This window comes from Cyprinus carpio, chromosome A5 (assembly GCF_018340385.1).
Source record: "Cyprinus carpio isolate SPL01 chromosome A5, ASM1834038v1, whole genome shotgun sequence".
Lineage (NCBI taxonomy): Eukaryota > Metazoa > Chordata > Actinopteri > Cypriniformes > Cyprinidae > Cyprinus > Cyprinus carpio.
In genome coordinates, this window is record NC_056576.1 from 25,885,554 (window position 1) to 26,173,911 (window position 288,358).

Below are 288,358 nucleotides of genomic sequence, written 5' to 3' on the forward strand. Positions count from 1 at the left end.
GGCCAGCTCAGTAGATGTCTTCTGGGAATTTCTATTATTTACATCCTGTCCTGTGGACTCAATGTAAGTTGACAGCAACCATAAGAAGCTCATGAATAAAACCATGGGTGCTTAAAAGCAAGAGAGAAATGCAAATTGTGGATTCCATGTTCCCACTGGCCAAGGGTGATGGGTTGTGTGTTTTGGGGGGTTGAAAAAAGGAGATGAGCTCAGTTAATATCACATAAAGCAAGGCTCCTATCACTGAATGTCATATTTCCCTCCATTTCCTAATAGCTTGTCAGCAGACATGTATAAATCAGCTTACTAAACCCAAATCACACTAATTTAATGAGAGTATCATGCACCATTGTTGAAGTTTCTTATATTATATAAAATTAACATACATTCATTGGGTTCCAGAATAAGGCCAATAGTGAAATAATTTTATTTAGCAATTTTTTGTAATGTAGTAAAAAAAAAACATTAATAGCATAAAAATTTGAGTGAAAAATGTTTCGCGCCACACCTCACTGCTTTTTCAGAGTCTCGTGCAAGAGTGCTGTGTTATTAAAAATGTCATATTGTGAAGCATCTTATGCTTTAAAAGGCAGAAATGCAGTCTGTGTGATTGGCCTCTTACTCCTTTCACTCATAAATTGAAAAAATGCTGTCATGCTGGACTGATAAACTCCTCATCTGAGCACTTGAAAAAAAAAAAAAAGAAAGAGAAAGAAAGAAAAAGATAAAAACTTGTTCATTTACTAAGTTAAATGTGTGAAAATGGGTAATGTCACGAATATGATTATTTATTTAGTGACCTAGAAAAGCACCGTCTTAATTATTTAATATATATTAAACATGGTAACTTTTTTGTTTTTAATGTTTTATTATTTTTAAACTTGAAGAGGAAAGTTGTCTGTGCTAGATATACTTCTTATTCACATCACACAGGACACAGTATCGGGAGAGGATATTGGATTCCTAGAGAGCTTATGTAGTGATCATCCACTGATCACGTGAACGGACAGCCAGTCGAAAGAATTGGGCTGGTGACTGTGCTAAAGAACTTTAATTTAATTTTCACTCCGTCACAGAGAAATGGTTTGTGTTTTCCTCCTAATTCCTGCGCGTCAATAACTAAAAATTACACACACATGCACAGTAAAATAATTTAACTGGGGTTCCTATCTCTGTGTCCTTACCGACATGCATAGGCGTAAATTGCGGGTGGGACATGTCCCCACCACTTTTTGCCAGGGTTGATATTGTCCCTACCACTTTTTTGAAAGTAATTGAAAATATCATGCAGAAGGTATGTATTAAAGGGAAAATTAGATAAACAAATCATTCTTCGTAATCTAATTAGGGTGATAAAAAAACAACAAAAAAAAACATTTGACTCCTTACACATGCATAACTCGTGCAGTGTAATAAAGTAATTTGCAGCTGTAGAACTTTTCGTAATGTCATTATAGCATTTTATTTTAAAAATGGAGCGCTTCCTTGTGCCAAGTAGGCCTGCCCTCTACTAAAGATTTTTCTAGTCAACTAGTCGCACGTTATATTAAATTGATTAATATAATAATATATTAACCATACTTTAATATGGGCATTCCGCACTCAAGCTCGCGCATAAAGCAGTTGCCCCAAAGCACCAGCTAAGTGATTATAAACGTGTCGGGGGAAGAAGACATTTTATTTATTTATTAATAAACTAGTGCTTTCTGAGTCAGTGTCGGGTGCAAAGATGAGGTTGCCGAATACTGATGCTGACTCGGCATCTCCACATGGACGTGCTTTTAATAGAAATGCACCTTATCATACGGACTACAAAATTAAAGAATATTACAAGGGCGAGTTTTCCTTATATTTATTTTATTATTCATATACAGTGGTGTGAAAAAGTGTTGGCCCCCTTCCTGATTTCTTATTTTTTTTGCATGTCACACTTTAATGCTTCAGATCATCTAACAAATTTAAATATTAGTCCAAGATAACACAAGTAAACACAACATGCAGTTTTTAAATGAAGGTTTTTATTATTAAGGGAAAACAAAATCCAAAACTACATGGCCCTGTGTGTAGAAGTGTTTGCCCCGCAAACTTAATAAATGGTTGGGCCACCCTTATCACCAACAACTGCAATCAAGTGTTTGCGATAACTTGCAATGAGTCTGATACAGCACTGTGGAGGAATTTTGGTCCACTCATCTATGCAGAATTGTTGTAATTCAGCCACATTATAGGGTTTTCGAGTATGAACCACCTTTTTAAGGTCATGCCACAGCATCTCAGTAGGATTCAGGTCAGGACTTTGACTAGCCCACTCCAAAGTCTTCATTTTGTTTTTCTTCAATCATTCAGAGGTGGACTTGCTGTTGTGTTTTGGATCAGTGTCCTGCTGCAGAACCCAACTTTGCTTCAGCTTGAGGTCACAAACAGATGGCCGGACATTCTCCTTCAGGATTTTTTGGTAAACAGCAGAATTATCACAGCAAGTCTTCCAGGTCCTGAAGCAGCAAAACAGCCCCAGACTACCACCACACACTACCACCACCATATTTTACTGTTGGTATGATGTTCTTTTTCTGAAATGCAGTGTTACTTTTACACCAGACGTAATGGGACACACACCTTCCAAAAAGTTCAACTTTTGTCTCGTCAGTCCACAGAGTATTTTCCCAGAAGTCTTGGGGATCATCAAGATGTTTTCTGGCAAAACTGAGACGAGCCTTTATGTTCTTTTTGCTCAGCAGTGGTTTTCATCTTGGAACCTTTTTGCCCAGTCTCTTTCTTATGGTGGGGTCATTAACACTGACCTTAACTGAGGCAAGTGAGGCCTGCAGTTCTTTGAATGTGGTTGTGGGGTCTTTTGTGACCTCTTGGATGAGTCGTCGCTGTGCTCTTGGGGTAATTTTGGTCGGCTGAACAAGTCCTATTTAAGAGATTTCTTGATTGCGAACAGGTGTGGCAGTAATCAGGCCTGGGTGTGGGATTCGCTGGAGTCCCAAAGCATTAGAAATGGCTTTATAACCTTTTCTGATCTCAATTACTTTCTTTCTCATTTGTTTCTGAATTTCTTCGGATCTCGGCATGATGTCAGCTTTTGAGGATCTTTTGGTCTACTTCACTTTGTCAGACAGGTCCTATTTAAGAGATTTCTTGATTGCGAACAGGTGTGGCAGTAATCAGGCCTGGGTGTGGCTAGAAAAATTTAACTCAGGTGTGATAAACCGCAGTTTTAACTGGGGGGCAAACACTTCTTCACACAGGGCCATGTAGTTTTGGATTTTGTTTTCCCTTAATAATAAAAACCTTCATTTAAAATCTGCATGTTGTGTTTACTTGTTTTATCTTTTACTAATATTTAAATTTGTTTGATGATCTGAAACATTAAAGTGTAACATGCAAAAAAATAAGAAATCAGGGCCAACACTAAAAAAAAAAACTGTAATCTAGAATACAAAATAATGGTTTCTATTTAAATATCCTTTAAAATATAATTTATATCTGTGATGCAAAGCTGAATTTCCAGCATCATGACTCCAGTATAAAAGTGTCACATAATCCTTCAGAAATCATTCCAATATGCTGATTTATGAGTTATGAGCCCATGAGTTAAGGAACAAGAATGGGATGACCCCCTTCTTCCTTCTGAGCAGCTGCAGGCCTGGAAAAGATGAAAAGCTGAACTGGAGTATCTACCACTGATCACCATGCCTCAGTGTAATGTATCAGCTGCACTAGAAGGTTCTACCTTCCACATGAATCATGGCCAGAAAGTCCTGTCATTGGACTTAACAAAGACCCCACTGAACTCCGTACTACTACATTTTGTGGCCTCACTTTAGCTGGTACTGGATCATCACTGATAGCCAGATCCTAACCAGTTCTCAACCTCTGAGGAACACCTAGAGGCTACTTGCAGATCCACGCATGGGGCGGTGGGAAAAACAGGTGAACCAGGATCATCGGAGTACCAGCAGGCTGAAAGAAGTTTATTGAGGTCCAATTAGACCTCTTTTCCTACAGAGTATCATGCTCTCGCAAGTGGTAAGCCAATCCCACTCAGCCATTCAGCCATCTACTCACATTTTCACCCGAGATGGATGAAACAGCTGCACTCATCAGTGTACGAGGACGACAACGCCAAGCCACCCACTTGAGTTACAGTACAGTACATCACATAGTCATGGACCCAAAGAACCCTATTACCAACCTTATTGTAAAGCAGTACAATACCAAACTCTGCCACCATGGTCCAGAAAGGGTATTCACAGAAATGTGAAGATATCACAGGATCCTCAGAAGGAGAGAAGCAATACGTCACCATCAACATTCCTGTGTTTTATGTCAAAGGTTGAGAGCTAAACCGAACATTCCAAAGATGGCAGAACTCCCTCCCAACAGACTCTGTCTCATGAAAATAACTTTCTATTCCACAGGGGTGGATTGCTTTGGCCGATTCCTGATAAAATAAGGGAGGAGCAATGAAAAGAGGTGAGGAATAATTTCTTGACTACCCGCTGTGTTCATTTAGATCTGCTGAGTAACATGGATACAGATTTGTTTCTGATGGCTCTTGACAGATCAGGGCACCAATTTCCAAGGAGGTGATAAAGAGCTACAGACAGCTTTCACTGCCGTGACTCCACATCTTCAAACCTGTTAGTGAAACAGAAGACACACTTCCATTACAACCCCCCAAAATGCCCCACATTTCAGAGGCATGTGGGAGCATGAAATTAGCTCTGTTAAAACTGCCCTACATAACACGGTAGGGTCCCACATTTTCATAGAGGAAGTTCTCAGAACACTTCATGCAGAGCTTGAGGCCATACTCAATGCAAAACCACTGTCTCCTCTGATGTGGTGGATCCATATCTGGTGATCCCAAACTACCTGTTAATAATGTGGCCAGATGCATCACTACCACAATTGGTCTACACAGAATCTGAGATTCTTAGTCAAAGAAAAGATGGCAGCATTAAAGTACTGGCAGATCAGTTTTGAAAGTTTTATTAAGAATTAATTGCTAACCCTGCAATCACATCAAAAATGGATGAGTAAATCCAGCAACCTCACACCTGGAACTGTTCTGATGATCATAGACCACCAACTTCATCAAGTTCTGTGGTCTGTTGGCAAAGTAAAAACCACATACCCTGGATCAGATAGCCAAGTCCGTTCAGCAAAGATCGAAGTAAAAAACAAACTCCAAAATCGACCAGTGGCTTGTTTCATCACACTGTGCGCCCAGATAACAACCTCACTCCATAGTGACGGTCAAGTCTACCAAACAACCAGTCCACCTTCACTTAATTTCAAATGGAAATAATTCAGTGGTCTCAGAGTTTGAACCCCATTGTTTACATAAGCAGATAACATTCATTATGACTTATTATAACAAATGCTTGTCGTCCTAACTGCAAAATCTCTTTAACAGCTTGGGACTAAGTGCCTTATTCAGGGCCACAATGGTAATAGTAGAGCTCAGTATCCTTAAGTACTTGTCACTTCTATACTGTAAATCCCTAAGTGGTTCCTAAGTCTCCAAACAAGCAGCAGATATTAATACCTCATTATATCAGTCATAAGGTGGAATGTACACCATTGGAATGAAGATTTTATTAAAGGGGTCATATGATACGATATAAAGTTTTCCTTTCTCTTTGGAGTGTTACAAGCTCTTGGTGCATAAACAAGATCTGTAAAGTTGCAAAGACTAAAGTCTCAAATCCAAAGAGATATTCTTCATAAAAGTTAAGGATCAACCACACCCCCCTAAATGGCTTGTTCTAACACGCCCCCACATCTCTACGTCACTATGTGGGAATATTTGCATAACCCCACCCACATGTTCACGCAAAGAAAGAAGGCGTAACGTTTATTCTCTCTGTTGCCCCAGCTGCCATGTTATGGAGTCGCTGTGTGTTTCGTTGAAGTGAAACTTTGTTGGAAATGACTAGAAATCAGTGATCAGTGGTTAAATTGTATTTCAACACTGTTCCAGAACACTCCAACCCAAATATTCCAATGTGTGCTGCGCATTTTATGGAGGATGAGGACTGTTTCCTGAAACAGTAGCCTGCAATGCTTCTGTGGAATAACGTCTGTTTCTATCAAGTTGGGCAGTTCAAACTTTACAAGGACAGTCTGCCGCTTCTGACTCACAGCCTGTAGGTAGGTTTTTTTTTTATATTTAAATAATTTGCCAATGATGATTCAAACGCAAGTTTTGAGCAGTAGAGTAGGTTTGCTGTTTGTTGTTTCTCAGATCACAAATGCAGACATGGTTTTATGTTAACGCAGATACGCAACGCAACGCGTAAAAAGAGAGTATAAGTCATTATAATCAGTAATTATGTCCCCACTGGATGCAACAAATGCCTCGTTTGTAATGGGTTTTATTTGTTTTGTCTCATCTAGAAATGTCCGGATTGCGAACGAAGCTGTCTATTTAACCGGATCTTCTTAGTGAACCGGTCGAACCAGTTCAACAAATTTATCTGAATCATTTGAAACGGTTCGCGTCTCCAGTACGCACTAATCCACAAATAACTTAAATTATTCGGTTTATAAATGTGCCTTACACTCCCTCAGATGTGAAATAAACCAATATCCCGAACTATTCAGTTACTTCTAACAGTACATTGACTGAACTGCTAAAAGAAAGTGATGATGGGATGTGCATGAGCAGAGCAGCTGGACCGAGTCTCGTACTGTTGGCCTGGGCTGGGATACTGCATAGGGGCGTAACATTTCCATCACATGCTTGAGGCATTCGGCCAATCACAACACACTGAATATCTCCACAACCAGCTCACAACACCAATTAAAGAAAAAAAAACACTATAAAAATCGATTCCATAAAGAGGGGCATAGAGGAGAAACTATAATATACATTATATGGAAAAGAATGTGTTTTTTAACCTTAAAGCGCATAAACACATTGCGTTACACCAAATACACAAAATAATGTTCTTTTTAGCAGCATCATATGACCCCTTTAAGCATGCTACATCACAGGTTCTAGTCTGAGGCAAGGTTAGACTGAAACATCAATGCATGCTGCCAGATTGCAACACGAGATGACTTTTGGTTTATGCAAATCATATGCTTAAAAATTCATTCATAACCAGTCTGGACTCTGGAGGTCTGAGGTTTTTAGAAATGTACACATTCAGAAGAAATTAAAAGATAAATCCATTGTGACATCATGCTTATTCTATAATGATTATAATAATTTGAGCTTTAGCTGTTGTGCTCTTATATTAACTTAAATAGATTATCTAATGAGCAAGAATCATGAATTAGGTTTACTGATGCAAACATCTAAATGACAACTAATTCATATTAACATATTAACTGGAAGTGATTAAAAAAAGTACTGCAACAACTTTTATATAAACGTTTATAATATCAATACAAAAATGTTGTGTTTTTAAAATTGTAGTATTTATGTTCTCTGTGTGACATAGTTTCTGTCTCGTGTTGATTGTGTCTTTATGTTCAGGTGTGTCTTGTCAATCAAAGTCTCATTAAGTTCCCCTTATAAGTTGCATTCTGTTCAGTGTTTGGTTGCCCGGTCAAGTCGATGTGTATGTGTGTTTCTGCCTTCTCCCTATGGATTGCCCCATGTGGATTATTAAAGACTTTGCGTAGTTGTTGTTGTCATCTTCCTCATTACGTGCTTCTCTCCCGCACCACACTGTGACAATATAAGTAAAATACAGTTCACAACCTATTTTATTTTTATAATCTTATGTAGGCCTATTTCAGTTTCAAGGATTATGAAAAGTGGGATTTATATACCAGAATAAGGCCAGGTGGTTTAAGGAGAAGGGATGAAAACTGAAAAGAATTTGCAACATCATCCAAAGATCAGAGTGATTTCAAAAGGGGAGCATTTAAAAAAAAGAAAAACTAAGATATATATTTTTGCTTGAGATAATCATGCCCAATAAGACCAGTAATATGCATTAGGAAAGTAAATAAATAATCCATTTTGAATTTATGTTGACTGTGGAGCTCTCAGGCTTTGATGTCATCTAGTTGGCATTATTTTTTCAGAAGCCTGTCTTCTGAGAGCCTTTCAGTCTGTCTTGTTATTGATATTTCAGCCTAGTAAAGTTTAGGACAAAAACATTAAGACACCATGACTCATGCAGGCTTACTGAATGTTCTTCTCAGTCTTGCAATGGCAGGCATAAAACTAATTTCTTAAAGTGACAAAACTCCTTTAGTATGTCTGTGCATGAGAAGGCTATGCACGTGTAAGGGTTTTGTTATAGTTATAGACATTGATTGCACACAAGAAATTGAAATACATTGCAACAAGACACAAACAGGGGTGGGAAAAGTGATTGCTACCAACAAATAGTATGCAGTGTTCTTAATATATGTAATTCACAGTATATTGTTTAATTAATAGTGCTGCAGCACTGTGGCTTACATTTTTAAATGAGCAAAACAAGTTTATACCCACACCTCTGAAAAACTGTCACTCTTTAAAAATTATTTCTCCTAGAATAGCCCAATCAGCCATGCTTACATGCGTCATAGTGAGAGAAAGCTCTATTTGATGTAATGATTCTTGAAAACCATGAAAATTAGACATGTTATGTTGCAATAAATTAGATTATCATTCATATCTTGTTCTACTTATTTGTTTTTCTCTCAGAAACAAATAAGCTGTTTTTATGAAATCTGTTGGTGTTTTTGTTCAGAGTGGGGGGGGGGGGGTTTCCATGTTTCATTTTAGGTGATAACTAAATGCACATCACTGACCTTAATATCACTGTTGATAACCAATACACTTTCAAGTCTTTCAAGTCAATTGAATCATATCTTTTTATTAAACTTCATTTTTGAGGCCAAAGCTCTTGCTTTAATCTTTTTTTTTTTTTTTTACCGTACTCATGTTATTGTAAAGCCATCCTTTAGAAAGCTCTCTGTATGCATTGTAAATATTGCTACCAAAAATCTAATTGCAGTACAATATAAAAGAAGAACACCATTCTATGTGTAGCCTGAGGTGTCCCACAGCAGTAAAGCATCATGGATGTGTGCCTGTTTGCTTCTCTCAGTCCCTCAGGGGAACTCTGATAAGTGTGTTGTGGATGGTCCATATATTTTGTAGCACATGCTTTCAAAGACAAGAATGGGAGGACTGAGACATAATAAGAGAGGTGCAGTTTCAAATGCCCAATTATAAAAAAAAAAGGAAGACAGTGTATATAATAAATGTGTTATATGGGGACTCTATTATGTTATTTAACAGGTGAATAGCAGTAAACATTCTCAGAACTTTGGTTAAGGTTCTGGAAAAGATAGTTTTTCTGCTAATTAACACTTAATACTAGTTTCAAAACATTCAGAGATCATTCAAAGTAATGTTCCCATAATGTTTGCAAAATGTAAAAAAAGAAAAGAAAATTGAACATCGTCTTAATGTTTTCTCCAACATTTGAATAACCAGTTAGTTAGTTTTCATGGACTTTTAGTTTGTATTCTGTAATTCCAGTGTGCCTTGGTTTCAGTTTCTTGCTTCTCATTTGTTGTCATGGACATTCATTAATCATCACAAGTGCTATTCATTAGTTCCCTTATTTGCCTTGTATTTATGTTGCTCTGCACTCTTCTGTTTGTGCTATGCACACTGTTTTGCATGTGGATTACCTTGTGAGTTACTATTTAAACTTTGTATTGTTTCATTATTATCATCATCGTTTTCCTTTGGACTGTAAGTTACACCAGGAAAAGGTGTTTTTATTTATTTTTGATTTAAAAAATGGGATGTTTTGAACATCAAGAAAACATTCAGAAACAACATTTCTTAAATTAATGGGAATGTTAAATGTTCTTACAACATATACTTTGTTCAGAAAAAAAAACATAAATCTGCTTCTTATCATGGTCTCAAGATCATGCTGCCATACATCACAACAGAAATGCAGGATATATCAAACCAGATCTGCAGGATAATGATGAAGCTTCACTGTCCATGAGTTGACCTTAATTTGTCCAAAACCAGAATGTTTTGTCTTTGTGTATGAAAGCACTCTTATTCTCCAGTGCACTGAGTTAGCTAGAAGACTGCTTAAACATTCATGGTTTTCCCTCATTTTATAAATATAAAATTCCCATTTATTTTTAAGGACACTGACTGCTTTTGGACTTTTAAGAAGATAGTGATAATGCTGAGTTCTCTACATACACTTCCTGACCTAGACTTTTTATAAAACTAAAGCTTTTTTAAAGTTTTATATTAATGTAGAGAAAGATTTGCTGACATTTTGACCTAACTGTATTGATTTTATACATTTAGGTGGAAAATTCATGTTGGATTTTGTTAAAAGTAATATTCTATTAATCTATAAAGGTACAGACTATGAAGCATGTTGTAAAAAAAGGATTTATATACTCTTAACATCAAGGTTCTTTACTGGCATACAGTTCCATAAAGACCCTTCTACATCCATGGAAGTTGCACCAAAGTTTCTTCGTTGTGATTCTTTAGGCTATTAAAATGTTCTTCACAATAAGAACTGAAAGGGGAACCCAAAATGGTTCTTCTAGCATCACCGCAAAAACTTTTAGAACAATCTGTTTTTAGAAAGGTGTAGAATTAAAATTATCTTAGGCTGTTCAATGCTACATTACACAGTGGCCCCAGAATAGTTTGTTTGTAAATGTTTTAATGTTTTTTGTTGCATTACAAGTGACATGAATTCATACATTTACAATTATTTTGGGCATTTTTTATTTAAAAGACACAGAAGTGGGGGTGCGACAGACATGAAAACATGACCTTCTTGACCTTACTGGTTGTTGCTGATATATAGGCTTTGGATAGCAATTGTGGTGCAAGAGCTCCCAATGATCTGCTCTCAGCAAAAATACCTGGATTCTTGCACTGTCCATCTCAGATTGTCCTATATCATCTTATGTAGCAAGAGGCTTCAGTAGTGCCACACACACAGAGAAAGATGTCCATAATGACAAAGTGAGGGGCTAGTTGTCATCAGCAGGTGCTCGTGCTCCTCCACTTGGCTAACACTCTAAGATGGACGACTAGCTGCACCCTGCTTTGAATCTCATTATCGTGGGTCTGGCAGATGCCATGGCAGCAGCAGCAGCCTGTGCAGCAGGACAAAGAGTCATCCCTCTTCCCTACAAATCATCCCCACAACACAAGCTGGCTTCCCGCAGCACGGCCCAACCACACCACTGAGACAACATGGCCTCACTCCTACTCTGAGCACAAAGGAATGAATTATTACAGAATGTATGGGAGAGGGTTATTATCTTGCACAGTTTCCTGACAGTATGCTACAGTGTTCTGACTGCCTAGAAAAAAAAAAAAAAAAAAAAAAAACCTCATAGAAACATTTTCAGTTTTTTTATTATTTTATTTAAGAATCTGCTAAGAACTGATAATATTGGATGTAATGAAATAATGAATTCATCTATACAATATTTAATTCTGATTCTTATTTGATTGCATTATTATGTGATGATAATTTATGGCATTAAGATTCTTTAATGTTGTTGGCTCCAAATTATAATAAACCCATTAGCAATCTTGTAAATTCCTGAAGGATATTATGATCAAGAGTGACAGTAAATATATTTGTTTCTGTTTCAAATGAATGTTGTTCTTTTGAACTTTCTAAGAATTGTGAAGGAAAAAAAAGATCATAGTTTCCACAAAAATATTAACTAGCATAACTGTTTTCAACATTGATTAAAATGTTTCTTGATCAGCAAATCGGCATATAAGAATGATTTCTGAAGGATCATGTGACACTAAAGACTGGAGTAATGATGCTGAAAATTCAGCTTTTGCTATCACAGGAATACATTACATTTTAATATAGAAAAATGAAAAACAATTAAAAATTGCAATAATATTTCATGATATTACTGTTTTTGGTCATATAAAGGCACCTCTGGTGCAAACTTTCAAAAATCTTAAATTAATTCAAATCTTGCTGACCCTACACTTTGGAATTGTATAGTGTCTGTACACTGCTATTTAAGAATCAGTTTGTAAGTATGAAATATAAACAGAAGAAAATGCAAACTAGGCAATTAAACTGAAAAAAAAAAAAAAATAGAGAAAGCACGTAAAATAAATTAACAAAATAAAACAACTCAATACAAACTGTATTCACAAATTGGAACACTTTCCTGTTAACACTGATGTCCCAAAATTTAATTTAAAAACCAGTTTATAAGAGCATAAAATATGTGTTTGTAGGTGCAAATCATTTTGCTTATGAAACTTTACAGGGATGGACACAGCAGTATACAGGCTGTGCTCATATCAACATGACAGAGGCAAGTGTTTGGTCACCTCCTTTGACATTTGAGAAATGTCATTGAGCTTAATATAGTGTCCTCAGCACTGGAGGCAGATATGTTTTGACTGTAGATGGGGAACAATGAACACAGATGCATCTGCAAGCCCTTAGTTCCCATGGCTACATCAGATTATTGCCTGATTACTTACATACAGCAACATCTCTCCCTCCTCTCAAGCACAGCTGTGAAATATGGTCTCAACTTTTATAAACACTAGCCCAGTCATGAAGGTCTAGTGACAGTTAAAATAAAATAAAGAAATGTTGTCAATTGAACAATTCAAACATACAAATGGGAATACAGTAAATAACTTTTTAAATGGACAAATTCATAAACATTTATATTAATTCATATTGTAAAATGTTGTTAAATAATAAAATGATATAACCCATAAAATAAATATTTTACATCGAAACTGATTTAAAAATATATTTGTTTGATTCATGATTAGATAAAAATGAATATAGTAAATTAATAATTTTTAGTATTTCTTTTAGTTAATTGCTTTTCTTTACCTTTGTCAGTCAAGATGATCTGTGATCTGAAATGCCACACAAATAGTTACAATGACTTCAAAAAAGAATCTGAACACACACACGCGCGCGCGTACAGAGCCCATGACTCATCTGCGGTATGATCTCACAAAACAACTAGTTTATTAGCACAAACGCACCTATAGTCTATATTAGCCTAGGTTAAAAGGACAAACTGTTGATGTACGTAAATCATTACGCTGCGGTATCATGAGTGAGGCGGTGTGTTTTGAATTCGAGGAAATGATGTACGATTGCCGAGCTCACTGATGTGAATGCATCAGTTCGGTGATCTGCTAGCCTGGTCTGCGCATGAGCGGGGACGCGCAGGGAGAGAAGTGGGACTGGGAGCAGCTGTGGCAAATGTTCCCCCAGTCCAGCAATCTCGAGAAGAAAATACCATTTACGGCTGAAGAAGACACTTTAACGCACTCTTTGAGCGGAATCGATTTAGGATAAGCGTGTCGGACGTCCGCGATCATCTGCGAGGCGTCCAAAGTAGCAGATCGGCGCGTTTTCTGAACTCACTGCAAACAAAATAACAACCCCGAAAGACTGACAATAAAAGCCCACAACTGACAACAGACCGAACCAGGGCCTCGACACACCATCCTCTCCTCAACACGGACATTTAACCTGCATTATTCCAGAAAAGCCCTTCTTCTCTTGGTGAAACTCAGGAAACAATGAAGACCTAAACTCATGTGTTAGCCGCTGAGTGTGTGTGTGTGTGTGTGTGTGTGCGCTCTTTCCCACTCTTCTCCAGGAAACTTTCTCCCGTCGCTTTAAAATACTGGAAGCAGAAGAAGCTCTAACAGACTTGGAGAAGACGCTCAGGCTGTCTTCTTGATTTTTGCATGGAGGTGAGGGGCGAGGACAGGGGATCGGACGGCAGCAGAGGCCCCGACTCGACTCACTTTCCTCTTTACAGCAAACCCTCTCGAGCACGGGTGACGGATCCTGACATGATGATCTACCCGAGCTCTGGAGGAGAGGATCTCACGGGGAGAGCTGCTGCCGCTGCCGGTTGCGAGTCCCCCTCCTCGGATGGGCCGGGCAGCAGCAGGATGTCGCCCACCGACGGGCCCACGGTCTTCCCACCTTTACCGCCGCCCCCTCCGCCGCCTGGAATCGGGGCGCAAGGCAGTGTGGATGAAAGTGATCAACAGGATGGGCCAGAATATGAGGAAGAGGAGGTTGTTTTCCCCCTCTCAGCGCCGCCCACCAACCAGTAAGGATTCATCCCGTACACATGTATCATTTATGTTAGTAAGTCATGATGGGAAAGCACTTCTAACATGGGATGGTTGCAGCTCTGTTGTGATCATCTTAATGGCTGTGTCTCAAAAAGTAGTTAGCTATCTATCTCTATAAGGTTGATTCCCAAAAATGCAGTCTTTTACAATTTATTATTATTATTATTATTATTTAAGTTTAACTTACAGCAATCCAGTGTACATAACTAATAACAAAATAAGAAGAAATTCATACATCGACATTATACCCCATATATATATATATATATATATATATATATATATATATATATATATAAACCAATTTCTTTATAAATATATTTGTTTTGAGTAACATAATCTTTTATAATTCATATTTCTTTTTTTTTCAATTTTAATAAATAAAAAAATCACAAAAAACAAAAAATATCCATTTTTAAATATATTTTACTTTTACCATTTTATTTTTTTTACTGTATATTGTAAAGTGACTTGCATTTTACCAGCTATTAGCTAGGTTTTTACTGTAGCATTTTTAGTTTTCCGTTACATTTTGCACAGTAAAGCTTACTAGATTTTGAGACAGACTGTTGACAAGCATTCATGATAACTAGCACATGTATCTGTTCGTATGCATATTATTTACATTTAACAGACACTCTTATTAAGTCACTGTGGTGACTTTCATATGATATATTTCACTTCCTCATATTGCAGAATGGTGCGTTTATGTATTCTGAACCTGTGCTATTTAGTTATGGGTTAGCCATATAACTTAACCACTTTTCCTCATGAGATATATACCACTGCATAATTTTTTTAGTCGTAGAGTATGGTTTTGACCTATGCATTGCAATAATATGGTATTTTTAATGTCTTCGGTGTGTCTAGACCTTCCTTCTGCACACATTGTGAAACCGCAGTTGCTGATAAATGATTTGTTGTGATGGCTTTCTGTGTCATCCATTATCATATTTGGTGACAAGATCAGTGGCTGATTTCTAATGAAGAATGTCAGGGGTGTGTGATGTAGTTTGTATTCCTGTACATGGTAGCTCAAATGATAGTGGTGTGTAACGCTTACAGTAGGATTCATTCCCGTACACATGTATCATTTATGTTAGTAAGAGCATGATGGGAAAGCACTTCTAAAGTGGGATGGTTTGCAGCTCTGTTGTGATCATCTTAATGGCTGTGTCTCAAAAGTAGTTAGCTATCTATCTCTATAAGGTTGATTCCCAAAAATGCAGTCTTTTACAATTTTATTATTATTATTATTATTTAAGTTTAACTTACAGCAATCCAGTGTACATAACTAATAACAAAATAAGAAGAAATTCATACATTATACCCATATATATATATATATATATATATATATATATATATATATATATATATATATATATAACAATTTCTTTATAAATATATTTTGTTTGAGTAACATAATCTTTTATAATTCATATTTCTTTTTTTTCAATTTTATAAATAAAAAAATCACAAAAACAAAAATATCCATTTTTAAAATATATTTTACTTTTACCATTTTATTTTTTTTACTGTATATTGTAAAGTGACTTGCATTTTACCAGCTATTAGCTAGGTTTTTACTGTAGCATTTTTAGTTTTTCCGTTACATTTTGCACAGTAAAGCTTACTAGATTTTGAGACAGACTGTTGACAAGCATTCATGATAACTAGCACATGTATCTGTTCGTATGCATATTATTTACATTTAACAGACACTCTTATTAAGTCACTGTGGTGACTTTCATATGATATATTTCACTTCCTCATATTGCAGAATGTGCGTTTATGTATTCTGAACCTGTGCTATTTAGTTATGGGTTAGCCATATAACTTAACCACTTTTCCTCATGAGATATATACCACTGCATAATTTTTTTTAGTCGTAGAGTATGGTTTTGACCTATGCATTGCAATAATATGGTATTTTTAATGTCTTCGGTGTGTCTAGACCTTCCTTCTGCACACATTGTGAAACCGCAGTTGCTGATAAATGATTGTGATTGCTTTCTGTGTCATCCATTATCATATTGGTGACAAGATCAGTGGCTGATTCTAATGAAGAATGTCAGGGTGGTGATGTAGTTTGTATCATGAAAAGCTAAATGATAGTGTGTGTAATTTATTGTGGCTCTCTCATATTTTTGGTTGCTCAAGAGCAGGATGATAATCATGCCTGGAGTTTTATATAGTGCGCAGTTGTTTCAGCTTATCCTTAAACTGTGTTGTTTCAGCTCATCAAAAATACAAACACTATCGTCAGTGTTCAATATTTTAAAATACCTTTTTTTTTTTTTTAAAAATACATTGCTTATTTTATTGATCAAACCAAAGCATATTGATTTTAATAAGAGACATGCCTATAATTTGACAGGAGCTGTTATTCCATCTTTAAAGCAAAAAATTGTGAATCAAGTGGTTTCGCAATGATAGTTCAGATATAATTTCCTGTTGGTTGTCAGTGTTTTCTTTGAAAGTGCTGAAAGTCTTCACAGAAAATTTGGGGTGATATTTTTTATTTTATTGCTGCATAGTGTAATTAAGAAAATGTCAAAATTCAGAGAAGAGATGCTACAGTGATTTTATAAGTTTTATTTGTGATTTGTGCATTGCTGCTCTACTGCATACAGTTGTTAGCTCTTGAGATACACTATTGCCATAGACTGGTGACCTATTTATGATGAAAGTTTCCTCAGAGCTTCCAGATGATTGACTCAGACAGACTTGACTGCCTATAAGGCTGGGCAGTGTTGCTTTCTGATGCACCGACACTGAACCAGAGGTGCTCCATAAGCTTATATTACCACATGCACTCAGCGATTGCTGAATTTGCACCAAGATGATGTATTATTCACATTTCAGCCCTTATCTGCTCAAAATGGCTTAGGCTGTGACATAATAGAAGCCTGTGTTGGCTTATGGCTCAGGGCATGTCTAAAATCTAAAATGTGCAACACGTTTGCAGAGAAGAGGAAGTATGCGGGTGTCCAATGAGATGTAGGTGACATTAACAACTTGCTGGCTTGTTTTATTTTTGGTATATATTCTGACACCAAAATGAACCCTCCTTCTTGTGAATGCAGTGAATGACATGTATAACATGTATAGCAACATATTCTCTTGATTTTATCATTTTCAGAGCCACTTTCAATTTTCTTTTAAACGGAGGCAGTTGTTTCAATGTATTATTACATTAGTAGGTTGAATGGCAGCACAAGATTCTCTGGGTTGGATACGGTGTTGTGTGTCAGAATCAGTGTTAATTTCGTTAACGAAGACGACGATGAAAGATATTAACAAATTTTTTTTTCTGTGACTAAGACAAGACATTGACGAGTTAAAACTAATATCTGATGATGAAATTGATGCTGCATCTTCGTTAACTAGACAAGACAGGACTATAATGTAATTTGAATGTCCGGTAGTCCTCAAAATACATCCTATAGGCTATTGTCATTCAAAATGTGCGTCCCTGTCATTGGATTGCGATCAGATAAGGGGCGTTTGCATATCTAGTCTCAGTGTAGCAGCCACAGTGGATGGATAGGCTACCAAAACGCAAACTAGCGATCTGAAACAATGGCCTCAGCACCCAAAGGGGTAGGGATAAGGTGACCAGACGTCCCAAAAATAGCCGCACGCATCCAAATTATCGTTACACACGTATTTTCATTTTCAGCTCTTTGCGTTCATTTATTACATGACCGACGAAGGTATACTTGAATAATCACTAAGCGCCACATTTTGAAATTTTTGCGTGTATTTGACCGTTTAAATGTTAAATAAATGTATACATGTTAAGTAAACCTACTGTATCAGAAAAATTTTAATTTGTACCTCTATCATATTTGTCTTATTGTGCTTCTTTTTTAAAACTATATATATCAATATTTTTTTGAGTTGCTTTTAAGTTGCAACTTTTTCACTACTGTTAAAGGGATAGTTCACCCAAAAATGAAAATTGTCATAATTTATTCAATTGTCATAATTTATAATTTATTCAATTGTCATTCATTTATTCCAAATTCAGTCCTTGATTCAAATTTGTCATAAGCTTAATTGATTTGGTCTAAAGAGAGAAGAATTAATGTTTATTTTAGTTTGAAGACTACATATAAAATAGCTACCAAAATAAATTTTGGTAACTACAGTTTGGCTAAACTTGACAAAAATGCAATGACTTTTCATCGCACGGATCCAAATTATCGTTACACACGTATTTTCATTTTCAACTCTTTGCGTTCATTTATTACATGACCGACGAAGGTATACTTGAATAATCACTAAGCACCACATTTTGAAATTTTTGCGTGTATTTGACCGTTTAGGCACGCACCTTGAACTAAAAGATGAGTTTACGTGTTTGTGTTCTGTTCCGTCTCTGAGCGCATATCTCTTCCTGAGGAGCAGCGCAAGTTCTCTTTCAGGCTTTTAAAAACATGAATAAATATACTTCGATAAATCAAGCATGTCCCATTTTGCCAAAGTAACGTTACATGATTTTACTGATTTGCACGTGTAATTGGGCTTTTAAGAGGGACCAAAGCGCAGTGCTGCTAAAGGGGGCGGAAGGGGGCACAATAATCGTTTTATCTCGATTAATATATTTTCATAATCGTTGGAGGCCAAAATCGAAAAACAAATTTTCGATTAATTGCACAGCCCTAATTACATGCATGCCTTCCATCTTAAAGGGACAGCATTCCTAATTAAATACCTGTCATTAATGTTAACCAACAAAAGATGTTAAATAAATGTATACATGTTAAGTAAACCTACTCTATCTGAAAAATGAGTTTAATTTGTATCTCTATCGTATTTGTCTTATTGTGCTTCTTTTTTTTAAAACTATATATATCAATATTTTTTTTATAAGTTGCTCCTTTTTCACTACTGTTAAAGGGATAGTTCAGCCAAAAATGAAAATTGTCATAATTTATTCAAGTTTTTTCAAATTCAGTCCTTGGTTCAAATTTCTCATAAGCTTAATTGATTTGGTCTAAAGAGAGAAGAATAAATGATTATTTTAGTTTGAAGACTACATATAAAATAGCTACCAAAATAAATTTTGGTAACTGCAGTTTGGCTAAACTTGACAAAAATGCAATGACTTTTCATCGAATAAAACTAAGAAAGAGTCAAATGACTAAAGTGAGACTAAGACTATTAAGCATTTTCGTCTCAATACTAAGACAATACTCAATTTCGTCTCAAGACTAAGACTAAATCAAAAATGCCTGCCAAAATTAACACTTGTCTGAATGTGTGAATAAAGTTAGTGCTTTAGTTGTGCACAGAAGACAGCCACAATCATTCACACCTCTTTGCTGTGCACTTCATTCATAAACAGTGATGCTAGCAGCAGAATAAATATTTCACAGATGCTTTCTACTGTTTAAAAAAAAGACAAAAAAAGACAGCACATGAAGAGCAGGACAGGTCTTCTCTGTAGCACCGGGCCTTGAAAGCACTGTGGAGAAAGAGCAGGTTGATTTTTGTTTCCACAAAGATTAAAAAAGGATTTTGAGTCATAAACGGGTACCCTCAAGAGCAGGAAAGAGAGAGTTTGATTTGGAGATCAAGAGCGGTGCATATTGTGTCTGCTAGATCAGCAGTTGTTCAACAAACTCACTCTCAGTCAAGGGCTAATTGAGCTCCCATGCCAGTTAAAGGCACAATATGTACAGTGTTGCGCTTTATAACCAATCACACACAAGTCCGCTGAGTTTATGAATGCAGCGGCCAATCAGAGGCGTTCAGATGATTCATCGCTGAAACACTGGAGTTTTGTTGTTCAGTCTGTACACTCACTGACTGAATTCTCCTTTCTCATGAATTCCCTGATTCTAAACAAAAAAGTGCAGATGTACGTATGATGTAAGTAGGAGATTCATCCATCAACATTATATAGAGAGTTTTACTGATTATAAGAGTTAGACTTAAGTCAGTCATACTGTTCCTTGACAGTGTAAATGTTCTTTGCTCGGTTTCTCTGTATAATTGTAAATTTTACCCATAGCACCGAAAACTTACATATTGTGCCTTTTATTTCGTGATTTCTCTGAAAAACGTGACCCTCTGGAACTGCATAAAAATATGTAAATAACTCTGTGACCTCTAGCACCGAAAACTTACATATTGTGCCTTTTATTGCCTTTTTTGAGAAATACAGGGACTTTAAAATGCCAAGCAGCACAACGGAACTGCAGAAACCGCTGGAAATATGTTTGTCACTCAGTCAAGAGACTTATGCTCGAGAAAAGCCTTCTCTTTCCCCTTTTTTGTATTCAAAATAGCCTTGAACAACATCTAATTCATTGTTTTTGACTGTGTTTGTTACCTTATGTGTTTAGTTAATGCAGCAGTTTTATTGGACAAGGATTGTTTTTAACGATCTCTGGCAATCTATTGTTTCTGGACATCTATTGATTTCTCTTTAGAAGAATGTAGGTCATATAGGCCAAGCTGATAGGATGTTTTTCCCCATTATAAATGGTCTAATGCTGTAAAAGCTCAGTGCTTATATGGATTATCTAAAGACAAAATGAAAAAGGAAAAAAAAAAGATTTCATGTAGGGGTGTGCGATATGATGATTTTTGATCGTGGATGATAAAAATGTCTTCGATCTGCTTTTGAAGAAATATCGTAGCATCGTGCTACAGCGCACATTCTATCAGCTGCAGTTCTGGCGCCTCCGTCATATACTGTACAATGCCACATGCATTCACATCAGTGTTGACTCAGCAGTAGAGCTACTCTCACAGGAGTTACTCTCATTATTTGCATGTGAAGCCTGTCAAGCACAATCGTTAGTTGTAGACATCGTCCGATGCCAAATTTGTAGACATTGCCCAACCCTACAATACATTGCGAAAGCTGAATAATCAGCCAATTTTAAGATTTTTGGTACACATGGATAATTATGCCTCATACTCTGTATGTCAAACTAAGAGCAAGAGAAACTCTTAATTAGTTTAGTGAAGACAATGCAAAATGAACAGAGCAATACTTTATTGTTGGTGTGTACATTTTAATAACATAAACAAATATTTGGTAAAATATCTGTTTTTAATATAAGACAAATACTGTTAATTATAATTATTTATAACCAACAAGTCTCCTGCATCATCCGCTCTCTTGGATTTAATTTTTCACTGAGCTTGTCTCTGCAGTCTTTGTCATCCCTGCAAAATATATTTGTGACATTATGTTATGTTACTTAACTTTTGGACCAACTTTACTAAGTTTGGACCAGTTTTCTTCATCATTTCTTCATTTGGTTTTGCAGCAGAGCTGTTGTTTATAATAAGAGTTAATTTACCTTAAATAAGATGTAAAATCACAACGTAAAGTTTTCTGATATACATTTAGGCACTAACATTATAAAGTTGATGATAAATGGGATTTTAATTTTTAGGAGATTATATGAGTTTGCAGATTACCAAATTATATAACTTTAAGAACAATCTCAAGTTTCAAAACACAAAAAAAAACCTTTTACTTTCACACAGCAGTGACTTTGGTTTCTCTGAAAATGACGCAGCTAACAGCAGATTCGTGAATCAGCAAACAGCACTTTGAGGATGTATAATCCATCCTTTGCATGACCTGGTTTTGGCTCCTGCCGCACAGTAACTGCTCACTGAAGATGGGCTCTTTAGTCATCCATCTGTGTGGTGGAGGACAGTCCCCGTGTGCTGACTCTAACAAGCTGTGACACTCCATCATGTGTGAAGAAAAACAAAGCTGTTTGGCAGCTGCTCCCAGACCCCGTTCATCTCCACCTTTTTTCCAGTGTGGAAACTTCTAAAAAATTACTTGGCTGGTCCAGGAACTTTGTATAATGGTTGGCTGTTGAGCAAGCCAGTGGGTTACTGATGTTCTGACCTGCCGAGTTTGCTCATTTACAGACTGCGACGTTTTTATTTTAGCAGGAGAATGGAAAACACAAGTTTGAATTTGAAGGGTGTGAGATCCCTAAATGCTGCTTAAAGAAATAGTTTACCCAAAATTGAATACTCTACCATTATTTACAGACACGTCCTGCCTGCTCTCATTTGCCGATCCGTTTATACTGTGCATTATTTGAGTGACTGACAGCCCAATGATCAAAGACAGACAAGGCAAATCTTCATTCTCCAGCATTTCTTAGGTAAATTGTGCCCTCAAAGGAGTGGTAACCAGTATGGATTATTTCACTTGTGGACATCAGCCAAGACTGTGCCGACCGTATGTGAGGTGGAACCCCCCCACCCACACTCAGTGACTTAAAGAGCTGTGTGGTGAGTGCTCTCATACAGCAGGTTTTCTGGGACATGGCGACAACCAACTGGGAGGTTTGTCTGGTAAAACAGAGGAGATAGACCCCAGCGACTCGGCAGCTGAGCGGGATTAATTTGTGAATGAGTGAGAGCGAGCCGGACAGCCCAGGAGGATGCAGCAGAGGATGAATTCAGCGTAAGTGGGACACAAGCTCTGCCGTTCAGAGCTCAGACTTTGGCAGAATATGGCGTGAAGAACTTCCTTATTTTCGATTTTGCTTAGTCTGTTACTTTCACTTAATAATAATAATAAGGAAAACACTTCTATGCTTTTATTAAAATTGATAAGCACTTGCCAGAGCTGGCTGATTTATTGCACATTCATGATACATTCACAGTGAATTTGCATTAAGACAGATGTTTTAATATGATCTCTGATTTAAAATGTGGCATCGGGTTGGTTCTTTGTTATTTTTTGTGAATCACTTAAAGCTGTTTATTTCACTGAATCAATGAAACATTTTGAATCAAGATATGAAATGCTTTGTTTCATCTTTATCACTTGAAAATGTAATGGAAGAATGGCATTTTTCATTTATAAGATAATCATGTTTCTTGAAATATTTTGTGTCCATAAATCAAAAGGATTAAATATTGAATGTTCCTTTGAAAAACTAAAAACTAATTTGCGCAAATTAAATTGTTATTATTACTTTTAAAGGGGTCATGAACTGGCTTTTTTATTATTTTGTACTGTTCTCTGAGGTCCACTTATAATGTTATCAAGATGTTTAACTCCGAAACATTATTTAGAAGTAATAAGCTATTTTCTGTCCTGTTTTGACCCCCTCATCAGAATGCTCTGAACAGCGTCTTGTTGTTTTCAGAGCATCTTTATCGTTTGATTTCTGTGTAGACCTGCGTTTGCCTCTTGTTATTTACACTATGTGTGCAAATTGGTGGGCGGGACTAAGCAGGCAGTGTTTAGCCACACTATTACGTCATAGAGCGGCACATTCCACAACCTGGTGTTTTGGCAGATTTGCTTCAATATAAGCTGTTTTCACACTAACAAGAACGTTTTTAATTTTGAAACTTACAGGATGTTTTCATAGTACAATGACCCCTATGTCAAAAGATCAAGGGAATTTTGACTTCTCAGTTCATGAGCTTTATCGCTCAGCCCAATTTCGCACTGCAGATTTATTATTTGTCCAAAATATTTCTCCTGCATTTTAATATAATGTAATATATATATATTTTTATCTTATATACATTTTATGTATTTTATTTATATTTAAATTTTGCATTTTTATATTAGTTCTAATTTGACTCGTAGTACATAAATGTGTTTCGTAACTAAAGACTAATACAGTGTTTTTTATTTCAAATTAAAAGTGGTTGTCTCTGGTGGGCAGATGTTAAATGCCTGAATTTGTTGCTGAGCGTGGTTACATGTGCGTGTACTAAGAGTTGTTGAATTAGTGATGTGTTTTCTTCTTTATGAATGTTTCAAAACATTTGAGGGCAAAGTTGATTATTCATCAGTTTCAAACTGTCAGGGAGTTTTCACAACAGTGATGGGTGTTTCTCTGCGGTTAGGGTGGATATCATCAGGCCTTTTGGTGTCCTCTTTGTGTAAGGCTATGCAATTTTAGTACTCTGTCATGCTGATGAGCGGTGACGTGACATCTTTAGAGGTGTTTTTGATGTAGTCAAGACCCATCAAGAGAGACGGATGTGTTGAAAGTACTTAAGAGAGCGTTAGAGAGCGAATACGACCCTTCAATGAAGTCTCAACAAGCTCGCTCTGCCCTCGCTTCCTCCAAGATGAACTGTTGTAAATTGAATGGTTTTGAAGATGAAGATGAAGATGAACTCCTTCGCTGATGGCTGGCATGGACTAACCACAAAAAGGTCATGTCCTGTTTTCAGTGAGCCAGTGATGAAGATGAAACATCCAAGAAGAATAGGCTAAGACCCTGCTTCTCTGGTATCTTTTCAATAGCGTTTTTGGTGAACGATTCAAAAGGCTAGTATGGATCTAAAAATACAGCCATTGTCTTGAAATCATAATATATTCAAGTGCCGAGCCCGAGAGGTTTGTGCTTCGTTCTGATGTTTAAGTGCCTGAGTGCTGAAACGTTCACTCTCTTATTGGGTTAATTTTGCAGTCAAATGAGTGACTGCCTTTGACTTTCTTGTGAAGTGTCATTATAATTTCGTGTTTTTGGGCTAACAAGCACATGGTTAACTAGTGGATAGTTTTTACTCCTATTTATGGTTCAGAGCTCCCTTCTGTCAAGGCTGTGAATGAAGTTGCTGATGATTGTGGTTGTAATCATTTATTTTTGTTCGCTGTGCTGCATATATCAGCTGATTTCCATTACGGTGAGGCACAGAAAGGGCAATGAGTGTCAAGGCGTGTGAGTGGTTTGAGTGTTATTGAAAAAGTGTCAACTTTCCTCCTCAGAATACTTCATGTTTCACTGCTTTTGCATGAATCGAGTTTGAGGCAACAGCCTTTCACAGTCATGCTAGATATCTATTGGGTTCAGTCATCTCAAATGCAAATGTGTAGCCGCAGATCTCTTGAGTTTAAAGTGTGTTGAAGATGCTCAATTTGAGGACACTTGGCTTTTGACCTGTACTGAAAAATAGGCAGATGTTAAATGTGAAGCGTCAGTTCTCGTTGATTCTTGCTATTGCTTGCTTTTATATTGAGAAGTTATGTTTATAGCACAGTTTTTAAGCAGCCTATCCTAAATGGCATTGTGTTTTAGTTTGCAAACAGTATCTAATAATGTTAGACATTTATTCTGATATCTGATATTGATATTCAAATTCAAGCTGTCATATTTTAGCTGTGATGGATTAGTTGTCATTTAATCCAGTTGTTGAGCTGATGGCTTATCTGAGTAACTTTTTTTCCTGCAAAACTAAACAAAAAATAAAAATCTAAATAAAATTTTAATATTAAATAATTTTTTTTATGTAAATGTAATAAAAAAAATTTAAAAAACTAATATTAACGAATTAAATGTAATAAAAATAAATAAGCATAATGTATTCATTTTATTTAATATTTCATATCTTAAGTACACACATTTAGGGCCATATGATTTCCGGGATGCAGAAAATTTTTATAAATTGTGGAATTTCATGAAAAATCTAAATTTTATTGAAATATTGATATGGGCCATTGCTGCATGTTTTGATGTAAAAGTGTAAAACAGACAAACAATGTATTCATTTAATAATAATAATAATAATAATTTTTATATCTTAAAATGTTACAATAATATGGTCATTTATTGTATTTTTTTTATGCTATATTTTAATGTATTCATTTTATTTAATATTTAATACCATAAGAAAACACATTTACAGAAAAATCTTTTAAGTAATACAATTAATTTTTAAAAATTAAAATAAAAATAAATAAATCATATTTTTTTTTGTTAAACTCTTAATTACTAAAATTTGATTTAACAAAAAATAAATCAAATAAAAATTTGATAAAAAAACAGACTTCATATAGCCCTTTACATTAACTTTGGCAGTTCTAAAATACATTTCTCTAAATTATTTCCAATTATTTCCTTGTGCCTATTTCTGTATGTGTTTTCAATATAGCTGTTTCTTGAAATCCAAATTTGCTGTAATATACTGTAAAACTTAATAAATAGAGTAAATCATACAAAAATTTATTTTAGTGTTTTGTATGTCTTGAAGTCTCAATCTGAAGTCTTAATTTAGCTCAGCAAAATTTTATTTTAAAATTCAAACTTTCATCTTTAAATCACTTTTGGTCATTGGCAGAAATCCAAGAGCCAAACCAAAAAAGCTGTCAGTCTTTGTATCGTGTGATTTATCAGTGTAGACTATTATGTAGTCTAGTCACATAAGCGGGTATGAGACTTTCACCTGCACCTTGTCAAGTACACCACACAAGCCACTGGACGCTTGGCACAGTACACACATCAGCTAAAGTAATGCAAGTGTCAGTTTCCCGCGAGGAAAAGAGACTATGATGTAATTTGCTATTCTGACTTCATGGTTTCTATTCATTGAAGACACCAGCTAGAGATCAAGCACTGACACGATCAGACATTCCTCAGGAGGATGAGCTTGTCTTTATCCCATCTGGATGTGCAGAGGGATCTGTTATTTACCCATAGGCTATGTTATCAGCTTTGACAGCTTAGGAGCTGAACTCCAGTGCTGTGAAGTAAGAATGATGAGTATGATGTCATACTGATTGGGTGGGGGTGGGATGAATTAATAGCTTGGCATGCAAACAATTTAAATGTCGATTAACCTTTTTAATAAAATTACATAAATTCACCTCAGTACAGCATTTCGGACATAGAGTGAAGAAATTCGACTTGGAACGCGTAATACGTTGTCTTCATGATCGTGTGATGCGAAATACTGATTGGTTTACAACGGGACTTTTCGGTGGTCTTCAGAAAAATCAAAATGTTTGCACAATCGTTTTAAATGGGTGCAGGTCGTGGGATGTAATTAATAGCATTACAGAATGTGTGTGCATGTGTAAATTACCTTGCAGAAGTTTGGTGTAAGTTTATTTGGTGGCACTTTACATTAGAGAACACACATTAACTATTATTGTGTTTTCCCTCAATAAACTCCTAATCTGCTGCTTATTAATAGTTAGTAAGGTAGTTGTTAAGTTTAGGTATTGAATAGGGTTAAGGGATGTAGAATATGGCCATGAAGAATGAGGAATTAATATGTACCTAATGAGTACTAATAAACAGCAAATAGGGTAACATGTATGCTAATAAGCAACTGTTAATAGTGAGAATTAGTCCTTAAAGCATTACCGTTAATTTTTTTATTGAAAGAATATAACTTTTATTAGGGGTGAAACAGTACACGTATTCATATCGAAATTTTTCAGTACAGGTATTTCGGTTCAGTACGCATATATACCGAACAAATACAGCATTGTTTTAACTACTGCGTGAGCGGAACTTCATTTGAAACTTCCAGTTTATATTGTTAATTTTAAAAAGAAACAAAGTGTCATCTTTCAAATTATGTCCATTTTATTCAGAGAATACAAACAATGAATGCCGTTTTGACAATGACCGATCGCATCAATGATTATATTTCAACAACAAATAGAGGTTTTACAATTTAGAAGTTAATTTATTATGCATTATGTGCAATTTACATGTTTGCATGTTTTTTTTTTTTTTAAGTTTGGTGTTAATTTAGTTTAAAAATAAATTCAATTTAAGTTGTTAATTGTAACTTTATAATAACGTAAAGGGCTCACTATAGTTAAGAGCATAAGCTGAGGTAGATTTTTATCCCTAAGAAAAATTTAATTGTAGTTGAATTTATTTAAAGAAAGAACAACCACTATTTTATTAATTAAAAAAAAAAAAGTTTTTCCCCCTGCTGTACTGAAACGTGCCGAACCATCACATCAAGACCGAGGTTCGTTCTGAACCGTCATGTTTGTGTACCTTTACACCCCTAACTTTTATCCTGCAAGGATGCATTCAAATTATCAAAAGTGATAGTAAAGACATAAATGATTACTAAAGATTTATATTTAAAATACATGCTGATCTTTTGAACTTTCTATCCATCAAAGGATCCAGAAAAAAGCATTGGTTAACATAGGTGAGTTTTCAAAAAATCAAACAGTACTGTATAAAGTGATGGCATTCAAATCGTGTGATATGTAATGGGCTCCACAGTAAGGCAGTATTTCCATTTAAAGGCTTGTTGATTTGAACAGGCCTCAAGGGTGTGTAACTTTTGTTGCTTATGCTTTTGCTAGTACATCATCTTGCCCTCATCATGGCCAGTATCGAGGATCACAGTCCCCCTTCATCCGGTCCACACATCTGTGTTTTCAGGAGCCTGTGAATCATTTGACTGGAAGCTCTAATAGAGCACATTATCCAGTGTGCTAATAACCCTGTATTACTGATGTCATTTTTATAGCATACAGAGCTGGGTGGCAGTCCCGCTGAGAAGAAATCGCAACCCCTGGGAATAATTCTGCTAACGGTGCAGTTTTAATCAAAGGACTGCTTCATAGAGCCTGCATATTCAATAAATTAATATAGATGGAGGATGAGCTCAGCCTAGTTGAGCCTGCAGTGTGCAAATTACGCCTACGCTCTTTATCACTGTGGTTGATAAAATGGGCCAATAGTTTACATGACCAAGTGTGTTTCTCATCTTGTAAATTATCGATTTTTAACTTTTCAAACTGCATAATATGTGCTATAAGGTGCACTTGGGACCGTCACAACACTACATTTTGGCTCATTATTATTTGTCACACAAATAATTGTAATTTAATATGTTTTGTTCATGTCATTTACAATGTAAGCCTAATGCACATAACTTTTGGAAAAGGTCATTGACTCACATTGAACTTAGAATGGCTTTGCATACAAGTATTGCACAAGGTTAGAATGATGTGAATAATTATATTTTAAATATTAAAACATTTACACATGTAAAATATTTCATAATTTACGCAAAATATATTTTTTGGACCACTTTCCATTCACACTGATGTCTTTTTAGAACCGAGGAAGATATTGTATTATAGTATAATGTATATTGTTGTTATAATTTGATAAGATTGATATTAATGTAATCTAGCATGTTTGTCCCCCCCCCCCCATTCATGTTTACTTTCTGACAACCTCTAGTCATGCTAACCTCTAGTCTATCTGTCTGTCAGTCTGTCTACTTACCTACCTACATTTTCTCTTTGATTTAATTGCACAGTATGCACAACAGAAATGTCAAAAGTTGAAATGCATCATCTGTTGTACTCTAAGCAAAACTTTACAAAATGTCCCCAGAAAACTGACATTCAGCACAAACGTATGTTTCCGTATGAATACAGTAAGTGTGGGAGGGCTGCATGCTGTGTGCAGTCAGTGTGGCATTTCATCATGGGCAAGATTCTCTAAATATCACTGTTGTTCCTGTGTCTCACTCTCATCTCTCACCTCCTCCATTCACTTCCTCTTCACCACATCAGCAACACACATACATATGTGCTGACTGTTGTGCTGTAATTGACTGTGCATGTTTTGCCATGTTTGAAGTGCTAATTGACTTGCTGTTCATTTCTGTTTGAATGAGATTAACTGTGCATCCAGAGTGAATCTAAACAAAGAGTAAGCAAGCACATATGGACCATGAAGGTTTTTCTTTTTTCCTTTCTTCCTTTTTGAAGTTTTAGAGGACACTTATGTTTGGCGTGCTTGGTTGGCTTGGCAAGGAAACATGACACAATGGTTAATTGAATTTTTGTAAGGTTAAAGGGATACTCCATCCCAAAATGAAAATTTTGTCATTAATCACCATGTCGTTCCAAACCCGTAAAAGCTCTGTTCATCTTTAGAACACAATTTAAGATATTTTGGATGAAAACCTGGAGGCTTGAGACTGTCCCATAGACTGCCAAATAAATAACAATGTCAAGGTCCATAAATTGTGTTCCGAAGATGAACGGAGCTTTTACGGGTTTGGAACGACATGGGGGTAAGTGATTAATGAAAAGATTTTCATTTTGGGATGGAGTTTCCCTTTAAGCTAAATAAACCTCAGCTCTGTCGTTTACTCTCTGTCTTGACCCCCTGTTGCAAAACACTAAAATCAGTCAAGAGTGTTATTTTTTTATTTTTTTTTTCTACAGGGATTGAAAATCTCTGAAAAATTAAGCAGTGTTGTTAGAAAAGCTACTGTTTAATTTAGAGAGCTCCATGTTTTTGATGGCTGAGGCTCTGCAGTAAAAGCTTTTTTTAATTTTCTCGCTGTGCTGAGGTACCTTTTTTAGAGCAAGATTTCACTTTGGATATTTCCGCATGAGTTTTTGTCAAGAGAAATTTTGCATCAGGAGCTCTGTCATATCTCTGTTGAGTTAGAGGGCAACCTGCATGCTTTTCTTTTTAAAAACTAAAAAAAAAAAAAAATTCCTATGTAAACTCTGCAAGTCTCTCTCTCGCTCTCTCTCTCTCTTTTTTTTATGCAGTTACTGTATTTATAGGTTTTTCTCAAATTTGGAAAGAGCTTTGGAATATAATGTACTAAATATAGGCTTGATTATGTCAGCATGCCAAAAAGAGCCTTCCAGAAAACCTACTTCAGCATTTTCCAACATTCAGGGCTGCATTAAAATCAATGCTGATGGACCAAATAGAGGAAGACACTAAAATGTGATTTACTGCTGACTGACTTCCGTCATCTGTGCTTGCTTTCTTTCAGATGGTACCATGGAATGTTGGACAGAACCATTGCAGAAGAGCGATTGCGTCAGGCTCGGGTACCGGGCAGCTACCTCATCAGGGAAAGCGACCGCCGGCCTGGATCCTTCGTACTGTCCTTTCTCAGTGTGACCAATGTGGTCAATCACTTCAGGTGAGCTGTGCTGTCTGGATCAAGCACACTGAACTTTCCCCCAGTACATTCACATATCTAAAGACCAGAATTTTACAGAGGTGATTTAGAGGTGACTTGGCCGTTAAAGCAACCACATAGCAATTCCCTGACAGCCCACTCCAGGACCCTAACATTGTGGCTGCACATAATAGCATTTTCATACGGTTGACATTATTTGTCATTTAGTTTAAACCTGGAAGAGGGAATACATCTGTTGCTTCATGGTTACTGTTCAAAAGATTTTTTTGTTTTGTTTTAAGATGTTTAGAAATGTCTTTATGATCTTCAAAGCTGCATGTATTTAATTAATAAAAAATAAAAAAGTAAAAACAGTGATATTAAGAAAAAACTATTACAATTTAAAATAACTGTTTACTATTTAAAATTTTTATTTACATCTATATTGTTTTATTTTAAAAGAATTTCCAGCCATTGCTAAAGTCTTCAGTGTCACGATACTTCAAAAATCATTCTGATATACTGATTTAGTGCTCAAGAAACATTTCTTATCAATTGTTGCTTAAATTATTTGTAATTATTTTGGAAACTGTGATGCTTTTTTCAAAATTCTTTTGAGTAGAAAGCACAAAAGAACAGAATTTATGTGAAATAGAAATCTTTTTTTTTAACATTGAAGACATCTTTATTGTCCCTTCTATTAATTTAATACCTCTTTGCTGAATAAAAGTATTAATTTCTTACAAAAAAAATCTTGATGCCCCAAACTTTTAAACAGTGAGGTATGTTTAAACATTAAGCAGACACTTTAATCCAAAATAATTACAAATGAGGAACATATTAAGAACATTGATATTAACATATCAAGAGGCAACAATATTACTACTAATATAAAAGGCATTTAAAGCAAAGGTTACAGTTCAAGCCATTTTTTTTATCTGTAATGAACAAACTTGTGCAGATCATAATGACACAAACAATAAGCAAACAAACAACTCTTTCAGTAATATATTAATTTCATTCTCCATGGCAAATGCTTTGAGAGTCGCATTGTCTTGTTGCAGTTGACTAAAGCTCTTACATTTAAGTAAACATGCACAACTTGAGTTTTACAACCGCTACAAGTGCTTTTGTGCTCCTGTTGTATTTGTATTAGGAAAGACTCACAGAAGTAAATACTTTATTTCAGTAAATGTCAGTCTATTTCATTCAGGCACTTTAATTTCAATGCAGAAAGGCAAAACAATTTCTGCTTTGTGTGCGTGTTCAGGATCATTGCGATGTGTGGAGATTACTACATCGGTGGACGGCGCTTCTCGTCCCTGTCAGACCTCATTGGGTACTACAGCTATGTGTCTTGCCTTCTGAAAGGTGAAAAACTGTCATCTCCAGTGGCTCCCCCAGAGGTACGATCAGAACTTCGGACTTTACAATTGATAACGCGTCCATGTGCTCCTCATATTTCTTGCTATATCTGAGGTTGTGCATCCAGAAGCAGGATTACGTTTTGTTGATCTATCAGTGCTGATCATCATAGTGGTAGTATGTGCTGTGCTCCCTTGTGATGCTGCTATAACATTTCATTCTCCTTACAGCCAGTAGAGGACAGGCGGCGAGTGAGGGCCATACTTCCATACACCAAAGTGCCAGAAACCGATGAGATCAGGTATAAAAACCTTTCAGGATCCAGATTGTGTTCTGCATGTTTGAGGTCAAAAAATGTACTAAATTCAAGCATTAATCCCAACTATATTGTTTTCAGTTGTGGTTGCAGATTAAATTCAATAATGCAACCTCTGTGCTACAATACAAAGTGTTTGTTTACATTTAAAATTATTTGGAATTATTGGAATTAATATTAGGAATGTGTTGCGGTTTCCCACCAATTATGCATAAGAAGACTTTACTGTGGCCTCATGCAATATTAAAGTGTCCATTACACTTTAGAATGTCAGGTGAAAGCTGAAGGTCATTTTCAGTATTTTTCGTTTATATATTTCTGAAAAAGCAATTTCAAAATATCATAAAGTATTACCTCTTACAGGGACCCTCTAGTAACTTCATTATTTGAGAAACATTTTACATTTATTATTCCTTTTACATTCACAATGCAGAAGCTTTTTCAAAAAGCTGATCTGAAAAATAACAAGCTTTTTATAGTCTTTATAATCTTTATTGGAATTTTTGTGGTCATTTCATTCTGTTGTTCAGTTTTTCTCTTCTATATCATTGTAAACTTTATTGTCTGTCTCAAGTTTCTCAAAGGAGACATTTTTATCGTTCACAATGAACTGGATGATGGCTGGATGTGGGTAACCAATGTTCGGACAGAAGAACAGGGCCTTATTGTGGATGATCTTGTGGAGGAGGTGGTAGGTATCGCTGAGCTTTTTTTCTTTGAAAGCTCCTTGCAAAAGATTTCAGTAAACGTCCTTTGGATTCACAAATTGATTAATAGATTGATTTTAATTTATTTTTAAGGACGAGAAGAGGATCCCCATGAGGGAAAAATGTAAGTAAATATAGTATGAGACAGTATATCTGTGTTTTTTTAAGATTTATTTTTGACATTTTTGCCTTTATTGTGATTTTATATTTAGCCTACATTTATTTTATTTTATTTATTTTTTTTTGGGGGGGGGGGGTTATGGTTACTTTTGAATAACTCAATAGAGAAACATGCTTTTTGCCCTCAGAAGGTTTTTTTTTTTTTTTACAACATCTCCCATTAATTGTGAACTGCCCATGTTAACCAGCCAAAGCTAGTCCTCTTTGTCTAAAACTAATAATCCTATCCAAATCGACCGAAATCATGAAGTGACCATTTTCTCTGCTGCCAACTTTTAGATTCACATGCATATCAGTTAATTTTAGATTATTGTACCATAGCAGGAAATAATATCTGCAGAATCAGGGGGAATTATTGCACTTGTGTGTATGAAAATGAGTGTTTGAGCCTCAGGCTGTTGATCTGATTAGAGAGCAGCTTTGATAGAGGTGGGTTCATCACTTGTGCTGTGATCGTAGTGGGCTGCTCTGACTCAGACTTGACTCACAGGGCCTGGGGTGCTGCCCTCTCTGCCCTGCTTGCTTATGTCTCATTTCCTGTTTCCTCTTGTTTTTCCTTTTCTATCTTCATAGCTGGTACCACAGGAAGATCAGCAAACAAGAAGCATACAACCTGCTAATGACAGGTACATGAGCGTGACATAGACCACTGGCTATTACATGTTTGTGTAATGAACATAATAAAAAATGCATTTCACTAACATGTTTCAACATCATTAAAGTAATAGTAGCACTTTATTTTACAGTCCTGTTCCTCATGTACATACTATGTACTTATTATAGTAATTACAATAACTATGTAATAACTAGGTACTAACCCTGAACCTACCCCTAAACCTAACCCTAACCCATGTAGTTACCTTGTATTACCAGAACTTTCTTAGATAAATACACTGTAAGTACACGTACTGTAAAATAAAGTGCAACCGGAAAATGAATGATTATTTATAAATGCATGTTTCCGCTATGGAATAAATAAATAAAAATAAAAGGTAATTGTGACTTTTTTTTTATCTTTAACTGTATCTTTTTTTTCTTCGCAATTCTGTTTTTACATCTTACAATTTTTTTTTTTTTGATTTTATCTCACCATTCTGACTTTTATTTCTTGCAATTGCAAAACTACTTATCTCTCTCAATTAGGGTTTTTCAGAATTTAAAGTTATATCACAATCCTGAGTTTTTATCTCACAATTTTGCGATGTAAACTTAGTTGCATGATATAAATTCAGAGTTGTGAGAAAAAAGTCTGAACTGTGAAAGACAAACTTGCAATTACCTTTTTTTTTTTTTCAGTTTTATTCTGTGGCAGAAACTGGCTTCTATAATTATTGGCCAATATTAGATAATAAAAAGTGTCAGTTGATAATGGATATTTAATTATACATGCTTATTCTCTATATTTAGATTACCTTTGCCTTTATCTAACACTCACTTAAAGATAATCTTTAATCTTAATTAAAGTTAATCTTTCTTAATCTTTAACAAATGTCAAAGTGAATGTCCATTTATCATACGCTAGTCCTTTATCTGTTATCAGCCAAAATAATTATCTGCCTATCAGTGCATTTACTCCCTCATGTCATTCCAAATCCACTAAAGTTATACAATAGTTTTATGGGAGGAACAGACTAAATTATGACATAACTTCCACTTTTGGCTTAACTGTCCCTTTAAATCATAGAAGTGTGCATGTATTAAGCACTTCTGATTTATGAAGGCATTAAAGGCTTCATTATAAGGCATTATATGCATCATTTGTCATTTTTAGACCCGCACTTAGACTCATTAGCTTAGATTACAAACTTTTAATACTTTTTTTTTTTTTCTCCAAACCTTAAAGGGGAAATTCATTAAAGATAACTATTAGAGAAGAACAGTAGCTGTCATTATTTTCACTGCCAATTAAATCTGTTTTAAACCACCTCTAATATGCTGCTTCTCTGTTCAGTTGGTCAGGTCTGCAGCTTTCTGGTCAGGCCATCAGACAACACACCGGGCGACTACTCCCTCTTCTTTCGTACCAATGAGAACATCCAAAGGTTCAAGATTAGCCCCACTCCCAACAACCAGTACATGATGGGAGGGCGGTACTATAACAGGTAGGGCTGCAGACAAATGCTTTAAAGTGCCAGTACTTGAAAGCATCCTGTGGGGTCTGGCTGAAAACTGAACCTCATACCTCATATCTTGCTCTGAAACACCTATTTGCCTTCCCATCTTATGATACAATACAGTAGTTCATTGCCATAACAACATAGTTGTCTGGGATTTTTCCTGGTGAGCTCACCATCAATAGTAACAGAACATGTGCACATATAAACATACATAACAGCAATAACCAACCAAAAACATAGCAACACCACGCAAAGCAGTGAGCAGAGGGCACCATGCTGGATTCCATCATCAGGAAATAGCAGTGTTTGCATATTGCACAATGATCGCTAAATAATGATTATACAATTTTTTTACAATTATGATATTAATGATTTGGTTGCAAAGATTTCAGATGTCTCCACATTTGCGCCAAAACTGTATACAAAAGAACACATCTCATTTAAGTGTTTATTACATACAGAGGTGAATAATTTATACATGCACAAAATTTTATTTTCATTAATTTGCCTGCAAACACCATTTCTGCTCACACTACAAACAACTACACAGATTTCAGTCACATACTCTAAAAATATGCCTGTCCAAATATTTTTGCTGCCTGATGCTGAACAAAGCATTTTAGAGATTAAACCCTGTCCCATATATTATGCTGCAGAGCTGATTTAATTAAAATATAACACCATTTAATTTTGCACATAGTAATAAAAACCACTCAGCTTTACGTTTAGCTGGTCTCTAATTAAACAATGCTTTTCCTGGCAGTGTTGACGATATTATCGAACGTTACCGAAAAGAGCAGATTGTGGAGGGCTACACTCTTAAAGATCCTGTCTCGGTCCAGGTAAATGAAAGCTCATACCAGTAAGCTCAGATATCGCTGAAGATCGTCTCAATAATCAGCATAATACTGTGTCATTTTTGCCGTTTAGCAGAAAGAGCAAGTCCTCTCCGACTTGGTCGATGGCAGAGAAATCTATAACACTATTCGACGGAAAACAAAAGATGCTTTCTACAAAAACATTGTCAAGAAAGGATATCTTCTCTTCAACAAAGGTACTGCAGGCTACTTTAATGCAGCCAGCTGCATCCATTGACTTTTTACTGGTTATCAGGCTGTTTGACACATACACGTAACATTTGCATTCAGTGCTCAGTCATTCTCAGTGGGACGAGAGGATGTGGGTAATTTGTAGCACATAAGCCCTATGTGAGTGTGGTTTTGTCAAACCATGACAGTCTTTGATCGCCTGTGAAACACGCAGGAAGGCTCATCACAGACAGCTCAGGATCAGCTACACAGAACAAAAAGCAAAGCGTTTACCTGAACACAGCTGTCCAGTTCACTGACAGTGACTTTTCTTAATAAGAGATTTGGCGCTCTGTGGGGTGTGCTCACTGATCAAAGGCTATGAATCTGAATTAGTTCTGACATCTTGTCTGGTTAGTATTCAGCTGTTTGTATTTAATATTCAGGGGGTTTAATGTGTGCTAAAGTCTTTATGTCTCAAATCCTGGCTGCGTTATACAGGCTCCCCATGTACAAATTCAGTTTCCTCTTAAAAATTGATGATAAGAATAAATGAGGTGTTTTGCAAGTAGTGAGATCTGTTTGTTTCGTAAGCATTTTAGTCGATATACAGTATATGTGCCTCTTTGTGCATTGCAAAATTAATTTCATAGAGTTTTGATTAGGGCTGGGTTGATTTAATCAATTATCAATTTTTATAGATTCTTAAATCCCAAGATTCAAGAAATCTTTTAGTCTCTTGCTGTTTTCAGTTGATGCATGAACAAAGCTTCACTAAACATTAATTGCAGCATGCTTGTCACGATAAACTTTTATGCTTTGCTACTTGTGACATAAAACAAAGTCTCAGCTTTCAGATTCTGCCAACTTTATGAGGAAATTTAAACAATGAATGTCATTTTGGCACTTAACGTGGCATGAGAGATCTAGTAGTTACAGCATAAAATAAACAAGAATTAACATAATAAAATATATGAAAAGATACAGGAAATGCATCATGTCTAATATAATCAGGTAGTTTTTCATCTGTAGAAAAAGGGCGATAAAACAAGCAAACTTCGCTCAGAAAAGTCATTCCGTGTCCATAAACGTGATGGACTTTTTCCCCAATGAAAAATTGACACATTCTCTACCTGATATATAACCAAATGACTCAATATTTAAATAATTCTAATAAAAATTGTACTCAAATCAAAAGTTTAGTAAAATATTTTATTATACAGGCTCCTTGTGCAAAAATTAACTAACTTGTCTTTTAATTTTATGACATGCATAAATCCGATGTTCTCCCATGGTTTGGCTGCTTTAAATTGAATTTTCTAAACTGTTCAAGTAGTGTGTCTGAATGCATCTTGCTTACCTTTTCACTTGTACTTCCACAGGTAAGGGTAAGCGCTGGAAGCATTTGTACTTCATCCTGGAGGGCAACGACGCTCAGCTCATTTACTTTGAGAGTGAGAAACGAGCCACCAAACCCAAAGGACTAATCGATCTGAGCGTTTGCTCTGTGTACGGGGTCCACGACAGTCTGTTTGGCAGGTGTGCAACTGTAATGCAACTCAAGTCCCTGGTGTCCTTAAATCTGATCATTATTTGTTTGCAGATGCCGCTTGGTATGATATTTTGCATGCAGTTCTAAGACAATTCTAAAGTGTCCACAGTGTTTGGGGCCAGTTTACTAAGGAGCAATATTGATGTACATGTTTCATGTTGGTGCTGTTTTCATGTCCAGGCCAAACTGTTTCCAGATTGTGGTTCAGCACTTTAGCGAGGAGCAGTACATTTTCTACTTTGCTGGGGAGACGCCTGAACAGGCACAGGTACTACATCACTCTCTCTCTCTCTCTCTCTCTCGCTCTCTTGCTCTCTTTTTTTTAAAATGTAAAACTCTAGTAAAAATAAAAATGCTCACTTAGGCTGCATTTATTTGATCAAAAAATACTGTAACAACATTGTAAAATATTTTTTATTTTAAAATAAAGATTTTCAATTTGAATATATTTTAAAAATGTAACTTTCAGCAGCCATTACTTCAGTGTTTCATGATAGCTTAGAAATCATTCTTATATGCTCATTTGGTGCACTAGAAACATTTCTTATTATTAATGATGTTGAAAACAATTGTGCTGTTTAATATTTTTATGGAAACCATGATACATTTTTTTTCCAGGCTTCTTTGACAAATAGAAAGTTCAGAAGAACAACATTTATTTGAAATAGCATATATTTTGTAACAATATTGTCACTTTTGATCAATTTAACACATCCTTGCTTAATAAAGGTATTCATTTCTTTCAAAAAATCTTAATTTCAAATGTACCCCAAATTAAAATAGAAAAAGACACTACACACTAAACAGATTTGAGGCCCAGATGCCAAATAATTTTTACTGCAGAGTTTTACTGCATGTCTGAAACAAGCCTGTGTAAAAGTGCTAAATAAATAAATCATTAAACTAACCTTGTGTCCTGCATTCACAGGACTGGATGAAATGCTTGCAGACATTCTGCAATAACCTTAGGAAGCCGTTACAGATCACATTCAGCAAGCGTTTGCGTCAGGTAAGAGAGAAGTCTCACAGTTTTCATTAAATGCTGGCTTCCGTTCCTGTAATCATGAGTTAAGGGGTTCAGATGACTCTGAATGTGCTGTCAGAAGGGGCCACAGCTGAGCTGTCTGGATGCTGGTGAGCAGCATGATGAAAACTGCTTTCAGAGCACCTGATCCCAGTCACGCAGTTTGGGCTGAATCTAAAAAGAACATCATCATCTTCATTACCACAGGAATATTTTTAGAAAAAGAGCTCCACGTGTCATCTGCCTCTGACATCTCATCACTTATTCATAACAGAGCACAGAAAAATCTAACATTTACGTGTCATTCTCTCACCTTAGGTTAGCAGTTTAGTCCTGTATGTGGAGGAGGCCCACAAACTTCCCATCAAACACTTCACCAACCCCTACTGCACCATCTCATTGAACAGTGTGCAGGTGGCGAAGACTCATCCTAGAGAGGGACAGAACCCTGTGTTCACCGAGGAGTTCATCTTTGAGTGAGTTCATTGTGATTCTCAAGACTCGTTTGGAGGCTTTGAAAGTGATGCTCGATTATGGTTCTGATTACTGTTCTTCTCTCACAGTGACTTGTCGAGCGAAATCAACAGATTTGAAATAAGCTTAAGCAACAAGAGCAAGAAGAGCAAAGAAAGTGACATCTGTAAGTATCATTGACTGTTCATTTCCATATAATTGAATTAAATGTATTTTGAGAGTACCTCACACTGGGGCCAAAAATTAACACTCGGAAAGCATTGTGAGATACTGAAATGAGATGCTGATTAGCTGACTTTTGTTGTTATTGTTTTTGAAAATAAGAATGATTGTCTGACTTAAGCAAACAAGTTAACAAGTTTTGGTGTTAACCACTCAAGAATAAAACAAACAAAATAAAAATGTATCCAGTGAGACCTATGTGTGGCAGGTGTGGCAAAAGGAATATATTAATTTTATTTTTTTTTTTTTAATTAATATATTCCTTTTGCCACACATATGTCTCACCGGATACATTTATAATTTTTTTTTATTTATTTATTTTTTAATTCAGTTTATTACTGTGATGACAGCTGAATTTTCAGCAGCCATTACTCCAGTCTTCAGTGTCACATAGTCCTTCAGAAATTATTCTAATATGCTGATTTGGTGCTTTTATTATTAACATTTATTATTATTATATTTGCTAACTTTTTTTTTGTGGAAACCATGATGCATGTTTTTCGGGGATTTGTTGATGAATAGAAAGTTCAAAAGAAACCTGTTTATTTGAATTAGAAATCTGAAACAGTGATGCATCCTTGCTGAATAGAAGTATTAATTTCTAAATTAATAAAAAAGTTCTGACCCCAAACCTACAGCATTGTATATAGTAGTTTATTGTTTAGTTTATTGTATATAATTTGATGTGTATGGTTTGGCACTATGCATTTTAAATGTTAATGCAACTTGATTTGAGATTTTTTTCATCAGTTTGTATAAGTTATTGTCTGTGGTAATTGACTGTGTTACTGTTGATTCCCATAGAGCTCAATTTCAGTTTCTGCAGCAACATTCCTTTAACATCCCCTGTGTGCACCTTCTGCTGGTGCTAGATGAAGCAAAGCATGACTTCTGCTCCTCTCTTAATTGTTTGTCTTCTGTATTGTTTCAGTGTTCATGCGTTGCCAGCTGAGCAAGCTTCAGAGGGGCCAGATGATCGATGAGTGGTTTCCTTTGAGCTCCTATGTGCCGCTGAAGGGAATCGAGCCAGGCTCACTCCGAGTAAGAGTGCGATACTCCATGGAGAAGATCATGCCTGAGGAAGAGTACAGTGAATTCAAAGAGGTGTGCACACACATGGTCATTTTCTACACTTTGCACAGAAGGGGATGTGGCCTTGTAGTTGAAGATATGATCTGGTATTAAAGGATTTTAGGTTTGAACTATTATTTGTCTGCCCTTGAGCACTTAACCTTATGATAAAAGTATCTTTTGCTGACATTCTCTCACTGTCCATCCCCAGCTCATCCTGCAGAGAGACTATCACGTGATCTATGCGTTGGCTCACGTGTGTGGGCAGGACCGCACCCTGCTGGCCAGCATCCTGCTCCGTATCTTAAGACACGAGCGAGCTGAAGCTCCGTTACTGAGGACGTTGAATGACAAGGAAATTAATATGGAGGGTAGGGCTCTCTCTTTGTAATAATCACAGTTCAGTATTCAACAGCAAACAGATGTCACAGCTGCATTGAGGCTAGGCAGCTTCCCTCAGGCTTGTTCATCATCTTTTAGCTGCAGAACAAAGCTTTGACAGTTTTATTTGTGCATTTTATACAGTTCCACTTTTCAGGCAATGAACAATAGACTGAGCAATCAGACACTGAAAATGTGCAGTGTGTTCAGAGAAGAGCGGTCACGATACCAGTATTAGTGCCGACTCAATTTGGTATATGGATGGTGGTAAATTCAATCATGGTAAAAGTTTGACTCATGAATATTAATTAGATTGTGACTTGACTCTTCAGGACAGTTATGAAGCAACATTAGCACGGCCTAATTAATATTCAATTGATCAAAGAATCCTGAAAAATAGATTATTGCGATTTCTACAAAAATATTTAAAAAAGTTTCTTGAGCAGCAAATCAGCATAAATTCAAATAATTTCTAAAGGAAATAACAGGAATAAACTTCATTTTAAAATATTTTATATATTCTGCATTTCAAATAAATTATTTTAAATTGAAATAATATTTCACAATATTCAATTTTGACTATTTTTGATCAAATAAATGCAGCCTTGGTGAGCCTCCATTAAAAATAAAAAAAAATAACTAAATTACTGACCAGAAACTTTTGTACAGTGGTGTAATTATAATGTAATTATATATATTTTTTAAATGATCAATTTAAGTATTTTCCTCTAATTGATGATACATTCATTATACATTTTCTACTGAATTTTAAAATGTTTAGACTGTTCAGTATAAATTGAATGATCAGTGTAACGTTAAATACGTTGCTATAAAAAAGGATTGTGCAATGTTTCACACATGACCTTTTTTTTTAATTGGCCGTTGTTTATCGTGAACATCCCTACAACTTAGCTTTTTGTTTTGTTGTTGCAGATGAAGCCACGACACTGTTCCGTGCCACTACTCTGGCCAGTACTTTGATGGAGCAGTACATGAAGGCCACAGCCACTCCTTTCGTCCACCACGCCCTCAAAGACACCATACTGAAGATCATGGAGAGCAAGCAGTCCTGTGAAGTAATGGAACTAAACAGAATGATCAGTTCAGCGGACAAACATGTCCCTCTGTTAACATCATGCTCCAGTGTGCCTCAGATCTGTAAAAGTTCTCATCTCCTTGTTCTGATGTGTTGTTTAGTGTTTTCTGAGCCAAATCCATCAACATGTTCTCTCCAAAGCCTTAGGCCAATCCGGCTTTTGTTGGGTTTCTGTTGAATAGTGAAAAAATTAAACTAGCAGTCAGAAACCCTTTCTCTCATGTGGAGTGTTTTCTGGTCTCCCTCCATAGCTGAACCCGTCTAAACTGGAGAAGAATGAGGATGTTAACCTGAATCTGGCTCACTTACTCAACATCCTGTCGGAGCTGGTGGAGAAGATATTTATGGCTGCTGAAATCTTGCCCCCGTAAGCATGATAGCGCACCACCTAGTGTCCTATCAGCATTACTGCCTTGTAGTACAAACTTATAAATGTGGTACTGTACCATTTCCCATGGCATCACATTTTTTTTTTTAATTAATTAAATTAATTATATTTTATTTGCCAAATATTGAATATTTCTCGGTCATATGATTAGATAATTACATTTTTAGATTTTGAATTACTCATTTAAATGGACAACGCAAGAATATTATTTCTTTAACAGAAATTTTCTTATGTAATATACACTACTAATAAAGCATTTAGGATTGTAAAGATTTTTTTAATGTTATGAAAGAAGTCTATTATGATCTCTAAGGCTCCATTTATTTGATCAAAAATACAGTAAAAACTGTAATATTGTGAAAGTGAAATAATATTGCAATTTAAAATAAATGTTTTCTGTTTTATTACTGCATTTATTCCTGTAATGGCAAAGCAGAACTCCAATCATCAATTACACAAGATCCTCAATAAAACATTATAATACACAAATCATCCTAACAAGAAAATAATCTACTAAAAATAAAAAAAAATTTTTTGTAACAATTATTATATATTTTAAAAACTGCTGCTTGATATTATTGTTGAAACTGTGATGCATTTTTTAAAATTTCCTTGATGAATAGAAAGTTCAAAAGAACTGCATTTATTAAAAAAATATTTTTTGTAACATTATAAATGTCTTTACTGGCACATTTAAATTTGATGCATACTTTAACAAAATAATTTATTTTCATAAAAATCTTTGACCCCAAAGTTTTGCACAATAATGTAATTCAATATACTTGAATATATGATTTTTTTTTTTTTATTATTTTTTAACATTGACATCAGGCATAACAAGAAAATAATTATCAGCCTAGCGTATTGACCAGAATTTTTTTATTTCAGTGCATCCTTACTATGTCATGCTAAATTGATTATATGCATCTTTATGGTAAAAAGCTGTTTATACAGCCTCTGTATTCATAGTTTGTCTTTTTTCTTCCTTTCTAAGACACTGAGGTACATTTATGGCTGTCTTCAGAAATCTGTGCAGAAGAAATGGCCCACCAACACTACAATGAGGACCCGAGTTGTGAGGTAACACATTGTCAAGCTACATTTGTTCGTGTTTACAGAGGAACATCTTGCAAAGTGTCAAAATGTGTTTGTCTCTGTCCTCCAGTGGTTTTGTCTTCCTGAGGCTCATCTGCCCTGCCATTCTCAACCCCAGAATGTTCAACATCATTGCTGGTGAGTGCATAGCAAGCTCATTTTTTTTCTTCGTCTGCTTACAGATGCAGCGTATTTAGGTCAAGTAACCACTCAGATATTTCATTCTGCACCTGTTAGAGCATCAGTCTGATAGAGGAGCACTTAACGGTCCAAATGTATAAAAGGCAAAAAAAAAAAAAAAATTGAATAGTGAGGCAAAGTCAACAGGCTTTCATATTTTTATATGAAAATGGATTTATTGCACATTTTACATTTAGATGCAAAAAAAAATTATAAATAAATAAATAAATAAAAATAATCATTATATATATATGAGATCATAAGACCATAACAAAAATGTAACCATTAGTAATGTATTTTTAATGAAATGGTAATTTAATTTGAATCCAATATACATATACTGATGGCTAAAATGCAAGAAGTCAATGATAAAGAAAAATGTAGAAACAATGTATTTGATTCAAACTGTCAAGAACCTAATACTTAAGTATACTCAGTGTGTTGATTGATGGTTATATTTTTGGGTTCAAAAGTTTGGGGTAAGTAACTTTTTTTTTTTTTTTTTTTTTTTTCTATACAGCAAAGATTTTTCTAAAAAAAAAAAAAAAAAAAGTAGCACAGTTTCCACAAATATATTGTCAGTTTTAGATAAAATTAGACTTCATAGACTATTTAGTTAAGCTAATTAATAACAGACTACATTAGCAAACCCAAATTAATGTGACATGACAAAAAAGGACTGAATTTTAAAGGGGTCATATGATGTTGCTAAAAAGAACATTATTTTGTGTATTTGGTGTGATGCAATGTGTTTATGCGGTTTAAGGTTCAAAAAACACATTATTTTCCACATACTGTACGTTATTGTTGCTCCTCTATGCCCCGCCTTCTGAAACTCGTCGATTTTTGAAAAGCTCATCGTTCTGAAAAGCGAGGTGTGCTCTGATTGGCCAGCTATCCAGTGCGTTACGACTGGCCGAATACCTCAAACCTGTGACGGAAATGTTACGCCCCTCACCATACTGTGATGCTGTCTCGCGACGGAATCAAAAACAATAAAACCCATTACAAACGGGCCATTTGTTGCATACGGTGGGGACATAATTACTGATTATAATGACTTATACTCTCTTTTTACGTGTTGTGTTGCGTATAGTGCTGCTTAAACATAAAGCCATGTCTCAGATGTCTGCATTTGTGATCTGAGAAACGACAAACAACAAACGATACTCTACACTACTCAAAACTGGCATTTGAATCCTCAGTGGCAAATTCTTTAAATATGAAAATGTACTTACATCATCACTTACCTTCTTTGTTTGCGTGAACATTTGGGCGGCGTTAAAAAAAATCCCACAACATCACGAAGAAGACGTGGCGTCTTGATAGAACGAGCCGTTTCAGGGGGGCGTGGTTGACTCTTAACTTTTATAAAGAATATCTCTTTGGATTTGAGACTTTAGTCTCTGCAACTTTATAGATCTTCTTTATGCATCAAGAGCTTGTAACACTCCAAAGAGAAAGCAAAATTGAAATTGCATCATATGACCCCTTTAAGGACTTTTTTGTGTAAAAGCCATGTCCAAAAAAAGTGTACAAAATGAAATGAACATCGGTACCTTAACTTGTTTAGTATGATATCAACAATGATGAAAATGTGTCTTGTCTTTGCAGACCCTCCATCCTCCACAGCAGGTCGAACGCTCACCCTGGTAGCAAAGTCTGTGCAGAACTTGGCCAATCTGGTGGAATTTGGTGCTAAGGTGTTTGGATTTTCACACTGTGTTAGAAAATGAGTGAAGCTGAATAGTATCAAAGAGTCCCATGAATGCTAATGTTGAGATGAATTTGTCGTGATGTGTTTGTGTTGCAGGAGCCCTACATGGAGGGGGTGAATCCTTTCATCAAGAACAACAAAGAAAGGATGATCATGTTTCTGGATGAGCTGGGGGTAAACTGCCCTGTATCTACAGGTCCTTCTCAAAAAATTAGCATATTGTGATAAAAGTTCATTATTTTCAATAATGTAATGATAAAAATTAAACTTTCATATATTTTAGATTCATTGCACACCAACTGAAATATTTCAGGTCTTTTATTGTTTTAATACTGATGATTTTGGCATACAGCTCATGAAAACCCAAAATTCCTATCTCAAAAAATTAGCATATCATGAAAAGGTTCTCTAAACGAGCTATTAACCTAATCATCTGAATCAACTAATTAACTCTAAACACCTGCAAAAAATTCCTGAGGCTTTTAAAAACTCCCAGCCTGGTTCATTACTCAAAACCGCAATCATGGGTAAGATCCAACCTGACTGCTGTCCAGAAGGCCCATCATTGACACCCTCAAGCGAGAGGGTAAGACACATAAAGAAATTTCTGAATGAATAGGCTGTTCCCAGAGTGCTGTATCAAGGCACCTCAGTGGGAAGTCTGTGGGAAGGAAAAAGTGTGGCAAAAAACGCTGCACACCGAGAAGAGGTGACCGGACCCTGAGGAAGATTGTTGAGAAGGACCGATTCCAGACCTGTGGGACCTGCGGAAGCAGTGGACTGAGTCTGGAGTAGAAACATCCAGAGCCACCGTGCACAGGCGTGTGCTTTTTGAACCAGAAACAGCGGCAGAGCGCCTGACCTGGGCTACAGAGAAGCAGCACTGGACTGTTGCTCAGTGGTCCAAAGTACTTTTTTCGGATGAAAGCAAATTTTGCATGTCATTCGGAAATCAAGGTGCCAGAGTCTGGAGGAAGACTGGGGAGAAGGCAAATGCCAAAATGCCTGAAGTCCAATGTCAAGTACCCACAGTCAGTGATGGTCTGGGTTGCCATGTCAGCTGCTGGTGTTGGTCCACTGTGTTTTATCAAGGGCAGGGTCAATGCAGCTAGCTATCAGGAGATTTTGGAGCACTTCATGCTTCCATCTGCTGAAAAGCTTTATGGAGATGAAGATTTCGTTTTTCAGCACGACCTGGCACCTGCTCACAGTGCCAAAAACCACTGGTAAATGGTTTACTGACCATGGTATTACTGTGCTCAATTGGCTGCCAACTCTCCTGACCTGAACCCTATAGAGAATCTGTGGGATATTGTGAAGAGAAAGTTGAGAGACACAAGACCCACAACACTCTGGATGAGCTTAAGGCCGCTATCGAAGCATCCTGGGCCTCCATAACACCTCAGCAGTGCCACAGGCTGATTGCCTCCATGCCCACGCCGCATTGAAGCAGTCATTTCTGCAAAAGGATTCCCGACCAAGTATTGAGTGCATAACTGAACATAATTATTTGAAGGTTGACTTTTTTTTTATTAAAAACACTTTTCTTTAATTGATTGGATGAAATATGCTAATTTTTTGAGATAGGAATTTTGGGGTTTTCATGAGCTGTATGCCAAAATCATCAGTATTAAAACAATAAAAGACCTGAAATATTTCAGTTGATGTGCAATGAATCTAAAATATATGAAAGTTAAATTTTTATCATTACATTATGGAAAATAATGAACTTTTATCACAATATTCTAATTTTTTGAGAAGGACCTGTATTTTTAAAGCAGCATGGGTTGTCTGCGGCTCAGTTTGTGAGCTCTGTGTGAAGTAACTTTCCTATAGCATTCTCTCTGTGCTCTTTCTCCAGAATGTTCCTGATCTCCCGGAATCTGCCGAGCACTTTAGGACTGATTTGTCCCGTGACCTTGCTGCCCTGCATGAGATCTGTGCTACTCATTCTGATGAACTCCGCACCCTCAGCAATGAGAGAGGAGTACAGCAGGTATGTGTCTCTCTTATGATAAGTAAAGGTAGGGCATATATAAGACATAATGTGCAGTCAGCCGGTCATTATCAAATGACCATGACATGAATGTATAGACTTACTGTTTATTATCATGCTTATAACACAGCTACTTGTCAAATAATATTGATATTAGCTGAAATTGTTTTATTTCACAAGTTGAAATAACTTCATTTAACTTAGTTTCATTAACTAACATTAACAAAGATGAATAGATACTGTAATACATGTATTGTTCATTGTTTGTTCATGTTAGTTAATACATTAACTAATGGAACCTTATTGTAGTGTTACCAGTATTGTTATATCATATATGTTACTGCAGAGAAGTAAAGCGTTGAATAGAAGTAAAAAAAATTGCCTATAATAGTTGTCCATTGTCCACAAAAATATATGATATATTTTCTACTATAGATTTTTTTAACAGAAATTAGCAGAATCCATAGATTAAAATAAGCAACCAGAAGAGTTATAATTAAAATTAAATACATTTAGGATTCTAGTTTTAATAGCTTAATGTTCTTCAAGTTCTTTTCAATACATGAATTTACTGCATAAGGATTGTTTACAAATATTTTCAACCCAATGACATATTTTAGAGCTTGGGCATACCTATAAAATCTGTATTTTTTATAAAAATGCATGGCATTTTTCAGATCAAAGACAAAAAAAAATTATATATATATATATTATTTTATTATTTTGTAATATGATTTTTTTTTATGATTTTCATTTTATGTTTATTCTTAATTTATATCATTTAAGTGATCTTGAGGCTCCCTTGGAAGTGTACTGAGGCCTATAGTTCATGTGCGCTGAAGTTTTAAGATGGTGTCAACTCAGAAAAACATCCAGAGACTCCTGCACTCTTTTCAGTTCTGTTGTTCTCCATCTAGCTGTTTTTATGTATCACTGAAGCTCAGCAAATCTGAAATGTCACTCAGTTATGTGCAAACATTAATGAAAAGGCCACCAGAGGATCAGAAAATGTCTGTCAGCATCACAAGACCACGTCACAAGTTGTAATCTTAAGAAAACAAGACAAAAAAACAAATGCATTTCCTTTGGCTTCACTGTGCCATTTTTTAACCCAGCAGATAAAGGTTTTAATGCCAATCATTGCTTGTTGGCTCTTTCCTTTCTTCACAGCACGTGCTGAAAAAGCTGTTGGCCATTACTGAGCTCCTCCAGCAGAAACAGGAGCAATATGCCATATCCAACAGCAACAGGTAGTTCCACCTCCGTCATTTTGTCTGTCAGTTTGTCTCCATCTCTATGGAGTAGCCAGTGGGATCCCAGCATGTTCCACCCTCATCCCCATGCCAGCTCCCACCCTCCACTATCTTCCATCATCCCGTTTCCTCCGCCTCATTGTCTGTGCCACGAGAACTATGCAAACTACAGCTGCAAAACAAAACGGCTGGACTCTGAAGTCCGACACCAATGACTTTATAATCACATGACCAGATCACTCGGTTCGACTGCTCTCGGTATCTTGGGTACATATCAATCTAACAGACGGGTCGTACGAACGACCCATTAAGTCGAGAGAATGATGTTTTTAAATACAGGTTGCCAAAGTGTATCTCTTCATCTGCTTGATCTGAAATGGAACTGACACAAGGCTGCAATGATTCTCTTCTATAACTGGATTATGAGCTAAAATGCTTTTTATACTGTAATTTGTTACTGATTTACATGGCTATGAATATGCAAAATGTGCCCAGATTAGTGTTTTTTTGTCCTTTTTCCTGCTCCATTTAGTTCCAATTGTGCTATAGACTGGATTTGTTTTTTGTTTTTATCATCCTCAGAGAGTATGATTATTTTATATCAGAAAAATATATTCTCTTGCTGGAATCATGAGTATATAATTTGAAGTAACCAGATTTGTTTTTCATATATGTTTGATTGGTTCGGTCTTCCCTGGGACAAATTCAAAGCCAGACATGTTCTCAGGAGAAAATGTTCCAAGGTAAAAAGTTTACAGCAATTTAAATTAATAATAGTAAAGATTGTATCAGGAATGGATGCACTTATTAAACATGTTTTATAAAGTACTGTCTCAGATCAGCTCGTGTAAACGGCTTTTGAAAATAAGACGGCTGTTGTGCTCCTCTAAAAATATTCTAGTGTTTGTCTGTTTTCAGTTCTTGATTTTGAATAAAGAACCATTATTATGGTTATCCACAGCATTTGTGACGTGTCAATAGAGCATAACCCAGAACATCACTTTAACCCCACTCTTCTGTAGGCAGACTGACCCTAAAATATGTGTCTAGTAATACATGTTAAATTACTACTTAAAAAGTTGAAAATAAAAAGTACGATTGTTACAGCAGTTATTGTAGTTGCAGAGAGTTATTGCTCATCAAGTGGAGTTTATAATGTTATTTATTCTTGTGTTGACAAAGCTGAATTTTCAGCAGCCATTACTCCAGTCTTCAGTGTCAAATGATCCTTCAGAAATAATTTTAATATGTTGATTTGCTGCTCAAAAAAATAAAAAAATTATCAGTTGAAAACAGCTGTGATACTACTTTTTTTTTCAGGATTCGTTGATGAAAAGGTTTAAAAGAACAGTATATTCAACAAATCTTTTGAAGCATACATGTCTTTACTGTCACTTTTTTTTCTATGTAATGCTTCCTTGCTGAAAAGCGTTTTCCTTCAAAAAAAAAAAAAAAAAACTGATCCCAAGCTTTTTAACAGTAGTGCAAATGCTCATGGTAATATTGTGTTAATAAAATAACCCAACAATTATGTGAACAATAAAAAAAATAATGTTTTATTTTTAAAGAAGACATTTTGCTGAAATATTTACAATCTAGTTTGACAATTGCATCCTCTGTCAGTGATGGCAAATGGAATAACTAAACCTGCTCATGAAATAACTGTCGAGGATGTTGCCAATTTAAAAACACTTTCATCATCACAATGCATCCAAATCCTCATCAGTCCACTCCTGCAAAACAGAAAATCCATAAGCTTCAAGCGGTAGCCAGAAGATGTGCATCAGAGGAACAAATAATCTTCAAATAAACTTACTTCCTCAGCAACCATCTGCCTTTTCACGACGTGATCATCATCTTCATATCCATGTTTTCTTTTCCTGAAGGACATGGACAGAGGAAAGCATCAGAACCATAAACTCTCATCTGAAGACTGCATTCATTTAGTACTGTAACTGTCTTTAGTGACCCATCACTCTCACACACATGTAAGCATGCAAACTTGTGCATCATTGTAGCTCATAACTGTGTAGTTCTACACAATCGTATGTAGTCTTCATCCGTGTCAACATGCTCTTTAACTGTAGCCTCAACAGAAATAATCAGACATTTATAACTGTATAAAATTCTATAGAAATTCTATGCTCACAGTATGAAGATCAAGATGATCTTATCATCCATCCTGAAAGGTCACCATGCCTAATTTTGTCTTTATTTTGCAGAACTGAATGTACCTTTATGGCTGTTGCAACCACTATCCAGATCCTCTGAAAGAAAAGATTGGTAGCAAAGACAGCAAGGCTCGTTCTCTCCAGATGCAAAGGAAGAAGGTGGATGCTCTGACTCTAGTTAGGCAACATACTGCCAATATCAATCTCTCAAACCAACAGACTACAAATAAAACCATCAAACATAAACAGAATAAACAATTTCTCCTTCTACACTGAAAATCTGAATCTTCAACAGAATAAGATCTTCTAACGCTTAAATCTGAAAATTGCCTGCATTTAAACTCTGGACATCTGCAAAATCAACTTGGGAGCTGGGAGCCGTGAGCCCTAAACTGACTGTCATCTGCTTATGGTGCAAGCCTTAAGAAACCTTGACCATCAGGGAAGCGAGATGCACTTATGGTGCAAGCCTTAAGAAACCTTCTACCCTCGATTTTCAACTGCGGTTTCAGAAGCAGGTAGGCTTAGATCTGAAAGATTCCTATCTTACCTTCTGAGCTGCTTCGCTTGACAAGATGCTGCATCCTGGCTTTTATCTCCAAACCAGTGTTTGTATGTGATACATGAGCAGTGAGACCGATTCAATTTTGGAGGATAGATTACACAAGGCTGGTGCATGCGTCCACTTTCAATAACCTGGCCCCTGTTCTTCCACCTAACCTACAATAGCAACAAACTTCAGCTCATATTCATTTTAAAGCTTTTCCCCAGAATGGGGCAAGTAGATTATGGGCTTCCTGGTTTATTTCACATCACAAAAGAGTCAACCATCAATACCTACTGACTAGAAAACTATATCATATTATTTTATTATATCAGCCTGTTTGTGTTTACCAAACTCAGTTAATTTGGCTGTTTCTTGATGTAATATTATTACTCCTTGAATTATGTAAAGCCTCAAAACTTATCTCCAGTTTATGTTTTTATAATGTCCTTTGGTTTGGTCGATTTGACAAGTAGATGCTTTGTCCTGTACGGCGGCGGTACCAGTGCACAGTGGAGATGGCGATACCATGGTACTCTGATATACATCATTGTAATCAGTGATTACCATAGTACAAGTCTGGATTAACCATCGTGCCATGTCCTAAAAACATGGTGATACATTTATGTTAGTGTAAGAAGGTGTATATTCACTACACCTTACTCGAAACAGCTCACGTTGTTCTCTGCGGTACATTTAGCTGCATTTTATGACCCAGCAAATCTATGAAAAGTATGATGCAGATTTACCTTTGTGTGTGTGTGTTTCAGGTAGCTCATGTATTTTTATTTTTCTATTTTATACTCAAAAACCAACAACTTTTGCATCTTAGATACAAAACAAAAAATTACTAACCTGGCTGAATAAAACTCTTAGTATGATTATTTGTGTGTGCTTTTTAAACAGACTGATCTGATTAGAACTGTAAGGGTTGTATCATCGATTTTACATTTTCTAACAAATACTCACAAGTTTGTAGCGAATTCAGCATGAATCCTTTCCAGTTTCTGTTTGCAGGTATTGACCTCCTCAGCTTTGGGAAGCTCGTATGCTTTAATAAGGCTAGTTATTCCTATAATGAAAACACAATATTATGGTCCACATTGTACATTTATATCCTTAATGCACCAATAACAGGTAAATAATCATCTTTGATGACAAAAGTTGTCCATAACACAGCAAGCTTCCAAATAACTGGTTTGCCCAATAAGTAACTATTCTCCACAACACACAACAAATCAAAAACTTCTGATGCATGGATATACTGTACACTACGTTGGTAAGTTTTTCTCTATATTTTTGAAAGAATTCACTTACCAAGGCTGCATTTGTTTAATCAAAAATAATGAAACCGTAAAATTTTGAAAATAATTATTTTAAATAAATTATTTTTTTATATATTTTAAAATGTACTTTATTCTTGTGATGCAAAGCTGAACCTTCAGCAGCCATTACTCCAGTCTTCAGTGTTACGCGAGTCTGTTCGCCATTTAAGTCTTTAGATAAAAAGGTGTTTATGATCATTAGAAATATAAATTCAGTCAAATTATTATAGACTTTTGAGTAGTGTACATGAAGTCTTCATACGGTTAAAGTATGGAAGGGTTCGAATGGGTCTTCTTTATTCTTCAAAATGGCATTTCACAACAAAATGGATCTTTTAGGAGATAAACCTCTCATAAAATAACTTTGATGAAGTTACAGGCCACAGATTTACCCACTGATATCTGAGACCTTTTATGGCAGTTTTGCAGAAGAGTACAGAGTTATTCATCTCTTATCTAGTCACATTTTAACAGTAAAAAAAAAAAAGAAAAGAAAAATACTTACGTCTCATTGACTCATACATCTTTGATAGGGTCTCTTTATCCTCCTTAAGCCCCATGCATTCGGTCAAATATCTGTAAATGTCAAAGAAAATACTTTTTAACATCCTACCATCTCAACTGCTAGAACCTCTGAATGCTGAAGGAGGAACCTACGCCTCCATCTTGAGGCCGGCACGTGCAGCACTGTTGAGGATGGCAGTGAGGCCGATCTGAGACGGAGAGAAGAGGAGCCCGGCATCCGTCACTGCTGCTCTGTTGAGAAAGTCTTCTGCACTCTTTCTCAGCATCTCTGGGTTTTCTAACAATGGGTATCTGGTCTGAGAATACAGAAACCATGCACTTAAATAATCTGTTTAGCAACTTTTAAAAACGTTTGAGCAGCCTGACATCATAACATTGGTTCAACCAAGGGCATGCATTTGGGGTGGGACTGTCTACAAGCAGGCTTTAACCTCACCTTCAGGTCAATTAGAAAGCCCTCCAAGGGCCGATAAGGATTGTGAACAACCAGGTGAAAACTGAGCTGCTGGATGAGAAGCAGCTCATACTCCAGAATCTGTTCTAGAGCCCTCTCCTGTCCTGCAGGGCTCTCCTGAAGGTTCCCCACAAACTGAGTGCAGGACACATTAAACTCATCCACTTTACAGGAGAGATATGCACATGTCAACCTGCAAAAGTAGGACTTGAAGGTCAGAACGCTAATAACTCATGATCGTATCTCCTTCAATCAATACACTTACATTATTGTCCGAGGGTGATACTCCATTAAAGAGTTGTTCAAATAGAATCTTCGAAAATACATACAAGCTGTGCCCTGCAAAACACATAGAGGTTTTAAAATGCAAAGAGCTAGATGATCCCATCTTTAACTGATGAAAGTGATATTTATTACCACAACAGTTTTAGGCATCGCAGGCTTGAACATAGCGCAGAAGTCTAGCAATCTATTCTCATAGTGTCTGAAAAGCACTTTCTCTTCTTGTGCATCAAGAAACATGGATTCAGGCTGAAAAACAGATAAAGTCAAAGTGTGATCGTTGTTTATGCTGTTAACACGATAAATGACTGGATTACTGTACTTTGTAGATAGATAGAAAACAAAACTTCATAAAAAAGAAAAAAAAAAAAAAAAAAAAACGTATATTTTGTAGACTTACCTTACCACTGGACATGCCTTTTAAACAAAACTTCCGATTAGCTTCTAGTCTTAATTTATCTAATTTTTCCTCTTTATCGTAAGTCCAGAATTTCTTCTGAGAGCTGTTGTGATACATGTTGAATGCAAGGCTGTGTACAGAAGAATACAGGTAGGCTTACACACCAGATACGTGCATTTAGATCTCGTGCAGAAGTCCAGTAGGTAGCAGACGAGTATACACATATAATTCTACTACTCACGGATTACTAGTGTTCAAGTTATTGTAATGAATTACATTACCGAGGCAGTTAAAGTAACTAAAGCAATGTTTTCAGATCTCATTAAAATTATATTTCATCCTAAGGGTGAAATATTTCAGTCTCACCCCTCTTGGGCACGCAGTTACGCTCCTTCTGTGTATCAAAGGGGTTTAAACGACTGAGCTATTTGTTTAAACCAAGGTTTCCACAGTAGACATGCGCAAGACCATAGACTGTATAAAAACAAGCAAGAACGCGTCGCGTACGAATCACCACAACTCTTACTCATTTATGTGAATCGACTCTTTTGAACGGTATGTTTCTTCTTCTTCTTCTTCTTCTAGGATTCTTGGCTTCTCTAGGATTTTATGTGAATCCAACTTAAAAGGTGCATTTTGAAATGGAGTGTGAAGCGCATATTGGAAAGGAAGTTTAAGCTAGATCTACTCTATCAAAAAAAAAAAAAAAAAAAAAAAAATCAGATATATAAGAGTTTACACAGAAGATGTTTTACATCCTATTATATATTCTGTTTAGTTTTAAAAAATATAAATAACTCATGATAAATTCTTGATTGTTTGGTACCTTCTCTGGAGAAACTGAAGTGTCAGCTCATTGAAATCTATCCAAGCAGTGTATTTTGGAGCAAGTCTTTCATAAGCTGAGCAGGACATAAGCACATGTTCAACAGTTTCAGCTAACCCAATGCCATTGTTTTACATTCTTTTAAAACTCTTTGATATTTGTATGACCATCCATCCTTGATACACAGACGGAGCGTCGTACGTGCCCAAGAGGCTAATCACACCCAGTTATAGCCATTTCCATTTATAGCCACACATGCCATTGTTTTATAAAGGTGTTTATTAGAATCATTTAGTTTTTTTTTTTTTTTTTTGACATTACTGTAATAGATTAATTGGAATTAAATTACTTTAAACAGTCCTTAATGTTAAAAAGTGGAATATAATACAATTACTTTTAAACTGCCTATACAGCCTAGAATTTGTATTTCGTGTTGATAGATCAATCTCATACAAGGGGAATTGCTGCCTCATGCCACACGAGTTCTGATGACATTTCGACTCTTTCCAACGTATGTTTAAAATATCCATTCAACAAACAATGTACAAATTTCTGCTGTTGATGTCCTATGGTTTATTCAAACACACCTGAAGTAATTGCCTAGAACATTCTTCCAGCTATTATTCAACTGAAGGACACCGCAAAAATTTCTGAAGGAGAAGAATCTTTTTGAAACTTCAGTTAAACTTCCTTGAAACAGACTGGCGTCACGTTTGATACGAGTTATAGCCATTTCCCGTAGTTAGAATCAGATATTTTTTTTTTTTGTTTGACGCCTTAAAAACGCGAATTGCACGTGTTATCATCTTCAGATGCCAAAGTACGGCTTTGTAAAATTTAAAGGAATTGGATAGTCAATTCATGCAAAGGCATTCTGATCGAACCGGTTCAAGGAGGAATGAAAAGACGGTTCCACCTCAAGTCGCCTCGAGTCCGACTCCCAGTTTAGGGAATCGATACTTTCCTAGATACGAGTAATGGAATTAAAATATAAACTTTCAACAATTTCCCACAGAGCTGCAGCAAATCTGCCAAAAGGCCCTGCTTTGGTCGGAATATTAAAAATGCCAGCAAAACCTATTGTCCTGACACCTGAGACGCCTCGAGTCGGTGCACGCTGAGGGGGATCGGTACTAACGTTCACCAGAAGAGCCAAAACTCGGCAAAAAAGCGGCGGAACCTAAAAACAACTTTACAGCCAGAAAGACGCATTGAATCGAAGCTGCACTGCATCGAGCTTCCTTTTCTTCTTCTTATACGATTTAATGGTGGTTGACAAGCCAGCTTATGGTGTATTACCGCCACCAACTGGACTGGAGTGTGAAGCGTTAACGGGAAAGTGGGAAAATAAATTATATATATAAAATTCCATAAATAAACCAACCAACCAACCGGAAGTATTATTATGAAATTTATATTCTGTTTCTAATCCTGCTATCTTCAGATAACTAATAATTTCTCTTATAATACTTGTCTGCCCTGAACAACTTAAAAGATTTGATATAGTGAAATTAATTACTCCTATGTTTCTCAATAACTCCTCTCTTTCTTTGGTATATACTGCACAATGTAGAAGTACATGCTCAATAGTCTCTGCTGGACTGCATGTGGATCGCTCATTTTCGTGAGAGTGGTATTAACGTAGACGAATCGACGATTCGCTCAAAAGCGGCTCGGTTGGCCAGGACTGTGGGTTTTCGTAACTTCAGAGCGAACACGGAATGGTTAACGCGCTTTAAAACCCGAGAGGGAGTCATACGAGGGATGTTCCAGATCGACTATATTTAGAGATCATCTGATAGTAAGACGGTGCCAAGAATTGGTAGGCTACCAAGAATTAATTTAATATCTTACCAAGAATTAATTTAATATCTTACCAAAAATTAATTTCATAACTACAAAGGCGCGTCAACTTGAAGCGCGCTTTGGAGATGGATCGACCATTCTCGAGACCGAGGACACAAGTGCGTGTTCTCCAACAATCTGACCGGTGTAACGATCAAAGTGACTCGAGTATACAGACATCACCAAACATTCACAACAACCAACAGAACTCAAAGCTGATTTACACACGGTCACTGTCAGAGCCGGATTATCCATAAGGGCACTTGGGCCAGTGCCCAGGGGCACCAACCATTCACAACCACTAGGCACAAACACTACTTGGGCACCACATGATACAAGCTTTAAAAGTGATTTTTCGTAAATTGTTTTAATTATTGACTAGGGCTGGACAATATATCGAACGATATGATCATGCGCATCTCGACTGCAGTGGATCGCTCGGTTTTCCATGATTAGCGGTATTCCCCATCACACGCTTCGACGATTCGCTCAGCTGCGGCTCGGTGGGCCACACAGAGGACTGTAGTTTTTCGTAAAGCTTCAGAGCGAACACGGAATTCATTATCAAAGGCTTTTCAACTTCAATAAGAGGGAGTCATACGAGGCTTCTTCCAGTGATCGACGGCTTGCGTCATTATGATAGCAGCTCCGGTGTCAAAGCAGTGCTTACCAAACCAAGAATTAATTTAATATCTTACCAAGAATTAATTTAATATCTTACCAAGATTTATTTTCATAACTACAAAGGCGCGTCAACTTGAAGCGCGCTTTGGAGAGGATCGACATAACTCGTTTACCGAGGACACAAGTGCGTAATTCTCCAAATTATGACCGGTGTAACGATCAAAGTGCACTCGAGGATATAGCTTTATCCCTTAAACGTTACTTTACAGAGGATTCTGCGACTTTAAACTTCTTCAAAAATTAGGTCACTGTACCTTCACTGTGACAAATGATGGAGGCTATGAAAACACTGCCACTGGGTTACTTTACAGAGGATTCTGCGACTTTAAACTTCTTCAAAAATTTGAAAAAGAGCTTGATAATGTTTTGAGAAGACCTGTGACGGTTTTCAAAAAAATATATATATATTTGTCCTACGATTTTGGTTTAAATGTTTGAACCTTGTTTAATTACTTTTATTTTTTTTCTTTTTTTACATGAATTACGGGTAATTATGTGAAATATGTGCCTTTTTAAAAAGCCACTAAAGCTTATGAAGCAAGACAGAATAAATTACCGACCTCTTATTTGCGTAGGGCAGTGTACCCTAATTTGCATAAACATGAGTAATTTATGAATAATAAATGTCCTTGTTTTCAGCGTGATCCATTAATTTGCATATCACCACGGCACTACAGTTATTTTTCCTGTATGCTGTGCTACCATGAAGCGATAAGAGCCTGCACAAAACAGAATTAGAAGGTGAGTATTTATTGCCTTTTTACACTCTCTATAGTCTCCTGCTGTTGAGGAATTATGTATTTTAACCTAAATAACTTTTTATTTTTGCTTTTGAGTGGGCACAGGCTGTTGTATAGGCTACTTGTATGGATGTTGTCAGTATGTGGCTACAATCACTATAATGTACTAGTGCTCTGTCATTGTGTGAATTGCATAAACATGATGTTTTGTTGCATTATTGATGAGATCCAAGCTCTTGCCTTATAGGTAGCTGGGAAGATGCAAAAACTGGTAAAGTGATGGATCATGATACTCAAAGATGATACCTACTATATAAATATGTCTTCGATGGCAGCTTCTCAGACTCTCAGTGTTTTGCTGTTATCAGGTGGTCTGGTCGAATTAAAATCTCATTTCCATGTGGCACAGGTATGGACAGATAGACTGTAAGATTCCCACTTCTGAATCCATCAGAGGTCATTTGCATGATCTGTTTGTCATGCAGCAGCTGATATCTGCTGACAGCACTGCCTTCATTCTGGAAATGCGGCTTTAGGTTGCCAAGGAATTTTACAGTTTGACATTTTGTCTGTATTGGTATTTAATACAGGTGGAGATGAGTAAGATGTCTGTGGTTTTAGCCTTAAATTGTGAATTATTTTCTGGCAGATGACTTCAGTTATCAGCTGAGGTCTTTTGGTATTGTTGTTTTTTAGTTTGTTTAAACTGGGTTGTACAGAAATCAGATGTATCTGACACTGTCCACAGTGACCCAGTTTATCTTTATTTATCTTCTGTCAATATTTCCTCTCTGTATTTTGGGCAAATGATGCATACTGATGGCTATGAATAAATCAATGTCCAGGCTTGGCAAATTGATGTTGTGGAGAGATAGAAATGTCTTGTATTACTGTCGCCGTGATTAACAGCTGTCACTGTGCCCCGGTGATATGCAAGGCACAAAGTTGAAGATTATTGTGCTGAAGCTCCTTGCTGAGGTCTGACCAAATAATAAACTTATGTTGTATTCAGGCTGAAGTATGTTTTATGCACATATTGAAAGTGTATGTAGTGCTTCTTTCAGAAGTATCAACTCGGATCGTCTTGAAGGATCATTATTGTGGCATTGACCCTGCCCTTTATTTCTGTTATAATCGATTGCAATGGGCTTTGCAGTTGTGACCTTGCAACACAGAGCCCTTGAAAAATCATCCATAGGATGTACCTGCATAATGTCAGTCAACGTTACCCATCAAAATCATTGTCTATAGGCTACAAGTACTACAAAATGGCTCATTCTTATTACAAGAACATCCGTTCAGACACTCCGTTTTGGCCCTTATTTTGGCCCTGTATCACCAGTCTACAGACTCTATAGAACCCCAGCTCACTAAGCTCAGTGCAGTATGCTGGAAGATAATATGTACATTTATACCCAGTAGCACTTCTTCTTACACAGTGCAATATCTTGGACCTCTTTTATAAAATGTTGTACTTATTATTCCTCTTCAGACAAGTATAATGTATAATGCAATTACACAATTTATTATATTCATTTATTAGTTTTAGTATTTTTACATTTAGATGAAGTCATTGACAGCACTGACAGCAAAGGTAGATTTAATCTTTAATAACACGTTTTTTATCAATATATAATGTCCATTTCTTGCACTGTAGTGATGCATAAATCCACATTTAAGACGTTATTTTATTTCTTTGTTTTAATTGTTATTTTTTAGACATTAAATAATTATGTTGTCCATTTACTGTATATTGGCAAAGAAATCAATGTCTTTTTATAATTTTAATATTGTACATCCATAATATTTGATTGATCTTTTGTTGCTTTTGTTGCTGAAGTGAAAAGAACCATTTTTCAACACAGGCAAGTTTACATTTATGCTGATGATTGATATTTAGTATTTTCTCTCTCTCTCTCTCTCTCTCTCTCAACTGCTTTTAAACCCAAGTTTTTGGTTTTGGCTTTGTCATATTTGGATGTGTACCAGACACTGGCACTGAACAAAGGCAAGCCCAGGCATTCACATATCATCCACTCTTTATGCAAAATTAATGCATGCACCCCCATGACAGCATGATTTAATTTCCTCCTTTCATTTTCTGTCGCCTGTTGCCATGGACACCGACGGAGGGCTGTTGTGATATTAGCTGCTACAATATGGACAAGTGCAGCTCTCTCCATGAAGCAAACAGCTACTAAATCACATGACCTCATCAAATGTCTATTCTGCGTGCAGACTGACTGGCACTGTGCCATGATCAAGGGATGTAATGTATTCATAGCTTACTTACAATTTCAGGTTGAAAACCCGTTGACGATTTATGTCAGATGTACTGTTCGGCTCATTGGAAGTGTTATATTGACAAAACCAAACTATTTTGAAAATGCATTTGACAGAAACAATGAATATTCACATAACACGTTTTAGAGGATAGCAGGATGCTATTGGTTTGTGGTCCTCATTGCGACAAAAGCGATTGCACTAGACAGGATGGCGTCATAACACCATGTACAGTGTTGACTGTGTTGCCACCCAGATCATGCCTGCAATGACCAATTGTGTGTGTGTTTATTCGTGTGTGTGTGGAAGCGTATTAGTCTGCCAATGGAGTAAATGTATGCCTGTGAATCCAAGTGTGGAGATCAAAATGTCTCAGGTTGGCATCGGGCACCCTTCCCCCATCAGCTCCACCCCCTCCACACACACACACACACACCGCAGGTCCCATCCTAACCATCTCTCTCTAATTGGGCTCCTATCTAGATTCCTCAGCTTAATACTGCATCTTATTTGCCTCTTGTTTTCAGGGCATTTCAAGCTTTACAATGCCTACTTTAAGTTTTAGTTTAAAAACTGGTTACACGGCTAGTTTTAAAAAACACAGTTTAACACTCAACTTGAGATAAATAATGATATTGTTGCATTTTGTAGAACTGCTTATAGCTGATTAACTTCTCTATGAACTAAACCAACGCTAAACTGACTTGAGCTAAATAATGACACTTGTCTTTTAACAGCAGAATCTGAATTGTCTCCCTGAGTTTCCATAATCACTTCTGCTATTTTCCTGTTTATCTCTGTGAATCTGCTTTGACACAATCTGTATTGGATAAAGCGCTGTAGAAATAAAGGTGACTTGATTTGATTTGACACTTCGTCCACAGATGATTCATTGTTTGTTTTTAGTGCACAATTCCTTTTTCATTTCTTTGATTGTAAGATTCTATGGGAGGGTGTAATTAAATCATATTTTATCAGTTTATCTTAAAGGGACAGTTCAATAAATAATGTCCTTTTTTACTCACCCTCATGTCGTTCTAAACCTTAATGACCTTCTTTCTCCTGTGGAACACACACACAAATAAACATTTTTCAAAATATATTTTGTGTTCCACAGATGAAAGAAAGTCATACAGTTTTGGACCATAATTAGGGCTTAGTAAAATATGCCAGATTTTTAATTTTTAGGTAAACTATGCTTTTAAGTGTACAGAGCTTTTTTAAGTAGAGAATTATTTTTCCTCACTACTGGTGACTAATAAAAAATAGGTTAAGTGGACACTCCTGTATACCCAAATCTAAATTCTGACCACTCTCATTCTGACACACTTCTCAATAGCAGTGTGCCCTGTCAATATAGCTGGAGGTGAATAGATAATCAGACAGCAATCAGAAATTGAGATCTGTCATTCAAAGGCTATCTCAGTGTGGACGAAGACGTGGACGGGCAGCCTGAGAGTGCAAGCATTCATGTGAAAATCCAATCCTTCACAGTACACAGCCCTGCAAAGCCTGCAGAATGACCCTTTTATCAAAGTGCCATGTCCGTAGCTCTCCAAATAGCCAGTGCACTCTCAAGGAATAGATGCATGTACAAACCTGGCTGAGCAATGTATGACCTGTCTTCACGATGTACTGGGTTTCTGACCCTGCCGTACGTGTATTTGTGTGTTGTGAGAGTGTTTGTATGTTGTCGGTGGTATGTTTTGAAATAGTTTTCTTATGTTCAGGCATACAGGGCATTAAAAGTGTTTTTAAGTTCCTTTCACGTGTGAAAATTTAATTTTCCTGACAAAATAAGAGTCGAAATGACAGTGTGGTCATCTTAGGGCAAGAAGGGTTTACCGACATTGAGAGATGAAAAATATGCCATTCAAATATGTCATTTTCTACACAAATTGATAACAGTTGTTTCAGGGAAAAAAAAAAAGCAATATTGTACAGTAAATTATTTTAAAAGGTGTTGGTGGGGGGTGGGGGGCATTTATTTTGTAAGGGAAATAAATGTCCTATTGATTGACGTGGCTATATGACTTTTAAGCTTATGGGATATTCTTGGTTGGAAAACTATGATGGCACTCATGTCAAAGCAGTAAATAAATACATTTTAACTTTAATCACAAGATGACATACATCTGAAATATTTCCCCCCAAACAATTCCACATGATTTGCATATTTTTTTAATTCATACAGCATGCTGGTTTTATAATTTAAAACGTAGTTTCCATAATAATATTTGAGTTGTGTGTGTATGAAATGCGTGTGCCTCTGTGTGGGTTTGACTTTAATTAGACTGTATATTAAAACTGCAGATGGCCCCCTTGTGGTCATTAGTTCCAAAATGATTTTTGTAATAGACTATACTGAAAAACCAATGGTAAATCATTCATAATCTAATGAAACAACGCTGATTCTTTGCCCTTGAAAATCTGAATTTGTTTCACATCCCTTATTCTATTTTTTGATAAAATTACTTTTCAAAATAACATAGGAGTATAATATTAGATAATTAGAGTACAAAATGGGATAATACAAGAAAAATTATGATCTGTATATTCCATAACACCTTTAAATTATTTTATTTATTTTTTATTTTAAAAAGCTGCAGAGGGTTCCCACTTCCACCCCAAGATGGCGCAATGACCTCATTGATTCCCTGGGTGACTGTCCCTACAAAAATCGTCCTGATGTGCTTTTATAACATTTATAAATGTTCTCCCTTGCATGCTTTGCAACATCCTGAACATAACATACTTAAAGTACCAGGAAATCTGAGAGTTTATTTAGCTTTCCACTACTTGATTATATGTTTCTGACTACATGAGCGAGGATGGAGCTCAAACTGTTGTGAGATGACAGTCGAGTTTAATACTGTGGTGATTACAAGTGGCTGTTGATTAAGCTATTGGCCTTTATGGGCTACTCGCCTGTCTTTCTTTATTCATTGCATTCGCCCCTTTTTCTTCTTGAAAGAGACCAAATGGATCCCAGCAGGTGAAAGTAAAGAAACGTGAAATGACGCCCCTTTTCGGTTCTGCTTTCACTCCGACACAATGCCCCGTCCCACCTCTTTCTGTCCGGGTTTCCTACCTGATTAAACCTCGTCCTATGAACCCATTGATAGATGGTGTAAAACCTAAATCAACAAAAGCTGTATGAGCCCCTCTTAACATTTCAAACCCCTTTAACAGTACGCTTCAATTAGCTTTTGTTTCTTGTGTATAGTGAGCGTGTGACACAGAGAGAAAGAGAGAGAAAGCAAAAGAAAAAGAGGTCTTTTATATGCTTTAATGTAATAGTTTTCTTGCTGATTAATTCAGAGATTCAAAGGTAAAACTGGACTCTTTTTTTATTAGTTTCTGCCTGTCCTCGTCTGCCTGTTTCCCTGTAGCAGAAATCATTCCGCGTATGCTTTTATTTGTTGCGTTAAAAGGCGCAAGAAGCACATAGCAAAATTACAGAACTGTTCACGTTGTCATCAGACTTTCTGAATTAGTGGTTTTAATTTCTGGTGCCTATAAATGTGTGTAAATTGATTCTATTATCGGTGTGTTAGCAGGCCTCCTTTTTGTCATTCAAATAAGAGCTAAACTTCAAATAAGATTTTTTTCGTCTCATCCTCCATGCAGTGTTTGGTGAGTGACATGGGAACCCGTAATTGCGAGGCGGGAGGAAAAGTAAAGAAGGCAGGGCGTCGTAAAATGTAGATGCCATGCTTCTTTTCTTCAGGATTGACATCTGCATCCATGACAATTATACACATTGAAGCTTGATCAGTACTTGGTCATACTGTTTCGTCTACATCACCCTTCCTCTCGATTTATATTAATAGCCTATATGTTTTATTAGCCTGTATGTTTGGTTGGGGTATTGTATATACAGTAGCCATAGGCTACCCCCATTAAAATGTCAATTTTAAGGATTTTCGTAAATGAGCGCATAGCCGACTATCAATTTCTTTGTCTAATCAATATTTAATTACATGGAATAACCACAGTGAGTGTAAAATGTATTTGAAGCAATGCATTTATGAATGCTATTTAATATTTTATTGGATTTGGGGGAAAAAAATGTTGTTGTTTTTTCCTTGTATATTTGTTGTGATCTATTTCCCCCAACTGTGATATCTTAGCATGAATTCAACATTTACAGTTTAATACTCACAGATATATTTGAGGAACTGTTAATGTGAAGCAGTGAGAACTTGCCATTAAAAAAATAAAATAAAATAAAAACTAAAATTGAAATAACATATTTAATGATCAATACACACAACAATAAATAACAAATATTACAATATAATATGAACTATGCTACAGTATAATACACGAATAATATGCAGTAACAAAAATCCAGATCTTTAACATTTTATTTGTCATTTTCTCCTTAATCTTAATTCTGGCTAAATCAAGTTTTTGAAAGGCAAGCAAGTAAATTATGGCATTAGTAGGGTATTAACAATAAGGGTCAATTCCTTGTGAGGCAATACATGTGATAACTTTGTGTGCTGGAGATCAACATTTGAGCCATTATTCTCTGAAATTCTTCTTCCCCTCTGTAGCTCTCAAATCTCATTTGCATATTCAAATATTTCATTCATATTCAAATATGGAACTTGAAAATGTGTTACCCAGGTTTGACGCAAGTGATGCTAAAAACATCAATTTATGGGCAACACATGGCTGATTATGACTCACCATATTTAAACAAGCTCAAATGAGATTTAAAAGATGTGTTTAAAAACTGAGATTAAATAACTATAATTAAAAAACTAAATTAAATAACTAAATTTAGCTTCTGAGACAGAAACATACCATGTGTTTCAGAAGTTGTTTTGTTGTTGTTTAATTTGACTATCCCTGGTCCCCTCTACTTTCATAGTATAGCAAAGAAAGACGGTCATATGGGGTTGGACCAACATGAGATAGGGTACATGATAATGGAAATGTCAAATTTTGTCTTTTGTCTTAACCTATAGTCAAAAAAAAAACAAATACAAAATCCTTCCTATGACCTTCACACTATGATTTGCACTACTCTGAGATTTTTACAGAATTATGTAAGTAAATTTAATATGTAGTTATAGACAGCAGCTTTGCATAGTTTACCAATATCTCTCCCTTTGTTTTAACTGATGATCTGATTGATCTGGAGAAAAATGGATGGGCGATGTCAGTTGTTACCAGAGGGGTGAGGTTGGCACACCCACAACCCTGTGGTCACCTCCAGGCATGCTATCACACACTGACAGGCAGGCGTGATGCCACGGTACTTCACACAAACATAGCCACATTGACAGCCGACTGACCCAGGCTGACAGCACCAGGAAGAAGAAGAAGGGGGGAAGGCAGAAGTTCTCCATGGGTCCGTCACGGTATGAGCGTGTCGGGGTGTCAACAACTATTTTTCCCCGTAGCCCCCAAACCCTCTGCATCAGAACACAGTCACATATCCAAACATCTGTGACCTTACCGGACACGGGTCACTGTACATTAGCACTCAAGATGGCTGCAGTGGCTTTCTATAGCCTAAATGCAGTATGTCCATGTCATTACTGATGGGTTGAGCTGAAAGACTTGTAGACAGAAGATAGGATCTAACGTGATTTAATTAAGTTAATAACCAGACTAGAATGGATGTGGCTCTGTGCCAGCTAAGCATCTATTTTATGATGCATTGGCTGTATGTCAAAGGTGTAGTCACAAAAGCTTGGGCTGGACCAGAGCCTCTTATGCGTTTTATCTGTCTTCATTATAATAACATGCTATAGTATGTGGGCTTAGCAGTTAACAGTTAGTTCATGAATTCACCAGTCAATAGAGCCTTTCAATTATGCTGAGACATACCATAGAGAGCTCTGTACTACCCATGGCTCTTTTGTCAAAGAATGTGCTTTGAAATCATTCTATAGAAAGACTCCAATGATAAAAATGTGCAGAAACTTGTGAGTGAAAAATTGGAATGAAATGACATCACTGATCATACAGTGGACTTTTATTTCAATTTGAGACAGCAAGGCCATCGTCTGTTTTCATCCTGTTTATATGTGGGAAGGGAAGTGGAGGAACCACATTGTCTTTATGTTTACGAGAGAGAGCGGTATACTCTATGATTCCCCTTGAAGTTTCAAGAGATGCCAGTGAAGATGCAGGCCTCTGAAGTTGATAACCCCAGCATCATGTGACAAGCAGATGAGAATGACTGAAGCGTTCAAAGCTCTGTTGAGATCCCCCCTCATTAAAGAGCAAACTCTTAGCTCTTCTGTAAAGAATCCTTAAGGAAGTTGACCTCCATGGTAAAAAAAAAAAATAAAGAAAAGAAAAAAGAAAGGTGAGGGTACAGGCAAAGTGAAAAACAAACATCCACACAAAGTAAAATTTCCTGCTATAAAGCTCAAGATCCTCTTGCTTTTAATGTTCATTTAAAGAAAGGTTGAGAGAAAAAGAGAGACAAACATTAGAGTGAGAGTGAAGACTAAAAACAGTTTACACAAAGTCACACAACACAGTAAGGAAGAATCATATAGAACGTAAAAATGATGGACACAAATGTGGAGTATCATAGCTTTGTCCAACTCCAGATGTCTTCTATGTTAGTGTCTTTTTGGACTTTTAGGTCTATTCTCCATGGATTAGTCTTTAGCACCAGGTGTTTCCAGTTCCATGCACACTACAGGGTCCTTAGTTTGTGGTAAGAATTATCAAAGGACTGATAGTTTATCCCCTTCATGCTGAGATGATGACAATACTAACCCTGTGCTGGAACCAAGTGTTTTGAGCTTCATCTTGTGTAGGCACCAGATTGAGCCTCTTCAGGTCCCTCAAGCCCATTGAAGCAGGTTGCTGACTGTCTCTAGGTGATCAGAGGTTGTTGAAGGCATGGAGCCTTGCTGACAGGCATGAAAGGGCCAAGGATCACCTGTCACCCGCCTCATCACATCAAAGTCCGGATAGAAGCCTACACACCATAGAAGCTCCTTGTGTGAGGGATCTGCTCATGAATATACTGGGCAATCTGATCCCTTTTATTAGTGAGATAATGATTTTGTGGGTTGTGTGTTGAGCATGGATGGCACACGATAAACTACCACCCCTCTTGAAGTATGTGTGCTTTCAGCAGGAATATTTTTTAGGTCTTTTTAATGGTATCATCATCTTCTTATTAGGGGTAAGACCCGTAAGTGCTAAAGTGAAAGAGGCTTGTGGTGTCCAAAACCCCCCCGAGCCTTTGCTTTTACCCCTTAATCCGCTGGCTAATAAGTTCATAGCCAGTCCATATGCTCTGGTGCTGTTCAGGAGGGAGAAGTGATGCCCCATGCTACTTACACCGAGCGGACCCATTTCTCAGGTACCTCTCCTACTGACCGACCTTTTGTTCTATCGGATCAGTCCACTCCACAGCTAGAATAGTCTGAATTGATTAGCCCTGCACCGTATAATTGCCAGCAAATCCCACTGAATCGTTTCCCATCCATTTGAAAAGGACAATGTTCGTTCTTTTTCTCCCCAGCTTTTCTTGGCGCCCCTCCCCCATTACCCTCCTTTTCATGCCACTTGGTTTGTCTCCCGCCCCACACCCCAAGCCACCTCTTCGAGGTAAGACGAGAAGGGGGGAGGGCTGGAGGAGAAAGTGCTCCTGTTCCGGACGAGCCCCCTATCCGAGAACTGGCAAAGGATGAAAGCAGGCGGCGGGTGGACGTGTTCTAATCCGTCACCCTGGAGTGTGAGTGGCGGCCTGATCGGAGTCCTTACCTGCCGGTGCACAGTCAGGGTTGGGAGGACAGTGGGAGGAATTCAGGGAAGGGGGAAGAGCTGGGGTATAGTGTGAAAAGGAACTGTGGGGATATGCACAGGATTATTCAGAGGCCCAGGCGCCAGTGTCAACTGCCCCATGCAGCTCTACTTATTCAGTTGAGAGGCCCAAAATTTTAGGTCGGGCAAAAGTTCATCAGTCTTACTGAGAATATTGTTATGTTGGAGTAGACCTGGAGGGCCGTTTAAGTGTGCCATGTCTGTAACAAAGGCTATTTTTAACGTTTTACTTTGAGATGGCCTTTTCTGGACCCCAATACACAGCTACAATTCAGGTCTCTCTCTTCAATGTTTGTGACCGTTCCACATTGTAATTTAATAGTCCACAATTTTAATGTCATACATCATAAGTCCTGCATCAGCCATTAGCTGAGATATCTTGCCCAGAAATTAATATGACCCACCTTCACGAGACTGACAACACGCGGGTTTTACCATTATCCTTGAGCCGGGCAGAATATCTTTCATGAGTTTTGAGATGTACAGACTTTGTTTATTAGGTCATCATTAATAAGATGCATTCCAATAAAGTCAAATGTCTAATTAACATGCTTTATCATCTTCATGCATCATGCACCTCACCTTGAGGATTGCTTGCCTTTCATGAGAATGATCTAAACTATAATCTCAAAAGCTTTGAATAATTGTATGCCAAACTGGGGTAAATTGACAGCTTTGATAAAAATATTTGTTAAAGGTTTTAATCCATATTTGAAAACTCTATACAAAAAATAAAAAATAAAAAATGTTGCCATTCTCTTCTAGTTCTTCAGCCATTGGGGCAGTTCCTTTGGGAAAAGGTCATAGGTTAAGGTTGTTAAGGGCTGTGACCATTCCCATCTTTGACCAGACCTGTGTTTAAGCTCAAACAAGCTCCTAGATAGTAGGCCCTCATGGGGTTTTAAGAAACACAAGGCCTATTGTCTGTTCTGAGTGCTGACCACAAACAAATTGTGTATGTTCTTCGAACATGACCCTGGGGGCCACGTGCTGGGGATGTCTGAATAATGAGATGGTCACTGAATCACACCCATTGGGAGTGTGAGGACACTTAGAGATTGTTTTGCTGTTGATTTTTTATTTTTATTATATATATTATATATATATATAGATTTTTTTTTTTTTTTTTTTTTTTTTTTTTTTTTTTTTTTGCAAAATGCTTAAATTGAAGAGTTAGGATATTGTAACCCTGAAAATGTAGTGTGCAATTTAAAACTGAATCTACACAGTTTTTTGTGTGATTGTATTCAGCTTTAATTAACTCAATTATAGGAAATAAATAATGAACAGTATCAATCTGAGTTGATAATTGGGTTTACTCTGTGGCATTCTCTACTTATTTCCAAGTTCATCCAAATGGCAGGTAATGTCCTTTTCACAAGGAGTCTGTGACATTGACAAGAACCCTGGCTAAAAGTCATATTGGTAGTGATCACTAAAGTGGTTGATTATGAGCTGGTCAAGCAAGCCCCTCCCTTTCCACCCAAAATGAGCCATTTTACCAGTTTATTTATTGACTTAGGTTCATATGGAGGGCAGGTCAAATAGAATGGTTGACATCCCATGGGTCAAAGGTTAAATGACCAGGACCCATATTCACTAAACATCTTAAGGCTAAAAGTAGCTTATAACTCGCCAATTTAGGATTCCTCAATTTTTGTATTTCACAAAGCACTTAAGCGATAAAACTAGCTCCTAGATCTGTGAAACATTAGGAGTAGTGAAGAGGACTCCTAAGTCACTAAGACCAAGCCACAAACTATCCAAAAATGGCTGTTGCCGGCAATCTGCCTCGGAGCGTAAACATTTTAGAAATATTTGACGATAATGAGCTTTTATAAAGGTATCACCTTTGGTTTTGAAGGTTATCCCAACTCTAAATTTTCCTTTGATTATATCCTTGATTTCATTAACCAGTTTGGGCAAGAAGTAACAGCTGTTCTTGTGTCCAGTTTGGTTTTCTTTTGCGTTTGCATGTCTTACTATCAGCCATGATTATTCTACTCTGTTAATTAAAATGCTGTGTATAGGCATATTCACTAATTATGAGAGGAATACGTGTAAGAGGCTGACAATTAGCTGAACACATACTTATTTAATTAGTGACACTTAGCCTGCATTTTAAAATTTGAATGTGGCAACATTTTTTTTTAAACCTTTATCTTTACTATAAAACTATGAGACTACTATGAATAAATCTCTGACAGAAACTATCAGCCAATCACTGTGTGCATAGTTAGTAAGCATGCTAACAACATCCATAGCAACGAGGTCAACCCTGCCCTTACTCGTAGCTTAAGACTTCTCTCTATTCCTTAGTAAAAGTTTGTCTCAGCAGCTTTGTGAATAGGTTTTAAGAAAAAACTCTGTTAAAAACTTGTACTATATGGGCCCAGGACTGTTTACAGGGACAAGAGTTCAGTTCATGATCATTATAAAAGACAGCCATCATAAAAACTTGGATCTATAAGACAGTGTTTGGCCTTAAGATGTGTTTAACAAGGTGGTCTTTTATTCTAAGAACTGTGTGAAATAGTTGGAGAACACACAGTTAGTTTGTAAGTAACACCTAATTTCCCTTAATAAGCCTGATCAGTTCTGAAACAGTAGATCCTCATCAAGATGTGAATATGTTTAAATTAATATTTAACCTCTGTTTAGCTGGTCTCTGCTGACATGAACAAAAGGGGTCTCCTGGGACACTTTCTAAGGTTCACTGCCCTACTTCATTTCAGCCATCCATCAGTCACTTTTCCCATGTTCCCTATTGTCCCTCAAAGAGTGGCTCTTCTAATGTTTGACCCAGTGAGGGTGGGTGCTAGGTGAATGACAGACCTGGGGTGTGAGCCTGCCTTGCAGCTTAAGTTCTTGAATGGCTCCCTTGGAAACTGAGTAACGGGGAGTGGTGGAGTTGCCCAGGACAGCGTGTGGTTATTTTCCAGCTTGCTGCCCCTTTAAAGGCCTTCAGCGCACAGGTTCTGTAATCAGTGCATTGAGGAGGGGTTTCTCTTTGACTGTGCATGTGTATGAAAGATGGAGAGATAAAAAGCATGAAAGTAGAAAAAGCAAGGCCTGATGGGAAAGTAGGGTAAAACTGTTGGAGAAGCAAGATGAGATCACTGCAGTGGTGATGTCATTGCTGCATGGTTGGCTAGGATTGGCCCATGTGCTCTGAACAGCCAATAATGAGGGGAGAGTGGCAGTCACATTAAACTACTTGAACCATCTGGAACAATACAAGGAAATGTGAACATGTCTGGTCAGATAAATAAAAGAATAAATATATATGACTAGTCTATAAAAGATATCTTCACCTTCAGTATCACTGTAATTTACAACATACATACTCAAAGCGAATATTAACATTGCCTGTCAATCTCAGGCCACACAAAACAGCTAAATAATATTTCACTAGTCATTTACTTGCTTTTCTCTAACATTTCAACATTCAAGATGTTTGTTTCACATTTCAGGTAAAAAGGAATTCTTATTTGAAATATTCACACAGTATAAATATATGCGTAGCTGTCCTGTATAAATTCATATCTGCCTGAGTTCACAGTGTGCATCACAGCTGTCTCTGTCCAGTAATTGATTCCTTTACTGTCAGCCATTTTCTCATTCACGTCCTGCTCCTCTTTCCATTCTGCATCCCATCTTTAGCATGGGCAGCTAACGGAGGCAGATTTATCTGCATCACCCTTCCATAATGTCAGAGTAAATATTCATCCAGATGGCCAAGGTTCCCACACCATTACTGGGGTGCTCACTGATAGCCCCGCTGGTACAATCCTTAAAGGGATTGTTCAGAAGAATGAATGGAGCCAGAATACCGAAGGGCACAGAGTTGCCCAGACAAAAGTTTAAATGTTATTAGTCGAGTGCAGAGACTGTCCAGTGAGATAGATACAAAAAGATGGTGTTAGTGACAGTGATTTAAATATCAACACAATCTATTACTGTTAGGCTATAGTTTAAAAATGCTGTTTGTATACATTAAAAAAAAATATATGGCTAGTCATTAATCCATAATACTAATACATGACATAGAAAATGTGATGGCCCACCACTAATAATATTTTAAACACCCACAACCCACATTTCCTGTAAGAAGCCATTCTGGAGTGATATATTATACAGGGATACTCCACCCCAAAATGAAAATTTTGTCATTAATCACCATGTCGTTCCAAACCCGTAAAAGCTCCGTTCGTCTTTGGAACACAATTTAAGATATTTTGGATGAAAACCTGGAGGCTTGAGATTGTCCCATAGACTGCCAAGTAAATAGCAGTGTCAAGGTCCATAAAATGTATGAAAGTTGTCTTCAGAATGCTCCATCTGCAATCAGACGTGCAATCTGGGTTATATGAAGTGACGGGAACACTTTTTGTAAGCGAAGAAAACAAAAATATCAACTTTTTTCAATAATTCCTTTGTCAACGGCCTCCTCTGTCCATATCACCGTATGCTGTTTATGCTCTTCTGTGTCATCCCCACCACAAGGATGCGCTATTTTTATTTTAAATCAAAGCTAAATACACGTAGAAACAGTGCATCCTTGTGGTGGGGATGACACAGAAGAGCATACGCAGCATATGGTGATATGGAAAGACACAGAGGAGACTGTTGACAAAGAAATTTTTGAATAAAGTGTTCATTTTTGTTTCTTCACTTACAAAAAGTGTTCCCGTCGCTTCATATAACACAGATTGCACGTCTGATGGCAGATGGAGTATTCTGACGACTTTAATACCTTTTATGGACCTTGACACTGTTATTTACTTAGCAGCCTCAAGCCTCCAGGTTTTCATCCAAAATATCTTAAATTGTGTTCCGAAGACGAACGGAGCTTTTATGGGTTTGGAACGACATGGGGGTAAGTGATTAATGACAAAATTTTTCATTTTGGGGTGGAGTATCCCTTTAACGTTGGTATGAAATGAACATTCATCCCATCAATTTTCTAAATGCAGTTTATCTTATTGTGAATGTACAGTAATTTAATCCACCTAAACCCCACTCCTGCAAGCTCACGTTCATCTTCCTCCACATCACACATTCCAATCAACAACTGATGGGCAGAACTAAGACCCCTCCCCTACATTTTTTTCTTTTCTGATAATCCCCATATATTACATAATACGCAAGAAAAGATCTATCTGTACTTCTATTTCATTGTGACGTTAACCGTCTCTGTTATTATAAAAATATTTGATGGTGGTCTTGGGTGCATTAAAAGATCCAAACCTCGATTGTTTATTAAATCCATTTAGTCCTACAGATAGCTATACATTTAATTGGTGACCTGTGAGATATGTATTTGTTTAGATTTCCTGAGGGGTTATCTACATGATGATTATGAGGTAAATCTGTGTTTAAGTGTGTGTGTGTGTGGTTTGCACTATTGCTTTGTGTCATGCTGGGAGCCCCTTCTGAGAGGCACTGCACAACACTGAGGTGGGTGCAAATGCAATGGCTTTCATCTCCTCAGGCACTCGGCGGGGAATCACAGTATTTATGAGTGTGTGTGTGTGTGTGTGTGTGTGTGTGTGTGTGTGTACATGTGTGTGTGAGAGTTGGGAAAGCAGTGAGGATGCAGTGACTGTCATTTGAAGCTAATTAAGGGTGGCAAAAATATTGAATTTCTGTATCTCAGACCTCACATCTGGGATTGTAACACTGGTAATTCAATATATTGGTATCAGTTAGGAGACAAGTGAAAACTCATTCAGCGCATTTGTACTTTAATCAAAAGAAAGTCTGTTCAGTTTTTCACAGGCCTTTTTGGACATCGTAAGCTTCCATAGGATCAAAGCTATGAGACATAACAAAGCTATGAGAAATCTGCTGATACCGTCCTCCTTTGAAGGACATCTCCTCTCCCCAAGAGTGCGTCTGAGTCTATCATCCACTGCGACTCCCTTCTGTGCAGTGTATGGGGGAAAATGCACACGTGAAAGCGGCCACACGTGAATCTCAGAGGTTGCCCACGGCTACAGTGCAGGCAACTAATCCGCAGTACACCTTTTGCTTGCTCAGATTCCACTTGCGGTTGGGCAGAACATTTTAGCCCCTGCAGTGTGCCGAAAGGCAAGAACTGATACCTGCGGAGGAAAGCATTTGCTTCTTGGTCTCTGTGCTTTCTTTTGCTCAGCTTTGATTTCGCTCATCCCTAAATCAGTGACAGGGCATTACAGACCTTTTTTACCTTTGACTTATAGGTAACATCTCTGTAGAAGTGCACTGATCTCAGTCTGGCATGTAAGATTAGGTGTAGTTTTAGTCTTAGTCTGAGGTCTGTTATATCCATAATCTGAGGTCTTTCTCTCCATCAGGAAATATCAGATTTTTTCTCATATTCAAAGTCAGTCAACTTGGTTGTCATGTTAACTCTTCTACCAGCCAAGAGGCAAATGTGGGGGAAGAGCAGAAGGCAAGAGATGAAATGATAAGCAACAAGCAGAATTTCTTGAATGTATATGTGTCTTTGTCAAAGCTCAGTCTGAGTTTGTCTAGCCAGAATCAAATTCAACAAGTGTTCTTAATGGTGTCTTATGACCTTAAAGAGTTTGGAGAGTTTGTCATCTCTAACTTATGAACATAGATATAGCCTAGTTATTCTAGTATTTAAAGAGTTACATCTTACTCAAATTAAGATTAAACATGATACTTTAAACAAGATTATACAATAATAGTAAAACAGTATAAAAATTAAAACTAATATATATTTAACTGTCCTAAACTTTGGTTATATGACTCTGAAAACCGGAGTAATGGCTGCTGAAAATTCAGCTTTGTCATCACAGGAGTAAATCACTGTTAAAATAAATAAAAATAGACTAGTTATAGTTAGAATAGTTTTAATATATATATAAAAAAACAAACAGTTATTTTAAATTGTAATAATGTTTCAAAATATTACTGTTTTGCTGTATTTTTGATTAAATGAATGCATCCTTGGTAAGCATAAGAGACTTAAAAAAATGTTTGGATGGTAGTGTACACACACACACACACACAAACACACACACACACACACACACACACACACACACACACACACACACACACACACACACACACACACACACACACACTGCACTTAAGAAAATCAGACCCTTAGATCCTTCAGGTCTGAATCAAATCAAGGAGTCAAAAGGAGGATAGCTAGTTGAGGTGTTTTCCTGTCATTTACCGTTCCATTCTGGATCTGAGAAGAGGATTCAGCAACTAAGGTTCTGTTGGCGTTGCTGTTGAGCATGCTCTAATCTGAGTTTGGGGGATAAAGGAGCTATTCTGTCTTCTAGAATTCTCTGTAGATTTTGCTGTATTCTTACTTCAGCTCTTGTCACCTTTCTACGGTGAGAGTCCTTATTATAGATGGCACCACTCTCCAAGCTTATTCAGAGATGTGAGGGCTGGCTTGATCATTAGTCACTGTGGTAAAGGGCCACATCAAAGTAGCTTCCAGTCATGCTCTGGTACCTAAAGGCCTTTACTTGGAAAGGATCTCAGTCTACCTGCCTGTTGTAAAATCATTATTGAGGAATTTTATGAAAATCATTGGGCAAAGCATTTTTACACTATGCTTAATTAATTTCCACACACTTTCTTTTCACAAGGGGAATGAGAATCCTAGCTAACTTCGTGCTGTACATGACCAAAGAAAAACACTTTTTTAACAATGCAGTAGTTCTTTAATCAAGTCAAAGTCTCATTAGTGTAGCAATTGGGTGCCAAACTCAGTTCCTGGAGGGCTGCAGCTCTGCTCAAACATACAGTAAATATGAAGTTTTCAAATAAGCCTGGAGGACTTGATTAGCTGGAACAGGTGCATTAAATTAGGGTTGAATCTAAACTCTGCAGGGCTGTGGCTTTCCAGGAACTGAGTTTGACACCCCTGGTCAAGCAGTACAGTTTTTTATAGCGTGCTATAAGATAACTTATTTTAAATCCTACTAATAAATATATAAAAATAAAGAAATTAAAGTCATTATAGGGAATAGAGCAGGTTTGACAATTTAATAATTCCTAGTCTTTAAAGGAAAAAAATCATGAGTTTTGAGATAATTTTATGAAATTTGACTAGACTGACCAGATTTAGATGTAAATGTGTGATTTTTTTCTTACAAAAAAAGGATCAATTCGCTACAGGAGGCCTTTGCTCACCCCCCTGGAGCCATGTGAGGCACTTTTTTATTATGGATGGATGCACTTTATTTCACTTCTTTTGGACTGAGGAACTGCAACACCTGCTGACTGCCATTAAACAGCTTGGAAGATCAAAGAATGTTTATTATACCTCCGATTGGATTCTTCTGAAAGAAGGAACTCATATACGCCTAGGATGGCTTGAGGGTAAATAAGGAGAGTTAATAATGGGCTTATTTTCACTTTTGGATGAACTAACCCTTTAATACTACTAATGATAGAATAAAATGTCTTTACTTAAATTATTTTTACTTAAATAATCTAAATATAATATTTTAAAAGCATCTAGTGTGCTCCTTAATTTCTTTTAGCAGTATTTAAAATAATTTAACCATCAAATGTGGAGCCCTTTTCATTTGGCCAGCATATTAAGAATATATAAACGTGGAGACACTTTCTACTTTCCTTTTTCTAGAGAGCTTTTATCCTCAAGTAAGGCATAAATGACAGTCGAATGTATCTGTGGCACAAGGCAGTAATGATTGCATGAAATTACAGAGGCCTCAGCAGGCCTCCCCCTCCCTATCTCTCAGGTAGCTGGATCAGCTCTCACCCCTGCCTTCTTTTCTCTCTCTCCCTTCTTGCCTCTCACAAGCTATTCAAAGGGAATGTATAACTGAATATGTGATGGAGCGGGTGTCTTTCAAGGGCCAGAGCTAATGAGACGTTTTACCTTGAAATCAGAGCAAGACAGGAGGAGACCCTGTTGAGCTGAGCTTGCATAGGGGGATCACAATTGGGTTTGGATCCTTCAGTGAAAGAGAGAGAAAGAGAGATGGTGTGATCCAATCCAGACAGGAATAATGCTCTCAAACCAAAGTGGATTATGACAGGAGAACATTTTCAAGTGACAAAGTGACCCCACAAAAGACGCTGGCTTGTTCAACGCTAACATTGACCCGCTTCCTTTTGTTTGCTTTTGTCCTGAGTGACATCCATACATCAGAGTTAAATCTGTAAGTCTTGGCTTTCAGGTGAAAGCAACAATTACTCTCACCTGGAGAGGCACAAACTGGAATGGGGTTGGATGTAGGTGATGAGAAGGAAGCGAACAGGTACTCTTGACAGTTAGCGGTGCCAGCATGGATCAGAGAGCCATGTTATATGAGGCCAGGGATGAAAGGGGACAGGAGATTTGTGTTCTGAGGGGTCCTCTTTTTAATCAGGGGCCCAAAGAGATTGTAGCAGAGCAGGCCTCTAACCAGTGTCATGCTAATAAAAGAGTATAAAATGTGAATGGAGGGTGCAGCTAGTTATCTACACTCCGATTAATGCGGTACAGGGAGCGAGATGCTTATTTATGTAGCATTGAGGAGAAGGGAGGCGGGAATGCTGAAGTGTGGGGGAAGGGTAAAGAGGAGCAGCCTAAGGCCGTCCGTCTTTTGTGCAATTGTATATGTGCGTACAAAGCCATACATCTAATCTACATTGCGTGAATGCTAATCACCGCATGGGATAATGAAAGTCATTTTGGGCCATGTCATTTTTTTTTTTTTTTGAAAGATGATGGGGGACATTATTTATTTTTCTTAAAACAACACGGCAAGTAATGGGTGGTAATTAGCAGCAGTTAAGTTGCTATGGCAACATCATTTTATTCTAGAAAAACATGCAGTTTTATGATTTAAATAATTGTACAGTTCACCAAGATCTCAAGCATGGAAATAAAGGACTTTAAATTAGCCAGTTCACTAAAAATTACCTCTTTTCAGCAGTTATGTTAGGAGCTCGAGACCCCTTGACCTTCGATGTCTGGCATAGTCCTAGTCCCTGCTTTCCCAGACAATCCTGCAAACGAACCTGTGTCAAGAGGCTTAGCATATGGCCCCGGGCCTTTCCTATTGTCTGGAGTGGCGGGGCAGGATGGGCCACCATTATTGTCACCATTGTAAGATTGGCAATGTGTCTGGAGGAGCAGACACACGGCAGTGCGAACTGATCCCAGCAACTGCTTGTGCCCTTTCCCACCAACCCACAATCACATATCACACATCGGTTTCACAAATGTTTCCTTGCCTGGTCATTGTTAATGTCAAGGCCCAAATTTTGGGCAGAACTACTAAAGTCATTATGTTAACCGAGACCCTGTCATGTACTTTAATTAACATGCTTTGAATGAGTCTTGTAAACGTCTCTGTCAAATATATTGAATCAGAAATCGACAAATATATCTCATTAGAAGCAGGTTAAGTGGTTTGCAATCCACACAGATTGCTTACACTAACTATATGTCAAGCTATTTCGTGAATATGATTTTGTCAGATTTAACTTTCAGCTGTCAGTTGGTGAATAATGAAAATATTTGTTTAGTGGTACTGCAGAACATATTAGCCACAGTTCTTGTACCGTCCTAAAAACCACCTAAAACTACTCTGTGTGTTTCACTACACTCTAAACTGACAGGAAAATAATGAATCACACACCCCCGGCAGATGATGAGGTATCTAAAGCAGCTGGTTAAAATGAGTTTCTGTCATTTCAGGAGCTTGATCTAAAATTCTCATTCATCACCTTTTTAGGACAGGAAGATGCCGATGGCAGAACGTATTCTTGTTTGATTTGTTGAAACTGACACTCTGTGAGTAATTTTGAACATAAAGACATTACAATTATGAAGTCAATTTATTTTCCATATTAAAATCATTTCCACTCGCACCCCTTCATCACCCTCTATGGCAAAGCTTTGTTGAATAATTTGGATGTACAGTTATATTTTACATTAGGTCACAGAGAATTTTATCCATTAATATGACTATAAATAAAGCCTAATATTGTAACACACTATAAAATAAGGTTCCATTCAATAACATTAGTTAACTATATGAACTGACAATGAAAAATACTTCTAAAACATTTATTAATCTCAGATCATCTTAATTTCAACATTTACTATTACATTATTTAAATAAAAAGCAGTATCTGCTAATATTATTTGGATCTGAGCTAGCATGAACTAACAATGAACAATTGTATTTTTAGTAACTTACATTAATAAAGATAAATAAATACTGTTAACAAATGTATTGCTCAACAACATTAATTAATAGGATGTTATTGTAAAGTGTTAATGCTTTATTTTATTGGTATTTTATTAATAAATAATACTTCATAATATTATTAGCTTTAGTAGTGTCCAGATAATTTCTGTGCTCTTTCCTGTAATGCAAACAATTTATTACAAATTCATATTCATGTACATATAAAAATAAGAATAATAATATTCATTAACACAATATAAATATATATAATTTTCTAAATCCACATCCGTCATAGTCTATTAATTAAAAATATTTGCCATTATGATTACACATAACACATATGTGTCTAATTCACAACCTTTGGGAGGGAAACACAAAATTATAAATTAAATTAAAGAAGGAAAAAAATAAACATGGATAAAATAACCATGGATTAAAAAAAATGTTTGTCACAAATTATATATTTTTGACAAGCATTTTTTAAAGAATTAAATTACTTTTAATAACTACATTTAATGAGTTTAAAGCCAGGTTGGCTTACTTATATTGCTGGTATTATTAAGATTAAAAAGTAATTTAGGTCATGCAAAAAGAATTTGAGCTATGAAATAATGTGATATGGCATATTCTTATTGGGACACTAAAAAATCCTGCATTTAGAGAGAAAGCCCCACCTTGCATGTACCATCTTAATTAAATTGTTGCTAGGTAACAGAGGCAATCTTCTGGCAAATGGGCAGGCTTTAGCTAAGTGAGTAGGGGCCATTCACACAATAGCGGCACATCACCTTTTTGCCGCTCTTGAAATACGTCCCTTGCAAACTTACAGACTAATACAGAACAACCCTTATTTCCCCTGTCTTTCAGGCCAGCAAACAGAGGACACAATATGAGTTTCTCACCTCCAGTGGTGACTTATGGGGAGTCAGCTCCTATGGCCTAGACGGAACATGCCTCCAGCCACTGCACCCGGCAACTATCTCCAGCGGCAACAATTCCCCAATGACAAATACTTCTGTATAGGATCCTCACTATAGCCACACATATACCAAGACTAGCCGCACAAGAGCAGGGCAGAAAAGTGGTCATGTCTGTGATTGTTGAAATAAATCTCATGTATGAAGCAACTTCTCTCTGAGCAGCAAAGTTTTCTTTCTTTCTTTTTTTTTTCTTCTCAGATAGGCCTCCATATTGTATTGATAACAGGTGCAACTAAGCACATCCTATGTTTCTTTATACATTGTCCCCATAAAATCACAACAAAATTACAAACAGAAATAATTCTAACAAAAATAATCCACGCTAACCACTATCTAATTACTGTTTCCTTTTTAGGCAATAATACTAGCCACTATTTCACTAGAAGGCAAATTTAATAATAATAATAATAATAATAACAGCATAAAGTATTTTCCTATTTAATTAACACATTTACACAAATGCATTGGTTAGTCAGCACAGCTTTTTGTTTTTATTCATTCATGTTATTTTTAAACGGACAAGGCTCTCTGATTCATATGAAAGGTTGTCAGCTTTAGTGACTTTTAATAATGAAACTCACTAACAGGTATTGGTACTCCGTTTCCACTCACACATACATTGAGTATCTTCAGTGATAGTGCTGGTGTGCAGGAATCTAAATGGCGGTGTCCCACGGGGGCTTCGGGTGACTGCTTGCTGACCTTTGCTGCCCTCTGACCACTAGCCACAGTTCAGACAAGAGGCACAAGGGACACATCAAGGGCAACTAAGGGCTAAAGAGGATTACAGATCAGCGGACACGCGCCTGATGAAGGTCACTTGACTGAAACACTGTAATAAATACTGTTTGTTTTTGCAAGCTGTGTCAGTGTGTGGGCTTTTTTAATCTGTTTTCTTTAAATAGATCAATGGGCATATAAAATAATTAATGCATGGGCTTGTTTGGCTCTTTTAAAATTCCATTTTAGTACAAAAAAAAAAAAAAAAACTATGTTTGCATTTTATGATCTACACCTTTTTTTTCTTCTGAATGCAATATTAAAGTGACCAATGTTTTCATTGTATATTGCAATAAAATACAATGATAAAGCATTCGTTGACATGTATAAATATGTAAGAAATGCAAATCAATATTACACAACCCCCTAAGATCTTAACTAAACATTAACGATATTTAAAGGTTTAAAAAATATTATATTTATCAGATTGTCTTTTCGTAATGTCCAGCAGCTCCTTTTTGTGCTCTCTCAATATCTTCAAAATATAATTAAAATGTTTTAATGAGATATAACCTGTTAAAACAAAAAGCAAAAATGAAAACTACATACATTTTTTCATGTAGAGCCTTTTATGTGACAAGGCATGCAATTAAAATTAAGCCTCTCTGGGGGGTCTCTTTCATTTTAAGCCTGTCATTACATGATGCTTTCACAAGGGGGCAGTCACTTCTGTCCAAATGCTCTGTTGTAGCTCACTACTCATTACGCAGTGTGGTCAACTGAATTACACTGACACTACAATAACCTTCCTTCCATCCACAAAAACTGTATCATATATAAACAACAACAAAAAAGCCAGATCATGTGGTAGCTCTCATTCCCCTCATCTTAAAACATGTAAACCAATGTATCTACGTAAATCACACAAATATGTCTTGTTTTGCCACCAACACGTTCTTGCAGGCACGTGAACCTACTGTTCTAGAGTGTATTTGCCATAGACTGTATAAAAGGTATTTGCATTATAAAAAATCATGCAGTCTTTGAAAACAGTTCTCTGTGCAAAACCAAAGCACCCAGGTTCGTTAGCTTCCACAAGCGTCCTTGCTTTATTCATTTCTGGACAAAAAGAACAAGGTTAGGTCACCCATTATTACAAGTTCTCATTATTTATTTTGCTGCTCTCAACTGAGCTAACACAATAATGAAACTCCCATTATTTAGCACAGACAGTGGATCGGTCATTAAAAAGATACCTTTCGAGAAGATTCGCTCGTTCGGGCACTGGGAACGACGACCCTGGGCCTCGGATAAAATGGTTTGTGTGAATGGAGTCTTCTTAGGAAAAGAAAAGAGCCTCTTCAGCTGTTTGTTTTGGAATTTGTCTCATTGATCCAAGAGCGACAACTAAAAGAGGAGGCCCATATCGACAATAGCACTCAGGACATTACTCCAGCGTCTCATAGATGAGAACATTCATGGTGCAAATTCATTTTATTCATGATAACACTATAGCTTTAGAGGGAGTAACATGACCAAACTGTGTATTAAAATAAAAAATAAAAATACAACCCAAAAACTGTAACTCTATCATATGTCAACAACATATGGAAAGGGGAACCCTGATGGGGTGGAGGGAAGTCAAACAAAAAGTCATGAGGTTTTCTTGACAATCATTTATTAAACAAACTGAATAGTAATAAATAAACAGAAGTACTTAAAATGCATTAGAGACCAACAGATCCATTTAGGCTCATAGGATTTAAAAGAGATCCCAGCTACTTCACTACTGGAATACTGTGTGGAACAGAAAAGAGTGATTTGCCTTGAACATCTTTAATATGGCTCAGTTCTGAGCCTCATATACTGTTTTTTGGCATTAGGGTTAGAAATGTTTAAAGACATGCTTATTCGAAACATCCTAAAAGGAGCTATACTTAGTAAGATTTTAGTAACAGATTTTTAGATGAATTTTGGTCACTTGTTTTTAATTTTCAATAGTTGGGGGACGGGGGAGAAAATCAATATAAGGTAAAGGGGGGAAAAACACTGTTAACAAGTATTGATTGTATAGTGTGATTTTGATAATAACAGATTGCTCCTTTGCAATATAAATATCCCTGTAGGCCCACTACATAGAAAAAATTGATTTCTAATTTAACTGTTATTTGTTAAAAGCCAAGATTTTGTCATATGTGGCTTTTTATTAGGGGCCCCAAGGGTAGCAGAATTGTTCTACAATAATAAAAGAAAAATCAGACAGGATCAGTACATTCATTGTCTGTGTACCTTCCAAACACTCAAACTGGAAGGTGAGATTAAGACTTTTACAGTAGGTTAACACTAAAAAAGACTAACAAACAAAAAGTAAAACAAAAAAAATTATTTCAGATATGCCTCCGTGCAGTTTTGGTAACTATAGTGCCAAAAATCTCACAATATTAAAATGGACCTCATTAAAACGTGTACACATTTCTTTGTGATCAAGCCGCATATTCTGCTTTGGCTCGTACCTCAGCATGTGTGCTTCCGATTTCCAGCAGAAAGTACTGTACACACTCACCGGGGAGTACAAGCATACTTGGCACCTTCACATGAAACAAATCCAATCCTGTTATTTGATGCATTACAGAAAATCAATAGGCTGCATACAGAAAGACAGAACACGCTTAGAGGATGTGTTTGATGTCACCCGAAATTCAAAGTGAAACATCTGCCTGGTTAAATGACAGGGAAGGGTATCAGAAGAGCAGAGGCCAGTGCTTTAGACAGTTTTTTTGAGTTAGCTTTTATACTTGATCAAAATGCCCTTTTTAGATTTACTCACCAGCAGCAGGGGTCATGGGGAGCCTGCAGGCACCGATGTTAACACACAAACCGTCACTCGCACACGCGCATGCACACTTAAATTATCTCTCAGTCTTCTACAGTCAAACGAAAAGCTCCTTGTGAGAAGGCTGACTTCAGTCCCTCTGAAATGGACAAATAAATATACCTTTAACAACACATACTGTTCTCCTTGATCAGTCCCCTCACTGCACCCTCCAAGCCTGACTAAAACACTGTTTCATCTTCACGGATCAGCAATGAAAAACTCCCCTAAAGCAGAACCCAGTTTCTACTTTGGAGAAGTGAAACAACTTTAAAACACTAATAAAAACCATCATTCTTATGAAATTGATCTGTCATAATTTTAAACTCTAAAAAATTAAATGCAGTATGTCAAAGACCATGAGTGATCCCTTGCTTTCAACCTTCTGGTGGTTCAAAGATGCCATCCCCTTTAAAAACAGCATTTTTTGAGGTCTCCTTTGGACGCCATCCTCCATTCATTGATGCTTAAGAACAGTGACTGAATTATGGTTGTTGTTTATGTATTGGTTAGGTTGTGTCCATGGAGGAAGCCCATCAGAGAAGAACTCGGCTGATATGGTTGCAGAAAAAGGGGAATGTTTCAGGGCCTCGTGTGGCACAGTTCAGTCGAACAAGCCCTTCCTGATGCTATGCAGCCATCAGATACTGGTGGTAGAAGAGGCCGAAGAGAGAGGTGGAGAACAGGCATGCAGCAATCCACCAAGTGAAGAAGGATAGCAGCCCTCGAAAAAGCAAGGGGGAGAAAACAGTCCTCAGCCCCCCGAGAGCAACCGATAGCTGGGCCACTGTTTGAGAGGCCTGCACCTCATCTTGCCCCACCTCAGCGGGGCTCGAGTCCTCATTTGACAGACACGGCAAATTCTCTTCGGGGTAAATCACCCACGAGTATCCACCTGGGGGTTAAAACAAGAGTTTGAAAAATTCAAGAAACCCTACCGGGGCAGCTGAGAACATGTCAAGAAGAACTTAATGCACTCACCTAATGTCTTTAGCAGGAAAGTAGTGTGCAACAGCATCACCAGAGGTGCGATGTACTGAAGAGCTATTACACACAGGTAGTAAAAGACTCGGGCGACCTGTGTGAGGAAAAACAAATTTGCAGTTAAAACATTTAGGCAAATTTCATTCAAAACAAGCAGCTTGGCAGGAGAGGAGCTCATCAAATAGACTCGCTGAAACCGTAACTGGGAGCTTAAGTACAGAGGGAGGCTGCGAGCATATGATTCGAGAGCAGATGTAAGACCAGACACCCCTGCGACTTTACAGCCATTTGCGAGTCTCACTTATGGCTTGGAACATCAAACGGGCTCTTTTCCTCAGCTCCAGCTGTGGAGTGCTGTGGGTTTTGATCCTTGCGCTCCACTAAACTCAAATAGCCTCCTCATTTTAGAGCTCTGAGGGCAACAATGCCGCACAGTCCTTTTTCATACCGACATATTTCCACCTTTGAGGAATGTCGACACTGTAATGCAGGCCCCAACAGTAGTTGCCACAAGAGGGTCCCTGAGTGCATTTATTAACCAGTAGAGATCAAAAATCACAAGAACAGCCTACTAAAGATGGGAGACTTGGGAAAGATGGGATATCGTGGGAAAAAAATGATGGCTTTGCATCGCAATAAATTAATTGCACATTAATGTGATGACACGCAGTTTATCTGTAAGAACAAAAAGTCTACACTTTTCTAAAGTCTACACACCATCTTTTGGAGATCCACGGTACTAATGCGTCCCGCTTCCTTCTTCATCTGCAAGACGCCCTTCTGGGCCAGGTTGAGGTAGGCCTGGAGATGATGCCGCATCATGGCTAGTCTCAGCACACACAGAAGCAGGATCACCCACAGTCGCAACGTGTCGTATGTCTTCTCAGACATTCTGAAAGCAGATGAAGAGGACTAACGCACCAAATCAGCCCAAAACTTAGGTTGTGACTTGAGAAGAATGAACAAAGGTCTCACTAAAAAACAACACTTTAAGTCAACAGAAAATGGCAATCACAACCTATTTTACAACCTCAATGTGATGCATTTATGAGTAAAACAAACATAGGGTGGGACTTGATAAACTGGATTGAGAAAGGTGGGCATTTCACACAAGAATGGAACCCAAATGAGAGTTTGTAGTTTGTAGATTGCCTGATGATTACTTACCTCCTGAAATATCATCAGCACTATCCTTTGAGGAGAATTTCTGACCAAGCCGTGGAAGTTTATCCTCTAGAGCTTATCAACTTTTCACCCTCTCCCAAATCTTTTATCTTTACATTATTCCGCTACCATTAACCATCATTACATTACCATGTTAACTATTGGAAAGGGTTTGAAATGAAATGAATTCTCCACCAATAAGTGTGTTAAAGGGGTCACCGGATGTCCATTTTCCACAAGTTAATATGATACTTTAGGGTCTTAATGAAAAGTCTGTAACATAGTTTGGTTAAAATTTCTCGATGGTAGTGACAAAAACACCTTTTTTTCTCCCTGTCAAAAACGGCTCTTTTCAGAGCAAGATGTTTTGTAGCATTTTCCTTTAAATGCAAATTAGCTCTAGCGACCCCGCCCTCTCTTCTGAGCTGCTCTCTGAGGGACTGTTTACTTTATCTGCCTTCATCATGAAACTTGCTAATTAGCACATTTTTAGGAAAGGCGAATTGCAAAGATTCATTAAAAATAACCTTGCACTTACAATTTCTGTCGGTGAAGCTTGATCACGAATGATTCACACAAACATAGACGCATTTAGGTAGATCGGGGGCACATTCCCTTCAAAAACAAAGGTAATCCACTGCGTCTTCAGCAGCTCAGATGTTGGGAATAAATGACTATGTTCATTATTACATCCAACAACAGAACACCTCAATCGCTTAGGAGTCATTCTTGTCTACACCTGCTCACTCAGGGCGGTTCTAAGGTAAAAGGGCCAGTCCAGTCTGTGCTGAAACGCCACTGTCAATCAATCTATCGTGGGAGGGGCCTGTCTGTGTTTACGTCATAAAGACAGGCACCTGAGATCGCCTCGATTTGAGAAAGGGGTAAAGATTAAAGTAGATTTAAAAAAAAAACAAAAAAAACACTGGGTGGATTTTTATCATTACAGGGTGGTTGTGTACACACACTGCCAACACACATTTCAGTTCAAACAACTTGTAAAAGCGCATGTAGAATCCGATGACCCCTTTAAGCTATTTGTTAACATTATTTTCACCCTTTGCAGCATCAAACAAGGCCATTTCAGAAGCACAACAAATATATATAAATAATGCTTTAATTATAAATGATTTTGATGAAAGACTACAAAGACATTAACTTTCATTTGAATACTGTGTACTGATGAACCATGTACAATAAGACCAGGATCGTGTATTAAAGTAATCAGGGCCAATTTTGTTTTCTTGTTGACTAAAGTAAGCTTCCTCAAGTGCACAGAGGGTCTTGATGAAATTTAAAACAAGTTTAAAAACAATTCAGCATAGTAATAATGCAAAATATAACGTTTGATTGTAAAATGAAATACTCACAAAGGCACACTATCTTTCCCAAATGTGGGATTCATTAAATAATCCTTTGTTATGGGCTTCACCCATAACAGTACCATGATTAAGGGAGCCAAAAAGTTGATATGTAGCAAGGTCCTAAAGGATGGACACATAAAAACAACCTATTAGACAATGTAACACACAAGAGTATCAATATCAGTGGAGCAGTAAACATCAACTATCAAGTGCCACTGCTTTAAATATACCATTTCAGCCGTACAAGAAGCATAGCAGTAATCCAGGCCTAAAAGAGTAAGCCCCATAGTGTCATGAGACCAGGTATTGGGAGCTGGCCACACTGAAGAGGATTAGCTATGTGAGATGTGAAATGCCTGACTCCTCTTTTGTAACACAGTTACTCTAGAGCCCAATGCTGGCTGGAAATGTAGACCAGGTCCATCTACAGTAATGCTTATCTGCTAACTTGCTGCAGATATAATCAGACACTGATGCACCACATCAATTAACATGCAAATATTCTTAGTGGCTATAATATTTCAATATAAACATTGAATATGTTAATTTAAATGTAAGGCCAAAGAAATACCCATAATTTTAATTTTAGCATTTAAGGTGACTATTAAAGGTTAGTAAATAGATTTAGATTAGATTTTCTGAAACATTTACTGTGTGACTTTGCAGCTGTTTAGTGTGAGGGCATCAAGATGCATCTGGGCCAATCGCAGGCCTGGGAAGGTGAGAAAGGCTCCAATGAGAGCACAGAGCAGTGCCAGGATCAGCTTAAAGGTCAGCTTGGATATGGGGCCCCTGTAGAGACAGAGGAAGAAAGCAAGGCCTATTCACTGCAGGAAAGCACAAACCATCACATACAGGGCTTAATCCCAACCCATGGAGACATGGTATACTGTATACACACACACACTCCCTCTTTACTGACCAAGGGGGCAGGGGTACAGCGGCCGTAATACTTACTGAGACTCAAGGCCTTGGTTCTCCAGAAACTTCACGGCACTTTCAGAAAAATTAGCAAAGCCTATGAAAGCAGAAAAAGGAGGATAGAAACACTGTATTACAAGCGAAATTCTTAAATATATTTAAATGTAGAAAAGAATAAAAAAGTCATGGTTGGGACGTGCGCGATAGGTATTGTCTACAATATTGTAATTATTGTTTTTACAATATGCAAGCTGACCAAGTATGTCAAAAAACTATCAAAAATACACCTTGAGAGTGCATACTTTTTCACTGCATAGTGTAGCTTATTTTAATGCCGTTGGAATGCATGGAATGTTTGAATGACATTTAAGATATACAGGGCCATGATTAAACGTAAGAATCAGACACAAAAGATAATGCACACATCTAATAAGGTTATAGAAAAGGGGTGTTCAAACCTGTCCCTGAAGGGCCACTGTCCCGCCCTACAGAGTTGAGTTTCAACCCTAATTAAAGGCGAGTGTGTTGGAGTTGGTTTGATCTAAACTCTGCAGGATACTGGTCCTCCAGGAGCAGGACTGATCACCCCTGTTATAGACTACTGCCATTATAAAAGGTAAAAATCACTTTAAGGAAATCAATTGAAGTAAAATATTCCCTCATAGTGAGAAGGTTCATTTTTGTCATATCTTTAAACTAACAACTGCATATAGTAATGAAGAATATGAAACACTTTGGGAGTCAGCTGTCCATGACAGGGCTAAACCAGCTAAGGTATTACGAGCACAAAAACACACCAAGCAAAATATTGTCTAATTATTGTTATTGACAAAATCACAGAAAATCATATATAATTATTTCTGTCAATATTGCACATGCCTAGTCAGTCAAAGTGTTGATTTTGGACCAGGTTACAGGATCAATGGTGAGTAAGCAGAATAGTGTTCAGCTTTTAAAATGGCAACAAACTACAGCCTAATGCGTGGTTTAAATCATAATGCAAGAATGACAGTCTGACCCTCACTAACAATAAGTGATGTGAGTGATTCAAATCAAAAATATGAAAATGGTCTACAACATAAAAGCATGGTAACTGTCAAGTTTTTACTTTAGTCAACAATATTGTCAGAAATTTAACTAGGCAGGTAAAAGCTTTTCTTTTTTTTTTTCTTTCTTTTTTTTTTGTCTGCATGTGGCCACACATTCCAGATGTTAAGGAAAAATAAAAAATATGAGGAACATTTTTTTTTCCCTCTCGTTTTTCTTGAGACTGGCTGATCTATGATACAGTAAGTAAAGCAATTCAAATATGGAAAACAGCTAATTATTTTTGTAATTAATTAAATGTAGCCGGTATTAAATATTTCTACCAGCATGTTTTAATTTTGGACTATAAAAGAAATCCACCTTAGAACAAAATGTTCGCACATTCTATGTTTCTACATAGGCCTTATATAAAAAAGGAAGCAATATGCATAAAACCAACTTGACACTACTATACCTGTCTCAAGGCCAAATTCCAGGTAGTTCTCTGTGACAATCAGGATAGCCATGGCTTTCACAAAGAAGAAAAAGGCAAAGGTGATGCAGAGGGAACGCTCACCGCCCTCCTCTAGTCTGAAGTAGTGAGCCGTGAGGGAGAAAAGGATCTTCCTGAGAGAAACTGAAGCTAAGGAACATATTCACAATGGGCACATTATACCAAAAACTCTCCAAAAAGTATCAAATAAAGGCTGGAATGAATTCTATGACTAATCAGATAAATATTCTGGGTTATAGTCATTTCTGTACACTAGATGTCCACTGTAAGAGTTTAACCGAACACACATTTTTCCTTCATTTTTACACACACTGCCACACATGAAGTTAATAAATCCCAAGCTGGATTTCAACAGAATTTCCCTTTAAGTGTAATTACTCTACATACAAACTCTCTACACTACTGAAGCTGGTTGGGTTCTATTCAAATCTAATTGACTTACATGTCTCTCATTTAGTGTCACAGCTGAAGAGAAATGCATTTAAAACATGCCTCATCAAATAGTGTCAAGGCTAATTTCCCCAAGGTGACAAAATTTTATAATTTTTTTAAATCTAAAAAAAATATATATATATTAAAAGCAAGAAACCGTCCAGCTGCGCCTCTTTGTTGGGATGCCTTTATGTGCCCGTTTTGATTATACTGGTCTAGGGCCAATCATTCAACTTGCAGCTACGTCGTGCAAATCTGCAAGGCAAGCGGGCAGCCATCTGAGGAAATATTTCAGTGACCATCACTTTGACAAGGCCATTTTCCCCACCACACACTCTCCACTGAGATCAGGAAAAATGGCTCCTTCCTGTCCACATTCAACCATTTGCACACATATAGACCTATCATCATCGTCATCATCTTCATCACCCTACCAGGCACCTTCCTCCCTCCCTCTCTTTTTCCCAGGCAAATCAGTCCGGTGGGCCGTGAAAATTGGGCCTCCAATCTTCTGTGGCAGGCTGAGCTAGGTAAAGGGCAGTGGCGAGCGGAGGGAGATTGATCTCTGTGGACTGTGCCAGGGTTAATGTGTGTGATTTGGTGAGGCGCTAAAAGGGGAAAGTAGCAGGTAAAAGGCAACAGGTGCAGCTTTCATCACTGTCCCTGCTTCGAGACTGTGAAAATGGAGCTTCTCCACAAGGGTTGTCTTTTATAAAGGATGTGTTAACATTTAGGGACTATGGACACGTTATTGAATAAAGTACTTTAAGGTTCCTACTTGTAGTTCTGTTAAAATAACAAACAACTCCCTGTGTAAGTCACATCATGCTCTGAGAAACTACTGTATTATGGTCCTCAGGCAACCACGTTTAAATAACATGCCAAAGCTCTTACTAAACAATACTAATGAGAAACACATTAATAATTGGGTAATTGACATGCTAGATGTCAACTAATACATAATTATAGAAATTACAAGCAATGAAATATGAAAAAGGAAAAGCAATGCAACAAACGAGGAGAGGAAAAGCTCCTTCAGTATTTCAAGCTAGAAAGGGATACGTGACAAAGGCCAAGACCAGCAGGCTCCACACCACACTGATGTTCATCTCCCCACTGGACTCCGCCACACAGAAGTACAACTCAGTGATGAGATACACCACTGTGGCGGCCACCGTGAAGTCCACCAACCACTGGAATTCAGGAAAGTAATGCAGGGCTAGACAAAAAAAATAAAAAATAAAAAAAGACAGACAAGAAGAGAAGCTTTAGAAACCCGTCTCACTAAGAAGAGCCTTGAAGCTCAAGGATTCATTAGGTTTCAGATAATGACAACAGGTGAGTTACCTAGTGTGTCCACCTCTGCAATGCATTTAGTCTCCAGCTGAAGGTCGATGTCTTTGGGAATAGTCATTGGTTTGTTCTCTAAGTGCCCATTGTACTTCCTGAGAGGAGCAAAATGTGAAGATAGCACATATAATAGCACTGAAATTAGGCTAACCTGAAACACACCCACAAAAATTACTAAGGACATTTTGGGCCAAAAACCAAAATTGAGTACTAGAGTGCTATTTTTCTCCATTCACTTGCCAGTATAAATTAAATTAAAGTTGCTTTTTATTTATGCTTTTCAATAAAAGTGAATATAAAAACACAACAGTTTTATTATAAGAAAGCACATTTTTCAAAGCACATTACTCAAAACATGAAAAAAAGAATTAGCATTTTTTATTAAAAAAAAAAAAAAAAATTCTAAGTGATAAGTATGCTCTTCCAAGAACTAGCCGTTATCATCCTCTTCTGCCCAGATAAGACAGAATTTATTCAGGAGCATCTTCAGGAGCTACTTTATCCATTCATTTATGATGTTTCAGCACTCTTGTAAGTGGTTTCAGTTGTAAGACGGTGGGGCTTCTCTGGCATTTAACCTCATCACACAATGCAATGCGTCACATGACTCATATCTCCTTCCTGGCAGTGTAAATTCTGTTTGCTATGTGAAGTGGGATGTCATCATCAGGGTGAGAAGTTCAGGTGCTCCCAATTACATTTTAAAAGACACTTTTGTTTCATTTATTTTGTAATACTCAGCTAACCTGTAAAGGATGTCACAGTTTAACTTGATTAAACTAGTAAAATGGTTTCATGCAGCTGTCGTGACTACCTGCTCTTCACTTCACAAAAAAATCCCCAGATGTACAATACAGCCTACAATAAATTAGTAATGAAGCAGCTGTGACTCATTGGAAATAATCTCCTTTTAAGCATTACTGACGTAAAGACACTTTATTAGCATTGAATACAATTTATCATAACTCTTGATGTGATACAAATTGATATTTTTTTGTTGTTGTTGTAATAATTACACACTTTCATAATAGTTTGGGCCAAAACTGAAATGTATTTTTTGCTTAATTTCCTAAATAAATAAATCAATAAAATAAATCTATCAATAAATATAAAATAAAATAAAAAAAGATTACATAAATCACTCACTCAATCAATCATATTTTAACATCACATTAACAGTATCACCAAATTAAATGTAATACTAATTAGTTTTTGGCCAAAAGATTATGAATGCTCATAATTATAATTACAAAAAAAATGTTGTAATTACACACACACACACACACACACACACACACACACACACACACACACACACACACACACAACCATTCAAAGGTTTGGGGTTGGTAAGATAATTTAATGTTTTCGAAAATTTCTAATGGTTACAAAGACTGTATTTATTTAATTTAAATTTCATGATACACCTGTTTTCAGGATTTTTGTATTTTTATTATTTTATTTATTAATATAAAATTAAATTATACAATTTCATTTATTCACAATGATTAACGAAAGCAAAAGAACATAACTGAGAAACAGGTATCAACGTGTGGGATCTGCCACTTTGTCTGAAGGAAAGCAGATTTTTGGCAGTCCTAACTGAGGCCTCTGTCTCTAGTGGAAACCAAACACCAGCGTTTGCACATTTTACTGGGGATTAGAGGAGCCCTCCTCGCTATTGAAAAAGAGCTAAATCCACACAACGTTCAAATCAAACATATTTCCACCCATCTCTAATGCTGTCTGCATGACAAAGAATAGAGAAATAAATGTCGGGCTCTCCTGGGAATGGTGGGATATTGGAAAGGGGCACAGGCCTTAGCGTGAACGGGTCTAGTATGCAAGCTTTCTGCCCCATGGCTCCAAGCCAGCTGAACCTGAGATTCTTGGACTTCTCCTCTGGGTCTCTGTTGTTTACATAGGTCAGTATGCACAATGGTGTTCAGCACAAAAGCACTGTGGGCATGCTAGTCTCTCTGCACTGGATTGCAGCATACCTGCCTGACAAAATGGCCCAAGAGCTCCCTGCAGAGCAAAAATGGGCTTTTGTCTGAGAACAGGAGGTAGGTATAATAGAGCTGACTATCAAAACTAAGTTGCTAGACACAGGGTAGTCTACCTTTTCAGGGAATTAGCATTGTATGCTTAGACCACTGCAGAATATGGCCAACAAAGCTGCTTGATTTTTACCACTCTGTTGTAGCCACAAAATGTTCTTTCAGACACACAAAAGTCAAATGTGCACAAATCTAGAGAAACATACAACAATGATGCTGTGTTGTACCTGTCCTTCTTGCTCTTGCCTCCTTTCTGCTGTTTTCCAGCTAAGGTCCTCAGCTCATCTTCCGTGGGGTGCTGGTACCAACGCAGACTAACGAGACAAGAAGTATATCACCATCTCTGAAATACAGATTGCTCTGTATATCTATATATACACACACTACTATTCAAGAGTTTGGGGTTAGAAAGATTTGATCAAGTCTCTTATGCTCACCAAGGTTGCATTTATTTGATCAAAATTACAGTAAAACAGATTTATTATGAAATATTACTACAATTTAAACTCTTTTCTATTTTATTTTAAAATGTCCCAAAGCCTAATTTTCAGCAGCCATTACTCCAGTCTTCAGTGTCACCTGATCTTTCAGGAATCATTTTAATATGCTGATTAAGAAGCATTTCTGTTCATTATTTATGTTGAAAACAGTAGTACTGCTTAATATAATAGGAAACATTCACCCCCAAAATTAATTCTGTTATCATTTACTCTCAGTCATTCAGTTTCATACCTGTATGACTGACTTTCTTCTTCAGAACTGATAGAAAAGATATTTTGAAGAATGTTTTTATCCATACAATGAAAGTCAGTGGGGTCAAAACAATATGCGTGTCAACCTATTGACTTTCATTGCATGGACCACTTTCATAATTCTTTTGTGATGCCTTTGTGACCTTTTTTGAAGGTTGAAATCTTCTGGTCCGTCTTTGCCAGATCTTGTAACTGCATGGAAAAGAGCGAAAACCGCAGCTTTCTGAATTTCTCCTTTTATGTTTCACAGTAGACAGAAGGCATACAGGTGTGCAATGAGGGTAAATGATCACAGAATTTTCATTTTCATGTAAACCAAATTACTGAAGTTGTTTGATGGTAATACAATTAGCAGATCTTTGGTGGCAAACATTTACCACAAGCCCCTTCAACTTTGTTTAGAAACTGGCCTGTCACGAGCCCTGGGAGGGCTGTACTGCTTTCAGTTGTTTTTGCATGTTTACTTCCTAATGAAAACTTAATTATGAAAGTCTCTTGGGCAACACTTCAAGCCCTGCACTAGAGCCAGAGTTTTCCCAAACTATTTTTACAGCCAAAAACAAGCACAGATGAATTATTGAGCACATTTGGAAGAGCTGTTTACTCTGAACACATACGGCTCTAATTAAGGGGGAAACAAGCGTGGCTTGTATTTTCGTTAGCGGTTCTCTTGGGTCGTAGAGCTTTTTGATGATACCCTTTGGTCTTACTGAAACACCATAATGAGGTATTTTTGACGGGCCCTTAATATGAACAATAAAACAGGATATGCTGTGTGCAAAGTGAAGCAGGATCTGTGGTTTGTGTTGTTAAGGCTGCCTTGTAGATTAAGATGCCATTTTGGGTTGACTATCGAGAGGGATGCCAGAGCAGCACAGTGGGCTGTACTTCCTCATTACCTGCCACTGCAGAGGAGCCATCGTGCAAAGGAATAGTGGGGTATGATCTTCTGAATCACGCTGGCCATTACCATGGTAACCACCAGCTGCACACTGATCACACCCTGAAGGGAAAGAGTGAAATATTAGAACACTTTCAGATCGCACCAGCAAGAACACAGAACAGCATTCAAACTAGTAAAACCTAGTAACTAACCTCGACTGCCGTTTTTGGCAAGCCAGAATATATGAATTTGGAACCAAACTAGCAAAATTTAAGGAAGTTTTTTCCTCCAGATACAGATGTAAGAAAAAAGAGCAATGTCCACAGGGCAATGAAAAATAATGAATTTTGTGCTGCAAAGGTAATAACCTTTGTAAATGATGTTGACTTCCCCAGTCAATCACCTACTCTGTAATTGCCTTAAACACCCCAGCACTATCCCAGCTCCAGCGTGGGAGGACCGCTTGCTTCGATGGGTAATCTCACCATCCACGCGTGTAAGGCACAGTGTCCTGCCCCTATGTCGAGGAGACGGTGATGTGCATTCAAATGATCGCTGATCCACACAAATTGCTATGCGCCTAGCTAGCCATTTCAAAAGTCACACAAAAGAAATTTACATGGCGACATGGCTGGCGTGTCACTCAGGAAGGGAGAATTCATGAATCAAACTGTACAGCAATTCAATCAAGACAGAAAACTAGAAAATTATCTTAACTATTCCCTGATAATGTCATTTTGCAAGGTTGACTTGGTGAATTCTCTTCCTTGACTTTAGCCACTTTACACCACTGGTTCTCAGCCTTTTTGTGGCCCCATTTTGTCCAAGACAGTAAAAAGAAAAAAACTCAAAATAATTGTGTAATTTTAAAGTGTACATTTTAATTAATATAATTATGTTAATATGACTCAAATATTTTTCGGAAAATAAGTTGCACCCGATTATAAGTCACAGCGAGGTCAAAATTGAAAGAAAGCTGAAAGAAAAAACAAACAAACAAAAACACAGGTAAGTGGCATTGGTGTACAAGTGGCATTTTATTATTACATTCAGAAATATTGTAAAATATCAGTAAATAAAATGAAATGCCTACAGACACTATAAACATGTATTGCATTTCCCCTCACAACGGTATTCAGAACAGAACAGGAATGAAAAATGATATCTATTCCTAAAAAATATGATAATTTAAATATTTTTAAGATTATTGGGCCCCCTGAAAGTTTGCAGAGGGTCCGCAGTGGACCACGCCCCCTGACTGAAAATCACTGCATTAAATTATCAATGAGGTTGACATTAAAAAAAAAAAAAAAAATTCACTGTATCTCAATGATGTTCACTGTTTTCAATATTAACAGTCTAAAAAGTACAGAAAAATCCAATGAATTCAGTGCTTCAAAGGTAATAACCTTTGCAAATAGTCTTGAGTTCCTCAGTCAACTACATTCTCTGTACTCATTTCATTGAAACCAGCATCAAACTATTCCTGTAATAGGATCAACAGCTGTGATATTTAAGTACTGCTGCCATTTATTTCACAGTGAAACACTGTGAAGCTGTGAGTTTCTGAGCATCACTTTCACTATGAATAGCTCACTCTGTGTGCAGCACTAATGCAAAGCATGCCATAAAAACTGAAATGTTAGATTTCATTTATTTTATCCTGCTTTTCACCACTTTGACAAACGTGAATACCTGCACAGAGGCAGAGCCACACAATGACACAACAGCTATAATGCGGTGGTCTGAAACACATGAAAGCAGCCGCATGCTTCTTTTCACTGCTGGTTACAGGCACCTCTGAGAGAACCAAGCTGATGCCAGACTACAATGTTTCCCTCACTTTACCTGAAACAGAAAGGCATCCCATTGCCATGGGAACTATACAGCCCATAAGAATGAATGTGAGACTGCAAAAAAAAAAAAAAAAAAAAAACGCTATTAAGTTGAAGCAATGAATGTTATTCTTACATGGGCTGGAGTGAAGTGTACATTTACATTTAAGTGCAAATATTTTGCCATTTAATTTAAAGAGACAGTAACATGATAAAAGAGCTCAAGAAAATCAACAGTTTTATGTGTGATTAACCTACATTATGAATAAATTACATGTTATTGAGACATAAAGAATTTTATTTAGTATTTATTTAGACTGTTTCGGTATGTTTATTTATTTTATTTTATTAATTAATCACATGTAATTGGCTTATTTAGAAAACATTATTTTACTAGTTTTTCTACTAGCCTTCTACTATTTTCTTTCACCAGTAACTGAGCTAAACCAGTAGCATCATGCAGAACTATGTCACTGCTCAGCTGTATAGAAAGACTTAGATGCTGAGTGCGAAGTATGAAAGATTTTTAGGGGGTTTCTGAAGGTAGAGTGGTAAAACGTCATGTCCATCCAACTATCAGCGTTGAGATGGGACACTTTCCAGTGGCATACCTTGTTATTTTTAACCACGGTTTTCGGTTTGGTTTGGTTCTGATGGCCTGGCACGATTTGTGATTCAAAATCTGATTTTTTAAACAAAAACATATACACAATAAACACCAGGTTTGTTGTGTGTTTGCAGGGCTACACGGTTTGGCCCAAAATTGTGTGCTTATATATTAATGTGACTAATAAGAATTATTAAGATTGTTATTATTACTGCTACAAAAAAAATACTAAATTAAATTAAATAATAAATATTACTATTGTAATAACACTTTCATTATAAAAAAGAAAGAGTTAAACTTCTGTACACTAGAGAAAAACATGGATTATCATATGTCTACTTTAAATGTATTTTGAGATAAGTATTATTTTTTCCTATTTTTACCCAAAATAGGATGGAGAGGCCCTTACTGCGCACTATAAACACATATCGGGTTTCATTCATACTGGAAGCCAGAGGGTGTGCTCGTGCAGAAACGCAAAAAATGCCTCACAGAAGAAAAATAACTAATGACACTTCAGGAAATACATAATATGAATCCAGCTATCACTATGACTGAATAAAAAGAAGATAGAAACATTCTGAATGATGAAACACAAAGACAATAAACACTAGACTGCGACAATATATAGTTTATTTGTGTTCTTCAAGCCATCTAGGGTATTTTCATAATAATTGAGTATATTAATAATCCATTGCTCATCGATATAGCCTTTACTACAGTACAGAATATATTTTCTGCCTCATTCTATGACAAAAAGTCACATCAGATTAAAAAGGTTAAAAAAAGTTATTTTAAACTGATGTTGTGGAGTAAAAAAAAATGTTAAATGTTCTCTTTTGTTGGACAACAGGTTTAGATATGCTTCTCATTACAAGTCATTACAAAAGAAGATGTTTGGCATGTGTTACTTTTTCAAATGCATGTTATAAGCAACTCAAACTCTCAGTGTTTCCTGAAAATTATTCAAACGCAAAACCAAAAAAATGCAATTCACAAGCCTGTATTGAACCATGTCATACTAAATGGTTCAATATTATATTGAGAATTTTGGCATCCCTGCTTTCCAAGCAACTTTCATTTATTTGACTCAAACCATCAGAAACGTGTCACACTCTGGACATTCCCTTTAAAAGCGTGACATAAAAAAATGGGCCGCTTCCCATGCTGGGGAAGTTTGATCCGTCAGTGTAAGTCACCATGAGAGGTTGGGGCAGGAGAGGTAATTGAAGCAGCATGGGACACTTATCTGGCTCACTGGCAGTGACCTGGACAGCACAGGGGCCAAATGAGCTCTGAAGAGCGGACAGTGAAGATAACCAGCAGTTCTAGAAGTTCAGTCACCATATGAGATAATGGTCAGGAAGAGAGCTGTTCTGGCAAAGTATGGATTTTAAGTTCTTCAAAAACAGCCTGTGGCGACACGTCAAAATTCGAGATTTTGCAATTAATTTTCTTCCATTACCCAAGTTTGCACTGACAGACTGTAAATTATAATTTAACCATGTACAAAGACTAATGCTTGTGTGAAAAGAAACTGGCATCAATCTAAAACTGATATAATAGCATTATTATTAAATGATTTATTAATTACATTATTTTACTACCACATACATTATACGAACCACACCATAATGTAGCGCTGCCAGCGGTCCAGACTTATAAGTTCTGCTGAGAGTTTAATATTAATGAAGCATTTGCAGAAGTTTCCAAAGTTTCAGTCATAGGGCCATGTACAGGAACTTAGTGCACAAGACTGTCTCAGGTCTGAGGCTGAGCAGTATTTAAGGCTAAGTGTAGCCCCTCTCATCAATCACCGTGTTCAGGAATTCCAATATGCAAGACTTCAAGGAAAACTTTCCAGTGTAGGTTTATTTAGATATAATTTGGTAGTAAAACATGTTGCACAATTTATTGGTGCAGAGAATAGTATGTGTATTTTGTAAAACATTTGCAATGGCTCTTTATCACCTACACAGGGGCTACTGAACAAAAAAAAAAAAATCAAGCTCTGTACAAACAATTTAACAACACTATTGGGTAATTGACAGTTCTACACAGACTTACAGTTTATGTGCCCACTTGATCACTTGGGCCACATACAGTAAATACTTCATGTATGTAGTCATGTGCATAGGTGGGGGTACTGGGACAGGCCTATAGTTCCTATCTTTAACTGAACAGTTAAGCGTTAAATCAGGATCATTTATAGCTAAAGGGATAACTGACCTAAAATGATAATTCTGTCATTATTTAGTCACCCTAGTGTCATTCCAAACCTGCATGACTTTCTTTCGTCTGTGGAACATAAAATGACATATCATGCTGCATGCAATATGTTTGTTACAGTCTCCGTTCCTTTTCAAAGCACTTTTCAATTCAATTAACGTTAATGTTGAGTGAAGCATGCCATCTCTTTATGTACAGAAATACATTTTCCACAAGTTAGACACTTGAGGCTGAGAAAAAGATAAGATGTTCATTGTTCATTTTGGAATGAACTATCCCTTTAAGATTCAAGTCATTTTAAATGGGTCTGAGGGTAAGCCCTTCCATGACGTCATCCAGTGGAGGACATTCTGAGGTCAAAATCTTACCTGCACCAGGTGAGCCACATCCCTCTACTAGCTAAACTATCAAGTGATGTTCGTCGAGTCTAGCATTTACAACTACCATAAAATGACATTAACGTTACATTATATCATTCTTAATTTCTGTTTAAAAAACACGCAAACATTTTCACCCATAAGATGCAATGGCTCAATCCTAATAAATAATGGCTCAGACCTAGAAGCACAACTGCAGGCATCTAACACCAGAACGAACAAATAAATAAAACCTTCTCTCGATATATATTTAGCATGCATTAACGAGAACACGGCAGTAATTGTCCATTCCGCTGCTGTGATCTCTTACCATATTGATGCTGCAGTGCAGTGATAGACCTCAAAGCCGGCTGACACTCTGAGCACCCCTGAGCGGAGATCCTGCGGCACGGAGCACATAAGCCTGTCTTGCGGTGCTGTTATCTGAGAGTACTGTGTTGACAGGTAAAATGAAGACCTAAACAAACATCCCACTGATCAAGCCGCGGCTCCACTGTGTTTTCAACTGCAGTAGAGGTCACGCTCAGTCTCTCGATCCCGAGCTGCCACTGAAAGCCTGTACGGTTCAATGAACGCAAGAGCTCCCTAATAATAAATATTTGTGTCACAGTGATATTTTGAATTGATAAACACCATGCATGCTAGTACATATTCACATTACTTAGTATATTTGAAACGATAACGTTGTATTAGTCTCAGTTTTAAAACAGGCAAAAATTTAGGCGACTTAGGGATCTTGCAGGACCCCCTGCACCGGAAGTAGTGAAAGGAGCACATGTGACGTTTTCCTACCGGTGTTGTTAACCCTGCTCAGGACTGAGGACTATTAATGCAAATGTACTCATAAAAAAAATACACTGACAGTAACTGGAGATTCATTGATAAAGTGCTTTGCTGAGAAAAAAAAAGAATTATTTATATATTCTTTTTAGTTATTTATTTACTTTTCTTTTTTTTTTACCTATGCCTTTACCCACTTATTCTTTCCTTGTTTATTATTGCATCGTTTAACATAATTATTCTCTGAATATGTAAACAGCCTAGGACTGAATCACTTTTGAATAAAAGTATGAAAAAGAGCATTTTGTGCAACTCAACTATTTTGCATTGCCAAGTATTTTATTCATAAATGTAAATTATTCTAGTTTCTAAAAAGATGTTGAGAATGACATTCTCTCTTCTAACAAAAAGAAGAAGAAGAAAAGGCTACTAAAACTTGGAGTGTGGGCTCAAGAGTGTTCAAGCTTTTGTATATATATATTTCTGCGTTACTGACTTATGAATGTTGTATGTGTGTATTTATTTATTGCATGCTTCTGGTTTATTTTACTCAATTTTAAGTTCATTACTCTTCCCCTATTTTCTGTATTTATTCTATAGTGTATTTTATGTAGCCTACATAATATCCTGGGATTTAACAATAGCTTCCTTTTTGTTTTCTATAGAATGACAATTAAAAGCAAATTAATAAATAAATAATCTCAGGATACACCTTTTGGGATCTGAGGGTGAACAGAGCTGTAATCTATTAAATAGTCTTGAGGTGTTTTATATTTAATAGATGTAGAAAACAGTAGGCTTGTAATAAAGAATGAGTAGGTGTGTCCACTCTATAGAGTGGAATAGTGTAAACAGCAGTGGGTCATGCATGAATTCACCCTCAGTCCCCTATATCATTATCACTGTGTGCAGTAAACATGATCTTCTTATCCTATATTTACAAAAGATCTTTGTATGTGTTTGTCTAACTGATGTCTTTAACTGTCAAATACAAATGGACTGGATGCCTTGTGGTGTGCTCTTATGCTTTCCTTTATTGCTTTATTTTATTTTATATCACACTTAAGTGTTTTATTATTCTAGATGGTTTGTCTTTCCGGCTGTTAAAACATGATTATAATTGTACTGAACAAATCACATATCAATGCATTTATTGAATGATTTTGTTCCTATTAGTTGTCTCCATTACTTTGGAACTAATTGAAAAAATAGAGTGTTCTAGAAAGAGATGCTCAGTAAAAGGAGATGCGTAAACATCAAACACATTAAACTGGTGGAGCCGGTGCTTTAGTGCTTACATTAACAGACCATCCAGCTGATAGGGTGAAACATTTTATATTTAAATACCCCTATAAGTAGACCATGGGTGGAAGACTGCGAATTTTGAACAGACTTAACAATGTCTTGATAGCTCCTTAGAGTTAACTGATTTTTTTATAGTGTTAGTTCATTTTGTTAAATTGCACACTGAATGTGCAAAAATATCCTTCTTAATTTACATAGCGGTAGTCACTATTTAAAGTATAAATCTCTGATATTCTTAGTTATTTGTATTACTTTTCATGTTTGATTTAATTGAAATTGAGTAGATGGGTCAGGCCAGAGAGCCTGTGTGTGTGTGTGTGTGTGTGTGTGTGTGTGTGTGTGTGTGTGTGTGTGTGTGTGTGTGTGTGTGTGTGTGTGTGTGTGAGCCACCTCTCCAGTGCGTCATGCTGTCAGCATCACAACACAACCAAAATATATATCTCTCGCATTTTTCCCCTTTGAGAATATTTACTTACAATAGTATCTGAATTTCTCAAATATGTTTGTTTAGGAACATGCCAAATACGACTTGTCCATTAAATAGTGAAAAGTCAGATGACTTGATTGAAAATCATTATGATAATTGAAATACACAAGAGGCATTAATAAATGAACCCTTCTCTTTCATTATTTGTACAGTGCGGTGGTGAATTGCCTTTTATACTATCCCTGCTGCATGCTTTATTTTTGGATGAAATACCATATCTGGGTCATGGAAGATCACAGTCAACGTTCACAGGCATTTCTGCTTTTTATCCAAGCTTTCTCCTTGGCGTCTGTTCCCTTCTTTCCAACTCCCTTGCTCTGCAAAACATACTATGACAATACTACAGCCCAGCTTTTGTATATCCAGTCAAACACACTCATTTCTAAATGGCATTCATTATTTTTCATGGTGATTTTTAACAAAAACTGGAAACAGATCAAAATGATATATTTTATTAATTAACATGATTTGAAATGTGGCTCCCAGCTGCTCTGCCCTTGAGATTTCCATGTTTGCTTTGATTGTTCTGCTTCCTGTTCAACATTATAATTTAATCTTAGGTTTATTTAATATTATCGTTATAATAAAAATTATTATTGTTATCATCATTATTATTCTAGATATTAAAATGCAGAGAATAGACCTCTTTGTATCTGCTTTCACTATATACAGTATTAATATTTCATTTCTATTGTTTAAGGAAATGCGAGAGTGGCATTTATATACCATTCTGATATCCAGTCCACTTAGAAGCATCATACTCATTCTATCAAAATGTCATGCGATTTTTCTAGAGACATAATGTTATTTAAAGGAATTACACTGGAGGTGCTTTTGTTGCATGTATACACTTCTCTCAATGTAAATGTCACCTCCATGCATTGTTGACATTAGACCCCGGTCGCAAGCTCCAAACATCCCTAGCATAGGACGAGATGGAATACTGTGCACATAAATATTATGCATTTTTTAGTCAAACCACAGGCAAAATGTGAATATTGTCGCATGCTCTCAGGAGAAACGTATTAAATTCCAAACATATGAAAACTCATCTCTCATCAAGGGTTTACAAACTGTAATACTGCATGCAAATCAGTGTATTTCACACAGGCAATGGTGCAACAGGATTCATGACTATAGCAGTCTTTCTTTGCCTATAGTGTCCTCTAAGCAAGGCCTTTTGAACAGATGACAAGCAGCTCTGAAAGAGGGGTGGACCGTCTCTGAGAGGGCCGCTTTGTGGGTCCATTGGGTCAGACAGATCTCCTGCTGTGAACTCCCACACCTTACAATCTATCTCTCCCTGATGGTCCCCACTCTGTTGTCTCAGAGAAGTGCCTACCTAATGGCCAGAGCCCCTTAAGCCCAGAGCTGCTCAAATAAATGGAGCTAGATCTCATTTTTAAGCAGTATTCTTTAAATAAGCCGTATAGAATGACAAACAAAGTAAATATAGTATAATTTCAAATATCCATTCCTAGAAATCAAGTCTAAGACATCCTGACCGAATGGCCTGCTGTGGTTAAATGCTGAAGGCATTAGTTTGAATAGATTCTGCCACAGCTCTGCAGTCCACAAATGTGATAATTAAAAGAGAAGGGAGGGCGGGCTTTCCAGGAAAGAGAGAGAGAGAGGGAGAGAGAGAGATTTCTCTTCATCAAGTAATTAGCCAGGCTTTCATACGGAGCCGCTCAGCATCCTTATTATTTTGTGTTGGGTTGATGATGGACTTACAGAGATTCATGGACACACGCACCTGATGTGGCACATCTGAAAAACAGTAAGATCGTGGGATGAAAGCTGTCTGGATGCACTATATTCATGTGCCATTATTTGCATGTCCGACCGGGTCCGCCCTTCTGTCAAGGTTGCATTGTGTATCTTCTATAGAGCAGTCAGATTCATCTTTTTATTTTATGCTACCATTTGCGGTACTAGAGGATAATATGCACTGACAAAGAATGGATGTTTTTATTCACGTTGTATTCATGTTATTTCATTTTTTTCAGGTCTTTAAAAGCCAATATAAGTTTCAGTCTGTCTGTACAGGCCGCTTCTCTGGGCGAATGCTTTTCGTGCGCTTTTTGAAATTAAAAAGTGTAAAAGTGTTTTCTACATGTTTCACATGATGTTACATTTCCATTTTTAATCATTTGATGCAGTCTACAGCTTGCATGGTTGCTGAAATTATTTGACAAATGACGATGATTATTTACTTAATGCAAACAAATGTAGTCTAATACTGTTAAAAGCCTGGAGATGCTGAAGTCCGTAAAGTTACTAACGTACTACACATGTTGTGATGATAAAGAGCTTGACCTTCAGGTCAAGGGTGTTTGGCCAGCATTTGACCTTGACCTCTAGGCATGTTATCTGCTGACCTCTTCTTGTTAAAGTCATATTGATTACTGATCCCCAGAGACCCGAGCTCACTGACCACTCATTTCTCATTTAGCTTTACTGAAAATCTTTGTAAACATTTGTAATTTTCAAGAGCTTTGCGCAGTGTGTCATCTGTTTTACTGCCATCTGTCTATCGTTGAAATACAAAAAAATATTGAATATAAATGAAAAACTCAACTTTGTTTTGTTCATGTGTATCATTACATTTTTGTACAACATTATGAGTATTTCCAATTCTGAGTTTTTATTTATTTATTTATTTATTTATATATTTTTATCTTCTAAATCTACATGGGCCTGTTTTCTTTATTTACTTACTGTATTAGTTATTTGTTTTATTTGGAATTATGTACTATGTATGATTATTTATTAATTATCATTACTATGGTTTTTAATACACTGACACAGAAATTTCTCGAGATATGCAAATCTTTTGTATTACTCTGTATGTTTTACAGCATAATAATAATAATAATAATAATAATAATAATAATAATAATAATAATAATAATTATAAATTACATTTTGCAACCTTTAAAATAACTTACAAATATAACAATTCTAAATTTACACAGCAAAAACCTCCATTAGTCAAATCTTCCAAAACCTTTATTTACACTCTTTACCTTTATTTTGTCTACAATTTCCTACATTGTTATCATATTTGCTGTTATGCAAACTCATTCATGTTAAAATTTAAACAAAAATTAAAATAAAATGTTAACTGTTAAAATTGCGACGATCATGTTATTCCTATAACTTATACTTTGATTTTTAATTAGGTGTCTTGTAAAACACTTAAAATTCAAGTTAATTAAAATGGAAATTTGAAATTATACACTATAACTTAACTCAAGTCACCATCCAGTTTAACTCTCTGGATGATGACATCAATAAACTCACTTAAGCTGGAAAAAAAATAATTCTTTGTTATTGTCTTCTTGCTATTAACAAACCATTTTCCTGTTTGACACTCTGAAGCTGCTTTGACTCAGTATTGTATGAAGCTCTATACAAATAAAGGTGACTTGACTTGATATATTTTGCATTACTTTACATGAGTGTAACAGCATTGCTCGCTGCCTCCTCACCCTACACAGTCCAGCTGCCCCTCGAATGATTTTCAGTAAAAAAGATTTCAGAGCACTGACCACACAATGCAGTGGCACACCCAGGAACAACAAGCCTCTGGTGAAGTTCTCAAGGAATAGTTTGTGTCTGGCCATGAAGTGGGGGCTGGTGCGTTAGCATAACAAAGGCCCTAGAGCATGTGAACTTCAGGAACCTTTGAATGGCGATAGGGCCTCCTCATAGAGCTCCTCCACCACTCTACTATTCGTGGCTAAATTGTTAATCAGGGTAATTTAATAAACTTTTCAATATGCCTCCATCTCTCATCAGGAGAGGCATTCACAGCCTCTGGTCCACTTTCACACACACACACACACACACACACACACACACACACACACACACACACACACACACACAGCTTGCTCTCTCTTTTTATTTAGTCGGTTCAGATAGCCAGCTGTTGCTCATAGTTTTCTGTGCAAATGAAATGCTGGAAGTGTGTGTGTATGTGTGTGTTTGGCTCTGTACATCAATGACATACATAACATCGCAATCAATCACTTATGGCCATTATGGCACTGGGAAATTAATCAGGAAAATCAAAGTGCAATGCATTTAATTTTGTTGCTATTTACTCTGGGAAAAAAAAAGAAAGAAAAAAAAGTAAAAAAAAACATTTGAATGATGCATTGTTGTTAATGTATTTTTTGCTCTCTCTCGCTAAGGAAAACGTATAAGATGACAGTTGCTTTTGCAAAACAATTCAACACCAGTCTGACATCTATTTTAACCATCGGCAATGATTCTTGTTCTCTATCATGCTAGCTGTATGAACGTCTTCTAAACCTCACTTCGTTTTGATAACATCTCAATCCTTGTCATTTTCTCTTACACATTTTGAGACCCTTAACAATATGTTATCTCAAATGCAAGTGATGTCATGTTTAGGTGTGTTTGTCAAGGTGATGTATGTGTGTGTGTGTGTGTGTGTGTGTGTGTGTGTGTGTGTGTGTGTGTGTGTGTGTGTGTGTGTGTGTGTGTGTGTGAATCAGAGCATAGACTGCGGTATATAAGTAACAGTGAAGGTCTAGCTCTGTCTTCAGACCCCATAAATACAGTATAGTGTAAGACTCAGTCCACTGAATGAATCCAGGTTAAATTGTATATGTGAGTGTATGTGTGCGTGCACATGAATGTGAGACTGTCCACAGGGCAGCACCTTCAGATTTGTGGAGAGCCTGTGTGCAAGTGGAGACCTCTAGGGTTCAGTAACTCAGCTTCTATGCAAGGCCACATCCATTTGTACAGATGTATACATTTCTGTATTTAGCAGATATTCAGAAGTCAGCTGCAAAATAAATAAATAGATAAATAAATAAAAAAAAATGAAAAATAAAAAAATCTATCTATCTGTCTATCTATCTACACACACACACAAAGTGATATTCATCTCTGAAATGTACCGCTTGGGGAAAAAAAAATCAGTACCCTTTTTTTTTTGATAGGGACACATGTCTGAAGTTCAAGTTTAAGGCTTCAGTGAGTTTAGCCCGCGACATTTGGTGTCTGACAAGGAAAGTAGTGAAAGACTAGGGAAACAAATGAAGGATGTGTCTCTAAGGACCTCCAGCATGGTCTGAGCACTGGGTGAGGGGACTTTGTCTAGACCAGACCTCCTTTGTGAGTCCCCTGTGATCCCTATGTCCTGTCTGAATGGAGGAACTTGACCCTAGGACATGGGCTGGTGACAGAGATACGGAATCAGCAGTTTCATTAATTTGTAAATATCAACTCAAAAACGGAATATCACAATATAAAGTTTGTACGATTTTAGAGATAAATTAAGATTAGTCTAGTTTAGATTCGTAGCAGAATGAGTTTCTAGATTATGGGAGGTGTCAGTTGTTCTTTGCATATTAATGTTTGCATCTCATGAATAGAATCAAATGAAATAGTCTGCAGTCTGGCTGATCCACAGTCATAAGCCCACTGGATAATGGACAGGGACACTCATGAATGAGTTTGGAGTGGCTACACAGAGAGAGAGGGTTTTAGGTATTATTTTGGACTGCAATTATACATGTATGAATGATGCATTAAATTGAGATGATTTTCAATTCTCTGATGGGTTTTAAGGACAGTGATTTTAATTGTAATATGATATTGGGCATCTTTTCTCATACAAAGGCCAATTAACAAATGTCTCAGGCATGTACGATGCATTTCTTGTGCAGAAATACCAGAGCAACTGACGAAGGTAATTTATTTATTTATTGTCTTTTACCATGCCAAATAAGTTGCTTTTGCATTATTATTCAGCCTGTTTAACATTCATTCTTCCATAAAACACAAAAATAAAATTCTGAAAATGATACTGGTCTATCTTTTCCATGCAATTACAGTGAATGGAAATTTAATATTTAAGCTTCAAAAATGATGCAAAATCATCATACAGGTTTCATAAAAGCAGCCCAAAGAAGTCTTTATGTATTACAAGTCTTACAATTCCTTTGTGTCAGAAACAACAGTTATTAAATGAAAGCATAGCCATGCGTTCGTTAAACAAGGAGCAATGTTTAATTCAATCAACTGTTTAATATATACTTGGCCTTAGAAATCACTCATTACCAAATCAAAACCCCTCCAACATCTGGTTTAAAAATCTTATTGATGCCTTTCCTGTTTTTCGTTTCTTTTCAAACAGAAATTGTGATGAGTTTCAGTGTTTAGTCTTGTCCAAAGAGGTTTCCCAACTCTATGCAACATATTTTAAAGTTTGCAATTGAAATTATCTTTACAGGAAAAAAAGAACAACATTAACTTGCCCTCTGTTTCGGCTTTTCATCCATCAGTTTTGTTAGGTCTCATGAAACAATAATGCTTTGACTGTTAGTTCTGTATCAGATAAAAAGCAAAAAGCACTCCACTTGTTTAAACCACACTGCCTCAAGGCATGCTGGGAGAAGAAAGGGCCTCTCAGAGCAGTGGGATAGCCAGATGAGATACAGATACTACAGTCCAAACTCATTATTAAAAAAAAATCACTTTCCTGAGCCATTCACAGTCATTTCTGTGTCTTATTTTTAATTGTGAGATGAATGTGAATATGTGATGTTAAATTGAAGGCAGAAACATGAGGTTTTTATCATATATTTAGAAATAATGCTTTCCCATACTTGTAATTGCATGCCTCCCTTCACTGCTTATTTTCCAGAAATTCAACTACCATTGTCTGTTATTTTGCCTAGCTTGTCACAGTCCTCATAAAAAACTCAGCAAACCAGAAATAAATCACAGGATGCAAGGCTTCAGCTAGCCTCTTATTGACCAATATAAACATTTTACACTCACCAAATGTAGTTTTGTAACAATAAACAACCATATCAATTCAAACACGCAGAGTGAGGAACTGTACTTGCGTCTGAGCTCAGGCCTATGTATTGACCACAAACACACCACACAAAATACATAATCAGATTATTTTCATTCGGAGCTTGCTCAAAACATTATGTGCATACCTTTTGTAAAAACATTTTTATGTAAATGATCATATTGTTATAACATTTCACAGGTGGTTTACACTGTGTCTGCTTGTGATTATGAGTGAAACCCGTTGTGTTCAGAGTCAGATTGTGGTGCCAAGGCTAAAAAATAAATAAATACTAACTACGAACTAAAACCTGCTACAGTTTTAGTGTGGCCCAAAACTTGTCTTTCTCAGTTTGAAGCGAGAGAGAGAGAAACCTCACAGGCCACTTCAACCCATCTGTGAAAATCAGTGCTGCATGTGTTCTGTCACAGGGGCCTCTTGCACAGGTAGATCTGTGCTTTGGAGGACATCACCCAGCATGCTTGGGAATTCTGACTGGCAGACAGACACTCTGGGAATATGTCACAGTTCTCTCTTTAAAAGTTCTCTTTGTGCTATTCAGCCCGGCTCTGCGCGAGTACATATACACAAACGCACACATGCAGGCGCGCGTACACCTCGTGCGGCAGCATATGCTCTGCTTTTCAGATGTATCCTTCTATTTGTCTGTAGAGAAATACAAAAGAAGCTCCCTTTACAATGCAACTGGCTCTCATCTCCTTTAGCATGAAAGTGTGGAAAGTTCGGAAAGGAAGTGTTTGGTATCTCACCATCCGTGGGGAGTGCGTGGTGTATCTCGCCTTGGAGGCTTTTCCCCTCCTTCTTGTTTCTCCCTTCTTTCCAATAAGATTAAGATAACACAAAGACCTGCTATCGGGAGATAAAGGTGAAATACTGCGCAGTACTTTCCTCTTTCTTAAAGCAAGAAAAGAGAGAGAGTGCAAGTCCTGGAGTAAGTAATGGAGTTTTTAAAGCTAGATACCTCTCGCTGGCCTCACCAAGGTCACTTTCTTTGGCCTTAAAAGCACTCTCACTTTATTTTCTTTTCTCTAAATTTCAAATGTCAACAAAAAGTATATTGAGTTTCATTGTTTGTGTCTGATTTCGGATCATTCGTAAGTGATTCTAAAGCAAAGCTAGCAGGGCTTTTTGTGGTTCTATGTGCTTACAGACAATTCAATTGTGCCGTGGAGTTGAAGCGGCCGGTGCCATTGTTCTGGGAAGATCTACTCTAAAACTGTGTTTCATAACTGAAGATGGAACATCAGTCATCATAGATTTACAATGGACATCAGTCAATCAATATGCCTAATCAGATTCTACCTCTGCCCGTCATTTGTAATTCTACATTATTTTCCATCTCTGCGTTATAGATTACGAGTCTGGGATCATTAATCTGAAGGATTGGACTGAAACAACTGAGATGGTGAATTCATGTGTTCGTCAGATGTCCGAGAGGGTGTCTTGAGCTACTGAATAAACTAAAATACTGGTCTTTGGAAGTAAAACAACTGCTGGAGGGTTTGTGAATGCTTCAAGCCAGTTAACAATGTTCTTTATTAGCTGGATTTCACATGGGACTGATGTGAGACACACAGGTTGGGTTTTTGTGTTTTATGAGAACTCGCCATAAACAAAATTATTTTTATACTGTACAAACCTTACATTCTATGTCCTAACTCTGCAGAAATCATTCTGTGTTTATTCCTTTTTTAAATAAAATAAAATAAAATAAAATAAAATAAAATAATTAAAAAAAAAAAAAACTTTAGCATGATTTATAAATAGATTTTCTAATGGGGGCCAACATTTTGTCCCCTCAATGTAAAGATAAAAAAAAAAAAAAAAAAAAAAAAAAAAAAACTTTAATACATCTAACCGTACATTTCATAAAATTTTACAGCAAAATGCTGTTAAATGTAGCATTTTTGCTACATAAAAAACAAAACAAAAAACAAGTCATAGTTTGCAGTGAGAAACCATAAACTCTGTGACAGCTCACAGCTCATTATTTGTTCAAATAATGGTTTCTGCATAGTTTTTCAGTATCAATAGGGTTTTATGTTACACCTTAAGTCGTTAAATTAATGTTTATTACAATATTTTAGAGTTGAAAAGTTGATTAAAAAAATGGACTCAATATTGTGTTAAACCAGATGATTCAATATTCAGCATACATGATTCAAAGAGCATGTTGAGCTTCAATGGAAGCAAGAACATTTCAGATCATCATGCTCAATGTAACAAATTTGATAAATGACCTATAAATAGAGCATGATTACATGATACTTCCCAATTTTAAATCTTAATGTTTCTTTCCATGAAATGTAATAAATGTAATATAAATAATGATACTAATAGCATGTTCGAATCCCACGTAAACACATGTAATTCACACTCTCAATACATTTTATTATTTCGATGTTATCCCATATTTCCTTTCCTCTCTGTTCCTTTAGTTTGTTTGGTTTGGTCTTAAGAGCAAAACATCTTTTCTGCTCCAGATACATGCAACACCTGGCCATGACACAGTCACATGACACTGAGGTCAGAACGACACACAATGCCTGGCTTTGTGTTCAGGTGTTCTTTTAGACTCCCATGTGATCAACTCTTTGTGACACATGCAGAAAGAGCAGAATATATGAACTCTCATTTCCAGACCAAAGTAGCTTTATTCGTGCATCTTGACCACTTCCTGATGCAATTCAGAGAAAACAGACAACCAGCTTTTCTGGGACATTAAAACATGAAATTTGTCTTGCTCATTTTACCTTAGTCACATTATGTGGGCTAAACTGTTTGAAGAACAAAACGTGAAGTGTGAGAGCTACTTTGCATTATGCATGTGAAATACTTAAGTGTATAAATCAAATCCAAGCAATGACATTGAGTCTAGACTTTATTGTTCTTTCATATTGTGTGTGTGAAATGTTTCAACAATGACAAGCCAGAGAAAACGAAAAGAAAGGATAATTGTACATTATAATCATAGAAATATTGTAGAGGTGACATGTTCAGACAGAAGCAATAATTCCCTGTGCAGCAGTTCCTTAGTGTGGTACTGATTCAACCATGTCAACCCTCTCAATGGATCCGAGACTGATCATTTTAATACCCAGGATATTAAATATTTCATCACCCACAGTTCAGCAAATAAATCACAAGACCTGTTCCCTTTTTTTTTTTTTTTTTTTTTTTTTTAGGAAAATTCACAATTTATTGAATGAATAAAATCTACAAGCATGTTGAAAAGTTGGACACTATAGCAATTTCATAAAAAATAATGCACTCCACACAAGGTTCAAGGGTTATTCAAGCTACTTTATATGTTGTGTACAATGTGCTGTCAGACCGTACTGCAACATTAGGTCACAGTGGTCATCTTTCCATTTCGGGAAAACTGAATGAAATGGGCAGCTCATTGGGTTTGTGACCTTGCGTCTTCATCTGCTGGACACTAATGAGGGAGGCATGTGCTGGAGAGAGAGCTCTCTCAACCTGCAGCAGAGAGAAGAACACTTTAGAACAGATAGTCATTTAGACCTACATTACACACAGAAATGTTACATTAAAAATTATTAAACATGAGGAGTTTAAAACATTCAAATCCGTAAAAACGACACTCTGGATCACAGTTGTTTTAACGCCTTTACAAAAAAATATGTGGAGTCTTGCTCTGCAGTCGTGTCATCAGAACAAATTTTACTTTTGCACTTGTTATCTTGTACTTTTATACTTTCTTATGTTTGTTCAATGCTATTTCATTGACACCACGAAAGGCCAGGCCAGTTAAATTTATTATTAATTTTCAGAATAAAAAAAATAAACATGATTATTTCAGATGATAAAATTACTTTAATAATTATTCTCAACTTTACAATATATACAATTAGTTTTGCCACAACAGTAAATGTAGAAAATGTTTTAATAAATTATTTTTTTTAATAAACATATTATTTATTTATTTTTTATTTTTTGGTTTCCAAGATTAAGTTAATGTCGCTTTCTGATGCTGCGTTTGAAACAAACTTTGTTATGGCTCATTTCATCACAATTTCGAGTCAGAATTATTAGCCAGCAAATACAAGCTCTTTTTGAGTAAAGAGCAAAGAGTGATTCTCAAAAAAGTATTTCTTAAATAAAAGCTTTGTTATTCCTCACTCTGGTCTATAAGTGATTTGACACAAAGCACTAATTCTGACATTAAGCCCTTACAAATCCCTTGCTGCTCATTTAGTCCAGCTCAAGCTACCATGATCATTCCATTTATCAAGAACCTCGCTCTCTCTCTAAGGCACAAGGGAAGAGTCCTCATAAGCATCACAAAGTTTTCCACACAGCTTGCCAGTTTTATTAAAAGTTGTCTAGCACTAGGAAGGATTCTGACATTCCCAATATTCCAGGCTGTCTGTCGGCAGGCTTACAATGTATTATTATACCTCTTTAATATAGATACACACTTAATCCAACTGTACAGTTTGAGGAGAACAGATCAATGAGAAATAAAAAATGGAGGATTGTAGCAAAATGAACTGTCTCCATTGCCCTGTCAGACTTTAAGTGCACATTCATAAGTTGAATTCTGAAATGGTTTGGCGCTAATAGACCCAGGATGGCCCTCTGACAGCTGCTCTCAAGATCTTTCTTCTCAAATGAAACCTCATCGTAGGCACTTTCTTCACTCAGGCGCCATTGTGGAGCCATTGTTTTCCTCGCTTCTGTGTTTTAAATTTTGCAATAAAAACAAACCAGCACAATGCACGCACAAAGATGAAATGATGCTTTAAATTTCATTGCCTTTGAGATCTGACTCACATCCTGAAACATCATCTTAGATGAAATGGACACTTCTCACTTTCCACAACTCCTTCCACCGACCAGGAGTTCGACATCTCAACAGGCCTTCGATTCTTCAACAAAAGGAAACTAAACCGTGCCTCATTATGAAACATGAATCAGGTGAATCACTTCCAGTCTAAGCCATTATTAAGGTACAGTACATGACTGACAAAAAATATCACCAAGTTCTCAAAAATCTGCATGTACTGTTCGCTAACAAAGAGGAGAACAATAATGGAGTGTCCGACACTTTCTTGTCTTCAGCTTTGTTCCTCCCCGTCCTCTCACATGGTTTTTGCTTACACATCTCCTTATAACCTGAAAAGAGTGTGTTTTTTTTTTTCTTGTTGTGAAGAACACAGGTCTGGGAGGGTCTGTGTTTCTGCCTCCCCTCATTATTTCTTGTTTGCTGTTGGGCAAGAGAATAACTTATCCTATTCCACTTATCCCCTATAGCTTTCACTCTCTTTGGTTATTATAGTATTATATTTCTTAAAACCTTAGAAGGCGATAACAAGCATGAGAGGAGAGGACCTTTATGCCAGTACATATACTGTTAGCTGTATATTGTGGATGTTGCTTACGGTCATGTTGCTTGTTATATTTGTCTCATCTAGCCATCTCCATTCTAAATCTCTTGTCCCAGAAAGTAAATAATTAAATATAAAAAGCAAGACAACAACAAAAAGTACTTCAACCCAGAGGAATAAATTAAAAGTGCTACATACAGCACGCTGCCTCAGGAGAAGCATATGCCTTTGATGTGTGGTCCAAGATCGGCACAGATGTGTTTTTCAGCATCACTTTGCTTGTACTGACTCTGCAGAATTCATCAGCCTATCTGTGTCAGATTCTTCACCGACCGCACATTATTTCTCTGAGCAATAAAAGAGGTGCTTGAGCCACTCTTTCCAGAACTGGACCCTGCGACTCAATACAGTCTATGCCAACCACTCCTGCTTGATTCAACCCCACTGCTGTCCTGAATGAAAAGAGAAACACCATCTATAGGTCTCAAAAACTATCACCTACATATCAAATTAAGTGTCTGGGTATGCTTAATACTCAAAAACTTGACCTAATCACTAAATACTACTGATAAAAGGGACAGTAATAAATACATTTGCAGTTTGGAACTCAAAGATGATACACTTCTAAAAAAAAAAAAAAAGTCTACCAGCCGAAAATGGTTTATTGGTCTCCCAACTTGGTCAAGCTGGTCTTTTGGCTGGTTTTGGGAACTTTTTAGTCCAGGACAGGGCTTCGTATATATATATATATATGATAGTATATATATATATATATATATATATATATACAGTTCTCTGATGTTAGAATAGAATGGAATATTTCATCTTTTTTTGTATTTTATTTATTTTTTTTATTGCATATTTTAATTTTAAGTTTTTATGATTTAAGTAATTATTAGTTTTTCCCTCAAAAAGCTCTTGCAGTTCACTCATAAACCTCAGTTTGGGAAACATCAGCTTGGCAAGGATGAAAGACCAGCAAGCCAGGAGTTTTGGTTCTTCATGTCTTTGCTCCCTAGTCAAAGGGTTTCAAAGGTGGGGTAAGCGTTTTTTCAAAAACAAAAACTGATTCGACCCAAGTAGCAAAACAAACTTGTAGCCAATCAGCAGTAAGGGGCGTGTCTACTCATGATTTGGAGGAGAGAGCGTTCAGTGCACAGGACGGACATTAGCCGAGCCGAGCGACAGAAAGATAGGGATGGCGGATAAAAAACAAAAGAGGAAAACATCTATGGAACAGAAGAAGGTTTAAGGCAATAAGGCAAGAAGTAGGACCCATATAAATATCGGATCAGCTTTCCAGCACTGAAGAGAACTCAAGGAGCGGAAGGCCTGCGATCGGACGCTGAACTTACTTTGTTTCTTCTCGGTAGGTGAGTAACACCATGTCTGTGCTGCAACAGCTAAATTCTGTCTACTACACTGGACGCGACAAAGCGTCCTTAATAAATTTAGTTGCACCGCGCCGCTCGGTTCCAGTTTAGACACGTGTAACATTGGTTTTGCTTTGTTTAACAGAAATAATCATTGCCTGGGTTGAGTACATACAGGTGCATCTCAATAAATTAGAATGTTGTGGAAAAGTTTATTTATTTCAGTAATTCAACTCAAATTGTGAAACTCGTGTATTAGATAAATTCAGTGCACACAGACTGAAGTAGTTTGGGTCTTTGGTTATTTTAATTGTGATGATTTTGGCTCACATTTAACAAAAAACCCACCAATTCACTATCTCAGCAAATTAGAATACTTCGTAAGACCAATAAAAAAAGTGATTTTTAGTGAATTGTTGGCCTTCTGGAAAGTATGTTCATTTACTGTACATGTACTCAATACTTGGTAGGGGCTCCTTTTGCTTTAATTACTGCCTCAATTCGGCGTGGCATGGAGGTGACCAGTTTTTGTCACTGCTGAGGTGGTATATAAGCCCAGGTTTCTTCGACAGTGGTCTTTAGCTCTGCGTTTTTTGGTCTTTTTTTTTTTTCTAATTTTCCTCTTGACAATACCCCACAGATTCTCTATGGGTTTCAGGTCTGGTGAGTTTGTGGGCCAGTCAAGCACACCAACACCATGGTCATTTAACTAACTTTTGGTACTTTTGGCAGTATGAGGTGCCAAATCCTGCTGGAAAATGAAATCAGCATCTTCAAAAAGCTGGTCAGCACAAGGAAGCATGAAGTGCTCCAAAATTTCTTGGTAAACGGGTGCAGTGACTTTGGTTTTCAAAAAACACAATGGACCAACACCAGCAGATGACATTGCACCCCAAATCATCACAGACTGTGGAAACCTAACACTAGACTTTAAGCAACTTGGACTATGAGCTTCTCCACCCTTCCTCCAGACTCTAGGACCTTGGTTTCCAAATAAAATGCAAAACTTGCTCTCATCTGAAAAGCGGACTTTGGACCACTGGGCAACAGTCCAGTTCTTCTTCTCCTTAGCCCAGGTAAGATGCCTCTGACGTTGTCTGTGGTTTAGTAGTGGCTTAACAAGAGGAATACGACAACTGTAGCCAAATTCCAGTGGTGGACAGTAACGGAGTAGCTTTACTTTACTAATTTTTCAAGTATCTGTACTTTACTGGAGTAGTTTTATTTTAAGTAACTTTTACTTTTACTTCACTACATTCCAAAGCATAAGATCGTACTTTTTACTTCACTACATTTCATAAAACATATCGTTTACTCCTTATAATATATCATGTGCTCTGAGACGCAGAAGCGGTGTCTGATTCAAGAACGAACTGATTCTTTTCAATGAACATTTTAAAATCGGTTCGCAAATCGCACCAAACGATTCATTCACGAATTAGAATGATCCGATTGCAGCTGTTCTCGAGTCTACAACTCACTGATTCAAATGAACCGTTTAGTGCGACTCTCTAGTGTACTCAATTCACAACCGGGAGATCTTGTGTGCGCGCGTGACTGATGCTGCTAAAAGTAAGTTACTAATGTCGAATTTTGAGATTAATTTTTGTAACTGAAAATCATATTTAGGTCAGAATTGTCAGTTGTTTGTGAACTAAATCTGCTGTAAAGGGTGATCTATTTAAGCCCACTGAAATGCTTGAATGCAAACACATCAGCATCTGTGCCTCTTAGGTCAAAAAAAAAAAAAAAAACATTAAAATAACACAGATTAAATAAAATAACTAATGCACGTTCAAATTCCCGCTGCCATAACATTAACAGTTGTATTAAAATGTTACGCATTTATCCCTATGTGACGTCTGTTTTTATATTGTTTATCAACAGTATAAACGTTTATATTGTTTGAATTAACCACCCAAGTAGACAGATATGAATGTTTATTCATAACCATACTGAAAATAAGTAAATATTGGTAGCTGATGCTAACTGTCTAGCTAACAAGCTTGCTGGTGCTAAGTTGAGGTTATTTTTAAAAATAAAGTCCAAATATTTTTATTCAATCACCTAGATATAATATAGGGAAAAAGAAAGGCTGTGATGTTCAGAACATGTTAACTACAGTAATTATCAAAGTAGGAAGTGATGCCCTCGGGATGTATTTGGCCAGGAGTGTTTTTACACCACAGACAAGGTTTGAGAAAATGTTCTTCCTAACTTCAGGCCTTATTCTCATGTCATATATAACTGTGATGTTCTGCAAAACAACAAATTTTTACTTACTGTGAAAATCGAATGTGAAAAAAGTTGATGGAGCACAAAAGCAGTCTGAAGTCGCTGGGAGTTTTTTAAAAATAAAGCAAATAGCCAAAAATACATTGGTATGAGTCAAAATGATTAATTTTTCCAATAGGATATTAAGTAAAGATCATGTGATGTTCTGAAGGTATTTTGATCTAAATTTCCTAACAAATAAAAAAACTTATTTTTTTTATGGCAAACAATCATGTAAATGCATTGCCTAAGAATTCATTTAGACAAACTTTTTAAATCTCCATGATTTCTCAGTGGTGATTGATTTTTTTTTGAACCCTCAGATTTTCCATAGATATCATCCTTTCCTAACAAACAAAACATCAATGGAAAGCTTATTTAATCAGCTTTCGGATGATGCCTAAATCTCAATTTCAAAAAATTGACCCTTATGACTGGTTTTGTGGTCCAGGGTCACAAATCTGTTTTCTCTCAGGTACATCGCAGTGTAAGCTTCACAGTGAACATTACTACATCACTCTTGTCAGCGTAGTCCATATCAACAACAAAAATATATCTTGACTCCATGTAGTTGTTATTTTGAGAAAATTCCAGGTATTTTGAGCAGTAGGATTATAAAAAAAAATATGTACTAATATAAAATTAAGTAGCCAGCCTATATAAAATTGCAAAATAAATCTATCTATCAGTACTTTTTTACTTAAATACATAAAAAATCGAGTACTTTTGTACTTTCACTCAAGTAAAATTGAAAAAGGAGTACTTTTACTTTTACTGGAGTATTGTTTTATTATACGTATCTGTACTTTTACTCAAGTACTTGATTTGTGTACTTCGTCCACCACTGCCAAATTCCTTGACACGTCTGTGTGTGGTTGCTCTTGATGCCTTGACCCCAGCCTCAGTCCATTCCTTGTGAAGTTCACTCAAATTCTTGAATCGATTTTGCTTGACAATCCTCATAAGGCTGCGGTTCTCTCAGTTGGTTGTGCATCTTTTTCTTCCACCCTTTTTCCTTCCACTCAACTTTCTGTTAACAATGAATGTTTGTGGCTTACCCTCCTTGTGAAGGGTGTCAATGATTGTCTTCTGGACAACTGTCAGATCAGCAGTCTTTCCCATGATTGTGTAGCCTAGTGAATCAAACTGAGAGACCATTTTGAAGGCTCAGGAAACCTTTGCAGGTGTTTTGAGTTGATTAGCATGTCACCATATTCTAATTTGTTAAGATAGTGAATTGGTGGGTTTTTGTTAAATGTTAGCCAAAATCATCACAATTAAAAGAACCAAAGACTTAAACTACTTCAGTCTGTGTGCATTGAATTTATTTAATACACAAGTTTCACAATTTGAGTTGAATTACTGAAAAAAATGAACTTTTCCACGACATTCTAATTTATTGAGATGCACCTGTATGTGTGGGGCGGAGCTATCAAAATAAGGGTGAGACCCTTTTGGGGTGGGGCGTGTTTGTTTTGGTGATTTCAAATGTCAACACTGACTATTTAGAAATCACTTACTCCACCTTTATAGAGTGCAAACGAGTGATTTTTACTTTTTTTTACTTTTTAACCAGCTTTAACTGGTGAATTGTTTTTGTCCCTCTGTGACCATTTCTTAACCTCAGATATGACCCCTCATTTTATGTGACACAATCTACTAACCTTCCTTCCTCACTTCAAAGAGCAACGCAGTTCCTCAGAAGCATCACTAGAAGGCAAGAAGAAAAAAACACAATAATTAGTGTCATGTTGGAATGAACTGCTTCTATATGTCTAGTTAAACCCGTCAATATCTCTCTGCTCCTTTCTGACCTCAAGTAAATGACGTGACCTACTTCTTCCTCCACCTACAGCTCTTTTGTTGGTGTAGATAAAAGCACCTCCTCACCACATATCTGACAATGTATAAGTAAAGCACATTCCAGTGCACAGTCTCACTCCCAACCCTACAGAGGAACACTAAAAGAGTTTCAGCTATTATAAATAATTTACAGAATTTTTCATTCGCCCTTTTAACCCCTCTGCAAAAACCACATTTGGCTCAGGTTAAAAATATACGCTCCACATATCTGCCTCGGTGTATGAAGGCGTATCATAACCTGGAGAAGCCCGTGGTTTAGTTGAGTCACCACGTTGTGTGAAAGTCAGTGCTTTCTTGTGTTGATGTGAGAATAAATAAATGTGTGACAACAGGTCATAGCAATATAAAAATGCTAAACAAATATTGTCCCTGTCCAGGACGATAGGGACAAACTCAACTGTTTCTCCATTCAACCCTGAAATATTTATCCTACTACTATTTAATGTAACTAATGCGCATAATCACTCTCTTTTCTTGTTCCGCCGAATCAAACGCTTTGCCCTGGGTACCCACGCTTTGGTACGGCCCTGGCATCCCGTAGTGTTGCCATGGAGGCTGGGATAAACCTGTGCTCTTCTACCAGGCAAGATGGGTGAGGCTAAGCATCTATGTACACACAAACACACCCCCATCTTGGTATCTGACACCAGACAGCACAAATATCTCTTCGCCAGGGGCTCCTCTCCTTTCATATGTGTGCAAATGAATTCATGGCCATCTAAGAGCGGGCGGAACCAACTCCGTCTTCCAACAGCTAACCCAATGGAGCAGGGGCACCCCTGTCATAGGGCCTTTCAGAAACTACTAAATCTAGATAAATGCATTTAGCAGCACTGTGTGAAAACATATTCACCAAAGTGGTGCAATATTTCCCAGTTTTTATAAATTTCATAAATCTTCTCCGTTTTGACACTGTAATTAGATATTAGGTAGTTCATATTTATCCATGAAATATTTCCTGTGTGTATAGATCTCTGTGTGTTTTCTGGGCATCCAGGGACATGTACAGTTCATCCAGAAGTGATTCATTTCATTAACTGTTATCAATAATGTAACAGTGTGCTTGTTCAGTTTTTCTCTCTCTTCACTACAACATTACACATGCACTACCACATCCACTTACAAAGCAAGTATGAGAGTCTACAAACATACACTGAAACGCACACACTCCAGCACACGTGACCTACAAACGCTTTCTGATGTTTATATCTGTTTTAAACCATTACTCTACAGCACTCTGACTCAACTTGGCTGTAATCAATTACAGAAGTGGAATACTACTATATTATTAAACAATATTTTTATAAACAACATCTAATATTATTATTTATATACATTATATATAATGCATTCTTTAATGTAAATAAAGGAAATGTATTTGTATTCATTATTTATATTTATTTATTATTTAACAATTCAGTATTTAATAATAATAAACATTATATAGAATACAAAATAAACATTAAATATAACAATAAATAAAAATAACAATAAATATTGTTGAAGGTTTGATTTCTTAGTATCTTCATCTCTTATCATAATTTCTCTCCCCAGAATGGAAGAGCCTCTACTTACCCTTACACTAAAAATAATCCTTTGTGATTGGAGGACTAATTTGAAGTGTCAATTATTCTTATGCAAATGTTCTTTCTCACATTTCAAAAGAGGCTGAGCACAGATGGCTACCAACAAATCATGCCACGCAAGGCAAAGCAGCCGGCCAGACAATAAGATCTTGTATAATGTGATGATGGTGTCTGCATGTCTGTCTTCCCTTATGCTGGTGGATGCTTTTACTGATAGCAATGCTTTGCTAAAGGAAGGATGTAAACTAGCTCTTGTTTACCACCAACAGAATGAAAAGCTTTACTACAAACAAATCAGCTGATATGGATAAATTCATGACCATTTACTAGTAGAAGTCTAATAAAATAAAACAAAAAACAAAGAGGTCAACATATATAGATTAAAGTATGCACTATTTTCATGTACGCTGGCAAATGTGGGCAGCAAAATGTAGAAGAAAGAAAGCAAAAGAATAGTGAAACAGAGAGAAAGAAAGAGACAGTAAGGAACAAGAGGCTGCTCTCTCAGCGTGACCTGAACAAGCCGCTAAAACGTGATTTCTGACAGTTTGCTAGCACTCAGGCTGAGAGACAGCGGCCTCTATGCTTTCACGCTAAAGACCATGATTTTGCCTCTGAGAAGTCGGCTGACAGACACACCTGCTGCGAAACCAAGCAACTCCAGGACAAATATGTGGATAGGCTTCAACAAACTAGCATGGTAATAATGGCCAACCAATTTAAGAGCGACAGAGAAAAGACAACTTAGTCAAGTGGAAAAATTAGTTAACGTTTTAAATGCAATTCATACCAAACCACTTTTTCTTTTTTCCCAAAAAAGGAGAAGATACAGGAAGAGACTGCACAACAAAAGACAATGTTCCTTGACCTTCTCAGCTGATCCAGTGGTTAACAAAAAGGAAGAGAAAAGAAGACGGCAAAAAAAACTTTTCAGAAGAGTGGATCAAACAACAAGCTCTGGCATCTTGTTACAACACAACAATGGAGCCATTGAAAGCAAGACTGAAAACGGCAACCGGGTGCACAGGTTCCGATTGTCTCACAAAGGGTCAAGAGGGAGAGGAGAAGCTGAGTGTTGAGATACTTTAGACGATAATGGTGCTCCAGAAATGAGATGGTTTCAGTTTGCCAAGTTTGTTTTGACTTATCTACCTCAGAGGCTAAAGCTGTTGAACCTGGACGGCTAAAGAAATATGGGAACTGTCCAGACTTATCGGCTAATAAGATCCAAGAGTATGTAGAGTGTGAATAAAGTGATACTTTATATATGCCCTGTTCCTGAATAATGTTAATTGTTGAATAAAAGCTGGACCCTTTCAACTCCATAGCCTAATGCCAGTTAGTATCTTACCCGCCACACAAAGCCAAACAGAGATGTTCGCTTAGTCATGGGGCTTCAGTTCTAATAATAGTCTAAAATAATTCACACATTCTGTAAGTGAATAGAGACTTATTATAACCTGAAAAGCATTTACCCTTCTCCCCTATCAACGAAAACTCAACTGGAAGATGTTTTACCCAAAACAACTAGTCCACTGAATTGGAGAGTCCCCTTGAAGGAATATGATCTTTACTAAAGGAAGAACTGTTGGCCTATGCAGACAAAAGAGCAGTCTGACAAATCTGATTAGAAGAATTTCTGTCAATAATAACTAGCAGATTTTGGCCTTTTGTCAGGTCCCTCAAGTCCCTGTTGCTCAGATGATGCTGGCAACCTCAAGGTCATGGGTTTGCTCCCAAGGAAATATTGAATAAATTGAACATCTTGAATAAATGAACTGGATTTTTTTTTTTTTAATCAACAGTTTACAGGAAATTGGTAAGTTGTCATCATAAATGGTTTGACACTATTTTAATATTTTGTAAAACACTATTTTGCTATTCAATGCAATTAAAATGTTACATGCAGAAAATTGGCATAATTAGAAAGTCCAAAATCCATACATATTTAACTTAACGCACAAATAACTGAATATCACTAAGGGTATAATCATAATTTTATCTTAATTTGAAACTGTTGCTGCAACACTGCTAACTACAAACAACTTAGTAGTTCAATGGTCCACTTGTCTCCTCCCTAGAAACCAGTGGATGTCTAGGCTACAAATAATGAACAGATGTAATGGAAAAATTGTTTCTTAATGTCTCTCAAAGACCGTTTACTAGAATACCGGTTACCCAAATGTCCAACACCAGTGAAAGAAATGCCAAAACTAATCTTATAGCAGCAGTGAATGTTTACTTCCAGCAGGATTCTGAAATCCTGCAGTACAAAATGGTGGCTCACTTCACACCAAAAGCTAAGTCCAGACAAGCAACCATGATACTGTCACAAACACTGTCACTGTGAGGGCGGACATGCCTATTCACAAGCTCACACTAGTCTCTCCATGTGCCAGTGTTTTTCTTTTTTCACCTATCTCCCCCCAAAAAGTGTGTGTGTGTGTGTGTCATACACATCAAAACGGTAAGGTGAATCCTTTTGAGCTAGCGGTGCAGTTGGCCACAGAATGAATAAACATCCATGTCAGGAGAAACTGATACACTCCCCTTTTCAAACAGATGGGCCTCTCGTGGGAAATCCAGCACTAACACAATGGATAGAGACGGGCTTTTGTTGAGTTTCTCAGCTATTGGCTACTACTTCTCTCGAGCCTGTAGCCTGGACAGACCACTCCCCTCGGTTCCTATTCCCTCTCTTGCACACAATTAACTTTTACCTTTCCTATACTAATGCATACTAGAATGTGTTTCTTTGTTACTTCAGAAAGTTGGAAATCAGAAATGATTAATATGTACATTGTGAGTCTGCTGGTTCTCAACAGGAGTTGCTGGTGTGTTGGACCTACCAGGCTTAAAAACAGCTAGTTTAAATACCTAAGTTGGAAATTCAGACTAGTCTAAGCTGGTCTTTTCAGCTCCTTCCTCAACATAGATAATGACCTCATGGTGAGGATTTTTAATTCTGGCTCTAAATCCACTGAATAGTATAACACTGTGATGTTCATCCCAAAATAAATAAATAAATAAATAAATAAAAATAAAAAAAAACAAAAAATCAAAAGGAAGAACATAACAAACTGAAATAAAAAACATAAATAAACAAGACAAAACAACTACATGACACTCTTTCAGGGAGGTTCAACATTCTACACTAAACTTGAAACTAGAATTGAACTTGACATATCACCTACTTTACATGTACCCATGTTATGTACAATAACTATGACAAATATATAAATATTAACTAATAGCTAAAATAATAACTATCTATCTATCTATCTATCTATCTATCTATCTATCTATCTTATACTAGGTAATATATTAATATTAACGAATAGCAAAGCCCAATTAGACAGAGCTGCAGTGTTTTATACTAAGTTGACCACAGTGATGTGACAATATCTCAAATCTAGATTTGTAAATCTTGAGCTCAGTTTACAATTTTTCATTCATGCTTGAAGAAAAGATTTCTCCCACTCCCCCTCATCTTTCATTCCCTTGCTGTATTCTTTGCTTTCAGCTCCCATCTGAGTCAACAATAAAGTTGTTATGCATGACAGTTTGGGGAGCAGAATAGGTACTGCCCGAGCCTGCTGTGTGGCAACAAAGTGGGCCCATTATCTTCGGGCGGGCTCAGTTACGGGGCCCTGGGCAGTGGGACAAGGACAATATTGCCGGGACATTCCCAGACTGATGGAAACAAAAAGATTCAAACCACAGCCAGTCTTGGACCCCCTTGTCCTTACAGAGAGGACATCTTGATGAACAGGCCAACTAAGTGAACTAAGTATCTCTCCTCACAGTTGAATGGGGACCTGATTAAAGACACAGAAAGGATGGCACAACTTGAAAACTTTTTTTATTTGGTCCCCAAAGAAATAGTTCACCCAAAATTCACCAAAAATGTTGTCATATCCACATTTACTCCCCCTCGTGCCATTGCAAACCTGCATGACTTTCTTTATTCTGTGCCCACCAAAATGTTAACAGCATAAAGATTCACTGAACATACAAGTGAGGTTCCAAATATCAGAGATAATTTAAAAAATCTGAGTCAAATTCTAATTTAAACCTGGAATTGAACAGGAAGTAAAGTCCAATTAAAAAAAAAAAAAAAAAAATGCATGTATTTTAGAATTTGCATCATTTCTGGGACACTAATCAAATAAATACATGTTTCAAGCTTCTTCTCATGATCATCAGGTTTGACACAAACTTGCAGAGTTCATGAATCTTGAGTGCTGCTATCATTTAAGCAAAAGAGAGACATTTCCACTGCACTGCTTTTGCATTGTTTTTCTATGTAACCATGTTCCAAATTAACATCTTGGACGACTGCGCTCACAGCATCTCACGCATGAAGACATTGCATTCTGAAAACACAACACTCAAGTTAAAAGCAGTTAAAAAAATGCATGTCCAGACCTTGCACTTTCTTTTTATTTCACTATCCTCTCTCACATTCAGTGTGAATGGCGCCTAAGACATTCTCAAACTCACAATATAATTTATACCAGTATAATTTGTAATGAATGAAAAAACAAATAAAAAAAGGGTAGCATTTTTTCATACAGGCCCAGTAGACTCGTCCCCCTGGCTTGGTAAAACCCCCTGGTGTCCTGGAGCAGACGGATAACCAGGCATATGAGAAAGTGCTTTACGTGGAGTCCCAAAATCAGGGGACCATATGTGCAAATGTTCTGTATCATTATACTGTGCGGCGGTGCACAGGGAGACCACCATAACTTAGTTTGTCGTCCATACAAAGTTTGGGCCAAGCTTGGATGGATTCATTAGACGGCCTTTCTTTGGAGCCAATGAAGCTCAAAAGACCTCCAACAAAGGAGCTAATCACAGACTCTCTCCTCAGATTTGGCCAGAGTCTTTCTTTTCACTGGGTCTTAGATCATTTCTCACAGCTAGCTGGGTAGCTAGCTCCGAGCTTGTCTGGACAGACAAACAAAGCTTTGGGATTTTTATCCTCTGTGTATATGTACAGCTGTTGTTTCTATAGGACGAGTGAGTTTGCACATGTGAATGTGCCCACACACATGCACATACATACACACAGAGCTGCTACTTTTGTTGGTTCTGTGTTGCACACAAACAGGCTCATGCTTGTGGGAGTGCTGATGACTTCTGTTGGTAGTGGTGCACTAATGTGTATGTTTGCATCTGTGTGTGAGTAATATGTGTGAGGGCAAAACAGACAATGCAACTGCAGGCCTCTATTCTAGCACTGACCTTGAACCCCAGTAGACTTCATTGGTTGCTGTGTGAGTCGTTGTGCATTGGAAGCCTTTTGGATTTGTGTTGCCTTGTCCCTGCCCTCATTCAGTTAGACAACCATCCTCCATGACTGCAATACAACACTCTCCTCTCTCTTATGGGCATAAAACACTGTGTTATGTTCCCGTTATATGCCCTGTTGTGTGTTATTCATAATCATACTCTTTAAAACATGCAGATTGCAAAAGGGTTTTGCAGCCTGATGCCAGTGTAGAATAGACATAGTTCTATTGTTCCTTAGAGAACCATCTGTGTACTGGTACTTAAAAAGGCTTCACTTTTCCTCTTCTAACAGATAAGCCGATGTGAAGAACCTATGTAAAATCAAAAATATCAGAATATTTCACTAGTTCTTTATAATAAACGTGTTCTTTGATTAAGCTAAGTTACTGCAAAAAAAATATGAAGGTAAGGATAGAGAGAAACAATAGAACCTGCTGCATTTTAAATAATTTCTAATACAATTAATATGGTAAATTAATATATAGACTACTGGTCAAAAGTTTGGTGTTAGGAAAGAAGTCTGCTATGTTAAGTCCATTATTAATTTAAAATTACTATTTTCTATTTTAATATATTTTAAATGTAATTTATTCAGTTTTCAGTTACATGATCCTTCAGAAATTATTATGCTTATTTGGTTCTCAAGTAACATTAATTATTATTATCAAATGTTGAAAACAGTTAATTTTTAATTTTAGTACTTTAATATTTCACAGTTACTTATATTAAATGCTAAATATATTTCTAATTTATGACACATTTAAAATTCTTTGTTTATTATTTCTTTAAAACAACAGCAATGATTTGAAATAAAAAATATTTGTAACAATGTAAATGTCTCCAGTGTCACTTTTAATCAATTCAATGTATCCTTACTAAATAAGTTTTAATTTCTATAGAAAAAAAAATATATTGCCCTCAAACTTTTGAATGGTAGCATATATTTGCCTTAAATCATACATTGTAGGTTGAGTTTCTTTACAGTTACCAGCCAATGGCTTGTGTTCCATTTATGTGCTAATGTCTATTTAGGGCCAGAACCAGAGCTTTTATTTTGATATAGGTTTCTGAAGGGGGTGTGGCAAAATGGTACATGTATTAAATTTGGTAGACATGTGTAACACACCAATAGCAAGAAAAAAGTATCTTGGAGCAAAATCCGGAACCTAACAGGAAGTCAGTTATTTCTAATTTTCTTGGCAAATTTTGTGTCGTTTTGTGGTCTGACAAAGCTTGATGTTTCACCATGGAAAAGGAAGTTGTTGTAACTCAGCCATACAATGTCCGATCTGCCCCAAACTTCACATGTTTGATAAGATTCCTGGCCTGAAGACATCTACATGCCAATATTCCATTATAGTCATAACACCACCAGCTGGCAGCAGGAAGTTTGGCACATATAAAAGACTTTGCCACTTTCCTACATACTTACCACTTTAAATGCATATTGCCCAACGTAGCCTGTTTTCCTAAAGCCACCGGATGGTGGTAAGCCGGGTACGAGGGCCCTTTCAAGGCTGCTTGCAGCTTTAATTGTAATTGCATTTGCCACTTGGCAGGTCTTAATATTCAACCCTGCAACCAATTATTATTAGATTTGGACTATTAAAAGTATTCATTGCAACATGTCATGAGAATGAGAGAAATCTGTTAATGTATTTGTCTTCTTTTTTGTAAAAATACATTTGAGTGTTGCATTGAAGCAATGCAAGAGATCTCATATTTTATCACAGCACATGCCATTTTCTCAAATAACAACCACCAAGATGATAAGAAAAGAGGGAAAAGTGCACTGACACGGGGTATTCCTCGGTTGCAGCGAGGGTCTGCACGCACCCCCACCCTTTCACTTATAAGCGGCACCCACAGAAAGCAGAAAGGCTTTCTGACATTGCCCTACATTCAGCTGACTGATCCCACACACACAGTATTCTGTCACAAATAATCATTACAGCCGCACCCGTGCCCGCACACACACACACACACCCGCACACACGCCCTCTTTCTTTCCCACTGTATTAAATATTGAAGATTTCAACTTTCAACTGCGAGCATGTTCAAGCACCCTCCCATCAAAATACACACACACACACACAGACACAGTGTGTGTGTCATTGCCCTAGCTGCAATACAAACCACCTCTATTAGAGTGTCAATCGTATTCAGATCTTTTCTTTCTTGCTGGTGCTGACTTTCAGAATATACGGAAGCCCTACATCCTCAGACGTGACTGTGCCCACATCCATCCATCCGTCCTCACACATTTATGTGCTTTCTTTCTTTCAGTATCCCTTTGTTCCTCTCTAAACATCAAGGTGCCTTGAATTTCTGCCTAATGTTGGCTAAAGCTTTCTAAAGAATACCACCCGAGCACTGCTGCCCGCCTCTATTGCGAGTACCCATGTCACCGGGTCGTCATTAATTATTCCCTTGCTTACAACATTCTGTTGCCATGGTAATATGCCATTAAGGGAGAGCAAAGCGAACAACAGTCTCTATGCAAATGAGGCTGCCACAAAGACCCTGGGCGCGGATTTGCAGATCGGAGGACGCTGCGACGGACACTCTGTATTAGAATTGAATAAAGGGACGATAATGTACCTGGGCTTCTTTTTAAAGCATAACGGTTATGCCGAACGAGTGCAGGAAGGAGCAGAGGAGGAGGGTTCGAATGAAACACATGGAATTTTAGAAAATACAGGGGTGTGTGTGTGTGGTATTTGACAGACATTTAAGGGACGAGTTGGCAGGGGCCATTAGCTTAATAGCAGATGCCTCAGTGACAAATCTGCAAGTCTTCGATTTGGATATAACTCGCATGTGATGATGTGGAGAAAACAAAGAGGTTTGAAATGAAGTCCTTACATGTAGAACATGTCTTTGTTGTCCTGATGAGTTTGATGGGATTGCGGTGCCAACTGCAATCATCTACATATAAAATTTACCCCTGATGTCTCAAAACAAGAAGATGAGAAGTCTGTGAGAAGGGGAACATGAAAAATGCAAAGATGAAGATTTGTGCCCCGCTGAACATTATGCTGTTTCGGCATGTAAACCCTGAGCCAATCAAAAGTGATGTTCTTGAAGCATTTAGGGAAGGCAGACCAAGTCAGCAAGAAATCTCAAGGCTGCATTACTCACACACTGAAATATTATAAATAAACCACCACAACCATATTCACCTTTATAAACAAATGTGCAATTTTTTGTTATTCATTTGCTCAGTGTGTGCAATATTTGATTGACATTCATAGAGATAGCATCTCTGTACTATTAATATTAAGAATCATAATACTAACAAAAGTTTAGTATTATTATAATGCCAGAATTACAAAATAAGCGAATTAACATTTTTGTTTCAAAACACGTTTCAAACTTGAAATGCAACTATTACACAATTCTTAAAAATATTATTTAAGCTATACAATTGTCATTGAAAAGGTCGTTTTCACGAATTAATTTACATCAGAGTAATGAATTGACTGATGCCGCTTAATTAAAGTTTCTAGACAGAAGTCATGGCAGGTTGCTGGAGAGGAAATGTCCCCTGCCTTTTGGATACAGATTGCAGCCATTATCAGGACAATTTTCCAGGTGGAGAAAAACATCAGAGGAGTCTAGGATAACAGTGAATAAGAATCACAGATGTGGATTTGTTTGTTGGGGTGGGGTGGAGGGATATACAATTTGATATGCAATTGTCATTGTCTGCTGCAGACCTTTCTGCAACTTTTATTTTGTAAAAGCCATCACTGCAAGGAACAGGGCATTGGGTGCCTGTACAATTTTGAGGGCATTCTTGTGTGTTACTTCTAATATGTGACGTGATTTAACAAATTCCAGGTATCAGATATATTTGATATGAAGTAAAAAGAGTTGAGAGAGGAAGAGAAAATAACAACAAAACAAGCTCTGAGAGGATCTGATGACAGATAAATCTGTCTGTGTGTTTCTATACACTTCCTTTACACTAAGCTATATTTTGACTAAGGTATATTTACACAAAGGTATGTTTTGTGCCTTTGACAATCATGTATGGACTTTCTACCTCTCTCTGTGTCACACACACACACACACACACACACACACACACACACACACACACACACACACACACAATGGGCAACCCCTGTCACTTGCTGCTGAGAGTCCAATCAAGCATTTGAATGCAGTGACAGATTTTGTTTTTTTATTTTTTTTGTGACAACATTTATTCATCAGGAAGAGAGAAATTTCACTCAAAGACCCCACAGTGCTCTGCCAGGGTCGGTCTGGCCCTGTTAATTGATTGCTTCTCACTAACAAGGATGTAAAGTCCTCCATTGTGCACCTCTTCCTCTATGCTAATGAAGTCCAAACACAACACACTCTTTCTTTCGCTTCCTCTCTGCATCCCCCTTCCTCTCTTTCTCCAATAGGAGGTTTTGATGTGAAGATGCTATGACAGGCTTGCTCTCTTTCTCTCTCTGCAGCTGGCACAAAAGATGTGATAGGAGCCAGGACCAGGAAGCAGTAATGGGATCATGGGAGAGTGATTGCAAACCCACACACACACACACACACACACTCCAAGTTTACCCTCACACTGCCCCTAATGAGGGGTAAAGGGACAATATCGTGATTGTTACCCCCGTGTTTGGGAACCCGGGGCCAAGAACAATAGCTGTTTACCCAAACAGTAGTGAAAGTCCTCACTGTGTCCGTTAATTAATCAGTGGGCTTCTGATTACATCTGCTCTGTACAACCCATTTAAACTACTTTCACATTCAGCCATTAGAGATGAGGGATTCTCGGTACTGCTTCCTGTCTCTTTCATTTGGTTTTTACACCAACACGATCTTCTATTCGTATTTGTAGCGTGATCACAAAAAAATCCACACACACACACACACACACACACACACACACACACACACACACACACACACACACACACACACACACACACACACACACACACACTCCTCCCATCTGTACCCTTATTGTCTAAGAGCAGCCATTCCCCTGATTTTCATGTGTTTTATCAGTAAAACTACAAAGGCTATAGAGGCAGCGATACAAGTAAGGGGGAAATAAATAAATTAACATTAATAATAAGAACAACAACAACAATAATAGTTTTAGTATAATCAATTAATATTGATTAATTTATATCAATTTCAATAAATGGTATAATAAAATATTTATTATTATTATTAAAGTCAATTTTGGTATGAAATAAAATGTTATGAATTTGTAATGTCATAAAACAATAATTCCTTTATATATATATATATATATATATATATATATATATATATATATATATATATATATATATATATATATATATATATATATATATATATATATATATATATATATATATATATACATCTATATATTGAAACTGCATTCATACCAGTTAAATGGCATTACAAAAAGGTGTGTAGGTCCCACCTTATCGTCGTCCCGGTGCAAATTTGCATTGAAGTCACCCTCCCGTTTACCATCATATATCTCTCTCACGCCGCTACTCGATGCACAAGTGATATGCAAAGTGCCATCATGAATATGTGCAATTAGGCAGGGCTGGTGAGATTTTTCAGACTTATGGGACGTGACATTTGTAGGGCAGAAGCACAGATCAGCATAAGCAAGAGTGACAAATGCCTAATCCCTTCCTCCACATTTCAACATTTTTTCAGGTCTATCAGAATACGTTCTTGCATACACACACCTACGCCGCATATTCGCGCATTTGAATTCCCCGATCAGCACGCCTTGGCAACGGTCATATGGTATCATGGATACAAACAACATCAACACAGTAAGAACAAGAGGAGAAATGGATCATGAAGATTTGTCAGAGTGCTTATGCTCTGTACATCAAGGCTGCTCTGTATGGACATCACACTATTTTAAAATGGTTTGTGTGACGGAGTGAGTCTCAAGGATAATCAGTTTGTGAGTTATTGAGAGGGAAAACATATACTATGCATATACAGTTATATTCACCCATCACACAGAAAAAAAAGCAAAATGACAAGACAAAAAATCAAACACTAATAACCATTTTTGGAGCCTTTTACCTAAAACCATGTTTATCCAGTGAAAATGGATTGTGTGTTCACTATACTTTTGCTTGTTAAATAACTGGCAATCCTTGCTATTCATCAAACACCTACTTCAGTTGAATATAAAGACTACACTCAGGCATTTTACATGAAAACGTGAAAACATAAATTTTCTATTTTATTACTCAAAGTAAGCAATATAATATTTTCAGGAAATTACTCTTCGCTGCAGTGCACTTCAATAAATACACATTAAGAAATGGTGACATATATATATATATATATATATATATATATATAGGGTATATATATAGGTAATATATATATATATATATATATATATATATATATATATATATATATAGCCTAGTCACACACACACTTATTTAGGTGTGGGAGTTTAATTTTGCTGAGAGATGTCTGTGAATCCTATAATACGGTTCAGGTCTGAATCTTCTTGGAAAATCATCAACCCATAATCCTTCACATGTGCCGTATTCAGATGAGGTGCTGGAACTCCCACTAACACAGTGTAGCAGCGACGGCTAATTTAGATGCACACACACACACACACACACACACACACACACACACACACACACACAGAAATTGTTCGCTCATTCAATATGCAGGCATACCCCCCACCCCCACACACACATACTGTATATAGTAACAAAATTTGAGCGTAACACACACACACCTGCATGTAATGTGGCACATTGCATGAGCTCCTCCTTGCAAACCTCTTCTCCCACAAGCTACCACACACACATCATGGCGAGGTGTTGCTCACACCACCCAGGAAATTAACTTGACATTTTATGCCGACCACAGAGAAAAAAAAATATGGAAGGAAAAAAAAAACAAAAAAAAAGAAAGCGTACCAAAGGCACAGATAACATAAACCCTTTCCCGAGCCTCGCCATCATATTCGCCAGGATTTTCACCGATCTGCAATGCAGACGGCACGGGGTGGCTACAGAAAATGAGCTTTTGCGTCCTCACTCGCCTTCCTCCGGAGACGATGGCTGTTTCTCTCTCTCACTCTTTTTCTCCCTCAACAAATGCTTCCTGTCTATTTTCATATCCAATTCAGTTGGTCCCATTGGCGCGGTTCTGCCTGATGTGAGGTTAACAAAATAAAATAAATAGAAACGGGACAATCTCACCTCAGTCTAAGCTCCCAATTAAAATGATACAGCCACCCATGTCAGAGAACGATAGCGTATTGAAATGGGGAAGGAGAGTTGCTTTGTGGCTGCTTGGATTTATTTTTTCATATATGCGTGTGCATGATGGACGGAGCCATATTGTCATTGCGACTCTTCCTGCACACACACACACACACACACACACACTTATTTTTCCATTTCTCAGACACAACCTAGGACAATATATCTTTGCTAAAGCACTGTTATAGTGCAAAATAACAAAATACTGCAAATGCATTTTGAGTATGTTAAAAAACAAATCAGTGCCTATTTGCATCCTCGCACATGAGATACACATGAACATGTGTTTGTAAGAGGGGCAAAGGTCTAAAGCCATTGGGCCAGTGCTAGTTGTCATAACCTTAAAGAAAAGATTCGAACACACCCGTGCATAAAGAGTCGAAATTAATGTATCTCAGGATGCTGAGTGCATGACACACACACAGCCGCACATACACATACACACACATGTGCTCGTCTGACTTGGTGCATCTCTCTGTGGCTGGGTCCTGCTCTATTAGACATGCAGGAATGTTAACATCATTATGCATTATTCTGAGTGTCTGTCTGTGCTTTCACACCCCCTCCTCTCTCTCTTTCCATTCGCCATATTGTGTCTGAGGAGAGGCCCAGACGTGTGTGTGTGTGTGTGCCACAGACTAACACAGTATTGTGTCTCCTGTCTGGGGATGGGCATTATTTTAACGGCCTTTCATGTGCCGGTGCAAATCACTGATCTTTTTGGAAATGGAAGAAGTGGCAAACACATGCATATGGACAATCACACACGTTTAGAAAATATATTAATGCTCTACACGCCTTACAAATTATGCCCAGGCTAGGTTGTCATACGTCTGAAGAAAAGCACACACAAAAGTGTGCATGCGACCTAAAAGAAAGAAAGAAAGAAAGAAAGAAAGAAAAAAAAAAAAAGACATATATTGAATTACATAATTTTTAGTGATATATTTTCTAATGGTGCTCAGTGGCTAAACTAATATTACAGTTACGCGAGTGTTTACCAACTATGCAGCTTCAAACAAAATGCAATCAGCTGTGACTATCATCAAGTCCCATTTTCAGACTATTAACGGGGAGGGGCTTTTATATTTGCAATATTTCTCTGTGGGAATAATGAAAAGCCAACGAGACACTTATAAAATGTCATAAATTCTGATTAAGCTGAAGCACTGACCTCATTTTATCTTTTTAACCCAAAATTTTATTAGGCTGAAAAAAAATCTGCTTGAAATTCACTACCTAGATTCATCAGGGGAAAAATGATTTATTAATAATTTATTTAAAGAAATCTCTATACCTGTGTTTTTAGCCTAACAATAAATTTTCTTGGGTTATGTTATTTCACACCTCTAAGTATTACACTAACAATTCTTATTTCATTGATGTATTTTATATTTAAATATATCAGTCTGAAAATGCAACAGTGATGTTATATAATTACTTCTAAAGCATTGTGGTGAACAAAAGAACTATAATAGATAAAGGAGGCAGCAATGAGCAAAACTTATAGCCAAGAACAACTCTCCTGTGATACAGCTGATCCTTATTTGAGATAAAACCCTTGAGATAAAAAAATCTCTTGTGAGTGTGGGTGCGATAGAGTACATGTAGATTGTATAATAAGAGATCAGATGGTTTATGCAAAGGATTTAAATTAATATGCATGACTTTTTGATGTATTTAAACTTAAACCTGGCAAGAATTTTTAAAACAATGTGCCCTGAGAATACACACACACACACACACACACACACACACACACACACATATATATGTGTGTGTAAACATTCAGTGTATTTGCAGTGAACCTCCACTACAGCCTCTTCTCTGCTTCCCTTGTCAACTCCTCCCCCTTGCTGCTTGAAATCTGCATACATTTGCATGGCATTACCATGCACATATTCTTTGTTCTGAGAGGGAAAGGATGATGCAGTTTACAACCACATTGCATGTCGCTGTTATGCGCTCCACTTGAAGATGTTCGGATATTTAATGACTGCAAAAATGCTTCATCATCTGCAGTCATGAATGGCTAACTACCTTTTTGCAAATGAGACAAAAATAGAATGGTTATATATGAGACTGAGTGCTGTTAGTTGTGGGAGCTGGGGATTGTTCAATGAATCAAATTACTTCTCAAATTAAAAAATATTTCTATTATTAATAAAACCTAAACTATTCAATGACATGCATGAACTTATATTTTCGGCATACTATATCTTGTTCTGTTATATTGAAATGCTCTTGAATAGCGTCCAATACAGATTTAATTTTACAACACTATATGCATTCAAACTTGTCACATAAAACAGTAATACAGGACGTTTGATACACAGCAGAAGCATGGGCTGGCATGCTGTAAAGTGACATCTATCGTCCTCGTGGGCTCTTCCCTTTGTGCTGCGGCCAACTGTAATCATGCAAACGCAGGCACCAGACTTCATTAGCTCCTCAGGGCCAACGCTAATCACACCACAGCAAGGCACAAGAAAGAAGGGGCAACAGAGTATGCATAAAACAGCCGGGCATCGCCTGTGTGCTGCTGATATACAGGTATGGTGTACTGATAGCATGCACGCTAGCACTAACTGCTCTTTTTTTCTAGCATTTTTTTTCTTTTCTTATATTTCCAAACTTTGCTAGTCAGCTGTCCAGGTATGCAGATTCAGAATTTATTAAGTAAAATTTAAATATGTACTGTCTGGGTGTGAATACATATTATAATGTAATGAAAAAGAATGCAAAGAACTTAAAAAGGAATGGATAGAACTTGAAAAGTGCATCTGAAAAATAGACACTAAAGTACCCAAATACAGTTTATGTGCTTATGAAGCACTGTCTGATTTAAAACTGTCCGAAATGATGAGAATCAAAGCAAACATGCTTTGTTGCAACAATAAATTTGTCAGCTAAAATAACAGTGATTACAAATATATCTATGGACTATAATTTGGGTTGATTTTTAAATTTGGATTAATCTGAGAACTCACTTCATGTTGGTTAATCATTTGATAAAATTGATGCCAGTTTCCTCCTGCTCAATTCCAGTGGGTAAGTGATGGTCACATTTTCCTTCAGCCCTGCAACAAAGAAAAAAAAAAGGAAATCTTGACTAAGCGCTAAACATGCTTAAACTATTTTACACTCTGATTCAAGCGAATATCCACCTGTGTTTACAGCATAAATGAAATAAAAATGTGGCATAAATGATTTATACTTTCATGATTTGGCATTTGGTTTACGTGTGTTGTGCAAACACACTTAAAATTTTTACATGCAAACTGTCTGTCTGTGAATTTTAATGTAAATATATATATATATTATATATATATATATATATATATATATATATATATATATATATAATATATATATATATATATATATATATATATATATATATAATCCAAAACATTATACAACTGAACAACATGCTGTAAAGTGTGTGTGTGTGTGTTTATGAGTGTGCGTGAATCTCAGAGCAGTACTGTCATGTTGCTGTGTCTATTGCATATGTAAATATGTGCTCATTTAAATGATAGTGAAGGATAGAGTTTAAACCAGTTTGAAATCGAGTCTACTGCCCTTCATCTTTGTAGGATATGATTTCTGAATTTCCAGAAAGACACTCTGCCCATGAGCTGCTGCAGCTGGTGTAACCAGCATTGCATTTACCTGGAGGGGGTTCATCACTGGTGACTTTTCAGATGAAATGACTTTTTGTGTTTCAAACCATCCCTGTGTATGGGAGAATACTGGCAGAGGCTGCATGACTGTCACCTCAAAGTATGTCTCTGGCCAACAGAGCCCAAGATCTCTGCAGCTATTCATTCCCTAGAGTCTCTCTCTCTCTTTCTCTCTCTCTCAAACACACACACATACACTTGCATGTGTGGTTTACGGGGACTCTCCATAGGCGTAATGGTTTTTATATTGTACAGACTGTATTTTCTATTGCCCTACACCTAAACCTACCCCTTACAGAGAACTACTGGCAATTTTTGAATTTCATAAAACACTGTTTTGTATGCTATTTAAGCCTTTTGTTTTACGGGGACACAGGAAGTGTCCTCATAAACCATGTTTACGTTGTAGTACCCATGCCATTATACACTTCTGTGTCCTCATAAACCATATATAAATATACCAATACACAAACACACATACACTGTACTGCTCTGCTCTGCTCTACTGTCGCACTGATCCCAACATTATAATTATCTTTCTACATATTTAGGCATACAAACACATGTTGTGTGTAAATAGCTCTGTAGTTTGCAGATGTTGACAGCTTAACATGAAGTTTTGGATGGTTTTTTGATTTGTGCAGCAAAAATGTAAACATGCAACCATCAAATTGTATTATGAAATATGTAATTTTTTGTGCATATTCCTTAGCAATAAGGCAGACTCTGAACCATATAGTATCAAAAAAACATTTTTTTTTTTTTTGTAAACCTTTGCAGTGTGTTATCTACAGAAACTTTCAAAGAGCGGTGTAGGGCCATGTCCATATAAAGGTAGTCCTTTCCTGACACATGTCAGAGGCAGAGTGACAGCTGTCAGCTTTTATTAAGCCTCTGTGTCCGTATGGCTTGAGCTTTTGACTTAGTCGCTGCTGCTATACAATGCATCCTGCAATGCATTTTTTTTTTTCACATGGGCTAATAATATTTTATTACATTTACCTACAAGTAACGTAGATGTTTTTGAGACTTTTAAATCCCCTCTCACTTCATAACCCCTTATATTAACAAAAAAAAAAATTAAAAAAAAAAATATTCCAACCATCTCATGTCATAAACCATTAAAAGACTAAAATTGTTTGGCCATTATTTTTCAGTCAATCTTGACAGCTTTTGTGCTGAATTCACATGTAAAAAAGGCTTGAATGTATTTAAAAACTTAAACCCTGGCAAGAATTTTTTAAAACAATGGTGCCCCGAGAATACACAGAGACACACACACATACACACCACACATATTATATATGGGTGTGGTCAACATTCATGTATTTTGCAGTGAAACCTCCATACAGCCTCTTCTCTGCTTCCCCTGTCAACGGCCTCCCCCCCTTGCTGCTTGAATCGTGCATAATACATTTGCAGGGCATTAACCATGCAACATATTCTTTGGTCTGAGAGGGAAAGGATGATGCCGTTTACAACCACATTGCATGTCGCTGTATATGCGCTCCACTTGAAGATGTTTCGGGATATTTAATGACTGCAAAATGCCTTCATCATCTGCAGTCATGAATGGCTAACTAGCTTTTTTTTTTGCAAATGAGACAAAAATAGAATGGTTATATATGAGACTGAGTGCTGTAAGTTGTGGGAGCTGGGGGATTGTTCAATGAATCAAATTACTTCTCAAATTAAAAAATATTTCTATTATTACTAAAACCTAAACTATTCAATGACATGCATGAACCTTATATTTTCGGCATACTATATCTTGTTCTGTTATATTGAAATGCTCTTGAATAGCGTCCCAATACCAGATTTTAATTTTACAACACTATATGCACTTCAAACTTGTCACAGAAAACAGTAATACAGGACGTTTGATACACAGCATAAGCATGGGCTGGCATGCTTGTAAGAAGTGACATCTATCGTCCTCGTGGGCTCTTCCCCTTTGTGCTGGCGGCCAACTGTAATCATGCAAACGCAGGCACCAGACTTCATTAGCTCCTCAGGGCCAACGCTAATCACACCACAGACAAGGCACAAGAAAGAAGGGGCAACCCGAGTATGCATAAAACAGCCGGGCATCGCCCTGTGTGCTGCTGATATACAGGTATGGTGTACTGATAGCATGCACGCTAGCACTAACTGCTCTTTTTTTCTAGCATTTTTGTTTCTTTTCTTATATTTTGCAACACTTTGCTAGTCAGCTGTCCCAGGTATGCAGATTCAGAATTTATTAAGTAAAATTTAAATATGTACTGTCTGGGTGTGAATACATATTATAATGTATTGAAAAAGAATGGAAAAAACTTAAAAGGAATGGATAGAACTTGAAAAGTTATCTGAAAAATAGACACTAAAGTACCCAAATAACAGTTTTATGTGCTTATGAAGCACTGTCGATTTAAAACTGTCCGAAATCATGAGAATCAAAGCAAACATGCTTTGTTGCAACATAAAATGTTGTCAGCTAAATAACAGTGATTACGAAATATATTTATGGACTATAATTTGGGGTTGATTTTTAAATTTGGATTATCTGAGAACTCACTTCATGTTGGTTAATCATTTGATAAACTGATGCCAGGTTCCTCCTCCTGCTCAATTCCCAGTGGGTAAAGTGATGGTCACATTTTCCTTCAGCCCTGCAACAAAGAAAAAAAAAGGAAATCTTGACTAATCGCTAAACAATGCTAAAACTATTTTACACTCTGATTCAAGCGAATATCCACCTGTGTTTAACGCCTAAATGAAAATAAAAATGTGGCAATAAATGATTTATACTTTCATGATTTTGGCATCTGGTTTACGTGTGTTGTGCAAACACACACTTAAAATTTTTACATGCAAACTGTCCTGTCTGTGAATTTTAATGTAAAAAATATATATAGATATATATATATATATATATATATATAACATATATATCTATATATATATTATATAATATTATATATATAAAATCCGAAAACATTATACCACTGAACAACATGCTGTAACGTTTGTTGTGTGTGTGTGTGTGTGTTGTGTGTGTGTGTTTATGAGTGTGCGTGAATCTCAGAGCAGTACCGTCATGTTGCTGTGTCCTATTGCATATGTAAATATGTGCTCATTTAACTGATAGTGAAGGATAGAGTTTAAAACCACTTTTTTGAAATCGAGTCCCTACTGCCCTTCAATCGTTGTAGGGATATGATTTCTGAATTTCCAGAAAGACACTCTGCCCATGAGTTGCTGGAAGCTGGTGTAACCAGCATTGCATTTACCTGGAGGGGGTTCATCACTGGTGACTTTTTCAGATGAATAAATGACTTTTTTGTGTTTTCTTCAAACCATCCCTGTGTATGGGAGAATACTGGCAGAGGCTGCATGACTGTCACCCTCAAGTATGTCTCTGGCCAACAGACGCCCAAGATCTCTGCTAGCTATTCATTCCCTAGAGTCTCTCTCTCTCTTTTTCTCTCTCTCTCAAACACACACACACACCCCACTTGCATGTGTGTTTTACGGGGACTCTCCATAGGCGTAATGGTTTTTATATTGTCAAACTGTATTTTTACTATTGCCCTACACCAACCCTACACCTAACCTACCCTTTACAGAAACTACTGGCAATTTTTTTAATTTCATTCAACCACACTGTTTTTGTATGCTTTTTAAGCCTTTTGTTTTACCCGGGGACACAGTAAATTGTCCTCATAAACCATGTTTACGTTATAGTACCCATGGCATTATAACACTTCTGTGTCCTCATAAACCCTATATATAAATATACCACACACACACACACACACACACACACACATACACTGTACTGCTCTGCTTCTATACTGTCGCACTGATCCAAACATTATATTAATCTTTCTACATATTTAGGCATATATACAAACACATGTTGTGTGTAAATAGCTCTGTAGTTTTGCAGATGTTGACAGCTTAACAGTAAGTTTTGGATGGTTTTTTTGATTTGTGCAGCAAGAAGTAAACAGCAACCATCAAATTGTATTATGAACTATGTAATTTTTGTGCATATTCCTTAGCATAAGGGAATTGTTTTTCAGTATACCTACAGCACAATAGGCAGACTCTGAACCATATAGTATAAAAAAATTTTTTTTTTTTTTTGTAAACCTTTGCAGTGTGTTATCTACAGAAACTCTCAAAGAGCGGTGAGGGCCATGTCCAGACATACAAAGCTAAGAGTCTCCATGCGCATGTACCTCCTACAGCACCGTCCATGCGCATGTACCGCCTGCAGTATGGTGAAACCAAGGTCCATTTTTGCTCTTGATGTTGGCAGTGTTTGAGTCGTCCCCATCCCCCACCCCCTCTCTCCACACGTCTGCACTCACTGGATCCCTCTGCCAACACCTCAGTCCTGACAATCAGCGGCTACTGGACTATATATGAAGGCCGACTGCTCTAGCATGGAGCCAGGTATGATTCCCCAGCTGACAGTCTGCATCACATCTGATGGCTGAGAAGCACACACACACACACTTATAGCCATATACTGTACCTCACGGATCATGACCAACCACAAACAAAAACACTTAGGAACGATCATGCATACAAGCGTTCACAAATGCAGCTCACACCTTCTTACACACATACAACCACACTGGTGATTGGTTAAAATACACCTATGGGGAATAACTCGGGATATTTTTGTGATTGCACAGTGACAATCTAGTTGGAACGTGTTGTGAGAAAATGCGCTACATGATTAAAACTCTGCTACACTGTACAAAAACACACTGATTGTGGATGAAATTGTAGCTGCTGTCTTTATCCTTTTCATTTGTTTTGCGTAACACAAGTTTCATTCAGTAAATCCTACTCACCACACTCTGCACTCCCACAAAGCTTATGTAGAGTGTGACGAAATAAGAGGGCAGTGTCTCGAGGAAATCCAAAAACAACTGGTCACAGGAGAGACATCTGAAATACATTTTAATACCAGGTGGAAACAGTATGTCTCTTGGCTCACCACTTGTGAGAGGATCACTGAAAAGGCATCTTAATACCAGGTGGAAACAGGGCCTTCTATATTTCAACTGAACAAAAAAAACATCAGTCCAGCTGTGGATAATGCTTTGTGTAGCCATGTGGCACAAAACAACTGTGACTATGTGAATGATTGTTGCCTATTGTTTATATTGCTGTCCTTTTCATCTACGCCACCAACCTTTATGCTTTCTTATCTCATTTCTCAGCACGGTTAGTGCAGGAGATACTCTTGTTTCCTCCCATTAGCCACTGACAGGCTGAGTCTAATACATGCAGGAATTTAATTACATTCGGTCGGCTCTCATAACAGCGGTCTGGTTGAGGTGGAGGTAGGTTGCACGCATCAGGTATAAGTGTGTGTGTGGGTGCAAGAAGGAGGGAGTTTTGCTGACACCTCTGTTGCCCACTTTCACGCTAATTAACACTTCTCAGATATACTGGGTGAGGGTAGTCTACATGACAGGCTCAAGAGGACATTTGCACAGACCTTTTGTCTCTGAACAATCTGTGCAGATAAAGGTGCATGCAAAACTTGCAACAAACGTGTGTGCGGGAGTATAATATATACACATGCACAAATACCTAACTGACAGGAACTAATGCACACACATGAAATGGATCTCCACCAATGCCACCTCATTATCCCATCCCTGCTGGTCGCCATCTGCAGAAAGTCATGCAGTAACTCTGTCCGAACCAGGATAACACAGGACATTCATGCAACTGTCCGTTCTCCATGAGAATGCCTCAATGCCACTCTGAACTGTAATATCATGTCTTTTTGATGCTTTCCTCCACACTGAATTCAAATGAAGCCCATCACTCTATGACAGTCGCTGTCAGTCCTGCTGATGGATGCATGTAGCACATTTCAACATGAGAATGTATAAAACTAATGCTTTGCTTGGCCTTCTTTTATAAGCACTTATTTTACCCTGGCGGATGGTTGATCACCATAAATCAGAAGCTCCAAGTAAACCTATATACACCTTTAATTGCAGTTTTAGTACATATTTGCAAGTGTAACATGCATGCGCCATTATGCGAGGCTTCTATGCAAGTGTTCTATATGTTTTTGTGCATCTGTATGGGGGAGATATACAAGGAGGTAAGCATTAAGAGTCATTTCTAGCACTCCTGCCTCGGCAGTGCCAAGAGGACGCGCAGAGATGAAAGGTAATGCAAATGGAAGTGTCATACAGCGAGTTCCATTCCAGACAGCCACCTTTGAAATAATTAAGACAGTGGAATGGAGTGGAGCCTGAGTGAGGAATAGCAATTCCTCTGAGTGACTCCTTCTTCTAAAGACAGCGAGCAATAAGGCACACCACTGCTGTGCAAATGTTATGACAGCATTTCCATTTAAATGTTTGTAAAATTTGCCAAAGGGTATTTTAATGTTAATTTGATGATTATTTTATATTAATAATGACTTTTTACAATTATCGAGATGGTTATTAAATGTAATCACATTCAACACAATCTTATTGAAACATGTCAAAACGCGTTAAATGTACAAGAATCTGGCCTTCTTTTAAGCTTTAGCCAAGGGCCACAATTCAGCGTAGAGCAAATAAATAATTATTCAAGCAGAATTTTTTAATCGCACACAGCTACAGATGAATACAAAGTGGGTGAAATGCAGAGGATTCCATGCTGTGTTGGAATATGACACATGTGTTGTGCCGGATAAGTACAAGGCTTGCTACAAGCAATTCGCATATGTAGCTGACAATAGTGGGGCGGGTTTATGCATGCTAATGGGTTTCTAGAAATGCACATTGCCAGCGACGCCAGCTAATTTCATAATTGGCGAGCGTAGTTATGCGAATGCGGTGGTGCCTTATTGGAACATACGAGGTGGGCTTGTAATCAACAGCGTGCCAGCGGACATTTTAGGTCTATCCTTTTTGCATGCTCACCACTGCTAAATTCTTTAAGATGGTGGCACCTTGAAGGAAATGCTACTGCGCTGACGGAGCCCAGCCCACCTCCTCCCTACCCAGAGTCTGCAATGCGATTCTAGGAAGATTGTAGGGCACCCTTCACCTACCCCACCTGCATGATAAATTTTTAATTCCCACGTCACTAATAAGGATATTAAGCAGAGAGTCTAGAGCTTCCGCATATATGCATGAGTCCGCATGCATTAAATTTGCACAGAATCGAGCGATTCAAATGTGAGTATGCTAATGTACAGCACTTCACTGTGCAACATTACTGCCATGTATGACAAATGCTGCCTTTGGATAGTAACCCATGCTTTTCGAGACACAAATAAGAATCTCTCCTCAGATTTTCTAATAAATGAGGTGGCACAATTACACTGATTTCACCTGAACTGATTATTACGGTCAAAGTGCTAATGGTTTTACAGAAAACAAACTCACTATATAGCGATATTTAAACTGCATTATTCACTCCTGAAAGATTTCTGGTAACATATTTCATAATAGGTTCCTTCAAACAGATCCTTAAAATGCAAAAATGTACTGTAAAGTAAAAATGATTGAATGACTGATAGAATGTAGGGTTTAAATTATACTTTTTTTGTAAATAATATTGTCAAGCTTCTCATTGGCATGACATGCATCATTTGGCTCTTTCATCTGATTTGAGTTTTGAGGGGTATTTGAGACACAGTTTTTGACTTATTTATAGCCCTGAGAATTTGCATAATCTAAATTCAGCAGACAACAGACATGCTCAGTCAAACTGCTGTAGTTAACGCCACTAATGCATACCGTGTCACAGCACTGTTATTGCTCAGATTGCTTCTGGCTCAGAGTAAAAATAATATTATTCAATCGTGTACCATTTTATAACTGTCATTATCTTGCAATTACCAATTACACTCATTGCAACAAGACATACTACATGATATATAATTCATAATGATAGATATTTGACAAAATCAACAGTAGCATTACACAATAGATTAAATCAACAATTCAGTCACTTAAAAGAATACTCTGAGTTTGAAGTTCAAGTCAAGATTGAACAACTAAATGCAAGATTGAATTGTGGCATTTTAACCATTACAATTTGTGAGAATTTACTATGTTACAAAGGGTTAAATATCATTTTTGCAATCACTGTACTGCTTCTAAATCTTGACACTGAGGTTAATTTGCTCCATGAATCATGCTGCGGGGTTGTTCTATTTGAACTTGCATTTTGGCACTAGACCTGTCTGCTTCTCTGAGGTGTCAAAGAACTGTGCATTGACTCTGATAAATCAAGATTTAAGTGTGAGTTACCAGATTGTTGCTGAAACACTGATATACTTAATTGCACACCCAAACCATGACACATCTGGATGCAAACATTTACACACACATTCGAGAGGCTTCTTAATACCATCACAGATTCACACACACAAGCACATACAAGCATAGAGAATCTTCCTCTTACTAATACACACAAACACACACATATATGGAACCTGTTCTGCTTTTGCACATTGCCATCATGCGCATGTGAGATCACCCCTTGTTGCCACAGCGACTCCAACCAGCGGGGACAACACTGTACATGTGACCTGGTCGAGAAGGGGCTGGTCTACAGGATGCTCTGTGCCAACATGCATCTGCTTGTTTAACATCTCAGCACATTTTATGCCACTTTATTCCATTAGTTTGTAGGAAGTAAACTTACACATGCACATAAGGTTATTGAATCTAGAAATGCTTCATAAGAAATCAGTGGGAGATAAACGAAAAAGAGAAAAGCTACTGCACTTATCCCATAACAACACTGTAAAAAGTATCAATATGCTGCAAATGATTTACTAAATGTCACTTTATGTACCAAACAAAAATTTAATTTGTAGGACATACAACCTGAAAGTAAACCTGAATGTTGTCTTAAAATTGTGTGACTTCTCTTATCTGCGCCCAGGGACTAAAAGCTTAACCGTAAGCTTTCTCATCATAAAATGAGATATATAAATACATAGAAAACTGGATAAACAGATCTAACACGTACAGAAGACTGCCTATTTGAATTCAGTGATGGAACCACTAACTAAAAAAACTTTTAAAACTCTCTGTAACCTCATGTTATTAAAAAAATCAAATCCAATTTTTTCTTACCAATTTGTCCCACTGTCTTTGCATATGACTAGTTATGCTATTTACATATGCATCTACAATTATTTTCTCTCCAAATGTGTTTTCATCAAAGTGAAGAAAGAGCACAGCTCATGTTAACAATTAACTAAGCATAGAACTGAGGACACTCAGGAAGTTAAAAACTAAACTGTCTAAGCATCCAATGATTAAATATATTTAAATTAGAGAAAAGGAAACTATATTCAAGAAAATAAACAGAAATGAGAAACAATGTCAATTCCCCAAATGCTAACCATTCGATGCGAGGAGCACAGTATTAAAGACAGCTGTGCAGAAGCGCTGTGAAGGGTTTGTGGCTGAGAACAGGCGGAGGATGTGGAGTAGCCAAAAATATGAAGATTGCTTGCCCAATGAATACAGATAAGCTGCCATGGTCGCCATGGTTATAGTATTCAGCCAATTACAAGACAGCAATATGTCTGAACTGTCTAAGACACACACAATAGCAAACGGCTCATTCATAGAGCTGCAGGCAGCCAGCCTACTACATAAAAATTAATATTCAAAAGGAACCTTGTAGTTCACCTCAATCTAGGTCCTAAATCATGTAAACATGCTGAATATTTAGTTGAAGCTCAGAGTGAGTACACTTATGTGTCTTTGCTCATTTCTATAAAAACCTCGAAAACAGAGATTATATTTTAAAGTCAAGATATCATTTAGCAGGTGTAAATCCTCACACACACAAAAATAATAATAACTAAAATATCAAATATGTAATTTATATGTTAAAGTTAAAGCACTGGCTTATAGTATGCAGCGCTGTCTTCTCTATAGTATCACTGATATTCTTGAAAAAACATGACCCATTTTTATCACTCAAAGCATGTGGTATCTCAGTAATGACAGACATGATCTCAAAATTGATTTGCAAACATTCAACATCACATTAAACCTTTCAACAGAACACGTTAAATTGCATTGCGGACATTTTGAATAGATTGACTGTCAAGTCCTGGTGCATAGCAAGCGCTGGATATGTACAACTAGAGGACATGTGAAATTGAAAGGAATTATGAAGGAATTATGAATAAATAATAATAATCTAAAATAAAATAAATAAAAAAACAGGAGAAAATGTCAAATTAATTTAGCATGACACATAAGTAAAAAGCATGTTTTTGTCTTTTCACAGTGGATTCTGGTAATTGCCTGACACTATCATGTTCTCTCTTATAATTATTATTATTAATATTATTATTGGCAACACATAAGGCCCTGCTATTACAGGTATTCACAGACAAGAGCCGGGGATGAAAACTACTCTAGTTTGTCAGGCATTTAAACAAAGCTTTTTTTTTTTTCTTCTTCTTCTTCAATACATCATAATTTTGAAAAATAAAACTACAAATACAATTACCAAAACACTAACAGTAAAATATTTTAATACATTTATTTGTTTTATAATGCTGTTGGCTAGATATTAAAATAATTCGTTTTAAAATCTGTTTAAAGCTATGGGATATTTCTTATGCTAACATTTTGAATGAAATTACCATTGCACTAAGTATTAAATTTCTTGATAATGTTACTGAAACGATGCTTTGTGGTTGAAGACAGAATGTTTTAAGGCTTACTGATTTAATCAGTGTTAAGACTATAAAAAAGTCTTCGACTAACTTGCCTTATAGGCCTCTAAAATATATTAGAAAAAAAAACTACACGCTGAATAAATTCACAATAGCGTAGACCTATGCCTATTAAAAGTCTACTGCAAAGAATAAATACGGTATAATGAGAGGGCGTTAAGCCATTTAAGCCAGACGAAAAAAAAAAAAAAATCTCACACTTGTCAAGTTCAAATGCAAGCGCTTTGAGGACAATAGTGGTGATGTCATGTTTCAACGCGGTCTAATGCAGAGCTCCAGCAAATCTATGCTTCAAAACTTCAAGCTCAATACGCCACTTCTTTTACATAAACACGCCTTGTTATTCCCACACTTACAAACAATTCACCTCAGCAGCAGTAGTGTATATAGCTATCATGCCTGTGAGATATTCACAGCCGTTAGGCTACTGTTCCTGCTTTGGGGCCCATCGTCTGCTGATGCTGGGAACGGTCGCCACTTTCTAAAGGGATGCAGATGAGTCGGGTGCACTTGACATCTTTTCATGACCCATGTCGCCCCCAGCCCCCCCAGCCCGCCGGCGCTGTCTGTCATATTCTGGATAGGGCCGTGGCATTGCCACTTGCCCTCGAGCGTGGGAATGGGAGCGTCCACTCGTTCACATCTACTGCGCTCCGTTTAACGGAATCAATTAAGGAGGACCGACCCCCTCGCTCCCCATGTGCCCACCCCTTTTCATTTTTGTCAGCTCTCTCTATATGTCCTAATTATTTCTGTTTGGGATGCCAGCGCCGTTTCCTGGCCAAAGGCGACCGAGCTGAATAAATAGTGAGCACGTGGGTTCCTCTCTCTTCACGTGTCAGTTTTCAGTAAATTGGTGAGATCACACAAACTCGAGTCTATTCATTTATTCTGTTGCGTAAAACAATACTTACTCGAGGAAAAAGGAAGCTGACTTTTTTTGTTTGTTTGTTTGTTTGCTTGCGTTAACGTTTACATTTTTTTTGCACACTAGCGTTAAGTAGAAAATGCATAGGGTACTTTTCAAAGCAGCATAACACCAAATGAAACCTAAACTAATGATAATAATAATAAATAAATATAATAATAATAAAACCTAAATTCTTGTCTGACGTTGTGTGCTAACAGCTCTCCAGAGGTACTGGTATATAATATAATACAATTTATTTTTGTATCTTCGTGTCATTAGGCATTCAGAGTTTTCGATGAGCCGGGAGGCAGTTTTTACTTTCGGTTATCTAGCTTTATGAAGTGCAACATACTCATACAGCTAGATAACCAAAGATAACAACTCGCTTCCAATTCCACGACAGTAGCCTAATCCCCGGATCCCTCAGTGTCTTGTGTAAGATTAAATCCAAGTGAAGAACTTGCTAAAACAAGATAACATAGACACGGGACTTCACAATTGTCATTTGTAGTTCTTAAAAGTAGGTATGCTCGCAACAAAAATAAATGACAGTTTCTTCACAGGGTAATGAGAATCAAAACGGAAGCTATAATCCATTTGACATCGGAGCAGTTAATGTTAAAACAATATGAGAGTTGGAGTAAGGGAGCCTGTCGAATAAGAAGCAGTCATCCTCGCATAGGCCATCATTTGCATTGCAAATTACCTCCCAATCTCACAAAAGGCTCCTTTGGCTCTATTAAATCGTGGCAGCAGCGATAGATATCCCACGGAACCAGCAGCGAGATTATACAAAGGAAAAATCCGATTCCAGAGGAAAAAAGTGCACACGGAAATAACATCGCGTTTGTTTCGGCACTGAATGGAGAGATCTCTCTTTTATTTTTGGCCGAGGGGTGGCAGGTTGTCCGTGCACGGAGGAGATCGGCAATGCCACAGATCCCTGAGAGCTGCTATGAGAGAGACGAGAGGAGGATTGTGTTGCTGCTGCCAGCGGTCTGAGAGAGGGAACAGGGCCACATCTCGAGGAGTGGGGGGGTGGAGGGGGTAAGCGGGGGGACGGGCTTCCAATACCAAAATATGGACCAGCTAGAGAAGGTCAAAGGTCTCGGACCACGGGAGTGCAAGGTGATGATGATGATGATGATGATGATGATGATGATGTCATTAGAAATCTCCAGAGTGCGTTTGCATCCCTCGTGCAGGCTGAAGAGGCGATCCTTTTTGCTGTTCGCATAACGTAGCCTATTTTCAACGACAAGAATACTTGATGGAAATATTTGAGAGGCAATGCCAATCACCCTCGCTCACGAGGATTTTAAATTTCAGTGCGTCTGAATACATGGAAAATGTTCGCCGGCGACAAGACTCTTGCGATCGTTCCCTGCATTGACAGTCAACACGCAAAGGTATGTATAGCAGCTGCTCTCCAGACAGAGTAAGGTGGTTTCCATTGCTAGCATATGTTGATGCTCTCATATTCTGACCACTGATATCAGAATCTTATTTTTAAATTGATTACATACTCATGCCTACTTTCTGTGCGGTGAGAACTGTAATTGAGTGCAGTACGTGGATAACAAACCTATCAATCAAAAGTGATGCTGTCTTTACAGCATTTGTGTGGGTTTCAGAATGTGTGACTCAAAGCACAACTCTCTCTCTCTCTCTCTCTCTCTGCCTGTGTGTGTGTGTGTGTGTGATCGTTGTTAAGTTGAAAAACATATTCAATAAAATGATCTAAATCACTGATCTTATACAATGTGTCTTCAATTCATTTCCACACATTCTCATTAACTGAATAGATTATCTGAAACACATCACAATGGATGTCAGCACACAAGGCGTTCTGTAGGCCTGTACAGTAACTACATGAACAAATAACTGAACTCTTGCCTTACAGGTCTCTAATTCTGGCCACATCCAAGGTCGAAAGACAGCCATCATTTGTATTTCATCTGATATGATGTTCAATTCTGACTAAATTGGTTTAGGTGAATCATCTTTCACTCATTGGCCCAGTGGCCCTTGCTGCAAAAGTTCATTTCTATTAAGACAATAAATAGCTTTAAGTTGGAAAACTTATCCCTCCTTCAGACCCTCTAGAGCATAGCCAAACACAAACAACAAACACAGAGCACTGCTAAAATCTATAAGAGTGAATAAAACATTTGACTCACATGCTCAAATAAAGCTAGTCTAAGCATTATCACATATTGTGTATAAAGACAAAAATCTAGCCTACATTATGTAAAAGTTGCTTGTCTTTCCTGAAACACCACCTCCACCAAAAAACAGTGTTTCTTTTGTCTAGAATCATAAAGAGGTTTGATCAACATTACAGTGTTTAAATTAGAAGCAATGCATCTCATATAAATTTGTGTGATAGAAGATAAATGGTGTGGCTGATGTATGACCTGCAGTCTAAGCAGCACAATATCAAGAGCTAACAGGTTTTCTGTTCCAAACGCTAAATTTAATTCTCTTGCGCAAAATGACAAGTAGTGAGACTTTGTCACCTGCTACTTGCAGCATCACTGCACGAGACTTTGGCCTTGAGACAAGTGTTTGTGTTAGATCATTTCAAAGTATGTTAACATCTATGACGTTATAATATCTAAAAAAAAATAAACTCAAATACATAATTTTTCGTCATGTGAAATTTCTTTCGTCAAAGTATGCAACACAAAAAAAAACAAAAAAATAAATAAAGAACACAAAAAGAAAGAAAGAAAGAAAGAAAGAAAGAAAGAAAGAAAGAAAGAAAGAAAGAAAGAAAGAAAGAACGAAAGAAAGAAAGAAAGAGAATTGTTTCCAGATGTACTCACTTGAGCAAAGGTTTTTTTTTTTGTTGTTTTTTTTTATTATTATGCCGAAGTCGACGTGACCAGATGCAACTCCTGCTGTTGGTAAGAAACCGGCGTGCACAGAGCGCTTTCGATTTAAAATTGCCGCTAATACTCAGTTCATTACGCGTGTCTCAGCGGCTCTGATTCTCACAAGAGCACAGTCCAAGCGCACGAGAACGACAGCTACCGTATAAGCGAGAGCCAGTGAGAGGGGGGGAGAGAGAGAGAGGAGGGGTTGAGAAGTTTCCCATAACCTATTTGTCTGCAGCACCAAATAGAAAAGTGCACTGTTGAGCAGAGAAGGTCGGCATGTTTTCCCCCCCTTTCTTTCCTTTTCTTTCTTTCTTTTTTTTTCATGAAGGGTGTTCGGGAGGGGGCAGTCCTCTCTGTGAAAGAAAGGACGTGCTCTGAAATTCAAACAAGTTCGCCAGGTCTTTTGTTGGACTTGAACTGAGGAGGCATTGTTCCTCTATTGGCGTGGACTAGCCCCAAGTTCCCAGACCAGGTTACGGACTGACTGCGGTAATGAATTTGCTCCGAGCGCTTCTGCCCAACACGTTTTGACTGACGGAACGCAATGGTCATCTGACACTGAGAGGACATCATTAGTTCGGAGAAAACTTGCACAGTTATACATAATAGCAAGAAAGAAAGAAATAAATTAAATTTACAATTTAAACCCACTATAACCCCACGTGCGAGTGCGCGTGCAGGCACAGAATAGAGCCTTATATAACATTGCCATGAGTGTATAGGCCTATAGGCTACATGTAATAATATTTGCAGTGTGCGAATTATATAGGCTATACAGTAGGTTCTCTTTTTGCGCTTCTAGTTACAATTGCAACTGTCTAAACTAGTTTTTTAAATAATACATCATACTTTTGAAATGCGAATTCATAATGAAGTCAGAAATAATAATATTATATTTTGTCAGTGTCCTATCCAATGATGATCCTAACAAAAAGTGCTGCATACCGTTGCTATAGTTACCTCAGCTGGTGACTGAGATTGCTGTTCGCCAGCATTATATTTAAATACGCGCACTGATTTACTTCTACTCAAATCTGAAATACGTATAGCCTATAACAAAGAATATGCACCCATGACCTTTTGTTTTGACCTTCAATGATGGGGGCTTCAAACCTTAATTTAATTCAAACCTTAATTAAAGGGGGTCATCCCCCCCCCACCCCCCAAAAAAAAGAAAGAAAAAAAAACCTCAGCAATTCACACCATGCATAGGCTATTTCTGCATTGTTGTTTTTTTATTATTATTAATAATTATTATTATTTAGTGAACAGGATCAGATTTTGAACACAGCGTTTCCTAATTTGCGATTCTGAACGCTTCCAAATAATGTTGCCTAATTCTTATTCTTCACAGTTCTCAATTATCGCTAGCACTTGAGTTTGACTAAAACGAATTCACGTTTAGATTTTACAATGAGGTCACGTCCAATGACGTAGCAAGCCTATCGGCTACGTGCAGCCATATTTAAATACATCAGGGAAATTAGCGCATCAAATATGCAAATCCCCCAACATAGCCTTTCTTTCAGCGGTCGGAGTAATTTCCCCTCATCGGCTTCGAGGTGGTTCGTTTCTTTTTCAGAAGAATATATAATTTGCCTGATATCTATTCTCTCTTTCCACTTACAAAACGAATCTAAGGTAGAACCTTTCTTGGCCGTGAATACCGGACCATATGCAGCAAAGAAGCGGAGACTCTATGCCAGGGAAGTCGCCCATCATGCATAATGAGACGCCTGCTCCGCCATTCTTACATCTTCACCGCAGTTGGTCCTTGCGTGTATTATTTTAATATTGATGCATATTTAAAAGGTATATTTGAATTTCCTTTGCATTCACGGTGGCTGTGTTGTTTTGATTCCATTTTATTTCATTCGCATTTGGCAGAATGATTTGGCTCTTCGCGATGCTGATTTATATTATAGGAGGTTACAGCATTGTGTCCATTATTGCATAATTTCATCCATTTAAAGAAGGTTAAACAATACGTAACGTTTTTTTTTTCTTTCTCATTTCTTCTTTAGGATCCGTCAATAGATATAAATATTATAAAATACCACTGTAAATATTCAAAAGCATTATAAGCGAACAAAGACATCTGAGCGGCTCAAACAAAAAGGCACAAAGAGCATTGTGTTATATTAGCATATCATTAATCTGAAGCATATCTCTTTCTGAAACAGTCGGTCAAAAGATTCTAAACTGTAGTTAGCTACTAGACAAAGGAAATATTTGCATACAATTTGAAGTCGTCTATGCAAAATTGCTATGCACTTAACAGTATTAGCACATTATTTTTAGAGAACAAACTGTTTTTATGAATATTTTGTTACTACATAGTAATTCAAAAATGAGCATCATGTCTTTAGTTCTCTTTAGCTGCCTTAACCCACATGGACAATTAGTCTGCTAGTAGTTAAAAAAATGAAAAGCTGAAATCATGAGGCAAATATTAGAAAATGCATTGACAAACGACATCTATTGCTTTGAACCTGTCATTCACACAAACATCGTCGTCAAAACTTACCGCTAAAGTCATCATTAGGCCTAATATCCACTTCCTATTAATATAATTGCGTTCACTTTCGAGTCAAGACTCTTTTCCAGAACTTTTTGCGGAATCTTAGGCATGTCTTCTTCATAGTTCCTAATCGTAAAGCGTCTGATCTTCATCTTGTGAACCTTTGCTCAACTGATCTGGCACCCAATAGAAGTGGTCAGACGGGCACACGTAAAGATTTACTCCCAATGGGTCAACACACGTGCTGTCCTGTGCTCGCATGCTTTCCGCCTTAAACAAACTTCAGACAGCCCTGCTTTATCTCTTTATACGAACAGACGTCAATGAGAGAAACAGGACTTACTTGGACTCTGCATGTCCTCATCTTGGCGACTTCGTACGGTCCGAAGTTGTGTAGCACATGTATGATCTGCTGCGCCTATTTGCAACACAGCAGGACCGCGATTACCATACTTATGCATATTTAAAACCTATAGAGAAAAGGATTTCAAACTTTCCCACAGCTCCTATAAATATAATGGGAGCCAATGACTCACCACAAAGTCCTGAATTAAAATATAAACCCTGTATAATATACAACTATTTATGTAGACTATGGAGAATAAATTTTGTTAGTTATCTTCAAATCTTAATTTATTTTCATGTTATTTTGCATTGAATTCTAAGCATTATTTTGTTTTTGTCATTGAGGGGTCTTCTGGATTAAGTAGCCTGATATAGTATAAAATTAATTTAGCGTGCATAGCCTATGTACTCATCTGACTTCGCGGAGAATGAAAAGGGATTTCAGGCCATTCCCGATGACACCCTTAAAGCCTAATCCAAAAGTGTCTTATAGACTGTTATCGGTGCTCATAAAAATCGACGTTTCACTGAGAGAAATCTGCATTTGTAGGATTTTTGTATACACTGACTCTTTCACACATTTTAACCGTTAGCCTACACTACTTTAGTTTAAACGTTTATAAAATATAAACATTCTGTATATTTAACGTGTCGCTGTAAATATACAAGACTGTTATTAGATTGAAAAGATACAGTTAATATAATTCTTCTTATCGATGTAGATAAACATACAGTCAAAGGAAAAATGTAACAAACTGTCTTAATGGTCACTTATGGCATCAGAAAATATATACATGTAATCCAGCCTCTTTAATTACGCGTTTAGATGATGAGAACAAGAAAATCTAAAATAGCGTCTAAGCGAGCCGTGCGGCTTATTTCACTTTCTCCTCTCCTTTTTCTCTCTCGTGGTTCTTTTCACATTAAATATTATCGATATATATATATATATATATATATATATATATATATATATATATATATATATATATATATATATATATATATATATATATATAATAGGCTATAAATCTATGGAGAGACTTGTTGTTTAAGTAAGTTCAACGGATGCGTGTGTGTGTGTGTGTGTGTGTGTGTGTATGTGTATGTGTGTGTGTGTGTATGTGTGTGTGTGTGTGAGTTAGGGAGAGAGAGAGGCTGATTTCCAGGTAATTCAATACAAAGACATTCATATTTTCTTTCCATTGTTTAGCAATGCCGAATGCAGTGCACACATAGGCTACGGTAACAGAAAATTAAGATGAAACGATGGTTATCTACAAGTAGCCTATTTTATAATATTAATGAACTTTAGTTTTTCCCTTTCTTTCCCTTACTTTTCCGTGTAGAACACATAAACTCGTGGCCATCTAAACGTGCAAGACATTAAATGAAATAACAAACTATAGCTATTCTAAATGATATTTCGAGCTATTTCTAAATATTGCCTCAGCCATTCATTCTCTAGAAATTCTTTCGAAGTTGGAAATGAAATTTGAGTCACCGTGATGCATTTCTGTAACACGTGGCGACATCTAGTGGTTTAATGCTCTATCGCAAACTCGTGCAGAAACAAATGTAACGATTTAATAATTCCACGTGAACATACCATTCACAAATTCAAAATAATCTATCATTTTAATTAGATTTGATTATGTATTAGTTTTTCTCTCTCAAAGCTTCCATTACCTAATAGCTATAAATCTACGACTGATCTCTCAAAAGCAAACTGATTGAAAGCCTGCAACAATTGCAAACTGTAAACACACAGGCATATTGATAGATGAAAAAACAAATACTTGCTTACTTTAAATTATATAAGAGCCTTGAGTCAATTTCTTTTTTGAAGACACTTTAGGCTACACAAATTTCTATTTTGGGGATAATATAAGATCCAGTAGGCTACGCACAAAAATAGGAACAGTTTTCACAACATGTATCCAAATATTGGTTTTATGTAGTTGTCTTTGTTAGAACCCGTTATATATTTGTATATTTTTCACCCTCAATTATCAGTGATGACTAACTATTGTCGTTCTTGTAAATTATATCGAGTAGCCTACTGTGCAGCTGACTGTAAAAATAAAGCCAGGAAATGTGTTATTAAACAAAGAGACATTTCCAAAGCTTAATTTTCTTTAAAAAAAAAAAAAAAAAAAAAAAAAAAAAAACCCGGTGTCGCAATTGCTGGCCAATACGCGGGTTACAAGCGACATATTGTAAATGCCTGCTCAAGATAATGCAGTTATGAGCCTTAATATTTATTGCACGGATTTTTTTGGATTGTGATAACAGTTTTCAAGCATACAACAATGGAATGTATTAACGCGCATGGTTTCATTTAAACATTAGACTAATCTTTAAAAACCTCACAGATAGTCAAAAACACTTATATGCCCTCCTTTTCTATAAAGCATATTCACGAACAAATTAGTCTTCGAGATGTTACGACGAAAACTTTTTTTTTTATTGATATGTAGAAAGAAATCATATTTCTAAAAATATTCGTCTGGTAGCCTACTTTTCGATTAAATATTATCCCCAAATTATCCGCAACTAATAGGCTATTTATCGATGATGATTACATGTTTCTAATGGGTGATAAATAAATAAAAAAATAAATTAATTAATTAAAATAATCAAAAGCAACCTAACTTAAAAGAAACATTTTGGTTTACTCGAAAGAAACTGCTGTTTCCGTTCATTATTTTTTAGCAGAAAGCTACCGTCAGAATGAGTTTACTGTGACTGGATCTGTTATGCCCATACGAGCTTTTGATTTTTTTTTTTTTTTTTTTTTCGTGAAATGTTTCACAGTTTTCGATATATTTAATGGTAGCCTATTTGTGAAAAATAATTGAATAGCTATAAAAGGTTATCTGTTCATTTGTTAATTGTACATGTGGCTCACAATTATTAATAGGTATAATGTAAGATTTCAGTTGCACTAAATTTAAACTGCAAATTCTTTCAAGGTCAAAGTGCGCCTTTGGTTCTCTTTCTTTCGTTTGTTGTATTCATTTATGATGTATTTTTGATGAAAATAATCTGTTGATTAAACGTTGAAATAATCTCATTGTTGTGACTTTCTTTTTGATCATCACAGACGTTTAAAAATACTTAGGCCTACATTTTAGTTTTATAACTACAATATTTAAACGATACATATTAAAATTTGAGAATACTTCTTAGCATCATCATTTAAATTCTATATGTGACAACTTCATGTCTTGAGATCTGGGTGAAAATATATACGAAATATAAAATTCTCCTCACATGTGACTAGAATCTATAGCCTATGTGATGAAAGTGTACATATCAACAGCAAATAATGTGATCAAGCAGCTAGAAATTGCTTAAAATGCATTCAGTACAAAACAAATTTAATTCAACACACATTACAATAAAACTTAACGTCTTATCAAAGAGTATGAATATGTATCTTATGTCGAATTTGTGCAGAATGAAAGTATGGTTTAACGCAGCTGACAGCGATTAGTTCAGTAATCTCAGTTTGACCGTAGAAGCGGGTGAATGAAATCAAATAAAGGCGACATTGCTTGTCACAAAATATTTTAAACATTGAACAATGGTGACATCTTGTGGCCAGAAGGATTCATTGTCTCTTCAAAAGCATTTGCTGTTTCCACAACAAAGCAATTCAGATGTGTTGGATAATCTCAGGTCTGAGATTTTCTTAAGAAAAAAAAAATCCTTATTTACATAGGCCACTTTAAGCTTAATAAACTTATATATAAATTCAAAGGTCGATAGTTTAGGCTAGGGGTCTTCAACGTTTTCCAGGGTAAGGACCCCTAGGCGACAGAGACATGGAGCAGAGACCCCCGAAACAAAATGTGTCAAGCAAAGCTATTGATAATACAGCCTTCGATATTAATATAAACTAACCGTATTATGATTAATAATAAATTATATTGTTATATAACCGTAATTATGATATTGGTTCCTTATTATATATATAATATATATATAGCACATGCATCACTACCTGTATATATATATATATATATATATTATATTAAAACAGTATCAAAACATAATTGTTGTTGCACATGCATCACTACCTGTCTGTTACTTTTTATTGTTAAAATTTAGATTTATGCATCATAAGAAACAACATGCTGAGTAAAAACAACAACAACAACAACAACAACAACAACAAAAACCACTTCATTAGTTGTTTGCAGCTGTTGTATATAATTTTTTTATGGATTTGCAGAGTCGTATATTTTAATTCTACCAGTCAGATGGGCATTTACATTTACCTGAACTTTTGCTACAAGTTCACATTTTAATTTTAGCCTACTGTCAGATGGACAAATAAACATTATATATATATATATATATATATATATATATTATATATATATATATATATATATATATTATATATATATATATATATATATATATATATATATATATATATATATATATAAGCTATATATTAATAGGAATATTTTTCTAGTAATCTATTAGTCTGCATTTACTTTACAGTCACTAAAAAAAAAACGGTAACCGATCTCATTTCGCGATCTCACATGTTGCATTAATATCAATAAAGTTGTCTACACTGTATAATGAATTTCTTGCTTACATCGTGTCGTTGCTGGTTAATGATTCGCGAGAAGGAGCATAACTCATCAGCACTGAACAAAAACTCTACACACGTCTGAGTAGCCATTGCGTTTAAGAGATTCATCTAAACATGCGCATCGATCCACAATCCTGCCCCTTTGGTTAAACCCTGGGGACCAAACACTATTAAAGCAGAAGCGAAGAAATCTCAGAATCTGTTTATAACCGTTTTGAAGCTCTTACCTCCCTCAAAACATGAAAAGCTTTAACGATGTTCAGCTGTTTTCTTTCTGTTTTTGGTTTCTTTATTTTACTATGTCTTTTAGGAGCTTTGGCTGTGCAGGTCGTTGATGACGAAAAGTCTCAAAGTTTAGCTTCGGTTCCATATATTAACTGGCCAACGTGCACGCGGCAGAAAGCGCCTGAAAGACTTCTGATTGGCTGAACAAACTGCTTGTCACAGATATTCGTGTAATATCTTGGGACAGTTAATTCAATGGTATCTTTTAAGAAGCAGGAGTAATTTTTTTGCATACCGTTCAAAAAAAAAAAAAAAAAAAAAAAAAAAAACTGAGAGGTTGTATGAATATGTGAATGTATGATGAATATGATTTAATATTTTATTCAGTCAAATTATGTGTTTGTTGACTACCACAGCTTCTATGATGCGACACTACAGAGCATGGTAAAGTCTTGTGTGTATACCTGAATTTAAAGACACATAATGATCACAACTTGAAAAAATCTGTAGCCTCTAATATAATAATAATAAATAATAATATTAATAATAATAATTCTGTACTTATGCTTCTGCAATTAATCATTTTGAGCAGAAAAATGTTTGGTTTAGAGATACTGAATAAATACATGATCACACAGATATGAGGGACAAAACAATAAAAATCACACCAGGACATCTGTGTAACTAAGAAAGCCAGTAACTTTACTGAATTCTCTGCAAAATACAAATACCTTTTTTAGTCCCAGCAGGAGAAACATTTTTTTTTATTCCATACATTAATTTTTACTACATACAGCTGAATCAAGTCCCTTGAGATACAGAGATGTGGTTTAATTTAATTACATCTTGTCTTCAAGTGGCGACAAAGTCCAGCTTGTGCCGCTGAAAGCCTCTTTCTCCTGGTTAGAGAAAAAAAAAGAAAAGAAAAAGAAACTTTCTTTCAACCTTACCCATTGTAGGTTTATACAAGCTACATTTGTTACTACAGAATTTTTCAGCATTTTTTTTTTCATTTTTATTTTGTTATTTATATACTTGATGGAAACAACACTCAAGAGAGAGAAAAGAAAAGGTCAACCAAAAAAAAAAAAGGTCAATCTAAGAAAATAAAAATTAAAAAAAAAAAACAGGAAAAGAAAAAGTAAGAAAGAAAAATAACCGGAGAGTCAAACATGGACAGTTAAAATCTATATAACAAACAATGGCATTTTTGACAATACCGTACACTTGTTAGTTATAGGAGAATGTTCCCAATTCAAGACCAACAAGACCAACTCATTGAAAGGTAATCTGAGGCACTGGGAAGGTGAGTCAGAGGTACCAGCCACTAGCTTGAACAACTTGTGAAGAAACACAATGGTCTCAAACCCAGAAAGGACAATGGATTGGCAAACATAACACCACTTTTTGTCTTTGGTAGAAAAAAAACAGACTTAACATATATCCTGTCAAAATCACAGAATGCACAATGATAGATAGGTATATCAATTGAACAAAACTAGTCACAATCCACTAAATGATGACACAAACTTACACAAGCAGTCATGAGGTATCTATGACTGTGCTGTCTTATATTATAAAATCTTCAGTGCAATGTCGATTAATGTGACACTGGGAACTTTAAAAGGTTGTGAATATTCCAGACCAAAGTGGATATCTGGTGCTTATTAAAAAAAGGGGGCATATTTATGAGTGCGACTTAAATTTGAAAGCATCATTCTGAATGTATTTGCCCCTGAAAGACTCAGTCCGGTGGAGGAAAAAAAAGAAGTGGGGGAAAAAAAAATAACATGTGCAACTGCACATCCTCGCAATAGGGAAAAAGTTATGAACATAATTGTTTATCATATATATTCATATATTAGAAAGCTATACACAAGCATGTTAATTTCACAGATTTTTCAAAAAGATTCTTAATATTATTATTCAATATACTTAGAAATACACATTTAAAAACAAAACTTCTACAAAGAGAGAGAAAGAGAGAGAGAGAAAAAAAAACATTGAGCAAAGCAAGTGTTCACTGTCTCAGATTTCATGGCTTATGGTTGAAAAGCCCAAGGTTTCTCATCCTTTTACTATCATTTCTCATATAAGCAAAGCTATCAAAACACATTCTGGCTCTTATAAACTACAAAAAGCCACAAAAATGCTTTGCATTGTATTCCTTTTTGATATGAAAATATAAGCAAGTGTATCATACAATTTTTTTCTCTTTTTCTTCTTTTAATACTGAACAACAACTGCAAGTCCTAGATTAAAATGTCAACAGACTGAAGTAACATGGCTCTTAATTTAAAGTCCTTCATCTCTGCGATGCCACTCCATCCTGCTATTTTCTTTCCTTCAGCAGGAGAGTTCTTTTTTTCCTGAAATATCCACTCCCCATAACTTAACCAAGGAACCTGCACATATATCTGTACAATCCTTCGAAATTCTTGCATAACAGTTATGTTTGTGTGAAATCAGCAACCTTGACCCTTCCCCCATGTCCCAGCCTTTCCTTTATGTACAATACGTTGAACCTGCAACATGACATTGTCAACCATAACATACATTTAGCGAAGGGAGAGAGTGGCACTAAAAAAAGAAATCTGTACATATTGTACTGATACAACAACTCAAGTGCTAAGCTGTCACCTCTGCGATACGCTCTCTGCTGTGCTCCTCTTGTGGCTGAACATCACTGAGGCATGTACTTAAAAAAAAAAAAAAGAGAAGAAGATCCAAGAGTACCTGACACTTTTTGTTGGTTTGTTACTCTGCATACATTACACAATGTGTAAATATATATGCATATATGGTAATTCTTTACATTGTATTCCACACACTGCATAAGTTATGCATAGTAACCCCACCCACTAAACCCTCCCCAACCCTGTTGTATCAGTCCTCCTTCCCTCTTCCCTCCCTGAAAACCCATCAATCACAACAATATGTATATCAGATACACTCTGATAAAATAATAATAATAATATAAAAATTACAGGTAATTTTGAGAGCACTTCCTCCCCTCTCTACAGCAAATCAGAGAATAAGGGAGAGCAATGATTTTGACTAGTCATAAACGGCAGAAAGCGCATGAACCGCTTCGCATGGGGAGGTCAAGATCGAGGATGGGGCTGTCCAAGGCGAGGCATCGCTTATCATGTGGCCCACCCCTCCGAGAGGCGGACACGCTTGATGGATGGGCTGTCTTGCTCATCCAGGCCAGGCCGGCCCAATCCTAATGGCGAATGGAAGTCGGGACGGTGGTCGTCGCGATCGCTGCCTTCATGTGAGCTGCCGCAGCTGCTGAGGCTGTCGGCCGGGGAGCGGCCCGAGTCCTGTCGCCCCTGTGGGGGCAGGCCCTGGTGCTGCTGGTGGGACGGTAGCGGGCCGTAGCCGGCGGGCGTGGTGCTGCTGGATTGATCTCTAGGAGGAGAAACAGGTTCGGACTTGATGTGCAGGCTTTGAGTAGAGGGCAGGGAGAGATTTGAACCCTGACATAAGTGAGTGCTAGAGCAATTTCTGTAGGAAGGAAAGGAAATGAAGGGGGTTATGGATCGGAGCGAGTGCTGGTGCACTCCTGTACACAGGTGCCAAAGATACAATCAAATCAGTAACATTTGTTTAACAATACTTAAATGTGGTTATTGCAGGATTGTGAAAGTTTATAATGAATTCATCATTTTCTATACAGTGACATGGAACAGTATGGGTGAGAGAAAGTCACACATATTAAGTGCATAAGAATTCAAATAGGCTATTTGAAGTGTGTATAGGTAATATGTGTTGTGTGTTTGATGTGTGTATTAAGTGTGTGTGGGTTTGGACTCACCCCAGCTGACTGAGAGCAGAGTGCTGCATGTTCTGGATCTGATGTTGCTGCCATCCACTCATTGAGCCCAGATGCAGAGTGTTGGCACTGTTAAAGCCAGATATAGAAGACAGATCCGCACTGCTCAGAGAATACTCTAAAAGAAAACACATGACCGGGGTTAACGTTTGGGTCCTAAACTATGGTGACGCTTATTTAGATAACAATGTCTCCGCCTGCTGGAGAGATAGAGTTATTGCATGCAGAATAGACTAATCATTGAGATTCTGCATTCATTTAATCTGGGTTTAATGAAGTAGGCTAATATAAAAAATTAAAAAATGAAGAAATTTGAATTCTAATAAGCTATACACAATCATGTTAATTTAATAAATAAAAAATCATATTTTAATATTTAGTAATATATTTAATATTGCAATATTGTTATACTTAGAAATACACATTTCAAAGAGAAAGAGAGAGAGAGAGAGAGAGAGAGAGAGAGAGAGAGAGAGAATCATTAAGCGAAGTAAGGTTCCCTGCCTCAAATTGCATAGCTTAGGGCCGAAAAGACCAAGATTTCAGTTTCTTTTACTATCATTTCTCTTTTACATGCATAATAGACGATAAATCAATTCTGCATAGAGATTCTGTATTAATTTAGTCTGGGTTTAAGTAATATATACATTAAAAAATAAATAAGTAAGTAAATTAATGACTAAATAAATTCAGTTTTTTAAAGGGGTCATGAACTGCCTTTTTTTTTTTTGTACTGTTAGGTCCACATATAATGATATCAAGATTTTTACCAAAAAAAACCATCATAATTTAGATGTAATAGGTTATTTCCTGTCCTGGTTTGACCTTCCTCATCAGAACGATCTGTTTGAATAGGAGTAGCGGATTGTAGACTCCCACGTAAACACCTACTGCTATGATTGGCAAACATAAAGTTATAAAGTGGCACATTCCGTAACCTGTCATTTTGGCAGATTGGCTTCAACATAAGCTGCATTCTGAAACTTACAGGATGTTTTTATAGTACAATGACCTCTAATATGTCAAAAGATCAAGGGAATTTTCATTTCTCCATTCATGACCCCTTTAAATTGCATTCATTCTTTATGCTAATTATGTGAATTTACAGAATTTATTAATAGATCATTAGTAATAGATCACTGAACAGTATTATAGATTCTAATTATAGCAGTAATTATATTATGTTATATAAATATGAATGTATTATTTGTATAATAAACACATTTTAAAAACTTTTTAATAAACATTGAAGTTACTAAATTTAATTATATAACTATAAAAATAAAATGTATTCCTCGATAGGAGAGCATTAAACTTAAGATGTGAAATGTGTATATAGTACAAAGTATATTCATTGTCAGTGTCTGTGAATATAGTTTTTTGAGAGGTCAAGTTTTACGTACCAGTACCATATGAGGTGGAAATGGCTGATGGGTAGCCACCCATTCCCTGCCCCGGTAGAGTGGGCGTCGCTACAGAAACCACAGGGGTAGCCAGGGACTGCGCAGACTGAGAGTTGTTTATTCTCTGATTCTATAAGAAGAGGAAGAGAGCAGAGGAGCACGTATAGATGACTTGCCACGTCAGCATACCTGTATCTTCATCAAACAACTGAGTGAGCACCAAAAAATAAAATAAAAATAATGAGCGGAAAAAATAACCACTTGACATAAAGCACCACTGAACCCTCTCAACCTATAATTTACAATCCCACACAAGGCACTTGGTCGCTATAGAAACTCAAGGTCTCCAAGGCAACAGAACCAGCAACAGAGGGGTTGGAGGTGTTTTTTCCTCTTTTATCGTGCTGGCATGATGACTGAATGATGTGACAGATTAAGAAAAGCAGTGAAAAGCAGAGGTGGAGATGGAGAGGTCAATAAGACCTGAAAACGAGACTCATGTTGCCACTAGATGTCACTCTGGAGCTTGATTGTGTACATGTTCCTTTTTAACTAATACAACTTAGAAAACGACATTTAAGCATGTTTACTACTGGCATAAGAACAATAAGCTAAACAACTAGTAGTTTTTTATATGTATGAGGATGACAAATGGCCTTGGGGTCTATTAGCCTGTGTGACAGGTTTGAGTGACAGTGTCACTTACCAACAGAAGGTCAACATCCTCAGACTGATGGCAGTAAAGGGAGGGTGATAAATCCAGAATTAGTGTCACTGGCTGTGAGTGAAGCTGATGGCTGCCTATGACACTACGTGAACCTACAGGTGAGCACCTTACTAAACAAGATCAAAGCTGAGGAGACTAATTATGATGGATTCTAACCTGTGCTTTTCAGCTTATGAAACCACTAGAGAGGAAATGAGAAGAAAGGAGAGGAGGATTATGAAGGAACTGAGGTGCATGGGTTTATGGATGTGCTACCATCAGGGCACAATTCAACGCAACACACTGTGATGAACTTACAATAGAGGGCATGTTGTTCTTGGCCCCGGGTGGGATGAGTACCCGAAGGTCTGGTTTACGGCTGTTCATCCCCAGGTTCACCGGTGGAGGGGACTTGGCCTGCATGCTCTTGTTCATGCCTCCGGAGGACACCAGAAGTCCTGGAGAGTTACGGTGGTTTCCATAGCCATTTCCTAAAGCATGATAGAAAGGGAGGAAAAAAGGCGTTAGACACAACAGAGCCAAATTAAGTACATCAACCTTTCACCATGCCACACATTTGACTCTCGCCTGCACTAGAATGCACCATTTCCACAGTCATCTACTGTGAAGCCCCCATTCAACCCTGTCTGCAGCTCTCCACACGGTTCCAGTGAGCCTTCACCACATTCAGCCATTAAACACCGTTTTATCTGTTCTGGAGTATTGCAACCATCTTTCACCAAGAATGTGCTCTTTCAATTTGATGTTTCCACACCATTTCACACAACTTTCACCTCCACCACCACTCATTCATTTGTACCAAGCCCTTGGTAAACACACCCTCTCATTCACCCTCCATCAAACCAAACCAGACTCAGCTACCCCAAATCACCCCATCACGCTCAGATGATTTTCACTCATGAATCATTATATCATTATGATTCAAAATATGTTTTTTTTGTCCGCCTCTGAGTAGTGCAAGATCCAAGTTCCCTGTTCAACTGATGATCAAGGATAAGCTACACAATATTTCAACTGATTCCTGAGGTGTAGGACAAAACTGTTTTTTTATATATATATTTTTTAAAAACATTTTCACTTTGAAATTAATCTGTGTTTAAATACCATTACATTATTTTATCCAAACTATTACATTATCACTCATTCATTACCTCTTAAATTCCTGAAAACTCAATATTTACATAGACTAAAATATAATATTAATAATATTAATTTGATTAATGTTATACTTAGAAATGTAAAATGATTTATATATATTAGTTGATTTTTTTTAAAAATTGTTATACATAGTGAAGTACAGGTTGTAAGAAAAAAAAAAACTAAAACTAAACAAAACAAAACAAAGCTAAAATAAAATAAAATAAAATAAAATAAAATAAAATAAAATAAAATAAAATAAAATAAAATAAAATAAATACTGTTATGGCCTGTGAGAGGGATACAGTTCATTGTGATAAAATAAAAATAGTTCATAAGGGGTTACGGTTGTGTCCCCTATACATTTGTCAACAACAGCTGATATTAAAAAAAAAAAAAAAAAAACTGGTAAGATTAATGGTTTAATTCATTCTCATTAATTGTGATAATATTTTCTATATAACGTATTAAAAAAAGTAATTTGGTGTAAAATATAATGGTGAATAATATAACGTCCAGTATCTTTCAAGAGTGCAAAGGTCATATGTGCAGCTAAACGGAAAGAAGATCAGGTGTTTGGTCTTAATCTAAGCTGAATTGATTGTTTGACAATGTTTCTGTTTCTGAGCAAATGTTGCAGCATCATGTGTCTTTAAAGAAGCTGAGAGATGAAAATGTTGGTAAATGAAGAGAAAGACAGAGGATAGAGATGAGGCTCATTTGTTCCTCTTGTGGTTTTGCGGTAAGGAGGCAGGTGTTTGATGAATAGAGACAGGTGGCACTGGTAACTCTTGGTGCTTAAGAGCTAATGTCAAATGAGACTGAAACAGTAAAAACTTCATTAGAAAGCTCTTTAATATATATATATATATATATATATATATATATATATATATAATTTTTGAGCAGAATGTATATATAAAATATAATATAAAAACATATATATATATATATATATATATATATATATATATATATATATATATATATATATATATATATATATATATAAATAAAAATCCATTACATTTAATTTACAAGTTATATTTGCATTACATTCCAGTAATTTCAGGACCCTTTATTTCAACTGTAAAGGATCACTCCAAGTCCCATCTGGAGCACAATGGGAAGGTTGCCACTATCACATCTCATTTCCCAAGGCAGCAGGCTCTATAAATGACATAAAATTCATGGCCCTTAACTATTGACACTGAAGGCCATCATTTGGCAATCAATGATACATACATGTGTGCACATGTGGCTCTCTCTGACTACCAGAAGTGGATCAGTACAAGCATTCTTTATTCCTCACCCACAATTGCTAACCCAACTTCATCATCTCCAAAGAACCAGTGGGGTACTTTATACTGGAAAAAATAATAATAACAAGAAGGATTGGAGGAAAGAAGTACATTCTTTGTTTTAATCCAAATCCCTTTTTTTTGCTTTCTTTTTGCTTTCAAGGGGGAAATTGTGGAGTGCTGCATGGCTTTTGCCACTTAAAAGAGGGTTAGGAATTATACGGTAGACATAAATGAATTTCCCAATCATATACTCGAGAGGAAAACTAGATGCAGATGTCGTCTACAGCAATTTTGCTGTGGTGACTTTTCCTTAATTTAAAGACGATGGTTTTTGTTGTTTTCAAATGAGAAGTCTTGAAAGCGCAATTTGCACGATTCAAGGGAAAAAAAAGAGGACATGAGTCGGGAACCAGGAAGAGTAACTGTGATTGTGAGAGATTGTGTTTGTACAAGTGTTAGCGGATGGATGCTGTGTGCCATGTGCACTGATGCATTTCCTGTCTCCTCATACATAGTGAAGTACGAGGCTTGAAAAACAGCTGGCTTGAACTCTTTTCTAAACACTTAAACAACCACACTTCATTGTTCACAGCAGAGATGAGGAAATAACACTACATTTGATCCCATGCATTTGATAAAAATACATTTCCACACTCAAAGGAATATTACGGGTTTAGTACAAGTTGAGCTCAATTCACAGCACTTGCAGCATAATGTTGATTAACAAAAAAAAAAATAAATAAATAAATAAATAAATCAACCCATCCCTGCATTTCTCTCTCTAAAATAATAAATATAAAATTTTGTGCACATTTCTGCTTTTAAATCTTCAAAAATCATTCCCATTCACTTCCATTATGTGTCTAACCTTGATTTTTGATATGTGTACTCATGTCTTGTATAGAAGTCAAAATATTCATTTAAAGTCTTTCTTCATATCAACTTGGGCCACATAAAATATTCAGTGTATATTTGTGCATTTAAACTTTTTAGGTTCAAGCAGTTTGACAAATGCACAATCACAATGAGAAACTCCCGTAATTATCACTGCACAAAAGGACTGAGCAATAGAACCATTCATACAGACTGGCCTTAGTTCTGCTCTGGTAACCATAGAAACTTGTGATGTGTGCAGATACATTAAAGAGGCTTGTACAGTACAGTATGCTCAGATCACACAGGCTAAGGAGCATTTAACAACCAGGCTGCTGTCGTTAGTGATCAGCAACACCACGCAAGAGTTAAAGTGACCCATCGAGAGCAGACAGACGGAGGCGACAAGTTCATCTAAGGACGTGTGCTAGACACTGCTGATAAATGAGCCACAGCGACTTGATTTATGGATCAGAAGCAGCACAGTTGGGATTCAGGTGGCCAGTAAGTAGCACTTTTACAGTTGTTTGTTCTAGAAGTCATTGAAAACAACATCTCAGAGCCAAAACCAGTGCGCTAGGCCACAACAGTGTCCATCTTCTGACTCACGCTGTTTCCCTTGCAAAAGCCACACAAGTCTCTTCCCTGTGCGCTTGTGGCCCAGCTATCGCCCTCACAATGGGGAAGTACTAAAATTACAGCTGCCCAGAAACAAGTGGTCCCCTCCTCACACACAAATCGCCTGATGTGTACACATGATAAAGGAGCCGATTCTATTTCTGGGGCTCCGCAGAGGAGGCTTAACTGTAAATGGGCTTGGCCTAAGTTTCCACTCAGCGTCAAAGCAAGCTGACCGGCTAGTGTAGTTAAGTACATGCTCGCTTTCCCTGCGAGTTGGAACATCTTTGATTTCTTGTTGTGGTGTAACGGCCTCATTTAATCCTGTTGTCCGTGTTTGTTGATTCGGTGTTGAGGTTTTAGGCAAGCCCTGGTTCTAGCAACTGAAAGAATTCCACATGTACTGCTACTTCAATGACCCATAAACTGCAGAGGTGTGGTAGGAGCAGATGCCCAGAAACAGCAAGTTTACAATAAAAAAACGACACAGAAAGAAAAACTCAACGGACCTGCTATGAGACTCCACCTAAGAGGTAAAAAAAGACTGGCGGCTTCACTTTCTCAATTGCGTTGGCTGACCTCTCCATATCTCAAAGCACAACCCTATGTGTCACAGATACAGAAATACATTTAGCAGAGGATTTGCGGTTGTCTGAGAATGCCAGGGTGCCAGCCGAACAAATAACTGTCTGCGACAAACCATGACACACTTCTGCTGGAACATGCTGGCAAAACACCACTTAAACCACTTAAAACAAAATCTATCTATCTATATGCATATATACATATTTAAAAAAAAATCTGTCATTTTTAAACAAGAAAAATACTAACTGAAATCAAGCTTTAACTAAGGCTAAAGAGAGAGGAAAAAAGACTTTCCTGTCATTTTCTCTAATAGACCATTAAAACTGAGGCTGTTTGTGTCGTTTGACTCTCTTCAACTCTTGTTTCCAGAGTCGTGGCCTACATCAACTCCACACTGTACCCTGTGTTAGCTTGTATTCGGCACAATGGCTATATTTGATGGCTGTAGACCCTGAACGTGGACAGCAGGGCCACACTAACAAGTGGTACTTTTGTGCATTCCAGACAGTGTGGAGAGGAGGTCAGTTGACAGACCTCACCCTCACCCTCATACAATAGACCCTAGGCCAGACAAGGTTACCCAGCTGTGTCCCAGCAACCCAAAAGCCAAGTTCAAAACATCTACTGTCCTGCTTTAAATATCCAAGCCACTTTGCAGTGACCACTGGTTAGCGGTTAAGACCGGCAGACCTTCATACACACGCAGATGCAAACAGATGCGCAGACATGCATACACAGACATCCACATATACCCAGAGACTCTGAGGCAACCACAAGTCAAAGCACCACTGTGACTGTATATCAAACTTCTCAAAAGAATTGGGCTACTAGATGGTAAAATAGTCCAAGTACATTTTAGTTGTTATTCTACAAAAGACATAAAGCAGAAGTACAGGGTGAGGAGAGAGTTGTGTGCTATCATGTTCAGATGAGCTGAAGCAAACAAACAGAGGACACAGGTCAAACAGTGCAGCATCTGGCTAATGCCAATATGCTTGTTTACCTCTTTACTAATAAAAAACCCTGATATTTACAAAGCTTATATGGACAAAATATATTAAATAGCACACAAGAAGACTGTGAGCATGTGATTTCACCAAACCTGACAAATTCAGCAAGAAAATTGTTTAATACAATTATTTTTAATTTAAAGGTTTAGTGTCATTAAGATTTTTTTTTCGTAAGAAATTAATAGTTTTAATTCAGCAAGGATGCATTCAATTGATAAAAATGATGGTAAAGACATTTCTGTTGTTACAAAATATTTCTATTTCAGATAAATGCTGTTCTTCTGAACTTTCTATTCATCAAATACTTACTTTAAAAAAGTATTACAGTTTTCATAAAAATATTCATCAGTACAACTGTTTCAATCATTGATAATGATAAGAAATCAGCATATTGATTTCTGAAGGATCATATGACACTGAAGACTGGAGTAATGGCTGCTGGAAATTCAGCTTTGCGATCATAGGAAAAAATATATTTTGAAATCAATTATTAAATATAATAAATGTTAAAATTTTTAAATTGTTATACTATTTCATAATGATACTCTTTTTACTGTATTTTTGATCAAATAAATGCAGCATCAGAAAGAATAAGTGACTTTCAAAAACATTAAAAGTTCTTACCAAACTTTTGAAGGTAGTGTATATACGCTGATTGAAACACACGTTAGAACGAAAACAAAATTGTTAAGAAATTATTTTTCAAGAATTGGAGTGAAAAGAAAAAAAAAATCAATTACTGTGGCTGTTGGGTTTGAACCAATCCAGTTCAGCCTAATTCACTTAATGACTGAAGTCGGCAAAGAAATGGCTGTGAATACAAGCCCAGCTTATAAAAAAACAACATGTTCAGTTGAATATATGTGAGGCAGGTTAGAGCTGGAAGAGAATTTGTGCTGTTATTGGCGGAGTAAAAGTTGTGATGGAGAGGGAACATACTGTAGTATGTGGGGATGCCGTCCTTACCAGCACTGGTGCCCGCGCCAGTGGAGAGATCAGTGCCCATCAGACCACCTAGCATGTGAAGAGAAAGACAGAAAGAGAGAGATTTCAGTCACTTCACTGCAACTGACATCCACATCCTACCACAAAATCTTCCTTCTTAAAGCTGTCAGGTCAGTTATTTAACACCTTCAAGCAACAGAGATCTTCCTCCCTCCCAGCACGTTTAATAGCGATGGAGACCAAAAGACAAATAAAAGGTGAGAGAGGCGTGTGTGTGTGTGTGTGTGTCTGTTTGCGTGTTTATCTAAGAAGAACAAAACACTGTCCTTTTCCACCTCAGCACACTTTTCTGAGGGGGAAGCGATGTGGCCGGCTAGGCTCGGTCATGGTGTCCAAGAAAAATTACACATTTTTATTTTTAAGCATGCAGGGGAGCAAGTGTGGTCAGAGGCGTGCAGGCTGGGCCAAAACTCATATTTAACCAAGCGCTCCTGGAATACAGAGCTGATTGCATCAGGAGAAGGCAGTTTTAATGACAGAGCTGTGGGGTGAGAGACTCTGTCTAATGAAGCAAGACAACACAATGACAACAAACAGCCAGCAGGATCGGTCACAGGGAATTACAGACGAAAGGATGAATGGATAGAAATATAGAGGAATTCTGCTTATTAAAATAAATATAAGTAATAGTTCATTATTCAGGTATATATTTAAAAGCCAGCATGAAAGAGAAGCCAGCATGAAAGAGAAAAAAAAAGGTGTGCGATGATTTTCACTTCAATTTTTTTTTCAGGCAAATTGTGTTTTTACCTGCACTAGGTGGTCTGTGTGTGACCCCGGGTGACATGTTGTTTCTCTGCAGGCCGTGGTGGGCCAGTGGAAGCAGGTTATGACTGCCTGGGTATATCTGGTTATTCACGGGGATGGGCATCTCGTAGGTGGAGGAGGGCACAGCCTGGTTGGAGACAGAATCAATATATATATTTACAATTAAGATATAGAATAATTAGTAATGTAAACTGCAATAATAATGGTGATGACTAAGAGTTAAACACACTGAATACAAAAAAAGAAGTGGGGAAAAAAACAAGACAGACATGAGAAATGTTGACAAATATGCTGCATGCAATGACATCAATCCTCAGAACTCCTGAGAGGTATTTCTGTCCATTTTCTCTGTTATCTGCCATAAACGAACAAGCCGAGATGACGCTAAACTCTCTTAATCTCTGTAAATCCACTTGTTCGAATCACTCCAAATGACACAGGCTTAACCTTGAAGAGACTCCTTCCTCCTTCATATTATGATTTTTTTTAAGGTCAAAATAGCCCCTAATTGTAGCCCTGTGTCCTGAGGGTCTGTAAGTGCTCAACTGGGAAAGCATCAACTGACAGGAACTGAAGAGGAGCCTCTCGCTCTTTCTCACTCTTTCATTCTTCATTAACTCACAAGGCCACAGTAATCATGGCTCGAGGCAGCCAAATAATTAAAGGTCTTGGTGGGCACAGCTTCACTTTCGTTAGGTGTTCATCCTTCCGTCTTTACGCTCATGTTCTCTTTGGAGTCTCAGAGACCCCAAGGCCCTTTTTTAATAGCTCGAAAAATATTTGTTTGATGCTTCATGACTTTATCTAATCTTATGAGAACTGATTATAAACCAATTTCTAATCTGATAACACCAACCATTCGTTGCATTTTTTGCTGGAGTAAAAGTCGTGTACTATTAGATCACATTTCCAAAACAAAAGTGCATGTTTAGATTCTGATAAAAACAGAAGGATACTGCTTCAATAATATCAACCTGCTTTAATTAATAAAATGTATTACAAATGAAAGGAAAATAAGAGGTTTATAACAAAACTACTAAGTACATGATTCAATACAAACCGAACATGAGGGAATCTTAAGCATTTTTGTGCAACTCTCCCAGACTCTCGTGTCTTTATTTATTTATTTATTTGTAATGGAAAGATTTTCACATCTTTTAGTGTACGTGAGCCTAGGCATCTTCTGCATTGTGCCACTCTTCCTCTTTGTGCTACTGTACTCTCTAACTGGGAAAATATAACTCAGTCACTGTGACCACTATCTTCACCACCATCATTTACCACTCCACCCAACCCAACCTAATTCTCCTAGCACTAACCAATAACACTGTAGCTTACTGGACAAATCTTTAACCACACACATGTACATCAGTATTTTGCTTTGAAACATCCTTAACTTCTTTTAGATTTGAAGACTTTCAAATGACTGGAAATTACTGTTTATTTCATACAGCATTGCCAGATAGACAAATAGATATATAGATAGATGACTGATAGACAGACAGACAGACAAATAGACAGAAGCACATTGTGTTTCTACTAATTCTGTGAAACACATAGTTCGGAAAGCACATGCACCTTAGGTCTGCAAATTAAGTAGTTTGTTTCAATCAGACTGTAGGTTTAGACATGTAATGAAGAGTATCTATTTTTGAACACCAATCAATGAAAGGCCTTCCAACGCACAAAATATACTCAAGGTTAATATGAGTGTATTTATTACAATAATTGTCTTTGTGTTTCTTCTTGTTTTAGTCATATCTCAGAAGTGCAATTATCTCCCATGCATCCAAAGACAGTGCCAGCGTCATTATAAATGCCAGATATGCTACATCTGCATATATATATATATATATATATATAGATGTATATATATATATATATATATATATATATATATATATATATACTTTAAATGAGTTCTATATATGGTGCATAATGTTTGATCAAGATTAGAATGAATTGTTTTGTTTTTTCAAATATGTTTGTTAGCTTTTTCACAGAGCTGTTAGTTTTTCACCTCTCCTCTCTTCACTGTACTTACAGGTATCTTCTGAGTCTTGATCATTAGATCAAACTCTTCATTAATCTGTTTGTATTTCAGTATTTTGTATTTTGCCTGGAGCTCAAGAGCAGACTCAAGCTCCAGGCTCTCGTCGCCTTTGTTCTCCTTCTTGCTCAATGCCTGAAGGCCCGCGCGGGATGAACAGTGAGCCAGAGCAGAGAGAGAAAAAAGAGAGAAAGAGAAGGAAGTATGAGAGGGCTTGTCTGAGATGCAGGTACTTACACATATCCTCTGTCTGCTGATCATGTGCAGATCAATGTCGTCGTTGATTTTACGGTACTTGTCCTCTGACTCTGGACTGTGGCCCACCGAGTCGTCTGCGTCGGGGTCTGGGCTGTCACAGCCATTTAGACCCTTCTTTCTCAGGGTCTGTAAATACAATTTTGCACACAGTTCAGATACCAATCACCACAAAGACCCTGAGATGGGTTTCATACAAGCTGTATTTAGACAGGATTAAACGGAATACTTTCTAAAGTTTGAAAACCATTCATGTAGAGTCCACATCAGAATTTGTGGGGAAACTTCCTCAAAACAATTATGTATAGTTATATACAGCATCGCTGGAAAGTTTGAGGTCAGTAAGATTTATATATTTAAAGATATTAATACATATCATAGAAAAATGATCATGGTTTTCACAAAAATAAATAAATAAAGCAGCATAAATGTTTTTAACATTTATGATAATAGGAACTTTTTATTAAACACCATATCAGCCTATTATAATGATTTCTAAAGGATCAAGTGACACTAAAGAACGAAGACTGAAAATTCAGCTTTGCCATCCCATTTTAAAATATATTTAAAAAGAAAACAATTATTTTAAATTGCATCAATATTTCACAATATTACTGTTTATATTCTATCAAATAAATTCAGCTTGGTGAGCATAAAAAAAACTTATTCAAACAATATTTTACAAAAATATTTTAACTCTCACCAACCTCAAACTTTTGAATGGTAAAGTATGTATTTAATATAATAATTTAATTTAATAATTATTAAGGTCAGTTTATTAGCAAGTCAATCAACTTGTAGATCACAGTTTGAGAACAACTAGTGCAGAAACTTTAAAAGGGCTGTTAATGAAGAAATTCAAGCATGACGGTTTATTTTATAAAATTCTTTCAAGTCTTGTTTGCTTTTAGATTATTTGCTTAAGGTCATGTTATTTATATTGATGTAATATAAAATATTCATCAATATTCCTTGTAAGCTGGTTTAAGAGAAGCTGCCGAGACAACGGGATACACACGCAGGAAGGGCCAACCTAAAATGCAAACGTTAAAATTTAACCAGGTCTGGGTACCAAAGAGAAAAATTTCTAAATGTGATTTCAGCAGAGTGCAACAGGCCACAGTACAGACACGCCTATAAAGCTGGCAAAAAATAGATTAACAGAGAGACACCCAGTGAACCTAAAATGATACAAGGATTCTTTTGATATAACCATTAAGAACATCAATCAAAAATATGGTATTTATCTGAAAAGTTGTGCTGAGCTGAAGCAAACAAGCTAGTGTAACAGTAAAAGAAAGAATTGTGGGCTCTGCTGATATTTTAAAGCAGCAGTTTCTCTCTCAGCCACCTGATGGCCACCTTCTAGTAGGAATGAGTTCTTCCTCTCACAGTAGAGTCGACCTATGAGAGAGTGTATGCCAACTGGGAAATGTTACTTTAGTATTAACACTAATTACTAATAATTTACTACACACCATTCTGTTCATTGAATGTAGTTAAAGTAGAAATAAAAACTTTAGGGCACACTGCCACATGCTGCACCACAGACCCACAAAAAGCCTTCAACTCTCTTGTGTAATTATCTGCACAAGGTTCTTGATGAGTCTGACATCTCATCAAAGTGAGACACTCCACTGGATCAACTTTCTCTAAGTATGGTGTGTTGGGATATTAGCCACCAGTTAACATTATGTGCAGCTCTCACACAGTCCTCTGCGTTCATCTGCCTGTCTGCAAATAATTAATTTACTCTGCTGACGTGACGGCTTGATGAAGACGGGTTTCTCATCCTCTTTTCTTTGCTATGACATGCTTCTTTTAGGTGTTGAGGCATTGTGTGGAGAGCGACAATGCGTGATGAGAGTTTTTTTATTCCTTTTTATTGAGCTGATCAAATGCTTTGAAGACTAGTACCGGCATGCTTGTTTTGGGCCAATGAAATAGAAAATCATGGAAATTTTGAGATATAGTGTCAGTCATTAAAAAGACAAAGTAAACAACTGCATAATGTTTTATATATATATATATATATATATATATATATATATATATATATATATATATAGATATATATATATATATACACACATACATATATATATATACACCACAACACACCAGACACACACACACACATAAAATTACTACTCCCAATGTTCTTTTATTGAAAATAAAAATAAATTGCCCCCTTTTCTACTTCACATTAAATTCAATTTGTTACTTTACCATTTCTTTGTAATTGTTTGTGAATTACAAATTAGTTTATAACAATTTCTGAGTTCAATCAAATTGATTACTTTATTTTTTGCCTCAAATGATAGGTTGCCCCCTAACAACAGATCTCAGGTATTGCCTCGGCAGCGGGGTGGAGGGAATATTTAGGGTGTAGAGCGGCCGATGTCAATCTGAGGCAGCGGAGTGCAAAGAGGCAGAGTAGACTATAGAGTGCTGATGAGGGCATGCTGGCTGAGTGAGCGCTCAAGCAGGGATATAGGCAGTTTAAGACCCAGCATGCAGCCGCTGTGAACCCCCTAAAGGTCTGCCGCTATGCCATTCATTCCAGATATGTGCACCTGTCAGAGTATCCACACCTGTCACCAGCCCTCTCTCTCTGTCTCTCTCTCTCTCTCTCTCACACACACACACACACACACATTTTGCTGTAGGGGGAAGAGTTAGCCAATCACAGCATGTATGCTGAAGATGGCCATAAATGACTAAACAAACACCCGTTCCTCAGAGAAAAAAAATAAATGCTCACATGTTGCTCTTTCAAAGCTCAGGAGCCTAAGTGTAGGTCTAATAAACCATTGAGAAAAACAACTTTAAAAATATCAAATTAAAAAATGTATAAATTATGTAAACAAAAAATACATTTAATTTATACATTAAAACAGGCAATTATAAATGAATATATTTTATAATCATACAATTTACATTTTATAAATAAATTAAATTAAATTTCATTTTTAATCATTTGTTCAACTTGTGGACGACTTGGAATGTTTCAAGGTCGACCAGTGACTACAGATCCATTTGTTCCACATTAGTTTACAGGGGTCTGTTTCTAAGTAGGAGACTTAAGCAAAAGTCTATGTCTGAACTCCATTTAATAAAAATTCTGTCTAGGAGAAACAATTGAGATTTTAAAGAGATCCCATTAGAATCTTTTTTTTCTTTCCTATGGGTTAATAATGACTCACTCATAATCACTCCCATGCTCTTCGTTTCTGAAGGGAGGCAAAACACACAGCCAATGCAACTGATTTCCCAAGAAGCAATGGCAACATTAATGCTTCCAGTTTGTCTATCAAAAAATAAGATACAGTAGACAACAAAGACCCTGTACTTGGACCAAACAGCAAGAACATTCTGATGTCTTAATAGCTCTGCAGGATGAAAGCTGTGTGATCGTCTTTCCAAAACATTATTGATGAGGAGTAATCAATCTAACAAAGTGGAAAATTGCCAGGCGGGGGTGAGTGGGGTTGATAAAAAGCTAAAATGCACAGAGATAGTCAATAGAGAGCTGAGGAGGGATGAGCTTCTCAGAATCAAGAATCATGGAGACAAGGAAAGGAAAAGTGTGGGAAGGAATGTCTCCTCAACGGTATGCTCCTAATGAAACTCTTTCATACTTCTCATCCCTCCTGGCTCCTTATGTCAGAACTCCTCTCTGGGCTGAAGCCTAAATAATGGACTGATATCAACTACGGTCTTGAAATTCCAGCTGTAATCAAGCCAGAGAAACTCTAGCTCGAGTAGCCAAAGACGATTCCCTACTGACCATTTTACTCTGGCCTCTTTTTAAAATCTGAACAGTGTCCAGTGCTCATTTAGACATCTACTTAAAACCAGGCCAGATTTATGAGGCATTCTGACCCAGACAGACCATCATGGTTTATTTTCAAGAGGATTTCTGTTATGGAATGGAGCTAACAGGTTTGCAAGGAGGTGTTGAGAAAGTCCCACATTCAATATTCTGCTTATCAAGATCAGGAGATAAGCTTTATTTATATGATCTGACAACAAATAAAAAATATCAAACAGCTTCATTCTGTTCTTTCCTGAATTCAAGCTGTCTTCTGTGTAGGGCTGCACAATGAATCGTATTTTAATCATGATAAAGAATTCTGCTTACCTTGATTAATTAAGCATAGTTGACTGCGATATTCGATCACTGCGTGTTTTTCCATTTGACATTTCCATTGTCTTGCATTGGTAACAAGCCAAACATGAATCTTGACTGTTTTTTTGCGATTGTAGTTGCTGAATCATTGCACTTATGCACCTCTGTGCTACAATACAAAGTTTTCCTCTTTGTTTTAATAGAAAAAAGTTAACAATTTGAAATTACTGGAATTATTATAAGGAGTTTAGATAAGTTAGATAAACTTTTAAATATGAATAATGTATAGTGTGCTAATGTATATGATAAACATAATAACTCAGGAAACTAGATAGAGGAAATTAAACCCTGTGTATAAGTTATTTTTATGTGCTTAAATGAAAGTGCAATAATTCAGATTAAATATATTTTTTGTTTAATAATCATTTAAAATCAATTTGTGATTAATAATCATTTAAAAAAAAAAGTTTAACCATTATCTTGCAAGCGTATTGCTGGAAGGTCGCTTGATGCTCTCTCTCCACTTTTAAATAATTTCTGTGCCACTATCAAACCGATCCGAAGAACGTGCACTAATAATCAAACGTTGCTAAATTTCGCACTGTTGCTTTGAGGTTCAAATGGAACATTTACATTCGTTTTCATTAGCTCACGTTAGCAGTTTACAAAAAAATTTGTAATTTCACACAGAGGTCTATTCTGGCAGCTCAGTCACTCTCCTTGCTCAGCACATGTACAAGTGTTTTTTATTTTTTATTTTTTCACTTCTTTCTCTCTTACACAAATCCACTATAAAGTCACTAACTCCAAGGTGGTCCCATTAAGCCAACAGAGATGACATCATGCACCTCAGCAGCCACGCCTCCACCATGTGTTGGAGTTGATTACTGCACACGGTCGTACACGCTTCTTGCTTCAACAGAGTGGATGGAGGTCAGGGAAGCTCAGTGACAGACACGCACATGATCCAAATGCAGATGACCTAACTAAAAACTTAGCTTTGATATGGTACTTTTGGGGGGAGCGCAGAGTCCCTGCTCCCGTTGAACACACAAGTGCAGAACTTTAGGGAGAGAGTCAGTCTGTCTTGACCTTATTGGAAGCATATGGCTGGAGAGAAAGCAGGGATGCTACTGTTTCATTAAGTGTGGTTTGAACATGCTACAACTGTGTAGCGAGACACAAATGCAGATGACAAGGGACATGGCCTCCATATGTGCCTGTCTGTGTGTGTATGTGTACAGTATAATGGTACCATCAATCTACCAACTAACCCATAAGGCTCTCCAACCCTATCAAGCTCTCAAGCTGTTCTAATAAGCCACCAAAAAATTCCCCCTCCTCCTAAAACAGCTGCTTTACTATAATTTGCTTGCTTTGAGCCCTTCCCCCTCTAGGCTGTGTTCAAGCATTAAATAGAAAAACTATAGGCCCACCATTACATGGGTTATAAATAATGGTAGGAATCATATCAGACATTTCTTCCCCTATAAAATTAAGTTATAATGCTAATGTTATACTTTTTTTTTTTTTCCCAATGGTCATTGTTCTGCTCTGAAAGTCTGAATATGGAAAAATTAAGCAGAGATGCATGTGCGTGTGTATACACACATACACACACACATATTGTATACTGTTCAAAAATCTGGGGTCAGTAAGATTTTTTGTTACAAAATTTTTTCATTTTTCAACATTGATAAAAAGAAATGCTTCTTGAGCACCGATTCAACATATGATTTCTGAAGGATTATGTGACAGTGAAGACTGCTGAAAATTCAGATTTTAAAAATTAAATTACATTTTAAATTATTTTAAAACAAAACCCACTAATTTTAAATTGTAATAATATTGCAGTTTTTACTGTTTTTATTTTAGATCAATTTTATTTTAGATAGATAAATGGAGCCTTGGCCTCAAACTTTTAAATAGTAGTGCATTTATGTATAAACGTATATGTGTGAGTGTTCAGAATCAGTCTGATTTCAGATATTTGCAGAATGAACATGCTTTTTTTTTGTTGCAGCTTTAGTTACAACAAATGATCTTTTTTCATTAAGACGTTTTCAGTTCTAAAAGTTACAGTAGGTTTTCCTGACACAATGAACTCTCTTATCTCAACCGATCAAGGAAAATTTGATTTCTCATGATTACAGTAAGTAATGGATAAGTAATATCATACCTTGAGCATCTAATTACATCCTGGAATAGATGAACACAGGAAAAGACTAAATCCACTTAAAATTCTCTATATTTAGGCATTTTTAAAATGAAAGCTATTCTTGATATAAAGCCATAATGTAAAGTAGTACAGAGAGAACGACGAAAGCTATCTAGCTTTGAAGAGTATAACTGTTACTCAAAGAAACATTATTCTTAATGATCAACTCTAGGGGAAATTGGTATGCTTGCGTCTTTATTTACTACCTTTTCAATAATGTGATACTCGGTTGTGCCATGTTTTTCAGATTCTGGTACATGACTGTAAAGCGTGTCATCTCATATTCTCTCTCCATGGCTGTTAGCAAGACAGACAGACAGACAAGTCATTCATATGACCTAATGGAACATCCCATACATGCACACAAAGACACTCAGTCAAGCTAAATAAAGGGGTGCTTATACCATGGCCATCTTTCCATTTGAAACATGCTGGTTATGTCTTTATGTCTTGTTTTATTTCTAGAGAGACAGAAGGACACCTATCACGCGCACACACATATATTGAAATGGCTGTGATTCTTTTTTTGGACACAGTGAGCTGTGAACACACACACACACACACACACACACACACATACATCAGTTATCAGCTTTTGTCTGTAGGGTTTCTTATCATGCAGCTGCATTACAGGAAGGGGCAGAGGGTTTTGAGGAACAATGTGGAGGCACCTGACCTCTCTGGCATGACCTTGTGTTTCCACACCCTTCAGGCCCTGTGGGAGGGGACACTGCCATCTACACCCACATACAGAAATAGATCGCTCATTTTCCACTGACAGTATGAGGGACAGCCAGAGAGGACAACCTTGTTTCCTTATCTTAAGCTCTGATGTCATGTATTGTGTTGATTTAACATTAGTTTCACCTCAATGACCCCCCCCCCCCCCCCTTGTAATTGTTTTAAATATTATCCATGTAGCTTTATTATGCATTTTTATTATTACCTCCTATTAACTGAGAGACTACTTGGAATATTTGTACGTTTAAAAATGTATTTGTCACACAGCAATAATGTTTATTAAAAATAAGCTCTAATACTTGACAATAAGATTCAATTTGTTAATATCAGTTAACTGCATCATTAACATGCACTAACAATAAAACAATCTGAAGCATATATTGTTCATTTATTTTTAATAATGAATTGTTATGTTATTGTTCATTTCAACATTCACTAATACATTATTAAAATCTAAATTTTGATTAGAATTTACTTTTATTTATTTAATAGATTTCATCTAGCATAAACTAATTATGAAAAGCTGTACTTTTAATTAATATCAACAAAGACTAATAAATACTCGAACAAATATATTCCTTAAATGTTAATTAATGCATTTATTAACCTTAACTAATTAGACTTCATTGTAAAGTGTTACCAAATATACAAATGAATAAAATCACATCATAAAACATTTAAAATAATAAATCTTTAGGGGACTTAAAAAACACACATTCTCTTATACATTCGTTAATTTAAATCTAAAATCGTTCATATAAATTCATATAAATTTTAATCTACAATCACAGCCCTTTCTATAAATGTGAATATGTGTATGTGCACATTTTTCTGTGTGTGTAAAATGGAAGCACTGGACTAGTCATTCAAATCCGTTCCACTAGCTATAACCATCATTTAGAGTCTTTATAAATAAATAAATAATAGCAGCTTTTATCTGCTGGATCAAATGTTTAGTGGCACCCCCAGGTCTGGCGGTGGAGGGGGACGCAGTCCAAGGGCAGCGGTTCACTAGAGGCCTCCACACAAGCTATGGAATGAATAGAGATTTGCTTACTCACCCTGCCTCTCCAATCCTATTCTTCTCCATTCGCTTTGCCAGCGCAATAAGCCAAGTGCTAAATTTAGCAACACAGCATGCTATTTTTAGACCACTACCATTTTTTAGAGACATTTATTAGGGGAAGGATACTAAAAAAAACCTCATGCATGCACACACACAAACGGAGGGAGGAAGGGGGAGAGGGAGGGGGCTCCTAATTTGGACACATCTGAAATGCACTCATTTTTAAAGTGTTGCTGTAGACGCTTTGCAGCTGTTTCCAATCAGAGGGAAGTGTAGAGAAAACACGAGAGATTTAGACCGAGCAATGGAGAGAACGAGAAAGTGAGGCAGAACAAATGTTCTCGGTTCTCCTCGCTGACACCCAGCAGCCATGTGGTAGAAGTTCAACAAGTTGATCAAAGGCTGTGGGGTCAAAATGCCCTGGACTGGTGCTGCTCCTCACTGAATGAGTGATGAGATCTGCTTTGAAGGCTGGGGGGATGTCTCGCACACCTGTCTTTATATTTGTAAATCTTTATTCATTTATTAACATGTACACATATTTTTTTTGTTTTTGTGTGTGTTTCTGAAAGTAATCTCCTATGCTCGCCATAAAGGCTGCATTTATTTAACCAAAAATACAGTAAAAACTGTGATAGTGTGAAATACTATTTTAATTATAAAATCTAATTTATTACTGTGATGGTAAAGTTGAATTTTAAGCAGCCATTACTCCAGTTTTCAGTGCCACATGATTTTTCAAAAAGCATTCTAATATTCTGATTTGCTGCTCAAGAAACATTTCTTATTATCAATGTCTAAAACAGTTGCGCTGCTTAATATTTTCAAAGAATTTTCAGGATTTACAGGAACTTTTAGGACAACCTGATGAATATAAATTATATCGCTTTCATAAAATTATAAATGTCACTTTTGATCAATTTAATGTGTCCTTTGTCCACATTAAATGTGGCGCTGTTAATCTCCTCTCCTCCTTAGATGACTTGCCTGTCACGGGGTTTATTTTCTTAACTAGACAAAGCCTCTTCTGAGTTTAATGACAAATTCTGGCAAAAATATTGAGCTTGAACAACGCTCAGTTCAATTACCATAAATTTACTGACTCTTCGTGTGAGCCATTAATAGTATGTGTGTGTGTGGTGGTAGATTATGGTGATACACAAATATTTCTCTCTATCAGATGTGTGTTTGTTTGTAAGAGGACACAGTTATGTCAGTGTGTTATGTCATAGCGGGCCTTTGTAAGTTAAATAAATAGTCATTGAGTCTTGGCGCTGAGAGAAAATCGCTGTAGGCTAATGTTCTCTCTGATCTCTAATTACTCAAACTAGTAAGAAAGAAAGTCTTTTCGAAAGACAACTGAGGGAGTATTTTACTGGAGTAGCCTACTAATGTGCAAAGTCCTTATGAGGAAAATATCTTTTAATTAACTCTTTACTGCCACTTTGAAGAGAAATGAAATTCAGTTAATTAGTGTACCTTGTCCACATTAAGCATTTTCCAAGAGGTTTAATGAACCTGTGTTGATCTTCTTCTTTTTTTTTTCCCTTTCTCCTTCTACTTTAAACAGATGCAAGTTGAGAGAAGGCTGATGCCTGCAACCCTTCTCACACATCTCAGCACACGGCAACACATATGAGAGTGAAACATCGTGAGGGAGCTTTGTGGAATCTCATTAACCAAGCAGGTAGTCATTAACAGTGTGACCTTTGGAAATAATCACCAGCCTCCCTCCCTGTCGCTCTCTCTCTCAGTTTGTTTCCCGACCGCTTGCGGCTAAACGCGCTCCTTTCTATTGCCGATTTATTAAGAAGTTGTGGTGGTGAGAGAAGAGAGAAGATTAAAAGGTGGCTGTTCAGATAAAGCTAATCTATGATGGGATGGGTTTGGCAAACTCTCTCTCAAGTGTTTGTGTTCTGTTCACACGACCGCTCCATGTGATGATGGGAGTGTTGACATGAGTAAAGCATGCAGCCACAACGTGCTTCTTTTCTTTCATAGCCATGCTAATCTCTCTCAGTTTGCCTCATTTTTAATAACTGTGCTGCAAAAAGACAAAAAACAAGCACACACACACACACCAATAACAACAACAACAAAAATTAATACAGTGCTAACTAGTTAATCATTTAACCATTTTTAACCAAATTTATCAATCATTAATTTACTGAATTTTATATTTAAGTAATACAAAATTGTATCACCTAAATATATAAAATCAGAGCTCTCTCTTTTTATCTATATACTATCATATTTTACACAATACCTTAATTTACTGAATTTATATTTTATATAATAATATGTTGTTTAAAATTATATATATATATATATATATATATATATATATATATATATATATATATATATATATATATATATATATATATTTTAAAGCATTCATTCGTTTTTAATAATATTATAATAAATAAATAAAAATAAATACAAATGAATGTATATCATTTCAGGATGTTTAGTTTATATAATTTATAATGTTTTATAGTATGTTTCATTTTTATATTTTAGTATTCATTAATTTACTGATTTAATGTAATATAAAATGTAATAAAATAAAATAATAATGAAACAGAGACTTTGATGAATATCAGTACAACTGATCCCTCAACTGTTTAAAAAAAAAAAAAAAAAAAAAAAAAAAAAAAAAAAAACACCTCAGCTGAGCTCTAATGCTCCACACATGCTGGGAAAACTGGTCTGGCACAGTGCATTATAGGAAGTCCATGGCTGTTTAAGTTTTTATCTCCTGCCAAATAAACGCTGCATTGCAACTGTGCCAATAGAAGAGAGCGTTTTGACAACCAAACCATGTTGTTGTGTTTTTGTTGTTTCCCCCCCTGCTAATCTAAAACTAGATAATTTTACCTTACACAAGCACTCGTAATTTGTTCTTTCTTTGTGACTTAAAGTGTAATTATCTGGACCTTCCCACCTTCTGTCTAGCCCCAGATGTTAAGACGTAGGAGACTTTTAATAAGTTTTAGTATATAAGCTAAACACGCTAGGAACGGTGTTTCGATTGAAAAACTGAAAAATATGATCTGTGTATGTGGCTTAGCTTGCACAACAATAAACACACTTGTTCATTTGTTTGAACCTGTTTTTTAATTTATAAAGGTCCCAGTTAACTATGAATCTATCACCATTTTGTCTTGTACTTTAATAAAATCAAAGCAAAAATATTATTTTGACAATTACTTTTTTGTATCTATCTACAACAGAGAAAGTTTCTCGCAAATCATTTTTCATGCATCTTTTCTCATGTTTATATCTTTTATTACGCAAATCCTAAACTGAGAAAAACACAACTGTGTACATTTCAGAGGAATAAAAAAAAAAAAAAAAATGGCCTGCCCTACGAAAGCAGAGATAAAAATGGATTAAACCGGAAGCCATAAGCGGAAAGAAAAACCAGGGAGAGTAAAGTATGGTAGAAGAGCCTCTAGCCTCTCATAAACAGAGCTAAAGAGGCTGGGCAAGCCTCTCACTGCCTCTCTCCCAACAACACTAATTATCAACCAAAGACATGCTAATTACATGGAGCTTTATTGCTAATGTAGCGGGCTGCTCTTCAAGACACCCACACGCTGCGCCCAGCTCCCCTGCCTCTCCTTATCCTCCCACTGCACCCCACAGGCACTCCAGGCAAAGACAGGAAAGATTGCTCGGATTTGTGTGTTTTATATGAGTGTGTATGTGTGTGTGTGTGTGTTTAGCCCGTTTAAACAATGCTAAATCTTTGTATGTACAGCACATGTTTGAGATGGTCAATAGCCGATACGTGTTTGTCTAACATGTCTCGCACACACTCCACAGCTCAAAGCTGAACTATGGCACTGATACCCCTCCGGCCCACCCCAAGGCCTCGTCCCCATCCTGCCATCACAACAGGAAGTCTGCTTTGTTCCTCTTTACCTCCTACCGCCCACATCCCCTGGCCGTGATGTAACCTAGCAGCAGAAAAACGGGGCTCTGCAGGAGCTCAGCACTTCAGCGTCGACAAATCCAGTTAGAGCAGCATTTTAGCCACCTTCAAATCGATTTCTCGAACACGAACTCTAGCAAATTGGAAAGATACTCCACTAAAGCTGTTGCTTGGTGATGGAAGCAGTTTGACTCGCTATGCTCTATTTTATTTCCACTTCGATGTTTGCGTGTGCTGAGTTTCCCAGTGTGCTTTGAATTTCTGTCTTCATGTGGCAGGGCAAACCATGATGTTTAGGACTTGCTTTTTAAGTAGAGTGCAGCACTCCAAAGTTTTTCTACAATGTTTAAAAAAAAAAAAAAAAAAAAAAAAATGAAATATAGCCTGTTTGAACATTTTACTTTTATCTCAGCGCTCAATGATAAAGACAGTTTCAGGCCTAGCTAACCAAAAGAGGTTTTGTTCAAATTGTGAGAATGACCTATGATAGCCTTGAAAGTATGTTATACAAGTAATGTTTGAATTGTAATATAATTTTAAATTCATATTTTGCACCATATACCTTCATATTTCAACAAAACATTTAGGAATTTATAGCTTTCATGGAGTTACATAGCAGTGCATTTAATTTAATTATAATATATATAATATATAGTAAATCAAATGATTAAAAACAAACAAACAAAAAAGATTATTATTGTATATTGTAAAGTACATTTAGAATAATATAAAAAAAAAAAAAAAAAAAAAAAAAAATAAAAAAAATAATAATAATTAATAATAATAAAAGGAAAAAAATAAAAAATAAAATTGACTGAAAAAAATTATTATACCACCACTTCAGTGTAAAGTGAATCTTCTATATTAATTTCTTCCTTCTTTTTCCAAACTACTTGCCATGAAGTGTGGATTCTAAAACACATTAAAAAGTATATGACTGTTCAGTTCATGCATCAAAATGGTAAACCTCATTTACTGTTTCTGAGAATTCTTATCTGAATCAGAAGAATAAATATTAGAGATGCACCGATACTGAATTTCTCTGCCAATACAGAATAGCCGATTATTCAGAATTATATCTGCCGATGCCGATACCGATAGTTTACTTTTCTTAAAAAAAAAAAAACTCTCCTAACCGATGCTGTTAACTACACTAAATGTCTATTTACAACTTATTTGCACATAGTCGTCCAGATTTATTCAAACATAAATATAGAATTATAAGTAAAAAAGCTCCTCTTTATTGTTTTATAGCTAACTAATGAACTGTGAACCGTGGATAACTTTGCAGAGGTAAATGCTACATTAAGTGACATACTGTTCAAAATCTGTTTTACTGGCATCTTTCCAAGGCTGAAACACTGATTGAGCGAATACACTGCACATGATTCATTTTGATAAGCTATGCTGTATCTTTAAACATACTTTCTGATGTTCATTCATGTTTATTTTGTGCTATAACTTAATAAAGTGGAAGAAACTTGCACTCCGCGCTGCTGCTTGAACTGAGGTGCCACAGCGATCTGCCACAACACAATGGCCGATAGTGAAATAAATTGCTTTTCACAATAAATTACAATAAATCTAGCACTCTACATCTACTTGAGTGTTTTCTCAAGTACAACGCACATCTGCTCAAGCTTGGAGTGCATTTTTGTAATTGGTCTGAGCATGCAGAAGAGGCAAAAACGGTGGGCATGTTGCACACTTTATGACAGATAACTGAATTTAAGAAAACCCATTTCCTTGCACATAAAAATAAATAAACATAACATGTATATATAAAAATTATAAATGCCACACTGGCTTAAGAGATATATGCATAATGAAATGTACTTACTGAATAAGTAAATAAATAAAACAGAATCATCAAGCTGCAGAGTTAACAAGCAAATTAAGGCAAGTGTACACACAGCGGAAATGAAGATGGACCACAGAGTGGGCAGGAATGAGACTTGTGACAATATGTCAGAATAAAAAAAGGAAGTAGACAGAAAAACATGCTTTGTCTGTCTGACTCTAAGAGCAAAGGAGTTGGATTGTACTTAAATTGAGATCAACCCACTTCACAAACTCAGTCATAGATCTTGGGATATTAACTTTGTTTGTATATGTGGAAATGCTCGTATGTTGTCGCGTATGGCAAGAGGACACAGTCTTAGAGCCCTTAAGTCCTTCAGAAGACCACCTTGTCAACCCACGTATGTCACCTTTGCTTTTTAAGATGTGCTGTGACATCTCAGAAAAGTAGATTATGTAACCAGCTCACCCTGTAACGCGCATTTGGATGTTTGCCTCAAGACTATACAATAGCTTAGCATGGCCGGGCCTTCAGGTTTATGGCAGGAACCCACGGACAACGTGTCTCTAAGGACTGAGAGACTTTAGGAGCATTAGGCTGACTGAGAAAATGCAGACATCAAAGTAGCTGGCATTCAAAAAGGACTTTAGATCATGGGTGCTCCATGATCTAAAGTCCATTAGACTCCAAAAACTGCTTGTCATTTGGGTTTGTGTCTATAGAATGTCCCCACGGACAAATAAGAAAATAAGAGTGCAATGGCACCATACACAAGGAAATCATGTTAATGATACATTTAGTCTATATAACGAATAACGAACGACGTGCTGACAGTGTGAGAATGTCAGGTAAGTGTGTGTAGATCTGAGAATCTCACCTCCACAATGTCAGAGTTGGTCCTGCTCTCATGTGGCTCATTGTACTCAGTGTATTTGAGCAACACTTTGTCCATATCTGTGCTGGCATACTGGAACAGCTTGTTGGTACTGTTGAAGATGATGAGGGCAATCTCACAGTCACACAACACACTCAGCTCATAGGCTTTCTTCATCAGGCCAAACTTTCTCTTTGTAAACGTCACCTAGAGAGAGATACAGAAGAGCGAAAAATGGTTAGACAAGTCACAGGCTGTAGTGACGGCGTAGAACAAAGCATTGGCTGGTGGCATAAAAACAGAGATGGATGACTCTATGTGTGTTTGCTCAGCGCGTTGATGCTCTTAAATATTCCTGACTCCTGAGTTGTCCTAAATACTGTGTTTCTTCGGAAAATCAATGTTTCTTTTCTTTCCTTCTGTCTGCTTTCTTTTATTTTCCTTTGTGCTCTTCCAAATTATCTGGAAAAATAGACAATAGTGTAATAGGTCTTTCCTCTCATAAATCATCTGAAGCTTTTTCTAAAAATTCTGTTCTTTAACCAAAAGTATTATGCTTATTTCACTTTTGCTTCTATTCTTGCATTCATAAGTAGAAAATAGTTTTAATAATCGAAATATAACATATGTGCTCCAAAAGCATGCATTAACCTTTCATTTAAGAATAATACAGTAACACTAACTTTGTCTGGCCCGTCTAATACAAAAGTTCAACTGTACAATTAGGAATTTATTCCATGATAAAGGTTAACCTTATTCACGGGAAAACAAAGATTGTCTGTATTGCACGGGAGGCAAATTCTCCTCGTGTACATCTGTGTGCAAATGCACTTTTCAGCAGATGCACAGACATACAAACACATGCACACACTCACTCACGCACAAAGATCATCGCTGCCAGCCTGCCACAGAGTGTCTGAGAGGCTGTTAATGACTTCTCAGTGCATGTTCTGATCTAAATTAGAAACATCTCTCTCTGACCTCAGAGGTTTCATGTCTCCTGAGCACTTAAATGCAGTGCTGGAGAAACCACACACACGCAAAGACCAGCTCATGACAGAGGAGGAACCTTGAGGCCAAACCACTAAACTCTTCATCTCTTTTAAATGTAGCCAAAATGTCACCATGAACCTCACAGCAATCTATATCTCTTTATTTATTGCATAATGAAAGTGCATTATATTACAAAATATTATATTATTATCTTGATAATCAGCAAGAAAATTAGCATGCATTAGCATTAGGTATTTCATTCTCGATGCTGTTAATTCTTACGTTGCCATGGTGAAACTATTTAGCTTGTATATTAAATGAAAAAAATTAAGAACGAGTCCTAGTTACATAAGAAAGTATATGAAGTTTTTGTTTCAAAAACTTGAGTTTTTATTTAAATATATGGGTACAGTCTAAATTAAGCTTGTGTAGCCTTATGAAAAATATGGACATTGTACATTGTCAGGTAATCTAAACATAGTTCTCTCAAAAATGAAAATGAATATATTAAACCTCACGTCGTTCCAAATTTACTTGATTTTCTTTCACCTGCAGAGCACTAAAAAGTTATTTCAAGAACATTTTTGTCCATATAATGAAAGTCAGTGGGGTCCTAAATAAATAAATAATTTGTTTGCGCCCCACACAATGCAGGTTTGGTGCTATATGATGGTGAGTAAATGATAAAATAATTTTTTGGTGAACTATCCCCTTCAACAAAATAATGTCCAGTCACCACTTTTTATAGTCTGTGTACTTGAACTGGAGTTCACCAATTTTGTTTGACAGTTGATCTCTCATCCATCAGAGATTACAGTTACTAAAGTTATAGTAGTGATTCGCATCCTGCTGGTCATCCTCTATCATCATATTTCTAATAATTTATGAGAGAAGTTATGATGTATTGATTATGTATCATTTTGACAAGTTGAACAGGCACTTAAATAACACAAGTGATGTTTTGACAGCTCCCTTATCTGCAAGATAAAGCCAAAATGAGAGTTTTGAGCTTCCTGAGAAAGCCTCTATAGTGTGGCTTTGCAGTTCTGAGAGGTTTCTTCTTGAGGCTTCTGGAGATTTGGCAAGTGTGACAAGATGCAAAAAGAATAAGCCAAAAATCTGTCACTTGATATATTTGACCTTCAGTATGACAGCAGGTTGAGAAAAGAAAACGCTGAACAGTGTGTTTGATGAACAGACTTTGAATTTTGGATTATTTGAATAACAAATAATAAAGTCAGTCATTAATTCACACATCCAAAATAAATTTAGCAATCTGAAGGAGTTCTCAGAAAGAGGAAGCAGTATCACACATACACAGATATGGAGATATAAAGACTTAAAATAATTACTGTGGTCAAGCTATAACAACTGTGGCCACTGACATCAACACCCACAGTCAAACACTTACACCACATACTGAAGATACTTCACAAATCCTTCATCATGGGCTTTTTGCAATGTCAATTATATTCTTTTGATGGCCATAAAATCCATAAAGTTATAATAATTTCACTTTGCTATTAATTTACACAAGTTCAGGTATATTCCTATTGAAGTTAAAGGTGTTAGATCGTCTAACTTTCTTCTATGAAAGATATTTCTGATATTTTGACAACAGAAGTCAAAACTCTCAGGTAAAACTGTTAACAAGATACTTCAAAATATCTTCTTTTGTGTTTCACAGAAGAAACAATGTCAGATGAGGGTGAGAAAATGATGAAAGAATGCTTTTTTTTACTATTAAGTTTTAACCCTAAATTATGAGTGGGAAATCGGTTTAAAGTCCACTCAAAATGAGATAAATACTCAAATCAGATAAATACAGTAGCCTAATGAAAGCAGTATAAATACTTAAATACAGTAGACTAATAAAAGCTGCTTATTTTAAATGAAGAGAGTCACCTCACTGTGGGAGAGCATTTGACTGAATATTAGCTGAACGTTAATTATCTCATCAGATGATGAAAAGAACTTTATAATAGCGTTCAGTCACTCAAAGCAAATGATTTCCAATGCTCATTGTCTCCAAAACCAGTGTTTTGGTACAAAGTTCACCATATATGAAACATGCTGGCATAATGTGGTCACAAGGGCCTTAAGTGTGATGTTGTCCCACTTCTCTTTCTCGCTACTTGTCTCCAAAATTTCATTCCTTGTTATCAGTGAAGCACATGAGCCTTCAGCGATCCAGCGTGCTAATTGCAGAAAATGCCAGTTACAACACCTCCTCAATGTGGTGAGAACTGCAAAAAGTGATGGACCACGGTTCTTAACGTTTTTGATTTTGTTTCTTCGAACCCTGAACCTGTAGACCACAGGAGTGTGAAACCCTTATCATGTGAGCACAATCGTGCCATGCATGACAAACTAACTGCCGAGTATGTAGACTTAAATGCGCCGTTGTGCACGTAACGGTGAGGAGAGATTGAACTGTTGTTCAAAGGACTGAGAATCACTTTCTGCTGCTTAACAGAAAGAATGAAAGGGAGAAAGGAGAAAAAAGGTCCGATTCCTAGCCTGAGTTCGGTGTGTGTGTGTGTGTGTGTGTGTGTGTGTGTTGGTGTGTAAGGGAGAGTCGGAGGGGGGAGGTCAGGAAGCACATTTGTATGCATTTCCTCTCATAACAGGAAGTGCCTGACAGCTTCCCCTTCACAATGGCTTCGCTTCTGCTTCCCGCCTCCAGTGCATTTTTCCCCTGGGGAGTTCCTCTAGAGGACAGAGACAGGGAGGATGAATGTCCATTTGTCACCATCTGCCCCTGCACCATGATTCATGTGACCCACACACCCCAAAATCTCCCCACTCACGCTCCTTGTTATATGAATCAATATGAAGTCTCACAGTAGGGCTTGTATTGACAATAGACATGTTTACCCAACACAAATTCAGAAATTTCCTTTCTGAACAGCTTACATTTAAATGTTAAACAATGTTAGAAGAAGCATTTGTGCTCTTTCATAAACTCTGTTGCTGCTAAACTACACTGATAGCAACAAAATATGCAATATATTGTATAAGCATTGCTTTCAAAACCTCACTGAGCATTACTTGCTGTAACAAAAAAAAAAAAAAAAAACATTTTGAAGGTCATCAGCAGAAATATAAGCAGCAAAACCTGCACGCAAAAAGAAAATAAGAAAAGCACTGAATAATGAGAAGGAAAGTGGAATAACAGTTAGCGTAAGAGGAACAAAATAATTTTAAGAAGATCAATTCGAAAAAGGAGACATTTGGAGAAGTTACACTTTGCAGAAGCAAAGGAATTTTTGAGAAGATGTTGGTGAAGAAGCAGAAAAAGAAGACAGAGCGAGAGAGGGAGAGACAGATGAAAAAGTGAAAAAACATGCACAGCGTGTTTTGTGAAGAGACAGGCGCAGAGGTAACGATCACAAGGGAAAGGTGGGAATCGTGGAGAGGAGAGCAAGGGGTGATGGGATACCCAGAGGGCCTCATTATTTTCTTGCTGTTAATTTTACTCAAACTGTTTTACACCTTTCTGTTGTTGATTGGAGAGACGCCTCTGTTGTCATGGGTGGCTGAATCAAGCTCCGTCTCCGTGCCATCACACCATCATGAGGCAGAGATGAAAAGAAAGGTAACAGAAGCCTACAGAACGTGTGGTGCCTGCATTTGCCAAGTCAGTTAGAGGGGTGAAAACCACTTCTAGTGCATGTTTAGTGCCGATTAAAGTACGTACTTTTGAATGAACTTCTATCACAAAGAGTCTTCCAGAAAACCCATTTCTAACACAGAATTAATGGGTGACAACTGGTCCTTTTTGCTGAAGAAAATCCCAAAATGTGATCTTTGCAACTGTTCTTTTTGCTCTTTGTATGTTAAAACCTGGCTCATATCAAAGTGAGTTATCATTTCCTTCTTGTCCCATTCAATTAAATAAAAATCAAACAGAATAAATTACAATGTATTATACACTACCATTCAAATGTCTGGGCTGCTAAGACTTCTTGATGTTTTTGAAAGGAGCCTCTTATGCTCACCAAGGCTACAGTTATTTGATCAAAAATACTCTAATATAGTGAAAAAAGTAATACAATTTTAAATAACTGTTTTTTTATACATAATTTGTTGATTTGGTGGTCAAGAAACATTTCTTATTATCAATGTTGAAAACAGTCATTCTACTTGATATTTTTTTGTGGAGACCATGAGGTTTTTTTCAGGATTCTTTAACAAATTAAAAGTTCAAAAGAACAGCATTTATTAAAAAAAAATAAATAAATAATTGTCTTAAAAATATTACTGGCCTCTGAACCGCAGTGTAAATTTACATATTATTATTATATCAAATATTTTTTGAATGCTGCACATTAACGTGGCCTTAAAGACTCTGAACCTGACCTGACCTGAACTTAGTGAATCTAAGAGTATCATCTGTATGTGTTGGGTTTAATTTTTCCAAGACAGCAGCAGCAACAACATTTATTCTTCAAATAAGCAAATGTTTCATCACCTTTATTTCATCACCAATGTCAGACATCCACCATGTCCTGCCTTAATCCTGGTATTGCGGCCTCTCTTGCCATCATATAGCAGATGAATCAGAACTGACACTGGTTCCAAACTATAACTAACTACATATGATTTTATCTTCATATGATTTTATCTTCACATAATTATTACACAGATATATCTCTCTCAAACTCACTTGTAAGTGTACGCTGTGTATTCAGCAGTGTGAAAATTAGTCAGTAAGCATGCTCTTGTTAGCGATGTGGCTAACACTTTTATGACACAGGGGGTCCTTTCATGAGACGTGCCCAGGAAAGTGTTTGAGTGGCTGGGGGGAAGAAAGCCAGGCTCTTCACACTGATGCCCTCTGTCTAAGCTTCTGGGCAGCCAGTCAATGCCAGGGAGGCCTGCTGGAGGTGCATTGCTCTGTGCAAGTGTTTTTAGGAGGTGGGCTACAGAGCCAAAGTGGCCGCCCAGGGCGATTGAGGCCTTGTGCCCATAAGCATGGCGCCAGAGGCAGGGTGGGCCTTAGGGAAGCTGCCAATCTGGAAGAGGTGATATCAGCAATGAAATGATGGGAGATGACAGTTGAGCCAAAGATTTTTGAGCATTCAAACATTAAATGTTTGAAAAAGGTGATTCTTATGTACTAAGTGGGTTTAGGTTTTTATGGTATATCCATTTAGTATTTAAGGTTATATCATATACTTTTGCCTTTTTTATTTAACTCTGTCCTGCCTTGTTTTTATTTAGCTCTCTCAGGCAAAATGTAAAAATAAATGTCAACATGTTGACATGGTAAATGAAAAGTATATGCAATTATATTAAGAATTGAGCCATTACATATCAGATAACAAAAAATGATTTCATATAGACTACAGTTCAAAAGTAAGTACTTTTTTAATAAATTATTTTTTTTTTGTTTAATTTATTTATGTATATTAAGCAGCACAACTGTTTTTACCAAATCAGCATATTAAAAAAAATTTGGCATTGAAGACTGATTTTCACTGAAGCTGAACATTCAATTTTGCCATCATTAAAATAAATAACATTTTAGTTACAATTTTAGTTTTATTTCTAAAGTAAATTTTACATAAATATAGTTTATATAAATATATTAGGTTTTTAATACATTTTAAAATATAATTAATTTGTAATTTATTATTAGCATCACCTTTTCCATCTTATCTCACCCATAAAATGAAACTCTGCTACAAAAATTGGTTGCGTTTGCATATAAAAGAGAGCAAACATCTCAAGAATGCCGAGCTTAAGGTAATACCGTAGAAACAGTCTGTTGTTTATTTGGCTTCAGTATGGAAAGATTTCCTTAAAGAGGAAGTGAAAATATGCACAGCCCCAGCCACGTCTCTAACACATTAAAATCTAGAGGGGAGAGAAAAAGCAAAATAGAAAAGAAAAAACCCTTTGTAAGTCAAAGGCCTCCCATTCTTGTCTTGTGATGTCTGTCTTCATGCTTCTCTTGTAATACAAAGAAGTGGGTTGTTTGCTACAGCCTAAGATGAATGGCAGCAAGAGGACAACAGTCAATGATAACCCCTGCGCCAGCTGTTGAACATGGCATATACTCTATAAATACACAATAATTTATGATGCATGTTTTCAGCAAAGCATCTTCTGACCAAAACCTCTATGAAGAATGTATGAGTGTATTTTTTTTTTTTATCACTTTACAAGGCCACAGTAGGTTTTGGCATTGGTTTTCATTAAAGTTGTTGATATACGGCTAACAATATGGTCATACTAGACAGTAATCATGCAAAATTATGACCAATTTTTACAAAATTATACATTTCATGCTCAAGGGCTTTTGTGTTTATGAAGTAATACTTTACAAATAATTAGAAGAATTTAAAATGTTAACACATTTTATCTACGCCACTATCCTGGAGAATTCCAATCAAGCATATTGGAAGTTTACTTTTGTAATGAGCCAAAAGTTCAATCCCACATGACAGACACATCTCAACATTCACAGAACAAAAGTTAGTAAGTAGTATAAAAAGTATAAAAATATTTCAACCATATTTAAGGAAATTGGTCAAAAGGTCAAAATGTCATAAATAAATGCCATTGTTGCTTTCTTTGCCCTCCCTTTCCTCTTTTCTATCCCAAGACCTGGAAATCTGTGGCATTGACTCTCATCAGGTGTCCTTCCTGTATCAATCTCTGATCTTGAAGTCTGGTTAAGGGGGAGTGACAGAAAAAAAAGAGAGGGAGAGAAGGATAGGAGTACAGCGATAACACCAAGACAGGATGCTTTCTGTGCAATCCGATAGCCTCGCCAAAAACATCCTGACCTCAGCCCCCTCCTCCTTTTCTCCGTTTCTTTCCTCCTTTCCTTTTATCTTTGCTCATGATTAGAAACTGTGTCTCTGAGCACTGAAAGTAGAAAATAGTACAAAAAAAAAGAAGCTGTATAGAAAAGGAAAATTCTGTTATTATAAACTAGAAAAAATAGACAAATATATATAATGGCAGTTAAGAGTGACTGCATGTGCAAAGTTCCCCCTAAAATACAATACAATAAAATAAAATAACAAAAAATAAATTATAAGGCATTATTTTATTTTATTTTCTTCCCCTCAGCCATAACTCTCAAATCAAATATATTTTAGACATTAATGAGATCAAATATCACTTCTCAGAAGTTCTCGAACTACTTTTATGGTATCTTTTATGCTTTTTGCTATTTTTAGAGCTTGGCAGATATGAATTGTCATTGTATGGAAAGAGCTGCATGAAGTCTCTTGAAAAAAAATTGTGTTCAGCATAAAAAAAAAATGATTTGAATTCAGTGAATAATGACAAAAATGTCCTTTCTGGATGAACAATATCTTTATGCAAACATAAACTCACCAATAAGACTGTTATTTTTCATAAACACAAACCTTTTAAATTCATACAGAAGCAAATTCAATATGATGCCTCGTTAGCCTCAAAACTTGTTGCTTTTTCAAAATAAATAGAAACCGAGAACAGAGAAGTTTCTGGTTTGAGAAGTACCTTGACTCATTCTTTCAGCGTTTGGCATGAGAGCACACATGCATTTGAGCCTCTGGTTTCCTCAAGGGGGAGAACTTACTCAGCCCACAAGTACTGAATGACTAATGTCACTGTGCCCCCTCCGTCTGCACCGGCTGACACGCCCATTACTTTCCTCACCCACTTTTTTCTCTCTTTCTCCTCCACTTCGACCCGGGCCCTCACACTATCTTCAATAATTGATCAACCCACACAAAGTCCAGACAGCAGCCATTAACTGCAGCAGCATGGCCTCACTCAGTCATATCAACTGTTAGCCGAGTCCTTTTCCCAAAATCACATCTTTTTTTTTTCTCCAGACCAGACTGAGGAACTACAAATGTCTGTTTCTGTGACAAAGTGTCATCCTGTGAAAGGATGTGAGGACTCTGGTTGACTGTTCTGAGCGTCACGTTACGATACAAAAGACAAAGAGAAAAACCTCAAACTAGTCAAGGTTACTTTCTGTCAAACTGCTTTCCAGGTTTTCTACTTTTTTCCCATAAGAGGACAAATGTAAATGTCAAACATAAAGAACATTTATTGATCTTGCAGTAGAACAAGCATCTGTGTAACTGGCACCAATACGATCAATACAACTACAGTATCTGTTATGCATAATATCTGCCTGTTTTTATGTGTTCCTGACTTGATTCTGTTTCACGGCCAGAGAAATGTTTTTCTAATTGTTCAAATTTGAATTCATTAACAGATTTTAAGATTTGAATGCCTAAACTAGGCAAAGCTGGTTTGCTGTAGTTCTTATATTGCCTGGTTTTGGGCACTTGTCTGCTGGTTAGCAAGCTCAGGAAGATTAAGAGACCTGCAAGACTAGCTTAAAACAGCTAAAACCTGGTTTAAGCAGTTATTTTCAGCAGGGATGATTAATAAAAAGATTCTTTCATTGAATTACACTTCATATTAATATGAACGCAACTAAAGCTACAAATGATGAACAGGATCTCAGAGATCTGAGAGCCAAGTTGAAGAGGAAAACTACTAGCTAAGGCAGGAAGGCCCCTCGAGGGCCATCTTCTACCTCTTTGTTGACTCCACCTAAAGCCCTGAAGCCTGTGGCATCATTCCAACATTGCCATCTCTGGGTGTTTGTGTTCTCCACCCACTCTGCCCCTGCTAAAGTAATATTCCACAGCCATAAGCGAGAGGTGGCGGCATGTGAGGACGCCAACAATTAGCGTGCGCACACCACCTACTTGGTCTATTTTAGTTTGAAATAGCCCATCAAACTTCTGTGAAGGAAGCTGTCTAGAGGTGGTTTTTGGCTCCTTCTGGTCAGCGTGACTCACCTGTCTGTTGCGCTCATCCATAATCCGTGTGATCTGAATCTTTTTCCTCCCCATTGTCCCCGTCTTTTCGTCTCTCTCTTTCTCCAATGAACTTTATTCGTTTGTCCCTCTGTTTTTGCTTGCTTTTTCTTCAAACCAGGCTTTCTTCTCTCAACTTCCTCCGCTCAATTCAAAGATTCCAATAGCTGTACCTGCGAAAGGCAGAGAGAGAAAGGTATTAAGTCAGATGAAAAATGGCAAAACCGCAGCGTTAAAAAACAGGGAAAGGCAGAGTCTGAGCCACATGGGACAGCAAATAAAGACAAAAGAATCTGCCGACGATCCGAGGCACCGCTGTTTTCTACCATCAATATCATGCAAATCAGATTCTCGTGCTTCAACTGCGACTATGAGGGTAGACAGCACTGTCATGCTCTCTCTACAGTCACAGAGAATTTGACAGTGTTTTGGAACTGCCACTAACTTAACAGCTCTAATCATTTGCAGTGTAACGTTTACTGTCGCCTGAACGACAAGCTGCACCACTTTCCTAAACAATGCTGGTGTAACATTGCACAGAATTGTCACTAGCGCTCTGAACGAACACATTGGAATTTCCCTTTTAGCTGAAAATTTGTGTGAACTCAACAAACTGGCTGAGCTACGGTGCGCCAAAAGATGAGACTTTACTATCCATAAGATCTGAAAAAGAACTTGAATAGAAACATAGGCCATCCTTATTTAGCCCTCGTCAAACCCACTCTAGAATATGATCGCGTTGTCATGTCACAGCTTTGCTCGGCTCTGCATCTCTCAGGGAAAAAGGTGTGCGGGGCCTTTATCAAGAGCCTCCTGCTGAGCTCTTTCTGCTTTTGAAAGGCTGCCCTCACCTGAGAGGCTAACCCAGGCTTTCTATAAAGTGCTCACAGCTCAGATCCACACAGTACGAGAGCTTGCGATCACAGAACACACGTGTGCATGTGCCGGTGTTTGTGTGCATGTGCGCACCTCTTTGGTGCCGTAAAGTAGGCCAATCCGATTCATCTCTGGGAGGAGCGGCAGAAGTGTTGTTGTGTTTTATTCTGACAGTAGAGGTGATAACATCCCTCGTTATGCAAATGAGCGTCCCATTATTTAAGCTCGCTGTAATGCAGTAAAGCTGTCAGTGGTGTCACGTTAAAAGCCCTCCATTGCTTTCTCTTTATTCTCCAGCTCTTTTTCTTCTTTCTGAACCAGATTTCACCTGCCAGAGCGAGCGAGGAACATTGATGTAGATACACCTAAAGGATACGCTGCGCTTCTTACGTCTATCTGTGCTGCCATGCTGCTTTTATTTATTAATAATCAAGTGTTTATGGGTGGAGTAGGGGTTTTAAAGTGTTCCAGAGACTTTTCCATGTCATTTGATATAAACCACAAGCAAACTCTAATTGCATTGGCTCAGATCCATGTTCATTTAATACAGTCTGGCTAATTTCCCAAATTCCGCACAGATTTGCTGGATTCCTTGGGTGTTGTTGAAATAGAGTTGTTAAATACATAGTTTCTTCGCTACAAATGCTAATATTGAAATAACGTATTTTTTTTCACACTGTCCCTAATAATAACTGAGAATAAGATTGCACTCTATTAGCATACAAACAACAGCTCTCTGTACTTCACCATGAGCTGGACTGTTAGTGAGCACGTCTTAACGTGTAAGTGGTGAAATCCGAAGTGGCTTGATGATTGTTTAGAGGACTACTGTAAAAGACATAAAACAAGGAGCAAAACAACTCAACTACAAGCTGGTGATAACGACTGGACGCCTGTGTAAATATTTACCCATCGTGCAGCCAGCAGACGTGGCATCATGGAGTGCGGTTTCGCTGCTCACATTTGAAAGCTGATTAAGTAGTTAACTCAATCAAAACAGGGTCCATGGCTGCAACTCAAAGAATAGCTTCCTCATTGATAATGACAGGTCTGTAATCACTGATTCAACCATGCCAGAGTCTCAACACGGACCTGCTGTACCTTACGTAATTTTAAATGCCTTTTAATAGGCTTCACCTGGACACTGACTCGTGTTTACACTGGCACCAAAAACTGAAATGAATGAAAGTTTGAATGCTATTGCATTAAATAGAAAATAATAAACCAGTAGACATTTAAAGGAAACCTGCACTAACTTTTTTGTTTTTTATTTATGCAATGACCTCACATTACCTGTGGACATGTTACTATAATTGTAAATATGTTTATTTATTTATTTAATAATTGGGTTGATATTTTATCTAAAGCATCTAAAGACATCCATTCATTTTTATGTGTGACTTAAGCGTCCAAATATTTTTTTTGGTGGATCTATGAAGCCCATTTGGTGATTTAAGGCACCAGGTAACCTTCCCCCATCCGTAAGCACTGGAACAACCCGATTCAACCTTAGTACAATCTCTCATTCTCCGTTCACCCTGTACACCCTGGCCACGCCACCTCCCCCATCTGTCTCTTTCTGTCATCCCCTCCTTCACATGTACACATGCTCACACTCATCTGCTTTCAGATTACCACAGATGAACAAAATCCAATTTACACCAGTAAAGCTGAGCTACAGCGCAGACAAGCTGTGGTTGATCAGCAGCCAGAGGCGCTTTAGATATAAAAACGGTCCAGTCGCCCGCCACACAAGTACTCTTATGCAATATCCGACTAAATAATTTCTTGATGCACAAGTGTGACTGACCCCTGCCGAAAACATGGGAACAAAGACTATATGTGCGTTTGAGATCAAATGTGTATGAGAGGGTTTTAGTGTTCAGTATGTGCAACTATGCGAGAGAAAGAGTGAGGCGGAGAGGGACTACTAACAGGCTTTCTCTGCCATGATAAGCCAATTCACTAATCCATAGCCAAAGCATATGGGGAGGGTGAGAAAGAGCGAGAGAGAGAGAGACGAGGGCTAGAAAGAGATCCCTCCTTCTAAAGTGAACCTCAGGACAAGCTTGGCTTAGTGTGACAGACAGAAGAAAGCCTGGAAGAGGGGTCACCACCTAAGGGCTGAAGGGTCACGGAGGGGTGCTACAGGACAGAGAGGGAAAGATAAGACAAGTTAACCCACAACCTTTCTCATTTGATATATTGGGCTCAAAGCAAGGGTACAAAGAGCAAATCTGAGTGAAAGGAGAAAACCAAAGGAGAACGAGAGAGATGTGAGCAGGTCTCTCTTGAGGAAAAGGAGGAGAAGCTGCCTTCTACCCTCCCATCTGTTAACCATGCCTCTCTTCCTCTGCCACAGAGCACAAGTGTGGTGGGGGAATGAGGAGAAATCGTGGGGGAAAAGGAGAAAGAGGTGGGGGTGCTGGAACTGGGATGTAATGAGGTGCTGTGTGTTTTTCTCTCTTTCGCTCTGTCTCTCTCTCTCTTTAAGAAATGGAACTGTGAGGGCAATGAGTACGTTCATAAACAGGCACAATTCTGGGTCGGCTCGGTCCCTATAGTGTTCCACCGGAAAAGAAAAAAATATATACATTTCGTACGCGATTGTATTGTCAAAGTCCTAATAAAGTGAATATGACTTCTTCTCTGTGCTCAGCGATATAATTTTGTTAAAGGAACAAAGAAACAAAGCAATTTTATATTTCTCTAAGGGGTCTCGTGTCGAAAATGAAAAATGATTAAGATGCAAATACCATGAATTATATTTGTAAAAAAGTGCAGAGGCTGTATCTGATAATGAAACATTTGTTTTGATGAGATATACAACTCTGGCAGGTTTCACTTTTATTGAGATCTGGTGCGATCTGTGTGGAACAGTGCAGTGGTGCTTGACTCCCACCACATTAAAGTCATCTGTACGTTATTATTACAATCAGACAGGAGCTGATCTTTTGCGAAATTGACCTCAGCACAATGTTGCCACCCTTTGTAAACTCTCTCGTTTCCACTTTCCCTCTTTTCTTTTCTTCGCAGCACATCTGCAAGACATTTGGTACTAGCGTGTGTTTGAAAAAAAGGGCAGTATCCTCTATCCTCATGGGGAAATGTGGTCGCGAAGATTTGAAATAACATATTACGGGGCAGAAAGTAAACCTTTTAGGAGGTGCATGATACATTAAATAAACCCTCACTCTTTTGAAATAAACTCCAGTTTTCCTTGAAGTTTCCTTGAAAAACAATTTTTAATATGTCTTCCAAGCAATTCCAATACAATGGCACGCTTTTGAACTTTTCTTGTTGTAATCCTCAAAACTAAATACATACTGTTATTTACACCCAAGGTTTTTTCATTAACACACATATTTATGGAGGTGCGGCTGTTTGGTTTGTGCTTGATAAGGGGCAGGGAGCCCATGGCGGTCTATTGTCTGTATAAAGTCATTATGGGCAGTGCTTCTTAAGTGTGGCAGTGTCTGCCTGAGGGACAAAGCTGACGAGTGCCCATAAATCATAGCTGTGGAAAAGACACAGGATGGGTGACCTGAACCTGAGATGAGGATCAGTGTGGGAGGGACCCTGGCAATGTAGATCATAATGAGTGCCGGTAAAAATGGTTGGCATACAGTATGCATCTTTATTGCGCATGTGGATTAAAAAAATTAAATCAATAAAAGCAGTCAGAAATAAAATGTATGTTGATTTTTCTCAGCTACCATGATAAATAAGTCTCAACAGTAAGGTAATAAATAAATGAATAATAATAATAAATAAAATACTCATTTCTAGTTTACTGCAAGTTTTTGTTACAGTATTTTTGTGACAAAAATAAAACATTAATATTAATATTTATATTAATATATTAATAATAATTGTTAAACTGTATGATAATTATTTCTAGTAAATATAAAAATACAAATTAAAAAGTTATTCTTCTTTGGACCAAAAAAAAAAAAACTTATGTTGCGTCCTCATATGATGCAAATCAAATGGTTTATTGCTTAACCAGTTTACTTTTGATCCTAAAATTTGGATGTTTAGTGCAGAAAAACAGTTATGTAACATATTTGATTTGGATTCCCCCTAATTTCCACAGAATGTATTTTGAATGCAATCAAAACACATTAAAAGCTACTGTTAGACACAGAGTCTCATTAAAGTAAGAGAGCATCGTGTCTATCTGGGTTCCTCCATGGTCATCTATACCCCCTAGACCCCCCACTGTATGACTGGATAGACAGGAAACATACACGCATACACACAGAATGGTGGAAGGATATGACATCAGCAGCCACAGACAATCAAAGGTGCAAAGGTGCTTCCTTTCCTAAGCTGTTCCAGCGTACACAAAATGGGAACCAAAACTCCTGCGCTTCCTTCTCCAGGCCAGAAAAAAAAAGAAAAAAGAAGAGAAGAATAGAGAGAGAAAGAGCTGAGGGCTTGAGCCACAGCTGACTGTAAACAAACGGCCTTCACTGATGCAAGATCTGACAAAAAGGTCTTGTGGTTTTCACTTTTCAAGCACTTAAGGCCAAAACTTTAATGACAAAGCTTTACCAACATACTCACGGCAGATATGGCATCCACAGCATTCGATTTCATCACACAAAACAACCTCATTCTGAGATAGTAAAACTGATTTCACAGACCATCTTACTTTCCAAACCATTCAAGCCATTTGTTTCTTCTCAAACTCATTTCAATCCAGATGGAAAAAGAGCAGAGATGAAGAGAGAGATTTTCTAAGAGGTGAGGTTTTATTAGCAAATGTGTAAAATTATAGATGGACTGCTTTTCTGTTTTTACAGTGATTAGTGAATAGCTCTTTTCAGGTTCTTTGCTAGATTAGGGCACTGGGCGGAGGGATTTATTTATGTGATACAGGGCTCTCTTTCAGGACTCTGCTGCAATACCTTCCCTCTGTCTCTACAGGAATCAACAGCTAATTACTTAAATAGTTCGACATGTATGTTCTTAAAATAACACGCCTGCCTCTATGAGTTCCCCAAAGTTCACCTCTCTTTGTCAAAACAGCTATGAATCTTGGCACAGAATCATGTATGACTAAAATATGACATGCTCTTGTCAGGTTTGTGAGTTTACACTGCAAGCAGCATTACTTGGTACAAATCCAGTTTCAAATCACCATAACAATTTGAACTTTAATCATGTGTTGAACTCTCAATAGTTTATAAATAAGAATCTCTCAGTCTAAAATACAAAGACTTTAGCGACATCCAAATTCACATATGTATATTTGATATAATAGTAATCACTGAATTTAATGAAGCACTTTTAACCACTGAAATACATTCCGTATGTATGGATGTAAGTCATGTTGGCACTGAACTTTGACCGTACATCCAAAAATTGCAAAAATAATTTACTCGAGAGTTGTTTAAACAAATACAGTATAAGCACATGGAAGAACTTAAATTTACTAAAGCCAAACAGCTCACAATTTTTAATTATTTTTAAAATTAAATTAAATTAAATTAAACATGAAATAAAAAATATTTATATATAATTAAATTATATTAAATATAATTAAAACAATTCCAATTTGACACATTACTCCCATTGGTGGCTGGTAGTGTCCACTTGTTGCATACTTCAGAATCTCAGCTGATAATGTATGTCACCTGCATATTATTTTCCTTTTGTGTCATGAATAGTATGTGTTTGTCTCCTACTAATTTGATCAATTGCTTTCTGAACACTTTGTAAAAGGGAAATATGGAGATTGAAAAAGCGCAGTAGTGTTGGTCTTTCATATGGTGGCACCTGACATAGCGCAACAGTGGAAAATAGAATGAAAGGGTGTGAACAGAAGTTGCATCCTTCACGAAGTCAGTAAACAGAGAAGTGCGACCCGCTAAAGCCAGAACCCAGGAAGGTGAGAGCTGTCTTTCAATTAGCGATTGGTTACTGGCCCAAGGAAAGCATGGCACAACATACTGTGTCAACTCTAACTGAAAGAAGCGTGTTGAAGCCAGCTGCTCAGCTGACAGACACATACTGAGTGAATGGTGTACTGACAGATCACTGTCCTGTTCTGGCTGGCCAGCTGTTAGTAAAGAAGTAAGGCAAAAATTACAGCTCTAACAGTGGCTTGGTTTTGATCAACAGGGCGATGGCCCTGTGGTGGACACAAAATGGAGATTGCGTGGGTTGCTTTGGATACTTTATGCTGAAGACATTACCTCAAAGAATCTCTTAGACTTCTGGGTGAGTTCTTAGTATAGTGGAACAGAGTTAAAGAAAGAAAGGAGAACTGAAATTACGGCCAACTACGTTAGCATGTTAAAAAAAAATAAAAAAAAACATGTAACAGAAAGAGAAAGACTTGTTTGCATGACAGACATTTGATTTAATTAATAATGACTAGGACTACTTTCACACCCTCATTGTTTGAGAAAAACAATTATATTCACTAACAGATTTGACTTTCATATTGTTCTGTTCATACATCAACTTGCAGAAATGGATCGAATAATGTAGGAATTAATAACTGTGGTCAAGCCCTTTTTAATCGTCTACACATCTGTAACTACTGTATAATGACAGCGACTTAAGCAGATGCCAAATACGGTGACTTACGTAGCATAAAGTTACAACTGATATGACATTATTTAAAAAGCAAACTCACAGTGGCTCTCACATTGTATTGCATGACAGACAACAAGCTGGTTAGCTCACTTTTAAAATTCTGGAAATGTAAATGAGTCACATCATTTATAGAAAGCAGTTTTCACTTTCATTCAAAGCTGAATTGTGTATGAGCAGACATGTTTATGCTAAAACCTTAATGACAAAAGTTTTACTGCTGTGAAGCGTTGCACAGTTTATCAGATTTGGAAAACTAGCATAGACACAGGAACCACTACTCAGCTGGACACTTCTGGAGTCAAATCTGGAAACATAATTAGGTGTTTATTAAATCCACAGAAAACTAAATAAAAGGAAAAGAGAGAGAGAGAAAAAAAACTAAACTTGTCGCTGTCAACAGACAAGGCCTGATATCTTCACCCAAAAAGATTACTGACGGAGAATGACAATGTTGTGCGACATTAGCCATGTTGTTGAGGGTGATAGTTTGGAAAGAAGACAAAGACATGTGACCTCCCCACAACACCAGACAGCATGCTCGGATGATTCTCTGATTATTTCATCACACATTTTTTTATCCCCTCTTCTCCCTCTGTACCACATCATTCTAATCAGACTAATTAAAAGCTTTGTTCATTTGGAAATCTCCGATGACAATTTGTTTCACTCTACCCTACAGCGGTCCTGTGAAAAGAGAATTAAATTTGATCTTCTGACAGCAATTATTAAACGCTCCCTCCTGGCTTCAGTTAAGCCCAGAGGCTAACGTGGCTCACCAGGCAAGAGCGAGGGCCAAGATACTTCCTTTGCCACTTTATCATCGTTCCCTCTCTTTCTTTTCTTTGGATTATTTTAAATTCATGTACAGGATCTCACTGCATGATTTAAAGATTTAGTTTTTTTTTTGGTTCCTTCTTGCAGTGGCTTTACAAGATGCTGGTTGAAGGGGGAGAGAGGGGGTAAGGTAAAAAAGGGAAGTTGAGCAACCTCTCTGATCAATTGGCAGTGATTGCGTGAAAGTTCTTTTTATGAGTTATGTTTCAGTAATGATGGTGAAACTTTAGGCGAGCAGATGTTTCTTTCATTTTCACTGTACTCATAAACAAGTAAAAAAGGTTAAAAAGTCAGAATGAAATTGCTATATCATCAAATGTGTCATCTCAAGTGTCATTTTCTTGTGTATTTACGTTAAACAGAGTGCTCTTTCAGGACTCTGCTACAATACCAACAGCTAATTACTTAAATGGTTCTACATGTACCATTAAATAACATGCCTGCCTCTATGACTTCCCCAAAGTTCAGCTCTCTTTGTCAAAACAGCTAAAAGTCTTGTCAGGTTTGTGAGTTTACACTGCAAGCAGCATTATTTGGTTTGAATCCAGTTTCAAATCACTGTCACCATTTTCTACAACATTAATTGATCTCTCTATACATTGAGCTCTCTACTTATCGCTATATTCATTTTGAGTAATAAAAGAATCTCTTCAATCTTGAAGACTTGCTACAAAAAAAAAAAAAATATTTTATTGAATATTTATTTTATATAATAGCACATACTTAATTTAATGAAGCACTTTAATAATAGTAGTAAGTACCAAAATAATTTCTGGGGACGAAATACAGATGTATGTCATGCATCCGTAATTCTGGCATTGACCTTTGCCCTGAAGATACTTTGACCTATGATGTACTAACAGAAATTGTGAAAATAGTTTACTAAGTATTGTTTAAACAAGCACAAGTGGAAGAAGTTATTCAGTAGCCTTTTCTATTATTATTATTTTTATAATGAAATTAAATAAAACTATATTAACTCATTTAAATTTAAACAATTTGAATTTTGCAGCTCTTCAACTCTCTTCAGGATAAATTAAGTATTCTGCGACATGCAGACATCTCAGTGTCTCCGTTGTGGTTGGAAAGTCAACCATGCAAATACACACTTCTGACTTATCTGTTACCTGCTCTGTAAGCAAAATACATAACTGTGTCATTTTGAAACCTTGCCCCTGCAGTTCTCAAAGCAATATGTCCAAATGACTGTTCGCTGTGCCTACACTGACCAGAGAAATGAATCGATAGCTGCTCTAACATCACACATGCCATTTCTGACCCCCCTTGAGGTCACCTGAAGACATATAAACTGATCAAAAAACACATTTAGATCTGTCAGGGAGACAGAATTTGAAGCTGAAACCCATTCAGCAAGGATGTCCTTCAAAATGTTGACCTGAGTCTTTTTCTCCCCACATTTCTCTCTCTCTCATCGGTCCCAAAGCTCTGCGAGGAAACCGAGTAACCCAGATCGGGAGGAAAAGAGTGCGGAAGAGGAGATGAAAATTACGTGAGCCCAGACACTATCTCAAATCTCCTGCTGCAAAATATTATGCCATTATTCCTCCCTCCCCCACCTTGATTTTCAAGTGATGTCACAGTTCGGTTTAATTGTTGGAAGAATTTCTATGCTGTTGACATTGCGGATCATTAAACTGTGATTGTTGCAGTTAGCGTTTGTCTAAACATGAGTGCCAAAATGACTGGGTGACGCCTATCTCTCGTTCCTCCTCTGTAACGGTTCCTTCTTGACTAACTCCTTCTATTTCTTGGCCTCACTTCCTTTTATGCAGGACTAGGGATGTCGAGTAAATCTGCTAGTTGGAGGGTTGCATGAACGACTAGTCGGCTTGAGAAAGCTTGTGTAATTAGGCTGGTTTCGGGTGCACCGAACCTCCATCAGACACATTTCTTAGGGGGCCTTTACATAAGATGTGTTCAAAAACAGCTTGATGCACACTGGGGTTTTGAGAAACGTTTTTAAAAGTTGAGCTATTTTTAACTTGACATGTCATCTAAAAAAAAAAAATCCAATGCTCATGGCGGGATGCTTAAAAACAGCTCTAGACGTGACAACGTCATAGGATGCCCATCTAAATGTGTATGACTGTAACAACAGGGCTTTAAAGGAAATGATTTTTAGATTATTTTAAGAGGTTTTTACTGTGCAAATTGTGTAACTGTGACATATAGCACACTGTCCGCATGCTAATAAAACATCACAATAAAATAATAAAAAAATATAACTATTTATATATATACCTTGGGGAAAAGATATATATATATATATAATATATATATATATATATATATATAAATAATGTATACGAAAGGAATATATTGAAAGCTGAATAAATAATCTTAAAACTGAATAAATAATAATATATATATAAAACCAGTCAAATTTAAATTATTTGAAATTGAGATGTATACATCATCTGAAAGCTGAATAAATAAGCTTTGCATTGATGTATGGTTTATTAGGATGGGACGAGATACAACTATTTGAGAATCTGGAATTTGAGGGTGCAAAAAAATCTAAATACTGAGAAAATTGTCCAAATGAATTCTTAGCAATGCATATTACTTATAAAAAAAAATAAGTTTTCATATATTTACGGTAGGAAATTTACAAAATGTCTTCATGGAACATGATCTTTACTTAATATCCTAATGATTTTTGGCATAAAAGAAAAATTTATAATTTTGACCCATACAATGTTTTTTGGCTATTGCTAATAATATACCCTATCGACTTAAGACATCCGGGTTCACACACACACACACACACACACACACACACACACACATATATATATATATATATATATAAGAAATACACATGAATATATACACATAATATCTAAATATAATTCAATAATTAAACAAATAATAATAATTCTGATCTCTTCTGGTAAGATACCTGCAACCCCATTTTCATGTCCTCTCAGCTTGGAGCAGGGGGACCAGGCAGCCTCGGGCCCAGTCTCTCATTACAGTCTCAGCATGCCGACGCATACCCCCCACCCCCCGTTTGTAGTGGTAAGAGGAACCACCAGGGGCTGGCACAAGTTACTCCAGTACCGGCTCGGCCCAACCTCATCAAAGCACACGCTCATAATTTGTCACAGAAAGCAACCAATTAAGATGCGTTAAGGGACGAGGGAGGGGAGGGGAGGGAGAGAGAAGGGTAGACAGGGCAAAGAAGTGAAAAGATAGCATTTGATTAAAGAGTCAGCGCAGCTGTGGTGAATCAAAACGGCCCAGACTTTCAAAGAAAAACCTCAAATATGGACGGGAGGTTTAGAGCACGGAGCTAGTGTGATCAGATAAAGTGCTGCTGGTTAACCCTTAAGAAGGAAAAAAGAACCGAAGAAAAGTGTGTGTAAATATTAGATTTTCATGACTTTTACTGGTAGTATGCATACACATGCTGACTGGCCTGACTTTGTAACAAGCCTCTGCATTACATATATATATTATATATATATATATATATATATATATATATATATATATATATATATATATATATATATGCAAAGTTTCCTTTTAAGGGTAATTATTTCCTTTTTCCGAGTTTCAGCCTCGTAATGACATTCAAGATGTCCTGCCATGCATCACTGCAATTAATCTCAGTCTCTCCACTGTGTGTGCAAAAAAATGTTCCATAACTTGTACCTTTTTTTCCATTCTTCTTTCAAATCCTCCATACAGGAGTATCCATGTGTAGTGTGTGATGTGTGCGCGTGTATTTATTTATTTATTTTCTCAGGCTTTACCTTGTTGTTCAGTAGCATGTCAGGGTTGCACGCATTTGCATAGCTTCCTTTACTGTGTTTCTTGTGTCTTGCAGCTGTGACGGGCCTGTTTTTTTTATATGTGATCAGAAAGCAGTGACAGCGAAAGTTTTCCGATGCCGCACGCTGGATTAAACGGCTTCACTTTTCTGCTTCACACTTTTCACTCATCTCGATGAAGGAGAAAAAATATGCTAGTCAAATCTCTGCTCAGAGGAAGAATAAAACATTGCGCGATACATATCGCGTGTTGTTTTTTTTAGGCATTTATATAAAAAATAATCACCCTTCTAATTGCTGTTATTCTGATGGTAATCGCTCACTCTAGCTAAATAATGACCACTTCTCGATTTGACTCGATAAGAGCGGAAAAGAAAACAAGCGAAAGCAAGTGCTTACAGCCGGTGTTGTATAAATCAGGTCTGTGTGTGTGTGTTTTCCAGAGGCTTATCTACACCATCTCGTTTTTAGGAGGGGGGTTTGGGAAAGTGCAGCCTGCAGAAGGTTGCGAAGGGAGGGAAGCTTTTTCTCAAGGCTCCAGCCACTCGGCAGCACAGGGATTGGCCCGGCGATCTCCCTCGGCTCCCGATCCAGCTGCAGCGTTCACATAACCCCAGCTGTCCCCCTCGGCTTATGATAGCACAACTCGTCTCTCCCTCCCTCCTTCGCGTTTGCACCCATGGACTTTTCCACTCCCTTCTGCACTGCTGGGCACACATCGGCCCTTTTCCTCCCTCGTACGTTGTTTTTCTTTTTCTACGTTGTATGTTATTTCACAGATTTCTATTCCCCCCACCCCTGAGAAAAGTCCTATGGCCGTTTGACCCTGAGACAGGATGAGAATGCCCACCCCCTCCTCCTTTGCCGAGCCTTCCTTTCCTCGTTCTGGCGCCGATGGTGGGGACTGTCGTTCTCCTGTCTCCTCTTTCCTTCATCCTCCTATCCTATCCTTGACTCTCTCTGGGTCTGCTCCCAGCTCGGGCGTGAGGCAGACGTTCCTGCTGCGCATTATCCCAAATAAACAACTCATTACACATGTAATTAACTGAGGGGTCTAGCCAAGCATCGGAAACTAATCCACACCAGCATTCCCAGTCCCTCTCTGTTCCGATTCCGCTGGAGGGGAGCTTGGAGAAAAAAAAAAGTCAGCTGCATTTAGGATAAGGAAGAAAGGGAGGGAAAACGAAAAAAAAAAAAAAAATTCAAATCAACTCCCACCCCCCCAAAAAAAAGTTTTTTTGCCCTCTCTGTCATTCTCCATGAATTGTACTTGGCTCTTCCTTGTTTTCTCGACCGTCTCAGAAGTGGGTCAGCGACGGACTGCCTAGCAGAACGTGAAAAAAAAAGGTCTGTGCTCGCCTTGGTGAAAACAGTTGTAGACTTTTTACGAGCGGCCTGCTTATCCAATTAAACTGTCATAAACACATTAATACAACGGCACATGCCCGTTCAGGGAGAGAGGAAAGAGGCTAACTGCCTCTTTATTAACATGAGGTTTCTTCACCTGCCCGCTGAAGCTTGACAAGAGCAGTTCCTCTTTCTCGCGAAAGATGGTGATGAATCTAATAAGATTACACCTCCTACGTTAACAGGCCTGCAGAGTGCAGCGTTTTTAATCTGACCCAGGAAACAATAACCTGAGGATAACAGCAACCATGTCAATGTAATGAAATTATGTCCATTGTGTGTCCTCTACACTGGTGGGACCAATCCAATTTTGTTGAAAGAAACAACTGCAGTAAAAAAAAATGAGTGTAAATGATTGAGCATATATTTTAAAGATCAGTTTCTGTCATTTATAATGCATACACCGTATACACATATAAGTAACACACCACTTTTCCACTCAGAAAATCCTGCTGTCAAACTCTTTCCCTCAACAGCACTCAAACTTCAGACTCTACGGTTTCATGTTGTTCTAATCTACTAAGGTGTCAGGCCTATGTTCAGGCCTCTCTGCGGTCTACAGGTGCTAACATAGAGTCCAGAGGTCCAATACACAACCCCTCTAGAGAGACACCAGCAGGAAACTAGGGAGAGCTAGCAGGAATGTTTGCCGAGTCAAATTCAATCATGCCACATCATTAATTCACAATCTTAACACTTAGCAACAGGGCTGGGGACGTCGTAGTGTGCTAAGTGCAGAGCTCTTTACACTGAGGTTTGGTTTAATCAAATATACAGTAGGGTTCAAAAGTTTGGGCTCAGTGAGGTTTTTAAATCAAATCAAAATACAGTAAAAACTAAAATACTATTAAATATTATTACAATTTTTTTAAAAGTGTTCTAATGTATTTTACAATGTATTTTATTCCAGTGATGGCAAAGCTGAATTTTCAGCAGCCATAACTCCAGAAATCTTTTGTAACATTGTAAATGTCTTTACTGTCACTTTTGATCAATGTAATGCATCATGCTGAATAATCTTATTGACTTTTGAACGGTACTGTAGACATTTTACACACACTAAAAATAAAACAGTACAATATAAAAATTGGTAGTAAGCAATTTATCCTCAGGATAATATATCTTAATCCATGTTATCTTAAGGACCTATTTAACGCTTAAAACTGTGCAATCTAGTGTACCTATGTTGATTGAGTCATATAATCAGTCACTTAAAACACTTTTTTAGGTTACTGGCAACTTTTTTTTTTTTTAAATTACATTACATTGTATGTGGTACTTCTACAGGAGGTGGGAAAATACTTTAATGTTCATAAACAGCTCAACTTTTATAATGAAGAAATAAAATTAACATTTCACTTCTAAAAATATTCCATGACGTGGACATCGCCCTATAAGATTACACTCCATGCCTACGCACAATTTTTTCTCTCTTCTCTTCGCACACTACCTTCTCTTTGCCAACCGTGAAGACCATAAACCAAGCTCTGTCGCAAGCCTAACTTATAGTCATATGACTATTTTCCATTTAATAAGTTCCTTTTAAAACCACACATATTAAAGTCTGTATAGGGAAAAGCATGATATTAAGAGAATACAATGTGAATATTGGGTGGTGGGGGGACAGCAGAGCCCGCCAGAGTCTCGGCAGGTATCTCCCTTCCTTTCCTCATCTATTTATAACCTATGAGCCACTCTGATCCAAAAATAAGACAGTGACCAATCTTAACCTGAACAATACTGCAGGCTCACAATCGTAGTCCCTGACACACATATGCACACACAGGCAGACAAACAAAAAAAAAGTCAATCTCATGGCTGAGCTATTTCTGGTGGGACGGCAACATTTAGGAAGTGTGGGCCACGGGCCAGCGAGCAGTTTAATGACACGCCTGCATCACATGGACTCTTGTCACAGGAGCTCCCGCCATTGTCAGGGTTGAACGCAGGCATGCACACACACACACACACACACACACGCGCACACACAAGGTTATTTGTTTTTCCATAGGGGCTGTAACAGAGCAGCTGCAGGTGAAAGGAGCCACCTCCGCACTTCACCATACAAAGCAGAGAGCACTCCATGGCCTGTCCTGCACTGGCCAGCAAACCCTGAAGTTTCAAATGAAGTGCTGCTCTTATTATTTATTTATACAAGTAGGTGCTGCACATTTCCTTTCCTTCTTCTTCTTCTCTCTCTCTCTCTCTCTCTCTCTCTCTCTCTCTCTCTCACTCACTCATTCTTTATATCTCCCTCTCTCTCTTTCATTCTCTTCTTTTCCAGATGGAGCATCTGCAATAAAATTAATGACATCATTGGCTGTACTTCGGAGTAACTACTGGAAGAAAAGTCATACATCAAAGTAAACAGTGTACTGTTGAGAAAGAAAAAAAAAACTTTAAGAAGTATGAGGAAAAATCTTAGCTCCTAGACTTATCTTGTTCCATTGTTAAGAAAAGAAAAGAAAAGAAAAGAAAAGAAAAGAAAAGAAAAGAAAAGACACAAATACATGTATATGTATTTTCTTTTCTTTCCTTTTTTTGTCATTTTTTATCTAACAATAGAAAACAAAAATAATAATATTAAGACAATATAAAGATATAAAACAATAAATTTTGTTATGGATGAAAACATAAACATTTACTTTTATTCATTTAGCAGATGCTTTTAACCAAAGCAACTTACAAATGACGAATACAACAAGTGATTTATCATAAGGGGACAATAACATGAGAAATACCAGCAATATAAAATGTTAAACCTTGTCCAGAAAAGTACCAACTGGAAGAAGGAGGGATATAATGAAAGCATTAATATATATATATATATATATATATATATATATATATATATATATATATATATATATATATATATATATATATATATATATATATATATATATATATTTATTTATTTATTTTTAAGATAAGTGCTCACGGAGGAGATGAGTTTTCAGTTTAAAAAAAAAAAAACTTAATACTATATATAGCTATATATTATACATACACTACATACTGTATAGATATACCTATATACCCATATATATAAAAAAATATAAAATCTTCTTTTTCCATTGTTTTATATAAAACAAAGCAAAAAAGAACAAATAAAATCCTACTATATTATTTTATATAGTCTGAAATTAATTGAACCGGGCATTTAAAGTAGAATAAAACTGAATTAAGATGGAACAGACAGCCAATGGCTGAAACTGGCTCTTCTGATTGGTTTTGGTGGTGGGTGACAGCCTGCCGAAGGACCCTGTGCAAACGCCACCAAAAACATAAAGGCATTATGTGTCACAATGCCAGGCTCACAGACACATCTCCTCTTCTGTTTTCACGACTTTTCTTTTTCTTTCTCTTCCTTGAATCTCGAGTGTCCAGCGCGGCACGCTTTTTCCGAAGTTTCAGCCTCCGATGCTGACAAGCCACTGTTGAGAACGGCACAGATGACTGCAGAAAGACACACGTGTGTAGCTTGGCAGGACACCGCTCGTGAGAGCTGCTCTTGCGAGCGCCTGAGAGGCTGCCTTTGCAAGCTCGGCTGAATGAAACACCTCAACCTCACACTAATGAAAAGAAACTCTTATTTTCTTCCATAGTTTTATGCTCAAGCGTATTTTAATCACGTCTGGCAGTTGTCAGACGAAGTAGCCTGTGTTTACAACCGAACAAGCTAAAAAATAACAAGTGAAAAAGTATACGATGATAAAAATCACAACGTTGCAACACTTTGAAATTGTCAAGAGGACCTTCGAGTCCATTGTGAGTGCAGAAATTGCTAAAAATACAAGCCTTGCCACACGGCAGTGTGCTACGGACAGCTCCGGCGACAGAGACTTCTGGGTTATGAATGTTATGTGAAGCTGGGGCATAGAGGCCCCTCTGTCCCCCCTCTCACTGGAGAACCTTACAGAATGACTGGGCTATGCTGCCCCACTGACAAAGATAAATTACATTTGCTGGAAAATATTTCAGCATTTTTCCCCTCCCCTACCCTCTCGACTCGTCTCCCATTTTTTATTTTATTATATATATTTTTTGTAAGATTTTCTTTTCGTCACATTTTTGGCCCTCGTCCACCAGTGTGCCATGGGTCCCTCTGCTGCGAGACGCACACACTGTGCCACTGTGCTTTATCATGAAATGCACCCTCCTTCTCCAGTGTTTAAGCAAAGTCGAGTCGGCAAACGCATATCCAGATGGTTCAAGAAAAGTTGGATGGCATCAAGACTTAGAAACTTGACCGGATGTATTTATTTATTTATGTTGCATTAAAATCGGAAAGTGTGAAATCTCTGAACTGGTTCTTAAATTGCATATTTTAAATCACCAACTCTAACAGAAGTGCGGCATTCAATAAAACACATAAACACTCTGTATACGAAATGCTGGATTGCATCAAATATGCATGACTAGATAAAATGAGCTCTTGAGTGTAGGGATAAACCTTTTCCTAAACTGTTTTAACTGTTCTGTGGCCTCTTGTCTAGCTTAAAATGTGCTCTGTTTCCCTAGGATACTGACCAAAGTGGAAGTGCTTGGATATTTAAGGAGAGGAAGGCCAGAAGAGGCTCCCTGCTGGACCACCCAAAGCTGAAGAGGAGTTACATGAAACAAGAGTCACCTTTACTCATCTGACTGATTTACTGATCTGGTGTTCGCAGCGTGATATGTTGCGCACATTCATTCGGTGTACGCACGCACACTGACTTGTCTGTCATCGCAGCCTCCTTGTAGCAGCCTCTACCAGCTTTTTATCATCTGGTCACGTACAAATACACAGTAAAATATAGTTTTTCTCAGATCACGCAAATGCACAACTCTCAGAACTATTTCCTGGCCACATAAAAGCAGACTTCTACAGCATACATAATAATTACTGTGTGTTCGGTACATACTACGTAAGCCCACAGCAGATCTTTAGAACAGAGAAGGCTCAGCTAAAAAATTCAATTTTATGCAGAAATATTCTTTTCACAATATAATTAAACATCAAAGGAAGGACTATTCCTCTGTGATTGAGCAGCACTCTGGCGAATCAACTCCATACACCACCTTCTACTTTACAGCGAGAAAGAAAGTTGCCAAGCGTCACTGCTAATTACAAAACAGAGACAGAAGCAAAGTTAAATTCATTATGCAAAAACCAGGACAGACTCGTGTGCGTTGAGTACGCCAAATATCATAACCTCTTTGAGGGTAAAAATGACTTATCTGAAGCTGGTTTATTTGTTTTATTAAACTAATTTTTAGCCTAGTAAATGAAGCTGAGAGAGTATGGAAAAAGCGATATGAGAAAATGTTTGACTTCACTGACTCAAAATTAACTGTGCTGTGTTATAAAATGGGCTGATATTGCTGAAGAGTTACAAAGAAAATAATGATTTTTTCTTTCGCTGTAAGCTCATGAAACTTACTGGGAAATAGTGGCAAAGGTTTGGTTTAAACACGTATAATGATTTATTTTGGTGGAATACATTTAGATGAATACCTATTACTTAAAATTAATTACTACATAATTTTCGCCATAATGCCTGTCTTTTTTTGAAGATGAATAATCATTCATTACACTGCACATGCTTTCTTTGACTGATAGCAAAAGAAGATTTCACCTATCATTTCTGTTGGACAAATAACCTTTAAGACAGTACAACCCAGTGTAAATTTGTGCTTTGGAGGGGCACACAAACTGAGCCTGTAAATGCCCCTGACAATCGGCTCAAGTACCTCAGCCAATCAGAGTGACACGTGGAGAGCTGATCCCTCTTTGAGAGAAGTGTAAGGCCATGTTGTCACTGCTGGTTTTGTGAATCGACAGAAGCCAAATCCCTGGTGATTTCCTAGAGACGACAGGTCTGAGGAGGACCGCTCGGGTTTGTGTGTGCATGTCTGTGCGTATACAGTATGTGCACGCCACGGACCCTCTGAGTGTAATCATATGTTCACATGCGAGTGTGTTCATTTTCCTCTTGGGCAGATTAAGCCAACACTAAATCCCAGGAGAGCAACAGGTGAGACACTCACTCACACACACACACACACGTACATACACACACATGCAGGAGCTTCATTGATTGTGTTTGCCTGTCCAACAGTATAAGCTGAAAGAGAGTGCACTTGAGGAAGAAGTGACAAAAATACAGTACATGACTCCCTTTTGCATGGAGAAATTGCACCTCTGTTTGAAAATTTGCAGTGCTACTTAAGCTGATAAAATAAAAACTATGATTTGTTAACTATTATATTCTTTCACAGTTAAGTAAAGGAATGCTAGAAAAAATTTGTTAAGACATAAAAAAGTGCCAAAAAGTAATTCTCCTGCTAATTAAACAATCGCATTCTTCCATTTACATCTGCATCTGTCTTCACCTTTACTTGTAAAAGTATGCAGATTCTCATATTTTTGCAACTACCATCTTAATTAATCACTTCAAAATGTAATTAGATTATAACAGCTTCTTACAATAACTCCTGAAAAAAACTTATATAAAAAATGTTGCTCACACAGATTCAACTCATTCCAAATGCTACTTTTAAACACACACACAAACACACACACACACACACACACACACACACACACACACATATATATATATATATATATATATACATAAATCACATCTCTGTCTAGATAAACACTTTAATTCATTATGGTAGCATGAAATTATATATTTTTTAACACCTGACCCTCAAAATAACCGTTCTCTCTAAATTTATTTATAAGCAGATTCAAATAAAATATCCATATAATTTCAATATATATATTATATATAAAATATATATATATATATATATATATATATAGTATGTATGTATAGAAACTTGTTTAAAGTTAGCAATCTTACCTTTAAACTTACTGAGAAAAACAAATTATTATCTCATAAAATAAAAAAACTATGGACTTTTGGCTATAAAATATTGTCTCTTAGCTAGAGTTTAGGTAGTAGAATATTGATAGTGTTTAGTATTACTAATATTGCTATTCACGATTCACTATGATTTTTTAATTTTTTTTTCTTTAGTTTTATTTATATATAGGCTACTACAATATTTACTAGCACAAAGTTGGTCTAATTAAATTTTAGGCTGTGGCGCTTGATCTACCTGCATTTAAAAATAATGAACATTGTCAATGACGCGAATGAAAGTTGATCATATTTGAGCGCCTGTTAATTCAACACTGCATTTATCGGCTGATGACCCTCGGACCTCCACACATAACCGGCCAGCTCTTGACTATATTCACAACAGCAGTAGCCTCACTGTAATACACGACCGTTGTTAAGAGAGTCGGCTGATTCTGCGATTCTGCGAACTGATAAAACACTTTAAAAGACCCAAACAAAAGCACGCGCCTGTTTTTCACTTTTTAAAAAAATCTCTGTACGTAAAGAAACAAAAGTAGTGCTTCTCCTGTCAGTAGTCACAGAAATAACGTGAGCTGTCATGTCAACTTTCTTAACGGAGCTACAGCAACTCTCACCCTTGTGTTAGTATAAAAACTCATCGAATTATTGTTTACCAACAATGTCACATAATGTAGCCTATCAACGAACAAATACACACCGGTGTCCAGGACCAGTGTGACTTACTTCATGGTGCGTCTGAAGTTTGTCCTGCGGTGTGACGGAAGGTGTTGAGCCGCCGGGTGGACTTCACCGCTTCACCCTTAAAATCCACCAAAAATCACCAGCACCAGAAAAAAATGTCGTTTTCTTAATGCGTGTTTCTTCTCTCGTGTCTAATAAAGCGTTTCAGATGCTGAGGTTGGTGTTGGTCGTCCACGGTGAGGAATGATTAAGCCGTTATTGCGACTGATGATGTTGAGCTCCGCGCCTCTCTCTCTCTCTCTCTCTCTCTCTCTCTCTCTCTCTCTCTCTCTCTCTCTCTCTCTCTCTCTCTCTCTTTACGCAGGGCAAATAATCGGGTTTACTCTTGAAAGGGGGACGGGCTTACATCATTCCAGTGTTTTAATGAAAGAAGCGCAACACTAATGCGTTTTTATCTCCTACCTGATAAAGTCAAATCACACTGTGTATAGTGTCAACGTGTGCACATTCACAGTGCTACTTTTAGTTTTGTGACATAATGATTTTTAAAATAATTTTAATTTATTTAAACGGAACATTTTACTATATATATATATATATATATATATATATATATATATATATATATATATATATATATATATATATATATATATATATACTGTATAATGTTATTTCTTGTTGTTGTACTAATATAGATAGCTATGGTAACACTTTATTTTGGTGTTCTTGTTAGACATTACATGTAGGCTACTTGCAGTAATAACAATAACTTATGCATGATTACATACAACTAAACCTAAATCAGACCCTCTTCCTAACCCTAACCATACAGTACATGTAGTTAATTAATATTACTTAGTAGTTAAATGTAGCCTATAATTACACTGAAACAAGAACCTGTAACAAGGAATTAGATTCAAACCTAGTTCTAGCCTGATGCAATAAATACTGTAAAATATTTCAACAACCCATTAAAATGTAGAACTGAAGTTTATTTGCTGTCTTATTTTTTTTAAAGTATATTCAAAGGGAAAACCTGCAGTGATATGTTTATTATATGTTTTCAATAACCTTGAATTTAATAAGCAATAAAGAAAATCAAGCTGAAACATTGTAAAGATAGTTAAATAAATGGAAACAAAGATATTGTTATATGGAAACAAACAAATCTCCTGCATAAAACTTAATTTCTCCCATTACTTAGATTCATAAACTTGCATAGATTAGTGCCCTCTCATAGCCCAATCTTCTCACCATATATTTAAATGAGTTTCTTTATCACTGGAGATAATTACTTTAACACATGCTAAACATGAATAAATCACACATCCAACTGAAGAATCAAGAGATGATAATTAGAGAAACCTTGGTTGCTATCACCAAAGCTCTCCATGCCAAAGACCACCCTGTGAATGTTCAGAAATAATCATTGAATTCACGTTTAAGGGTTAATAAAGGAATAGAAACATATTGCTGTTTTTTCAGTTCCCGATCTTAAAGCAGTCATCTGAATTTCTTCATGCTGATATTTCGTTGTCCTATGAAGCTGTTGCCTTAGAATTAACCTTAAGCACCACATGAGTCAGTGGTAGAAGTAAAACATGAAATCAGTTAATGAATTAATAAAGCCTGCTAATCTGCCTGACAGACTGTAACTGGACCCAGTGGTATCAGCTTCCGTGAGATCCCACTTCTGGGTCACAAGACACTGTAATCTTGAATTGCATTTTCATTGGTAATTTCAATATCTAGATCAATACAGCTTCGGTTCCACCAGCTATATGATACCACATGCTAATAGGCTTGCTGCGGTAGTCAATGTTACCGGTATTACCCGGTGTTCAGCCCCACACTGAATACATTACTTGCCCACCATGGCACCGCCCCCCACTGTTGTTTTGCTTTTTTTATAGAAATAAAAACCATTTAGTTCAGTTGGACAACAGATGCTACAGTTGTAACTGAAAGCATCTTCTCTGCTCCATACAGTGCGCACTGCAGAGTCGCAGCAGGATTCAGATTTCACTGGTCACGTGACGAGAGTGAGGTGAGAGAGATGCTTTCAGTGGGTTGTGGCTAGAAGGGATACAACTACAGCCAGAAGTTAACAATAAATTAAATTTTTTACCTATAAGATTGTGTTATTTATCGTCCACACCTATCCCAACCCTAAACCTTACCCTTACAATAATGCAAATACAGTAATTATTGTTATTCAATGTGACAAAAATACACCACGTCCACAAAAATGATGCGAATACTGAGGAAACGATGGCGGACAGAGACTAATAGACTAAACTAGTAAACTAATTAGTAAACTAATAGACCGCTTCTTAAACCAGAGAATATGAACATGTTGGTTTTCTTGGCAAACAACATGCAAGCACTGTCATCGACAGCCAGTTTAGTTTTAATTTTCTTTTTTTTTCTTTTTTTAATTTTCACTTTTTTTTTTATTAATTTAATTCCAAGGTGTTTGCTAAACTTTCTGTAATTTATTAATAAATATAGAGGTATACAGCATGTGATATATGACATGTCTCGTCTTATTTGGTATTGTTAATAAATGTTATATAAGCTAGTTTCTCATTGTAGTGTTTTATTGTTATTGTGCTTTTCATTAAGAGTAATAATGAATCCATCTTTCAAGCATTCCTTTTAGTCTTAGAAATTAAAAGGTGAAAAATGTAAGCTTTAACAGATTCTCTGATTCATTTACATGGACAGTTCCTTACATTTACCAGTCAGCTATATGAGTCAATGGAAATGCTTTTAGCCTCAGGATCAGTAGGCCGCAATATCACTTTTATTAATTTTTATGACTATAAAGCATGTATATTATGCTATACCTACCGTGTTCACAATTCCTTCAGTTCTTCCAGCTCCAGCACACAGTTTTACCAGGAAGACCTTCTTAGCTTTCAGAGTGCAGTTTTGTTTATGTAGCTGGCACCTGGTGAAGAGACACAAAGAGAGAGAGAGAAATTCTTTCTGTGTTAATAGCTATCTAGGCACAGTTTTCAAGATACAATGCATGGCTGGGGGAACTACAAAAGGAATAAATAAATATACTGATTTTTCTCTTGCATATTCATGTGGTAGGTAAACTGGGTGAAGAACAGGAAGAGGAACAGAAACAACAGTAATACAGCAACTATACCAACTATATCATTGATGTTGATCTGGCTGACTTAGATCTGCAGAAGCATTTGCAGTTTTAATCCATTTGCCCTAGACACTATTTTTTTCTTTTTCTTTTTTCTTTCATAAGCAGTGAATATCCATTTTTTGCATTTCTTTAATTTATTTTATACATTTCAAAATTTTCTCTCTCTCTCTCTCTCTCTCTCTCCCCCCCCCCCCCCCCCCACACTATATATACAAAAAAAAAATATATATATATATATATATTACACATTTTAAATATATTTGGTTTGATTTTGGATTGGCAAATTTCACTACATTAGTTTAGTCCACTAAACATTGTGCAGTAGAGCTGACTAATGAATTTGTTCAAATGTCTAAATTTGCCTGTTAGACGTTCCCTAAAGGCACTTTACTGTAATATCTCAAAAGTGGGTTTCTGTCAATGAAAGCATAAAACACAGTAAAGATTAGTTAGTTTTCCTGACCTAATTTACAAACAGACAGACACATACTGTATTCATGTGTATACACAAATGAATTATTCTCCTTCTTGTTTTCTTTGGCTGTCGATCGCTACCAGACTGTCGGTCTAAACTGAACCTGCTTGCCATCACTCAGGATCAACAATCCGATTTCCAGTAAGTTCAAAGCCACAAGGAAAGTGTCCAGTAGTGGTTATGTCATTTCGTATACACATACAAGAGGCTTTTCAGAGAAAGGTAATTTTGAGGTTTCGGCCTCATTGTTCATGTTTGTAACGAGCAGATGTAAGGAGATGAAAGATAAATACACAATGTTAGTGGCTGACAACAATCCCGCCTACGTTGTTTTCTTTTCAGGAGCCCGGTAGTTATCCATGTGTGTCTTATTATCGTCAGTCAGACGTTCGGGAGGATAGAGGGACAAGGCCTCTATTTCGTTTTATTTTAAGATCATGATAAACATCGACACATTTTCTTTGGCAAAGCAAGGCTGTTAGTGTATGAGTGTGTTCATGAGTATACGTGTGTAATCTGTTGCTGATCACACTCATGTGAAAACACAATCTGGCTGTCAGAGCTGATATCACTGTCAAGTCCTCAAACACCAGCGCTGAGCTTTCACACTGCATGAGAGCGCCGGGATGAGCCTGTCTCCCAAGTCTGGCCGGATCATAGATTCTTCTTTTCTCCTCCTCATTTTGTCAGTTGATCTCACTCCTCCCCTTTGCTTCTCTCTCTCCCCCTCTCTCTCTCTCTCTCTGCCACCTTTAATTTCACCCATTTCCTCTCTTTCCCTCTTTCCTCTCCTAAACTTTGAAGTTTTAGATAGGCAGACAGATAGACACACTGACAGGCAGGCAGAGGAAAAACACACTTACTAACTGGGTATTTATGCAGCACAAAGTTACATAAGAGTCTCAAAGTGGGTGTAAAAATGGCTTTTGAGGGATATGAATTGGCTTCTTTTTTTTTTTTTTTTTTAGTTCAGCATGCATTTATGTCTCTATATATTGATCAGTTCCTTTATGGTCTGTTTTTACATTTTGGAATCCCTTATATTTTAAAATTGTACATTTAAATAAACTTATAATAATATATAGCTATAATAATAATAATATAATATAATATAATATAATATAATATAAATAATATAATAAATATAATATAAATATAATATATAATATAATATAATATAATAATAGTCACAAGGCAGATACAGTATTTCAGGCAGGCAGATATTATTTTATTACTTTTACCCATAGTCACAAGGATAAAATACATCATTCAAGCAAGGAAAATATTATTTTATTACTTTTATATATTATATGATATACTTTTCTGAGAAATTTTTATACATTAAATCAATCAATCAATCAATCAATCAATCAATCAATCAATCAATCGGGAGTTTTGTATACCAGTCAAATAATCTCATAAAGTGAAAATTAAAGCTGGATGTTTTTCAAGATATTAAAAAGGCACTGGGGTATTTGAGAGCCCAAAAGAGACTTGATGGTTGAATTAAAATTAACATGCATGGAACATCTGAAAGCATATTAAGCTACATTATAATCCTACAGTAGCTGCACACAAATATATAAGACGTGCCTCTGCATGCTCACCTTTAATCATACAGTGTCATTCATTCATTTCATAAAGATGCTGCAGGCTAACTGAATTTGTGCCACCCTTTTGATTATTTTTGGCCAATCTGGAGCAGATATTCAGCAAATGAACACACAATTCACTTTATCACACCAGCCATTTAAGATAATTTAAGATCAGGATTAATAGTTCTCAGTGGAGGCTGAGATCTCATCTTACATTAGCTCTGACCCTTCAAAAAGTCCTTATCTACAGCAAGCCATTCTTATATGGCTGCAACTTTCAATGGATCTCAAAGTAATAAAAAAAGTGCAACTTTAACTTTCCAAGCATACATTTAACTTAGAAACTTCTGAAAGTGCATAGCTGATGAAATCATCACGGTTTGAGCCCTCTCTTCATTGCATTTAAATAGCACCTGAGCACGCTAACACATATTGTGGTTGGAAGAAAACCGGTAGCGAAGTGTTGACTCGTGTGGGGACAAATTTGGTAATTTGCATGTTCTGTTGGGCAAACAGCGCGTGAACGCTACACTTTTGATTCATTATAGATGAACCACAAGCAGCACAACACAGTTAAGCCTTTGTGCAGGTTGCTGCTGCTCTGGTTTCAGTATTAAAGCTGTGTGCTGGAAAAAGCCACCCCAGTTCCAGTTACCCTGCACTCTACTGAAGTCTTTATCTCCCCTGTCAATACACCTGTACTCTGTCCCACTTGCTAATGGAGGCCTAAATAGGAGTTAGTGTCAAATGACAGTAAAAGTTGAAAACTATTGTTTTAGCATGTATAAGCACATGTATAAGCACACCTTTAGGGACAGTTTCTTGAACAGTTCTCTGCCTTGAAATGTGCAAGTGCAATGCATTTCTCTGCCAGCAGGGGTGCTCTAAGGCTTTCTCACGGATGAGTCAACCCTGTCCATCACGACTAATTATAACTGTAAGTTAAATGGTGACAGCCACAAGCATATGTTTACCAGCATGACTGGAAGTAACATGCATTCAAATAAATAAAATATATACTAAGTTGCAAATCTCTTAATTCACCAATAAAAATACTGGAACCTACTCTCTGTCCCATACTGAGACCAGGTTAAATTGTCAGTCTCTTTATTTCAGATTTAAAATTTCTGAAGTCTGCTGCTTCCTAAATTATTCTGTTGATTGGATAACTTTTACATCTTTTTATATTTCACCCTTCAACTCAAAGTCCCCTCTGTCTGTCTAATGTTAGAGCTGGAAAAATAAATATATCTAAAAAAAAATCATACTCTAATGATTTTTCCTCCTTTGAAAGGTGGAAACTAATTCACTCATAACCTCTGCGAAACTTGCACAGTTATTTCATTGTTTCAGCAAGTTTTTTTTTTTCTCTGTTTCTTTTCTCACAACGGCGGCACTAAAAAAGATGCCAACATCACATTTTTTGGTCTCCAGACTTAAGAGTGCCAACCGGTGTTTCCTGAGCTTGGGCAGAAGTTGGGTCCTAACAGATGGTGGGCATTATGGACAGGCAATGGAAATTCTACCTATAGTTTATTCCAAACTGCTCATATTAGTTGCTTTACCAGAAAGTGTAGATTATCTGTGCAGGGGGTGGTTACGTGTATAAGTATGTCTGATGTGTTTTATTTCAGAAAATGTTTTTGCCACAAACTCTTATTAGACATCTGCAGTGCTTTCAAATGCAGTTCTTTTAGTCTCTTTCATGCCTTCACTCTTTGTCTGTGTCATTTTCTCATGTATTCTCTCTCTTTCCAACAATGTTGAAACTGCTGCACAGCTACACTCGTGCACACTTCAGATGGTAAAGTAATCAAACTCACTTTTACACTTTTAACTCTTTTGCTTTCTCTTCTCAGACTGTTGTAGATAAAAAAGACCACTGTCCTCTTGACCTGAGACATGAATTGAGAAGCCCCTCTCTGTGCCTGCAAAAATAGACTGGATCTTAGGCCCACAGTGGAGAAGTTGTGCTATTAAAACAGCCTTAAATTACACAAACCAATATTTTATAAAGCACCTTCAAGGAATAAGCTCACCTAAAACAGAAAACTCATTTATTATATCACCCTCATGTCCGAACACACTGAAATGTACACTACTGTTCAAAAATTTGGGGTCATAAGATTTTTTTTAATGTTTTTGAGTGTCAACAAGGCTGCCTTTATTTGATAAAAAAATATTGTAAAAACATTATTATTGTTAACAATTACTACGATTTAAAACAACTGTTTTTTATTTAAATATATTTGTAAAATGTAATTTATTCCAGTGATGGTAAAGCTGTATTTTCAGCAGCCATTATTCCAGTCTTCTGTGTCACACGATCCTTCAGAAATCATTCTAATATGCTGCTCAAGAAACATTTTCTGTCAAAAAAATAAATACAATAAAAATAAAACAAATAAATAAAAATACGGAGTCAGTCATACAGATTTTAAAGGAAAATTATGGTAAAATAGTAATAATAATAATAATAATAATGACAGAATTTTCATTTTTGGTGAACTCTCCCTTAGGAGTAGATATGGATGATTTTTAAATGTTTCATCAATGTGAGGCACTTTAGAGAAGTCGTATCATAAAATGGTTGGATCTAAAGTTTTCATTATATTTCCAGCTAAAGCCACTAATTTACTATTTAGACAAAATTAAACGTCAAAGGTTTTTTTCTGAAAATCTGAAATCCATCCTCACACACACACACTCACAGAAGCTTCACACTGGAGAATATAGAAGCATAGGAGCGCTGAGTCTGAGGAGTGATCCTGGATGTACACACACCCTGCGCAGCGCTGCTCTGCTGAACGGATGCAGTCTAAACCTCTTTGTGCTTGCAATAGCACCCCAGACTCATTCTTATTCAAACAAGATGAGACTGGAGGCAGGCAACAGAGATTAGCCTGAGATCAAAAGGCGGTGAAGCACTCGTGTTTTGTAGATTCAGACGGGCCCTATCCAACATGCAAGATCCACGAAAGAGCAGAGCGGTGCTCCAATGCCACCCTCTCCAAGGGACAGAGAGGAGTAAGATGTGAGAGAGAGAATAAAGAAAGAAAGGAGCAACGACAGACGGCCAAGGCTACAGCTCCAGTGTGAAATACTGGAATTAGATTATGAAAAAGAGAGAGAAGAAAGAGAAAAAAGGAAAAGTAAGCCATCACCACAAGCAATTACAGTAGAAAAAAGACAATTCTCCCTTTTTTCAACGCAAGAGAAATGAAACTGTTTCCATGTGTTTAAAATGTCACCATTTTCTGAGAATTAGTTTTAAATATGAAATACTCCTCTGACAGACAGTAACATGGAAGCATGTAACCTAAGAACATAGCATCTGGATCTGCAATATGCAACATAAGCATGGTAACTACTGCAACGCCTGCGTGCCAACTGTGATTAATATAAATAAACGTGGGGGTTCATTTCTCAACACCGTATATGTTTTGTAGTTAATTTAAACTTAATAGCGACATTAGTGCACAAACCTGTCTGTCTTTGTTGCACCCTTAACGTCGAGTGCTGCTGCTACTTGCAGTTCAGCTAAAGTCAGATCGCTTATGCTTTTAGATGAGCTGATAAATACGAGGACAAGCAAACAGGCTGACTGCCATATTTGTGTAATTTCCAGTTAATTTGGGGCTATTATAGATTTTGCAAAGAACACAGGAGCCTGCAGGAGCTTGGGAGAAGAGGACTAGTGCAGGAAAACACACACACACACACACACACACACACACACACACACACACACACACACACACACACACACACACACACACACACGCACAAACTGAATCCTAACATAGCCACTGGCGAATAGACAGAGAAGGGTTCAAAAAGAAAAGGGTGCCTTCTCTACAAAGTGCACCACCTTTGCTGTGAGAAAACAACGCTCTTTCCCAACCACAATTCAGATCAAAGATTTGTATTTATTTATTTATTTTGGTAGCGAGAAAGTTTTTCACATGACAAACATGGGAGCTTTGGTAAACTGGGTCAGAGCTGCCTTGCCTCTGTCTCCATGGGGTGGGATGGTGGGGGGTGCAGAATGTCACACTCTGAACACCCAGGAAGAGAGGGATTAGATGGCAGAAAGCTTGTAAGTGATGCTTTCTTAAAAATATGCTGCCTCAGAAATATTGTTCTCAGAATACGCTAGAGGAGAAGGCAGATTGAATCTGGATTTTATTCTCAAAGGACTAACCTGATGTCAAAACTAACCGTATATTGTTGAGTCTTAAAACATATTGTAAATATTATAATATTATAAGTAAATAAAAATGAGAAAAATATAGAAATTAAATACAAATATATGTACATTTCATTCTCAAAGTACCAATGCTATCTATCTATCTATCTATCTATCTATCTATCTATGAAATAATTATTTTTGATAGAGAAAAAAAATCAGATCCTCCCATCTTTTTAACATATTTGTCTTATTATCCAGTTATTATTATACAGATAGCATTTTTCTTTACATTGTATATATGTCTCAGAATTACAAACGGTATTCCTCGGGTTTCTATATTTTTATACACTTCCCACAGATTCCCTGAGTTCCCATGTGCAAACTTTTCAAATCATTCAGACGGCTTCTACTAGTGTAAGCTCACCAATTCCCCTGTTATAACTTGTACTAAGGCCTGAGTGATACAAACTCATATTGATTCAGTCATGGCAGCTAGCTAGAAGTGAGAAGAATCTACACTGTGCTGGGGCTCAGAGGTTTCCCCCATGGTTCCTTTCAAATGAAGCAAATAGTTGTTAGATTTAATTACTCTAAACAGGAGTAATAATTAAGTCTGACATTGAGGAATTAGAACAACATAAAAGCACCAAATAATCTCAATAGATTACCTATACAAATGAGTACAAATCATTATGTGGATTATAAATAAATAGTTGTTTTGTTGTTTCAGACCCCTTAAACTTCACAGTTCACACTGTTTGAACTGAAATCCCCTCACAGAAGAACAAATAAAACATTTGTCTCAACAACATACTATGCTCGGCCACTATGCAGTTCTCAATTTTTCCACAGACATACTTTTTCGGCTCATCACAAGTGGAGGAAGGCAAGAGCATGAAGAGGAAAAACTCACCGGTGCCGTTCTTGTGCTTCCCCAGGAAGTCACACCCTGCAGCTCCAGCTGTGGGCCAGGTTAATAAAAATGGTTACAAAAAATGTCAAATTCATAAAAAAATAAATAAAACAAAAAGAAATGAAACAAAAGAAATGCCCTGCATTAATGGAGCCAGACCAGCTGGCTTTCAGCAGAAACCCGATGTGGGTTGTGTTGCCCCGCAAACGTTCTTGAATCTGAAAAGGTTGCTATGCATACACGCAGAAATGAGACACTTGCTCCCTAAACACACACCCCCATGAAAAAGTGGCCCATAAGATTTGTGGCACAAGTATTTGGCACTGACCTACACCCACCCCCACCCATCCATCCACACACATAAATTTAGGCATGATAGATATAAATCACACACACTCAGACCTTTGTCATTGCTGGAATTGGTGTCCCAACTGTCATCAAAATCATCAAGCAAAATGGTACAAGCCTTAAATAAGAACATCCATAAACATCTATCTATCTATCTATCTATCTATCTATCTATCTATCTATCTATCTATCTATCTATCTATCTATCTATCTATCTATCTATCTATCTATCTATCTATCTATCTATCCTACATTTTAATTATAATAGCATTGTGAGAGTCATATGTCATGTCATTGATTGCCATTATTTCTGTATGGTTATAATTCATACCACAAACATTATGAGGCCATCGACACAACGTGTAATTTCAAGAAATATTTATACCAATCTGATTATGAATGATATTTTAACCTGGAATAGTGCAACTACAGGGAAGACAAGCATTTCCCGCTTCAAAAAAAGTATACCCCCGGGCTCTCGCGATACCACACTCTCAGAGACACATCACATTTGTATTGACCCTGTTTACAATATCCTGGGGATATCTGACCTTTAATGGGAATGGGTTTTGGTAAGAAGGAATGAGTTCATCATACATAGCTAATGGAGATTTCATTGAAATGGGACACAAAAATATGACAAAAACAGTAAAAGTGTATGCTTACTGTAAAAACACCGCAACAGGATGTAGCCAAGGTCAGTCACAAGGGAGGAGGAAACTGTTAAGGTGAAAAAAAAGCATAATTATCCCTTACTGTACAGGGCACTCAGTAACAAAAGCATAATTTGTTTGTAATTGCATTTATTATTGGCCCTCTCCACTTATCTTAACTTAGTTACGATTCAATGCCTCATTCAGCATCCAGCGCGACAACCTGGAACATTGCATTTCTGAGTCAGCACACCTTTCTCATTTTGTCCTCCTTTGCTGTCTCTCTTCTCTCCACTAAATTACTCATAGACAGTTCCTTCCAATATTTATTAAACTAATTTTTAAGCTGCAATGTCTCTGCTGGCCAGCCACACGCTGTTAGAGCATTCAATGCTGGACACAAGCTGCATACTCCAGCGGAAGCAACGGCAGCAGCAGCATGCAGGAGTCTGTATATATATATATATATATATATATATATATATATATATATATATATATATAATAAATCGCTATGAAAATTAAAAAATAATGAAACAGAACTAAATTTAAAAATCAATATTGAAAATAATTTACGAAAATAAACAAAATTATCTATCAAATATGTAAAATAAAAATAATTATTTTAGCTTCATTAAAATCGTTATCTTACTGAAAGCGATTGTTTACCATGAACATTTTGTCATCATTTACTCATCATCATGTTGTTCAAAAACAAGATATTTTGAATGTTTCTTTCTTTTTTTTTCATACAGTGGAATTCAATTGCCACCGAAACTGTTTGGTTACATACTGTACATTATTCAAAATATCATTAAAGTCATACAGGTTTGGCACGACATGAGGGAGAGTACATGTAGATATAACTTTCGATTTTTTATTTAATTTACCTTATTTTTTTTTTTTTTCTTTATACAACAGATAAGTATTACACACAATGTTCATTTATAGTTTATTTAATTCTTTAAAAAGTGTTCCAAAAAAAATCCTAAGGCTATTTCATTATTTTGAATATCCTAATCAAATTAAGCCATAACATATGTTATGTACTTCTCAGCTTACTCTCAGCAACTGTGAAAAAAAAATTCCACTGGTAGTCTCTATATCAATGGTACTGAGTGGCATGGGCAGGTTCAAGCCCTCTCCTTAACACAAGGTCGCACTGTGTGTGTCCTGCACAGGAGACTGAAGAGAGCCCACGTTTAACATGCACATCCATCCATTCATAAGCACGCACACATGTGTGCGGTAAGTACGCTAAGCAGATCACATGATATCATGTTCCATGCCAAACTCCAGAAGGTTCTGATGAATTTTGAGCCTGAATAGATCTGATAAAGTACAGAGAAAGAAAGGAGGAGGGATTGGAGTTTGGAGAGGGCAAGAGCACTAGACAGAGCGAGGGAGAGAGAGGTAGAATTCTGCACACCTCTTTCCAAAAACAATATTTTGACTGAAAGGTTAGCCATCTGGATCTTCTGAACGCAGGGTTATGGCTGGTGCCCCAGCTTATTTTTTCCCCTATTACCACTCTGGTTGCCACAGACCCTGCCACTAGCTTGCATGGAGACCCTCTTTGATGACAACCACCCTGCTGCTGCATGAACAGCTCTCCAACCTACTAAGAGGAAACAATGGGTTATCTGAGTACACTTAAAAAAGACTACTTTGGATACATGGAAAAGCATTCAAGAACAGTTTTACTTCACTGGCTTACATTTATATACAGAACCTTGCTGGGTTCGACACTGCCTCAGTTGCAGAATATGCTACTCTGCCACATACCAAACTAGATCGGTCAGTTCCATCCTTCTGAATGTTCCAGTACCACTTTATTTTAAGGACCAATTCTCACTGGTAACTATTGCAGTTGCTTATTAGCATGCATATTACTAGCACACTGGCTGTTTATTAGTACTTATTAATGCCTTATTCTGCATGACCATATTCTAGATCTCTTAACCTGACCAAATACCTAAACTTAACATACCTTAACATACTAACTAATAATACACAGCAAATTAGGAGGTTTTTTTTTTTTTTTTGAGAGAAAACTCTTAGTTAATAGTGAATATGTGTTCCCTAATCTAAAGTGGTACAATATTCCTAAAACAAAAGGGTGCTCAAATTTGTTGCTCTTAATAATTCAATTTAATTGGACAATTACAGTTCTCCACCAGCTTCACATAAATAATAATAATAATAATAATAAATTAAATAACAATCGCAAATGGTTTGGACAGAACAGAAAACAGTCACATGTACATGTGTTTTGGCAGTTGCAGGTTATCTGTTATTATTTTAACTCAGCTTGCTTTTAATTAAACTATATACTTTGTTGTTTGTATTATTGTATGCATTATCTCTTTTATTTAACTTTCCTATATAATTTTTGCATTTTTTAATCATTTTTATAATAAAAAATAAAAATTAGTGTCTACACAGGCTTTTAACATCTAATAATAATAATTAAAAAAACAGCACATGAAAATATAGCTTGTTCTAATTCGCACACGATCTGCACACACATCTCAGTCTCCTCAGTGCTTACAGACCTCGAACCTGAACGCTCTGGCAGGTGTCCATGGCAACCTGAGAGCGCACTCAAACCCACTCATTCTCTGTCTCCTTCACTCAGTCTCCGAGTTTCTCAGAGCATGCCCTGAGCACTGTGAAAGTGGCAGCTCTTATCTTCTAATTAGATAGAAGGAACTCACCTCAAGGTAAGAGCAAGTGGGGCAAGACCCCACACGGCCCTTTCATCAAAGTTATCTCTGTACTGTATATCTGATTCATAAGCTGGGATTTATTCTAAAGACTAAATTTAATAAATCAGGTCCCATAATGGGACTTTATTTGACATAGATCGTTCATATCAAATGGAGAACATCTCAGTTTCCAAAAGTGCGACGAAACAGAACAATAAGCAAACAACTTTTTTGGGAGGGTGACAGAAAGACCCCAAGTGTGTTTGATGGAAACAAACACATCTCACCCAAGGCAAGTAGCTCAATGAAAGTGGCTTTCTTATGCCCTACGTTGGGCACCATATATAAAGATGGATCGCTTACATATGTACATCCCTCTGTTTTTCTTCAGCTCGCTCTCTCTTAGCAGCTCTGTCTCCACTCGCCGAAAAGCATGTGACAAGTAGCACAGATGGAATGTGAGGAGCAAGGTCTTCTCGGGTCTGTTTCATGGTGCATTTGGCTGCGCCTCGCAGCTGATGATTTAGGTGTCATAATAGATGTTCCCATAATAGCTCTTAATCCAACGGACACTTCCAGAGCAGCATCCTTCACAAAGCTCTCTCATTCCATCTAGAGTGAGTCAATCACCAGCCTCAGGCATCCTTTTTAAAGTGACGACTTGTCCAATCAAACGGCCTTCTCAGTATCACTGATTTAAAGGACTTGCCAAACATATTAGCAGCTAAGTAAAGAGTAAAATTGGCAAACTGTTTGATAAAGAGAACCCCGTTCACTAAAGCTCATGTGGGTTAATTGAGCTGGATTTTTTAAAAGAGTTCCTCAATTAATGTTCATGCTTTGAATTTTACAGATTGTCACTTGAAACATCCGTAAAATGGGTTTTAACCTGAGGGATGTTTCTACTGCCATGTCTCTGTCCCTGTCTAAGTTTTGGTGGCAGATTGTTTGGGGTGAAAGCCAAGGAAAACCTGTAAAAAGATGAAGTCCGGATCTCTTCTTTTTGCACAGATTTAGCTCTTGTAATCATGTAGACAAAACAATAGCCCCGGTGAATGTGATGCTGGTGTGATTTGTGATGGTGGGTACACTATTTGCCAATTTGGTCCTTGTTGTTGGCTGCAAATGTATGACTACTCATTGATTTTCTTCACATTAAAGATGTACTTGGATTAAAAATGTTTCAAAAGAAAAAGTTGAATAAATGGGCATTTTTAGCATCGAGCAAGATAGAACAACATAAACCAGGGGACCGTCATAATGTTATCCCCAACATTTCACAATAAAGAAAATCCATTAACGCAAAAATTGTAACGAAATGACACAAAGTGCATGTTTATCATCACACATAATAGGACTACTGATTTTTGTCATCCTTCTTTGGTGATATTTCTAAATGAAAGACATTCCAATAACCCCAACTTTCTTGGACGTTGTTTCAGGAAAATAAAAGGGAAGGCCCAACATTTAGTGGTGTTTAGCAACTTGAGTCCATTTGTTAATGGCCACCATGAATGCAAATTACACAATTTTGAGCAACAACTTATGCTGTAAAATGGAAAATTCAGTAAGATTTAGCTCAAACTTGGCGATGGATTTCCTGAATGTGCTCCATTGCTTGGATTTGGAAACTGATATTCCAAGTACTAAATGGGTGCAAAGAGAGAGAAAAAACAAAGTAATGGTTTCAAAATGTTGTTGGGAAATGGTGTTGTTTTATGAACACTATTTCTAAGGTCACATATCATAGAAATTCTGCTTTATGTTGGTAAAATAAGCAACAGTTGAGTTGTTTGGTGTGATATTACTGCCTTTGACAGGTACCGTATAATTACAAGGGCAAACCATGACATATTTTCAGGAAAAGCAGGTCGGTGATGTCCCAATTAGGGTGAAATGACCAGCAAAGTGACAGCTCGAAAATGCGTCTTATCCTTGGCATACGTCCTCAGAGTGGGCTTCGTTATGTCGCCTATACAAGACAGAATTGAATGGCAATGTCATAAGGCACTCCAAAAAGTCTCTAGCTTGTTAGAATGCAGATAATAATGTTGTTACATGTCTTGGTTGCTAAGGGTCATTTTCTGATGCAACTCCAAGACTTCTGTGTATCTAAATATAATGGCACCAGCAGTGGTCCAAATTATGGCACCATTTAAGGTCACATTCTTGGCATCCAACTTGGCACCCTAGTTAAGTGAATGCATGTCAGACAATAATGTTAAAGAGGAGGCCAACGCAAGGACAATATCCTCAGGAGGTCCTTCATGAGAAGGCTTATTATACATAAAATATAATCTATAATAATAAAAAATTAATAATAATAATGAAAAATAAAAAAAATACTTTTAAAAATTACTAATTATAAACGATTCATTAACAATTACACTAGCCTATATTTTATTTCATGATGGGGCAGTGACTTTGGATAGGCTTCTTTTTTTCATGATAATAATGTGAACACTTAAAAGGGAGGTGCAGCTGGCTGACAGTCATCACTCTTTACTGCATAACAATGCTTTCGGGAAACAAGTCACAAATACAAAGCGGCTTATGTACCACTTACGCTCCAGAAGTCTCCATGCCATGTCTTATTTTCCCCTAGTATGTTCCATGAGATGCTTCTTGGAACATTGTGTGGATTTAATTAGAAGTTCATTAGAAGGTGTCTTGTATTTCCTCAATTAGTCCCTGTCATGGCAGCAACAGCACTGCAGTAATCTCCGTGATTAAACTCTACTCTTGTTTGTCTGGGCACAACGTGCCAGCTTTCTCCGATGGGCGCTGTCCTGGAGCCCCGTCACAAAGTGTAATGATTCCATAGCATGCCCCTCCAAGGCTTCCCAACATCCTGCCAGCCTAACAGCACAGAGCACTCATTTTAAATGTCTTCCCCATTCAACCCTTTGCCATTTTCAATTATACCTTTCCACCCTTCCATTTGTGTAATTTTCTTATCTCACCATAGCTGGTGTGATGCTGTTTTAGTAGTAGTGCAAAGTGACAAATGAAGCCATCAGGATGGAAGCTCAGAGGTGTAAGACATGACAAAGGTGACATAAGTGGTTGGGACCTGGCTACCCCTTTACCCCCTTTAACTTGCCTAAACTGATTAACAGTAATGATGACGACGTGTCTGTTTATTATAACTTTGCACATGTTGAAATTACAGTGATTTTTTCCCAATAACATGTTGTGCACTCATGTTGCCATGGCTATAGAAGAAACGACTAGTGTGTTTTCTTCTGATAATAAAATGACAAATAAAATATGACATTTTTAATAAATTAAAAAGCTAAACTGTCACAACTTGTTAAATTCAAGTGTGAAGCCACATTTAAAAAAACAAACAAACACATATTTAATCACCTTTTCACCTGTAAAAATCCTCTTCAAGACATCACTGACAAAATTAAAACTAAATAAAAAAAAAAAAAGTAAAGAAAAATATTAAAACATTTCAAAAGACATCATCACATCTCCATTTTGTTGGCAATACGTCCACTTGCTTAGCTGTAAGAGTGGCTCTTGTAAAAGCACAGCAGTGTGAAAGAGGTCAGGGCAGACAGATATGGGGTGTAATTACTGCCTCTGTGAGCCATAAGCATTAAGGTCTATTAGATTAAAGTGTCCACCACTTCGCTACCAAAAAGAGCTCTAATAGCTAAAAATACGTGTTTCGAGGGTTGGCTACTGTTCTGAGAATATGATGGACAATGACCTGAAAGGCTGGGTGAATAGGTTTAAGGGAAGTTTATGACACATTTTTTAACAAAAGAGAGTTATAGATTCGTACATCCTGTCTGAAAGGCTTCAGCAATTAAAAGCTTTAGACTGACAATTCTTAAACAAGCAAATTATGAAATGAGCAAATGTTAGCTATTTTGATGTACAAACCCGATTCCAAAAAAGTTGGGACACTGTACAAATTGTGAGTAAAAAAGGAATGGAATAATTTACAACTCTCATAAACTTATATTTTATTCACAATAGAATATAGATAACAATCGATCAAATGTTGAAAGTGAGACATTTTATTGACACAAATATTGGCTCATTTTGGATTTCATGAGAGCTACACATTCCAAAAAAGTTGGGACAGGTAGCAATAAGGGGCTGGAAAAATGAAATGTACATATAAGGAACAGCTGGAGGACCAATTTGCAACTTATTAGGTCAATTGTCAACATGATTGGGTATAAAAAAAAGCCTCTCAGAGTGGCAGTGTCTCTCAGAAGTCAAGATGGGCTGAGGATCACCAATTCCCCCAATGCTGCGGCGAAAAATAGTGGAGTGATATCAGAAAGGAGTTTCTCAGAAAAAAAATTGCAAAGAGTTTGAAGTTATCATCATCTACAGTGCATAATATCATCCAAAGATTCAGAGAATGTGGAACAATCTCGGTGCGTAAGGGTCAAGACCGGAAAACCATACTGGATGCCCATGATCTTCGGGCCCTTAGACAGCATTGCATCACATACAGGAATCCTACTGTAATGGAAATCACAACATGGGCTCAGGAATACTTCCAGAAAACATTGTCGTGAACACAATCCACCGTGCCATTCGCCGTTGCCGACTAAAACTCTATAGGTCAAAATAGAAGCCATATCTAAACATGATCCAGAAGCGCAGGTGTTTTCTCTGGGCCAATGCTCATTTAAAATGGACTGTGGCAAAGTGGAAAACTGTTCTGTGGTCAGACGAATCAAAATTTGAAGTTCTTTTTGGAAAAATGGTATGCCATGTCATCCCGACTAAAGAGGACAAGGACAACCCAAGTTGTCATCAGCGCTCAGTTCAGAAGCCTGCATCTCTGATGGTATGGGGTTGCATGAGTGCGTGTGGCATGGGCAGCTTACACATCTGGAAAGACACCATCAATGCTGAAAGGTATATCCAAGTTCAAGAACAACATATGCTCCCATCCAGACGTCGTCTCTTTCAGGGAAGACCTTGCATTTTCCAACATGACAATGCCAGACCACATACTGCATCAATTACAACATCATGGCTGCGTAGAAGGAGGATCCGGGTACTGAAATGGCCAGCCTGCAGTCCAGATCTTTCACTTTGGCGCGTCATAAAGAGGAAGATGCGACAAAGAAGACCTAAGACAGTTGAGCAACTGGAAGCCTGTATTAGACAAGAATGGGACAACATTCCTATTCCTAAACTTGAGCAACTTGTTTCCTCAGTGAGATGTGTTGATGCCATGAAATTTAAAATCAACTTATTTTTCCCTTAAACTGATACATTTTCTCAGTTTAAACATTTGATATGTCATCTATGTTGTATTCTGAATAAAATTTTGAAATTTGAAGCTTCCTCATCATTGCATTCAGTTTTTATTCACAATTTGTACAGTGTCCCAACTTTTTTGAAATCGGGTTTGTAGACAAAGTCCCAAAAATACCCATAAGCCGTTTAAGATCTTACGTAGTAATAAACATGAATATGCTAAGTAGCTTTAATCACTGCTAATGCATGAGTAATGAAGATATTTTAGTAGTTTTAGTTATTTTTATCTTTAACTTACATATTTTATTTCAGTTAGTAGCCAAGGCAACATTTCTAATTTTCATTTAACTTTTTGAAGTTTAAGTTTTTCTTATAATATGTGTATTTATTTTATTTTATTTTATTTTATTTTATTTTATTTTATTTTATTTTATTTTATTTCAGCTTTATGTCAATTAACAACAACAACAACGTTTAATGCATCCAACAAGTATTGTTGTTGTGGCATAAATAAATAATGAAAATTACTAGACTGCTCTCAGTAAAGTATATAAAACTGCTGATGCCATCTACATGACTCAGATATTTTATTGTTTTTTAAACATTCAGTATTGCCAAAATGTATCCTACTCCCAGTACATACAACACACACATATTTACCATCACAATCTCACAAATCTTGCCTAATGCACACTTAGTTATATGACCGTTCAAAGGTCTGCGCAGGTCTCAGTGATTTTCTCTAAGGTCTCCCTGATTGCAAGGTTGAAGTGCTCTTTGCGTCACGGTAGGATAAAGGAAATGAGACATCAGTTGGACTCTGCAGCATGTACTCAGCACCAATGATTCATTTGCAACATTCAGGAGGCATTAGAGGCATTCATTTCCTACCCCAACTCCCCCCAGTCCAACACTCCCCCACAGCCCATGCTGCCTTACTGTGATTAGGTAATGCTGCTCGTTATGAATGTGATGCCCCATTTCCACTGGCAAATCAAACAGCTCTGGATCAACGGGCCTTAACTTTAGGATTCATTAGACATCTAAGAGAGGTCTTAAAGTGAAACATCTGCTTTCGGTTTCGTCCCAAAAACCTGTTCCAAGCCATCAGCTCTGTGCACGATAGGCTGCCAGGCCACGTGAGATGAACCCGAGTTTGATGACATCGGCCGAGGACGCTTCTCCGCGGGTCTAATGAAGGATTAAATGAGCTGCTATACTGATGGGTAAGGAACGAAGGATGAACTCAACACATACAAAGTTCATATCGTCTGGCTCTAGCACAGTGCTGACCTGCGTATTAACTTAGCATGAGTGAAATGTTCAGGGCTTTTTTTTTTCCTTATTCCATACCGCTCCCTTCCTGCTACTACTCTGTTCATTTGATTTTATCCCTGCCAGCATACTTGCTATGTGTAGACGTGACAGCTTAATAATGTAAGCTGAGGTCTTTCCCTTCAAAAACATCCTGGGTTTTGTAAGCCATCTGTTAGACATCCTTTAAGCCAACACTTTGTGTTATACTTAACGTCACTCTTCCAGGGCACTCTTATAGTGGGGTAATAAATAGTGCCGAGATCCGTACTGATGTTCATCTCAGTCCCTGACTTTTTGGGTTTAAAATATTAGTGGCATAGTATGTCTTACACCACCTGTTTGGAATCTGCTCTTGAGATTCATTAAACAATGGCAGGTTGTCAGACAAATTTGCGAATGACAAATAACTCAAGGCTCTTATTAGTAATGCACATTCAAAACTCTGCATGCATGTTAAAACATATTATTTGATGGCATCATTCAGAAGTACCTGTCTTGTTTATTATGGATGGCTCACATAGCGGCACGATGCAATCATGAAGCGTTTCTCACATGATAATGAACAGCACTATCAAGTGTGGCAGAGTTTGCCGTGCTCACGGACACCTTTCAACAAATCAGTCAATTTCCTGTTGCCGTGAGGAGAAGGCCATGCACATATGAATGACGTATTTTACACTGACAGGTTATTTTGTATGTTAAAAATCAATTCATTTATTTTTGACTAAAAAATTAATCCTTCATGATATTAAGGCATAGTGTATATTTATGTATCATGGTGTCGCAGAGATTTCCAGGACAGCACTTGCAACAGACCCACAAACAAAAATGCAACACTACCTCATCAGATTCCTCACTGTGTCTGCAAGACTCAGAGAGAGATATTCTGGTCACAAGAGTTATTTTAAGAGTTTCCTAATCGATCTAGTATATGCTCTTGTGCAGCTATTCTGTAGTAGTTCCCTATAGCTATAGCTAAATTTCACTGTTTTTTAAATTGATTTGAATTGCATTTAACATATGCTTTAGAAAATAGTTCTTACAAAAATTGTGCACATAGCAAATAAAGGAAATATTGTCTAACTGTTAAAGGTCCATTACTGATAAACAGGTAAATATGATTACTCATGATAAAGTGCAATTATACTAAAATTACTGACAAATTGCTAAAAGCATTAGTTTGGCACTCCTTTGTCACAGATAAGCTAGAGAGCAGTTTTTGATTTAAATTAATTACTCTTAAAAGACTCCACAGGAAATTAATCAGTGCACTAAATTAAACTGTAAATTTGTTGCTTTTAGTGATTTATGTAATTCAGGAACTGTACAAAAACAAGTGGCATTATTATTCAAATATACATGATAAACTAAACAGAATTTAGTCTTCTTTATTCACTTTTAATATGAGTCAAGCAATTACAATAAGTATCCATAATTTTCTGTTTTATGTGTTCTGCAGGAGCAGATAATTTAGACATTAAGCTGTTTTATTCATTATCTAAAATATATTGCAATGTAGGTATTATACATTGTAGTTTATATATTATATTATATTATATTATATTATATTATATTATATTATATTATATTATATTATATTATATTGTTGTTCAAATGTTTTTCCCTTAAAGCCAATATTATATTATATTATATTATATTATATTATATTATATTATATTGTTGTTCAAATGTTTCCCATAAAGCCAGTTCAAATGGCTGACATCCTAAGTAGAACAAGACAAAATTCAAAAGAACTCCAAAACCATACCTGGTTGCAGAAGGTATTTTAGATATCCACCATATACTCTCATTAGCCCTTTGTTTTATTCATTTAAATTTTTCACGACAACCATAGCGTAACATCCTCCACTAATCTCAGAGTATGTAAAGATAATCCTGCAAACACTTGTCACTGGCAATTTACATGCACGCATTTTCTAACTAAAGATAAATGTCAAAAAAGGAAGAGGGGTGGCACAGAGGGAAACTGAGTCTAATTTTTTTCTTTTCAATTACCTAATGGTAAGTGGGCTGTTTACATTTTTTTGCCAGCTTGTTATCATATTTGGAAAGTTTGCTGAATTAAAAATCGCAGTGTTTTAGACAAGTGCTACATGTTTGCTCTACTCTGTCTTCATATAGAGTGAGAAGACTAGAACAGACTCTTTCATATCACCTGTTCTGATGTGTCTTTGACAAATCCTAAAGCCTTTACACATTTCTTTTACAGGAGCAACATGACAAGGTGTAACATTCCAAACCACCATGTCAACAAACCGACTGGCTTCCATCATAGCAGTGAGGGCCACTTCCCAAGACAACACAACCAGCCTAGAGTCTCCAGGGGCAAGTCAGAATCAGCCCAGACGTGATATTCCTGTCCCCTGACCATGTCCATGCTACATGGATCAATGACTAACATCTCTGCAGGGTTTCACCAGCCTTGAGGCTGAGTGAGTATAGTATGTCGCTCGAAGGCATGCCATTGGCCATGGCCAAGTATTTCAAGTCAGGAGGGCCCACGAGAGACTTTTGTTAAAATACCAACGAGAAGCTGACAAAACGAGTACATCAGTATGACACAGTCACTCTTGTCACACAGTCAGGTGTCTGTGAACACACATCCGGATAGCAGCTAGCAGCAGTTGGGGTATCTTGCTTATTTAATAGCTTTAGTAAATAATACATAAAAAGGGAGTTAAGTAATATTTTATCATGTTTTAGGGTAATATTTAATAATGTTTTCTGAGATAGTTTTATGTTATAGTATCTTACACTTACCAAAGCTGCATTTATGTGACCAACAATTTAATAAAATAAACAAAATTGTGAAATTTTATGACAAATTAAAATAACCGTGTGCTATTTTAATATATTTCATATATAAACATTTTAATATATTTAAAAAGTAATTTATTACTGTGACGGCAAAGCTGAATTTTCAGCAGCCATTACTCCAGTCTTCAGTGTCACATGATCCTTCAGAAATCATTGTGCTAAAGACACATTTCATTTTATTATTAGTGTTGAAAACAGTTGTGCTGCTAAATGTTTTTGTGGAAACCGAGATACTTTTTTTAAAATCAGGATTATTAGATGTATAAAAAGTTCAAAAGAACAGCAGTTATTTCAAACAGTGTCACTTTTAAACAATGTGTTTGAATGAATGGCAAAGGGGCATCCATTCAAAGTGTGTCAACAATATCACCCAAACACAGTTTGTCCATTATTGTCTTCATGTAAAAGTTTTGCCTTCTCTGTGCGTTCATAAGGTTTGAGTGAACACTTCCTGCTGTATTTTTGTGCATTGATAAAGGTAGCAATTAACATGTTGCTTCTCCACACTGCACAGTGGGGCTCGTATTCAGAGCTTTGCCTCGCTAATTACAGCCCATGACTTGATCCCCACCTGTGTCCTTTGCACAGTGGTGATCCTCCAATCAGCTGCTGCTTCTTTCACCACTCTCCTCATTTTATCTATATGTCAAGCTTACCTACATGCATTGCTAATGTATTCCATGCCGCACAAGGCCTCGGAAACGCTACTGCACTTTGAGATAAGATGTTCCTGAACATCTGCAGGAAGAGACACTTGAAGCTTCACAGAGGTTGAGAAGGAAATCACAGTGCGGCCCTGGGCGATAAGCACAGAGCGCGCGGAACGCTTGCTCCTTGCTCTCCCCCCAGACAGAGTAGTGGTGCCCTGCGTGGTAAGGATGGATCTGGAAGAGGGAAAGTGTAAAGAGAGGGAAAAAGCTGAGGAGACTCACTCTACTTCGGGTTTTTACTTCACCTCCTTTGCCTCACACTCTTCCACAGCACGCTGACCCAACAGAACCCTCTAGCTATGCTGCCATTCCACGGTTCCTCTTGAGTTCTACAACTTGCAATGATTGTATTTCCTGCAACTTATTTGAAAGGAAATAAGGTGAAAATGATTTCTGTAACCAAGTGTTAATGTGTTCATCACGCTGCCGTATGAGACATAAAACAAGTAAAGTGAAAAACAGCTTTGAGATCCATGACAGGAGGGCTGTTATGTTTGTGCGAACACACTCGGCAGACTGATGTGTACACGTGTAATCTATGCCTTGCTGCTAATGAGGACATATTTGTTTTTAATGAGTATGTGGGCACAAAGATGGAGACAAGGACAGCAGCTTTTGAATAGGAAAACAACAGGGGATAAAATGGAGCTCGACGTAGACTAAAGGCCCAGTGGGATTCACACATGTGCGTAAACCTACTGACACACACTCTTTGCTCAAAGAAAGAGGGTTTTTGCAACTTCACACAGAGGAAAACACAGTGCGAACTTGCCTGCGGATGTTCACAGAAGATACAGTTGTGTTCTCCCACTGCCAAATAAGACCCCACTGGAGTGTTTCAGACACACAGAAACACATACTCTCGACCTCAGCTATCTCCTGGAAAAAATGCAGTGTTCAGTAACTTATTCTTTGATAAGTCAAAGTGTAACAATAGTTCCTCTTGGAGCCTGTTTGGTACATTCGAGGCATTGCGATTGCAGGCCAAAGCCTGTTTCCATCAGTCAACATGCAGCTGCACCTGGAGGGTTCAAAGACCCTGCTGCTACATCCACGCTCTGGCCTTATGTTAACGCCTTGACTTGCTCCATCTAACGCACCTTTGAGAGCATGCACCTGGCACACACTGCATTTTACGCTTAAATAATCAGTTCATTTGTACTGATTTAGGACCGAACTGAGGCCACATGACCTGATCAGGTTTTTGAGGACATGGTCTCACTTGCTCTAACTCTGGGTGCACTACTTTTCGCAATTTGAGATATATAGGACATGTAAGTACATTAAAGTACATTAAGTCTGTATGTATTAAATTCGTAATAAGCAACACATTCCATAATTTTATGTCTAAAGTAGCAATGAGCTGTTTGTGAAGAAAAGTGATTGTACAAGTATGTGTTATTTTTGATACATTTTGATCTTTCAAATTATGTGAATATTACTTTTACATTTACACATTTGGCAGACACTTTTATCCCAGTGGACTAACATTGTATTCATGCTATACATCTTTTTTTTTTTTTATTAATTTAATATTTTCTTTTTTTTTATCAGCTTTTGCTTTACCTGGGAATCGAACCCATTGACTAGGTGTTTTTAGCACAATACTCTATTGTTTTAGCTACAGGTATATTATTATTACTTTTTATTACAGGTGTATTAAGGCATATTATTATGTCTCTATTTGTTTCTCTGTTTTTGCTTTTACACAAGCTTAAGTCTGGATCCAGAACACCTGAGAAGAGATGATGCCAACTCCTCAGAGGACCTCAGATGATGCCAAACCTGAAACAACATACAGAACTACCAAATTTTGCTATAAGTTTGATTGCATCTTATAATAATTGCTGTTAATAGTGTTCATCGTCTGTTTGATTCCATCTTTAATTGATTTTTCCGTACATTTCTGCCATATGTTCATAAACTGACAGTCACCACTGATAAGCTACTACTAAATATTGTCTAAATATTGTTGCTTTGCAACGATTTGTATCATAAAAAGCACTATACAAACTTGAATTGAATTGAAACTTGAATATTATTAAAGAATTTAAACAACAAATGTCAGTTATTAATGCAGCATGACAGATCACTGCAGCCATGTTCAGAAAAGTAGAATGAAGCATGAGTAAACCGATCATCTTTTCTCATTCTACTACTAGTTATCTCACAAAAGAAAAAAAAAGAAAAAAAACATGAATGAACATCAGGTAAGAAAAAAAAAACAGATCACAAAAATCATAATTTTATTGTAAAACAGAAAAAAGAGATCTGCACTTTTTTTTCCAAAAAGAAGGAATCTTTTTAATTTTAAATATTTATTTTATTTGAGCTCACATTCATATAAATGCATGCAAAGGGAAAGTGAATAAATACATGTATAAGCAGGGCTGGGAAGGTTACTTTTAAAATGTATTTCACTACAGATTACAAAATACAAGCTTTAAAAAGTAATCAGTAATGTATTTCGTTAGATTACTCAGGGTTAGTAACTTAATCTAAATACTTTAGAATACTTTGGAATACTTACATTTACATTTACATTACATTTAGTCATTTAGTCATTTAGCAGACGCTTTTATCCAAAGCGACTTACAAATGAGGACAATGGAAGCAATCAAAAACAACAAAAGAGCAATGATATATAAGTGCTATAACAAGTCTCAGTTAGCCTAAACGCAGTATACGTAGCAAGGGCTTTTAAATAATATAATAAATAAAAAGAAAATAGATAGAATAGAAAAAGAATAGAGCAAGCTAATGTTAGAGGTATTTTTTATAATTGTATAATAAATGAAAAGAAAACAGATAGAATATAAAAAGATTAGAAAGGTAGTTAGATTTTTTTTTTTTTTTTTTTTAAAATAGAATTAGAATAGTGAGTGCAAAAGTTAGAGGTATTTATATAAGATGGAAGAGATGTGTTTTAAGCCGATTCTTGAAGATGGCTAAGGACTCAGCTGCTCGGATTGAGTTGGTCAGGTCATTCCACCAGGAGGGAACATTTAATTTAAAAGTCCGTAAAAGTGACTTTGTGCTTCTTTGGGATGACACAATCAAGCGACGTTCACTTGCAGAACGCAAGCTTCTAGAAGGGCACATAAGTCTGAAGTAATGTATTTAGGTAAAGGGGTGCAGAGCCAGTGGTGGTTTTGTATGCAAACATCAATGCCTTGAATTTTATGCGAGCAGCTATTGGTAGCCAGTGCAAATTGATAAACAGAGGTGTGACGTGTCTCTTTTTCGGCTCATTTAAAAATGAATCTTGCTGCCGCGTTCTGGATTAATTGTAAAGGTTTGATAGAACTGGCTGGAAGACCTGCCAAGAGAGCATTGCAATAGTCTAGCCTGGACAGAACAAGAGCTTGAACAAGGAGTTGTGCAGCATGTTCCGAAAGAAAGGGAATACTTAAGCTATGAAACACAAAGGAACATATTCCAACTCTAAATAAAAGTGACATCTACCAGTCATAAGATTTGTGTTTTCTTTGCATTTTATTTTTAACAACATCAGTTTTCCACAGTCTTTCAATCAATATAAAATTAATTTGAATACAATGAATGGGATTCCGTGCTGTTTCACGCTGCATTCCAAGCTTCAAAACGAATCCAGACACACCAAACACATAATAAAAGTAGCCAAAACAACTGGCTTCCACAGTTGTCCAAGTTATACAATAGATTTGTTTAATGAATGGACCAAACTTTAATTGATGATAATCCTCTCTATGGAGAAGCGATCGGAAACAAAAGAATCGCAAAAGAGTCAAAATTGACAGGGCTCATTCCCCACGGCAATGTCGTTATTGTTCAATATTTAACAACCACAGTTCGCTAACGATGCTTTTGGGAAACACACCTCAGATCTATCCAGTTTGTGAACCACTGGTTTCCACACTGGTTTCGTTAAACAAAAAAAAATATTATTTTAAAAGATTGACTCAAAAGAATCATCTGTGCACGAATTGGATCATGAACTCGCGTTACTGCGCCAAAGATGATCTATTCTTGAACATTTCGAATGAATAAAGACTTCAAGTTCATCTGTAGCCTAAAGCACATAAAGTCGTTTGACTTTATAAACTTTTATTTCTTGCATGATTCATATGGATCTGTTAACTGAATACATAGTGTGAATTCTAGGAGAATTTTTGTGTTGTGATGATGAGCATGTATGCACGCTCACTACGAGTTGCTAAATGAACAGGCTGCTGCACACAGTTTTTTTGTTTCAACGGAGAATCATTTGCCATATTGGTTAAAATCCCCAAACTGTTTACTTAAATATTAAATTAAGAAATGACATTCAAATTAAAAGTAATCACTTTGGTAATCTAAATACTTTTCAGATGTAAATGTAATCTGATTACCCCTTATTTAAAATGTAATTATAACGAAATACGGTTACTCGTATTTTGTATTTTAAACACGTAACACCATTACATGTATTTCGTTACTCCCCAGCTCTATGTAGAAGCATGTCTTGGCATGCAGATTGAAAAGCTCTCCCATAATACCCTTTAACATCGTCTATATTGAGAGTGCATACTGTAAACATTGCGAGAGCTATCTATGACATCGTTCTCACTTTTGCCACTGTCGTGCCCATCATATGATTCAAAGTCTTGTTGTGTTACTCATGCTTTATATTGAATCATCAACACATCTATGCCACTGCAAGATCATTATAATCTTAAATGAGAAAAAATCTGGATCATCTTCACACAGAGAACTGTTATTAGGCCTAACAGGAAAAGGTCAAATTGAAAATATGTTGTGGCTATTTGCCAAGACCTTTCCTTGTGGTTAGGGTTTAGATGGCCTCCGTGCCTCTGGGCTAAATTTACACACTGTACAATTAATTATGGCCTGTTTACTTGTGGAAAGAGGAGAGGTTCTGCTACAGAATCTCAGTACATCATTTCAACACATCCCAGCAGTGTTTTAGTTTAGGGTATGGATTTAATGGTACAGTTATGTGTATTAGATGTTATATTATTATACAGACCATTGGTTCTGACCTTGATTTGCTAGACAAGCTATATTATGTGTACAACATGACCTTGCACACAAAGCAAGCAAAGTTACAGGTCTAGACAAGGCCATGTAGAAGTTACTGTACACTGTCCAAACAAACTGAGGGAACAGAGAGATAAAAGAATGCAGTGGTGACCAAAGATTCAGAAAGAGAGAAAGTTCCCAGTGTAAAACGTTCCAGGAAAAAAGGGGGCTTTTGGTCTTGGTTGTCATCAAAGCCTTTCACAGTCTTGTCTGAAAGTCTCTTGAGGATGCTGAATCTATGGCAGAAGTTCACTCACACTTCATACAGATTTCTTTTCACTGGGTTGGGACTTGAGAGGTTCAGAAAGCATGATTTATACAGCAACTTTATCTGCAATCCAAGAATGAACATATCAGAAGGAAAGTATGCATACTGCCAAAGAAAGCAAATAGCTTTTCTTATCCGAGCTTTAGGCAGAGCTGGCTCAGTGTGTTAACTGTGACTTTTCCGCTACTGCTACGTCAATTTTTGAGACCAAAACTAAATAAAAACATAACTGTACAAATGATAAAAAAACAAGTAATGAATTACAGAATTACAAATTACAGATTACAGTAATAAATTACAGAGAGCTGTTTTTGCAATCAAATTCATGTTTTTTTTTATTATTAATTAATCTATTCAAGTTTTTACATTTTTACAAATACAGTTTTGTCTTTGGTCACATAAACCATGTAAAAAACAAACATAAAAATTAAGTAGTCAAGCAGGATGAATATACATTAAGATATGTGTCAGAAATAACAGATAATGACAATTTATGTGTATTATTATAAAATATTATAAATTCCAATTTCTTATTGTCATATTAAGTTAAAAGAACTAAAATAAAATAGTGTTAACTGTTTGAGGAAAAGGCCTAGGGACTTTTTGAAGAACACTACAGAAAGCTACTAGGCTCATGTTGTCTCAACAAAATAGGCCCAAGAGGATTACATTTTGAAAATAAAGCTAACACTGCATGTTTTGCACTGGTTAACAGCAGTTTTGATGGATTAAGACGGATTACAAGACTGTTTGTGATCTAAATGCAAAGTAAAACTGCGAACATTGGTGTCTTCTAATGCCATGTTTGAGTATGCCATAATATAATGGATTATTTACATCAGAATAACATCAAAGCATCAGATTAATTAATTCATCTACTTCATTTTCAGTTAATCCAGTTCATAAACGCTAATCGTTAGACAGGATGTTGCTTACTTGTATAGGACTTGGGGAGCCAGTGAAAGCGGTGGTCTTTTTAGATTGACTGGAGCCAGAGAAAGACTGGAAATATTTGTTACCAGAAGACAGGCCGGGGAGAGGCAGAGGAGGGTGTGAGGGGAGGCCCAAGGGGGGAGGGTTGGCACCATGATTCAAACTCATTTTGAAACATCAGAACTTCTTTTCTTAAGTCAGCATTTCAAATCAGAGCGTGTCTGTACTCATTTAATGCACCATTTTGCAAAGTGATAAATTTATGAATTCGACATACATCCTTTTGGCTCTATATAGGGAGCACAGCGCAAGGAAGAGAGAAGCGAGGAGGATTTAAGAGCATTTCGCAGTGCCAAACATCTAAACCCACGGGGATCCACGGCACAATTAGACCAGGGCGAAGGGGGGGGGGAGAGAGAAGAGGATCTTAAGAGGAACAGCCTCATTTCTCGTTTACAGTAACGCAGTTATCTGTCGCGGGTGATCCGTTTAAACGGTTCGTTTGCGGGGATAAAAGCCGTATGGAGGAAATAAACTTAGTTCTGGCTTAATCTCCAAATCCTTGGTGGTCATGGAAGATGATCCCAATTTGCTTCTGAGCAGCACTGTCAGATCTCACAATAACAAATAGTTTAAGACTTTAAGCACCAATTATGTTTGATTAATGTTGAAGCGTTTGGACTGGGCTCCATGGCTGGCTGATACTTGAGTTTTCTTGATCAGTTGTTGCACCTGATGAAGTCTGTAGCCCACGCGGAGGGAGATAGACTTTAATCCTTTTTCCGTTTTCCTGTATCGCTGAACAATCGTGACATTAGGTGATTAGTAAATATACCTCATTTTCTTATATTAAAGTTCTCATTAGAATTTCTTGGTTACACCTTTTTAAAATCTAGGTCAATGAGATCAAAACTTTTCATGTTAGTTCACCCACAAATGAAAAATCATTTACTTGTCCTCATATTGCTCCAAACCTCTTGACTTTTTTCCCTCAACGGAACACAAAATGAGACATTTTGAAGTCTGTGCTGGTCTTTTATGCAAATACAATGCATGAGGACAGAGGCTTTCAAGCTTCAAACAGGAAACAGAAGCACCATAAAATTATCATAAATGTGGTCCACATGACTTAAACTATAAACTATATTCAAAGTCTTCTGAAGCCATATTTGCAAGGAACATACCAAAACGAACAACATGAGGGGGAGTAAATAATGACAGAGCTTTCATTTTTGGTTGAACTAACAGAGGGAAAAAAAAAATATGTTGTCTTTAATGTTGAAAGTGATTCTAATAAAATCTGAATGGATGCACTATATTCAATGTCATGGTAAAACAGACCATTCTGATCATACAATGAATTCTATACACAACAAATGCGACAAATATGTTTATTTTTTTTTATTTTTTTTACTTTGTGTCATCTAAAATTACTGAAAGTTCCTCTAATGAATATCCTCTCATGGATTACTACTTTAGTAACAACCAAAAGCATTCCAGACATTCAGTTCAGTACATTATACTATCTCTATATTTTATTTTATGTTACTTAACCAACTCAACAAGTCAGACTCAACAGGTTTTCCCGGGTGACCCCATTATGTCCTGGCGAGACAATAGCCAACCTATCCCTCATGGGTTTTTGATTATGTCCTGTGGGGCACTGATATTCTAAATCTGTCATCGCCACAGATGACATCAGTGAGATCTAATCAAAATAAATGGATGCAGGGCCAATGGCATTTTAGCTTCTGTTCTTGTTTGCACATGAACAGATCAGGTAAACTCTAAACAAAAATTGCATATGGCTCATGCTAAGATTTTCATTAGCCATATGAGATCTGTGACGCCTAGAGTGAAAGCGTTGTGCAATCAAGAGCTCTTCACTTATCATTTCATGACATTTTATGCACAGCCCTCTGCTCAGCAAAACAAACAAACAGGAACACATGGAGATAAAGCCGCCCAGCAACAGCACATTGTGGTTTTGTTTGTTTTTCCAGCATGTGTTTGTCTTCTGCACAGCTTCGTGTTGATCTGTTGTTTATGTCCAAATGTGCCTCAGATGACTGTGTTGAAGCTAGCTTTCCTCAATGTTAGGATGAAGTGCGCGTTTCAGTAGTGCTTATTTCACCATTTCACAGTTTCAATGAATTAATACATCCACTGTAAAAAAGTGTAATTATTAGCTTTGACATTTCAGTCTAATCCTGATTGAGGCTCGACAATGAAACTTGATTGTTTGTTGATGACTAATTCTGTGTACTGTGAAGCGTTTTCAGGGCTAACCTGTTTTTTTTTTTTTTTTTTTTTTTTCGGACAAATCTGTTTTTATTTCAAGCTAGGAACCATAAAGAAAGACTTTCTGATAGCTTATATTTGACCTAGTCATTCTGGTGTGAGAGTGTCATTTCAACAAAATGCATGTCTGTTAGAATCAAGACATCAATGTCTAAGCACAAAGTGCAAAACTACTGCAAAGAAATTAAATCAAAATGCTTGACTTCTTCTGGCAGGCAGTAATATTTACCTTGAAGAGCCCCTGTTGCTCTTGAATGTGTAGTATAATCAAGTCCCCACTGGAATTCAATGCTCAATACCTGTATTCAAGCAAGAATACATCACATGGTACCTCCATGGTTAGTTGTATGCATGCCAGAGCTGCGGGAGACAGCTACTGTCTTGTGTCGGTTTCTAGAGAGGCCGCACTCTACATTTAGCATTTCAGTACAACCACCAGTATGCTATTCATACACTTAGCTGAACCATGAACCAATCAAAAATCTGTTTACCTGTGAGTAATTTGCAGCAGGCATCCAGTTTAGCATGGGAAAATCAATCAATTTTATTCAATCTGATAAAATTATTGTTGTGTGAACATAATCAGATCTGGATCCCAAACGCAAACTTGAGTGCCATGAAGTAAATGGTATACATTTACCTGATGTGCAGAGGGAAAATCATTTTGACAATACCCTGGAAAAGTTTTTTTTTTTTTAGCATGCATTAATTTTCTTTCCTGTATAAAACAGTCTTTTAATTTAATTTCAATCAAAAAAAAAAAAAAAAAAATTTAAACCTGTGTTTTATGATTATATAAGTAATTTAATCACTCTTCAAAGCAAGCCTCTGCTTCAACACAGCAATTCCACATTTGTAAAAATGAGCGTATTCTTTCAATCCAAGAGCCGAGTCGTGTTACTTCAAAGAACACAAACCACATGCACATTTTCTAGAGGACAGAAAGAACTAGGGTGTACGAGTCTCCAGAGACGTTTAAGTCGCAGTGACTCTTTCTCAATTCACAGCAGCCAGTCTGAGAAAAGAAAAAAATGCTCTCCAACGTTTTTCGCCGTCTTCGAGATGTCTCCAAAGTTAACGTAGCATATAATTCCACCACTCCCCCTTTTCTCTCTCTCTCCTTGCGGCTGTGCAGAGAAAATAAGCATATTATCAAATTCTGCTCTCAAACGGCATAATTTCTTGGTTGCGTGAAATGGCTGTCCCTTCAGGGAATCCTTGGCCTAATGCTGACTGGCAGCATCTCCAGCTTGGTGGCACGGACAAGACCAGAGCCAATGGGCTGGCAATATGGCGACTGTCATCTGCCTGCTGCCCTCTACGATGTACATCAAACCTAAACGCTGTTAACGTTTCCACCGATTAAGGGCAGAGGGTTGACTTTTCTTACCAAAATGGGCTTTGAGGATAAACTCTGGGCCTTTCAAACAGGATTCCCTTTCATATGTCCTTTGAAGGACACAAGATTCTGGTGAGGCATAAGGGAAATTATAGGGGTATGTTGTTGGGCTACTTGGCAACTAAGGAACCTCATCGGCTTGTCCAAGAAACAGAGACAAAACTCAAGGGGAAAGGGAAAAAAAAAGTCCCAGAGTCCTCTCAATTCCCTTGAAAAGCTGGGCGCTAGGAACTATGCTTGAAACACATAATCCTGTGTACGACGCCATAATGCGTACCTCCTATTTCCTGTCCTGAAACCTCGGACATGTGTCCCTTTCCATTTCGCTTCTACAAGTCTACTTGAAGTACTTATTGTCATTTTGTCTAATAACTGAGGAAGTCTCAATACAGTCCTCCTGAGAGCAGAGCAGGTTAGAGCTTAAATGGTCAGGGAGGCAAAGCAAACACATTAACTCACATTTCAGAGGAGGAGGGACCCAGAACAAACTGTCATTGTCCTCCATTACTATATTCAAAATTAGCCCCAAGAGTCCCTTGTAAGTAAAGGGCATTAGCTATATGAGGAGACAATTCATTTTTTGCTACAAAAAATAGCTACTGTTTTTAAATAGCACAATTTTATTGTTTGTTACGATGGTCTTTCTATTTTTAAAGGCAGTTCGAGCAGGATTACGCATCTCTCATATTTTTGCTGCATTTGGCGAGCTGCTAAAACTAGCCAAACATTCAAAACACATGATTACTTCATGACTGAGAAACAACAAGGTTGTTCCAATAGGCTTAGAATCAATTTTCTGAAACCCCACTTTGATGAAATGAAAAGTTCTCCACAAAACAAACAAGTCGTGTTGTCTATTTTGGTCACCATTTTATGGGCATGATATTGTTTGAGCTGTGAAAGGCATTGTGGTCGGACGGAGACAGCCTCCTCTCCATCATTATCATTAGGGCCATGGAGCAGGGCCTTTGGATAATGAGAAAGCAGAAGAGGGTGGTGGCAGAGGGTTTGGCGGCCACTGTACAGTAGCTTTGGCATCCACGCTCTGACAGCATTTTTTGGATGGTGGGTTGAGTATAATTTGACGTCCTTGTGTATAAGTACACCATATTGTTTGGGAATTAAGTGCAGCGTCTAGGCCTGTAATTACATGTTCACAATAACTGGTATTCACCGAGGCTGGAAATAACTTGAAGGGTTCCGGTCTGTGCTCCGATGCCGGCAAACTTCATAGGAACGGGCTGTGTCTCCTCTCAAATGTCAAGCAGTTCTTATTTTAGATTGTTGTCTTTTACCGCTTACAGATCTGGCTGGGCAGAAGTTCATTGTTCACCGGCTTCCTGATTAACAGAGTCACAGTGTTCTATACTGAAGATGCCACAGGAAGAGAGAGGAGATGAATAAATGGGCTTCGTAATGCAGGGTTGTGCAAAATTCAGAAATGCGGAAATGGCTCCATTTCACTTCGTCAGTGTGAATTTGAATGGATTTGGCAACCACCCACAGGAAGTTCAATTGGAATTTGAACTGGAATGACAGGAAGAAGAATTTACTGAATTGTAATTTACAGAAATTCTGCAAAGGCTATTCATTCTGCATTATGCATCATTTTCTCTATCTATCTATCTATCTATCTATCTATCTATCTATCTATCCACCAAACAGAATACACTACCATATATATATATATATATATATATATATATATATATATATATATATAGTCATTTGCACTTTTATTAAGGGTACATTTAATATAGCAAAAAACCAAAAAAAGAAATTACTCCTACAAAACATCAAAAATACACACATAAAACTAAAAAATCTTGTTATGAATTTTTGTTGAATTGTGAATTCATTTTAAATATGCTCTCTTGCATTCAAATTGCATTTCTGTTTGCTACTTCAGTTCAAAATTCAAATCAAATTGAAGAACTGAACCTAAATTTAAAATATGTTCTCAATTCGGAATGGTGCACAATTCTCTCATAATATTGCATAAGACAACAGCACAATGTGCCAACTACAAGTCAAGTCGATCGGTTGCAGAACCATACTGAACACCAGCAGATAGCAGTGATAGAGGTAATGTGGATGCTAGTGGCCATGCAGGTGCGTCATCTGTCTGCGTTGTCATTGACTTTGGTGTTTCTAATAGGCTCCCTAGGTGGTACTTTACATGAGACCTAATCAGTCAGTGAAGGCTCTACTTCTCTCAGCCCTACCAACCTGGAGGGGAGGGTTAGACAGCCCCGTCCAGACAAACGGCCTGCTGGGACCCTCCACACAACCCCCTCTCTTTAGCAGCTGCCTACGGCTCTCAGTGACTGGCCATATTCAAGGACACAGCAGTGCACCCAAGCAGCATTTAAATCTCACAGATCCGTGTTTGGTCTCCATCTGTTTTCTTGTTTTTGTCCCATTCTGAGCACATGAAAAATGTAAAAAGAAAATAGAAATCAACAATAACTCGACTTACTCCGGAACCGCCAACAATGTTCAACCGGGTAGTCAGCTGACGTTCCCTGCTGTGAGCATGACCAATTGCTCTCTAATGAAAGTTAAAGTACTGAGGCCTGAGAACCCGCTGAGCTAGTCTGGCCAGGTTATTCTATTTAATATTTCTTGTGTATCTCAACAATGCTTGCGTCCTCCTCCATCGCACGCACCTTGATACAAATTACAGGTGTCCTCCCACACAAGTCAACCTGGTAATGTCAAAACTTCACATTCAATAAATCAGACCTGTAAATGCAAGAAATAATAGCTCTCCCTATGGAACAATTGGTCCCACTTTATATTAAGTGGTCTTAACTACTATGTACTTACATCAAAAAAATAAGTACTATGTACTTACTGTGTTCATATTGTATTGCAAAAACACTGTCTGCTATTGAGGTGGGATATGGGTAAGGTCAGGGACAGGTTTGGTGGTATGGATAGGTTTAAGGGTGGGTTGAGGTGTAAGGGATGGGTCAAGAGTGTAATTATAAATGTATTTACAGAAATTACTTACAGATGTAATTACATGCAGGTATTTTTAAAATATAAGTACAATGTAAAAACATGTATGTACACAATAAGTGCATTGTACCAAACAATTCAAGTCAATGCCACTAATCAATGCAAATAAAGCATATAGAAAAAGTTAAGTAACTGCCTTATACAAAGAGAGTTCAACAAAGTACATGACCATGCAAGAAGCCTGCAGCTTGATTATATATATGTATATAGCAACACTACATAAGATATTGTTTTCAGAGAATATATCGATAATTCAAGTGCATTTCGTCTTAATGCATGGCATTTTTTTTTTTATTACCTGTTTTAGGTAAGTTTTGAAAACACATTTAACAACAACAATAATAAATCTGCCATTGCAATAATACAAAATAAAATATTTGATATAAAATTGTTGTATATGTTACTTTGAAGTAAATGTATTTTGTTTGAAGGTATTTTACTGAAAAAAATCAAATAAAATCAAAATAATGTCAAACCAAAGACTCACTCCCTTACTATGGTGTCACTATTACGAGGAGAAAATTTTAAGTTTATGAGACTCTTCATCCATATCAGACTTTTACAGGCAGTATTTCAGCCTCTAGGTCTCAATACAAAAAGTAGGAAAACACAACGCAACGTGTTACTTAGTTTGGTAACCTAGATGGGATTTATTTAACAGGCACACACAACTAAAGTCAACTAAAGTCCTATAAGAAAACATAAAACTGCTCACCAGAGAGGAAGGTTGGGCTATCTAAGAGCATTTGTGGTTTCCTCAGGCAACAGGGAGAAGCCATGCAGCAAGCCTTCCAGCAAGACTCTCTCCTTTCAGGAGATACTTCTGTTCACACAAGTCAAGTTGTACTGTAAGGTTTTCATAAGTGTTTGCCCTGGAACATTATGCTAAGGAAAAAAGCTGCATGTGAATAACATAATTTGAAAGCAAGCAAACTAGGATGAATCATTTATAGCCACAAAGGCCATAGTAGTCATTACTACAGTGATTTGTGATGTTTGGTGGACAAAGGACATCACCATGTTCTTTAATTTTACAAAAATGAGCCTGAAGTGAGATATTTACACCATGGATGGCTAAGGGCAAACCAGACCAGAGCAGGGGCCTGTTCATTTGGGTTAGATTGTTAGGTGACCATATGACATATGACAGAGTGAGGTAACAATGCCTGGGTAGACGTCATCCTCAGCTTGTTAGGACCAAGCAAATGGGTCATTTGTTGGAGCCACAAAGTGAAGGAAACTGCTGTAAATGGTTAGGCCCATTATTTAGTCTGTTGTCCACTAAGAAGGAGGATGTGGTCTTGAGACAACATACAAAAATGAACTTCTTGTTAAATATTTCTTTCCATGGCTTTTGTGACTAAAGGAAAGTGATTCTCTCAGAGAAACTGGTTTTCTACTTAATCAGCCATTAACTAAACAAAATTATGCTGTGCTGGCTAGCCAGGAACATTACATATTTAAAAAAGAAGAAGACAAAAGCCACTTCTATTGAAATATTAGATTTACGCTGTGAGAATTCTCTGGTAAATGTATCTTTTTTTTTTTTTTTGAGAAATTTACTGCGTTTTACTTACACAAAGTGACACATCTGCAAAGAAACAGCAGACTAATGCAGTTTCTGAAGCATTTATGTTTTTGATGTCACTTTTAAAATTACAAAGGCCACTGATGTAATCACTCTCTGACTTCTAGATTGCCAGGACTTGCCCACCTTGGCCTTCACAAACAAGTCTGGCTCGCAGGCAGCGTGCTGAGAAGTCAGACGTCGGTGAAAGTTTTACACTAAACCTACTTTTCCAAGCCTATGGAACAGCTATCCTCAAACCTGTTTACAAGAAAACACCACATCACAGAACCTGCTGTGGGGTAATTTTGGAAGCGACCAAAGGCGTGCCATCAGCGCAGTGTTCCCAGACGCTCTGAAACACAGCCGTAATGAGAGGCGAAAAAGTTTTGCAATTCTCCTCCCTGCAGTGTGGCAATAGCGCAGAGAACACGGCTTTAGCGTAACGTAGGGAAAAGCCGCATCCTCTCTTCCACTGTGAGAACAGAGGGCACATAAAAACAAACAACACACTAAAAATACTAAGTTTGCCTATACAAACATGCTGCTTAATGAGCCAACGGTTTAGAAAGAGAGACTCACTCGTAGAGCCCTGCGTAGTCTACCACACTGATGTCTAGAGGAGAGACGAGATCAGAGGGAGAAAAAACACAGACGCACAATGAAAGCATGGAGAAAGAGAGGCAGAAGACGACTCAAACAGTGAGCAAGAAGAAGAGCAGGAGAGAGAGAATATTTCACACATCTCTGAGGGGGGGCTACGGAAGCTATACCTGAGCGAGCACTGAGCAGAGAAACGAACACAGATGTTGAGGTGTTTCTACTGGGTTATGATTGATAAACTGAGAGTTTGCATTTTGGAGCACAACCTTGTACTGCTTGTACCATCAGGCCTTTGCTTCACTCCTTGGGGCTGTGCTGTTATTCTGCCGTAGACCAGAAAATGGTTGGTAATGCTGTCTGAGGTGATCTGATGGTTAAGGACCTCTCTGTTCAGTACGGTGCAAACAAGAAGTCATTACTAGTGGAATTTTGTTTTATATATTCTGAAAATGCTGAAAGCTCATAGTAATTTATTACAATTTCTCAATTGTCTAGAGGCCCATCTAGGTCACAGCACTTTTAGAAAAATATATATATAAATAATAATATATATATATATATATATATATATATATATAACACACACAAAATATATACATATATATATACACACAAAAAATATATATACAGGGTGCGATTTGCTGGGGGGGGGGGGATTTCCCCCCCTCTGGTCTATCCATGTTGTAATGTACTGTACAATAATTAATAATACACAGTACAGTGCAGACATACAGTAAATTACTCTATGTTGTTAGTTCTGCAGAATACAATGTTTAAATCATCATAATAAAATGATAATTACATTATTATAAGGTAACTGACATAGTATTTCCACTCACATTGGCAACTGAAAATGTATGCCACTAACTTGTAGTGCATTTTGAACGATTCGAATGCGCTCATGTACTATAAGCTCTGCTGTAACTACTGCCATGGCATGAACAAAAGACTCATTGAGAAAAATCCCCCATCTTTCATTCTGACATAAACAGACAGCAGTGTATATGCAGCCATATACTGGACACACTCTGCCAGCTCCACTAACGAGACCATATTCCTTAAGAGACTACTACAGTTGTCTCTGGTACAGAACATCTAATATTGTACACCTGGCAAGCAAAAAAAAAAAAAAAAAAAAAAAAAAAAAAAAAAAGTTTTATTTTGAAGGTTGCAAAGTGAAAATTTTCTTTCTCTTTTTTTCCACTTTAAGGTTAGTACTGCCAGATAATTTTGTTGTTTCAGACTTTTTATTCATGTTTGACTTCTGCTGTGAATTTGTCTCCCCCGCTATGCAGTAAAAAAGGCTGAGTGTGCAGTGTTTTAAGTTTAAAACAAACCCAGAAATGTTTTATATCTTATATTTTAAAACTCTTTGGACACGGTCAAATGAGCTAGAGATATAATGAGTTTACAGTGGTAGCGAATGGCAGCTTTAATGAGAGTAGGCAGCTGAGGAGATGTTCTTAATCAAAAGCTGATGAGGCTTTGGGGCACACGCATGCCTTCATAATAGAGAGAAAAACTGAAATAATTTTCTCAAATCAGATGTATGTCCTCCTGTCACAAATCATTGAAAGTAAATGAGCAAAAAATTAAATAAAAATACTGCAACAATTAAACAAAGAAAAAGAAAAACAGGAAAACTTTCTTCTTTCTTTTATGGATTACGTTTCTGGTTACATCAAAGCAATTGTGAAAAAAAATAAACAATTAACCATTGGACTGGGAATATGTTCATAAATAATGCATTTATTTTTCCCTCCCTTTCTCTTAGAAAATAAGTTCTGAAATGAATAACCTTATATAGATCTAAAAGTTTTCATGCTGTGAATTGACACACAATATATTAGCCTTTCCCCTAAAGGCCACCAGAAGAAAAGAAAAAGGAATAGCAATGACATTCGTGCCTACCAAAACAGACAGACAATTACTGCAGAGAGGAGACTACACCAAACACTGGAAATGTATAAACTTCAAATCATTGGCATCTGCTTTCAGATATGAAATTAAAGAGAAACTTCAAAAACAAGATCCTACCCACAAATTTTCTTTCTTGTGCCTTTATTTATTTATTTATTTATTTTCATTTTACTTTTTAATGTAAAAATAAATAAAAAATCTATAAGAAATATGTAATAATAATAATAATAACAGTAATAAAAAGAGTTCTAAAATACTACTATTAGAAAGTAAAAATACTACTACCACTACTACAACTAATAATAATAATAACAATTTTTTAGTCTTGTGTTTAAGCAAGGAATTTCAAGCCACTGTTTCTCTGTTGTGGTGGTCAGTACTATTCAGAATGCATAATATTTTCTAGATGGCTGTAATAACTTCATACCTTTAGCCTAACCAATGGCATAGTAGAGGTGGCTAAAGCAATATTACTTTATAGTAGAGAGACCTGGGTGGTCCATGAGACTGTATGCTGAGCACCGGCTGGTCCTCTTTGCTCCGGTTCAGTGAGAATGGAGAGCTCATCTCCATCTCTCTCACTCTCACTCTCTCTGATGAGTCAGCCAATTCTCCCTCTCCTTGGCTGTCCTGTTTGTTTTGGGATTGGTGGTCTAAGCCAAAAAAAAAAAAAAAATCGCTACAGAAGTAACAGAAAAAAATAGGCAGAGGGTTAGAAATAAAGAGAAAATGTTGTTCAATATTTGGATGTCTTCTGACTGCTTAAATATTGCCCCGTGGCTGTCGGGATGGAGTGAGAAACAAGGGTTTCAGTAAGACTGACAATGAGATCTCTGTGGCTACGAGGCAGACTGTTTATCTGTCTGTCTGCTGGTTTATCGAACTGTCAAATTATCCTTCTCTGCAAACATCTTCCCGCTCCGTGAACATAAATAACATATGCTGCGCGAGTCACGTGACTCTCTAACCGGAGGTTAACAGGGTTACTTAATGAGATGAGACGTTTCTTTAAATATAGGAGACAGCATGCGATTCCTTTGCATTATTCATAAAGGCGGAAAAATGTGTTTTCTGCACATACAGACTGGATTATGTCAAAAATATGTATGTGTGAACTGGGTGAAGCGAACTTGTGACATTTTTCTGATTTTACAGAACTGGTGTAGGAAATTTATGAGACATGGTGACAGAGATATATTACAGTTGAACAGACTTATAACTCTCACACATCAAAGCTCTGAGTGGGGTTTGAACCGTTGCATTTCAAACAGAGAAAAACCGCCATCATGCCAAGACCAACAGGCTGGGCTGCCTTTAACTGCATTGACTCTCTTGAACATAAGGATACAAACTGATTCAAGTTTCAACGGTTCACTGAGGCTATGGTTTAGAAACTAAATTACACAGGTTTGGACCCAGAATCACAGGACACTTCAGTTAAAAAGTTCAATTCCATGCAAGTTACACAGCGAATAACTTCCAAAGACATTTACATCAAATGATTCATAAGCTCTTGAAGCATCACCAGAGAGTGTCAAATAAGATTTCAGATCATCTGCAACATAAACAAGCGTTACAGCATCCTCCTCCACCTTGCAAAATAAATCACAGCCTTATATGTGCCACATAGAAACACATCATAAATATTTCACATAGGCATCTGAAGGAATCGGTGACATAACCTGCACTGACAGGCCTTCTCGGTGATTAAAAGATTTGGCGAAATGGTTTAGCCAGAATAAATTATATTTATACTCGCCGCAATGAAGTCGTAGTCAGCGCTGTGTGCGTTGGGTGGGGGCCAGGGCATAAAATTCCCTCCATTTAGCCACAGAAATGGTTGCTAAGGAGTTGGTGTATTGACCAAACAACTCATTCACTCCCTGCCATTCGGTTACGGACTGTGGGCTTGAATTGTCACAAACACGTTATTCATTGCCCCAGACAAGCTCTGTAAGAATATATAAGTTCAAAACTTGACAAGTGTAAACAGACACCCTTCGTGCACCCCGTTCCAGTCACTTAAAAAAAAAAAAAAAAAAGACTTTCCACTGGGCTCATTTGTCTGCAGTTTCTCACTTTGGTTCACGGATGATCTGCTGTGTAACTGCGCACATGCAAGCCCATCTAACAGGTTCTCTACATTAATGACTTGATCTGCATAGGGCTCTTTGATGTTCTAACTGCTCTTATTAGAATATGAAAGCAATTTCAGATGAGAAACAGCTCTGTTTTGTGTCTGGATTCAGTTCTTTGCTGTGTGTGAATCTTTTGTGACTCGCATGGGGTGTTTACATACCAAATGGCTTTATGAGTGCATAATCAGAACGGTATTGTACAGCATTATAATAACGGCTGGGTAAGAAGTTGCATTCAAATGCATTTTAGTAATGATCTGTTAATGAGAGACTAAATCAGGGTTTAATTCTACAGTTATACCTTAAAAAAATGATGAGGGAAACCCATTTTGACATGTTCCACAGTAAATTTCCATTCAGGGCCTGTTCAGATGACACATTAGGCTCTAATGTTTAGTTGGGCAGTGTTATGCGAGCTCTGCCTCCTCTTTCAGACTATTTTTCCCCACCTCATTGGAAGACACCGACAAAGACTTGCCTCAGACAGGAAATTTCCTTCATTTCGATTAAGCAAAACAAGGAGTTAGGTTTAAGAAGGAAAGAAGGGGAGGAAAAAGAGCTACAGTGAAATTCACAGCCACCCAGGATTACGGAAGACTTGCAAGGACCGCATGAGGGACTAACATCCGACCACTTCACACAAGTGCTACGGGATGTGTGGGCACACCTCTGTGTGGTGTAAATACACTCGTGCCTGATCCCTCATCTGACTCCACTGGCAAAGCAAGAGTTTGAGTCATTCCTAAGCATGTGAGATTGGTCTTTTATCTCAAGATCTTTGATATTACTTTTATAACCTTGGTTTTTGTTAATATATTATTTAATTTCTAATAGTAAGAATATAGAGAAGTTAAGTTCTTTAAAATTCCATTCAACTCCTTGAATTTTAAATGGATTTAGACAGCATCTGTTGTTCATCGCGTAATATTTCCCCCAAAAATTATTTTATTATTTACTCACTCATGTTGTTCAAAAACTGTATGCCTAAAATGACACCCCTTGGTGACCACAGCTGTTGAGCTCCAAAAAGTATATTCAACTCTTGTTGTATATAAATTCTTCCGAAGCAATCATGTCTTCACTGATCTCCATCATGTCTTCATTGCTACTCTTGTACTTCCCAAAACTTTTGCATCTAGTCTGTGTTTACGTAGTTCAAACAGTAGTCCAAGCAACACCAAGATCATTGCTTCGAATCAATTCATGAATTAATAAAAAGTATATCTTGAATGCAGTGAATGGTTTAGATAAAAACCACCTGCAAAATGCATGCATTAAAATGTGTTTCTATTAATAAAAAATTGCATCATGTTACTTTTTTTTTTTTTTAACGTTTGGTGACTTTTTCTAGTCACAAAACTGTCCTAGTAAGACCAGATCTGCAAAGCTATTCTTGGAAGAAAAAAATAAACAGCATATGGTTTTGAAATGACATGAGGGTGAGTAAATTTTCATTTTCGAGTGCACTATTCCTTTAAGAGTACTTGATAAAGTCTCCTTTCAAACTCATGTATTCTTTGACTGACTTGAAGTGACAGAATCACTCCTAAAAGCGCATATATGTCTAGTGTGTATGTGTGTTTTAGGGGAAGCTGGAAATATGAGGAGCTGAAAGCTTGTACACATAGGTATGTGTGTGTTTGTGTCAGTCTATCGTTCCTGTGTTTGGTTGCAGAGATGCAGACCTGCATCTATATAAACGTGTACCGGTGTGTATGTGTGTGTACGTGTGTTGAAAAGCTACGCGTCTAGAGCGAAGCTCCAGCGTGCCTTTCACATGCCAAAGAAAACTGTGGTCGGAAGAGGCCGCTAATAGAGCATGATGCACGTCACCTGAAACTAAAATCATCGGCAACCGAGAAACCACAGCAGGCAGGCATCTCCTTGGCTCCGCTATTAAAGTCTTCCAGAGCCTCCTGGGACCAAGTCCTTTGCCCAGACCCAGACCCTCATTTCCCTGCCACCCCAATGTGAGCCTCCATTAGCCTCCACTGCTTCCGCTTGCGTGTCAGGACTCCTCACGGTGGAGATGGACAACCGAGGTTAGAGATGGACAAGCTGTTAACAAGTCTATAAATGTTCCTCAAACCTCCGTCTTACGGTCTTCATCAGAAACTAGCTAAAAGTAACCTCATGTCGATCTAAACCTGTATGATTTTCTTTCTATGAAGAAGATATTTTGAAGAACATTGAAACGTCCAAACAACATTGGGCCTCATTGACTTCTATTGCATGGACAGTCGATAGTATGACATTCTTTAAATTAACTTCTTTTGTGAAGCATGGGCCAATAGTAACATTAGTTGAGTAAACGGATTAGTGAATTAATTTTTATTTAATGTCAAGATGAATGTGAATAATATCCTCTGAAGTGGGAAAATATGTGTAGGATAGGAACGGTGTCTCCTTCCACTCATCTTAACACACAAACAGCTCTCACTGACAGTGTTCACCAGAGGTAATGGCACAGAAAAATATACATCACATCCAGTTTACTTCACTATATGCTGATTTATGATTTATTTATTAAAAGTATCTATTAAAAGTACTATTAAAAAAGTATCATTATCCAGTATACAGTAATGTTCAATGGCCATAATAACAAAAAAAAAAAAAAAAAACATTTATTAGATATATCATCACTGGTCTCATTTAAATATTAAATTATAGACAAAAATCTTCTGTTTTGCAGTGATATGCAAAATGATCAGTAACACTTTGCAATAAGGTCCTATCAGATAACATTAGCAATGCATTTGTTACAGTATTTACTAATCTTTGTTAATGTCAGTTTATAAAATACAATAGCTCAATAACAATATTAACATATATTAACAACCTTTGATTGTAATTTTGCCTTGGTAAATGTTTACTTTAACTAAGATTAATACATGCTTTAGAATATTTTTTCAATTTTAACTAGCATTAACAAATTGAACCTTATTTTAAAGCGTTACAAAATGATCTTATATGTGACCCTGGACCACAAAACCAGTCTTAAGTCACAGGGGTATATTTGTAGCAATAGCCAAACATATTGTATGGGTCAAAATGATTGATTTTTCTTTATGCCAAAAATCATCAGGCGATTAAGTAAAGATCATGTTCCATGAAGATATTTTGAAAATTTTCTACTGCAAATATATCAAAACTTAATTTTTGAATAGTAATATGCATTGCTAAGAACTTCATTTGGACAACTTTAAAGGCGATTTTATCAATATTTTGATTTCTTTGCACCCTCAGATGTTCAAATAGTTGTATCTTGGCCAAATATTGTCAGATCATAATAAACCATACATCAATGGAACGCTTATTTATTCAGCTTTCAGATTATGTATAAATCTCAGTTTAGAAAAACTGATCCTTATTACTGGTTTTGTGTTCCAGGGTCTTTCCATGCAACTTTACCACTTTAGAAATTTCAGTTTAAGAAGTTCTTTGACAGCTTGTAAAAGCCAGTTGTTTTTGTGCCAGATGTCTTTTATGTTGCACTTAGAGTCCTTTCAAATAGCTCAAATAGCTTCTTTTTAATATTAGTGTATACAGTACAACTTTTCATATTTCATAACACTTGGAAACCAATCAGATTCAAGGATTAACTAATTAACTGTTGTACAACTGTTAAAAAAATAGTGAAAAATAAAAGATAATAAATCACTTGATGGAGGACACCCCCTGTTTCCAGGTAATTTACATTTAAGACCTCCAATCTAAAACATCATCCATTAAATTGTTTGGCATTCCTTTGCTAGTGTTGTGATGTCTGCAACAAAATCCAAAATCTTCCCTTCCTCCCGCTCTCTCTTTCTCTCTCTCTCTCTCTCTCTCTCACACACACACACACACACAAGCACACACATCACTTCTGTCTGGTGACAGCTTGTGGGTGGGAGAGGAGACGACTAGTGTCAATAGTGTCTATTAAAAAGGACCACACAGGCCAATGGCCAGCCATGATGGATGATTATTTCAAAGTGTGACAGGTGCTGGGACGGTGGGGGAGCGCAACCTCTCTCTGTCAGCTCCTGTGTGTATGTGTGAGAGCGTGTGAGAGTTTGTCCCTTTTTCTGTCAGCAAACCACTTTTTGTGTGTGTATGAGGCTTTATCTCTCTTCCACTGTCTGCCAGGTTCTTTTGTATGTGTGTGTGTGTGTGTGTGTGAGAGAGAGAGAGATTGCCTGTGACCCCCCTCCCCTCCTTCCATCCACACCAACATTTCTCCATGCTTTCTGTCACAAGCTCTCTCTTTTCTATCACCTGCTTTCTTCCTTTAAGGTTTCGGCCATCCTGTTTCTCTTAGTCAAGATCCCCTCGCCCCCCTCCCTGTTGTCCTGCTATCTCTCTCTGCTGCGCTCTCTGTATTGACACTTGGGAGATAACTCTACGTGGCTAATGAGGCTGTGTAAGGGTCTTTCTGCCTGCACTCTGTCTCCTAACTGTCCAATCTCCCTGTCACCGTGGGTGAGAGTGGCCTATCTGAACCATTACAAGCCATCCTGGTTATCTATCTACTCCTGAGTCACCACACAAACACACACACACACACACACACACACACACACACACACACACACACACACACACACACACACACACACACACACACACACACACATGAAAACACACACATGCACTCCATACACAAATTTCTCTCTGTTTTTTTATTTTATTTTATATTTTTTTACACTCTTTAAAAGAATTCAGACCCATTTAAAGCCTTTGTTCACTCATATGGTGTAAGTAAAGTTTCAAGAACAACAACTCACAGAACTAAATCAACGCATGATCAAAAGTTTTTTACACCCAATGTGGCTACACTATGATGTCTGTTAATAGTTTCTGGCAATTATTGAGCTGACTGACATCATATTCCTATAACTTGGTTGTTGCACAGCAGACGTTATTTTCTCTGTCCAACTAAAACATTATTAATTTTAATTACTAATATTATAAACAATTATCATATATCAGTTTGATTTATTAATAAATTTGATTGGTAACACTTTATTTAAGGGTCTCTTAACTAGTTGCTTATTAACATAATATTACTGGAATATTAGCCATTTATTAGTACTAATTAAGCACATATTAATGCCTTATTCTATTCTACATGACCTTATTCTACATCCCTAATCCTACCCAATAACTAAACTTAACAACTACCTTGCTAACTATTAATAAGCAGCAAATTAGGAATTTATTGAGGGTAAAGTCGTAGCGAATAGTGAATAAGTGTTCCCTTTTCTAAAGTGTTACCATTTGATCATATATTTAAAGAGTTTGTGATGGAATAAATCTATATATATATATATATATATATATATATATATATCTATCTATCTATCTATATATATATATATATATATATATATATATATATATATATATATATATATTTCAATTAGATGGAAAAGCAGTATAAATGGAGCAATTTCTCATTAATATTAATAAGTAGCTGTTTTAATAGTCTGTACATACTTTTTCACTCTGTTTATTTTCTGGTCATCTTAAAGGGGTCTCAGTTTGGTTCTTATAAATAGGATTAAGTGCTTCATTAATTAAGTTTTTTTTTTCTTTTAATTTTGCTTTCTGACTGAATTGATATTCACCCTGTCAGCCTGATGCCACAATGAGGACTTCTGAAATGAGTTGCTTGATTTTAAGTCTAAAATTAAAACATGCTGAACAAACCACTTTAACTGCTGCACAAGCACATCCATGCAGCGTAAACCTCAATAGTGTCACAAGCGCTGTACAGTTCCCGAAACACCTTAAATCTGGTGTTGCGCGACCAAACTGTTATGGCCTGGCCAAAGAACACATAACCTCATTTCTCACGCTGAACTTCCTCATGGCCCTTTTATGACGTGATTGATTGTCAGTAGTCACCTGTTACCCATTCTCTGCTCTTATTGGTTAACCATGTCAAAAACCATATGGCAATACTGTATTTTTAGTTCTTTGTTACAGTAGGTTCTTCATTCCTGGCCAAGTGGCCATATGAACTCAGATGCCTTGTTTAAATGTTTTCATAGTTTGTGGAGTCATTTGTATATAGGGTTTTACTAACAGGTCTGTCAGCATGGCCTTCTGCCGCCCACAGCCGCATTCATAATCCTCTAATAGAGCCAGCTGTCAAAGATATGATTGCGCTGGGGTGGTCTATGTGGAAAAGCAGTCATATCCACGCTGCATACCGTTCTTTCAGCTAAAAATGCAAGTGTGACAATACCTGTGACAAAAAAAAGATGAGTATTGAAGTCCTCACAGTCTTTTGTCTTACATCTTTAATTGTGTGGAAGACGCTGAATGTACAACATTCCCAATCAGGATATAAATCCTGACATTTTCTTCTGTTTTCCCTCCTTACTGTACTTTGGCAGATTTAATATGACTGTAAGAATCTCATTATGATTCTTTCCTCAGCGTTGGCAGAGTTATTATGTGCTGGTAAGATCGAATGAGGACAGCTTGAAGAAATGCAAAGAAAGCATTCTGGAACGAATACTGAGCAAACGAGGGAGGAATGAGGGGTTCAGTCACCTATGGAATGTCACTTGGGAAATTCATAGAAAAAGCCCTTCAGTGAAGCATAAGACTGGCCTATTTTGAAACATGTCCAACTGGCACGAAGAAAAACCGAAATAAAGCAAAGATATAGTATAATTATTAAATAATGCTGAAACATTAGCTCTTAAAGAAAAGAAAATCTAATCCCTGGGCAATATAATCCTTCAGATTCCTTCATTAAAGACTGTTTTGGCATATACTAATATACCTTAGTCATAACAATAAAAAAATAAATAAACCAATAAATAAATAAAAATAAAAAAATAAAAAAAAAAAAAATAAAACAAAATAAAATATTCAATAAAATAAAATAAAATAAAATAAAATAAAATAAAATAAAATAAAATAAAATAAAATAAAATAAAATAAAATATTTTTTGCAGATGTAATAAATAAATTTATATATTGAAAATGTCTTAGTGGGAAACCAGTCCAAACATTAGAATATTTTAGATTTAGGTTTCTCAAACTTTATAAGCTCATTCTCTATATAAAGCATCTTAAAATCAATTGTTGTGTGAATTTGAAGACAAATGCATTGTCCTAGACTGTTTAAGTGCCTCTGTAGGAACTGAACTCTCTGATCATGCCCTGATTTTAAAAACTTTAACTATGTCATGGACATAAAGTTGATTAAATAAGACCATCCTTGATCCTTAAAAAGATGATTTGGTGCATTTTATTTATTTATTTGATTGTTTGTTTGCTGTTCTGTTCATGCTCCAACACTATTTGAGTGTCATACTGTATCTCAGGCTACAAACATGTTACTTTAAAGGGGTCATGAACAGCCCTTTTTATTATTTTGTACTGTTCTCTGAGGTCCATGTATAATGTAATCAATACTTTTACATAAAAAAAAACACATAATATATAAGTTATAGGCTATTTTCTGTCCTGTTTTGACCCCCTCATCAGAACGCTCTGTTTGAATAGGTGTGGTGGATTGTAGACTCTATGATTGGCTAAAAGCTGTGTATGTTTGACAGCCTACATCCTTCAGAGATGGACACTGCTGTGATTTAGGTTAAAAACGTACAAATACTCAGTACTTATCAAACGATCTGTAATAACAGACAAAGCAATAGTGACCACATTATAAAAACAGTTACACTTGTGTGGTGCGACATTACTGTCAGATCCAACATAGTTGGCACATAAAGTATTTTCAGACTTCAGATTCAGTCAATCTTTTTCTCACCACCCTGCTTTGTTATACACATTCTCCATAGCCCATCATTTTAATCTGTCATTAAAGCTAAACCATGAAGACAGAATGTAAAATGACTAGTCAACCCCTCCCCCATGGGCAGATGGTATCTCCCTGACCATATCATCTCTCCCAAAGGAAACTCATATCCAGGCACTATGAAATGACTCCAAAAGCATAACAAATGAAGGAAGATAAAAGGTTGGAAAAATTGAGAATAAATTACAGTAAAGGGGAAACTGCTTCACACCCTGTCCTCCACTGAGCACACTGGCCAGAATGAAAATTGATACAACCTTTTTCCTCATTATTTTAAGAGAACAGATTTTAGGCAGGGAAACTGATTAATTGTATGGCCTCTTTTTAACTTCAAAGAGCATAAAAACCTGTAACATCACACTTAAAAAAAGAAATGAATAAGATAAAAAGAAAAAGAAAAGACAAAATACAGCCTCACAATACCAAAATCTGGCTGAATAACAAATTAGCTAACCAAAATTATATTTCTTGCATGCTGCACAACAGAGCATAATGCACTGTACCAAAGCGATGAGAACATTTATAGGTTTTTACAACACTTAAGAACGAATTTTTTCAAACCCATTCAGGAGTTCTTCAATCTTATGCCCTAAAGCAAACAAAAAACAGAGATCCCTTATTTTAGAGCGACCCTTTCCCAGTATACAGTATGTAATGCATGGTGAAAATCCATTATGTCAAAACTCATTTCCTGCCTAGCAAAAACAAATAGCCCTTTCAAAAGAGGGAGAAGAAAATGGCAAATTTCTTTCGTTCCTTATTTTAGCAAAAAAGACACAGACTCAGCTTCCTAGCAAGACCACCTGGGAGAAGTGTAATATTGAAAGAGAGAGAGGGTGAGTTTGGAAGGAGAAGAAGATTATGTTATTGATTACATGAAAAGTTAGTTTTATCTCAGCAGGTACACATTTATATATAGTGCATTTTATTAATGTTGAACAGTAAACTTAAGAGGTAATTATCCACTTACAGTATAAAAGAAAGTGACTCACACACAATTAACTGCATATGGCAAGATAAATCGATATCTATGGCTCTTAATTTATCCATAATATAATGAGCAAAGGCATCACTGCCATTAAGTTGTATGTTCCAGGAATATAACAAAATAATTTAGCACTGCGGTCATAACAAGGGCACTCTTCTTGTTTACACCGTACATATATCTAACCATCCCAAAATAAATTTTTGATAGTTCACCAAAGAACTAATGACCTTGAAAGAGGAGCAAATTAGCAAACATACAGAGCCATCTGTGTGCCCTGCAGGCAGTCAAATTATTTCATCTTTGCCAAGGTACCCTAATGAATCTCCTGCATTTTACATGTAAATCTCTGTCTAATCTCACTCCTCGCTTCTGCCAAACGTCTGAAGCAAATAAATATATACAACCCAATTATGATTTAATTAATAGAAATCTCGTGTTCTATGGAATTTGTACCATGGCTGGGCAACTCTTAGCACTGATGCAGACTCACATCTGAGCTTTATCAACCCCTGATGTTTAAACAAGCCCTCAGGGTCTGAGCGGAGCTTCACCAACCTCAATCCTTACAGTAGCAAAGATTAGTGAGCTTCCTCACTGCCCACTGCTTTCTAAGACAGTTTCAGAACAATCTACATAATAATGGTGCGTTCAAGTCAAGATTTGTTTGAGACTCTGAGGGAAACTGGATTTTTCTTTGAGCCCTGAGTTTCTGAGTTGGGCCGTGGCATTTCCATTAAAACTACCTAAGTTGCACATACAAAATATCATTGTATTGTACAATTTTTTTAAAAATATATTAAAATTTAGTTCACAGCACCTTCTTTATTTATCATTTTATTTATCAAAATCCTTGCTATATTATTATTATTATTATTATTATTATTATTATTATTAAATAATTATTATCATTAAATCAAATTATATTTATTATGTTTTTTCTGGTAATCAAATGATAAGAAAAGGTGTGTAGAAAAATATTGTGCCAACCAAAGTTATTTTAATGTGACAAATGTTGTAAATACAACTTCACAATTCATAAACACAGACTTCCCAGCAAGACGTCAATGTATTATTTAACAGCAACACACAAACAGTTAATAAATAAATAAATGAAATAAGAAATATATAAACAAGTGAACAAAAATATTTTGATCATTACAACTTCATTTTTCAATTTCTGTCATTTGATTTATAAAGTTTAAAAACTCAAAACACAAAACTCAATCAGTGGGTTGAATTGATTTTTTACTGTACAGAGCAGGACATATTTGTTAAACTAATGGCAAAAAAAGGGGGAAAAAACCCTGTTAATCAATACAAATATGTGTCCACACACATTGGATATAATAACTACGGAAAAGGCAAATGTCAACATTTCAACATTTCAGAATAAGGTCTCCTAAGCTGTCTTTCCATCATCTCTGACATTGTGTATGATTGTCACATTTTGTCACATGGCCATCTCATGGAAATTTCTAACATAATGTTGTTATTTCTCTTTTTTGTTTTATTTCTATTTGTATGTATATGTGTGTGTGTGTGTGTGTGTGTGTGTGTGTGTGTGTGTGTGTGTGTGTGTGTGTGTGCGTGCGTGTGTGTGTGTGTGTGTGTGTGTGTGTGTGTGTGTGTGTATGCACACACGGGGGTGGGTGGTGGAAGAAAGACAGAGAGAGAAGGAAAGAGAGAAAGGCTGTCACCCTGCCAGTCTGGGGACTGGGGACAGACATGCATCATTAGGTTCACAATGACAAGGTGTTATTACAGTATTTTTCATGTCCTCACTCTGTCAGTGGAAACCTACACACAAGAAGACTCGAACCCAACTCACTCAGCATTACTTTAAAAAAAAAATCTACTCAGACCTCCACACTGATTCTGACTGAGAGTGAAACAATATCATGTCTGTCATGAGAAAAATCACACTTGAAACTATACAAACACACAACCAACAACACAGCTCTCTTTCCTTTTAACATCCTTTTGAAGTCCTCCACCTCCAGATTCCACCTGTACTATATAACGTCTACGCATTATTTCCATGAAAATGTTTTCACATGTTTATACTGGTTTATACTTTATGTACAGTAGGGGTACGAAAATGTAAGACCACTAGAGAAAATGCTTTTTTGGATAATTAAATCTTTACCATTTTTTTCCATTTTATAATTTCATTTTAAATTGCAATAATAATTCACAATATTACAGTTTTACTGTATTTTTGAGCAAATAAATGCAGCCTTGTTGAGCATAAGTGACTTCTTTCAAAAAGTTTAACTTATTTACAATGCAGAATCTTAAATATGTCTTTCTTATAACTTTTCTCTTTTATGAATGTGTCAGAATCTAAAACTTTGTTTATTTCCAGGTAAAATTTTTTTTTAAAAAAATAAAGAAAATTCTAGAATGTGGTCTCAGAGTTTTGGACATCAATGTCTACACACGCTATAACAGTTCAGCAGCAGTCTGCAGATATGTCACTGACTCTTGTCCACAGGTGTTCCTTTTTTATATTTTCTTTAGACTTTTGGACAGACAGTATCTCAGGAGAGTTCTTGTCAGACATAATATGGTGTGAGAGAGAGAGAGATGGATAGTGAGAGACAGGTACAAGTTGAGGAAAGACCACATGCTCTCAACTGTCCCTTTCTCCTTGCAGTCTGCTAGTCAAGGATCAGATGACTGATAAAGACACATATCCCACAGCAAAAGGTGGAGACAATCACTGCTGACTAGCAGACTCTGTCAATTAGCCTCATGCCAGGATGATAACAGCCCCGTAATGAGCCTTTCATATCAGTGGCGAGACTGGACCTGTCCTCTGTGTGACAGAAAGACTTATGCTCCAATGCCTCCATTTGATAAGAAAGCTTTCCTCTGTCAAATGATACATTACAGAGCTCAAACCATGCTCTTATCTTTTGCCGAGACGTCACCGTCCTTTAAATTTCTCTGATCTTATAGTGAAAGACTGAGGTAATACAACCAGCTTTCTGGTGTCTTGCCCTGTTAACAAGACAATATGGCTGTCACATTTGAGATAATCCCTTACGAAAAAGAAGTTTATTCAAGTGTGCTATTAGTATACTTCTTTTAAACTAAAAATAGAAATGGGCTTTACTTACTCCTCAGATATATACTTAAAATGAAATTTAAGTATACTTGACTTATACCTACAAAAAGTCTAAATATATTTAAGTTATACTTGTGCTCCTAGAATCTGTGTGTTCATTATTATATGGTAGAGGGCGCTAGTACACATATTCTGTACAGAATTTCCAAAAAAACACAAGTGAAGAAGAAAAAGAAACAACAGATACTAACACATGTAACACGTTCATCATATATGAAACAGCATCAAAACTGTAACTTTATGGAATAAAATGTCGACCGATGAAGAGGTAATAATTACAGTCAAGCTTTGGGGTGTTGATCAACTCCATCTACGTTTTGATTATCATTCTGAATCCAATGCATAGTCTTTTTTCAGCTTTTTGTTCAAAATGTTATTTCTTTATTTTTTAATGAAACTAACCCACATTAAAGTGTTTAAAAAAGAATGCATGGAGCTAGAATAAAATGTTTTTGTTTACAAGCAGATACCCTGTTCTTTCTTTGGATGTTTTGTATGTTCAGATATTCATATAACAAAATATATACAAATTAAAACCTAAATAGGGACATAGTGGTATACTTAAAGTATGATGTAAAGTTCACTTAAAGAAAACTATACTTTTATATACTAGAATGTGGGCCAATTTAGTCCCAAGGAATATTGAAACAGTACACTTACAAGTATACTACTAGAACACTGATATTTGTATACGTCCTCCATAAAGTATACTTAAAATATACTTGAAATATACTTAAGTATACTTAATAAAATAAACTTGAAGTATACTACTTTTTGGTAAGGGATGTGTTGACTGTTGAGAAACTTATGTAAGCATCTCTCTTGGTTTCTTGGCATAAACACAGTTAAATGCCTCATTAAGTGCTTATTTCAGATGCATTTAATATTAAATTATGAATAATAATATATGTTAAATGATTCCAAGACAATATGCGGATATGTGTGCTTAAGAAAACATTATGATTCCTTGAATATTTAGCAAAATGCCCCTGGTTCCATTGGCAAAACATTCTGTAATATTTTCTAATTCGACTCTTTTAAGTATGATCTTTTTTTTTTCTTCTGTACCACAGAGAAAAATACTTAGCCGCTGAAAAAAACGAAAAAAAAAAAACACCTTCCACCCACTCCAAGTGTTCCCACTTTGTGGCAGTTATTAAAAGCTAATAGAATTGCAATGTTGCAATATGCTGATCCAATTACAGGATCTACATTAGCAATTAACTTCCAGCTAAAAATAACAATAATGCCAATTACATGCATAAATAATCATATAATCAGCATATTCTGTCACCAGACAATTATTGTGATTACCCCTCAGTTTATGGAATGCTTTGCCAGAGGGATGTGTACACAAAGCCATTCTCATTTCCCCTTGCTTTCTTTTAAATTACCAATTTCATTTTGTGCAAGGAGCTTGCAAATGAAAATTCAACACACTTAAACATCCTCTAAAATGAAAATTCACGGCTAGAAGTACTGCTAATGGAATAGTACATTTACTGTACAGTTTACAATTTCAGGAAAGTCTGAAATGGTCTCTTTCTTTGTCTTTTAAAAGCTGGATAGGGCCAACCTCTTTTACTTTTTTTAAACCAGACTAAGATCATTTGGATGAATAAAAAATCTGCCTTATTGCAGTTGTGGAAATGGACTTTTAATGTCCTTCAGTTTTATATTGCTCTCTGGGTCTAGAGTGCTGCTCTGCTCTGCTTTTGTTCGATGTCCATTTCCCTGGGGTTGAGAGAAGGTTTCTGACTTCTTCTGCTGGCAGAGAAACAGAGCACAGTTTGCAGGGAAAGCCCGGCGCTGGTGGTCCGAGGCCGTATCTCGGAGTGAACGACTATTCCGTATGTTAGGCTGACATGCAGGATCAGGACAGGATCGCTGTCGGCTGCAGGGCAGACTGACTAACAGCTATTTGGCAGAAGTAATTTGCTTGACACTAGGTCTGAAAAGATACACCCAGCACCCTTTGTAGAATTTTTTGTAGAACAAAGCTAAAATAATATATACATACATACCTGCATTATGAGATGGTAATCTCTTCATCATCTAAAAGTGTGTTTATCAGTTGTTTCCACGGAAGCAAATGTGGTAACCAGTTTCCTTTGTTATGTAGATGAAATCCCAGGATTTGGTCATTTAAAATTATTACACCCTAAGCACTCTGTAATGCTCCACAATGATCTAAATAGCACAATATTTGCAATGAGTAGCATGTGAAACCAAGGTTACCAAGCCTGTGGCTTAAGCACAACTGCACTTTTCCAACATGTTCTTCATCATTCATCAGTCAAACTTCCAGTATTTCTCTACAGTTGAGGGCATTACATTGTGGGTCCATTTTGACAACAATTAAATAGTGTTATTATCTTTAGCTAAAACTATTTGAAATGAAGCTAAAATAAAATAAAATGTAAATATCAGAAAATTAGAAATGTTGCCTTGGAAACAAACTAAAATAAGTTAAACTGAAAAGAAATAAAAACTGAACTAGAGGTAAAACTAGAACTGAAATAAAATATAAAACAAAATGAAATAGTAGTATAAAAATTAATAAAAAACTAAAATGAAAATGAAGATTTAAATTTAAATATGAAAGCAAAAAACTATTTCAAAAAAAAAAAATATTTAATATAATAATATAATATAAATAATACTAAAATAACTGCATTTGAAAGAGAAGACCATTTTAAAAGGATGTGCATTTATATTTAGAATATTTAAAAATTTAATAAAAAATAAATAAATAAAATAGGATTACATTTGTTACAAGTACTTTGAGTTATAAAAGGTGCTATGAAATAAAAATAAATAAATGTTACGTATTCCATAGCAATCCAAAGTAAACTAAGGAACTGTCTTAAAATAAATAAATAATAAAAACTACAGTTCACATGTGCGCAATTCCGTTAATGTGGCTGCTATTGGACAGAATGGTCCTCAGTGTCAGTATGAGGTCTAGAACTGAGCATTTGTGTGAGATGGGTGAGAAGGGTGTATGTGGCAGTGATTTAAGTGAGAGCAGTCTGAGCTGGTGCTACTGGGCAATAACAAAAATTGCAGGCGGTTTCAGGGAACACTTTCCATATAGCAACTTAAGTTCGGAGCTTGTGTCTAATGCCTCTGTAAATAGTGTTAAAGTGAAAGGAGAGGCTAGAGGCCATTTTTGGCACAGCATCTCTCAGCTTCTCACAGACATATGCTGTCTGCTAAGGACATACTATAAGTCACAAAGGGGGAAGTTATAAATATGTCTTAAAACAAACAGTTGATGTCTAAAAGTTCTGAAGACTGTAGGCCAGGGTCAGGTTGCATAATAATAACAGGTATAGGTAGACCTCTTTATTTATCCATAATAATATTAGACCAGCTAAACTCTAATGAGCTCCTGCTGTCCATCTAAGTGAGTGACAACTGAGACAGCTGTAATATATCTTTCTAGTGGTACAGTATCTGTCATGTGCATTTGGTTTACATCTATTGTTTTATAGAAGGAACACAAGGAACTGAATAGCTGATTTCTGCAAATTCATCTGTACAGTAGGCCACGGGTTTCAGTAGAGTTAAAAAGAAGAAATTATTTGCTTTAGCGTTCAAACAATAACAAAAAAATGTCTTCAGTGTTTGCAGGACATTTCTTGTGACCACCACGACGAAGATCACTTCAGTCTCTTTATATGCAGCCAATTACAATGCACCAGTCCTGCACAGCTGCCACAAGTACTTTTTATAAAAACAAAACCTTCAGAAGTGTCCACAAGAATTGAAGGAATTTACCATCAACACAAAACCGTAGACTTGTTGCAGTTCATATAATTCTGGTTTTGGCTCTGGAATAATTTGCAAGCGTGCACTTCATATGAGATGCTTTTGTGCAAAGTGCAGCATGTTGTGTGTTGTGGACGCAAGTCTGGAGTAATTGAGGTCATTTGATATGCACCATTTGGGGGTCCAGTCCTCACACATAATGTGCTGTTTTAACATGAGTCAAATGAACCCTTGCCACATCTCCTTCAATGAGCTTAAATATACTGTATAGTTGAGTCAGTGGCAGAATATTGTCTGAAGTCAGCCTGATCTTTTCAGTATACATTTGTAACACTTGCATGTATATTTCTGTACATGCTGATAGCATCTAAAATGTATATTAAAAACTTTATAAATTCTTTATATTACAAAAATATACTAATACATTTTCTGCTAAATAGCTTTTTATTATTATATTTTTGAGGCCTTAACCCAACCTTTTCCTTGTCATTTTCAAATAAACAAATAAATAAAGGGTATGTTGAGGCACTTATAATGTAAGTTAAGAAAATAAGGGACAATTGAAAGTAATTTTATGCAGTAATCAACATTGTGATTAAATTACAGTTTGCATACAAACACATGCTCATCCAAGTGGATAACACACTTTTTAAGAATTTTTATCCAGTTCTATTAAAGAAACCATTGTAGGAAACTACATGCAGTCACAAAGCTTCTCAAATTACTACAAATACACAAACTCAGTCTTATTGTCTTGTGCAAACACATTAAAATCATTCTCAAAGTAGGCACTTAAAACAACTAACTTCTCAGCAACCACAGGACTGCACCCAGTCTGAAAACCAGTAAGTCCCAGAGGAACATCCACGACTTACTGGTTCCCAGACCATAGAAACCCAAGGGAGACTCCACCCAGGCATGGTCTTCATGTTTCTGGGTTCCTGCATGTCATTTGTGAAGATGGTGGCAAACAGCCAGAATCTGGTTCCAAAGAGAAGCACACAAGACGTGCTTTGGCACAAGTTGTGCTGGACACAGAATGTTCCCCTAAATGCTATTTATGTTTGCTCAGTCATATATGTCTGTGAGATATATTGTGATAGATATACTGTGAGAGTGATGTATGTTCAGACTCAGACCAGGGGTTAGAAAAGGAATTGCCTGCAGCTGAATCATTGCCTAGCATATTTGATATACTGCTCGGTTACATAAGGACTAACTTGTGTGAAACGTCAAATCAACAGAAATTAGTCTTCTTCAGCTTGGCCTTGGTAAAAACTCTGAGGTCTAAGGTCTTGGCTCATTAACTGAGGAAACAAAATGTCAGGGGTGGTCAAACAATGTGATTAATTTGCCTGAGGAAGAAAATTGGTTGCAAATGAACAAAATATGTCATTTCCGACCTCTGGACAGGGAGCGAGAACACATAATAAGGCACATCTAATTACTGTGCTGAGGTGAGGACCTCAACTCAAGCCCTTGTCACAGTTTTGAATTCATAGCACACAAAGGGCTCACCAGTAGTCAGATTAGACGGTGTCAACATTTCTTGAATTCTGTGTAAATTAATCAGAAAGTTTTTAATAAAACGGTTTCATAATGTCTCTTGAACATGTTATGACCTCAAAGCTAGGTAGAAAGGTTTGAAACCGTGCACTGCTGTAGTAAAAAGACCTGTACACTTTTTATTTTTGCCAAAAAATCTGATATGATGCCACAAGCAGGATTTTGTTGAATGGAGTGACCTACTGAATTGTAGTAACCTGGCCACATAAACGCAAACTACGTCTCGTATAATAAAGTATATTGTAGAAATCCAGTCTGCAAAGGTTGGGGTGGTGTGAGGGTCTGGCACAAGTTGGCAGCACCGTCAACGTCTGGCCACAGCTATGCCACTTTCTATTCATCTGCTTTTATGTGGCAGCCTTGCAGCCGCCCACATTCCATAGTGTCCAAACACATTAACCAAGCATGAATCACCAATCTGAGGCCACCACCCAATCCAGTAAAATCTTTATAGTTTCACTTGCTGCCACACCAGCCACCTGTGCAGACAGCAGCGTGTGATTTCCAGTTGATACCGCATGCTACATAAACCCTTTACTTTTTTACTTGTTCCAAACCTGTATGAGTTTCTTTCTTCTGTTGAAAACACACAATATATTTTGAAGAATGTTAAATAAATAGCAGCTGGTAGCCATTGACTTCCATAGTATTTATTTTTATGAATGTTGGTAACCAAACAGTTGCTGGTAACCATTGACTTCCGCCATATGGGGGGTGGGGGGTTACCAAAATTCTTCAAAATATATTTTGTGTTCAACCGAAGAAATAATCTCATACAGGTTTGGCAAAAAAAATGAGGGTGAGTAAATGAGGACAACACTTTTTTGGGGGTAAACTATCCCTTTAAGACTTTTCCTTTGTTATTGTTAACTTACTTGGATGAATGTTATTTCTAAATAAGTTATAGTGTTCTATATTTTGACTCTGGAAGCATTTTCACACTTTTATTTATTTATTTTTATTGTATTTTTTTTTTACTCTTAATTAAGGGTATAACCTATGATGATTACGGACAGGACCTGCTGGGTACTTAGAAAGGATCCTAATTGAATCTGACAATAATTTTCACATCACTCCCATGCTCTGTCTCCAATGCTATTAGTGACATTACTGCACGAATGGTTGCTATGGCAGCATGAGCAATGCCCATTAATGACCTCAGCTGTGGTAATATTCAGTACAATCTTTTCTTTTTCTTTATTTCCTGCTTCTTTTGGCTCTAAATTCTGATTTAATGATGTACGAACACTTACAAGATGTATGACATTAATGGACTGCTCTCAAGGTACAGTAGGTTGGGGAAAGTTGTGATGTTTCTGGTTGTAATTAGCATTGGAAAACTGTCCAGGTGAGTATGAAAGAAAATCATTAGACAATTTGCGGCATTAAGGGTTTTTCTATCACATGAATTTAACAGTAAATAATAATAATAATAATAATAATAATAATAATAATAATAATAATAATAATAATAATAATTCTCTAATTTCTCTGTTTCTGCTTTACATAGTCATAGTTTTGCTTTGATTACACTAAAATAATTAGTAGATCAGGTAAATAATGTGAAAAAAAAAACAGTCAAATATTTACTTAATAATAAGAATATAATGCAATTATCAACCTTTATTTAACCAGGCAAGTCCCTTAAGAATGAATTCTTATGAATTATCAAGCCAGATGGGAAAATATCTCGGGACGTACAGACATGAATACCATTATATACATAAAAGTCATTAAAACATAAAACATTGGTTACAATTTTGAACTTCTAACATATAGTAATTGTACTACTTTATTATTATTTTTTTCTTCAGTCAAACCAACATTCATAGAAAGTTATTTTTTCCCCTACTAAAAAAATGGTTTTGTAGCTTTCATTTCCAACATGCAATGGGGCATAAATACAGTGGGTATAGAAAATAATTTCTCCCCTTAAAAAAAAAAAAAAAAAAAACAACACATTTTGTTGCTTTGCAGCCTGAAATTAAGACAGACACAGTTTTGATTTTATCGAGCTGTATTTACTCAGTGCAACTTAAACATCCAAGTTAAAGATATAACACCAACATTTCAGAAAAAAAAACATATAAAAATAAATAAAAACCAGAATCACTGAGCTGGAAAAAGGATCATCACCCGCATGTCAATATTTTGTTGAACCACCTTTACAGCCTTTAGTCTGTTGGGATACATCTCTACTAACTTTGCACATCTAGACTTTGCAATATTTGCCCACTCTTCTTTGCAGAACTGCTCAAGTTCAGTTCAACTTGTTGGTGATGGTTTGTGGACTGCAGTCTTCAAGTCACTGCACAGATTTTCACTTGGGTATAAGTCTGGGCTTTGACTAGGCCATGCAAGGACATTCACCTTTTTCTCCTTCAGCCCCTGTGTGCTCAGTTTTGCTTTGTTAATTCATAGTTGATTGTTTGCTTCAGTTGCACTACCAAGGACTGAAATGCTCCAGGAAAGCTCTTTTCATGCTGAGCTAATTAAAATGACAACAGCTGAAAACAGTTAAATGGCTTTGTGTGCCATTGAAAAGGTTATTAGCTAAACCTGATCGCGTTTACAAGTGTTATGCCCCATCTAGTGTAAAAGCGCACTGTATCATGAAAGAGAGTACGACACAGGAGAGTTCTTTTTGAAAAGCGAATGAGCAATATTTTAATGAGCATAATAGTTTTACAGTACAATTGGTGGAATTTAGCTTCGGTAGCCAACAAGGCCAAAAAATTTCCAATTTCCAATTACTTCCCTACCTTCCTATCCAGAAACAATCAATAAAGGTTCCAACAAAAATGTAGTCTCCCTACCTCCCCAAAACATTATGGACAATTGTTTAATAGTTGCACTGAGTAAAATCAGCTGGAAAAAAACAAACTTGTGTCCGTTTTCATTTCAAGCTGGAAAGCAACACAATTCGATTATTTTAAAGGGGGGTGATTCTTTTCTATACCCTCTGTAATTCACACACTTGCACTGTCTGTAAGCCAAGATTTTAAAAAAGAGCTTTAAAAGTATATAGGCTAACATTTTTACATTTTTTGCATGCAATAAATACGCAGCTTTCGACTGCTCAGGTATCGTCGTCGGTAAGATGCCAAGAGCCATTGAAAAAGTACAGAAAAGTAAAACTACTTCACTTTAGCATTACTGACCAACAGTACTAAGGAGAGATCACACATCAGCTACTCAAAAAATGTGCCAAAATCCTGTGACAGTCTCGGGCGGTAAATAGTGGAGAGTGTGAAGGAGAGATGCGAGGCCACGAACACTGTTCAAGGTCTCCATTAATTCGTGCCTGTTGTAATTTAATGTGTATATATTTTGAAAGCATTGAATCGCTATAGAAATCGCCAATTAATTCGATTCTTATCATTTTAAATCAATTACTGTCCGAAATCGGCGAGTCACGATTCAAAAATCATGTTTCAAGATCGATGCATATGCATCGTCAGGGTTTATAATTAATGCATCAATAAAATAAGTGAATCGTTATATCCCTAATTTTAGTATAAAGTATTTTTTATATTTTTGTTTTAGTACAAATTTTTATTTAAATTATAAAGAAATGTCTGATAAATTACCAGTTTAGGCCTTGTATCAGAGATGCGTGTGTTTATCAAAACAATCTCTTTGTATATATATATAAAGCGACTTACAAATGAGAACAATAGAAGCAGTCAGACCAATGAGAGAACAACAACAGCATACAAGTGCCATGACAAGTCTCAGTTAGTCTAGCGCAGAACTTGTAGCAAGGTTTTTTTTTTTTTTTTTCAAGCATAGGATAGACAAGAAAAGAAAAGGTAAGTGCTAGTATTAGTTGGTCAAGTGCTGGCGAAAAAGATGAGTCTTTAGATGGTTTTTGAAAATGAGTAAAGACTCGGCTGTTCAAATTGAGATTGGGAGGTCATGCCACCAGCTGGGCACAGTCCAGGAAAAGGTCTGTGAGAGTGATTTTGAACCTCTTTGGGATGGCACCATAAGGCGCCGTTCACTTGCAGAACACAAGCTTCTGGAGGGCGCATAAGTTTGAACTAGTGAGTGTAGGTATATCGTGCTGTGCCAGTGGTCGTCTTGTAGGCAAACATCAGTACCTTGAATTTGATGCGAGCGGCTACTGGTAGCCAGAGTAACCTGATGAGGAGAGGAGTAACGTGAGCTTTTTTTTTGGCTCATTGAAGACAACCTTCGCTGCTGCATTCTGGATCAGTTGTAGAGGCTTGATAGTACATGCAGGAAGGCCCGCTAGGAGAGCATTACAATAGTCCAGTCAGGAGAGAACAAGAGCTTGGACAAGAAGTTGGGTGGCTTGCTCTGACAGGAAGGGTGTAATCTTCCTAATGTTGTATAGGGCAAATCTGCAGGACCGGGTCGTTGTAGCAATATGGTCTGTGAAGCTTAACTGGTGATCCATCAAAACTCCTAGGTTTCTGGCTGTCCTGGAAGGAGTTATGGTTGACGAACCCAGCTGTATAGAGTAGTTGTGATTTAATGATGGGTTGCTGGAACCACCCGCAGTTCTGTCTTAGTAAGGTTGAGCTGAAGGTGATGGTCATTCATCCAGCTTGAAATGTCACTCAGACAGGCTGCAATGCGAGCAGCTACCGTCGGATCATCTGGTTGGAATGAGAAGAAAGTTGAGTGTCATCAGCATTGCAGTGATAGGAAAAGGCATGCTTCTGAATGACAGATCCTAATGATGTCATGTAGATGGAGAAGAGAAGTGGTCCAAGTACAGAGCCTTGAGGATCCCCAGTAGCAAGAAGTTGTTACTTAGAAACTTCACCCCTCCAAGACACCCTGAAGAATCTATCTGAGAGGTAGGACTTGAACCACAGGAGTGCGGTTCCAGAGATGCCCATCTTTCTGAGTGTGGACAGTAGAATCTGGTGATTA

General features: G+C 36.9%; 4 protein-coding genes and 2 long non-coding RNA genes across 18 annotated transcripts; 2 read left to right on the plus strand and 4 right to left on the minus strand.

The window, feature by feature from the left end:
- Positions 1-13,070: 13,070 nt before the first annotated feature.
- LOC109081532 (ras GTPase-activating protein 1-like) lies at positions 13,071-51,384 on the plus strand. The gene is made up of 27 exons (XM_042756633.1): positions 13,071-14,115; positions 30,686-30,838; positions 32,088-32,223; positions 32,413-32,483; position 32,632; positions 33,073-33,189; positions 33,298-33,329; positions 33,959-34,011; positions 35,337-35,487; positions 36,266-36,344; positions 36,433-36,556; positions 37,913-38,069; positions 38,263-38,350; positions 39,011-39,091; positions 39,425-39,582; positions 39,670-39,746; positions 40,734-40,906; positions 41,085-41,244; positions 42,188-42,330; positions 42,602-42,717; positions 43,732-43,818; positions 43,904-43,971; positions 45,628-45,716; positions 45,827-45,904; positions 47,592-47,726; positions 48,897-48,976; positions 51,202-51,384. Exons 1-27 carry the CDS (start codon positions 13,742-13,744, stop codon positions 51,248-51,250), a joined length of 3,030 nt encoding a protein of 1,009 aa, XP_042612567.1. The 5' UTR covers positions 13,071-13,741; the 3' UTR covers positions 51,251-51,384.
- On the minus strand, positions 50,513-56,763 carry LOC109081533 (cyclin-H-like). 4 transcript variants are annotated; one of them, XR_006160083.1, is made up of 11 exons: positions 56,651-56,763; positions 54,681-54,810; positions 54,416-54,529; positions 54,264-54,337; positions 53,981-54,191; positions 53,677-53,840; positions 53,525-53,595; positions 52,664-52,766; positions 51,701-52,297; positions 50,796-50,859; positions 50,513-50,712 (listed from the first exon to the last, which is right to left on the minus strand). XR_006160083.1 is itself a non-coding variant. In XM_019096516.2 (10 exons), the coding sequence occupies exons 1-10, from the start codon at positions 56,737-56,739 to the stop codon at positions 50,680-50,682; spliced, it is 1,053 nt and encodes a 350-aa protein (XP_018952061.2). In that variant the 5' UTR covers positions 56,740-56,763; the 3' UTR covers positions 50,513-50,679. The 4 variants fall into 4 exon arrangements, 3 of the variants coding, with proteins under 3 accessions (XP_018952061.2, XP_018952058.2, XP_042612566.1); XM_019096516.2 differs by lacking the exon at positions 51,701-52,297; XM_019096513.2 differs by lacking the exons at positions 51,701-52,297; positions 56,651-56,763 and adding an exon at positions 55,047-55,202.
- A 1,798-nt stretch (positions 56,764-58,561) lies between these two features.
- LOC122145060 lies at positions 58,562-81,193 on the plus strand. Its single transcript, XR_006160084.1, has 2 exons — positions 58,562-58,776; positions 80,930-81,193. It is a non-coding gene; the product is annotated as an uncharacterized LOC122145060 (long non-coding RNA).
- A 2,230-nt stretch (positions 81,194-83,423) lies between these two features.
- On the minus strand, positions 83,424-101,723 carry LOC109081539 (transmembrane protein 161B-like). Its single transcript, XM_042756634.1, has 12 exons — positions 101,443-101,723; positions 96,101-96,204; positions 94,677-94,763; positions 92,387-92,484; positions 92,102-92,258; positions 90,569-90,720; positions 89,104-89,164; positions 88,798-88,938; positions 88,153-88,266; positions 86,336-86,510; positions 85,616-85,712; positions 83,424-85,529 (listed from the first exon to the last, which is right to left on the minus strand). Exons 1-12 carry the CDS (start codon positions 101,443-101,445, stop codon positions 85,264-85,266), a joined length of 1,455 nt encoding a protein of 484 aa, XP_042612568.1. The 5' UTR covers positions 101,446-101,723; the 3' UTR covers positions 83,424-85,263.
- Positions 101,724-113,442: 11,719 nt separating this feature from the next.
- On the minus strand, positions 113,443-161,684 carry LOC109074049. 3 transcript variants are annotated; one of them, XR_006160087.1, is made up of 5 exons: positions 161,528-161,684; positions 156,684-156,758; positions 138,594-138,683; positions 121,235-121,280; positions 113,443-114,052 (listed from the first exon to the last, which is right to left on the minus strand). It is a non-coding gene; the product is annotated as an uncharacterized LOC109074049 (long non-coding RNA). The 3 variants fall into 3 exon arrangements; XR_006160085.1 differs by lacking the exon at positions 161,528-161,684 and having other exon boundaries at positions 156,684-157,611; XR_006160086.1 differs by lacking the exons at positions 156,684-156,758; positions 161,528-161,684 and adding an exon at positions 153,766-155,406.
- A 522-nt stretch (positions 161,685-162,206) lies between these two features.
- On the minus strand, positions 162,207-233,363 carry LOC109078847 (myocyte-specific enhancer factor 2C-like). 8 transcript variants are annotated; one of them, XM_042756637.1, is made up of 12 exons: positions 233,145-233,363; positions 225,654-225,753; positions 201,692-201,882; positions 191,874-192,077; positions 177,081-177,227; positions 174,776-174,920; positions 173,960-174,034; positions 167,791-167,963; positions 167,473-167,496; positions 166,767-166,896; positions 165,346-165,481; positions 162,207-165,035 (listed from the first exon to the last, which is right to left on the minus strand). In XM_042756637.1, exons 3-12 carry the CDS (start codon positions 201,743-201,745, stop codon positions 164,672-164,674), a joined length of 1,452 nt encoding a protein of 483 aa, XP_042612571.1. In that variant the 5' UTR covers positions 201,746-201,882; positions 225,654-225,753; positions 233,145-233,363; the 3' UTR covers positions 162,207-164,671. The 8 variants fall into 8 exon arrangements, with proteins under 8 accessions (XP_042612571.1, XP_042612574.1, XP_042612569.1 ...); XM_042756640.1 differs by lacking the exons at positions 225,654-225,753; positions 233,145-233,363 and adding an exon at positions 222,840-223,110 and having other exon boundaries at positions 173,987-174,034; XM_042756635.1 differs by lacking the exons at positions 225,654-225,753; positions 233,145-233,363 and adding an exon at positions 222,840-223,110.
- Between the last annotated feature and the right edge of the window lie 54,995 nt (positions 233,364-288,358).

Excerpts from the sequence above, each read along its gene's own strand:
- LOC109081532 (XM_042756633.1), top strand. The coding sequence starts at position 13,742 with ATGGAGGTGAGGGGCGAGGACAGGGGATCGGACGGCAGCAGAGGCCCC. Across the intron at positions 38,070-38,262 it reads CACGACAGTCTGTTTGGCAG|GCCAAACTGTTTCCAGATTG; the intron begins GTGTGCAACTGT and ends TTTCATGTCCAG. Across the intron at positions 42,331-42,601 it reads AGAGCAAGCAGTCCTGTGAA|CTGAACCCGTCTAAACTGGA; the intron begins GTAATGGAACTA and ends CTCCCTCCATAG.
- LOC109081533 (XM_019096516.2), bottom strand. The coding sequence starts at position 56,739 with ATGCAGTGCAGCTTCGATTCAATGCGTCTTTCTGGCTGTAAAGTTGTT. Across the intron at positions 54,338-54,415 it reads CGATGCCTAAAACTGTTGTG|GGCACAGCTTGTATGTATTT; the intron begins GTAATAAATATC and ends TGTGTTTTGCAG. Across the intron at positions 53,596-53,676 it reads GCCGGCCTCAAGATGGAGGC|ATATTTGACCGAATGCATGG; the intron begins GTAGGTTCCTCC and ends TGACATTTACAG.
- LOC109081539 (XM_042756634.1), bottom strand. Across the intron at positions 89,165-90,568 it reads GGAATTTGGCCTTGAGACAG|GCTTTGCTAATTTTTCTGAA; the intron begins GTATAGTAGTGT and ends CTGCTTTCATAG. Across the intron at positions 88,267-88,797 it reads AACAGCTGCAAAGTCACACA|GACCTTGCTACATATCAACT; the intron begins GTAAATGTTTCA and ends TCCATCCTTTAG.
- LOC109078847 (XM_042756637.1), bottom strand. The coding sequence starts at position 201,745 with ATGGGGAGGAAAAAGATTCAGATCACACGGATTATGGATGAGCGCAAC. Across the intron at positions 177,228-191,873 it reads CCAACTCTGACATTGTGGAG|ACCCTGAGAAAGAAGGGTCT; the intron begins GTGAGATTCTCA and ends TTGTATTTACAG. Across the intron at positions 165,036-165,345 it reads TCTGCTCTCAGTCAGCTGGG|AAATTGCTCTAGCACTCACT; the intron begins GTGAGTCCAAAC and ends TCCTTCCTACAG.